The sequence below is a fragment of the Prionailurus viverrinus genome, chromosome A3 (assembly GCF_022837055.1).
Source record: "Prionailurus viverrinus isolate Anna chromosome A3, UM_Priviv_1.0, whole genome shotgun sequence".
NCBI lineage: Eukaryota > Metazoa > Chordata > Mammalia > Carnivora > Felidae > Prionailurus > Prionailurus viverrinus.
In genome coordinates this window covers 36,126,779-36,370,571 of record NC_062563.1, presented here as the reverse complement: position 1 = coordinate 36,370,571, position 243,793 = coordinate 36,126,779, and the positions used below count along the sequence as shown (strand labels likewise).

Sequence of the window (243,793 nt, the reverse complement as noted above, 5' to 3'; positions counted from 1 at the left end):
ATTCTTGTTTTGTTTCAGACTCAGATATCTCTGGTGTCAGTAAAATAGTTCCATCTCACTTGAAATGACTTGACAAGGGTTTTGAGGGAAGGACCATCATGAGATAAATTGCATATAGCTTAATTTCCCACTTCCCAAATTGAATCTCAATATCCCCACTGCTCAACATCATGAACCTTTGTAAAAGTCAACAGTTTTAGAAAACCTCGTAAGTTCATTTGAAAAATGAATTAATGAAGACATCTGGTAATTCTTCACACTGTCCTGAGAAGCAGCATATTATAGGAACTGTAAACAAGGACTCTGGAATATTTACAAGAATATCTGTTGCCAGAGGTACTTGGGTGGCTCAGTTGGTTGAGCGTCTGACTCTTTATGTTGGCTCAGGTCATGATCCCAGGGTTGTGGGACTGAGTCCAGTGTCCAGTTCAGTGCTGAGCGTGGAGCTTGCTTAAGATTCTCTCTCTCTCCCTCCGCTGCTCTCCCTGGCTCGCACACTCTCTCTCGCCCTCTCTAAAATAAAAAAGAATATTTGTTGCCATAGCGTAATTAGGAATAAATTTAACATTGAAACAAATCTCAAATTTCTATCAATCAGAGATCTATCAAATTAGCATGTTTCCATACAATCAAATATTATAAAGCTATCAAAAATGATAATGAAGATTTATATTTCTGGGGGAAGAAAAGATTATAAAACAGCATGTAAATCGTCATCACATTTTTGTTTAAACTGCAAAGAGAACAGACATTTTTAGTTTTCCTTATTTCTATATTTTCTAACTTTATTAAAAAGCAAGCCTATATTATATTTATTAGAAATGGGAAGTTATGCTAATTTTCATTTTGAAAAAAATCCCACAGAAGAATTGAGAAAAAAAAATGTTAAAACTATACCCCGAAAATATGTTTGATTATATTTTAAACCTCCACAAGAAGATATGAACAAAATAAGGAATGCATTACCTCACTATCACATCTAACATCAAATTTCAAAACTGTGTTGTCTTTTTCTTAAAACTAACAATGAGCCTTTGTTAGTAAAGTTTAATGTGTTTTGTCCTGGGAAGTTGGTTTTTCAGCCTATTGGAGACATGTAGTGTGCTGAAAACCTATTAAATGAAAAAAAAAAAAAATGAAGGAGGTTAAAGTTACCTGTACCATTTTAAAAGAGTGCCAGTTCCATCAGGCTTGGTGGAGCTGGACAGTTATGTATGCAGTGTGGTAGTGTTTTTAGGTGAATTAAATGTGAAAACTCTAATAAAAGCGTTTTATAAAGTAAAAAGTCCTCTCTAGATCCTGACCGATTTCCAGACCTCTCAGAATACAACAGAATAATCATTGGAAAATAGTTACCAGCCTCTCACTCCCATTACCCAACTCAACATATGACATATGGAGAATTTGAGGAAATGGGGGCATGTAAGTGTTGCATAAACAGAAGCAACTAATCATTAGATCAGTCTACATCATTTACTAGCCAGGAAGTCTGTTACTGGGACTCAGTGATATTGACCAATGATGAGTTTTCAACCAAAAAAATAATAATTCCCAGATTTAACTCAACCTAAATGTATAAAAAGATGCATAGATCCTTAAATTATCCTAATGGAAACAAATAAGACCGTTCAACACAGAGTAAATAAAATGGAGTGCCTCCTTTGTCCTTAACCCATGGATGACCAAAGATTCATTAAGTGTAAGCTAACTTGATGTTAATCCAAGATTCTTCTCAAAGAAGGTTCACAGTACATCACATCACATACTGTGTTTTACATGGAGAGGCTCTCCTGTACAACACTTGCCCAAACATTGCTATTACAGATCATAGTTTAATTTATTCTGAATTTTAGTTATTGAGTTCTTCACCCCAACTTTATTATTATATTCTTTTATGCAGACAACTCTATTTTCTATAAACTATTTCCCTAAAAGTTTATAATTCAGGAAAAAAGCTGACAAATATTGAATTATATTAGAGATCATGGAGAAGTAAACTGCATAGAAGAAATGCCATCCATCAAAAGTAATGTGACTTGGGGCACCTGGGTGGCTCAGTCAGTTAAGCGTCCGACTTTAGCTCAGGTCATGATCTCACAGTTCATGAGTTCAAGCCCGGCGTCTGGCTCTGTGCTGACAGCTCAGAGCCTGGAGCCTGCTTCAGAATCTGTCTCCCTCTCTCTCTGCCCCTCCCAGCTTGCACTCTCTCTCTCTCTCTCTCTCTCTCTCTCTCTCTCTCTCTCTCTCAAAAATAAACATTAAATTTTTTTTTTAAAAAAAAGTAATGTGAATTGATAACCTCATGTTGAGAGTTCAGAGGTGTTAGAATCACCATAAGTACTGATGAAACTAGATATGAATGATGTTATCTTCTAACCCTTTAATTGTAGGTATTTTGTGGACAAAAATATCACATCACGCAACACAAGCCAGGTAACTTTGGTGCAGCTTCTGTCCCTCTACGACGTAATCCTTGCTATAGTTCTTCCCTCACTATTCCAGACCACTGTGTTTTATTGTATCCTCAAATCTCAAAAGCATTTTGTATAGTGGGCTTCACAATGAAATTTAATGATACAATTAATTGTAATAGGCTTTCTCCAAAGATAGAACATAAATACGTCAATAAAAGTATGGTCCCTAAAGGTTTGCAGAAAGTGTATAGGATACAAGAGCACGTTAGAACAGGAAAAGGCCACAGAAAGCCAACTAGGCCATTGTTTTTTTCTAGTAGTTTAAGTTTTGCAACAAAGTCCTTATATAATGTGAATTTGGACACTGAGAGAAATGGTTTCTAATGCTGGAAATGATATATGTACATAGGCATAACTCTGAGCCGTTTATTTTTAATATACCCAGAACACTGAGGCAGTTGTTCACCTCACTAGCTGTATTTTTTTTTAACGTTCATTTATTTTTGAGAGAGAGAGAGAGAGAGTGTGCATGCGAACAGGGGAGGGGAGGGGCAGAGAGAAAGGGAGAGGGAGTGAGAGCAGACTCCACACGGTAAATGCAGAGCTTGACACAGGGTTCGATCCTACGAACCAGAAGATCATGACCTGAGCCAAAATCAAGAGTCAGACGCTTAGCTCACTGAGCCACGCAGGCATCCCAGCAGTATACTTTAATCTTGATTTGGAAAGAAGTAAGTTTTGTTGAGATATTTTTCTAATGGCATTCATACAAAATTATTTTAACGTAACAGATTGCATGTACCAAATTTCATCTACATGCAACTGGACGTAATTCTTAGTATATCCCACAGATGATGGAGCAGCCCTTATTGTCTGTCTATGCTCAGAAAGGAACTTGGAAGGTGGGTCTGTTCATACTATTGCAAGTCTATAAGCTAATCACTAAAGCCTAACGAGTGTCCCTTAAATAAAAAAGTTTAAGAAGTCTTTAAAGGTTGTCCAGACTCAAGTTCCCAAAGCCAACAGATCATCAGAAACAGATTTCCTGGGCCACAGTCCAGGCTTTACAAACCAAAGACAGGAAAGAAATCTGCTTTAATACAAATTAGCTTTGTAAATCCATGCAAGTTATTAGCTCCAATTTCTCCATGTAAACTGGGTAGACCCCTGTGTGGTAGAGTTATTAGTGATAAGGGCAACCACTAAAATCCTGTGCTTCAGGACATAAATGGAAATAGCATTAATTCATCCTAAATCAGAGTCCATGCCAAAATTTGTTGCATGACTCTCCCAATCTCCATTGAAACACCCATCACTTACATGTGTCGGAATGCAGAATCTAAGTTCTTACTACATATTTAAGGATTACCATTTGATTCTTCAGTTAAAATAATGACTAAATGTAATTATTTTTAAATCTAAGTTTACTGCAGCTCAGAAAAAGTATAGTTAATTATATAAAGAAAACGATATCTATGCGTGAGCATTTCCAAAGATGTATATAGCTTTTCTAGCAGGTAATGTGGCAGGCACCTTTACAATCTTTGACTAAAGGTTTTATTGCTTTATAAGGTTCTCAAGCCTGATTTCCTGCTATCCCTTTGAGCCTACAACATATCCTTTTTAATTAACAGTAAACTGTATTACACCTAAAAATGTTTTAACAGTCTACTTTTATTAGAGTGCAATATTTTACTTGTGGTGGTTCATAGGTAGAACTTGGGGGAGTTGTTTTGTTCCTGTCTTTAATTATTGGCCTTTTCTTAGGTGCACTGATGCTGAAGTACTATGAGCTTTCAGAACTTCTGGAGAGACTACAAAGTTCTGGTTGTTATGGTACCTTTAGTCGGACTCATACATTTGGGATGGCACAGAATCAAAAGCAGCCCTGTTTTCCAAACGCCTAATAAGGACATTTCTGAGCCAGATGGTCCAGTACTTGGACGTCCTCAGAAGAGTCACATCCAAGGGAAATAGCAGGCTTGGAATCTTCAGGTAAGTTCGATTTAATCTAGTCAACCAAATGGTATGTTCCAGCAATGGGAAACATAATCTTTAAAAAAGTACAGAGTTCAGGGCACCTGGGTGGCCCAGTCGGTTACATGTCCAACTTTGGCTCAGGTCATGATCTCGCGGTTCGTGAGTTCGCGCCCTGCATCAGGCTCTGTGCTGACAGCATGGAGCCTGGAGACTGCTTCGAATTCTGTGTCTCCCTCTCTCTCTTGCCCTTACCCCACTCATGGTTGGTCTGTCTGTCTCTCCCTCTCTCTCAAAAATAAACATTAAAAAAAATTTTTTTTAAGTACAGAGCTCTGGCAAGAAAAAGCTTAAGTTGGTAAGTTACATACCTGTTGTTTTTATTATGGCCCATTGCCAAAATATTAATTCTGTAATTGCTTCTAGGAAAGTTTGTTCCATGGAGACCTTTGACACTTGCCTGGCAGAGTCATTTGGATGAAAGGAGAAAGGGCATGCAGTCCATTACTTGTCCTGTCCTTTTCACTAATGTCACCAGGATCATAAATGTATCCAAAAGAGTAGTTGTCTAGTTGACATAAGTCCATCCCAGAGCATACAAATCTGTAACTTGCAAAAGTTCTCTCCTTTATTATTGTTCTGTTTCTTTCCAAGGCAAATAAAACTAATTGTATTTTTTTTACTTTTTATTTTATTATTTTTAAAATTTTTATTTTTAGTAAAGTTTTTATTTAATTAATTTATTTATTTAGAGAGAGAGCGAGAGAGCAAGCTGGGGAATGGTGGGGCAGGAGGACGGAGGGGTGGGCGGGGTAGAGAATCCCAAGCAGGCTCCGTACTGACAGCATGAGCCCAGCATATGAGGCTCAATCCCACGAACCATGAGATCATGACCTGAGCTGAAATCAAGAGTTAGATGGTTAACCAACTGAGCTAATAAAACGCCACATACTCCTTCTTTAATATCTAATATTTTTAGTATCTAATATTTTAGCTTCTAAGTAATGTTACTTTTGAGAGTCGCCAAAATAAGAAGATATAGTTACATAATTCAAGATTATAATCTCTTAACTATAATTCCAAAAACCAGTAAGTTCTAAAATCCAAAAAGTTTTGTTATAACTCCTTTGGTAGCAAAACTTAATCTTAGCTGACATGAGTCAGTTTACAGTCTTTATTCCACTCAATATGATTAGTTTTACTGCAGAAATACTGTTGTGTTTGATTATGAGCATTATGATTATATTGCTTATGGGTATTAAACACTATATTATTTTGGTTATAGGTGCTAGATGCTGTATTATTTTTCTAAAATTCAAGAAACCCTGAATTATGAAACTGATCTGGCCCCAGATGGAGAACTGTGGCCCTATAATTATGGACCATTTTCTATCTTAATATACCTTTATGACCATCAGATGAGTAATAATGTGCTTTTAATTTTGGCATAAGCTAGGTCAATTTAGGGTCTGCTTCTTATAGAAGGACAACCTCTGTGATTTTCCACATTCTTAAGAGGTCTGTAATTTTGACTTCTGATAAAACTGTACTGTAATTTCTGATTACATCATTTTTTGTTGTTGTTAAGTAGGTTTCACATCCAGTGAGGAGCCCAATGCAGGGCTTGATCTCACGACCCTGAGATCAAGACCTGAGCTAAGATCAAGAATCAGACTCTCAACTGACTGAGCTACCCAGGTGCCCCCCAAAATTACATTATTTTAAATCAAGATTTTATTTATAAATGCTCATAAAGAGAAAGGGAAGAGGGTAGCTTAACGTAATAGACAATTATTTAACACAAAAAAACAGGTAATAAAATATCAGAAGCTTAATGACTTAAAAGAATAACCTTAAGACAAGACATTCTGTGTAAGATTTGTATTTATAAAAGATGTAAGATTTGTTTTTATAAAGGGAGTTTTAGTGGACATGAGCAGCAGGGAGTTAAAGAGTTTATTAGATGCTTGATTTTTATCTGTAAACTCTTCCAGACTGTAATGAGATCATTAGAGAGATAGAATGTGTGTGTGTGCGCACGCGTGTGTGTGTGTATGTGTATTACTTATGACATTTTTTTTTTTTCCTTTAATTCTTGTCATAAGAGATTGGGGGTCTGCAATAGCCAAATTTTGAAAAAAAAAAAAAAAAAAAGAAAGTAGTTTCTCCTTCTGTGAAAAGAAATACAAGGAATATTATTAATTGAGGTATTCTTGGAAAGTAAAGTTGAGAAAAGAAAACATCTCCTCTACAACGTTAAGGTAAATACAGTAAGAGATTTGGATGTCATTGCTGCAGTAGTTAGAAGTTTCAGAGAGACCAACAATGCCAGTCAAGGAAGCAGAAACAGATATTAAAACAGGTTTAGGGTGAGCAAATGTTAAAACCAGATTTAGGGGCACCTGGCTAGCTCGGTTGGTAGAGCATGTGACTCTTGAACCTGGGATTGTGGGTTTGAGCCCCATGTTGGTATAGAGATTACTTAAAAATAAAATCTAAAAAAAAAAAAAAAAAAAAACATTTAGAATGAATTAAACATTGATTCTATCAAAATAATGTGCTGTTATTTGTCCCATATTATTTTTTTAATTTCTACTTTTATTATAGCAAATTGCAAAAATACCCCAAAATAGAGAATAGTATATTCAACTCTCTAGTATCCACCACCCAGCTTTCGTACTTATCAACATTTTGCCAGTTTTATTTTATCTATCTTTCTGTCCTCACCCCCTTTTTGATATTTTAAATATTTTAAAGCAAGTCCCAAGCTTCAGTATGTCTCTGTAACATTAAAGATTAAGACACATACAACCACAAGTGCATTATCACACTGAAAAAGTTAATGGTTAGTCTTTACTACCATTGGATACTCAGGGCCATGTTCAGATTTCCAATTTGTCTTTTAAAAAATCTCATTTTACAGGTGGTTTGTTGGAATTAGAATTCAGATAAGGTCCACACATTGTATTTGATAGATATGTCTGTTTTCAGCCACTCCATTTCCCTTCCCAATCTGCCTCTTTTGAATGCCCCACATTCTGAATTTGGTTGACTGAGTCCTCATTTTGTCATTTAACAAGTTTCTAACTCTCCCATATCTCCTATAATCTGGTAGTTAGATCAGAAGGCCTGCTTTTACTTTCTTTTTTTCTTTGAAAAAGAATACTTCATGGATGTGCTATGGTAGACATTCTAGTAAAATCACATTGTTTCACATACACTGTCTGATCCACTTTCAGTGTTGCTAAGATTAAAGTGCATTATCAGTCTGATCTCTCCATTATAAGATCTATTATAAAATTTATGATCATTGCTCTAATCTAGGAATTGGCAAACTTTTTTTCTATAAATGACCATATAGTAAATATTTTAGGCTTTGCAGACCATACAGTCTCTGTTTCAACTATTCAACTATCTATTGTAGCACAAAAGCATTCGTACATGATACACGAGCATGAGCCAAGATTTTATTTACAAAAATAGCGGGCTGGATGTGGCCCATGGGCTGTAATTTGCCAACCACCACAATAGTCTAATACATTATTTCCTTAGGAGTTGCAAAATGATGTTGCTCAAATTCTATCATTGCTTCTCCATTTATGAGCTGGAACAACTTTACCTCGTCAAGTATTCAGTTTTCCCTCAAAATGCATTTATCAGGAAAAGCAAGATAAATGCTTATTTCCATCTATGAGTTTTTATAAAAGTAAATTTGTGCCCTAACAGCAATGAGGGTTGTTTTTGATGACAATATGAATTCATGAGTTTACATATTACTTGAATTATCTCAAGCTATTACTATCAATATTCTTTTTAATACTCAAATTGTCCCATCTTGGATGCCCTTCATGTTGAGTCCTATGTCTGTTTTTCTCCTGTGCCTTTTTTTTTTTTTTTTAATTTTTTAACATTTATTCATTTATGAGAGACAGGGAGAGATAGAGCATGAGCAGGGAAGGGGCAGAGAGAGGGAGATACAGAATCTGAAACAGGCTCCAGGCTCTGAGCTGTCAGCACAGAACCCGACGCAGGGCTCAAACTCACAAACTGCGAGATCCTGACTGAGCCACCCAGGCGCCCCCCCCCCTTTTTTTAATGTTTATTTACTTTTGAGAGAGAGAGCGCGCGCGAGCATGGGTAGAGGAGGGGCAGAGAGAGAGGGAGTCACAGAACCTGAAGCAGGCTCCAGGCTCTGAGTTGTCAGTGGAGAGCCTGATGCAGGACTCCCAACTCAGCAGCTGTGAGATCATGACCTGAGCCGAAGTTGGATGTTTAACTGACTGAGCCACCCAGGTGCCCCTCTCCTGTGTTCTTTAATATGACCCAAGTATATTACTCTTAGGTATAAAAAAAAAAAAAAAAAAAAAAAAAAATCCTTAGTTCATCTTGTATATTTTTTGCCATAGACCTAGAATCAGCCATTTCTCCCAGGAACCCTGATGGGAGAAAATTTTACCTGTTTATATCTCTTTAAATCACAATTTATAGTGTATGTCTAAATTTGGAATACAGTCATGTAAGTTTTATTATTTTTTTTTAATGTTTTTTTATCCTTGAGAGAGAGTGAGTGTGTGAGCAGGGGGAAGAGGCAGAGAGGGAGACACAGAATCAGAAGCAGGCTCCAGGCTCTGAGCTGTCAGCACATAACCCGACACAGGGCTCGAACTCACAAACTGTGAGATCATGACAAGCTGAAGTCAGATGCTCAACCAATTGAGCCACCCATGTGCCCCAATTTTATTATTGTTTTAATTAAATTATCTGTTACTGCAAAAGCCCATCTGGCAGGCCTATGCATCCAGGAAGTCAGAGCTGTTCATGTGATGGTAGCCTTTGGAAATACGGGACATAGTGTCAGGAGAAAGAATTCTAATAGATCTAAACTGACATTTCCACACATATTCTATAAGCCATTTCATTTCTTTTCTTTCAGTTGTACCTTGCTTTGTCTGGATCTAGACTCACAAGTCAGAAAGTTTTGACATCCTAAAAATGATTTGGGAGTCACCAATACTTTCAATGATTTCTTCTTTGATTTTGTAGATTTTATAGAGATACTAGCCAAAAGATGTGGTTACTGGTCTCACTACCCAAGACTCTTAGAGGTGCTGATGTGGCATTCTGCTTTTGAAATGTTACATGTCACTGTTATGTATTGAAATGGTTTTTTAAAAGGAGAAACCACTTTATCGATCACAGTTTTCTATTATGATTTGTGTTTTGGTGTGAGTATGTGTCACAAAGTATAAAATAATGTATAGAAGTCACTTCACTAAGGTTTTGTTTAAATGTATGTCACAGATTTTGCTGAATCTAAAATAACCATTGAAATAATATTTAAGTACCTTGGCTGTTCTTGGCATAAGATGAAAGATTTTTTTCCTCGTCTTGTAAAAAAGGATAACTGTAGTTTATTGCAGGGAGAAAACTAGCCATCATTGCCTTCTCTTTAGTTGGGCCCAGTTGCCATAGTTACAGTCCTTTAAATGGGGAGGAGTGGTAACCGAAATAACACTGAATAACATCCCCTCCTCCTCTTCACCTCTTCTTTGCACATCTTCACACCACCTTCTCAGTCTATAGCACACTGTGCCGTCGTCTGCTTCAGGTAGTCCTGTAGTGAGGTAGTCCAATTAGTTTTATTTATGCTAAATACTCTCCAAGTGATTGGCATAATTAGCATATTCCTGAAAATAATAATTGGCTGAACTTTCACCTTCAAAGCACCAAACCTCAACAGACAAGGTCCATGACCTGAAATTTTTATTTTTTTCACATGTTATTAAAGTGTCAGGATTTTATGCTGCAAGGCACGCTACTTATTTACAACCTTGTTAAGGAAGCTAGTACAAGTGCAAGTACATTTGTTATAATATTTTATGGTATTCAGACCCTTGGAGATAGAAATTGCAAATCAGATCCTGTCTTTCTCTTTGTCAAACAGCATATTCCCTGATTTTTGTACTTACTGTCATTAACCAAAGTCTTGGAGAGGATTATGGTAGGACATCAAAACTGACAATCATTAATTGAGAGAATGAAACTACAAAAAATTAGCTCTGACTTTAGTCAAACATTGAAAACATGGTTTATTCTTTGGTACAATGTGCTGTGCAGATTTATACAGCTAGAGCTAGACTGTACATTAAAAAGTGGGTCTACATTTGGGAGACCTAACAGTTATCATATTTCATAATTATTTATAAGCAGGATTTGATGTAAGTGTATCTATGTTTAGACCTAAGGTTTCCAGAGTTATAGAAAAAACATAACATTAAATCTTGATGTAAGAGAATAAAAACATTTGGGTTTTTTTTTTAAGACTCGGAATTTTATAATGAGTTTCATAATATAGCATTTCTTTTCTAGAAGCATGTCATACTCAAATAACTACTGTAAGCTTTCTAGCTATTATGTTGTTTTACATTCCAAAATCATTCAAATATCAGTACTTTTTCTTGGAGGGATTCATTGAGGAACAAAGGAGTGAATGCTTAGTCTAAGTGGATTTACATTTTTCATTTTCTGGAGGCTTGTGCCAGTTGATAATTCCTTTTTCTAAAGAGGGAGCAGAGTGTCAAAATAGTAAATTGCATTTTATTAAATATTTTGGAATTATTTCTCTAAAATGTTTTACTTTTATTTCTTATAGAAAGAAGTATCTTTGAATCTGAGCTTCATATTGAAAGAAGAGATGAAAAACACCAGCTGGATTAGAAAGAACTGGCTTCTTGTAGCTGGGGTGTCTTTCATAGGTGTCCATCTTGGAACATACTTTATACAGAGGGCTGCAAAACAATCTGTAAAATCTCAATCTAGAGGCAAACAAAATGAGTATTGAAGAATGAAGGAAAAATAAATACCTGGAATTATTACTATGTCATTAAGTCATTCCATGCTGATAAGCCTCATAAACCTGGAGCTAATTTTATAGCCACAGTGCTGCATATTCAAGACTTTCATTCCTTGAAGAATAATTTTTTTTCTAAATGTCAAAACCCATGACAATGCAATAAACAGAAAAATATGGTTGACAAAATAAAAGCCATCCTCACCAATTATCACCCAAAGTAAGATGTCTCGTTTAGAAGCTAAAAAGCCATCGTTCTGTAAAAGTGAACCACTGACAAGTGAGAGAGTCAGGGCCACACTTTGTGTCTTGAAAGGCATCCTAACATCGAGCTATGGCCCTTCAGGTAGGCTGAAGCAGCTGCACAATGGCCTCGGGGGCTGTGTGTGCACAACCTCACAGTCGTCAGCCCTGCTCGCTAACCTTTCCGTCACCCATCCCATCTTAAAGATCCTAACAACATCCATGCAGAATCATGTGTCGTGCTTCAGTGACTGTGGCTTATTCACAGCCATTCTTTGCTGCAATCTGATTGAAAATGTTCAGAGAATAGGCTTGATGCCCACCACTGTTATCAAATTAAATAAGCATCTTTTGAGCCTCTGCACCAGCTACCTCCAGTCTGAGTTCTGTGGTTGTCGAATTCTAGTCGACTTCAGTAGTACTCAGACCCTCCTTTGCCTGGTGCGCAGTATAGTAACAAGTAAACCTGCCTGCATGCTCACCAGACAGGAAATAGACCATATCAGTGCTTTGATTCTGAGAGCCTTTTTGCTTACAATTCCAGAAAACACCAAAGACTGCCTCATTTTAGGAAAGAGTATAATTGTGCCTTTAAAAGGTCAAAGAGTTACAGATTCTACTGTATTACCTGGAATACTTCTTGAAATATCAGAAGTTCAATTGATGAAGATCTTACCTATCAAAAAATCAGACACCTTCAAGGTGGCACTCTTCTGTGCATCTTTATCTGGAGATCTCTCTGACACTGGAGAAGGAACTGTAGTGGTCAGTTCTGGGGTTTCTCTTGAAAATGCAGTCCTGGACCAGTTGCTTAACCTAGGAAGGCAGCTAGTTAGTGATCACATAGATCTAGTCATATGCCAAAAAGTTGTGCACCCATCTTTGAAACAGTTTCTCAGTATGCATCGCATGATTGCCATAGACAGAGTCGGAGCGGCTCTCATGGAACCCCTGAGTAAAGTGACAGGTAAAAAGCACCTTCAGCCTTTGCCTCTTACACTTAATAAATCACACTTTTTTTGAGCAGAGATATGCTTGGTGTGTGTCACTGTGAACATCTTGAAAAATTTTAGAAGCCGCCAACTTTATAGCATATGTTAACATTTCTGGCAGCAAAGGTTTCTCATAAAGGATATCCTATAACATTCACTTACTGAAAGTTGAGTGATTATGGCTATTTCTATGTATTTTCCTGCCCCCCAAAGGACAACAGAATCTGTTATGACGTAAAACTATTAGCCCCCCCGGGTATCTTACAGTATTGAGAAGTTTAACCACCTCATAATCATTAGGTCTTTCATACTTAACACAAAACTGAATTTTACAAACCTCTTAAATCACATTACATTCTGAAGGTAGTTTTGCAGCTAAAAGATCCCCTTTCTTCACTTCCGTACTTCTTCACTACTGTACTTCTGCCTAAATAGTTCTTAATTAGGAGTGGGTGGGTGGGTATGTACACGCACTAGCTTTAAATATCTGATATTTCCAGCTGAGCTCCTTAAGAATCAGGATCGTCTTTTATTTTTAGCACTGACAACAGGCCTTGTCCCCAGTAGGTGTTCTAAGACATTTGTTGAATTAACTAATATATTTGGTAAGATACAGAATTGTAACAGGCAAGAAAGAAATTCACTGTATTTTGTAAATTAAAATCAGACATAAGATTGATACTCACTTATTACAGCCAAAGAAACATGACAACGTGAAGAGTTCGTGATTTGAGCCACTTTCAGTATCCCTTTAATTGCATCGACAGCATACCAAAATTGATCATTTTGATCAATTGCAACGTTTATCAGACTTTAAGCCATTGTTAAAGTTCACTATATTTAGTGTTATTATAACTCATCAAAATGTAGTAGTGTGTATGCCAGTATTGAACACCTAATATCTCTGGATTATTGCCCTACCTCTATAAGGCTGTCCCATGATTGTCAAAGTGGAAATTATGAAGAAATAATGGAAATAGTTCTATGGAACTCACTGATGTTCTGGGTCAGACCCATAGCTTTAAATATTTATTGATTTTTCATGACTTTTCCAGCTGTGAATATCGGGTATTACAGGTTAGTCAGTTTTTAAAATATGAAACATTTTGCTATAGAAACAATAGTTTATGTGGGCACAGGGTTTCTATACCAGCCCACAGTTCTTATTTATCCCACATATAACTAGAACATGGTATTAATAGCCAGAGCTTTAGTCCTGGATCTTGGGAGCAGAGACCTTGTGAGATAAAAAGGGGAAAAACTATACCAAGCCCATGGCTCAGGTAAACTATATTTTCCACCTTCCTGAGTGTATCTAGGTTAACATTACCTATTACCTCCTTTCTCCCCCTTCAGACAGAATTCCTCTTTATCGATGATCTGGGGTTATTGTGCATAGGCCATTGGTGTGTTTGAAGCTTGTCATGGAGTACAGAACATTTAATATCTGATTTGTTTTGTGAAGTAGGCATTACTGTTCCCATCTTACTGTCATATGGGGAGACCCACCCAGACATCAGAGACTCTGACATCAGAGACTTGCTTCGTGTCCAGTGGCACATAAGCAGTAGAGCCAGATCCTCTCAGATTCTTTGTTGTGTCCAAGTGAAATACATATCTCGTAGGCATTTTTTGGTAATCCCTAAATTTTAGATTACTCAAGTATTCCTTATTCTTTGAGGCTTTAGAAGAAAAGAATATTCAAATAAGTGTAATTGTTCAGGGATTACTTTCTGGGTTCTTGCAAATTTGTTAAGCTCCCAGAAAATGGATGCACATTTTTGTGTGCTTTTCTAGAGTATAAGATAGCTCCTAACAGGTGTTCAAAGAAGTCTGTAAAGTGAAAGAACCTCTGCTTTAGTGTATATCATTTTAATAGCAGACTACTACCTATTTTGTAGGTTTTAAAAATACATCTTGTTATTTAGTCTACATTTCATGTTTCGAAGTGTATGCTTAGGGGCTTTTAGGAATCCATTGTACATGATTGTATGTTCCATCTTTACTCATACCTTTTGTGTTTTCTAAACTTTAAAAAATAGGAACACAGCCTATTGGTTCCCTAGGCTCAATCTCTCCTAGTAGTTATGGAAGTGTAAAAGATTTGTGCACTGAAAAATTTGGCTTCAAACATTTTCTTCATCTTATTCCTAATGAGGCAACTATCTGCAGCTTGCTGCTCTGCAACAGAAATGACACTGCCTGGGATGAGCTGAAGGTAGGTAACAAACTTTGAATTCCATTGTCTAGGGGCTGAAACAGGGATTAAATAGTCAGACAGACACAATAGTTATCTTCACATAGCTGAGCTATGCATTTTGTTTTTCATAACTTTCCTAGGTGATTGAGGAAGCAACAACAAAAATGAGAGAATTAAAGTCACAAGTAAGCTGATTTAATTGCCCGTGATATTACAGTAGACTTAGCAAGTGCTACCAGTTTTTATTTCTAGTATTTACAAGCAATCTAAAGGTCCTTGACATGTGAACTTTTCTTAGTAATTAACTTGAATTGTGTATATGTTGATGCTAATGTGTATGAACAATTCACTTAGAAAATGAGTTCCCCAGCCATACCCATCCACCTCTTAAGAGTTTGTTGTTTTCTACCAGCAATAACACATGCAACTTTTATATGAGTATTGGTCACAAACTTGATTCATATATACTCAAGGATATGTCCTTGGTAAATATGAAAGGGCTCTCTTTATTATTATTATTATTATTATTATTATTACTACTACTATTACTGGGTTGTAGCTATATTATTTCCATAGCAGCCTGAAATAAATTCTATAGCATGTATATAACTCATTTATTTAGACTGAAATAATCTTTTTGGTAGAAATACTAGCAAACCTTACTGACCCAGTTATTTTGAGGACATCCATTTGTCAATCTCAGTTTGAGGAGCTAAGTGCATATGAAAGATGATATTAATCCTGCCCATGGAAATAAACATCTGGCTAAAGTATTTTTCTTTAATCTCTAATCTTTATTGTTTCAAACTGTATTCATCACATTACAACCTTGGCAACACAAGTTTTGTTCTTTTGCAATTAAAATCCAGCTCTTTGAGTCTACTATCTAAGTTCCCTTGAAAAATGGTTATAGTTCTTTGTGTATCTCATGTCAATGTCTGATTCTGATGATTCATCTCTTTTTTAGCTCACATGTCAAACAGCACTGCATGTTTTGCAGTTAACAATCAAGGAACCGAGTGTTTTGTTGGGAGGTGGCTGTACTGAAACTCATTTGGCAGCATATATCAGACACAAGGTAGGTTAGATAGTCCTGTTCAGATTATCTGAATTCCCAGCAACATTTGTTTTTATGAGACAATAAACCAAATCATAATACCCTGGAGCTTTTAATGCTTAATTTCTCAGTAGTTCAAATCAAATATTGTATTTGAAAACATGAGGAAAATAACATTTGCAAATATAAAGTAATATCTTTATTACACTATTATTAATCCAGCCCTTTACCAAATGATCACATTCTTTGAGTATTGTCTAAATATTGCATGTTGAAATGAGAGTTCTGTTAAGTGGGAGTTGTACTCGAGATTTCAACTGCTGTGGTCCAATAATAATTGATATTCATAATGAAAGTGTTAAGATTCCACAGAATACTTCCTACCTTCTGGACTGTCAAGAAGACTTAATTTCATTTAATAAAGCATTCCAAGTATTAGATTCTATTATGATTTTTTAAATATTTTTTTAAAGTCTATTCATTTATTATTTCTGAGAGAGAGAGAGAGAGAGGGTGCACAAGCACTGGAGGGGCAGAGCGAGAGGGAGACACAGAATCCGAGGCAGGATCCAGACTCTGAGCTGTCAGCACAGAACCTGACACAGGGCTCAAACCCATGAACCACAAGATCATGACCTGAGCCAAAGTCAGAAGCTTAAGCAACTAAGCCACCCAGACATCCCAGATTCTATTACGATTTTTAAATTGGTATCTGTTTATAATATAAATTCTATCAAGTGGAATATTTTTTATTCATTTAGAAAACTATGTCCTGATAATACATAAACTTAGTCCATTATGGTTCTGATTATTTCATAAATGCTGGCTTTTTGAAAACAGATACAAAAAGGTATGTTTCCCACATATTTGCAGTTGATTCTTTGGTTGGTCAGGAGTGTTATGAAGAGACTGCAGAGCTTCTGGTGGCTGACTAGGTTAGAGAGACAGTGCACATTTTTTACACATGTGCCCCACCCTACTTCCCAAAATGATTTAAAATCTAAAAGTTATCAGAATATACATCACAAAAAACAAAATCAGTGCCCATCTATTGATACAATATAGTCTGCAAATGGGATTGAGTAAACTAGAAAAGGTTTTTTGGAGGAGGAAGGTTTTCTAAGTAGAATTTTGAAGAAACAATACAGTACTGAAAATCTGGGGAAAGAACATGCAGTAGAGGCCATCTTATGTGGTTCACACATCCTGAGCCGAAAAAGAAAGTGGTCACTGCTTTGAAGTGGGTTGAATATGGGTTTTTAGCTATCATTCAATTATTAGTTTGCTAATATATTACTTTTTCTATCATTAAATCTCTAGGATAAACTTTTTTAGAATGGTGGAACAAACAAAAAACATTTACTTCTCATTAAAGAGATTATTTATTTTAAAACCTTGATGTGAAAATTGCACATGTCCCTAAATGGCTTTTGTCTTAATAATCATGTGTGTTCTCATTTTAAACAAATCTCAAACAGTTGGCTAAATAAGTACTTCATTTGGACATTAGCCTTAAGGAACCTCCTCCTGTGTGTATGAAAACCTGTAATATATGCATTATGCCATGCCCTTCATGTATTGAGGAGACACTACCGAGCAGTCATTCATAGTAAGCCAATGATGGGGTTTATTCTGATTCATTCTTTCTGATAACATGACTAGCATATATTTATACTATAATCAACCAGATTAAGGGATTATAGCCTGGACAGCTGACCCATAGTTGCCCATTAGCATTGTGCTAAATTCCTAAGGAAATTGAACACAAGTAGTAACTTTATGATAAAGGTTTGATCAAGTATTTTATCTTTCAGAAAAATTTTTATAACATTGCTCTGTGTTTTCAATGGTTTTATTACTATTTAGATTTGTAATGAGCCCGAAAGCATTCTCCAAGATGATGGGTGTACTCAAACAGAACTTCAGCTCCTCACTGAAGCATTCTGCAGTGCACTAGAATCTGTTGCTGTCTCTCTAGAACATGATGGAGGTGAAATTCTTACTGACATGAAGTATGGACACTTTTGGTCTGCTCAGCCAGAGTCTCCCTCTGTTGTTGACTGGCCAGATTTGCTTTCAAGATGTGGCTGTGGACTATACACTAGCCAGGAAGAACTCCGCTGGTCTTTTTTAAAGAGTACTCGTCATCCCTTTGCACCACAAACCTGCCTCCCACATGAAGCTGTGGGCTCAGCCAACAACCTGACCTTGGACTGTTTTACTGCTAAACTTAGTGGCCTGCAGGTGGCTGTGGAGACAGCCAACTTGATTTTGGATCTTTCATATATCATTGAAGATAAAAACTGATAGAACAGCATGTTTATATTACAAAAACAAACAAAAAAACCTAGGTAGTCAGTTAAGAAAAATAATGTGCATATTTTTTCTCCCCCAAAGCCCTCTTCTGTATATTTGGATAGGTTATTCATAAAGTTATAGATATATAAGGAAAATATATGATTCTTAAATGGAAATACCATAGAACATTAAAAACATGAAGCATTATTAAAGATATTATAGTTATCTTAGGGATTCCACAGATGCCACTGTATGTTCTAAATTTGTGTTGTTATTGTGACATCATTCTAAGAATATACAGAAATAAAAAAAACTTCCTAATCTATGCTCTAGTTTGGTTATACTAACCTGATGTTTCACCAAGGAATATAATTTGAATTTTATGCAAATGCAATCAATGTATTGATAAATTGAAGATGAAATATAGAATGCAGCTTGAGGAGTAAGTATGGAGCTGTAACAGATGTTATATTAAACCTTAAACATTTTGAAAATTTTGGGAAAATTAAACAATGTAAGAGTCAGATTTGTAGCCATGTTAGAAGGAAAAAAAGTTTTTAAGCAATTTCCTCCTATATTCTTGTAATGCAAAATAATTTTTACCCTGAGCCAAAGAAAAAATTGTAGTACACAGTAATGCAACATAAAACTATGAAAACTTGAGTGTACCTTATGCTTCATAAAACAGTCTCTTAAATTTTACTTTTTATTATTAGAGTCAAATGGAAGGACAGTGTGGTAGGCAGCCTCTAAGACGGTCCTAGTGACCTCTCCCAATCCTGGGTTTCAGGACCTTGAACAGTCCCCTCCCCTTGAGTGTGGGGTGGATGTAGGGACTCCTCTGAGTTTCTCCCCCTTGTGAACAGGAATGTCTTATTGGAGTTCTCCCATGCTCAATCCATCATTGTATGTTGGGAGTGGAGGGCAGATGACTTGTCCCATTAGCTTCATGGATCTACAGATTGAGAGGAGCTGTGTTGCAGAATCTGGACTTAACGAATTACACCTGAGGAGCTTCACCCAACCTGACCTGATTTCAGTGATAAGATTCTGGACTTCAAGCTGATGGTGTAATACGATGAGACTTTTGGCAATCTGGGGAGTGTGTGAATGTATCTTGCATTTGATACATTAGAGGCAACCTCTAAGATGGCTTCAGTGATGTCACTTCCTGGTATTCCACCCTTTGGGTGTGCATGGGACCTAAAAACTAGTTTTTTAATGAGTATACAGCAGAAGTGATGGGATGTCACGTTGTAGAAAGATGGGCTTCTCTCTTGATCTCTCACTCTCACCCTGATTAGAGGCTACCTGCCGGGTTGGGAATGCCTGTAGAGAGACCCACATAGCAAGAAACAGGGCCTTCGAGCCAACAGCACATAAGGAACTGAATCCTACCAACAACCACAAGAATTCTTTTAGAAGCATATCCCCCCTAGTGGAGCCTTAGCAGTAACCCCTGCCACTGCAACTACTAGAGAGACCCTAAAGCAGAGAACCTAGCTAAATTACTCCCAGATTGATTCCTGACCCACAAAATCTGTGAGATAATAAATCTTAAGTCAAGTCTTGGGTATAATTTGTTATGCAGCAATAGACATCTAATAAAGGCAGGAGCAAAGGCTTATTTATAATTACATACTGAAAACTTGGTCACACAATGGCAAAAAGCTTTCTTGATGCCATGCCTCTGCGTTTTCACCATCACTACAAACATAAAGGCACTGTTCTTTATCATACATGCTTACAATGGGGTTTTACATTCACTTAAGAAAGTGTATCACATGGGAATAGGAGAATTGCCCTGGGTCTCCCTGGCCTTCTACTGCATTTCCAAGCTACTCAAAAAAGGGATGCCACGCTGAATCTCTCCAGTTGATCTTAGAGGTTAAGAGCCTCCACTTCCCATGATAGCCATTAACTCTGCCATTTTTATTTAGCTTTGCCATAAAATTCAGTTACATACCTTGGTGAAACATCCATGCTCTCATTTTGAATATGTCATAAATTTGTTTAAATAGTCTCATGAAGTCATGTTTCCTGAAGTTGTGTACAAGCCTTACTAGAAAATACTGTAAATAATTTTTTTTAAAAAAAGCAATTCCTTAACAGATGAAGGAAATCATCAAACTCAGATGGTAAAATATGAGATGAAAATTCATGATGCAAATAGTTGCAGAGGAGCTCATTTTGACAGAAATAAGTGACAGAAACAGCAACTAAATTAAGCCTCAGACCATGTTTTGTGACTGTAAGATTGAGGTCTGAATATCTCATTACAAGATTCCTCGAAGACAGAACCGGAAACCCTGACCACTACAAAAAAAGGAAAGGGAGAATAATGCTCAAGAGAATGAAGTCAGGGACGGCTGCTCACGACTTCTGTGGGACTTAGAGGACATGTAGCATTCAGGTTTACTGAGCCGTAGGTGTCCAACAGGATTAGCATCCTATTTATCAAAAGAGGTTAGGATTTTGGCTGCAAGGAAAATATTGGAAAATGAAAGCAAATTAAAGGAATCTTCTAAGTCAAAATACTTGTTTGGTTTTATAAATACCCCAGTCCTTAGTTCTTCCATTTGTACTATATTAAATAATCTCTACTAAAACATAAAGGTATTTTAAATCATTAGAGTGAAGTGTTTTCCCCAGAATGTTTAAATTGTATATTGTCTTTTAGTTGCATATAAATCTTTTATTATCATAGTATCCTTGAGCTCATTTAGTTTGTATAATCAAAGCTAGTTAGGCATTTCACCTGATAGTAGAAAAAATTTAAGTACCTTTGTAAGATCCATCATATCCTATATTCTTACACTGTGAATAATTCTTTGGATAACTTTAAAATAAAACAATATGGGGGCACCTGGGTGCCTCGGTCAGTTAAGCTTCTGACTCTGGACTTTGGCTCAGGTCATTATCTCATGGTTTAAGCCCCAAATCAAGTTCCATGCTGACAGTGCAGAGCTTGCTTGGGATTCTGTCTCTCCCTCTCTGCCTCTCCCCCGCTTGTTCTCTAATAAAAATAAACTTAAAAAAAAAAAATACCTCCAAAAAATAAAATAAAATATTGTTTACAGTTACATAAACTATACAGGTTATTAAGAGAATCATGTACAAAAATCACTTGCATAATTAACACAGGCCCTGTGAAACATACAATCAGTTATTCATTCCTTCCTGATAATCTTGGGGGAATAGTCAAGGAGACTAAACACTTCTTATAGGGCTCTGTTTCAGCTGTCTAAATAAACCTATCTCTTGATCTGAAGGAAAAGGCAAGCTTAAACATGTGATATCTTTATAATTTTTTTATCGTGTAGTTGTGTTTCCGCTTAATAACTATGGTATCCCATAATCCTTGGAAATTTTTGCCACTTACAAAATTTGATTTTAAATGTATCTAGACCCAGTGTCAGCTTGTGTCTTTAGATTACAAGTAAATTTATATACTTGTTTATTAAATACACAGTAATACTCATAAAAGCAAATGCAGTCCCTGAAAACTACTCCTACATATAGATCAAGCCTTTTATTGGAGAGATAATTAGTAAGAAAAGCACTAAAAGCAGTGCCATACCATTACCTGTAATAAATTGTGACTTTAGAGGGAAATCAATCAACTTGATAATTTCCTATTAAGAAATCACACTGAGAAAATATTTGTAACGAAAATCCTAGTTTAGCCCTGTAGCTTTTGCTTGAAGTATTAAAATTTCATTTTGAGAAGTGTTAAGTGACTTCTTTTTGTTTGCCAGACACAACAGTCAATGGTATTAGAAGTATTAAAAAAAAAAAAAGATTTATTCACAGTCCCTGAACTCAAGGAGCTGATCACCTAGCCAGTGACACTTTTTTTTAATATTATTTTTATTTCTTAAAAAGCAATTGTATAAAATTATTACATAATTATTCAAATCATTCATAAACATTATGTGGTAATAGAAAATTTTTAAAATGTGAATCACACACAAACAAGGAAAATAAAGTCAAATGTAGTCCCACTACCCAGAAATAACCACTGTTAACATTTTATATGCATCTTTTCAGTTTGTTTTCTGTATATGCTTTGCCAAAATGTATTAACATAGGATGTTGCTTTAGAATCTGTTCCTTTTACCTAAGATGCACGTCATAAACATGTACAATCACTACATATTCTACTACTACATCATTTTTAATTCCTAAAGAAATTTCAGTTGTAGAGATTCTACCATAATTTAGCCAATGAGCTTTTATTAGTATACTTTTAGGCTGGTTTTAATTTTTGTACCAGTATAAGCAAAAACTCAGTGAACATCTTGTATATATCCTTTTCCCATATCCAGATTACTTCCTCGGGATAAGTAAATAGAATTATGATTTCTGGACCTAAGTATTTATTTGAAATGGAAAGACTATATTAATGTACATTGTCTTAATTAAGTCTTCCAGAAATGTTGCATCAAAATACTCTGACCATAGTGTGTACAAGTACTCGTTTTCCTGAACTTTGGCCAGCACTAGTTTTTTGCCAACTTAATAGCTGAAAATGGACTCCTTTTAATAATTTGCATTTTTAAAATTATTAACGACATAGACATTTTTTATACATTGTTGGCCAATGTTGTCCTTCTTTAGTAAATCTTTTCTTAATAGGCCTTCCATGTTTCCTATCAGTAAGTTAATTTTCCTCATCTATATTTATATTTATCTTCTCCTGCACATTATTAAAGATATGTACATATCAGAGAGGTAAATTTTTAAAGCAAATGCATAACCTTTCTTCGTGGTCTCAAATTTCCAACCAGCTGCGCATGCCCAAGTAAATGTGGCACAGTTTCTATTGATTTGTACTAACTCACACAAGCAGCAGCAAAACACCTATGTAGCGTGAAGAATATAAAATAGTGGGCAAACTATTGCCCCTGCCTGTGAATACCATCTAACCCTGTGATAAAGCATCTGTGACATGGATGCTGTAGGACTTGGGTAGGGCTGCCATTAACAAATTACCACAAACTTGGTGGGCTTACAACAACAGAGATTTATTCTCTCACTGTTCTGGAGGCTAGAAGTCTGAAATCAAGATGTCGTCAGGGCTACACTGCCTACAGGGGCTCCAGGGGACAATCATTCCTGCCTCTTCTAGTTTCTGGCGGCTGTTGGCAATCCTTGGCATTCCTTGGTTTATACACCCAACCCGGCAATCTCTGCCTCCATCTTCACAGACCTTCTCTTCTCTCAGGGTCACAAATCTCCTTTTCCTTTCTCTTATTAAGAAACTAGTTATTGCAGGGGCACCTGGTGGCTTAGTCAATTAAGCGTCCAACTTCAGCTCAGGTCATGATCTCACAGTTCGTGGGTTCAAGCCCCGCTTGGGGCTCTGTGCTGAGCTCAGAACCCAGAGCCTGCTTCGGATTCTGTGACTCCCTCTACCCCTTCCCTGCTTGCACTCTCAAAAATAAACTTTCTCTGTCAAAAATAAACAAACATTAAAAAAAAATTTTTAGGCCCACCCGAAATCCAGAACGATGGCATCCTAAGATCCCTAATTACATCTGCAAAGACCCTATTTTCAAATAACACCACATTTGCAGGTGTGGGGCCTAGGGTGCAACACCATTCAACTCACTACAGACAGTAAAAAATGCCCAAGATGTAAATCTTCCTTCCCCAGGTTACAGTTGTGCAGGGAGTAAAGTATGCCCAACTTGGACAGAAGCACCAATGCCAGGTTTTACCACCAAACATTTCAAGTCATTTCTCCATTGTTTTTTAATTATAACCAAAGTGCAATCTCTTTTGCCCCCTTTTTGCCTTAAATTGCCCTACACCTGACATTGTCTTCTACTTGGCATCTCTATCTGCATCACCTTCACACTTACTCTCCTTCCCCAGGTATCACATATAAACTACTCATTGGATACTGTTCTATACTTTCTCTATGCTCACGTAATTTACATACAAACACATAGACAAAAAATGTTTACATTACTAAGAGAGATTGTTGTATATAACTTTGCTTTTTTCAGAAATGTCTCCAAGTCAACTGAAACTGATCTCATTCATTATTTTCACGGTCACATAATACGCCTTTACAAGTTGTGATGTTGCTGTCCCCTTTGCTAGCCTGGTGCACCCATCCCTAAATGCTGTGAGTATCCTGGCCGCTGATGGCTTACATCTAACCCCTTCTCCAGGGAACTTCTCTAAACCCAAACAAGCCTTCCCAGGGAGATTATGCCTGGGAGATCACTATCTGACCCTGTCCTGTGTGTGTGTGTGTGTGTGTGTGTGTGTGTGTGTGTGTGGAGGGGGGACGCTCAGCCAACAACTTTGTACACATATTCTTACCTAATTATGTTTTCCTTTATAAGAGTGAGGTCCTCAAGTGATTCTAATGAGTAAGGAGTTAGGTCACAAAAAAATGTACCATTTAATAAATACTGCCTAATTGTTTTCCAGAAAACTATAACAACTCACATTTCCACCATCAATGCAGGAGAGTATGATGTCCCGTAACCTCTTCTCCCGCTTAGTGTCTCTGTCTGTAACATGTTTACTGTTTTTCTCAATTTTAAAGTTCCTGATTATGAGTGAATTTGAGCATTTTAAAAATACATTACAACTTCTGTTTCTCATCCTACATGTGAGGAGCTTCAAAGTCACCACTACATCCTAATTAACGAGTAGAAAGCTGAACAAACTGCAAAATCAACAACCATTTTTTGGTGTAAATCTGTAAAACTGTACCTGTAAGAGGTAATCCTGATCACCAAATCCCAATGTGTGTGTGTCTAGTTGTGGGGAGGTTCCCACACCAACAGGCAATTCTCCAGACACCAGCTGCATGTCCTACAATTCAACTCAATCCTGACACGATCTACCTGGATAGCGTCAGATTCCAAAGGAGAGGGGTTCAGTTCTACATTACTGCCCCTCCCCCCCCCACCCACTCCACTTCAGATGCCATTTGCAAAACCAGGATATTACCTGTGCTTCAACCTACCAGCTACAGATCAGAGATTCCAATGATCCCTTCTTGGGTTCTTAATTTGCTACAGGGGATCTCCGAACTCAAAGAACTTACTAGGTCACGAGCTTATTATAAAAGTATAGAACTCAAGAACAGCTAGATGAAGGAGATGCATAGGGCAAGGTATAGGGAAAGAGCACAGAGTTTCCATGCCCTCTCTGACTGTACCACTATCCCCAAAGCCCTGTGCTCACTAACCCAGAAGTTCTCTAAACGCCATCCTATGGAGGCTTACTTATGGAGGCATGATTGATTAAGTCATTCACTAGAAGTGAATGATTCAACCTCCAGCTCCTTTGTGCAGTCTGGATGTCAGAGGGTGGTACTGAAAGTTCCACTCCTATATTCTTGGTTGGTTCCTTGGCAACCAGCTCCCATTCTTAGGTTCAGTCTAAGAATGTCATTAACATAACAAAAGACACCTTAGCTCTCACCACTTAGAAAATTCCAAGGGTTTTAGGAGCTCTGTGCCAGACCTGGGACAAAGACCAAATATATTTGTTATAAATCACCACTATCACAGTCCATTAGAAAAGTGAGGACACAGGGCAAACAACTATCCCCAAAAGTGGAGACAAACAGATACAGAGAATCACAATTTATCAGAGCAGAAACTCACAATCAGTAACCATTGTGGAAACAACTACAAGCGTGGGAGAACTGAAACTGTAATTAACGAATTGATGTCAGCTCCTTAAGCATATGTCAAAAAGTAAGACCTCCAGGGGGACCATAGGAGAGTCCTCATACTTTTGTGAGTTTTAAGCCCCACCCCATTCCAGAGCTCTAATAGGTACTTACATTGAATACTGAAGAAAAATCCCCTTGTGTTTCCAATAAGGGTAGACGAAAAGGAACCATGTGGAAATACACTAGAGAATTTTTTTCCCCCCTCAGGAGAAATTATTTTACCAACACCTTGCTAACTAACCTTAAAGATAAAACTCCTAGGGGCACCTGGCTGGCTCAGTCGGTAGACCATGAGACTCTTCATCTCAGGGTCAAGAGTTCAAGCTCCATGTTGGCTGTAAAGATTACTTAAATAAATAAAACTTAAAAAAATAAAAATTTAAAAAAAAAGCATGCCAGTTATCTTACCAGCAAATAAGTTTAGTTGGGAATCGTGGAGAATTGCATTCTGGGACACAGAAGCTACAGTACAAAACAAGGCAAAACTACAGGCAACTCTGTAGAAAAAAGGAGAGGAATGGTCTTTTATAAATTAAGGGGGGGTGGGGAGTTACAAGGCTGTTATAAACAAAAAGTCCATTGGAGTAAACTGGGAGTTCAAAGTATAGTGGCTTTTCATTGGCTGGGTTGTGACCGTTCGTCATTGGCTGGGCTGTTGCCAGGGCAGAAGAAGAACCTTTTTTTTCCGCTAAAATAGTATTTAATTGAAAGGTACATCTCTTCCTGTTGGATCTGCAATTGACAAATTGTGGCAGGATGCGAAAGCTCCCCCTGCTGGCCGCCTGACTCCATTCTAAACAAGGTTTCCTTTTATTAATTTTCAGTCTATTTTATCAACCTGCTAGGATTTTATGAGAGCCAAACCTACCTGAGGGAAGGGAATACCAACTCTAGCCCCCTCTACCTTTCCAAGTGGAGGAAGGTAAATACACACCTCCAGCCCCCTCCAGCAGTGGTGTCTCACCTAAGCGGTAAAAAAAAAACTTGGAGGCATCCAAGATATCCTTCAGTAGAAGAGGTGATAAATAAACTGTAGTATACCCAGACAATGGAATATTGTTCAGTGGTAAAAAGAAATGAGCTTTCAAACCATGAAAAGACACGGAAGAAACTTAAATGAACACGACTAAGTGAAAAAAACCAATCTGTAAAGGCTGTATACTATATGATTCCAATTGTATGACATTGTTGAAAAGGCAAACCTATGGCGACATGAGATTAGTGGTTGCTAGAGATTATGGGGAGGGATACATAGATGTTATGCCCAGAGTTCGTGATCCCCAAAGACCACTAGGGAGCCGAGTCCGATGCAAAAGCAAAAGAGCCTTTATTGGAGCTAGCTCGAGCTCAATCCCCTACCTGCACCGACGCAGCGGTGAGATACCAGGGAGAGAGAGTGAGTTTCAAAAGAAAAAAGGTTTTATAAGGGTCTAGGGGCAGTTGGTGAGGTAATGGCTGTGGCCTCAGCCAATTGGCTGGGGAAGGGTAGGAGTCCTGTTATGCAGGTCGCTGGGCGTGTTTTGATCAGGAAGTTTGAACCGGTGAGCGGGAGGTTACTCAAGGGGAGGAGGCTCGGTCTGAGGTTTCTGCGATTTTCCCGGAAAAGGGGTCATGTGGGGGACGTAGTCACTCAAGGTGGAGAACACAGAACAAGACATAGGCCCGCCCTTTCATAGACAAAGCACATCGGTTTTTAAAGCAGTGAAACTTCTTTTTAGGATACTGCACTGGTGTATACATGTCATACATTTATCAAAATCCGTTTAAAAAAACAAATGTTCTAGGGGCGCCTGGGTGGCTCAGTCGGTTGAGCAACCGACTTCAGCTCAGGTCACAATCTCGAGGTCCGTGAGTTCGAGCCCCGAGTCAGGCTCTGGGCTGATGGCTCAGAGCCTGGAGCCTGCCTTGGATTCTGTGTCTCCCTCTCTCTCTGCCCCTCCCCTGTTCATGCTCTGTCTCTCTCTGTCTCAAAAATAAGTAAATGTTAAAAAAAAAATTAAAAAAAAAAAAAACAAATGTTCTAAAATTTTAATTGAGATAAGGCTAAATTATAAATTTATAAAGTTAGGTGGAGTGGTTACAAGGATATTCAATCATTTGCTTAATTTTGAAATCTTCATGTAGGCTTAGTAATTTAACAGTATAATCTTATAATTCTCTTGGGTTATGTCAGAGACTACACAATGTGCATATTTATTAAATCTCCCCGACAGTTTTGGTTAACTAGAAACATAGAGAAATGCGTTACATTTTACTTTTTATCAGTGTATCAGATATATTTATGGGTATGGAATAGGTGATTTCATTGCAAAGTAATTAAATAATCCCTGAAATTAGGAAAAATGGGGCACCTGGGTGGCTCAATCGGTTAAGCGTCGGACTTCGGCTCAGGTCATGATCTTACAGTTCCTGGGTTGGAGCCCCTCATCTGGCTCTGCGCTGACAGGTTGGAGCCTGGAGCCTACTTCTGATTCTGTGTCTCCCTCTCCCTCTGACTCTCCCTTGCTTGTTCTCTCTCTCTCTCTCTCTTTCTCTCTCTCTCTCAAAAATAAACATTTAAAAAATTATTTAAAAAAAGAAATTAGGAAAAATGCATTTAATCTGTGTCAACAAATAACTAACATTTGTTATAAATGGTGCTTAAAGTATTATCAAAACTACTAAGTTGCATCTCTTTACTCTTATTAAAAATTTTGGGGGGCTGTAAGAAATGAATAAATATATGTGAAGTAAGTTTGAATCTATGTTATGATTATATAGGCAACTTGAAAAATCTTAGGTTACTCAACAAAACTAAAGAACTTCTAAAAACTAAAACAAAAATTTCTATCAATTCCTCAAGATAAACTGTCAGCCATTCTTATTTATTTTACTTATGAATTTACTATGCATGAACATCTTATTCAATTAAGCTAGTCTTACATAATGGTGAAGGATAATGGAAAATTTTATCTTTATATTTATGGTACGTGAAACCAAGATCTTTAAAACACAGATGATTTCAAGTTCTTGTTTAAATATTCTTTTTTGCTTTTAACTGAGCATTGTAAGAAATATCTACTTCATCATTTTTTATTATAAATCAAATCCTGATTATCTGCATGGATGAATCTCTCCTCATATTTGAATCCTTTCTGGTTTTCATTGTAATGCACTGATGTCAATATTGGGACTTTCCTGTGGAAACAATTTCAAAATGTGAAATTAAACATAAAGCACTTGCAGTTGGTTTTCTGGCCCATGATCCTTTCTTACTTAGAACCAGATTAAGTTTCTCCTCACTCACTGAATGAAGAGCTATTGATTGCTGGCCATTTCAAGTCATTGTGCATATATTTACCTAGATACCTTCATTCTTCCATTTATTTATTCTCCCTAGCATCATGGCTAGGGAAACCATAGTAAGTACAAAAAGACATGTTTAAGCTGTTCTGATTAAGCTTGAAGTCTGAAAATCATCCACGTAAAGTAAATTTAATTTGAGCTATGAAGCAGAGTGATATGAGTATGATGGGAATCAGGAGGATCGTACCTAAGATGATTGAGATGAGATCTTATGGAGAAGTAGAGTTAATTAGGATAAGGAAGAAATGAGATGATTCCAGGCAGAAGGAATAGCATCTGCAAAGGCCCTGTGGCAGGAGGAACATAATATATTTCAAAAATTGAAAAGTCATTGTGGCCAAAGCTTAGAAGTGAGGGCAAATGTCATGGAAGATGACTCTGAAGACATAGGTGGGGGCCAGGCCAGGCCAAACTTTGTAAGCCACGGTGAAGAACTTGGAATTAATCCTAAAAGCAATGAAAATCCTGACCTTGTTTTGAGGTAGGAGGGCAGCAGAAGGAAAAGTACTGAGTTTGAGGAGAAGAAACTAGTTAGGAAGTTATTCACTAGAATGGGGAAGAAATTATGACAGACCGTGGTGGCAATATAGATGAGAGACACAGAGGGACTCAGGAAAATTTCAGCAGATAAACTCAACAGGATTTGTGATGATTTGGATGTCCATCGTAAATGGACAGTTGAATGGTTACAGATAACTCCCAGCTTTGAGTTTACTCATCTTGATGACTAGTAGAGGACAGGATTTGCAAGAGGGGTAATGAGTCTAAATTGGTTTCTTGCTAATCAAGTGAAGAGGTTAAGCAGGCAATTCAATATACAGGTCTGGAGCTCAGAGGATGACTTCAGGGTACAAATACGAATATGGGAGTCATTTGCATATAGGTAGTTATTAAAGCTGTTCATTCATTGATTATTCAAGCACCACACATTTGGTACACTCCTTTTATTTGCCAGGTGCTGTTCTAGGTTCTGGGTATTCCGATGAATGAACTTTAAAATCAGCCTGACAAGTTCCATGAAGATCCTTTGGGATTTTAATTGGGATTTCATTATTTGTACATAACTGACACCCATGTAATATGCAGGCAGCGCAACCTGAAAACTGGTGTACATATATCTCCTTATTTAGAACTTTAGTTCTTTAATAACTTTATAGTTTGGTTAATTATGTGCCTTATATGTTTCTTTCATTGAGTTTGTTCCTAGACATTTTATAAGTTTTTTTGTTACTGTGAACAGAATCTTTATGTCACATTTCTCAATTGGTTTTGACTGACCTATAGAAAAGGTTTTGCATATTGAACTTTTATTCAATTGCCTTACTACACTCCCTTACTAGTTCTTTTTAAATTTTTTTAAGTGTTTATTTGTTTTAGAGAGAGAGAGAGGCAGAGAGAGAAGGAGACACAGAATCCAAAGCAGGCTCCAGGCTCTGAGCTGTCAGTACAGAGCCCTGAGTGGGGTTCAAACTCACAAACCATGAGATCATGACCTGAGCCATGTTGAACACTTAACCAACTGAGCCAGTTGGACACTTGACAAACTGAGCCACCCAGGCACCACATTGCCTTACTAGCTCTAACAAGTCAATTGAATCTCTTGGACTTTGGAGCTAAACAGTTGTATTATCAGCAAATAATAACAGTTTTGTCCTTTCGTTTCCTTTTCTGACCTCACTGCATTCTAGGACTGCCAGTACAATTTGAATAGTAAAAAGGATTGTTACAACTTCTTTTAGTTTCTTTTGTGATGTTTCAGGTTTTACATGTTTATACCCGTCCCTAGTCAATGAGAAATTTATCTTTTGAGATATAAAACCAACGAATATATATCCTACAGTAATGTCCCAAATGATTGAATTAATTGAAAATGGGTAATAAAAAAAATAGTTTAATGTGTACGCTTTATTGTCATTATTATAAAATCTCAAAACATGAAGTTTCACTGTTTAAATGGGTTTTCCAAAAAACTCCCGCTATAACAAGGACCTGGCAATTCCAAACAAGGAAGATCTTTTTGTTTCCTGTTTGAGATCTATCTACACCCTAAAATACATCAAGCAAGCTTAGAAAACAGCAGGGATAACGAAGCCAAATTGGAGCGTATGTCTGAAAGGCTACAAAAACACTAGTCTTGCACAGTTAATGATGATCCTGTAACATGTACTGTGAATAGCATTTTGCTTCCTGTTAATAATAGCTTGTCATCTAAATAGAATAATGTAAAGTGTAATGAGCACTGCTCTTAAGATAAATATTGCTTTTATTTTCAGTGAAGTGGAAACCACTGCCTTTGTCTTTTTTTTTTTTTATATTGCCAACTGCTACAAAAATAAATTTGCCTAAAGGTGCATCCAACAACCACTGTACGACTCTGAACTCAGGATATTCCCAGCTAAGCTGATAAATGAAGAGCATAGCTATCATTATTAATCTGCAAAACATTTGGTTGACTTAGGACTGTCAGACCTGCCTGCCAAATTGCATAATTTTTATAGACATTTAAGGTCAAAATGAATGGCATGCCACTCTATAGATAAGAACAAATTATTTACTTTTGGAAAAATATACTTTGTAAAGAGGAAAACATTTAGACCAAATGGTCACTTACTAATATTTTCAGTTAAAATGTATATTAACTTTCAAATTACAAAATGACTAAGACTATTCTCTGACCTCAGCTAACCCACAGAGCAAGCAGCCTGCATTTTGTTGACTTTTTAAAAAAAAATTTTAATGTTTATTTATTTTTAGAGAGAGAGAGAGAGAGAGAGACGGACAGAGAGTAGGGGCGTGGGGGCAGAGAGAGAAGGAGACACAGAATCTGAAGGAGGCTCCAGGCTGTCAGCACAGAGCCCGACGTGGGGCTCAAACTCACGGACTGCAAGATTGTGACCTGACCCTGAGTTGGATGCTCAACTGACAGAGCCACCCAGGCTCCCCGCATTTTGTTGATTTATACATACTCTCCTGTCACCAAAAATTTTAGAAGTCCTATGCAAAACTGCACAATCCCATATCACTTCATACATTTTAAACATAAGTAAAGGATTGAAAATTTCAGATGATATTTCAATTAAATCATTCTGTAGAGTTTTATTGCTAATTGCAAGAGAAAAAATACACAAGAAATATTAATTATCATTTTCTCTGAGTAATGGAATTATGGATGGCCCTATCAACTTTTCTGTTTGTTTTTTTTTTAAACTTTTTTTAATGTTTATTTTTGAGAGGGAGAGAGGGTATGCATGAGAGAGGGGTGGGGATAGAGACAGGGGGACAGAGGACCCAAAGCAGGCTCTGTGATGACAGGAGAGAGCCCTAAGTGGGGCTCAAATTTACAAACCATGAGATCATGACCTGAGCCGAAATTGGACACCCAACCGACTGAGCCACCCAGGTGCCCAACTTTTCAGTTTTTAAAAAATAATCTGCAGTAAGTGTATATTACTTTCTTAATAATAATAATAAACTAGTATCTTTTAGAAGTTGATTCAAGGTAATAGGCAATATGTTTACTAAAGGAAAGCTTCCCAAGACTAGAAGCTTTACATATGTTGCTGAGCTAGAAACAAATCTTGTACTCCTCAGGTCTCTGCCCCCACCTGGCCTCCAATCCCCATAGGATGAAACTTGACCACTCAGAAAGGAGATAGGTGGGAACAGGCAGAATAACTCTGCTGGTGGAATTTGTATCAAGTTATTTCCAAAGTAGCTGTAACACTTTACTGTGGGAAAATTAATAAAGGGAAACCTGACTAAAGTGGACTCCGGGTGCTAGAAGGGGAGGCTGGTGGGGGGAACCTTACCACCCAATGTCAATTACAGGGAGATCTGTCAATTACAAAAACAGAAGAATCTCAACAAGAAAGAATCATCAAGGGGCGCCTGGGTGGCTCAGTTGGTTGAACGTCCAACTTCGGCTCAGGTCATGATCTCGTCATACATGGGTTCGAGTCCCACATCGGGCTCTGTGCTGGCAGTGTGGATCCTGCTTGCGATTTTGTCTCTCTCCTTCTCTCTCTGCCCCTCCCTGGCTCACACCGTCTCTGTCTCTCTCAAAATAAATAAATAAACTTTAAAAAATTAAAAATAAAAAAAAAAGAAAAGAATCACCAAGTACATGTCCCAACAGGGAACAATGTACATTGATTGCATCTCCTACAAGAGATGGATCACCCCTGTCACTCAGCCAATGAGAAAGCGTCATTGTCCTGAACTCCTGCTTCTCTCTAACGGACTTTTGTTCAAAGCAACCCCTCCCAACTTCCTCCTTTATAAAGTAATGTTCCTCTGTTTTGTTTGCTGGACTTGCCTGTGGTTTTGCTAAAGCTTGTGTGTCTGGATTGCAATTCTCTGTGGCTCCCAAAGAAACCCATCTTTTGCTGGTAAAATAAGTGGTAGTTTTATTTTTAAGGTTAACATTGCCTTGACAGCAAGTGCCCTCTCCCGTCTCCCACAGCTTCACCTGCATTTGGGCTGGCTGGCTGCAGCAATGATCAAACCATGCTGCCTCCCTGGGCTTATTAATCTCTCTCTGTACCACTGCCTGTGCCTCTGCACACACACACACTCTTACTCCTACCCCTGGATCGTGGAGAGTAGGCCCATTACATGAATGCTGAAGCCCAGACTCACTGCATTCTTTTCTTTCATTCAGAAATCATTATACCTACTGTGTGCTACACTGATGAACAACGTACAGATATAAAAGGTACAAGGATAGTGACAGTCCTCAAAAGACAGCCATCAGGGTGGGGGCAAGCATTTAAATATCTGGTACAGTCCCCTGTGATAAAAGCTTTGGTGAAGGGGTGGGGTATGTGTGTGTTCCAGCTGACTCAAGAAAGGAAATGAGATTATAACTGATTCTGGCCCAGGAAAGGAGGCAGTCAAGGCAGGGTCACCCAGGAAATGTCATTTGGGCTGAGCCTTCGAGGTGAACAGATAATTGCTCTGCCAACTTCAGACAAAACATGTAGAGGGAGGGGCTTCTCATGGTATATCCATCACACTGGCTGTGTGTTTCTAAGTACCCAGGAGTTCAAAACTAACACAATAGCTGCATAGGGTTCAGGGGTCGGGGGTGGGAAAAGGAAGAACATGGAAAAGTCTATGAAAAAATGATATAGGAAATGATAAATAGGGGAAAGCTCCAAGAAAGAGAAAGAAGCATTTATTTTTATTACTTTCCATGGTCATAAAATCCAAAGCCATAATCCAGAGTTGCAACTCTCCTCATATCTCTCTAAACTGCCTCAAAATACAAGGTAGAAGAATTAAGTAGCTATCCTGACCACCAACCTGGTACAGTCTAAAGCTGTGGCTCTCAAACTTTGGCTGGCATTAAGGATCACTTGGAGGGGCGCCTGGGTGGCTCAGTCAGTTATGCTGACAGCTCAGAGCCTGGAGCCTGCTTCAGATTCTGTGTCTCTCTCTTTCTCTGCCCCTCCCCCACTCACACACACATACACACACACACACACACACACACACACCCACTCACTCTCTCTCTCTCTCTCTCTCTCTGTCTCTCTCAAAATAAAAAAAAAAAATAAATTAAAAAAAATAAATCACCTGGAGAACTATTACAGGTTCACTGGGCCCCACCCATGAAGATTCCAATACAGAAGATCTGAGGTAGAACGTGAGATTCTCCCGCTGGCCTACAAACCACACTTTGAGGAATAAGGGTACAAAGAAAACTAGAAAAATGTGGAAGTCAGGTCTGGACACTGACACCTCCTAAAATGGGGATATTTTCTAAAAGCTCATAAAACAGTGCTATTGTTAAGAGCATGGATTTGATGTTAGACAAATTGATCGTAATCCCAGTTTTCCCAGTTCCAAAAGTTAGTGTCGTTGGACAAATTACTGAACTCTGTGCTTCAATCTCCTTGTCTGTAAAATGGGAATAATCATAGCTACCTCATGAAGGGCTGTGAGGATTGAGTGAAATAATGCTTTTAATGTGCTTAGCACAGTGTCTAAGAGATAGTAAGCACTTAATAAATATTTACTGATAGAGCCACTTATTAATGAGTCAGCAATAAAATCCCATTTCATAATGGACTTCTGGTGGGACAAGATTTAATAGAAATATGGTTTCTCACTTCTACAAGAAAACTACATGTGAATAACAGTAAATGTGAATCCAAATAGAATTACAATACCAAAGTCAACTTGTTCAACTGTGGTGTTACAACCTGTTTCTTCAACAAATAATGGCAGAGGAAAAGGAGCATTTAGAGAGGCTACTGATTAAATAATTGTTTTTTCTTTTAAAAAGAGAGAGCAGTGGAGAGGAGCAGAGGAAGAGAATCTTAAACAGGCTCCACGCTCAATACGGAGCCCAACACAGGGCTCTATCCCATGACTCTGGTATCATGACCTGACCCAAAGTCAAAAATTGGATGCTCAACCAACCAAGCCACCCAGGTACCCCAGGAGCCTATTGATTAAAAGACCCTTAAGAGATACAGTAATCAAATGCAATATATGGGCCCTGACTAGATCCTGAATCAAAAACTAACCAAAAAATCATCATCATCATCATCATAAGACAATGAGGAAAATGATAATATTGACTCACTATTTGATGATATTGAAGAATTTTTGTCAATTTATTTTAGATATGATAATGATACCATGGTCTTTAAGTCTTTAAAGTATGCGTGCGTATGTGTCTACTGAAGCCTACACAGATAAAATATGATGTCTGGGATTTGCTTTTTTTTTTTTAAGAGTTTTTTTTTTTTAAGTAAACTTTCCACCCAACATGGAGCTTAAACTCAGGACCCCATAATCGAGAGTCACATGCTCCACCACCTGAGCCCACCAGGCACCCCCTGGGCTTTGCTTTAAAATCATCTAGTGAGGGGAAAGAGATAGTAGGTTGAGTATAAATGAAACTATATGGACCCTATGCTGATAAATGTTGAAAATCTGTGATAAATACATGAGGGTTCCTTATATTATATCCTCTATTTCTGTATTACGTTTGAAAAGTAAAATACTTTGCTATCACAACAGAGTAACAACAATTTATATAAGTCCTAACAATTCAGTATTAGAAATGCTTTTTCGGGGGGCACCTGGGTGGATCAGTTGGTGAAGCATCTGACTCTTGATCTCAGGTCTTATTCTCAGGGTCTTGAGTTCAAGCCCTGCATTTGGCTGGATATGAAGCTTACTTTAAAAAAAAAATGCTTTTTTTTCTCGTAAATTATTGAATGTCATGTTAATTCTCTCACATCTCTGATAATAACTTTGGCATGAAAATATTTATACAGCCTACATTTAAATTTCTCCTTCTAATGGGGTTTCTGGGTGGCTCAGTCAGTTGAACATCCAACTCTTGGTTTTGGCTCAGGTCATGGTTTCACAGTTTGTGGGTTTGAGCCCCACATCCAGCTCTGTGCTGACAGTGTGGAGCCTGCTTGGGATTTTCTCTCTGCCCCTCCTCAACTGGCATGCGTGTGTGCTCTCTCTCTCTCTCCCTTTCTCTCTCTCTCTCTGAATAAACAAATAAACTTTAAAAAAAATTAAATAAATTTCTGCCTCTAAGGGCTCCATAATTTTCAGAATTCAAAAATAACTTCTGGTCACCTTGGATCAATCCAAATGGAAATGAATATTGAAAAGTGGAGTCATGATTGTGAAATCTTCAAAAGGTCATAAAATGATTAAGCTCCCAAGTGAATAGAATTTAACTTGATTTTGTACCTATAGATTGGAGAATCAAAATATGAAAAGGGATTTTAGAAAGGGCTCACTCTGAGAACATCTGAACTCTGAAATATCAACAATAATATTCATTTTACTGAAGGATTGGCCTCAGCCTTACTTCAGCTAGCTACTTCCACTTGAGCATGTAAAAGAAATAACCCAAATTTGACTTGTCATTAACACAGCCACTAGACAGAATAACTGTAGTTACATTCTGAGCCACGATCTTCTAGAAGATTGGATAGTATTTTTGTTTTGTTTTACACTTTATTGAACTGTAACACACATGATAAAAGTGCACACAAAAATACAATTGATCAATACTCCCAAGTGGAGCATACACATGTAATCAGCATCCAGATCAAAAAACAGGATTTGGGGGCTCGCCTGGGTGACTCAGTCCATTAAGCATTTAACTTCGGCTCAGGTCATGATCTCAAGGTTTCTGAGTTCTAGCCCTGCAACAGGCTACACGCTGACAATGCTAAGCCTGCTTAGGATTCTCTCTCTGCTCCTCCCTCACTTGCATGTGCACACATATGCTCTCTCTCTCTTTCTCTCTCTCTCTCAAAATGAATAAAACTTAAAAACAAAAAAACAAAAAGCAGGGGCGCCTGCGTGAGTCAGTCAGTTGAGCCTCTGACTTCAGCTCAGGTCATGATCTCGCCATTTGTGAATTCAAGCCCCGCATCAGGTTCTGTGCTGACAGCTCAGAGCCTGAAGCCTGCTTCCGACTCTGTGTCTCCTCCTCTCTCTGCCCCTCCCATTCTCGTGCTCTGCCTCCCTCTGTCTCTTAATAATAAATAAACATTAAAAAAAAAAACAACAACAAAGCAGGAATTTTCTCTGTTGTGTCCCCTTCCAGTAACTACCGCCTCCAAAGAGAAACCACTCTTTTGACAGCTAACACATGGATTAGTTTTGCCTGTTTTTTTGTATTTTACATAAATAGAATCATACTGTCAGTAAGGACTGTGTCTAGCTTCTTTCACTCATCATTATGTTTGTAAGACTCATCCATGTTTTGTGAAGTTGTAGATATTTCATTCTCATTCCTACTTTTGTATTGTACTGTCTAAATAAACCGCAGTTGATGTAACTAGTCATTCTTCTGTTGATGGGCATTGGAGTTATTTCCAGTTTTGGGCTATTATGAATAGTGCCACTGAGAAAGTTCTCGTACATGTCATTTGGTGAACATATGTACATATTTTCCTTGGTTGTAGAACTTACAATGGAATTGTTAGGACTTATATAAATTGTTATTACTCTGTTGTGATAGCAAAGTGTTTTACTTTTCAAACATAATACAGAAATAGAGAATGTAACATAATGAACTTTCATGTATTCATCACAGATTTTCAACATTTATCAGCATAAGGTCCATATAGTTTCATTTATACTCTACCTACTGCCTCTTTCCTCTCACTAGATGATTTTTTAAGTTTTTTAAAACATTTTTATCTATTTTTGAGAGACAGAGAGAGACACAGCGTGAGTGGGTGAGGAGCAGAGAGGGAGGGAGACACAGAATCCAAAGCAGGCTCCAGGCTCTGAGCTGTCAGAACAGAGCCCGATGTGGTCTCAAACTCATAAACTGTGAGATCATGACCTGAGCCAAAGTCAGACGCTCAACTGACTGAGCCACCCAAGTGCCCCACTCTCACTAGATGATTTTAAAGCAAAGCCCAGGGGTTGCCTGGCTGGCTCAGTTGGAGGAGCATGTGACTCTTGATCACGGGGTCATGAGTTTAAGCTCCATGTTGAGTGGAACGTTTACTTAAAAAGTAAATAAATAAAACTTATATATAGGCTGGGTTAGCAGATAATACTGGGGTGGCTCACAACTAACAGTGTGACAGTTCTAGTTGTTCTGCATCCTACCCAACATTTGTTATTTCTGTCTTTTATAATTTTAGCCTTTCTGGTGTATTTTGCTTTGGGTGTGGTTTCAACTTGCATTTCTCTCATGGTTAATGAAGTCAAGCACTGTTTCAAATGTTTACTGGCCATTTAAGTGTTCTCTTTTGTAAGCATGTCTGTTGCCCATTTCTATCAGCTAGCCATTTTTTTTCTTGTTGATTTGTAGGAGCTTTTTATATATTCTAGATAAAAATCTCTTATTGGATATTTATATTACAAATGTTCTTTCTGCGAGTTGTGTTTTAACTCCTTTTATGGTGCTTTTTGATGAACATAAGTTTGTAATTTTAATATAGCTCAATTCAGTTTTTTTCCATTATGTGAGTGTTCTGTACTGTTTTAAAAGAAATCTTTGCCTACTCAAAGTTTTAAGTTGTTTTTTTTAATGTTTTTTTTAAAGCTTTACTATTTTACCTTTTATAAAAAGGCCTACCATCCATTTAGAATTGATTTTTGTGTAAAATGTTTAGGGGCCAAATTACACACACACACACACACACACACACACACACACACACACACGTGTGTACATATACACCAAATATCTTGGTACCTCATGGCCCAATCAAGTTGACATGTACAACTATTGCACAGGGGCCTGGTGGAGCTTCCTGTTTCGTGAATACATTGATGTGCTGCGAAGGTAACATGCCTGGATTCCATGAGGAGATAGCGTGGAAGCTCTGCCTTATCTCCCAAGTTTGGTGTATGACTCTCTTCATTGGTCAGATCTGCATTCTTTATAATTAAACTATAATTGGAAGTATGAGACTTTCCTGAGTTCTGAAAATTCTAGCAAATTATAAAACCTGGGGAAGGGTCATGAGACCCCTGATTTGTAACCAGCTGTTTAGAAGTGCAGATGTTCTGGGGACCCCATTTGTGGTTAGCATCTGAAGTGGGGGCAATGCGTGGGGTCTGCATTAATTCTGGGTGTTATATCAGCATTGCAGGACACCAGTTGGTAGCAGAGAATTGGTGTCAGTCACACTTTGTGACATTGGTTCTTCTTCAGTTACCAAATTGTTTTTTATATTCATTTTATTCTTGCTTACCTTTAAGGAGAATTTTACATATTGGTGCCCACTCTGAATGCTTACAGGTGTGCAAAATGCTCCCAAAGCCCTCTATTTTGATCTCCAAAGCTCTCTCTTTTCTATTTTCTCCTTAATGTCCAAAACACCCAGTGAACATTTGTAATTTCCACTCCAGAGGATTTCCTATCATGTCTTAAGTTTTAAGGATCATGAGGTCTTGAATAGCACTTCTTTCTAACAGTGTTCTGCTCTGATGGAGATAATTACAGCGCCATCTCCACAACCTCAGCTCTTGGATCTTTTCTCTTTTTTCTTTTTTACCTAGTTTTCTACCTAGTTTTTTCTCATTAGTTGATTTCACCCAGTATCATGGTTGTAAATGCCATTTATATATTCCAAACTTCACATTTCCTCTGAACTCCAGATTCTTCCATTCAACTGCCCAGTCATCATCTCCACTTACAGGTCTGGTACTCTTCTCAAATCTAACACCTACAAAACTAAGCTCACAATGTTTTCTGCAAATTCTGTACTTCCCACAATCTTCCCAATCTCAGGTAGTGGCAGCTTCATCCTTCTGGTTGCCTAGGTGTGATCCTTGACTCTTTTTTTCACACCCCGTGTCTGATTCATCAACAAACTCTAATGGCTCTATTTCTAAATATATTCCAAATTCAACTACTTCTCTTTACCCTCACTGCCACCAGTAGGTTCTAGTCATCATTATTTCTTGATTAACTTATTGCAATATCCTCCTAAATGGTCTCCTTGCAAAGATGTCCCATGCTCCCGACCTCCAAAGTCTATTCCGAACAGAGAGAGCAAAGAGATTATATTAACAATAAGAAAAAATAAATAATTCCGATCCTGTCACTTCTCAGCCTGAATCCTCCAATGATATCTGTCCCATTCAGAAAAAAAGCCAAATTTCTTAGTAAAACCCACAGGCCCTACATGACCTGGATTCATTTCCTCTCTGACTTCATTTCCCAACTTCACCCCTTATTCACTCCATTACAACCACAATGGTTTCCCTTCTATTCCTCTCACATACTAGGCATACTGCCACCCAGGGCTATTTACTAACTATTCCCTTTGCTTGGAATACCCCTCCCTCAAATACATGGCTCATGCCTCACTTAATTCAAGTCACTTCTGAAAATTCTGCTTTTGATTGAGACTTTCACTGGCTACCCCTTATTTAAAATGTCAACCTCCTCATCCCGATAGTCATATTCCTTCTTTCTGCTTGATTTCTCTTCTAACTCGTACAACCATCTAATACATTGTGTGTTTTACTTATCCAATACCCAATTAGGAGCCAAATTACATACCATAAGCAATTTTGGAGTTTGGGAAAGACTTCATAGCACAGGATGATTTGAAATGACTTTTGAAAAAATTGATGGGATTTGAATAGTCAGTGGGAGAAAGGAGAGCATTCTATGTGGGGGGTGCGGGGGAAGACATGAGCTATTTTTCATAGATTTGAGAAGCAAAATCCCAATCTTTTAAGTAAGCAGGGCATTGTAGTACTTTTTTGGGGCATCTCCTTGAACACAAGCACTTTTTCATCTTTGTTTTCTCAAAGTATATCCCAGTACCTGGAATAAAATAGAAATTCAGTAAATATTGGGTGGATAATTGGATGAATAAATGGGTGGATGAATGAATGAATCAATGGATGGATCAAAGAATGAGTGAGTAGGTAGATGATACCAATTCATGAATTCATCTACTTTCTGTTTAAACTACATTGGGCTCTGATGCACGATAATCATAAAGATAATTTTTCACCCAGTAGATCAAAAGACTGAGTAAGTTAATGGGACATGTATGGAGCCTGCTTAAGATTCTCTCTCCCTCTCTTGCTCTCCCCGTCTCTGCCCTGCTTGTGCTTTCTCTCTCTCAAAACAAAACAAAAACAAACAAACAAACAAAAAGGACTGAGTTAGCTTTGACCCACATAGGAAAGAATCTTTCTTAAAAGACTGTAAGAATGTTTTTTATTGTTGTAAAACGCACATTATGTTAAATTTAGAATCTTAACCATTTTTAAGTGTACAGTTTAGTAGCATTGAAGACTTTGACATTACTGTGCAATAGATCTCTAGAACTTTCTCATCTTGCAATACCAAAATGCTATACCCACTATATACTAATTACCCATTTTCCTCTCCTCAACTGCTGGTAACCCCCTTTATACTTTCTGTTTCTATGATTTTGACTATTTTTTTAATTAAAAAAAATTTAATTTTAAGTAGGCTCCACGTCCAATGTGGGGCTTGAACTTATGACCTTGAGATCAAGAGTTACATGCTCCACTGACTGAGCTAGCCAGACACCCCAATTTTGACTCTTCTAGATACTCTGTATGAGTGGGATCATACAATATTTGTCCTGAAAAGACTATAGGAAAATTTAACTTTCCTTTATGCTACTTTAACAGGAGTAGTCATTGGAAAACATTCTACCTTGGAAGCTAAAGTTCCTGTTGTGCAATTCAAAACTACATTGAGAAATAAGAGCTGATGATTAATTTCCTGGTTTGATCTTTATGTGTATTCAGTAGAGAAAATGATAATTATTTTCTTTTTATAAATGAGGCAAGTCAAAATATCATATTTTATCAATTCCGAGTCATTCATTTCTGCCCCTCCCACATTTTAATATCTCTGAAATAAATTCATGTCTTATAATCAATGGTATTTTTGCCTTGTGTCAGTTTAATTGGTTGGCATCATTTCCTCTTTCCTGGTGCCGTTTTTTTAAAGTTTATTTATTTTGAGAGAGAGAGAGAGAGAGAGAGAGAGAGAGAGGGAGAGAGGAGAGCACAAATGGGGAAGGGGCAGAGAGAGAAAAAGAGACTATCCCAAGCTGACTCCACACTCTCAGCACAGAGCCCAATGCAGGGCTCGAACCCATTAAACATGAGACCATGCCCTGAGCCGAAGTCAAACACTTAACCGACTGAGCCACCCAGGCACCCCCTTGGTGGCATTTTTTATGGACACATTTTACAAGCATTTATGCCTTTGGACTATGAAATAAGATAAATGATTAACTCAAAATCTCATACCCAGTCCATGACCATAGTAGAATGGACTGGAATTAAGTCTTCCTCAGTTTTAAAGTGAGGTTGTATTTTTTTTTTAATTTTTAAAAATGTTTTATTTATTCTTGAGACAGAGAAAGAGAGATAGACAGAGCTCGAGCAGGGGAGGGGCAGAACGAGAGAGGGACATGGAATCCAAAGCAGGCTCCAGGCTCTGAGCTGTCAGCACAGAGCCCAACGCCAGGCTCGAACTCACAAGCTATGAGATAGTGACCTGAGCCAAAGTCAGACGCCCAACCAACTGAGCCATCCAGTTGCCCCTCAAAGTGATGTTTGTTGTTTTTTTTTTTTTTAATGTTTATTTATTTATTTTTGAGAGACAGAGACAGAGCATGAACAGGGGAGGAGCAGAGAGGGAGACACAGAATCCGAAACAGGCTCCAGGCTCCGAGCTGTCAGCACAGAGCCCGATGTGGGGCTCGAACTCACAAACGGTGAGATAATGACCTGAGCCAAAGCCGGACGCTCAACCAACTGAGCCACCCAGGTGTCCCTAAAGTGATGTTTTAATGACTAGGTAACATTTTCACTAAAAACCAAATTGCTTTTATGCCATACCTTATGAATTTAAGGCAACTCTCATTTACTCCTAGCTGCCTCCCATTTGATGTTAAAAGCTTTTAGTAAAGAAATTACAAGTTTCAGAGACACTTATGACAAGCTTCTTGCAGCTGGGACCTCACCTCATGTTGCCAGATACAGCAGATAACAATATAGGAATGTCTCACATATTGCGTGGGGCATCCTTACACTAAAAAGTAGCTTATTGTTTATCTGAAACTCAAATTTGACTGGGCATCTTATATTTAATCTAGCAACCCTAACCTCACCTAATCCTTGGAAGAAGTGCTATCAGTGGATTGGTTTGGACTTTTCAAAAGATTCTCAGAGGATTAGGCAGGGAGGTGTAAGATGCACCAGTTAATCAAGAGGAGAAGCCCTCTGGACAGTATCTGACCCAGGGTCTTGAAAGTCCCTTGATTTGGCTTCTAAGCTTCATGTTGGAAGTGTACCAAATACTCATTTTGGCTCAGTGCCAAATGACTAGTGTTACAATAAATACTGGACTGAAGCCAAATATCACCAACTTAGAATGAACTTCTAGGGCAAGCTGTTTTCTTTAAAGACTCTCAGGCTGAATGGAATTAAATAGCAAAATAAAAATAAATGTGTTTTTTGAATGTTATTTTGTTTAATGTCACAAATGGTAATGATCTAATAGTACTGCAAAGACTATAAATATGGTTTGTATGTAATCTCTATTATTCTGCCTTCCATCCTTATTTAAAATTGTACAAACATTTGTTGGCTTAAAAAGGATAGTGTGTTCTTCCTGCAGTTATCTAGTAGAAGTATTCTTGCTTAATATTCCTATTAGTTGATGATCTATTTCCTTATTGATTAAACTATATATGAAATTTTTTAATCATCAATTTTGTATATAAAATTAATAGCTTTCACAATCATTAGTTGTAGTAGCATCTTATAGTAATAAATACATAATTATGTTTCAGCTGATTGATAAAATTATAACATGTAAAGCTCACGAAGGAGACTTTTGTTTCACATTATGTTTCGATGCTTACCTCTATTTGAAAATGAATATTCAGATATTAACACTAAATTCAAAAGAATGATATATCTGTTTTATTTAAACTCTAAGGGTGGTCCTGGACCAGCAGCATTACCTGGGAGGAATACATAGGATCTCAGGCCCACCCTAGACCTGAGGAATCAGAATCTAAGGGTGGGGCTGCATTTTGAATATTGAATTTCATCATTATTGTCTAATCAGCTGACATTGATGAAGAACCAGGGACTCTGAGTGGTCCCTGTGCCTCAAAATGACAACTGGACCTGATTCAGGACTTCTCTCATCTGTGAACTATAGGGATTATTTCAACCAATGGTGAGCAGATGTCAATCTCATTCTATTCCACCCAGTGTTCCTTTTTAGTCCTTACTTAGGTCCTTTAACTACCCCCAGAAATCTCCTACCTCCCGTCCAGCTTTTATCCCTGGTTTTCTACACAGCAATAACTAACTGATACAATGTCCCCTATGAAAGCTTCATCAAAATAATTATAAAGGCTTACCCAAAAAAATATCTTGGGAGAGGATATAAAAAATATCTTGTTAAGAGGCTTATTCTAAAGAATGATTCTCAGCCCTGGCTGCATATCCAAATTACCTGTTAGCTTTAAAAATTCTGATATACAAGGATCCCTCCAAACAATTTAAGTCTGAATCTCTGAGGGTGCAATGTAGGCATTAGTCTTTTTCTAAAAGTTGTCCAGAGGATGATTCCAACATGCAGCCATTGTGGAGAACCAACGATCTAAAGTCTGGTTTAATTACCACTCCTCCTCTATGCAACTCAGCCTATGCAGCCATATTTGACACTCGTGGTCTTAGAAGTTCAAGTGAATGAAACACAGGACTTCCTAGTTTGGAAAGTCTCATAATCTCTTTATGTCACATGGAGGAACATTTTAAGCAGAGACAAATGGATTCTAAATGCACTTTAGGAATTAAGTTCTTATCACTAGCTTCAGACACATCAAAGTTGGCAAATCAAAAGTTAGCCATAATACTCATGTTTCATTTTCTCTTCTTACTAATTTGGTGACTCCCCCCCCCAAATGTGTTGAGGTACATTCCCTATCTGCCCCTTTATTTTATCAGTAGGAAAATGATCTCACATTTCAGTGAGACTCAGAGTCCTGTAGACAGTTTGGGATTGACTTTTAAATTGGAATGCCAGGTTAAATATTGGTTCCGATCTCTCAACCTAACACAGTCTTTTGGGGAAAAACATCCATTTTTAACAACTCTTCTGGCCATAAGACTGTTGTTTATATTTAACCCAAATCCCTCTAGCAGCTGAACAGTTCATCTCTCCTCTTGAAGAGGAATTCTTGATTACAGTTCCACAATCCCAGGTGCGCTTTGGAATCTGAAATTTGTGGAGTGTAGAAAGGTAATGCAGTGCATATATGGCAAATCATATCCCATCTCCAGGGAGTTCTAAAGCAGCATCCTGTAACAAACATATTTAAATCTGTGCAAATGAAACATAAAAATTCACAGCAAGCATGATGAATAGACATTATAAACAGTCTTATGTGAGTTCTGATTTTGTCATTAAAATTTAGGGGAAATTTTACTTTTCAGAGCTTTTTCTATCTGGGCATTAAGGATAAGAGATTGTAGACTGCAAGTTCCTGCAAAACAATAAAATTGAGGGAACTTCAATTGGGAAAGGCTGAAGGAGAAACAAATGAACAACAGCAGTGGTATATGCTGCAAGAGCACATTTAACAGATTTCTTCCCACAAACAAACTGGATTTGGAACGAAAATTGTCCGCGGCCAGACTCAGAGTCCCAACCAGGAGACTTTGCAATAAAAAGGTACTGATTTGGATTGGGAGTTGGGTTTTTAGGGAGAGACAGAAGAAGGGAAATAATAACAAGTCTTGGGAGTGTCTAGAAATGGCATCTTGTATGTGGGCTAATTATTTTCAATGATGAGTCATCCCCCAAGCAGTTCACAGCTGGCTCCCTTTTAGTTCTCCATTTTAAAATTCATCTACATCAGTGCAATTAGTGGTGAGTTGTTCAGGATGTCTTGGCCCACCCTTGGACAGACCCATTGTTCCTGGAGCTTTTTAGATATCTCATGGCTTCTCTTCAGATCTTCTGATTTTGCATCCAAAATGTTTGGGTCTTGTCTTTTCCTTGACTGTTTTCTCTTGACAGGGAGAAGGAAGGGATCCCTTGGGTCTCCTTTGATTATTGAATTGGCTTTTGCTCAAGGAACCTAATAAGTTAGTGAAAACAAGGTGCAAAGTGGGAAGCTCTGGCCTTCTTTTAAGAAACCATATGCTGCTTTTCTTTCTCAGCATATTCCTGAAAATTTCCTTTTGGCATCATGTTTTAAAGAATGGATCTAAGCTGAGATGTGTTAAATCTAAGATAGGTTAAAATTCAGAAGCAAACCATTTTTTCCTCTCAAACAGTTCACTGGGTACAATAAACACTTCCAAAGTGTAAAGTCACTTTTAAGATAATCTTAGGGCTTTTTGTAATGTAAATTTTGTCACTGCAGAGCGTACATACAGAAAAGTGCCCAAATCATAAGGGAACGGATAGATAAGTGAACTTATGACAGAGTTTACACATTGTATAGCCAGTGCTTTGGCCAAGAAATAAAACATGACCAACACTCCAGAAGCCCTTCCTGTGGTCCCCAGGCCAAGGATGACCACCAAACTTCTAAGACCATAGGTTAATATTTTGTTTGTTAATTTACATCTTCTGTTTTTTATTTCTTTTTCACAACACTATAGATGGAGATTCATCCACATCGTCTTGATGGCTGCAGTGCCACTGTTTTCATTGCTGTGTAGGGCTCTCTTGTATGCTCTGCCATTTAAACCTTCTACCACGGCGGTCTTTTGGCTTCTGACTGCTCTGGGCTGCTAGGGCTAGTGCTGCTTGAAGCATTCTGGTATGTGTCCTGTGTGAACATATATATTCTTTCCTATCGAATACCTAGAAGCAGGTTTGCATAGTTGGGTCATGACATGTACATGTCACCTCTCATCCATGCTGCCAAATGTTCTCCAAAGTGATTGCACTAATTTTCACTCCCAGCAGCAGTTTCTGAGAGTTCCATGGAGCTTTTAAAAACAGATATCTGGGGCTCCTGGGTGGCTCAGTTAGTTAAGCGTCTGACTCTTGATTTCGGCTCAGGTCATGATCTCGCGTTTTGTGGGTTCAGGCTCCGTGTGGGCTCTGCATTGACAGTGTGGAGCCTGCTCAGGATTCTCTCTCTCCCTCTCTCTCTCTGCCCCTCTCCCACTTGTGCTCACTCTCTCTCTCTCAAAATAAATAAATAAGCTTTAAACAAATTTAAAAACAGGGGTACCTGGGTGACACAGTTGGTTAAGCATCCGACTTCAGCTCAGGTCTGATCTCACCGTTCTTGAGTTCAAGCCCCACGTTGGGCTCTGTGCTGACAGCTCAGAGCCTGGAGCCTGTTTCAGATTTTGTGTCTTCCTCTCTCTGCCCCTCCTCTGCTCATGCTCTCTCTCTCTCTCTTAAAAATAAACCTTAAAAAAATAAATATTAAAAAATAATTTAAAAACAGATATCCAAGCTCAGTAATATTTTTCAGTTTAGGTATCTGAAGCTGTCCATTGGTATTATATCTATAAGTATTCTCACAATTAATCTCCAAGCCTGTCCTTACCTTTAAAAACAATTTCATGTTTTGGGGCATCTGGATGGCTCAGTCAGTTAAGCTTCCAACTTTGGCTCAGGTCATGATTTCATGGTTCATGAGTTCAAGCCTCATGTCAGGCTCTGTGATGACAGGTCAGAGCCTGGAGTCTGCTTTGGATTCTGTGTGTGTGTCTCTCTCTCTGCCCTCCCCCACTCATACCCTGTCTCTCTCTCAAAAATAAATAAAACATTAAAAAAAATTTCTTTTAACTTAAAAGAATAAAAAATAAATAATTTCATGTTTTAAAGTAAGCTTCAAGTTTCAAAAAAAAAAAAAATGCCTGGCTTACTGTTTTATGAGCTTCATGGCACCCTGTGGCCTTTCCTGTCCTTCCCTGATGAATCTTCATCAGCAAAGCCTGGTGTTCTGGTTTGACCATTTGTGAGTTTGCAGGGATCAGTTTAAGAGACTTACAATTTAAGAACACGTTTCAGTATTAGAACTTAATTCATGAGTCATTGGAGAGTGTGCTGAGAAAGTGTTCTCAATTCTAGCAAAATCCAATACTGATCCTAACTTCAGACAACAAAGTTGTCAGGGAGATTTTCGCATGTGGTTTCTGTATCTCATTACTTTGTAGTCACATTAGTAGACATTCATAAAGCAAAGAATATATAAAGGCCATATGCAACTCACACAAGGTTTCCTCTAATAATGGCCTTATTTTATGCACAGTTATATAAGTTAGTAAAAATAATACCTATTTATTAACTGCTGACTATGCGTCAAGCAGTGTAATCCAGGCTTTAGACCCTTGCTACTCAAAATGTAGTCCAGGACCAAGCAGCATGGACAACATCTGGGAGCTTGATAAAAATGTAGTCTCAGGTCCCATCCAAACTTGCTAAGTCAGAAAAAGATGCCCAGGGAATACTGATACATGCTAAAGTTTGAAAAATGCTGGTTTTAGACACATGCGAATTAATTCTTGCTATGGTCTGACCATCTAAACACAGGAGGAGAAAAAGCCCCATTTTATTTATTGTTATTTCATATCTACCTATTTATAACATCTTTTTTCCCCAACTTTATTGAGATATAATTGACACATGACCTGTAAATTTAAGCGGTACAATGTGTTGGTTTGATACACTTAATGAAAAATGATTATCAACATAGTGTTACTAAAACCTGCATCACATCATCCACTTACCATTTCTTTTTTTGTGGTGAGAACATTTAATATCTACTCTCTTAGTGACTTTCAAATATATATATATAGATATTCAGATCCCCTGCCCATTTTTAATTGGATTGTTTTTTGCTATTAGGTTGTATGAATTCTTTATATATTTTGGATATCAATCCTTTACCAGATACATGATTTGCAAATATTTTTTCCAATTCCATAGGCTGTGTTTTCATTTTGTTGATGGTTTCCTTTGCTGTGCAGAAGCTTTTTTAGCTTGATATAGTACCACTTATATATTTTGCTTTTATTGCCTTTGCTTTTGGTGTCAAATAAAAAAAAAAAATCATTGCCAAGACAGATGTCAGGGAGCTTACTGCCTATGTTTTCTGCTAGGAGTTTCATGGTTTCAGGTCTTACATTCAAGTCTTTAATCCATTTTAAGTTAATTTTTATGTATAGTGTTAGATAGTGGTCTAGTTTCATTCTTTTGCACATGGCTATCCATTTTCTCAATACCATTTATAAAAAGGCTGTCCTTTCCCCATTGTATATCCCTGGTTCCATTTTTTTTTCAAAGTAGGCTCCATGCCCAACGTGGGGCCTGAACTCACCATCCCAAGATCAAGAGTTGCATGCTCTTCCAACTGAGCCAGCCAGACGCCCCTATTCTTGGTTCCTTTGTCATAAATTAATTGATCATTGATATGTGGGTTTATTTCAAGGCTCTCTATTCTGTTCCATTGATCTGTATATGTGTGCCTATATATGCTTTGGGGTTTGCTTTCGTTTTTGTTTTTGCTTTCTTTTTGAGAGAGAGAGAGAGAGCGCTCGAGCAGGGGAGGGGTAGAGGGAGAGAGAGAATCTTAAGCAGGCTTTATGCCCAGCATGGAGCCCAATGTGGGGCTCAATCTCACAACCAAGAGATCATGACTTGAGCCGATATCAAGAGTGGGACACTTAACTAACTGAGCCATCCAGATGCCCCATGCATTTATACTTTGACCAAGATTTGTTTCCATATTTTAGCTATTGTGAATAATATTGCAATGAACATGGGAGAGCAGATATCTTTTTGTGATATTGTTTCCATTTCCTTTGGATATATACCAAGAAGTAGGATTGCTAGATCATCTGGTAATTTTATTTTTAATTCTTTTAGTAACCTCCATATTGTTTTCCATAGTGGTTGCACCAATTTACAATCCCATTTTATTTCTTTTTTGTTAAGTTTATTTATTTACCTTCAGAGAGAAAGAGCATAAGCTGGGGAGGGGCAGAGAAAGAGGGAGAGAGGGAATCTCAAGTAGACTCTGCACTGTCAGTGAAGAACTCATGAATGGTGAGATCATGACCTGCGCTGAAATCAAGAGTCAAATGCTTAACCAACTGAGTCACCTAGGCACCCCCATAGCCCATTTTAGAGATAAAGAAGCAGAGGCATAAAAAAATCCTTGAAAATGCAAATTTATTTATTTATTTATTTATTTATTTAATGCCTAAAGTAGGCTTCACGCCCAGAGTGGAACCCAACATGGGGACTGAACTTATGATCCTGATATCAAGACCTGAGGCAAGATTAATAGTGGATCACTTAACTGACTGAGCCACCCAGGTGCCCCAAAAATGCAAATTTAAAGAAAGACTGACAGTAGAGCACAGGCTTATAATCATTATGCTGTGTGACCACCAACCAATTTTATAAGCATTTGATTTATGTAGACATTCTTAGGACCTTAACTTGGTGTAAATAAATGATAATAAGCCTACCAAGTAAGCAGGTTTAATAATAAATTTGGCATCTTGTCTTTTAAGTATTGACTTTTGGACACTTTGCTGGTAAATGATTAAACAAGGAAGAATGTGACAACAGAGAATTGGTTTTGTCCTCAGGAAATGTGGGCAGTTTGGTGTGGGTGGGTAAGCACATGCATACATGAGTTGACACAGCTGAACTTCACCTCAGGCTTGTGCTCCAGATAACAGCAGAGTTCAGATATCCTCCTAACTTTTTATTTTGTCAAATCCCACCACCTTTTTGTGTTTCAGGAAATGCCTTACTGCAAAGAACACCGCCCCCCCCCCCCCACCACCAAACCAGCTTAGATAAGACTGGCTGTCTACTCTTTCTCAGGACTCTCACCAGATTTGTAGATGGCCCTTTTGTTTACTTGGGACAGGCCAAACATGGACCTTTCTTCTCTTTTTGCTTGAAGGCACTGAAAGGCCAGATCCCCTCCCTGTTCTTTGTCTCATGAATGATTAGCTGAGATGAGAACTATTTGTCCCTTTCTGAATCTAGCTAGACACAGAGATAAACATTTCCTGTTCACCCGATTGCAAAGTATTCCAACTGTAAATTATCCTGCCTATAATTGCTTACCCTTCCCTATAAAAGGGTAAGGCAAATTAATAGATATTGTGTGGTGTTCTTCCTATTTTTTAGCCTAAACAAAATCTATCTCCTTAGTTGTTTTGTTTTTTCCTTGGCCACAGCTCATTCAAGTTTTCATATTTTCAGTGACTAAGGTTGGTGGTTAAGTGGCAAAAATATACCCTGCCTTATACATCTGAGCTTTGTAATATCAAGAGGAAGAAATGACTGCTCTTTTGAAGCCTGCAAGAATATCTTCTTCCCAATTTACTGTCATCTTGCCCCAGGTTTGGTAACTATAACAAGGAACCATCTTCCCAAAGGCTCTCTGGGGCACAAGACATCACCTGGGCTCCAGCATCAGCCTATATTAGTCAATCCTTAGCATATGCTCAGTAGCCTCTGAGCTTCCTGCTAATGTGCTGAAAACTTTTGAAAACTGACAATTTTTTTTAAACATTATATATTTTTAAGCGTTTATTTATTTTTGAGAGAGAGAGAGAAAGAGGGTGGGGCGGGGAGGGGCAGAGAGAGGGGGACCAAGGAGCAGAAGCAGGCTCTATCCTGAGAGTAGAGAGCCCAATGGGAGCTCAAACTCACCAACTGTGAGATCATGACCTGAGCTGAAGTTCAATGCTTAACCAAATGAACCACCCAGACACGCCAAAAGAGTGTGAGAATGTTTAAAGCAGAAATCCTTGGTAGGACACCTGGGTGGCTCAGTTGGTAAAGTGTCCAACTCTTAGTTTCAGCTCAGGTCATGGTCTCACGATTGGAGAGAGTGAACCCTGCATCGGGCTCTGCTCTGGCAGCGCAGAGTCTGCTTAGGATTCTCTCTCTCTCCATCTCTCTCTGCCCCTCCCCTGCTCCCTCGCTCTCTCTCTCTCTCAAAAAAAAAAAAAAAAAAAAATCTTAAAGTAGAAATCCTTGGACCACCTGGGTGGCTCAGTCAGTTAAGCATCTGACTCTTGATTTTACCTCACAGTTGTGAGATCCAACCTCACATTGGTCTCTGCACCAAGCATGGAGCCTGCTTAGGATTCTCTCTCCCCCCCTTCTCTCTCTGCCCCTCTCGTGCTCTCTCTCTCTCTCTCTCAAAAATAAATAAAATAAATAAATAAATAATTTTTTTTTTTAAAAAGTAGAAATCCTCTAGATATCTAACTGTATATGAGATTGCAGAATTGATCTGATGAGCACTGGAAGGGGCTTTGAATGAAGATATATAATATAGATGCTCTTTTGACATTTGTGTTTCACTTAATAACATCATTTTTCTCCTCTAGGAGTCTGTTTAACCTCTGAACACAAAAGGTATTATGGAAGAAATATGTATTTATTCAGTTTCACTTGTCACAAGGAAGAAAAAGCAACCACTTTCCTGTACTTTGCTAAAAGGCATGTTTTCTACAAAACAATTCTAGAAGTCAAAAAGGAAAGTTTCCATTTACTCTTTCATTTTTTGCATTACAGATACAATCGAGATTAATAAACCCCATCTGAGCATCCTTTGCAAACCATCTGTGTTGTGAGTTCAGTGTTAATTGATTATGGACTAGAGAATAAATAAATGAATGAATGAATGAATAAATAAATAAATCCTGATTAATGAAACAGTTTTTGACTTGGATTTAAAAATCCAGATGACAATGTTATTTGGTGGCATTTTCATAGAAATGTGTAGAATATATTTAATGAATTCAAATTAGGAAGTTTTTTCCAGGTTCTCTTAAAATTAGGCCTAAAGCATCAGCAGAAACAGATGTACAAAAATCTATTAATTATTGTATCTTTAAAATTCTACCATGTTATGTAAGAATTATTAGAATTCTAATGACTAAAGGGGTCTATATATAAGTGTTTATGACTATAAAAACTTTTATCCTGCATATAGACTACGTGGAAAGGTTAGGAAGTTTTTTCCAGGTTCTCTTAAAATCAGGCCTAAAGCATCAATAGAAACAGATGTACACAAATCTGTTAATTACTGTATCTTTAAAATTCTACCATGCTATGTAAGAATTATTAGAATTCTAATGACTAAAGGGATCTATATATAAATGTTTATGACTATAAAAACTTTTATTCTGCATATAAGAAAGATCACCTATTTACTTCTCAAGCACTTTCACTGCCCACCACCACCTCGTTTTCATTGAAATATCACGATTTAATTTCATATAAATATTTTCTAGTCTGCCTCTAGAGAATAATTAAGCAGAACCAACAACACTGAAGATAATTAAAAGCTTGGAATAGATTTCAGAGGTAGCAAGAAATAACATCAAAAAAAGTGTAGACCTTTATGCACCATAGCAACAGAGAGCCTGGATTTTGAGCCTAAATCAACCAAATTATTTTTGTAGTATAAATACACAGATAGATTAAAGTTATCTTAGCATTTTCACAAAATAATCTCTTTACTCTGAATCAATGCATAAGATATCAAAAGCAATGTCCATTTTTTTTCTAAATTAATTATAAACTGAGTTTATCTAAGGTCAAAAAAGCAGCATCTTCTATTTTTTCCCCAGTTTTGTTGAGATATAATTGGCATATAGCATTGCATAAATTTAAAGGGTACAACCCAATAATGTGATACACATATTATCTTGTGTCCAATTACCACAGCAAGGTTAACACCTCCATGACCTCACATACTTACATTTGTGTGTGTGTGCATGTGTGTGTATGGTAAGAATATTTCAGAGCTACTCTCTTAAGAAACTTTCAAATATATAATACAGTACTGTTAATGATACACAGAATGTATTCATGTTATCACTGGAAGTTGGTACCCTTTGACCAACATCTTCCCTTTTCCCCAGTACCCCATCCCTTGGCAACCACCATTCCACTCTATGTTCCTATGAGTTCAGCTTTTTTAGATTCACATATAAGTGAGATCATACAGTGTTTTGTCTTCCTCTGTCTGACTTATTTTAAATTTTTTTAAATTTTTTTTTTTTTGAGACAGAGAGAGACAGAGCATGAGCAGGGGAGGGGCAGAGAGAGAGGGAGACACAGAATCTGAAGCAGTCTCCAGGCTCTGAGCTGTCAGCACAGAGCCTGACGTGGGGCTCGAACTCACAGACTGTGAGATCATGTCCTGAGCTGAAGTCGGACACTTAACCAACTGAGTCACCCAGGAGCCCCTCTGTCTGACTTATTTCACTTAGCATAAGGTCCTCAAGGTTCACCCACGTTGTCACAAATGGCAAGATATCCTTCCTTTTGTGTCTGAAAGGTATTCCATTTTATATAGATAGATAAATATATGTACAATATCTATAAAGATATATATTAGATATAATATATAGATAAAATACATATATAGATATAATATATAACATATATTATAGATATAATAGATATTTAGATATATATGTAATAGCATATATATTATAATATATATCACATATGTCATATTTTCTTTATCCATTCATCTCTCGATAGACACTTAGGTTGTTTCCATGTCTTACCTATTACAAATAATGATGCAGTGAACATGGAAGTGCAGATATCTCTTTGAATTATTTCAGTCCCTTCAGATATATATCCAGAAGTGGGATTGCAGGGTCATATGGTAGTTTAACTTTTTGAGGAAACTCCATACTGTTTTCCATAGTGTCTATACCAATTAACATTCTCATCAACAATGCAAGAGGTTTTCTTTTTTGCACATCTTTGCCATAATTTGTTATTCATTTCTTTTTCATAATAGCCATTCTAACACATGTGAATCTCATTTCAGTTTTGATTTGCATTTTCCTGATGATTAGTGATGTTGAGCATCTTTTCATGTATCTGTTGACCATCTGTATATCTTCTTTGGAAAAATGACTCATTCAGTTCCTTTGCCCACTTTTAAAATGATTATTTGGGTTTTTTTCTATTGAGTTGTATAAGTTCTTTATGAATTTTGAGTATTAACTCCTTATCAAATAATTTGCAACATATTTTCTTCCATTCCATAGGTCATCTTTTTATTTTGTGGTTTGTCTTTTTTTTTAAGTAAGCTCTAGGCCAAAAATGGGGCTTGAACACATGACCCTGAAATGAAGAGTCACATGCTCTACTGACCGAGCCATCCAGGAGCCTCTGTTGATTGTTTTTTTCTGCTGTGCAAAAGCTGTTAGTTTGATGTACTCCCACTTGTTTATTTTTGCTTTTGTTGCTTGTGTTTTTGGTATCATATCCAAAAAATTGTTATCAAAGCCCATGTCAAGGATTTTTTTCCCCTATGTTCTCTCCTAGGAGTTTTACAGTTGCGGGTCTTCTATTTAACTATAATTCCTTTTGAGTTAATTTTTTTGAGTGGTGTGAGATAGGGTCCAATTTTATTCTTTTGCATGTGATTATTCAGTTTTCTCAGCACCATTTACTATTAGTGTATAGAAACACAATTGATTTCTGCAGGCTTACTGGATTTATTAGTTCTAATAGTTTTTTGGTGGAGTCTTCAGGATTTTCTCCATATAAAATCATATCAGCTGTAAAAAGACAATCTTCCTTCTTCCTTTCTGATTTGGATGCCTTTTATTTCTTTTTCTTCTCTAATTGCCCTGGCTAGGATTTCCAGTACTATTAAATAGTGGTGGTGATAGTTGGAACCCTTGTCTTGATCCTGATCTTAGAGGAAAAGCTTTCAACCTTTCACCATTGAGCATAATGCTAGCCATGTGTTTGTCATACATGGCCTTTATTATACCCAACTTTTATCCCCAACTTTTTCACAGTCTTTATCATAAAAGGATGTAGAATTTTGTCAAATGCTGTTTCTGTATCTACTGAAATAATCATATGATTTTTATCTGTATGATGTATTACATTTATTGATTTGCATGTGGTAATTCCATCCTTGCACCCCAGAGATAAATCCCACTTGATCAAAAGGTGTATGATACTTTTAATTTATTATTGAATTCGGTTTCCAGACATTTTGATGAAAATTTTGCATCTATATTCATGAATATTTACATCATATTCATCAATATGAATAGTGGCCTGTAGTTTTCCTTTCTTGTACTGTCCTTATCCAATTTTGGTATCAGAGTAATGCTGGCCTTATAAAATGAATTTGAGCATATTCTCACCTCTGAAATTTTTGGAAGTTTGTGGATTGGCATTAACTTTGTTTGGTAGAATTCATCAGCTGGTCCTGGGCTTTTCTTTGTTCAAGGTTTTTGATTACTGATTGAATCTCCTTACCTATTATTGGTCAATTTGTATTTCCTATTTCTTCATGATCCAGTCTGGGTAGCTTGTATGTTTCTAATAACTTATCAATTTTTTTCTAGGTTATTCAATTTTTTGTTGTATAATTGTTCATATTAGTTTCATAATCTTTTGTATTTCTGTTGTTTTGGTTGCAATGGCTCTCATTTCTGATTTTATTGAGACTTCTCTCTTTTCTTCTTAATCTAGCTAAAGATTTGTCAATTTTGCTTGTCTCTTTAAAAAACCAGGTCTTAGTTTTATTGGTCTTTACTATTCTTTACCTGGCCTCTATTTCATTCCATCCTGTTCTTTCTTATTTTCTTCCTTCTGTTAACTTTGGACTTAGTTTATTCTTCTTTTTTTAGTACCATGACGTGTAAGATTGGGTTGTTTATTTGAAATATTCCCTTTTTTCTTAATATAAGCATTTATCACTATAAACTATACCCATAGATTTGGGTATGTTGTGTTTACATTTTCATTTGTTTCAAGACATTCTTTTGCTTCTCTTTTGATTTCTTCTTGATCCACTGGTTGTTTAGGAGCGTGTTGTTTAATTTCCACATATTTATGAATTCTCCAGTGTCTTTTTTTATCCGTTTACTTTGAGCCTATATGTGTCCTTAATGGTGAATTTCTTCTAGGCAGCATATAGTTGTGGGGCTTTTTTTAAAATCCATTCTGCCACTTTATGACTTTTGATTAAGAGAATTCAATCCATTTATTTTAAATTATTGATAGGTAAGGGTTTATCATGCCCTTTTTATTATTTGTTGCTTGTTTTGTAGTTCCCTTGTTTCTTTCTTCCTCTATTGCTATCTTCCTTTGTGAACTGATGGTTTTCCATAATAACCAAGTGTAAAGTTTTGATACACTTGTTTGTGTATCTACTACAGGTTTTTGCTTTGTGGTTACCATGAGGCTTACATAAAACATCTTATAGATTTAACAACTTATTTTATGCTGATAACAGTTTTACTTCAATACAAAACTCTACTCTTTTTTAATGTTTATTTATTTATTTTGAGGCAGGGGAGGGGCAGAGAGTGAGGGAAAGAGAAAATCCCAAGCGGGCTCCATGCTATCAGTGCAGAGCTTGATGTAGGGCTCAATCTCACAAACTGTGAGATCATGACCTGAGCCAAAATCAAGAGTTGGATGCTTAACTGACTGCTTAACTAGCCAGGTGCCCCAAACCCTACTCTTTTGGTCCCCTCCCCATTCTGTTTCAATGTCACAATGTACCTCTTTTTATATTGTGTATCCATTAACAAATTATTATAGCTATAGTTATTTTTAATGCTTTTGTTAACAATTTTACAAATATGTCATGATTTATTTATTCATTTAACATTAAATAGTGCCTAATTGTTTCCCAAAGTTGTTCTATTTACATATAATTTACACAGATCAGTATACAAGGGTTGCTGTTGCTCTGCAATCCTACCAACATTTGGTATTGTTAGACTAAGAAGTCTTGTTTGCTAATTGCATGAATATGCTACTTACTAATTTAAACTTTTCATGTAAGTTTAAATTTAAAACAACCAAATATATAAGTTGGAGCTAAATTACAGTTTATTATCATAAATTACTTGCAAATATCAGTGACTTCACATAATAAAGATTTATTTTTCATTCATGCAAAATCCAATGTAGAATTTTCTGATTGATTAGTTGGCCTCCTAGGGAGGGGGTTCTCCTTCAAGGAGTGACTCGGGTATCCATACTTCTTTCTTTAAAAAAAAATTTTTTTTTTAATATTTATACATTTTTGAGAGACAGAGTACGAGTGGGGAAGGGGCGGAGAGAGAGGAAGACAGAGAATCTAAAGCAGGCTCCAGGCTCTGAGCTGTCAGCACAGGGCCCGACATGGGGCTTGATCTCGCAAATCATGAGATCATGACCTGAGCTGAAGTCCAATGCTCAAATGACTGAGCCACCCAGGTGCCCCCATGCTTCTTTCATATTGTGTTATTCAATACATGGCCTTCATGGTTGCCACAGAAAGTGAAAAAGAACATAGAGGTTTGAGCCACTGATTTCAAGACCAATATATCTAATCATTCATTCATCAACTCATATTCTATTGATCAGATCCCAGACACAAGGTAAAGGGAGGCTGAAAAATGTAGCTGTCCCATGTACCAGGAGAAAAAAAAGAGACTAATGAGCATCTAGCCAGTCTTTAACACAGTATGGTAGAATTCAATATATTAGTGTTTCATAGTATTTGAAAATATATCATGATTTTCAGATTTGTCACCTGAAAAATTTGAAAACCACTGAGGTAAGTTCTTCTTTACAAAATTGTCACTCCTGCTGGGCTCTATAAATGCTGTTTCACCATTTTCAAACAAAAATTAATTATCTTGACCAAAAACACTGGATCAAATTAGATGATTAGGCCATAGATATAAATGAATATCTTCATTCAATGAATAGCTCCATTCATTCCCACATTTCACTTCAAGAACAGATTTTCTGGAATGAAGTTGAGACAAATTCTTTTTCTTTCGGTATAGGCCTATTGGCTAGGTTTCTTTTGTTTTCAACTCTTAACTCAAGAGTCACATATGCCATCTAAATGACAGCAAAAACCACATGATTTGATCCCAAGTTCCAAAAGTTTTTTAGGCATTTATAATATTCTAAATGAAATGTCCAGGATGGTTGTATAGCTAGCTCTCTAGGGATGATGTACACTTAGGGATTATGATTATCAGACTTTATTATTCTTCACCATAGCTAATTTCTTCAAGCCTGTTGGTCTTCCAAGTTTTTAAGTAAAATTCTCTGGTTCTATTTCATGTTGACCACAGGAATCTTCTTCTTTGTAAAGTGGAAGCATAAAAGACTACATAAACAATGTATAGTTTATATAAATCTTTATGCTGTGCTTTATAAAAAAATGAATTTTACTAACTTGGAGTCCAAAGCAAAGGCCTTTCCAACAAACAACAAATTAAATAATTCATTTCTAGTAATGTGAAATAAATTTAAGTGAATCAAAAAATAATAAGAGGATCAAATATTCAGGATGACTACAGTATTATTATTAAAATGTAGGGTTTTTCCCCATCTAATTATTACTCTTGCTATCTGTTATGAGATGTTGCTGGTTATGGTGATGATGGCCAGGGGATGGTAACTTGGTGGAGATTGTGATGTCATATTTGGTATAATTTTAGCCATATCTCAAGGAGGTAAGTATTATTATCCTCACTTTATTGAAGATGAAATGAAGGTCCAGTGTCCCATCTATTATCACATGGTTAGAAGCAGTAAGACTCAAATGCGAAGCTTCCATTTAAGCTGTTAGTGACTTTTTTTTTTTTTTAAATGCAAGAGCTGCCTCAATTAGAATGGTGCTCAATTACATAAGACCATATGATTTAGGGCAACACACCTTGTATTGGCCTTGTTTGTTTGTTTTACAAATTCCCACAATATTATAAAATTCGATTCTTCACACAGCAATTTCATGGCTCAGTATCCCTTTACAGAATCTCTGCCCATAAAAAAAAATTTTTTATTATTGTTGGTTCAGTCTTCCCACTGTCTGGGAAGAATTATGTTTTACTAAATTAGAAATGAGAAATGCACTATTGATCAAACAAAGCAAAATTAAACTTTACCTGAGGGAAGGAAAAATATGCTGGTCTTCCTGAGAGATGATCTTGGCCTCTTGGTTCATGTCCTAAACACACTAAATACGGAAAATAGACTCAGCAAGTGTATCATGGAAACTAGTCATGAACTGGATAAAAAGACTTCACTCATAGAAAGCTCACAGCATTGTTTCTTAGACTCATCTCAGAGCACTTATGTGCTTTAGTTTTTAGAAGAGACATCACTATTAAAACTGCTTAATCTTTCTGGGGCTCAGTTTTCTCATCTGTCAAACAGGAACAACAGAACTGTTCTTTTCTCGTGAGGTTGCAAAGCTCAAATGAAATGACAGCTGTGCATGTTGACTTACACACTATTCCCAGTTCCTTCTTTGGGTAGGCTCAATCTTCTTCTTTTTTTTTTTTTTAATTTTAACATTTATTTATTTTTGAGAGAGAGAGAGAGACAGAGCATGAACAGGGGAGGGGCAGAGAGAGAGGGAGACACAGAATCTGAAACAGGCTCCAGGCTCTGAGCGGTCAGCACAGAGCCCGACGCGGGGCTCGAACTCACGGACCGTGAGATCATGACCTGAGCTGAAGTTGGATGCTTAACCGACCGAGCCACCCAGGCGCCCCAGGCTCAATCTTCTTGAGTGAAAGTAAGGGTTACAGGCTACTGCAGTTGCTGTGATCCCGCATCTGCACTCAGTTCCGATGTGTGGGTTTTTCCCCACACCGCCAACCTCGGTGTCCTATATATCAACTCAATTCTCATCCTATCCACCCACAGACAGCATCAGATTGCACAAGTTATAAGGCTCAGCCCCACCAGAGTGCCCCTCACTTCAGATGCCAATCACCAAGCTTGCCACCTGTGTTTCTGACCAACTGGCTATAAATCAGAGCTTCCCACTATCCCCTCCTAAGGTTTGATTAATTTGCTAAAGCAGCTTATAGAATCAGGAAAGCAGTTTACTGACCATATTACTGGTTTATTACAAAGGATATGAAAGGCTCTGAATTAACAGCCAGATGAAGAAAGACATAGGGCAAGGTACATGAGGGGGGAGAGTGAGATTTCTTACTCTTCCAGCATGCCACTCTTTCAAACCTCCACATGTTCACCATCCTGGAGGCTCTCTGAACCTTGTTCTTTTTGGGTTTTATGGAGGATGTATTACATAGGCAAGGTTGATTAAATCATGAGCCATTGGAGACTGAACTCAATCTATAGCCCATCTCTCCTCTTCCCAGGTCAGGTGGGTCTGGGAGATGGAGAGGACTAAAAGTTCCAACACTTTAATCATGCACTTGGTTGCTCTGGCAATCAGTCCCCATCATTAGGTGACCTAAGGGCTTTTAAAAAGTCAACCATTGGAGCACCTGGGTGGCTCAGTCATTTGAGCATCCTACCCTTGACTTCTGCTCAGGTCATGATCCCAGGGTTGCCTGCTTAAGATTCTCTCTCTCCCTCAGCCTCTCTCCCCTACTCATGCTCTCTCTCTAAAAATAAAATAAAATAAAATAAAATAAAATAAAATAAAATAAAATAAAATAAAATAAAATAAAATGTAAAATAAAATAAAACATAATAAATCTTAAATAAAAAATCAACCATTAAAGTAGCAAAAGACACTTAGAAAATTCCAAGGGCTTTAGGAGTTCTGTGCCTGGTGTGGAGGACTAAGACCCACCCAAATAAATATTTTTTTATTATACACACATCATAGATCCTAAGCCGGCCTTCTTCAGGAGGGAGAAATAAGCCTGCCGTTTCTCTGCTTAAGGTTCCTTCCATGTAGCAATGCCAGTAGGAAAATAGTCAAAACTATGTGGATATATCATCACTCGACTTATTAGAGACTGACACTGACCAAGGAAGGAAAATATCACGTGGGCCCAGAAACTCTCAGATAGGTTCAATTTAGCTTCTTTATAAATAATCAGAGTGCTTTCCTCTCTACTTAATCCTTTGTGACCTAAAACCCAAGGTGGGAGCTGTGGAGACCTGCTACCTCCACATCCAGTTGAAACCACTATAGAAATGTAAAGATGGATGGAAATTAAGATGGACACACTAATGCTCCACACTAAAGCACACTAATGCTTGACTTTAAACTGAACAAATTTTTCTCTTCCTCATTCTTGAAGCCCTTCCCTCCCCTTCAGTTGTTTTTCTGTAGAATCCTTTGTTCCAGGAACTCGATATTGATACTTAGCAATCAGACTCAGATGGCCACTGCCAGCACCAGTCATAAGTCCACCTTGAAGACATGCCCAATGCTGCTGGCAGCAAGGACTGGATTCCTGCTGAAATGGCCTAGATCCTGTATTTTCCTATAAAAGCCCTCAGCCTTTTACCTTGGCGGGTCTGCAGTTTTGAAGACATTAGCCTGAGGCAGCCTCCTTTGCTTAGCAAAATAATAAACTATCTTCCTTCTTTATACCAAACTCCGTCTTCCCATTTCATATTTTGGCACAGGAGCACAGAAGTAGGTTTTTGACAACACAACTACTATTTCCTTCATTTAGGTTATGTTTTTTCTCATTAGCACATGGGGGAGCACAGGTCCTCACCAAGGGAACCCCAAGTGGTTGTGTGTGTTCAGGCTCCATGGGACTCTCTTTCCCATAGGGTTACTTTCCCATTGGCTCAATTCACTTTTGTGATTTCATGAATGTAAAAAATTCACACTTTTCTCCTCCTCGTTTTTACCTCTCCACAAAGTCTTGGTGACCTGAATACATTCCCCTGAATTCACTGGCTTCATACATTTCATTTCTACAACTGACCTCGATATCTTTCCCTCCTTTGATAACAATAAAATCCCCAACAGATCTATACAGGCTCCACCTAGTGTAAAGATCATGAATAAACATGAGGCCCTTTCTTAATCTGATATAGCTATTGTTAGATATGTGTTGCTCCCTTCAAACTTAAAACATCAGCAAGGGTGCACTAATTGTCAAGACAATAGTTAGGACTACATTTCATCTTTCTTGTCTCTAGGTTTTTGCTACTGCTTTTCTGCCTCTTTCAATGCCCTCCTCTCTTCCCCAAAAAGGTTTACACTCTATCAACCCTGGTATTGAAACTTGCCTGTAAACAATCCTTTAATCTCTTAAACCTGTAGTCATTATTCACTGGCATTTATTGTTTGTGGAATACATTTATCAATTTGCTCAAGAACTGCTCTGCAATATTACTTTGCTTACTCTCTTTATCATGTATTTATCTTTCAAACTGTTCAGTTTCATGTTAATGTCACTTTGCCCCACCTGGAATTTTAACTCCTTGAGAGCAAGGGCTTTTACTTCTAGGTAATCCCACCCTATTCTATCCAATGTCTTCCTTTAGGAGGCTCTCCAAGAATGATTGCTTGTGTTCTTTGCTTTAAACATATGCTTCCTACATTTTGCTAGAGGAAATTAAATTGAGCTGGTACTTCTCTCACCATTTCCAACTCTTTTACCCTGAACTTCTTTTTTTTTTTTTTTTTTTTTAATTTAAGGTTTACTTGTTTATTTGAAAAGCTAATAGAGCAAAGCTTTTCTGGGGGGGGGGTGGTTGATGGTGGTACATGGCAGAGCTTCCTCAAGTTGTGAATAATTATTGCCAATGAGTGCTTCTTATGTACCAGGCTGTAGTCTAATTTAAAAAATACATTTAGGGGTGCCTGGGTGGCTCAGTCAGTTGAGTGTCTGACTTCAGCTGAGGTCATGATCTCTTGGTTTGTGGGTCTGGGCCCCGCATCAGGCTCTGTGCTGACCATTCAGAGCCTGAAGTCTGCTTTGGATTCTGTGTTTCCCTCTTCCTCTCTGCCCCTCCCCAACTCGCACTTTCTCAAAAATAAATAAACGTTTAAAAATTTTTAAAAATAAAACATACATTTGGTCTCTGTGCCCAGTTCCTGGTATAGAATTTCAAAAACTCTTGGAATTTCCTCAGTGATAGGAGTATCTTTTACTATTCATATGACCCCTTTTCTACCAGACCTGTGTTTATGCCAATGAAATGAATTAAGACAGGGCCTTTAGACAGCTTCAGGATGGGGGGGGTGGGGGGGTGGGACCAACCATGTGATTGGATGGTAGGAAATTTCAGCCCCTCCCCCAGCTAGAGATGAGCTCAATCACATGGCTTACTGATTTAATCAACCATACCTACAGTATACTTACTGAAACCTTAGTAAGAACTCTGAAGAACTAGGCTCAGGAAGCTTCCTGTCAGTGAACATGATGTACTGGCAGAGTAGTGGAACCTGACTCCTATGTTCAGAACCCTTTTATGTATACTGTTTTCCTGAGTTCTAGGAGTTGTTCTAGTGAATTATTAAACTTGCAGAGGTATGAGAAGCCCTGAATCTGTAGCTTGCCAGGCAGAAGTGGGTGGTTTGATTTCACCCAGGACTTGCAGCTGGCATCTGAAGTGAAGGGCAGTCTTGTGGGACTGAGCAGTTAACCCATGGAGTCTGTGCTAACTCCAGGTAATTAGTGTCAGAACTGAGTTAAACTGTAGGACACCCGGCTGATACCAGAAAGTTGGTATCAGAAAGTACACCAACTGGGCTAAGCACTTTGAGTATATTATCTTATCTTGTCCTCGAGGTTATCCCTACAGGTAAGAGTGGCTATCATTATCCTCTTATGCCAATTAGGAGGTTGAAGCACATAGAGAGTGACTTCTCCAACATCAGAAGCCTGGTATTTTCATGTCAAAATTCAATGATGTGACTCATTAGGTTATACTACCCCCAAGTTTGCCAAGTCTCAATAAGCCAAAGATAACCTGCTTGGCAGTGGGGGAGGGAAAGTATATTGGATACCTCTTTTGCTCATCTACAAAACCTTTTGGCACCTCTTCTTACTGCACCCACTACCATGTGACTGGTTCAGGACATGCCTTGACCAGCTTTATGGGATAATCTCATTCAGACTAGCTGTGTCCCTTTTGTATACACACCCTTGGGAACTGCTCAGCAGCTACACATTTGCAACAGGGTGAGCGGCAGTGTGGACCATTGACCAATGGGGAATGGAGGCCAATGGGTGGGTAAACACTTCCCTTTTTTGTCTCTGAGATATGGGTTATAAAACTCTTCAAAAAGTGTTATGGGTTCAAACATCAGTTACCACACAGCAGAGGCTCTCTCTCTTGGCAACATAGTCCTGCATTGTTTCTCTCTCTTGCTCTGATGCCCTCCCACTGTCCCGCATTGCTGCTCCCAGGCATTATTCTGCAAATAAACTACCTACATTTTTGCAGGCTTGCTTTCTGTGGAACCAGGTGAAGACAGAATACTGTTAACTTCAGCGAAAGTTATGTTGCGGATACCTTAATGACAAATGACACAGATAAATGGGCTCTCCCTGAATTTAATGCTCCCGCACAAATCTGATTTGTGGTGAAATAAAATATGTTGAAACTAATTAAAAGTGTCTCACATCACGGAATTTTTTGAAAGGGATGACTTTGAACTAAGAACATCTGAAATGATGAATAGTCTGGCAAATGAAAAGTTAACATCAATGAAGAGTGTTCATTAGAATTTATGGAAAAATTAACACGAAGAGATTTCAGAGTAGATATCAATCCTTTTATATGAGTTTAAAGTTTATTCTATTTTAAATAAAATTTCAGTTTTATTTTATTTTGAATCTGAGTGATTTAGAATAAAAACCTTTGATAAGTTATTATCTCTTAAAGAAAGTGGCCATAGCATACTGATGTTTGCATCCTCACTGTTTAGTGTCAGGCACATAATAAACACTTAGTAAACATGGATTGAATGACTAGAATCTGAAAACAGGACCAGAGGTTAGAGCGTGTTGAATTGTGGCCACTAAGAACATATGTCTGCATCCTAATCCTGGTACCCATGAATGTAAACTCATTTGGAAAAAGGGTCATTATAGATGTAATTAAGTGAAGGCTCTTGAGATGAGCTCATCCTGGATTGATAGAGTAGACCTTAAATCTAATGATAAATGTCTTTAGAAGAAGACAAGAAGAAACAGACACAGGGGGAAGGCCATGTGAATATGGAGGCAGAGACGGGAGTAATGTTGCCACAAACCTAGGAGGACTTGGAGTCATCAGAAAAGGAAAGCGGCAAGGAGAGATTCTCTCCTAGAGCCTTTGAAGTGACTGTAGCTCTGCTAACACCTGACTTCAGACTTCTGGACTTCAGAACTCCAGAGAGTACATTTCTGTTGTTTTAAGCCACTCGGTTTGTAGCATTTTGTTATGGCAGCCTTAGGACACTATAATACAGAGACATTAAGATAAAACATGACAAAAGCCAAGAAACATAAGAGATGGTTTCAGCCATAAAACTGTTTGACAAATACTAACTGAACATTACTATGTGCAAGGCATTTCGCCAGGAAAACATGCATGAGCAAAACAGAGACCCTTGCACCCATGATGCTTACATTCTGGCAATATTCTCATAGGAGAAGCCAGTTTATTCAACATTCCTTTACCTTTAACTGAGATGTGTTTGTACCTGTACCTGTATCAGAACCTGTATCAGAATTATTAAACACAACTGGTGATAAAGACGTCACTCAGAGAATGAAGATTGCACAACGATATGGGAAGAACTTACTCTCCCTGGAGAATGCAAACTCTAAATTTTCAGATTAGGAAATACTAGTTCTTAATAAGCATAATGGAAGGAACACATTCAAGACTTCTGTGACCTTCAGATTTCTTTTCTTTTTAATATCTCCAGATATTTCTTTTTTTTTCTTTTTTTTTTCTTTTTTTTTTAGAGAGGGAGAGTACATGCTGGGGAGAGGCACAGAGGTGGGGAGGAGAGAGAGAGAGAAAAAAAAAAAAAGAGAGAGAGAGAATCTCAAAGCAGGCCTCAGGTTCAGTGCAGAGTCTGACTCAGGGCTTGATCCCACGACACTGGGATCATGAGTTGAGCCAAAATCAAGAGTTGGATGCTCGACCAACTGAGCCACCCAGGTGCTCAGACCCTCAGATTTCTATTCAGCTAGTGGGATGGTTGAGATTGTCCCCTCGGCTGCAATGGAACACTGACCTTCTGTGAGCAAGCACAAGGCAATCTGTTAAAATAGAACAGTATTACAGTGTGGAAAAAAAATAAATCAAGGAAACGTTTACCAAAATTGTTTTTCAACAATACTTTAAAAAAATATAATGCTTCTTAAACTTTTGACAGGCACCATTGATTATCTTCCAGGGAGGACTAGCCGCCAACTAGGAAAATGCACACATAACAAGCCAATATTAAAGAACACGTTTGGTTCAAAAGCTTGCCTCTGTGTCTGTGGTTGGATTGATATACTTGTGATTACGGTATTCAATCAGCTTTTATATTGTATAAATTTAATTAAATTTAATTACCTCAATCAATATAAACTTAAAATAACCAAACGTATAATTTTGTGCCCAAGTATTATTTGTATGACTAAAATAAAACACACCAATACTTCATCATATTCTGCAAAATGCACTTTGTTTGGTCTCCAAGTGCTCTAATACTGAAACAATTTTGAATCCTGCTGGGTTAGCATGAATCAAAAAGCAGAGCAAAGTTCTGAAATGCTGGAAGGACAAAGCATAAGGTGAGAAATCAAGCCCTATAAAATGAATAATTTGGTGCTAACAAATGAATCAGAAAACTTCTTTACATTTCAACATATCGGTATTGAACATAAATGTTTTTAACTTATGCAAATTCAATTTGGCAAAGTACACACACGTACACACACACACACACACATGGCATTCAGGGACTTAGGGAGCTGAGGGAAGGAAGATTCCCATCTCACAGTGACCATGAGGCTTACCTTCAATCACTGAAATGGCAGGTGCCAATTTAAAAGATTTTGTATATCATTGTTCCTTCAGCTTCCTAAGTCCCTGAATGCTGTGTGTGTGTGTGTGTGTGTGTGTGTGTGTGTGTGTGTTTCAGCGTAACTGAATTGAATATAATTCTTGTGTTTAAGTACATAATTTTTTATACAACATGTCCTCTGATTCTAAGCCAATTACTGTAGCCTTTAAACAGGCCTTTAATTTTGTTAAATGTCTTGTAACGAATACAGTCTTTAGGGGTAATTTGAAAGGTTTCTCGAAAGTAATTCTATCTCATATAGAACCTAAACTTGAGAGAGAGAGAGAGAGAGAGAGAGAGAGAGAGAATCTGTTGAACATTATATTGAACACAGACCAGAATATGAAAAACGCTCACTGTAGTCCCAGCAAACAGCCTGACTGCAATCTCATGAGAGATCCTAAGCTAGAACCACCCAGCTAAGCTACTTCTGGAGGAGTATGAGAAAATAAATGTTTGTTGTTTTAAGCTGTTAAATTTCAGAGTAATTTGGGTTTGTATTTGTTTTTGTTTTTTTGAGAGAGAGAGAGAGAGAGAGAGAGAGAGTGCAAATGAGTGGGGGGCAGAGAGAGAGGGAGAATTCTTTTTTAGTTTTTTTGTATATTTTGAGAGACAGAGAGAGTGAACACAACGAGAGGCAGAGAGAGGGGAGAGAGCATCCCAAGCAGGCTCCACACTGCCAGTGTGAAGCCGATGCAGGGCTTGCTCCCACCAAACAGGAGGTCATGACCTGAGCTGAAATCAAGAGTCGGTTGCCCAGCCGACTGAGCCACCGAGGTGCCCTTTCAGGGTAATTTGGTAATTTGTTATGCATCAATAGATTACTAATGCAATAGGCATTCTAGATTTGAAGAGGATAATGTAGGGCCGTTGCTTTTGAATATTTTGAAATGGAGAGGGGAGAGAGAGATGCACGAAGCAACTATAAAACAGTGTGGGAAATGCCATAATTGGGGCAAGTCACTAGTGAGCTAAATGATATCCAGCAGCAAAAATGGGACACTGCATTCCAGATCACTAGGAGACTACATATACTCTGTTAGACAAAGAAGCATCTGCCCCCAACAAAACAGTTCCCTACTTGAAGCTGAAGGCAATGAAAGGAAGAATTGGAGGGAGTGGGGAGGGCCGGGAAGCCCAAAGGAGGGTTGCTGACTTTTATTAATGACCTACTACTCCCTGTGTACTTTATAGAAATGATCTTATTCAGTCTTCACACTGAGTGTATGAGGTCGATAACATTTTCTTTATCTTATAGGTGGGCACCTGAGGCCCAGTATGTTGCGGAGCGGGAATGTGAACACATGGGCTCCTGGCTCCGAAAGCTTAGTTTTGTTTTACTGCATCAGATTGTTTTCCCTTATCCCTCAAGTTCTTGTGATGCCACAAGAATATCAAGGCACAAAAAGCCTTTCTTTTTGGAATATTCTGCAGCATTTGGCAAAGTTGGTCACTAAGGTTGTGCTGAAAGTCAGACTCTCTGGCCTGTAGGAGCCAGTGACCTGAATTTCCTTATTAGTCAACTGCCATCAGACCTCTATTACAACTTCATAGGCTTTGGGCAAATATTTCAGGAAGGGGGAGAATTAAGCAGTGAAGTAAAAGTAACCTAACGTATGTTATCTTCTCCTCAGTTCCCTGACTTTATAGACAAACAACACTTTCTAATCTTCTTTAACTTTCCCAAAATACTTCAAATGGAAATGTTCACTGAATGTCATCTTTACCTTGAGAGTTACAATTATGTCCAAATGTTAAAACTCTTTTTTTTTTTTTTTTAAAACTCTTTTGAGTAATCAAGAATAAGCACAAGACCTTTCTCTTCCAAGAAAAACACACTGATGGCTGAAATTTCTTCAAGAATATGAACTTCATCCCTTAGACTGCTAATGACCTATAATTCTGTGAAATTAGATTTGTAAAACTGAGCTGGAATGAAAATAGTTATTACTGAATGAGGAATGGTTAGAAGATGGCCCAGATAATTGTCTAGGTGGATTGCAGAGCCATCTACCTCTGTGTCTGGAGAAGTGATGAAAAGGTTATTCTGCCAATGATTCCTTCATTGTTTTGTTAAAACAGCTACACTTTTTATGATTATTGTCACTCCTTTTGTGTTTCTGCAAAGCTTAATCCTAAATGTGCATGGGTAAGAGTTACGTGACCAAAAAAAAAAAAAAAAACAGCAAAACGCAGACCCAGGGAACTCCAATGTCCACAAACCTGTATAAATAAGCCTCTCTTCTTCAATTCCTGAAAACGATCCCAAATCTTCAAGGAGAATGAAAAAGCATCTCCCACAGAGTCCATCCACGTGAAAGTAGGAGACAAATATGACCCACAGACTGTAAAATAAATAAAGCAGCAGAGCGGAGCAGCAGCTGAAAAAAGAAAGGGAAGGGAAAAAACAAGAGACTTGTGACAGAACCCAGGAGAAAAACAGATCTCAGCAAGCACTGTTAGAATGCACTTGCCCCTGTTAGTTTTAAACCCTGAAGTGACCATGGACAACACAGAAATGTTACAACTTACACACTGGAGTGAAGCAGGTAGGAATTAGAATAGATATGTTGGTTATCTCATCTATGATAACTATGATTTAAATGACATCATTAAGAGCTGACTAATCAAGTAATAGACATATATGTATTCTTTCCTCTTTTAATTTCTTTCTTTTTTTTTTTTTTTTGTAGAGAGATAGAGCAAGTGCACAAGTTGGGGAGAGGGGCAGGAGGTGAGAGAGAAAGAAAGAGAGAGAGAGCTCCATGTTCAGGGTGGAGCCCAATATGGGGCTCGAACTCATGACCCTAGGATCATGACCTGAACTAAAATCAAGACTTAGATGCTCAACTGACTGAGCCACCCGGGCACCCATACATACTCTTAAATAGTATAAAGATAACATTAAGAAAGGTAATATTATTGATTTAAATTGGGTGGTGGAGAGAAAGGGCATGGGGAAGAAAGAGGAAACACCATTTTTTTATTTCTCATAGTAAAGGACTATAATGCACTGACTAAATGCATTAATAAGGGTTATCACCAGAACAGAGTTGCAAAGCTACCTAAAATTCAGAGCTATAGGGGAAGCAAACCAAAGGAAACAGACTACATAGGAAAAGTCCTTAAAATATATAAAGACAGAAAATATGCAACACTATGACAGAACCGAGACCAAACATATGTGTGTCATTTTAATAAGTGCAAATGGATTTAACCTACATATTAAAAGAAGAATTTTAGATTAGAATGGATTGTAAAGGAAACAGAAACTACGTCATATCTAAGGATCACACTGAAGTGATTCAAGATAGTCAAAAATAGAAAGATGGGCAAAGTCTACTAGGAAAAGGTACACTTAAAAACATTTTTTAGACTGTTTTAAAGTAATCTCTACACCCAACGTGGGGCTCAAAATTACAACCCCAAGATCAAGAGTGGTACATTCCACCGATGAGCCAGCCAGGCACCCCAGAAAGGTACATTTTTAAACAACAATGAATTATTAACATAATATCAGAAAAGGCGTAATTCAGCTCAAAAAACAGTGGGCACTTTGTGTTTTTTAAAGGTGTAACGCATGTAAAAATGTGTCACTTATGAATATCTAGGTATCAAATAACAACAATCATAAAGCAGAAAATACAGAAGATAAAAAGACAAATAGAAGCACTCTGGTAATAGAGGACTTCAAATGAACTCTTTTAACTGTAATAGTTTGAGTGGATGCAAAAATAAGAAAGCATATGAAAGGTCTAAATAACACAGTTTAAAAGTAGAACCGATCAATGTATACCCAACTGTACCCTGGAAATAGAGCATATGCATTCTTTCCAACTGCCCATGAAATACTCATGAAAATGAGCCATACTGAAAAAAATTAAGGCACCAAAATCCTCAGTAAATTTCAAAAAGTAGAAATACTCAAAAGGCTTGGATGAGTGAATGAATATTTCTTGCACATCTATTGTGTTTTGGGTGGGCGGAGGGGTACTCCTAGGAAACAGATCCTGAGACAATGATTTGAGCGTAATTTGGGGGGTGAGGGGAGCATAGGGTGGGGGTTATGTAAGTGAGACAGGGGAAGGGAAAAGAGCCAGTGATATATGCCTTCTTGGGCCAACTACTGTTATGGATGACTGGAGCCCAATTTTGCTGGGGAAACTCTGAAAGCCAGTGTAGAACATGTCAGGATCATCCTACACGAGGATCAAAAGAACTGGGACATTTTACACCAACTAGTAGATGGGGCTCCAGAAAACAGCGAAGGCCCTTGAGGAACAAAATGTAGAGGCTAGCTGTTGAAAGCTGGACCAGTGTGCACTGAGCTATAAAGAGGAGTGGAGGGGTGCAGATGGGATGCCAGCAGCATCTGATCTTCAGTGTGTGCAAGTATAACTCAATCATCAGGGAGAGCTAAAACCAGAATGGACGGGCTTTTCTGGGCACATAAGTTGGATGGAGCAGAAGTAAGAAATCAGTTTTTTTTCCTAAAGCTCCCTTGTGTTGTTTTTCTATTTCCTTTGTTCTTTCCCTGAGATCCCTCTCAGCTGATGGGTGTATAAATGCTCCAGTTCTTTGCATTAGGCTAGGCTGTACAGTTCTTCCCTACTCAGTCATGTCTTGATTATGCCTAGAGTCCTTTGTTAGAATAGGTTGCACAGGGTCGCCTGGATGACTCAGTTGATTAAGCATCTGACTTCGGCTCAGGTCATGGTCTCGTGGTTTGTGAGTTCGAGCCCTGCATTGGGCTCTCTGCTGTCAGCATGCAGCCTGCTTCAGATCCTCTGTCCCCTTTTCTCTCTTCCCCTCCCCTGCTCATGCTCTTTCTCTCAAAAAAATAAATAAACATTAAAAAAAAAAAAAGAATAGTTTGCACAACCTATCCTCATTCAGTTAACACTGATGTCCCATTCTTGGTTTGTTCCTCCTGTTTTTCCTTGTGATTTGCCCCTGTTAGTTTTAAAGAGATTTGCATTGATTTTGTGTGGTGGCTGGTGGGTGCTGGTAGCAACTGGAAAGGGATTGTGAACAATTAGGCAATATGGCAAATGTTACATGGGGCTCAGGGTGGGGGGGGGGGTGGGGGGTGCCATGGAAATATGTAGCATACAACATGGTGAGGACACCAGCCAATTGTCATGAACTCTTGACTGAATGTTGGCTCTCCACTCTATGCAGAGTTAACCCTTCAGTAGCTGATTCTAGGACTTCAAGGGAGAGAGGCTGGAATGACTGAGATAATCTGAGAATTATCTAAAGGTAGTGGCTGAAACTCAGCCCTGAGTAGAATCTAGGTAAAATTTTGTCAATATTTACTTTTTTGAATTAGATTTAAGATGGCATTTTGCCTACACCTGCTTTACAGATAGGGACCAGGCAGTCCATAAAATCTCCCAAATGTCTGTAATGCACACTGATTGTGGTCTAGTGATGGTAGGAAGACCTCTAAAGAGGCAACACGAACTGGATTAGTCTAGACAGAAAACTTAAAATCCTTACTGCAATACCATTTCCAAATAATAATCAACTGTGTGAGTTCATATATTTATTTTTGTAAATAAGATTACCAAGGTAGTCAGAAGCGACTTTTTTTTTTTTTTTGAAAGTGCAACCCCTTGAAGTAGGCCACATATAGCAAAAGGAAAATATCAGGATATGGATGAACTTAATATCAAAATCTGGGTTGATTTTTTAAAAGTTATTTATTTATTTATTTATTTATTTATTTATTTATTTATTTAGAGTGAGAGAGTGTGTGAGCAGGGGAGGGGCAGCAACAGAATCCCAAGCAGGGATTCTGTGGTGAGAATCCCTGGACACATAAATTGGATGGAGCAGTTGTGATGATCATGACCTGATCACAAACTGTGAGATCATGACCTGAGTGAAAATCAAGGGTCGGATGCTTAACTGACTGAACCACCCTGGTGCCCCTGGTTTGATTTTTTTTTTTTTAATCGAAGAGAAGTGAGTAATTCAAAATGCTGAGAACTTAAATGGGTCATGAGATTTTTTTCTTAGAAATAAAGAACTTGGTATTTCTCTGCTTTCAGTGTGTGTAATTGATTCTGAAGGGGTTTCTGAGAATCTATAATGCTGTCAAGCAGAATTCATTGTACAGTGTGGCTACGATGCACATAATTTTCAGTAATATGTACCTGATCAGAAGGCATATACTTCTGATGTGCCTTTTCCTTGAAGAAGTTTGTCTGATTTCACTCTCAAGTATTTTTTATTAACACTGTTGCAAAGAAAAAAATATTATCTAAAACTTGAAAGTAAGGAGGAAAAAAGACTATGTCACTTCTGTTTCCATTGTTAGGCAGTGCCCTGTTCCTGGTGTTCCTAGATCAAAGGCTGGCAAGTTTGTTTTGTTTTGTTTTGTTTTGTTTTCTGTAAAGGGCTATATGGCAAATATTTTAGATCCTAGGACCATCTAGTCTGTTGCAACTATTCAACTCTGTAGCAAAAGAAACCATCTACAATGCATAAGTAAATGGCTGCAGCAATGTTCCTACAAAACTTTATTTACAAAAACAAGTTAAGGTAAGCTAGGCCTGCTATAGTTTATTGACTCTTACCCTAGAGTCACATGATACACGAATTTGTTTGATTTACCATTGCTCTTGATTAGGGCTCAGACAATTTTCAACTCTGTAAAGCTAAATATTTCTTTATTGGAAACTGATAAGATGTAAATTATTTTTTAATATAATTTATTGTCAAATTAGTTTCCATACAACACCCAGTGCTCATCCCAACAAGTGCCCTTCTCGATTCCCATCACCCACTTTCCCCTCTCCCCCACCCCCATCTACCTTCAGTTTGTTCTCAAAGATGTAAATTATTTTTGCCCAATATCATGAAAGTAATTTTTGTCTGGGATCAATGACAATTATTTTTGTCTGATAGTAACACAAATGATTTTTCTTGTGTAGAAAAGTTAACTCCAAAGGCCATGGTCTTATTAGTGATAGAACAATGATGAGTTTTGCCTCTAACCTTGTGACTTATTTCTGTATTCTTCCTTTCTTTCATTGATGATATAATCATCAATTCCTTGTATCCTTTCTTGAACCAACTTCACCATCCCATTGCTTCCCTCATTGATGAGTTTAATAAAACTTTGGTTTCTGCTCATTTTGATTTTACATGAGAATTGCATGATGTTAAACATTTTGAAAATGATACTTTGGTTGAGATTTTGTTAATATATTTACCTGAATTAGGCCCCATGTTCTTGTCCTTTAATTCTATAAACAGGGAAGGAAAGGAAGAAGTGTTCCTTTTGACTTCAAAAACCAGCTTGAGACTCCAAACAATCAAACCAAGAGCTGAAGACAAGTAAAAACTATCTGAATGTGATCAAGAAGCCATGGTTGCCTTGGACAGATCAACCACTCAACCTAAATGCCAGGATGCGGCTTCAAGTTTGGCAACAGAAAGTGTAGGAGACCAGAATGTACCCCCCCGCCAAATATGACTGTAGGAGACCAGAGTATGCCCTCCCCCAAAAATGCCTTTTTGGTATAAGTACTATTTAGAGCCAGTTGTTTTCCTGCTGCTGCTGCTGCTGCTAATGATGACTTTATTTAGAGCTGATTATAAGCTGTTTTAAGAAACAGCAGAAGCAGGCCACTGGGGTGGCTCAGTCGGTTAAGCATAGACTTCTGCTCAGGTCATGATCTCATGGTTTGTGAGTTCAAGCTCCACATTGGACTCTGTGCTGACAGCTTAGAGCCTGGAGCCTGCTTCTGATTCTGTGTCTCCCTCTCTCTCTGCCCATCCCCCATTCACGGTCTCTGTCTCTCTCTCAAAAATAAATAAACATAAAAAAAATTAAAAAAGAAAAAGAAACAGCAGAAGCAGAAGTTCTGAAAACAGAAGTTACTCTTTTGTAAGAGAAATCTACATTTATAAAGGAAATCTTCATTTGTAAAAGTGTCTCCCTCTTTGTAGTGACTCTAAATCCCAAGAGACTCTTACAAATAGAAAAGGCATAGACTAAAACTTACATAACAAACCTTTCCCTTCTTTACTGTACTTTTTCTATTTACCTGCCCATAACTTACCTCCTTTACATCCTTCTTCCTTTGTTTTAGTTGAAGACAGCATTTAGGTTCAAGTTTTAGCCATCTCTTTGAGTTACTCATCCTTGAGCTTCTCCCATGTATATGGGATATATACATGTTAATAAACTTCTGTTTCTCTTGTTATACTCTGTTGTTACAGGGTCCCCCAGTGGAGAACCTAGAAGAGTAGAAGGAAATGATTTCTTTCTTCCCCTACAAAAACATATGGCATATGCTTCTAATTCTGATAGGATAATGTGTACAGGGTAAACCTCTTGCATCATTTTCTATTTTCTGGCAACACTTATCTCAAGATGGCAGATATTTTACTCACTGGAAGTTGTCAACACATTTCTCTGATATTACTTTTACTTTCATACATAAAAATGGACCAAAATTAAAGTACCTTTTCGGTGTAAGCTAAAACCATTCACCAAATACATTCTCCCCCACCCATCCAAAAACAACTCTCAGGGGAATTTGAGAATGTTAACTCCTGTTCTCCCTTTGGCTCACAGCAATGACTGAAACTGCTTTCAAGAGGCTGAACCTTTGAAGGGCAGCTGAGTTCATGCCAATCAGCAGGCAGTGGCAAAATGAAATGGATTTTCTTTCACATTAGACTGGATGGTATAGTGGCAAGTTGAAAAATATTCCGTTTCATTTTGGATTCATGGGTTTTTTTGTTGGTTTTTTTTTTTTTTTTTTTTTTTTTTGCTACTCTGTGATACTTGAAAGTCAAACTGAATGTCAGAGATAAAAATGTCATGCAGATCATGGCTCAGGTCCCCTGGGTTCACTGGAGATGCACGCAGTTGAGACTTTTGACTGAGGTATAGAGAGGTCAGTTCAACTACACTGTTCCCCAGCCATCCCCTGCTATTTCTCACTCCAAAAGATTAATTCAATATTGTGTCCAGTTGAAACGCAGGTAAGACTAATATTCAGCTGGGTTTCTAAAGGCTGAAAGACAGTCAACTCATGAAAGTATTAAAGGATAATTTTTTAGAAAAGATAAACTCACATCTCATACATATATAAAATGGGCATATATCAAAGATTTTATTTAACTCACTAATTAAGGAGGGAACCAGTAAGATGTTACAATCAATTCGAAGGAAAATCCAAAGAAAAAATGCATATGAAGGCTATTAGGAATGTTGCAATGAATTTGCTTAATTTGTGCCATAATGGCTTCTTCCACAGAGAGGGAGGGAAATTAATGGAACATCCTTCAAATTCATTTGCATATTTTTGGATAAGAATCATTTGTATCTCTTTCAGTTATGTACAATTTACAGAATTGTAAATAACACCAATATAATGAAAGTCATAAAGACACCGTAGAACCAATAAGCTGGAGGGGGATGCTAGACAATGCTTAGTTTTCCTTTGAAAACATCCAGTAATATTTTTTTGATGTATTTCAGTACTTCACAATTTTTCCCCACAAAAGAAAACCTGACTAACATTATGTTCTTATCTCTGAGATTTTATAAAACAGAAACGGCAATAGTGTTCTCCTGCATCTGTTTGCCAAAAACAATCAAAATAGGACAACAGATGGACTGAGGAGCAGATACTTGAAAGCAGAGAAATCAAATGGAAAGAAAAGTAAACTTTAAAATACCCTTTGCTTAATCATTTTCTTTACAGCACATTACTTTGCATTTCACATCGTGGAAAATTTTAAGAGAAACTGACTAAATGGATGAGCTATCTTTTAAGCTACCTTGTTTTAATCTCACAATCTCTTCAACATTTTGGAATGTCAGGAAAAGCACCATGAATTTGGGGTCCTTGAATCAAAAGCCTTGGAGAATAATGTGAAAGTCTTATGACAATTCTTCTTTGAAGAATGAGGAGACACTGCACTTCATTCTGCCCAGCATACCTTTCTAGGAGCCCTACTTACACACCTCTTTCTCCCACCCAAAGCTCCTGAATCTCTTTCTCAGTTATTCTCCCAAAGTCTTCCATTGTGCTAGCTCTTCTCCCTATAGCCCCTCTTTTCTGGTTTTTGTATTTATGAAAAGTAATTTCATTATCTTAACTTCTTCGGGTCTTCTCTTCTTCCACCTCTCAGCACAAAGTGTTGATCATTGAACCAAGCAAATACTATGTCCTTTATCCTTTGAAGGGAGTGGAGAAATCTATCCCAAAAACATGTGATTTTGATACCTTCCTCCATGCCACAGTTTATTTTAAACTTAAAGAGAAAATATCTTTGCTATATATATTGGAATAGGAATAGCTGCCACATCATAATTCTAAGTATGGGTGCATCACAAATGATAATAATTTTATTAGACTTCTGTAAAAAAAGGAGTTTTAAGATTTTCCTAAATGTCTTTCAGATTCCTTACAACACCCCAAATTCAGACAAGCAAAAAGACGATATTAGTTTTGTGGGGCTGCCATAACAAAGTATCCTAGATTGGATGGCTTAAACAACAGAAATTTATTTTCTCACAATTATGGAGGCTGAAAGTCCAAGATCAAGGTGTCAGTAGGGCTAGTGTCTTCTAAAGATTCTCTTTGGCTTGTAGATGGCCATCTTCTCCCTGTGTCTCACATGGTCTTCCTTTTGTGTATGTTTATGACCTAATCTCCTTTTTTTAAATAAGGGCACCAGTCATATTAGATTTGGGCCCACTCTAATGACCTCATTTTAACTTAATTACCTCTTTAAAGACCCTATCTCTAAATACAGTCACATTCTGAGGTACTGGGGGTTAAGATTTTAACATATAAATGGGGGGGGGGATATAATTTACCTTATGACAAGGACCATTCTTTTCATTTTAGTAGCAGAAAAATGTCAGGTGGGCAGGGATTAAGTGATCTCTGAACAATCCATCAAGGAACATAGGCATCACCTCTAATTGATAACCTGTACTTTGGATTTAAGTCATTCTTAGAAGAGTTGTTAGAATGCAGAACTTCTTGGGAGTTTCAGTTGGCATTATGGAACAAGCTTGAAAAAAGTAATGTTTTTATTTTTGTATTTAATTTAAAGATATAAATGATGGACATATGCCAACCTTATAAATATTCATCAGGGTATCTAGGTTAGCTATTTCCATAGTTGATTTAAATATTCACACAAAAGCATCATGAGTATTTTTTGTGTGTTTTTTCACATTGCTGAGATTTACATACTGTGACGTTCACCAGTCTAAAGTGTACACTTATCATAAGTATCTATGTGTGCAATTATATGGCAAACTACTCTGCTCTCTTTATAATCTCTTTGATAACTACAAAGTTGACACCATTGGGATTTATAGGTAAAGACATAAGGCTTAGAAATGTAAATAACCTGGTGTTCTCTTCCATCCCGAAGCTGCAGTGCCTGCCCTGACCAAGACCCTCTGGCCCTAGACCCAACTGGCAGCTCAGCCTTGCAATTGTGTCTGATGTGAGAGCCTGTGCTTAAGAAATCAGGTCTCAATGGAGACGTTCAAGCAAAGGTTGGACAACTGACTTTCCAGAACAAAAAGGAAACTCATGCATCAGAAAAGGTGATTAATAAACACACCAAAAGAATATGGCTGCATAAATACCAGAATCTGATCAGATAAAACAGCTTAAAGAATTTCTTGGAACCTACAATAAGCTTACAGAAACCTGCTTTTCTGACTGCATTAAAGACTTCACAGCAAGAGAAGTAAAACCCGAAGAGACCACCCATTCGGAACATTGCTCACAGATATATTTTTATATAACACTAAGAATATCTAGGAGATTTCAGGAAAATCATATTCAGCAGAATGAAGCCATGGCAGCCATGACACCTTGGCCAACCACCATTGAAAAGTCCTGATGGATGGACTTTAGATGAAAGATTGCCAGAAGCTGCTGTGATGGAAGTGAGGACTCCCCTGATAGAATCCCCTGAAAGCAGTAGCCACCATGTTAAACTGTCATGACTGTTTGGCAAATGGAAACAACTAGAGAAACAAAATTGCTATTTACTGGATAATCAAAATAGAAGGTCTTATTGTTCAGGGAAAATGAAACACAACATTTGTTGATGCCTTAAGATTCAGCAGGTTGGTAACTTCATCAGAAAAACAAACCATTGTTTCTTCAATTGTGACTGTTAATTTTAAAGCAAAATATGTGTTCAATCATGTATGAGATAGAAAAAAAACATTTTATTACTAAAAGTAATACAAGTAGAAATAAGTAAAATAATCAGAAATATCACTGAACAGTCATTTATACTATATAATATTTTTCTTTCTTTCTTTTTATTTATTTTGAGAAAGAGAGAGACAGAGAATGCATGTGACGGGGGAGGGGCAGAGAGTGAGGGACAGAGAGAATTCCAAGCAGGCTCCACACTGTCAGCACACAGCCCAACAGTGGGCTCCATCTCATGAACAGTGAGATCATGACCTGAGCTGAAATCAGGAGTCAGATGCTTAACCCACTGAGCCACTCAAGTGCCCCACATTGAAATGCTTTTCAATCACGATCATCCTCCAAGTATTCCTGTTCATTCACGTCTGCCTCAAATTACTGGTAAATACATAAAATAGTTAACTTGCTAGTCATTTCAATGCACGATCCTTTTCTTGCCTCCCTTCTTGTGTCAGGATGTGCATTACATATTCTTATCCTAGCCATATTTTCGTATATCTTCAGGAAACATCTCATCTAAGACTACCTTGGGAATGCTTAGGAATTGACCATTATGCTCTAGTGAAGACTGTGTTTTGCATTTTATTCAAAAACTGAGAGTCTAACAATATACAATGTCTTCTCAGTCATGACATGTGATCAGTGCAATAAAATGTGAACCGAAGTTAAAAAAAGAAAAAGACTTGTAAATAACTTTATCAAACTGACCCAGCAAATAAGAAGCACTAGTAATTCAAAACCCAGGCCCTATACACTGTACCACCTAGCCTTTCCCCATTTTCCCATAGGTAATACATTCTCCTTGCATGGAAATCAAAGAGCACAGAGTAAATAAAAAGAAAATAAGAATCACTTATAATCCCATTACTCAGAATTCAACACCTATCATTAATTCGGCATTTACTCCTATAGTTGTTTTCTCATTTATATGTACCAAAAACGTGTATGACTGCCTGCACATAAACTCAGTTTTCTAAGGAATGTCACACTTCTCCGTTTTCTTCAAATCAGATTAAATCTGCCTCTGACCTTCATGTCCTACAAGGTTGTCAGAAGATCCTTGTAAGTACTGGGGCTTTTGATCTTTCTTGAGGGTCAAAGAGAAAAATGGGAGGCTTATGTACCGCTTGGAAAGCTGGGGGATGTCTTTGATGTTCAACCCAACATGGCAGCCTTTATCACTGTCTAATGTCCAGTGGGTCAGGAGGGCAGGGACTGCCTTCAGGGTCCAGAGGAGCACCGAGTCTTCCTCTGGATGGGAGGCTCAGTGTGTGTTTGAGATTCCCTCTCAGTCCTCACCACCACCTATGGGTACAGTGAGGCATGGGATGGAGAGGCACAGTAAGGCACGGGACCTGGGGCCTCCAGCTCCTAGGCACCGCCTCCCCTTTAAGGAATTTTCCCCTTCTATCTGCCTGTCAGTTTCTCCTGCAATTCCTTCTCTCACTGCATAATCCCTTCTGCTCAGTTAAAAAGACTAAGAGCTGGAGAGGGAAATGTTTACAGTTAACAACTCTCTTTCCAAAAAAGGGATAATAAAAGACTTGACTATTGAGAAATTATTTATTTACACGTGTATTGTGATTATTGTTTACAAAATCAAAATCACATTCTACCTGTTTTTATCAACAATCGTAGATTTTTAGCTCTAAGAAAAGATTTTAGCTCTAAGAGTTTCTTACCTTATTGTTGAGTTTTAAGAATTCCTTGTATATTTTGTATACAAGTCCTTTATCAGATACATGTTTTGCAGTTAGTTCCTCCAATTCTTTCATTTTCTTAACTGTCTTTCACAGGGAAGAAGTTTTAAATTTTAATGCAACATATCAATTTTCCCTTTTATAGATTGTGCTTTTGGTATTGCATCTAAAAATTCATCTCTCAATCCACGATCATATAGATTTTCCCCTATATTTTCTTCTACAACTTTTATAGTTTTACACTTTACATTTAGATCTATGGTTCATTTTGAGTTAATTTTTGTGAAAAGTATAAGTATCTAGTGTCTAGAACCATTTATTGAAAAAACTGTCTTTTCTCCACTGAATTGCCTTTGAGTCTTTGTCAAGGATAGATTGACTATATTTGTGTGGGTCTATTTCTAGGCTCTTTATTCTGTTCCACTACTCTTCCCCCAACTCACTTCTATGCTGCCTTGATTATAACAACTTTATATTAAATCTTGACATTGGGTAGTATAAGTCCTTCAACTCTGTTCTTTTTTAATATTGTCTTAGTCATTCTAGGTCTTTTGCTTTTTGATATACATATTAAAATCAATTTGTTGACATCTACAAAATAATTGCTGGGATTTTGATTGGGATTTCATTGAATCTATAGAGGATGTTGGAAAGAACTGACATCTCTGGTCAGGACTGTGAACCAATGACAGATGGGGGTTGGCTGATGAATACCCAAGCTTTCCCAGCCCTCAGGTAGGACATATCTGTTCATGTTATGCAGTGTTTCCCAGAGTCCTCAGCAGGATCAAGCACCAGTTGCCCACAGTGGCACCTTTTATGAGCTATTTTCTCTTCTCTGCTCACTTCCCCATCCTCTTACTGTCACCAGCTAGACCCTAAGACCTGACCTTTACTGCCCACCTGCGGTAGTGGCTACCTGCAGTAGTGAGTACAAACTCACTAACCTTTGTCCTACATCTTTCCTTAAGATCTCCTTTCTGTCTTACCTTTTAAATCTTGCAAATGAACCCAAAACCACCCCTCAGGTGATGGCAACAGGCCTGACAAGACAGGTACCAGCCCAGTCCACCCTGACCATCTGAGCTAAATGACTTGCACCTGCACAGATGGACCGTGGTGTGACCCCCTGGAATGACTGGTACTTATCTTTACCTCATTATAATGCTGAAATCTCCACCCAAGGAGGAGCCTCATTTACATAACATATAATTTATGTATAGGAGGTTTCCTTAAGGTGCATGTGCACCACCTCTACATATGATGACATGGCTTTCCTATCTAAATATTCATCGTAACCTAAACAAAAGGAACCCAGTTACCCTCTCTCAGGGAGTCATGGCTTTGGAAGCCATTCTCTGTGATCTTATTTGCTCCAAATAAAGTTTTCTTTGTGCGACAACTCACCTCATGCAGTTTCCGTGATACATCAGGGAGCGAACTCCCTTTCGTTCAGTCACATTACCAGTGTTTCCTGTAATCATCTCCCAAATAAACTACTTTCCCTCGGAACCTCATCTTAGGGTTTGTTTCTGGGGCATCCAGACTAAGAGCTGTGACAATACAGGAATACTCAAAGACAGGCTCAAGTAAGGCAACTTTCCTAAATGTACCCAGGTTCCAGAGTGGTACCAGGCCTATCCAATCTAGATAGAAAACTCCCAGTTTGGTAATTTAATACCTACTCAAGGCACTCAAATTTAGTCTTTAATTTAAGACGCAGAAAGCAGTACCTCGCAAGCCTGCTATTTCTTCAGAAAGAAAAAAAAAAGATACAAATGAAACACATTTAATTTCAACAAGCATGCCTGCGCATGAAAATCTACCTCAAAATAGCTAAAATGGTAAAAGATGTGTTGCTATTTTAAAGCCAGAAGATTTGGATTTGCCTCAGGCAGCTTTTAGCTTCTAGAGTTTTATGGCTCACTGGTTTCAGGTTAGAAAGTTAGAATTGCAAAGGCGTGCTGTGGTTTCAGTCTCTGCCATTCTTTCATAATTTTGTAGCACAAGGGCTTTTCCAGGGAGGGAGGTAAGGGTGGGGTGGAAATCTAACAAGGGAGGAGTGAAAGGCACCAAGAGAACTGACCCAACTATCTGTCTTTATTTTTAACAACCTCTAAAGCAAGTCATGCACGATGAACATCACAGAAGCACCAGGCGTTTGTTGGAAAAAATCCTCTGGGGATGCACTTCTTGAGGGGAGAAAATGGCTTCATAAAGAAAGGATGCAAAAACGCTGTGCTCTCTTTATCTGCAACTGCAGAATGCAATAGCCACTCCACCAAATCCTCAGCTGCAAAAACAATGTGTGTAATCTGATATTTATTTTTGCTGAAATGGAGCCGCAGCTCTGCCATTGCAAAGCGCCCAGAGAGCCTTTGCTGACCCTGGGGGGGAGTGTGGCCTAATGAAACAGCCTCACTTTTGCAATTTAATTTTTCTTCAAGAGCACAGGCCAGAGTTAGAGGAACTTCTATCCAGCTTTTGGAGGGAAAGCCAAAAATGAATTAATGAAGCTTATCAGACAGCCTTTAGAAAATGTATTGGACCTTTATTATGCTACAGTATCAGCCAACACTCGCTTTACTTTTCTTGGGAGGAATTGGACGGGGGCTGCGATCAGGGAAGATGTGCTTCGCTGTCTCAGCCCACACGCTCAAGCAATTTAAATCTGGTCTCCAGGAGACCTGACATCATAAAGGGAAATTGTATTCAGGCCTACTAGTCTAGGAAACATTACCTCAATGCTGCTGGATTTCTCAGTCACTACCATTGTTTCTTTGTTTCCCTGTATCACCAAACTTCATGGGAGAGAAATTACTGCTGCACTACTTCATCATCTATTATTTCCTTAACTCTAAGAGCTGCTGCTGCAGAACTCTTGAATGATGCTGTTCTTTTGAAGGTCACTGAGGACCCCACCTTGTCCAACCCACTAAGCGTTTTTCATGGTCTGCACGATCCAACATCACCTCCCCACCTCCCCTGCCGTTCTAAGCCTTGTGTTTCCTTGCCTTTTGTTGACGTGGTCCTCCTCTCTTCCCTATGCCTCCTCCTGGCCCTTCCTAGTGGTCATCCTCCAAGGTTCTTTCTTCCAACCTCTTACTCTATATTCATACTCTCAACAAGCATCCATTCCCATACTTTCAGTTGGAGCTTCAGCAGCAATCTTGACTGATGAAGTACCTGGAGGGTAGGATTCCCCAGGGGAGGATGCGGAAGGACATTAGAAGGAACTTGGCCCTCTGATGATTTTGCTGAAACCGTCGTATCTATCCTGCCTGCCCACCTCCTGATTTCTTCTGCATGCTAGAATAAACCTTGTGTTTAAGCCACTGTTTTGTATATTTTGGATTTTCTGTTATATGCAACAGAATCTAATTTAAATAATAAAAACAGGCATAATAATGTCTTCTCATAAAGTTAGTATAAGCTTTACATGATATAAGTCATGTGCCTAGCTCATGTGCCTAGCCAGACCTAGCCTATGTGGTCAAATATTGTAGATTTTATTATAAACTCCATGCCTGCATTCCCAGCTTCATGATGCACCAAATCACAAAATGTCAACTATGATCTAAACCCCTTCCAAAACCAACTCATCCTCTGATTGCCTCAATCTTTGGTGTATGACATGACTAATCTCTTGTTAATCAAGGTTTTGAGTCTTCTCATTTTCTTGCTAATATTGAATCAACTGCTAAATGCTATTGATTTAGTCCTTCGCATTTTCTCCAATTAATTCCCTCATATTTTCTCTGTAAACCCCCTAGTTGAAACTTTCATTATTACCCACCCAAAATATTACAGTTGTCAACTCAATTGGTTCCCCACTTCCTGTGTATATTCCTACTTCAAGTTATCCTACTGAAACCATCACATAAGTCTTCCAAAAGCACTGCTCTAATTTTGTTATTCCTCTAAAAACCTTAGTGGCTTGTCATTGCCCACTGAGTTAGTCCACATGCTCTTCAGCTTGGGGCTTGAGACCCTAACTTATATCTTATGATTCTCACCTCCATCTCCTTCCATGCCAATCAATCTAGACTCTTCGATTTGCCTTCTGCTTTCTTAATTCTGTTGCTTGGCTCATGTTTCACTCACCCAGAATGTCCTCTTCTTACTCCACTGCCTACATTTCAATATCTTAGCTAACTTTCAAAGCATCACAGAAATTATATCACTCCTAAAAATCCCCTCCTTCCAAAACAGATGTGATTTTCCCTTTACTCAAAACACTTTGTATCTCTCTTATGGTGCTTGTGCTCCAATGCTTTACACCAGTCATTCTCACATTTTAGGGAGCATCTTAGTTATCTGGAAGAACTTTGAATATACAGATTGCCCACTCCCAGAGATCTTATCAAGACAGTATGGTATTGGCACAAAAACAGACACATAACGAATGGAAGAGAATAGAGACCCCAGAATTGGACCCACAAATGGATAGCCAACTAATCTTTGACAAAGCAGGAAAGAGTATCCAATGGAAAAAGGACAGTCTCTTTAACAAATGGTGCTGGGAGAACTGGACAGCAACAGGCAGAAGAATGAAACTAGACCACTTTCTTACACCATTCACAAAAATAAACTCAAAATGGATGAAGGACCTGAATGTGAGACAGAAAACCATCAAAACCCTAGCGGAGAAAGCAGGAAAAAACCTCTTTGACCTCAGCTACAGCAATTTCTTACTCGACACATCTCCAAAGGCAAGGGAATTTAAAGCAAAAATGAACTATTAGGACCTCATGAAGATAAAAACTTCTGCACTGCAAAGGAAACAATCAACAAAACTAAAAGGCAACCAACAGAATGGGAAAAGATATTTGCAAATGACATATCAGATAAAGGGCTAGTATCCAAAATCTATAAAAAACTCATCAAACTCCACACCCCCAAAAAAATCCAGTGAAGAAATGGGCAGAAGACATGAATAGACACTTTTCCAAAGAAGAAATCCAGATGGCAAACAGGCACATGAAAAGACTCAACCTCACTCCTTTTTGGGGAAATACAAATCAAAACCACACTGAGATACTACCTCATGCTGGTCAGAGTGGCTAAAATGAGCAAGTCAGGAGACTACAGATGTTGGAGAGGATGTGAAGAAACAGGAAACCTCTTGCACTGTTGGTGGGAATGCAGACTGGTGCAGCCACTCTGGAAAACAGTGTGGAGGTTCCTCAAAAAATTGAAAATAGATCTACCCTATGACCCAGCAATAGCACCGCTAAGAATTCACCCAAGGGATACAGGAGTGCTGATTAATAGGGGCACTTGTACCCCAATGTTTATTGCAGCACTTTCAACAATAGCCAAATTATGGAAAGAGCCTAAATATCCATCAACTGACGAATGGATAAAGAAGATGTGGTTTATATATACAATGGAATACTACTTGGCAATGAGAAAGAATGAAATATGGCCATTTGTAGCAAAGTGGATGGAACTGGAGGGTATTATGCTAAGTGAAATAAGTCAGGCAGAGAAAGACAGTTACCATGTTTTCACTCATATGTGGATCCTGAGAAACTTAACAGAGAACAATGGGGGAGGGGAAGGGAGGTGGAGTTACAGAGAGGGAGGGAGGAAAACCATAAGAGAGTCTTAAATACTGAGAACAAACAGAGGGTTGATGGGTATGAGGGAGAGGGAAAAGTGGGTGATGGGCATTGAGGAGGGCACCCATTGGGATGAGCACTGGGTGTTGGATGGAAAGCAATCTGACAATAAATTATACTTAATATAAAAAAGAGAGAGAGAGAGAGAAAAAGAAGCTCTGGGAAAGGGTCTGAGATCTGCATTTCTCTTTTTGAAGAAATTTTTTTTTAATGTTTATTTATTTTTGAGAGAGAGAGAGAGAGAGAGAGAGAGAGAGAGAGAGATACTAGTGGGGCAGGGGCAAAGAGAGATGCCAAAGCAGGCTCCAGGCTCCAAGCTGTCAGCACAGAGTCCGATGCAGGGTTCAAACTCAGCCGCAAGACCATGACCTGAGCCGAAGTCAGATGCCCAGCTGACTGAGCCACCCAGGCGCCCCTGAGATCTACAGTTCTAACAAAGCCCCAGGTGATACTGATGCTGCTGGTGTGGGGATCACACATTGAGAACTGCTTTCTGGTGATCTGGATTTTACTCTTTCTACACTGTGAACTTCTGGAGATCAGACAATATGGCTTATTCCAATCTTTATATTTCCCAATGCTCCCAGCACACAGTAGACACTTAATAAGTGTTTATTAAAATGGCACAGGATAGAACAAGAGGCCAAACAAAGTTGGCAAGGACCTTTTGAAGCTATGCTCAATCATTGGTTTCTATCATACAGAAAGAACACATCTAAGTGCTTTTGCCGAGAGCATAACCCAATTCTCCTGGTGTTAGCTATTGTTCTTGGCTTGGGGAAGTGAGCCCACAGCATGTGCTTGGAGGAATGCTAGGTATTGTAAGGCAAGGACACGACATGAATTCAGGGAAAGCAGTAGTTGAAGGGCTCCCCTAGAGGAGAAGGATGACAAAAGTTCAACATTTGGGAAATTAAGTATGAAGGTTGCCATGGTAAGATAACAACAGATTTCAAATCTATAATTGTACCTGGAGAGAGGCATGTTAGAGTCCCTCCATATACTATTGTTTCCTTCTTGTGCTTTTAATGCTTCAGAAGCAAGTCACTCTGAATTCAAGTTGTGCTTCTAATTACTCTTATTATTATTCTCAGAATGTTCTTCAGAACCAACATGATTTTTAGGAAAGAAAATTAATTGCGGCTTTTCTTGGTTTGGAAATGTGGGCAACTGGGTATTCTGGCAAATTCACGCCCTGTTTTCCTTCTGTGTGTAGATAACAGACTGATAATTCACCTTCTGCCTGTCTATCCAGTTATCTAGTCAGGGTGTTTTTTCCCAAGGCGGGGAGAGGACATTTTGCATATGGAAGGTGTTTTTGAAATGACAAGAAAATGAAGAACAAGTCAGCCAAAGAAACAACAAATGCCACAGTCATCCCCCAAAGACCTTTGTTCTTAGCTTTTCATATTTCATGTCATACTTCTCATGAAATAAATCCTCCAGAAACAACAAAAGATAGATGGAGACCATTACAAGACAGGATGGATATCAAATATGGATTTTTTATTTTAAAGAAGCAATTCAATTGTACCCAGATGGAACATTAGAAACGTCACATCTCTGCATCATCATTTTTCAGCAGCAGCACAGATGGTACCTTTTCATTTGCAGTGCGGGCCAACATAGTGTGCTCAGCTGTCTGCTCCACCCCCATCATGAGTCCAACTTTACATGTAAGAGGACATGTTGGTTGAGTTAACCCAGAGACCCTTGGGAAACTGTGTTGCCTGGGGCCCTGACATTACTATTTTATAATATTTCCTTCTTCAAGGAAGCAGATGGGATTGCCAGACCGTGACTTTTATCTACTGTTCTCGAATAAGGCGCCCTAAGGCTTCCTGCCTCTTCCCAGAGCCGGACCACAGATCTACAGTGATGAGGAGAAGCAGGCAACATCTGCAGACCTTCTGTTAAAAGCTCTTATTTGTTTAAGTATCCTGTTTCCTTGCTATTTATATTTCTAGAAATTAGGGAGATGCTTATCCCTACTTGTCCCAATACAGTTGAAAATTACGATTGATGTCATTCAAGGGCTCACAATTTATGTCCTAAGTGAAAAAACAAAACAAAGTAAAACAAAAACAGAGTGAAAATACACTGCCACCATCACCATCACCACTACCACCATTATCCCCACCTGACTATTGGAATGGTTTATCTGGGGACAGTAGCAGAAATTCTGCTTTCTCTAGGGAAATTACTATGGGCTTCTGGGGGCAATAAACCAGCTCAGAGATTCCAGGAGAATCCCAGTCAGGGAAGGTACTGGGTCACTAATTGCTGAGAAGAACTTCAACTAAAGAGAGAATGAAATTGTCTGTCAGTCTATCTCATGCTGTCCTGCAGTTTCTGCTTCACTGTGATAAAACAGAATTTGCCAGGAAGCACAGCATCCCTAATTTTGGCATACACATAGGCCCTAGGGCGTAGCACAGTCTAGCATTTATTTATCAATTTAATTCTTGGCTTCCTAAGCTCACTGATTTTACAGACAGTGATAGGCACATATCATTTTCAACATTTCACAACTGCGTTAACCTCTGTTTTCTCCTGTGTCTGGCTGTTAATGTAGAGCTGCCGGTGCTTTGAAAAGCACTGTCTTCCCTTTCTTCAGCCATTCCTGTATCCATTCCCTTTGCCATGTGGCTTTATAGCCTCCCCATTAAGAGATTGAGCCTATTTCCCTGATTTTTGATTCTGATTTCATCCATGTGACTTGTTTTAGCCAAAAGCATATTAGCAGATGTGACTCAAGCAGAGGCTTGAGAAAATGCTTATTCGTTTCCATTACAGTTGAGTATCTCTGCTGTCTCCATGAGTGGAAGCCCAGGCCATCCTACTGGAGAATGAAAGACATAGGGCAAAGTTGAGTGCTTCCATCTGAGTTGTCCTAGGTAAAGACAGTCTGGATCAACCAACAGCCAACTGACTCCCATACTAATCCTGTACCTTTCAATCCATTGTTCAGTTTTGGTTTTACCTCCAATGTAATCCTCGAGTTTGCTCATCTCTCTCCACCATCACTGACCCAGTCGGTATAGACCTGTACCATATTTCACCTGGATTTTGTAATGTCCTTTTGGATGGGGTTCCTGCTTTCCCTCACATTTCCCTGCAAGCCTGTTCCTACTCAGCAGCCAAGAGACCTTTTAAAAACCTAAATCAGATGGTGTTAGTTTCCTGGATAAACCTTTTGATGGGTTCTCCTTGTTCTTAGAATAAAATCCAATATGTTAACACAATTCTCAAGGTTTGCCTACCATGCTTCCTCACTGGATCTTCTAAAACTCTTACTCGTCTCCTACTCCACTGCTCTGCTCTTGTGTGTCCTCAAATAAGCCAGGCCCATTCCCCTCCTAGAGCCTCTGTCCTTGTTGCTCCCTCTGCCTGGAATGCCCTTTCCCCAGCAATGCTAACCACCAGCTCTATGTCCTCCATTAGTTTCTGCTTCAATATCACATCCTCCTGAGATCCTCTCTTCCTGTATCAAACAGGCCTCTTCCAAGTGGCAATCAGAGCATCTAGATGATTTCTTTCATAACATTCATCGTAATCTGTAATTATCCTGTTTATGTATTTGCTTGTTTTGTTGGCTGCCTTCCTGGTTAGAATGTAAGTTTCTCATAGACAAGATCTTGATTTTCTTATTTTCCCTGGTATTTTCAGCACCTCGCCTACAGTCAGTGCTTTGTGTATGTGTGTATGAGACATTAAAACTGGAGGGCTCTTACACACACACATTTTATATATGTATATAATATGTACATAAAAATATATACATATATTAGTTTCCTATGGGAAACTCATACATTACCAATATATGTATGTAATGAGTATTTATGTGTATATGTTAATGAGTCTTCTTTAAGTTCACATACATACTAATGTATATGTGGGACACACGTGTGTAATCTATTGTATGTGTATAATGCACATATATATGTAATGAGTCCTTTATTTTTAACCTGACACATACACAATTTTCTCTTTAGAATCTTGCATTATCTAAAAATATAACTTGAACATCTTTTTGCAACAGCAGATATAAGCCTACCTCATTAAGTCTTCAGAGTATTCCTTTGTACGAATGTACCATAATTTATTTAGTCAATATGAGCTAGTGCTAAGATTGTTCCCATTCTAGTGATGAGGAAACAAATGCTGAGGGAGACAAATCATTTGCCCAAGACAGCCAGTATTGGACCTGGCGCCTGAGTCCCAGTGGCGGGATGGGGCAGTATAGGCCTGACCTAGCACTCACATGGTACACGCATGGATGGAGGCAAATTTGTTGGGGGCTCCATTCCTTCTTTGTGGTTTTCTGACAACCATCTTCCCTCCAGTGGATCCATCTTCCAACAAGTTGAATAAGCTGACATATGTTAGTGGTTTTAAATGTTAGCGCCCATAAAATCACCCAGAGGTCCTGTTAAAAGACAGATTTCTAGGCCCTACCCCAGAGATCTGGGCTGGGGGCTGAAATTCTGCATTTCTAACAAATTCTTAGACAATATTGATGCTTCTAGTCCATGGAGCACACTTTGGGTATGCAAAGTGCTCCATAAGCATTAAAGCCCACACAAATTCAGGAGAATGTGACCTCTCAGTTTTCATTAAGCCCCTACTGAATGCCAGCTATGGTGACAGGTATTATGGCAAAAAGAACCCATCATGCAGGGCCTCACTCATGAAGATTTAAGAATTTAGTTGGTAAAAACAAAATATGTGTTACAAAAACAGAAATTTTGGGGCGCCTGGGTGGCACAGTCGGTTAAGCGTCCGACTTCAGCCAGGTCACGATCTCGCGGTCCATGAGTTCGAGCCCCGCGTCGGGCTCTGGGCTGACGGCTCAGAGCCTGGAGCCTGTTTCCGATTCTGTGTCTCCCTCTCTCTCTGCCCCTCCCCCGTTCATGCTCTGTCTCTTTCTGTCCCAAAAATAAATAAACGTTGAAAAAAAAATTAAAAAAACAAAACAAAAACAGAAATTTTTAGTGCAGTGAAGAGTGAGATAAGCGACAGAGGCATAGTCTTTAATTAGAAACTAGTTCTAGGGGTGCCTGGCTGGCTCAGTCAGGGGAGCATGCGACTCCATTTCAAGGTCATGAGTTCAAGTCCCATGTTGGGTATAGAAATTATACATACATACATACTTACATACATACTAAAAAAAACCCAAACGGTTCTGGGTAAAAAACAACAACAACAAAAAAACCACTCTACTTGGTGCAGACCACTGGATTTTTGGCATGTACTTACTAAATACCGATTTTTTTGATAAACCTTCTTCCCTCATTTTGGTGTGTGCCGAATTAGCATCCTCCCAGAACTCACTGATGACTGGTTTGAACATCTGCTTGCTAACCCGTTGCTTAGCGCAGACACTCCTAAGAGCCACATCATCAGGAAGGGAAGCTATTAGGGTAGATTCCTTAGAGCAGAGCTTGAGATGAGGGTTCTTGTGCAAGTGATTTATTTAGAAGGAGTTTTGGGGAGGAACCTATGACTGGGTTAAGCAGGGCAGGAGTATAACAAGGATGTGGTCTCATCTGTGGCCTTGCCTGACTCCACGGGGCTCCTGACTCCAAGGCACTAACAACTGTCTCACCATAGGGGGCTGGCCTTTAGTACCCCAGTGTCTTTTCCCCATTTTCCACCCTGGTTCCTATAGTCTTTGTAAAAGTTCACTTTTTAAAATTTTATTTAGCAAGCATATATTGCCCACATACTCTAGGCACTAGGCATTTGTAAGGTCAGGGGCTGAACTTCCCTGTCTCAAAGCCCATAGTGATGTCATTTGATACTGAAATCTACCCTCATGGCTGCAGAGAGAACGTGGGCCTGCTCTCTCCAGGCTGCCACATGTAATTCACCTGGTGTATAATGTAATGGCCTACTTTATCTCTCACTTCCTATTAAGCCCAATGAATTCTGAACTATCTGCTCACCAGGACCTTTGCACATCCAGGTCTTATGTTGTTGTAGTACACTGAGTAGTGCGATCCCAAAGATATTAGGTCCTACTCTCTGGAAATGATTAATCTTACTTTATATGGAAAAAGAGTCTTTGTAGACAAAATAATTAAGAATCTTGAGAGGAAGAGATTGCTCTAGACTATGCAAATGGGCCTTACGTGCTATCACAAGTGTCTTCAAGGCAGAGGAAAACTTGACAGGGGAGGAATTGATATGAAGATAGAGGCAGAGATTGGAGTGATGTGGGCACACCAAAGCATGCCGCCGGCAGCTGGAAGAGGCAAGAACAGAATCTCCACTCCAGCCTCCATAGGGACATTGGCTCTGCCAGCCAATGATTTCAGACATCCAGCCTCCAGAACAGTGAGAGAACAAAACTCTGTTGTTTAAAGCCATCCAGTTGTGGTAATTTGTTGTAGCAGCCCTAGAAAACTGAGAGCAGTTGTTATATTACCTGTTTCTGGAGTTACCTGGGTGTCTTCCCCTATCCCACAACACACACTTCACCACAGTGATGCTTGTTTCTGCAGCTCACATGCCTACCTCTCTAGGCAGCCTCCTAGATCTTTCATCCCACCACCTCCAGGCACTGATCTAGTAGACACCCCTTGTCTGTCTCCCAGAGTTCCTTGAACAATATTCTCTCATTGCCTTTGCTCCGTTCTTTTCTATGACCTTCCCAGGTCAATCTCCCTGTGAAATTCTAAATCCTTAGGGTCTTATTCATGTCTATATTCCCTGGTCCTGGCTCAGGGCTGAGTGAAAAGTGGCTTCCTGGTATTTGTTTCTTGACACGAAGAGGAAGTAAGTAGATGCTGCTGTTCAGTGACTAAAAGGGGAGAATCAGGGTTTCATGAGGCCTCACATCACTGGCCAAACCTGACTGGACATGTGGTAGATCCCCTGGCTGAGATGCCCTGTAGAGGCTTCTCCCCCGTTATCCTACCAGTCCAGCCTTCCAGCCCAGCCTGCTGTGAAGCTTTCTGAGGCCTCAGGCCTGGTTGTGTTCCCTTTGGCTTCGTGTCTGCAGAGCCCGTGTTCATTTTCTGCTCAGCTCTTCTTATGTTCATCTCCTCTCTCTGCTCTCCTTCTCCTGACTCCCAATCAGCCGTGACTCACAACCTCAAACGCTGTTCCCTTTTGTCATTATTTTGAGGAGTCGCATGATTTCCCTCATTATCACCTTCGGGGCTAGAATAGGGGTTGGCCTGCAGTATTTTATTTCTCAGGGCCAACATGAGGGGTGTGAAGCAAGTGACAAGTTCAATAACCTGGGGGTCAGGTTAGAGTTCTAGTGATCTAGTTGCTCTGAGGAGGTGGCCGCTAAACGTGGAATTTGAAAATTAGGACGGGGCTTCAGTCAAGGGGATGATGGTAGAGCCTTTTCAATTCTTCCTCTATAAACTTGCTTTCCAACTCAGACTTCCTGGACAACATTTATAGTCAAATTTGACAGTCTCTTCTAAAACCTGACAGTTTTCTTTCTATTAGCCTCCAAGGAAGGTAGATAATTATTTTGTCTTTTTTTTTTAACATCAGGTAGGGAGCCTCCAAGGTGGGGGTGTGGTTGTATTTTCTCCCCTTTGTAAGCTGTTTGGAAGCCACTTGTAACGTTGTAATTATGAAACCTGGGCTCTGGGAGAGGTTTTAATAATTGATTCACAAAGTGGCTGAATTAGTTATTTACTGTTGCATAATGGCCTCTCCCAAAACTTAGAGGCTTAAAACAACAAGCATTTGTTAACTCACAAAGTTTCTGAGACTTAGGATAAAGCAGCAGCATATTCTGGCATGGGGCCTCTCATGAAGTTGCAGTCCAATGTTGGTTGAGGCCACTACAATCTTCAGAAGGGCCTGGAGTTATCTGCTTCCAAGAAAGCTTATTCATATGCCAGTTGGCTGGAGGCCTCAGTTCCTTGTCATATAGGCCTCTCTACAGGGTTGCTTGAGTGCCTTTATGACATGGTGGCTGGCTTCTCCTGGAACAAGTGATCCAAGAGAAAGAAAGGAAGAAGCCACAAGGCCTTTGATTACCTAGTCTCAGAAGTTACACACTATTCTATTCCTTAGAAGTCAGTCACTATGCTCACACTTAAGGGGAAGAGAATTCAGCTGCACCTGTTTGAGGAAGTGTCAAAGAATCTGCAGATATATTTTAAACCACCAGAGTAGAGTGCCTTTCCTTCAAATAGCTCCAGAGAATGCAGCAAATAATTTTTACCCTGTCGATAAAATACCACCTGGTTTTTGAATGTTTTGCCGGGAGGTTGCAAGAAACATAGAAGTCTTATATCATAATCATTAGAATAGTGAAAAATAATAGTATATAATAGTGAAAAAATAATCCTTATGAGGATAGGTGAGAGGATACTGTGCTGCCTTAGGTCTGGGTAGGTGGGAGGATTTGGGAAGAGTAGAGGATCCCAGTGGTTTCAATTTAGTACTTTCTGTTTAATATATACAATATTAACTAGCTATCTCATTGTCTCTTTGATTCAACAATTCAACATCAGGCACCATGATAAATGAGACAAAATCCTTGCTTTCAAGGCTGAGAGATAGATGGAAGAGAGCTACTCTAGATAAGCTGCCTAGCCCAATCCAGCCCAGACAGAACCCCAACTGACCATAGATGAGTGAGCCCAGTAGAGACCAGGAGAACCACCCAGCTCAGATAGGTTGAACTCTGCAGAAATGTGAGACATTAATATTTATTTTTGTATGCCTCTGGGCTTGTGTGATTGTTATACAGCAACAGTGAGTGATACAAGTTTACAGTGTGGTGAAAAAGACAAAGTGAGAGGCAAATTTTGCAGTGCGATATGATACATACTATGCTTAAGGCTCTGACAAGAGTGAGACGAGAGGGTCTAAATCTACCTCAGGGTGATCAGGGAAGCTGAAGACTTCAGGTGATGCCTGAATGAAGTCCTAAGAATGAGATGGTGTTTGCCAGAATGGGTTGGAAGACTGACGCTGGGGTGGGGAACCACATCCTTTTCTGGTAAATGTGAAATCTTGGTAAGCTAGAAAGCAGTTGTAATGGATGGGTCCCAATTGTTGGTGCCCCTGGATCATGAATCACTTCATAAGTCCTGCTAAAGGACTTTATCTTACTCTTTATCTTAAAGGCAACCACTAAAAGATTAAAGAGGCATAAAATAATCAGATTGATGGTTTGTTAAGCGCACACTGGAAGTGGTGTGGAACCAGGCAGGAATCAGGGTGGCTAGTTTTGAATCTGTGCTCCTCCAGATATGGCCATGGGAAAGAAGAGGACAGAGGAAGGAAATATTAGGAGGTGGTTCAGACAAGGCTTGGCAGCTGATATAACGAGGGGGTGGAACTTGGCTTTAGTTCCAAAGTAGAAGAGTTTGGAAGGGGTAGGTGGTAAGCATTTCAATGTGGGTCACGATGAGTTTGAAGTGCCTGTGGGTGAGCTGAAAGGAGGTGTTTAGTAGGTAGGCAGAAAAGCAGTTTGGGGCCTCAGAAGAGGAGCCTGCAGCAGGCATATACTTTGGGGCATCATCCACTTGGAGGCAGTGGCTGAAGCTATTACAGGCAAGGTTGGGTTTATGTAGGTGAGAACCAACCCAAATTTTGTACTTCAGGGAAACACTGACCCCTAAATGATGGGCAGAGGAAGAGAAACCAAAGGAGACTAAGAAAGAGATGCCAGAGAGAAAGAGAAGACACAGAGGAAAGTGATTGCACATAAAACAAAAAGAGGGCTTTGGAGGTTAGCAGTATCACATATCTCAGGGAGGTAGGAGCATAGAGGATTGAAGAGTGTTTTGTTTGTTTTGCACCCAGAAACTATGATGAGTTTCATGGTGACCTGAATCAAAGGTCAAAAGGGATGAGAGGTGTATTGCAAAAGTAGACAAGGAAATGGAGACAACAATGGATATTAACTACCGCTTGGTAGAAGAACCATCTGTGGTCTCTTGGCTGCAGCTCTAACTTCAGCCATGGATAGGGAGATAGTTCTGTATAGGCTGTGACTCACTTCAAGCAGACAGCATCTGGCTTCTGGTATGTACTTTGAATTTTCCTTTCTGCCCAGGGCTTTTCCAGTGTCCTGAGCACTAGTGAGAGCTTGCTTAGCCTAGTACATGCAAGCTTGGAAGTATGGGGGAATTGATGTCTCTGTGGGAGAAATAATAATCATCCACCCATGGGTATGCAAGCTAGTTAATGAATGCTTGACATTCATTATTCATAATAGTCGAGATATGGAAATAACCTAAATGTCCACTGACATTTGAATGGATAAAGAAAAGTGTGGTATATATACACACTGAAATATTATTCGGCTATAAAAAAGAAGGAAATTCTGCCATTTGTGACAACATGCATGGAGCTTGAGAGCATTATGTTAAATGAAATAAATCAGAGGAAGACAAATACTGTATGATCTCATTTATATGTGGAACCTGCAAAAAAACAAATTCATAGTAATGGGGAATAGAATGATGGTTGCTAGGGGGTGTGGGAATTGGGGAGATGTTGGTCAAAAGGTACAGATTTCCAGTTATTAAAATGAGTAAGTCCTCGGGGTCTAATATCCAGCATGGTGACTGTTGTTAACAAATTCTATATCTTATACTTCTAAGCTGCTAAAGGAGTAAATCTTAAATGTTATCACTGTAACAGCACTCCAACCAGTCTTAAGGGTTATTTTGCTTTAAGCTCTGCACTCCTTGCATCAAGTCCCTAAAACCTAAGTCCCTTAATCTGTAGCAGAACTACCCTTCTTTCCTTGAAGCTGGCCTTGAGGAGTGAAGGATCAAACTTTCCCAGAAGATAATGCCTGGCTACATTCGAAAACAGCTGCTACAGATGCCAGCAAGTCTGTTCAGGGTCCTATCAACATACGACTAACCACCTGGGCACGTGTTTCTCCCACACATAGCCCCCTCCCTTTTCCCCTGACTCCCCCTTTAAAATGCTCGGCATCTTCCCAGGTGGCCACCTTCCTGAATAAAGCAAACTTTGCTTTCCCACCCTCAATAGGCTCTCAAGTACTGATTTTTAAGCAGTGAACAGCTGAATCTGAGTTCGGAACCAGTTCTCTGTTTGGTAACATTACCACACACACAAAAATTATAATTATATGAGAGGAAGATGTATTAACTAACTGTATGGTGGTAATCATTCTGCAATATAAACATGTAGCAAATCATCCCCTTGTACACTTTAAACTAACATAATGTTATATGTTATTTATATCTCAATAAAGCTGGGGAAAAAATGCCTGCCTCTCATCTTTAGAGTGGACAAATTCTGAGAAGGATTCTGTAAACTTCTCTGAGGTCACATGGAATTAAGCCCCATTAACTAGAGTGGTGATATTGACAACACATGCTTATACGGGCCTTTCTTCGTCACCGTCACCGGATCCCTGATTCCTGCTCCCTGATATCACTCCCTAGATAAACTACTTGAAACCAAGTCCGTATCTCAGGCTGTGTTTGGGGAGACTCTAAACTAAAAAGGAAATCTTTTACACTAAAGATTTAAGATAAATGTATGGATATCAATAGGTACTCACCCACTGCACTCCCCCTCCTTAAAGCTTCTGCTGCTTAGGCGGCCATGTTTCATGTCACACGACCTTACCCTCCAACAATAGCTAATTGGACCAAGGGGAGCACGTGACTGAGCTCAACCAACCAAACATGATCTGGTCAGCAACCTATGGTGTTGCTTGTTCTGTGAATATAGGGGAGGAGCTAATTGGTTTCCCTTTTTTAGGAATTTGACTAAAAAATATCTAGAGAATAAAGAAATAAGCAATGAGAGCAAAAACTGAAAGATTGAGACGGATAGGAGTAGAGAAAACATGGCAACAACATCATGAGAGAACAAAAGCAGTAAGCTAACAAAAGAACATAAAGAGACAGAGGTGGAGTTTCCATGGGGCTCAGAGGAGTCCTGTATTCTCCTTGACTTTTCAATTCCAGTCATGTGACCCTTCACTGTGAGAAACTTCTCCCTTCCTTTTGTCTACAGTACCTTTATTTTTTACTATTATTTTTAAGTAGGCTTTGCATCCAGTGGAGCCCAACATGGGGCTTGAACTCATGACCCTGAGATCAAGACCCTAGCTGAGATCAAGAGGCCGATGCTTAACTGACTGAGCCACCCAGGTGCCCCTGGTTTGTAGTACCGTTAGTGAGAATTTCCTGTAGCCACAATAGCCTCCATAGAGTGATCTGTGGAGGGAAAGTGTGCTGATGCCATTGTTCACCCCTCTAAACCAACATGCTTCCCTTCTCCACCCTGTCTGGATCTGGCAAGCCAACTTACTTGGACTTCATCACCTCCTCCCTTCCCCTGGCTCCTGGTGGGTTTAGCACATGGGAAGCATTAGAAAGGCCAGAGATCAGAAGGTGGGAAGGGAGGGAAACTATGGTGTTTATCCCCAGTTTCCTTCTATCACATTGCTATAAGTTAGCTCCATCTGTCCAGGTAAAGCCAAAGCTTAGCCAGGCAGTCCTCTCCATGTTATACAGCCAGCCTTTCCGGGTTCAGGGAACTGGTCCCTTCCCTCATGTCTTTTGAAATAAGGAAGGGAAAGGTTTCTCACTGTTGCTAGTCCCAGGGGACTGTATCTCCCTCCCGGTTTCTCTACACCTGCCCACACCTTCATAAATAGTCCCTATTATGACATTCTCCTTGCATTATTCAGTCCCTCTAGGAGTCTGACTAATATGGGAAGACGGTACAACACAGGAGGAAAGGGACAATTTTGAAACTGAAGGGACAGGAAATGCAAATAATTCTTGTCTGATAGTTGCAGACTGCCAAGTTGCACTACTCTGGGAAGCATCTTTCGCATTGGGATGGAATTGTGTGAACTGTGCTCCTGCTGACAACTTCAGTTTTCCCTTAAAGTATAAGATAAAGTCATGCTAAGAGAGAGGGAGGTAAACGAGTGAGGCAGGAGGAGTTTCTTTATATTTGAAAGACTTCTGCAGTGGAAAGGATAGCCAGATGAAGTTGGGGACTGTATTTTGCTGCTTTTATGACTGTTTCAAAAACTTTTTTTAATGATTTATTTGTTTTATTTTAGAGAGAGAGAGTGAGAGGGGGAGATGGGCAGAGAGAGAGAGAATTCCAAGCAGGCTCTATGCTCAGTATGGGTCTCAACATGGGGCTTTATCCCCCAACACTGGGATCATGACCTAAGCTGAAATCAAGAGTCGGGCACTCAGCCGACTGAGCCACCCAGGTGCTCCAGTTTCAAAAACTTCTTGTTGAGGTATAACATATATCCCCTAAAGTGCACACTTATCACATTACATGGTTCAGTGAATTTTTGCAAACTGAACACACCCATGTAATTAGCCCCCATGTCAAGAAATAAGATGTTGCGAATACTCCAAATAGTTCCCTTGTGTCCTAGTTGACTCTCTAAAACCCAAGAAAACCACTATCTTAATTTCAAACGCTATGGATTAATTTATCCTATTCTTGCATTTTATATACATGGGATCAAACAATATATTCTTTTCATTAGGCATCTTTTATTCCACACTGAATTAGCACGGTTTATGCATGTTGCTTCAGCAGGTAGTTGTACTCTGCTCATTCTTGTTGCTGTAAGTACCACATGGGTAAACAACCATAGTAAGATTTCCCAATTCTATTAATGGGCATTTAGGTAAATTCCAGTTTGAGGTTGTTATGAATATTTCTGCTCTGAACATCCTATTATGGATGTGTCTTTTGATGAACAAAAAGGTGATACTTAGGAACAGAATTGCCAAATCATAGTGTATGTACACATTTAGCTTCCATAGATACTACCAAATGGTTTTCCAAGTGGTAGTACCAATTTACAGCGCCACCTACTGGGCGTGAGAGTTCCAGTGGGGCCATACATTTTTATTGGCATCAGTCCAGGTCACTGCATGATTTTCACCTGTGTTCCCAAGAACCCCAAGCACAGGGGGAATCAGGCAGAGGACCACATTGATCCAGAGTTTGGGGTTTGTAGTCCAGGGCTGAAGGGCAGAAAATTGAAGATGCCGATATGAGAGTAGAAGGCGTCGTGCACTGGGGATTTTGCTGACATTGGAAGCTGGACTTATTGATAGATATAACTTAGAAGCAGGAACTAGAAGTCTGAAGGGCATAGGCGGAGATGTAAGACCACGAGAGAAGAGAGGTGTGAAATATTTTGGTCAGAGGATGAGTTTGGAGAAATGTTGAATGCGTTGAGACTAAAGATGCGAACATCTTGAATGAGAACAGTTTCAAGCTGCAGAAAATTGTAATCAAGGTCACCTTGACGATGGCCGTGAGAATAAAGGGAGGACCAAGGAACACAGGTGGAGTTGTTTCGAGAATATGAAGGAGACATAGCCTGGAAGTGGCAACAGGGAACTAAATCTCTAACCAGCCCCATGTCCTCCAATCTTCCAGTCACTATTTTTATTTAAAGGTTCCTTTTTATATTTCTTTCTTGTTCCCTTTTAACTAGTTATGTCACTCCTGCCCTCATTTTCTTCTGTTATCACCTTGCCAGCATTGTTCAGTCTTATCTTCTTTGGGGTCCCTTTTTCTTTTCTTCCTCCTTATGCTGAATCCTGACCCTTTTCCTCTGGGTCTTCAGGATTCAAAAAGACAACAACATCAACAACAACGTTTCCCTTATTACTTTTCTGCTGTCTTCTGAAACCCATGCTCCAACACCAATATTTAGAACTTCATTTTTGCTATCTATCCTACAATTTGCCTTTTTAAATTTGTCCTCCAAGTTATTCTGGAACAGTGGCTTTTGAAGGTTTTATTTTTTGTTTTATTTTGTTTTTGCATTTTCTTTTTTATCAGTGGAAGCTCTTTCAAACAAAATCTCAGTTGACCCTATACATCGAGTAGGGAAAATGTGGAGTTGTTACGATGTGAATAATGCCCCCTATGGCTGAACAGTATGTAACCTGCACAACTGTATTAAGTTCATGTTAGATACTTTTTAAATATACCTTCAGATTCTCTTCTCCCTGTCTCATATTCCAGCCACAGCAGTGGCAACCAATTTTATGCAGACTTCAACCAGCCTCGTATAAGTATGAACTGACAGTGTCTATCTATCGCAGTCCCACGTCTCACTTCTGCTGTAGAACTTCTTTGCTCCTCTAAGGCAGGACATCCTCAGAAAGAACCCCTTGACATACATGTGCACAACCCAGTAGTACAGGGGAGTTAATGCCCTGTCCCATGACTATACTTGACCAAAGGGAGATGGAAGCAGATGGGTGAATCTCCCTTTCTTGCCCCAGGAAGATGGTCCTGATGTACATTTTGCAAGGTTTCTCAGCTGCCTCATGGGAATTAAACACCCAGGTAGGTGCCTATAGAGCAATGGCTAACTCTGTCCTGCATTCTTGCATTAGCTCTCCTTCCTTCAGCATTTCATCCTCCCTCTACTCATTCCTGTTCCCCAGAATCACACTCCCAGATTAACTATTTAGCCTTATGCCACTGTCTCAGGCTTTGTTTTCTGAGGAGCCAGCCAGTAACACCCCTAACTCAACCCCCTGGGGGGTGGGAAAAGCACTTCCAAGGCACTCCAGTGATTCTCTTTGGTTTGAAATTAATGCTGGGGAATAAAATTATGTTGAGATAGTTGGTGGGGATATCTTGACTGAAGAACTAACTGCTCATTATTCTTTGAGCCGAAGTTTGCATTTCAGGTGCATACATGAAAGTTCAGTGGGCAGAAATTGAAATGGGCAATTGTCATGGTCAAATTGATAGGTCTGGAAAGCAAAGTGGATTTTTAGTGGAGAGGTATAAAAGCTCTAATCCCTTAGAGAATCTACTTGGCCTAGTTTGGAGTTTTGCCTTTAATAACAGATGATAATATGGGTTTAGGTCTCTAGGGCTTTCTATCTCCACAGCCTCTGAAAGTTTAAAAACACACACCATTAGCACTTGCCTCATCTTTCCTAAACTGGCGGTTGTCACAGTTTCTTTAAAGTAAGACAGTGCCTCAGAAGACAGCAGTCACCTCCCACACCCCCACTCCCCCAGACACCCAGGATACATCTTGTGTATACTTAAGCTGTCTCTGACACACATAATTTCTTTTTCATCCCTGAGTAATCAGTCTTTTTTATCCTCTTAGCAAAGAGAACAGTATATTTTTGTATAGAAAAGATAGGGAGGAAAGGAAAATAAAAGAAAGCCCTCTCACCACCACCCCCCCAAGAAGTTTCCCACAGAATAGCAACAAATAAAAGATGGCAAGGAAAAACTACAGAAGCTTCTAGAATAAGGGCATTTTTCAAGTGCTGGTTGAGGATCCAGTTCTATTTTGAACATTTTAAAATCGTTTTTTCAAGTTCTGTTGTTTAGGGGTTAATGATGGTGCAGAAACCCTATTGCTTTGAATAGGAGGGATTAGTTTCCCTATTTCAGGATTAAGGTCAGTCTTAACGACAGGCTGCTACATCCTGTCAGCAATCCTCAGTCCTACGATCATTCTGCTCTCATTCTGCTCACAATTCTCAAATCCTCCCTAGGGCTGAATGCCTGCTGAGCCCTATGCTTTTTCTTTTGAATATTACTAAAAGGGAAGAATACTAGCATGAGTCCACTCTAAGATGCATGAAGGGCTCACCCTAACCTTTTGTTTGCATCAGGTTCTAAAGACATAGAAGAAAGGAGGATTCTATAGGCCTCTTTGAGGTTAGATTGATTGTGAAGATAGCCATATTATTCACCCTTCTCCTTGCAATAGGACTTTGAAGCTTTTACCAGGAAAGAGGTGGAGTATATTTCCTTATGTCTTGAATTTGAACTGGTTCTGTCACTTGGTTTGGCTAATAGAATATGGTAGAAGCAGTGTGCCTAGAAGAGGTTTTGCAGGCTTCCACTCTTTCTGACTCTACCATGAGAAAAAGTCCTGGCTGACCTGCTGGAGAATGGAGGCCACATAGAGAAGTGAGGAGCTTCAGCCAATAGCTGGCCGATTCTCAGAAGCTAAGTTGCCCATCTGACCTGCAGTATACTATAGTCATGTGAGAAACCCAGCCAAGACCAGAAGAACTGACAGCCAAGCCTAGCTCAAAATGCCAAACTACAGAACCGTGAGCTGAATAAATATTTATTGTTTTAAGTCATCATGTTTTGGAGAAGTTTGTTACAAAGCAGTGGAAAACTGTTATAGAAGGTTCATAGCCCCCACCATATTCTTTGGATTCTTAGCCTAGTTTGCCTCATTTTTTTAAGAATTATTTTTTATTTTAGGGGCGCCTGGGTGGCGCAGTCGGTTAAGCGTCCGACTTTAGCCAGGTCACGATCTCGCGGTCTGCGAGTTCGAGCCCCGCGTCAGGCTCTGAGCTGATGGCTCAGAGCCTGGAGCCTGTTTCTGATTCTGTGTCTCCCTCTCTCTCTGCCCCTCCCCCGTTCATGCTCTGTCTCTCTCTGTCCCAAAAATAAATAAACGTTGAAAAAAAATTAAAAAAAAAAAGAATTATTTTTTATTTTAGAGAGAGAGAGAGAAAGCATATGCAAGCAGGCGAGAGGTAGAGAGAGAAAACCCAAGCAGGCTCCACTCTCAGCACAGAGTCCCAGACTCTGGGATCATGACCTGAGCAGAAATCAAGAGTCAGATGCTCAACTGATGGAGCCACCCAGGTGCCCCTCTAGTTTGCCTCAATATTATTAATAGTATTTGCAACAATGATAACAACATGTAATATTAGGATAGAACTGTAAAGTATACAACTCATTTGGTTCTCATAACATCCAGGGAATAATTCCTGTGTTGCACATGAACGGTAGCAAAAAGCAATATTAATGCTCCTGACTTTTATGACCTTTGGATACAGGTCAGAAAGACTGACCCTTCACCTTTCAATGGTGAAAAAATTAGAGCACATTTCTTTATAGCAGTGTTTTGGAGGAGATGTTCAGACACTGGCATGTATCTCATGAGAATGTATTGTCTGAAGTAGGGTTTCCCCAGAAGCGAACCTGAGACAAGGATTTCAGGGGAAGTAGTTTATTTGAGAAGATATTCCAGGAAACAAATAGCGAGGTGGGAAAGAGCAGAAAAGACAGCCAATAAAGATAGTGATAATTACCAGGCAAGGTATCTTGTGAGGGATTGGTGATTGACTCTGCTGCAGGAACTCTGGGAAACAGTGTAGAGCACACAGCTCAGAGTTATCCCAGACTAGGGCCAAAGAAACTGGGCATCTACTCACCAATCCCCATCCATCCTTGGTTAAGGACTGCTTCCCAGAACATTAACAGCAGTTCTGGTGTTCTGTATCTCAAGGCAGAGATTTGCAGTGTTCTTCACTGCAAACAGTGTTTTGTGAGTAGAGGTAAGAGCTCAGAGGATATGGGCAGGGCACTAGCATTGTCTAGTAGAAGGATTATGGGCCATTTTTTTTCTGAGTTTCTTATAGAAAGAGGATCATGAACTTAGTAAGCCCCCTGAACAGAATGGTCTTGAAGCTGTGTTATGGCAAGAGGCTGGAGGAGCTAAGAATGGTAAAATGGTGGCACCCTATTTAGGATTGGAACACTGGAATAGTTAAATGTCTGGATACTCTGGCAACTCATCCTGGAATTAGCTGTAGGTACTGAGGTTAAATGACTTGTTAATGGTTTACTTTTCTTTGGTTTCCTTGTTTCCCAAAGTGTCCTACATTCTAGGAGATGGATTTGGGCTACCAAATCCTAGGTAGAGAATTTGAGATTTGTGACTAACTTGCTTGAAGATAAACTAGTATGTCAATGATTGTATGAAGACCACTTGGACCTTGAAGTCAACATTTTCTACTCTCCTGAGACAGTTTGACTTGATGTTCATTCCTTGCACACTGTTTCATCCTCTGGGCTTGCCTCCTTCCTCTCTGAGCCAAAGATATTTGCAAGTTTCTTCCAGACAATGTGGGAAATAGTTAAAACCAGGACTGATTGAGTTGCAGAGGAGGAGTTCTAGTATTACTAAATGAAAACATATAATTTGTACATTTGTTTCATCATTCCCCAAATCTGCTTCTCAAATGGGTTCACCCTGGACATATCATTTTGGTTACTCCAAACCTTGAGGAACTCTTTACTTAAACTTATCTGTGAGGTCTTCCCCAATCATTCTCTCTTAAAATAATACCTTCTCCACTGTCTGCACTCTTTTCCCCCTTCACTGCTTACATTTCTGTGAGACACATATCTCCTGATACACTTCATATTTGACTTGTTGGTTTATCTATCTCCCCCAGATTGAATATAAATTCAATGAATGCTGAGAATTTTCCCTGTTCCCCCTGCTGCCTTCTCCCCTTCCCCTGCCCTGTGTACTCCCAATACTCAAAACAAGGCCTGTCCTAGAAGTTCAATAAATATTTCATGAATGAATGAACAAATGAATCAAAGGTGTTCACCAAGACTTTTGGCTAAGAAGTCCAGTAAATTTGTCTTTGCTGCTCTTTGTGAAGCCAAATGTCTCCTGGAATTTCCTGGCTGGTTGAATTGAGAGAGGCACAATCCTGGATTCATCTTCCAGGCCTCCCTATAGCTTTGGAATCATACACATCTGGTTTGAATCATGCCTACATCATCATTAGCTGAGAAGTCTTGTTAAAATAAACTATTAATTTCTTCCGCAAAATGGGCTAATGACCCCCATTTTGTAGCATTTTCAAGAGGGTTTAATGAGTCAACATAAATGAGGCACTTAACATAGCACCTGGCATGTAGTAGATGATCACAAAGTATGAATCTTCTCCCTTTTCTCTTTTTTTTTTTTATGAAATTTATTGACAAATTGGTTTCCATACAACACCCAGTGCTCATCCCAAAAGGTGCCCTCCTCAATACCCATCACCCACCCTCTCCTCCCTCCCACCCCCCATCAACCCTCAGTTTGTTCTCAGTTTTTAACAGTCTCTTATGCTTTGGCTCTCTCCCATTCTAACCTCTTTTTTTTTTTTTCCTTCCCCTCCCCCATGGGTTCCTGTTCAGTTTCTCAGGATCCACATAAGAGTGAAACCATATGGTATCTGTCTTTCTCTGTATGGCTTATTTCACTTAGCATCACACTCTCCAGTTCCATCCACGTTGCTACAAAAGGCCATATTTCATTTTTTCTCATTGCCACGTAATATTCCATTGTGTATATAAACCACAACTTCTTTATCCATTCATCAGTTGATGGACATTTAGGCTCTTTCCATAATTTGGCTATTGTTGAGAGTGCTGCTATGAACATTGGGGTACAAGTGGCCCTATGCATCAGTGCTCCTGTATCCCTTGGATAAATTCCTAGCAGTGCTATTGCTGGGTCATAGGGTAGGTCTATTTTTAATTTTTTGAGGAACCTCCACACTGCTTTCCAGAGCGGCTGCACCAGTTTGCATTCCCACCAACAGTGCAAGAGGGTTCCCGTTTCTCCACATCCTCTCCAGCATCTATAGTCTCCTGATTTGTTCATTTTGGCCACTCTGACTGGCGTGAGGTGATACCTGAGTGTGGTTTTGATTTGTATTTCCCTGATAAGGAGCGACGCTGAACATCTTTTCATGTGCCTGTTGGCCATCCGGATGTCTTCTTTAGAGAAGTGTCTATTCATGTTTTCTGCCCATTTCTTCACTGGGTTATTTGTTTTTCGGGTGTGGAGTTTGGTGAGTTCTTTATAGATTTTGGATACTAGCCCTTTGTCCGATATGTCATTTGCGAATATCTTTTCCCATTCCGTTGGTTGCCTTTTAGTTTTGTTGGTTGTTTCCTTTGCTGTGCAGAAGCTTTTTATCTTCATAAGGTCCCAGTAATTCACTTTTGCTTTTAATTCCCTTGCCTTTGGGGATGTGTCGAGTAAGAGATTGCTACGGCTGAGGTCAGAGAGGTCTTTTCCTGCTTTCTCCTCTAAGGTTTTGATGGTTTCCTGTCTCACATTTAGGTCCTTTATCCATTTTGAGTTTATTTTTGTGAATGGTGTGAGAAAGTGGTCTAGTTTCAACCTTCTGCATGTTGCTGTCCAGTTCTCCCAGCACCATTTGTTAAAGAGGCTGTCTTTTTTCCATTGGATGTTCTTTCCTGCTTTGTCAAAGATGAGTTGGCCATACGTTTGTGGGTCTAGTTCTGGGGTTTCTATTCTATTCCATTGGTCTATGTGTCTGTTTTGGTGCCATCCCTTTTCTCTTAATTTCGGGTGCAGTTATCAGTTTGCTGACAAATCAGTGACACAAAGATCAGGAACATTGGTCAAAGGGGGTGCTGGGGGAGAATGTGAAAAAAGGGAAACTGAAACTACAAATGAAGAGATAGGCCAGAGGAAAGGACACTGCTCCTAGGACCTGAGACCACCTTTCACTTTCTGGTTGTTTGTAGAAGGGGCATGGATGAGGGAGACAGAAGATTCAGCCTTGCCCCAGTAATTATGTTTCTAATGTACTTCCTGACTTGGTTCCTACCCAGAGCTGATTCATCCCCAAGGAACATGTACTCCTTTAGCCAAAAGAAACTGCATACGAGTTGAGGCTGGACAAACTCAGTTATCCAAGAAAATGTGTTTCAGAATGAATTATGTCATAGGCTTAAAGCAAAATGCTTGTATCTCACTTTTCATGTATCCAGTATGGGGTTTTAATAACACAAACATTCACTCACCTGAGTGAGTGGAGATGATTGAGAGGATATGGAATTTGGGACAGAATTTTCTTTTCTTTTATTTATTGATTCTGAGAGAGAGAGAGAGAGAGAGAGAGAGAGAATCCCAACCAGGTTCTGCTGCCAGTGCAGACACTGATGTGGGGCTTGAACTCACGAACCGCAAGATCATGACCTGAGCCGAAACCAAGAGTTGGATACTTAACCAAATGAGCCACCCAGGCGCCCCAGGGACAGAACTTTCTAATATGACCCATATGTTGACCCCTTAGCAGCTTTCATATATGCGGAATATTTATTCACTTTCTCCATATTCTAGCATCCTTTCTACTACTTTAACTTTAAAGAAGAAATATGTTGTTATAGTTATTTCTCAGAATAACTTCCCTGAGTATCTGGGTATGTCTAGAACTTGTTCTGAGGCTTGGCAAGAGGGTGAAGAACTGCAAAGATTTGTTGAGAATGAGTTTGTCATCACTGTTTTCGTTCAACTTCTCTTAGCAAACATCCAGAACTGCTTTCAGGGATGAAATTATCTGGTGGCCAGTCAAGGCAACCAGGATGAATTCATCTCTATTGATATTACGGGGCAGGAGAGAGAGGCAGAGGAGGTAGTGGAAGTGAGGGAGGTAATGGTGGTGATGGCGAAGGTGATGCCGAAGGTGGAGGTGAGGGCGATGACAGTGGTGGCAGGTGGTGGATGTGATTGTAGTGACTGGGATGATAGCAGTGATAACGGTGGAGATGCTGAAGGTATTATGGAAGATGATGAAGTTGCAGAGGAGGCAGAAAGGGGAAGGTGGCAAGTAGTGGCAATGGTGGGGAGAGGGGTGGTACAGATGCTGGTGGAGATGATGGTGGTGGAAGTGTTGGCTTCAATGGTGACAGAAGCAATGATGGTGGTAACAATGATGATGTAAAAAGAACTGGAAACATGTCTGCACAAAGACTTGCACATGAACGTCCATAGCAGCCTAACTCATAATAGCCAAAAAGTGGGAACGACTTGAATGTCCGTCAATGGATGAATGGGCAAACAAAATGTGGTAGCCACACACAATGGATATTATTTGGTCTTAAAAGGAATGGGGTTCTGTTACATGCTACAACATGGATGAACTTTGAAAACATTATGATAAGTAAAAGAAGCTGGACACAAAGCCACCACATACTGTATAATTCCATTTATATGAAATGTTCAAACAGGCAAATCTATAGAGACAGAACATAAACTAGAGGTTGCCTATGGCTGGTGGGAGTGGTATGGGAGTGACTGCTAATAGGTATGGGGTTTCTTTTTGGGGTGATAAAAATATTCTAATACTAGATTGTGCAACTCTGTGAATATACTAAAAACCATTGAATTATATACTTCAAATGGGTGAATTGTATAATACATCAATAAAGCTGTTAAAAAAAAGTGGGGGTATCAGCAATGTGGTTGTGGAGGGTTCACTTTTGGTGTGTGGGAGAGGAAGGAAGAGTTGATTGATACCCGATATACCTAAATCTATGTTGGGTCAAGTCTGAGTACCACAGATTTTTTCCATAGACATTTTTTCTATCTTCTGGAAAACTACATTTTCACACATAGCTGACACTGAATCGACACACAAGTATTTCTGAAACAGATTATAAAAATCAAGCCAAGTGTCACCCGCCATTGGAATCGTGTCTAAAAGGAACATTTTTTTTTTTCATAGAGTGTTTTTTTTTCCCCCATACAGTGTTCTCAGCATGCAGAACTGCTTTTTTGGAGCAATGGGATGGAGGAGCCAGGCTTCCCCTTCTCATGTGATTGCAAAATCAGACGGAGTCCATGAAGAAATTAAAGCAGACATCTGAGGTCTATAATTTTTAATAATGTTAAACTAGCTACAAAATGTCAATCACTTCACAAACTGACAGAGGAGACAGGAGGAATTTAATATTACATGCTGTAATGATATTTATCTCACAGTTTATCTATATTTCATTCATTTATATTATTTTTTTTTAAGATTTCTTTATCAGCTACTAAGTATCTCAGCAATTTGGTGTGCATAGCTCTAGATTAAGCAACAGAGAATTGTACTGATAACAAACCACAGGGGGAAATGGTGATTAAAAAGAGTCAGCCTTATAAAATTTACATCTCCACACTGTTTCACAGCAAGATTGCTTTCTCCAAAACATAGCCTTCAAAAGCAGCAAACAAATCCTATATTACATTCATTTGACATAGTTCATCCAAACGTATATTTTGCTGGAAATGATTAAGTGGTGAGTGTGTCAAATCCATCTTTTTTTTTTAATTCTTTTTTTAAAAAAAGGATGATTATGATTAATAAGTCTATATATTGACAGAAAGAAAGTGACACTACTTCAGTTTTGCTGGTATAACTTAATCTTGACAGTGTCTCAATACTGAGCATGCTTTGTTGTATTGTTGTTTCTGTTGGTGTGTGTGTGTGTGTGTGTGTTTTCTCATCAGTATGCTACTGTCATGGAAAGATTTTGTTTAAGTAGGAATCTAAAAATCTATTTAGTTCTCATGCATAAATGCATAAATCACATCACTTTTAGTGCAATGCCTGTTATGTAATTCCACATTGTCTAATCATGAAATCATAAAGACAGATGACAGCCATGAGGAACCAAGGACAGCAAATTTTGAGAGTTTCAGAGCCTGACACCCAAGGAAAGGACAGTGGCAGTAGCTCTGTGGAATGTCACAGTTTTACAAGAACAATACTGTGTATTGAAAGAATCAACAGCACATTGAGCATTCCTAAATTGTTGTCATTCAGCAAACACCACTGAGGAGAGAAAAGGAAAAATGAAACCCAAGACATCTTATGTAGGGAGTTAGAGCCACCAAATGACTACTATATACAACCTTTGGAAAGAAAGAGACCCAGAAAGAACAAAACACATAATATTGTTTGGAAGGTGATGAATGACACAAGACAACATTCACAATGGGAGTGGACTGATGTGTGTATGTGTGCAGACCTACTAGGTAATACGATGAGAAAAGCATGAAGGTGCTATTTTGCCCAACAGCATTTGGAAGAGAACACAGGTGGGCACATTTAACCACTCCCCAGCATCTTTGTTGCACGTTGGTTGGCCTCATCAATTCTGGTTTTGTTGGAATCAGCCTAGAAAAAGGGAAAAGAAAACAGAATTCAGGTTACCTTTTGACATTCCATTCTTCCTTCTTGGTCTATTGAAGTGCCCCCTTCTTGAATGAAGGCATCTTGAAACTCCTCCAGTCAGAATTAACCCTCTCTTCTCTTGTGATTCCTGAACCATTTCCTGTGGCTCTACTTAGACATGATCAAAGAAGCTTGATCTTAGCTCTCATGACTGTTTAAACCTACCAGAGGTTATCCTTTTAAGGACAGTGTTACATCGTTTATCTTTCTATCCTGGAATGACACCCAATGACTTCTATGTTAGGTATTCACATCTGTTGGATTGAGTTGAATTACCACCACTTATACAGTTGGATTCAAATCATGGCTACCTTATTAGCAGTATCATTTTGGGCCAATTACATAACATCTTGGGGCCTCAGCTTTCTTGTCCATAAGCTGGGAATAAAAAAGAATATTGCTAACAACCATGAGTGTCTATTATATCCCATTCATTCAACTTTGACAACATCAAGATTAATATCAACTATGAGATGTATATTATTATTAATTATTTTATATTATTATTAATTCATTTTTCCCAATGAGGAAACCAGGCAGCCTGGAGTCAGAGTCCACACTGGTAATCATTATGTTAATCATTATAGTACCTAGGTCTGCTGTGAAAATGAAATGAGTTTATATATATAATATGTTAGAATAATTTTTTACAAAGATTAAGTACTCAATATATCTTATCTTGCAATTATAGTTATTGGATGAAAACTTGACTTGTTTTAGGGATGTTTAATAATTTTGGGCCTCAGGGCACCTGGGTGGCTCAGTCAGCTAAGTGTCCAACTCCAGCTCAGGTCATGATGTCATGGTTTGTGAGTTTGAGCCATGCGTTGGGCTCTGTGCTGACAGCTTAGAGCCTGGAGCCTGCTTTGGATTCTGTGTCTCCCTCTCTGCCCCTCTCCCATTCACCTCTGTCTTTCTTTGTCTCAAAAATAAATACAAAAAAATTATTTTAGGCCTCATTTCTGAAGACTCACTCCTGTAAGCCTAATTGCCTTTTTTTTTTTTATTAAAGTAGGCTCCACTCCCCATGGGGCTTGAACTCATGACCCCAAGACCAAGAGTTACATGCTCTACTGGCTGAACCAGGCAGATGCCCCTTATAATTCATTGACTTGTTTTAACAAGGGGACTTTTATCATAATTTTGTGCCTTGACTGATCTCACTGCCTGGGTTACCTTTTGCTGTATATATAGCATGAAACCCAGAGTTGCTACCATAATAAACTTTTAAACCCCAGAAAATGAAGTATTCCCAACACCACTGAGAAAGGTATGAGTCAGCAAGCAGAGGCAAATATGAAGATTCTGTTTAGGCTGTTGTTTTGTCCCAGCATGATTGGTAATGGTGTCTGCCCCTCCCCAGCCTCAGAAGAGAAGCAGGAAGCCAAGAGGCAGTGTGGGAAACAACTGTTTTTCTATCAACCAGTATTTATTCAATGATTACTGATTTTGCATCTACTATGGTACTTGGTACTTTCCTGCCTCCACCAAATTGGATATTCTTTATTCAGTTTAATTGTGAATTCCCAGCACAATTAGAGTTACCAACATTCAACTAGAAATTTGCCAAGTTAAAATAGAAATATTGCTAGATTACTGTAATTCTGAATTATCTGGCAATAGCTTCCTACCATCTGTTTGGATAACCAAAAGTTGAATTTCAAAACAGGTAAGAACATTAATTTGCCTTGATTGTTTTGATCTATAGACTCATATTCTGGACCTTAGTTTACTGATTTGGAAAATAGGTATTCTTTCCAATTTTACTTGGCTCTTAAATCTTCCCTCTTTAGCTATAAATTCTATCAGAAATAATGACCCTTTGGTGCAAAGGAAAATTAAAGGCTCAGACCAGTGTGAAATGTTCCTGCAGATTGAATTATGCTATTTTTTCCAGACTATACACTGAGGAAAGCTCAAATGAAGAAAATCATTCATTTGAAAATGGGTGGCATTTCTGGAGGTAAACATTGTAGAAACTCTTGCATTAAGAATGCACTGGTGAGCCTTCACCTGGTGGTGAAAAGGGATATTTTGAAGTATAACATGAGGTTATTCTTTGGATATCATCAAAGGTTCTGGAACAGACCTATGTTCAATAAACATCTGTGATTTCCACCTAAATTTTCTCTGAAGCAATCAAAATTCAAGCCCATATATCTGATGCAAAAGGTTCTACCTCTTTATTGTATAACAGAAATAGGATCTTTTAGGAAAAAAATCCTGAGGTAATCTCCTTTTAGATGTCTTCCTGGTATTTGGAGAATGCCTGTGTTCATTCTGTTTATATGCTTTAGGACTGTATTTATGGAATATAGCCCACCCCAGTTTTCACATTTCTATTTAGAGAATCTTAAGCTTGCTGGCCTACCCAATATGCTACATGATTTGCCCTGTGAGAAAGCAAGCATGACCCCCCCCCCCGCCCCCCACTGAGCCAGTAAGAGTTAGAAGGAGCTCATTAGCCCACCACCCTTCTGAACACTCTAGAAATATCAGCTTCAGACCATGGCAGGTAGCTTTTAGACCCCTGCTCAGAATGCCAGAAGTAGATGTTTATTACCCTACACGGCAGCCCATTCTCATCTGAGGTTTGAACTGGTTCTTTATTATCTTCCAGATGAAAAAATCAGGTCACAAAGCTGGTGAGTGCTGTTGGAACCTGAGGTCTTAGTTTTCAAATGCTGTGTTTCCTCATTGATAGGAGAATTCAAGGAATGCTAAAAGCTTCAGCTTCACTGTATTTCACTGTGTGTGTGGCATCTACTGCTGACAACTTGAGATACTTTCTTCCTTTTTTTCTTTCTTGTTGGTTTTTTTTTAATTTTTTTTTTTTTTTTTTTTTAGCGAGAAAGAGAGAGAATGCACAAGCAGAAAAGAGTGGCAGAGGGAGACAGAGACAGAGAGAAAATCCCAAGCAGGCTCCACACTCAGCACAGAGCCCCATGTGGGGCCTGATCCCATGACCCTGGGATCATGACCTGAGCTGAAATCAAGAGTCACTCAACCAACCCAGCCACCCAGTTGCCCCTACCACCAACACTGACAACTTTAAATCAAAGTTTGAATACCGGGGCACCTGGGTGGCTCAGTTGGTTAAGTGTCCGACTTCGGTTCAGGTCATGATCTCACAGTTTGTGGGTTTAAGCCCCGCGTCAGGTTCTTTGGTGACAACTCAGAACCTGGAGCCTGCTTCTCTGCCTCTCTCTCTGTCCCTCCCTCACTCATGCTTTCTCTCTCTATCTCTCTCTCTCTCTCAAAAATAAATAACATTAAAAAAAATTCAAAGTTTGAATACCACTATTTCTTGAGCAACATAAAACAACTAATATAAATTTGCCCCATTTTAGTAGTTTTCTGAAAGAACTGTACTACTTTAACCTTAGAAGATTGTATATATATAAATAACTCAAAGCAGAAAGCAAGGTTTTTAAATAGACAAAGTAATTTCTTGACAGTCCATGGGGACGTATTAAAATTACATTGCTTTGGGTGCACCTGGGTGGTTAAGTGTTCCACTTCAGCTCAGGTCATGATCTCACAGTTTGTGAGTTTGAGCCCCACATTGGGTTCTCTGCTGTTAGTACAGAGCCCACTTTGCCTCATCTGACTCCTTCTCTCTCTGCCCCTCCCCCACTCATGCTCGCTTGCTCTCCCTCAAAAATAAATAAACATAAAAAAAATTACATTGTTTTGGACTTCCCAAACTTCACTATCAATCCAAGTGATGAGAAAGGATGATGATTGATGAGGTAGGGTGAAGGTTGTTGTTGGAGTCATGAGAGAATATGGGAGAAACATCAGAGGATTCTCTTTACTCTTACAGTGTGATTTTAATTTACTCTTAAATATGCAGGAGACCTTCTAAACTGTTACCTGTTATCAGAAGTGAGAATTTACATGAGAAGGTAGAAGTCTATTAATAATTGTGCAGCTCATATAACATGTATCATTTGGGGCAACGCTGGGTTGAAATGGACTCTATCTAATCATGTTTAGATTATGATTTGGGGAGTAAGACCCAGGCTGGTTATTCGAAGGCAACTAGACCCCTCTCTCACTTCTTAAGCAATTCCACACCTAAAAGGATGATACAAACCATAACGGCTATTTCCCATCCACTTGCCTGCCTTCCAATTATACCTCATGGCTGCATATGTCTTTGCCCTTGTAGTAAATTGGGCCCCAAATGAAAGGTTTTCCCTAGAGAAGAGAACTAGAAATGCAAAGTGGCAAAATTAAGATGCCACTTGCCTTTCCAGGAACACTTTTTGTGCTTAAAGTCCAACTCCATCAATAAAGGTTTGACCCCTCTCTCTTAGTAAAAGTTCTCCTTCTGGAACTCTGAGATAGAGGTACATTATCTCTCTACATCCGTGAGTAAATTGGGTCCATTGACAGAAAATGAGTACTTCTTGTTTTTTCAAATCATTTCCTGATGGAAGGTGGTTCAGCAATTATTTCTTAGTTCATTTTTCTGGGCCATCATGGGCAGGTCAGTCTGTGTTGGCTCCAGTGCTTTTTGAAACTCTCAATATTGTTGTAAAATCTATTGATTTGTACAGCTTTAAAAGCTTTAGCATATCAAAGGCTCTTAGCAAGGATAAGTATGTCATGACTTGCAAAAGTCAGCAAAGCACAAGCTTTTTGCTAACCAGCACTGACATTTACATAGCTCAATATTGATCGGGCAAAATATTATGCAATCAGATATTTTTAATATGGGGCACATAGAGCACAATAAGGCAAAGTATTCCCTTTATGTCTACTTCCTTTTTCAAGTCTTGGGTTCCAAGAAACTCAGTATTTAGCCTTCTGATTCAAAGCATGCTTCTCTGCTCACCAAAGTGGAATGAATTATTTAGAAGAAACTCAGGGCTTCAGGCTCAGAACTTCAACATCCTCCAGGGAATAAAGTCATACAATATAAGATTAGCCAACTAGAATTGATTATAGATGCATGATGGCCACTAAACTTATAATGCATCTCTTTCTTCCTGTTGTCATTTTGACATTTTAGGAGATTATAAGCAATATTCAGGACTCTATTGATTGGGGAGGGGACAGAATACAAGATCATAGAAAGTATGTCAGATTTGTATAGTGTGGGATATCAGGTTTTGGTGCCCCAAATCTTTTTATAAAAGCTACCCAGTGTTTCTTTCTGTTCTTTTCCAATCTCAAGCCCCCAAACCCATTCCTTCCCATTCTATTCTCTCCACTTTTCCTTATGCCTCTTGACACCAGGGGGTTCAGTCTTAGAGCCACATCTGGTGTCCTTGTGTGAATTCAACTTCACGAGATTATGCTCTCTATTTTGAGATCTGGACATGTGAACTGCTGAACTAGAAAAGGAATGTGGGCCTTTTTGAACTATCATGAAAGCTTTGGCATTTATAAAATCAAAGCTCATATTCATTTTCTGGTTAAACTAAAGTAAGTACTCTTTCCCATATTTCCTGATTATATTCCTACATCATCTCTTGACAAGCTCCTAACCAACCTTCAAGGCTCAATTTGACTTTTATTTGGGAGACTGTCCTATAACTTAACTCTTGAAATCTTCCCTCATCTAACCCTACTTTGAATTTTATGTGTGGCTCTCTTGGCAAATTATATAAATTCATCTGGAGGCTCACTGCCTCCCATAGGCTGTGAGTTTCTTACTAGTGGGGATGATGTCCTCATATTTATGTCCTTTGGTGCCTAGCACAATGCTTGAAATAGGAATATCTGCTAGATTCTACCCTCTTGTTTACTTATATGTTGGTGAATTTGTGTCTTGGAAAATAAGGGGAAACTTCCACCTATTGGTGTGCCTGAACCCAGTATCACGGCTTGAGGGTCTTATTATGTCCTTCATCCTTCCTCAGTGGTTATTTCAGAAGAAGTAATGAACAGTGGAAACTTGTTAACTGCCACAAGCTTACCTTCTCCATGATCCTGTCGATCTGGCGATTCTGTGTATCAATCTCATTGCCCATATCCAGGGCCATGTGACGGAGGTTCCCAATGATACCGCTCACCTGCTCCAGATTTTCATCCATTTCATTTTCTCGGGCATCATTTGTTACCCTGAGAGTCAAAATGGCAATTTTTAGAAGGTAGAATGTGAGAAAAATCTCAAATACCAAGGACTCAAAGCTTAGGGAAAATCTGTAGACGCCTAGGTATCAATCCTATCTACCTTCACTCTGTTCAATATGAGAACATTTTAGCTTTTATACATTAGAAAATAATTTTTTTTTAATTTTTTCAACGTTTATTTATTTTTGAGACAGAGAGAGAGCATGAACGGGGGAGGGTCAGAGAGAGGGAGACACAGAATCCGAAACAGGCTCCAGGCTCTAGGCTCTGAGCTGTCAGCACAGAGCCCGACACGGGGCTCGAACCCACGGATCGCGAGATCATGACCTGAACTGAAGTAGGCCGCTTAACCGACTGAGCCACCCAGGCGCCCCGAAAATAATTTTTTTAAATATTTAAGTAATCTCTACACCCAACGTGGGGCTCGAACCCACAACCCCAAGATCAAGAGTCACATGTTCCACTGACTGAGTCAGCCAGGTGCCCCTACGATAGAAACTAATCTTTAAATTTCATTTTTGAACGCTTGAGTTTATAAAGAAGGCATATTAAATAGATTATCTACTTCTCTCATTTCCACCAGCTCATCACTTCCTCTCTTCATATGTTTATCTCAAGTTTCATTTTTTAGGAATAAAGTCATTTTAGTTGGGAGCATTATAAGTCGGAGAATGAAGATGGAACTAGTTAGAAACTGTATTTTCCTTCTGAGATGTCAACCAACGTCTCCAAGAGTTAAATTTAGAATGAAAGAAAAGGCTTATTGTGTTAAGTCAGAGAATTTCTCTGCTCATGTTCTTCCCCATTTGGGACAAACATCCATGGGAAGGGTAATGATAATTACAGTCTGCCCCTTAATCCAGCTTGCTCCCAAGAACTCCAAAGGGAGCTACTTGTTCCAGATGATTTCTATTTGCTCCGATTTCAATGCAATGGGGGTTTTGGTGGCATTGCAAATGGGTGATTTCAAGGGAAGAAATTGCGATAAAAGATTATTGTCCCATTTTGGGGAGGAAGGAGTTGGCTCTCAAAGTGCCTTACCATCTTGCCATTTTTTCATAGCTCAGCTTGAAAGTTACAAAGGTAGTAGCTCTTTATTGCAAGTGGTAAGTACTCATTCTAGAATGTACTGGCTAATTAACATTTTACCACTGCAGATGGTGATAGCCTAAAAATGTCCAGAGGGGTAAAAAACCCATTCCCCATGGTAACCTCCAGAGTTGACTGTTTCATTAAAGTTTTTAAAGCAGACGAGACCAGGGGAAATTAAAGGAGAACTTCCTAGCTTTTTAACATAAAAGTTTATTTTAATGATCATCAACAGCTAAGGCCTACTTCTAGTTCTATGATTCTCAACAAATCACCTGAGCTTTAAAAACCACAGATGCCTGGGTCTCACTACTAGAGATTCTGATTCAGTTGGTGTAGGTTAGGCTCAAGTCCCAATGTTTTAAAAAAAATAGCCTCAGGTACTCTAATGTGCACCCAGGATTGAGAATGCTTGGTCTAGTTTCCCTGGGAGCAAATAGAAGCAAGAATAGAATTGTCAACTATGAGGCTTTATAGACCTTATACCTAAGTGACAGTAAGCTGTCACTTGAATCTGGATTATTGGTTGGTAATATCAGCTACAATGGTCCAGGAACAGATAGATGTGTAACTATCTGTACACCACTCTAGTCAATGGTACCCTAGTCACTGCTGAGCTCCATAGTAGCCTGTAAAAAGGAATCGGGTTTTTTTTCCCTTTTCTTTTTAACAACAGGAATATTTGTCATTATTATTTTGTTTCCTAGCTCCTGAGAGCTGAATTCTGGATAGGCAGATCTGTGTAATTTGAGATTTTAAAAATGGGTATTTAAGTTGGCTTTTGCTTCCAGGTCTCAAAGGAAATAAGAAGTCAGGTATGCTTGTTATTCTCTATTTGTACCCCCAGATCCATTGTTTGACTGGTTTTGCTCTCTCCCCAGAGATGCTGGCCTCTCTACAACTACATCACCCAGCTTCTCTTACCCTCCAGCTAGACTTTGGTGGTGACCAGTGAGATACTGGAGGGCAAGAGGAGACAGGAGTGAGGGCACTTATTTCCCTTTCTCGTTTCCTGCTGGTTTTGCAACAGCTGCATTTCTCTACAGTCTCTCACCCACAGTGGTAACTATTGTCAGGTTCTAACAATAGCTCCTGTCCCTTTAGGACTCTTCCTGCTGCTGCTAGTCCACAAGTGATTTACTATTGCTTGTTATTAGCCCTGCCCATGCCTCTATAAACAATCTCTTTAGTAAGTTCTGTTCAATTAAGTTTGTGGAATGAGATAGATGCCCATTTTCTGCTGCACTGATACTGGTCACATGACCTGCTTTGTCTGATGAAACTGGCAAAGCTGACAAGGTTTGTGGTAAGTGCTTGTGTGTTGGAGCACAATGCTTGGAATGCTGCCACCACGACGTCAGAAACCAGGGCTTTTCTGCTGGAGGGACTACACGGAAGAGAATGAGGTGCCCTGCCCAGCCAACCAACAGACAACTGAGTGAGACCATCTTGGGTGATCCCGCGCCAGTCTGCATGTAATGAGGGATCCCAAGAGGGGCTCTTGGAAGAACTGTCCAGCCAACATACATATTTATAAGTAACCAGTAAAATGGTTGTTGCTTTAAGAACCACTCAGCTTGGGGTGATTTGTTACTCAATAATAGATAACTGCTATAGGACTGGCTGCACACAGCTCACCTCCGAATGAAGCCACCACTGATGGCCATCTGCTCCCGTTCATCCACCACACGAGCAGGCTGGCTGGCCACCACTCCGTCCTGATTATTACCCCAGGCTTTTTTGTAAGCATCACTTGATTTAAGCCTATGCAAAAGAGAGGGTGAGTGACAAGGCAAGGGGGTGGAGCATCAAGCTCACAACAATGGTTACCTCTTCAAGCGAAGAACCAAACCAAGCAAATGGGTTTTAATTTGAGGCATTAGAGAATACCGATATATCATAATCTGGACCGAAACAGTTGGCCACCACCATGCCTCAGCTACTCAGCATTTCATTTCCAATTGAGCCAATTGCAATTGTCTAGACTGTAACCTTTGCCCCAAAGGTTGTTCTTGTTTTGGTTTCTTTTTGCAGTTTCGTTGGATTTAAGACAAAGATTAAGGTAGCTGGAGGACATTCAGTTCTATTTCAGTGGCATGGTTATATTTTGAGACACAAAACACACAGAAAAACATACTGGCAGACAGACACATAACAAGACTGCCAAGTAGAGTGTGTACATCACACCACAGCAACACACTGTCATCAAGAAAAACACACTTAACTGAGTTTTTACACACCATCATGCAGATTCCCTGTTTTAATTTCCCCCCCCAATGCATGTACAGAACTAGCTATTCCAACTCTGCATGAAGGACATAATGGACTGGTGGTTGGCCAAGGGTGGTGGTCTTTGAGTTGCCTCTAGTGTGATTTGAATTAGATAATATATCGGTACTTCCAAACAGTCACTATACATCTAGTTGATGTACAAACCTTTGTCCACAGAGACAAAAAGTAAAAGAGGCATAGTGAAATGAATGCAGGAAAATAGAAGAGAGAACAAGCCATCTAGCACCAGAAAAGGAAATCCCTCTATGTCTTCTTCATGCACCAGCTACAGGCATGAGTAGAAAGTGAAGCATTCTCATTTAAGCCAAACTACTCCAGGAGTTGACCATTCTCGAAAAAGGCACTAGCAGGACAGTAATAGCCTTCATGAGGATTTGAAACGCAGGTTCAGTAGCTTCTTTGTCAGGCTGGGGGGTGGGCAGGGTGGGAGTGATTACAAACTCCTACTTCAGGCTATCCTGGGGCGTGACAGGGGAGAGTGGTCTGGAACTGGTGTGGTCTCCATGGGCCATATTTCACTGAGCTGCCTTGGAGATAAACTTAAAATCCAGGCATACCTGTTGTGCCCAATAGAAACATGTGCAGCATATTTTGGTGGGTGTGTTGGATTAAGGCAATCAAAGATGTTTTTAGGTTCTTTGCATAGTAGAAACCATATGCTTTTTCATCCAAAAAACAAGAGAGCTTCCTTTGGTCCCATGTTCACATTTTCCATTATAAGACAACAGAATTTAGCCCTCCCCCCCTTTTTTTTCATGCACTAGAGAATCACAGCCATCTATTAAAACTGGCTCTAATACTAACATTTGCAGATTGAGAACCAAGCAACACTGGAGATAAATTGGAAAATTGTACAAATGGAATTTCAGCAATTCCCACAATCTAGTGTATAACTCCACAGCCCTGAGCTGTCAGAATTTACTGTGCTAAAGAGCCATGGGCCCACTCAGTGGGACAGCATCCAAAAACTAATTTAATAGAGCTCAGAGTCTGGCTTTGTTTTTTTCCAACTCCCCATCCCCTCCCTCCTCCCATTAAAAGAAGTTATATGGACCTTGTGATGTTTTCTGCTATGTAAAATATCTGGTATACCATCTTTGGCCAAGTCAAGGGGGTGGGAAAGTTTGCGTTTCTGAAAGAAGGCGAATCACTGCACCCACAATGCTGCACATAGACTCACATAACTGCCGTACATCTACCATAGTCCTTCGAAACATGCTGAGACAGGGCGAAGCCCTCAGAGAGTCCAGGGCACCACCAGCTACTGCATTGTGACACATGGTTTTTAAAGCATTATTTACACACAATAGGGAACACTTCAGTCAAGCTTTGAAGCTCAGTTAGGGTCTCTTGTGCAATAAGGAATTAGTGCCAACTACTATGTGGAATTCATAGGAATTCGTTTCATCTGAACATTAGAATCCATACAGGGGTTGGGCCTGCCTCCACACTTTCTCCACACAGTTGAAGAATGGGGAAATTGTATCTGTTGGAATTCACCGCAAAACAGGTGGAAATCTCACCTGGGGGGACAAGTGGCCACTGAAAAGGATATACAGGTAAATCTTGACTAACTGGAATGCATAGCAATGAGTCATCTTGGTGAATTAAATGCCTTTCTTAATTAACAGTGGGCCATGGAGGAAAATTTTGTTTCAGGGGTGATTGTTGAATATCTGTTAGATTCTCAAGCCACTTTCCTGCTTTAGAGTTTTAGGGTAGTGAACATGACTGACTTTTTCCTTGGTTATAGTTTCTCCTGATGTGCCTGATGGCCTTTCTTCTGAAGATCAACTCTTATTGTTTGGTTCCCTTAGGTATGGAAGTTATAGGATGTAGACTGAGTGGCAGAATGCAAACTTCCCAGGTTGCCCTTCAAGGAAAACCATTTTAAGTCTCTGATGTGATTTCCACCCCCACTTTGCTCAATTGTCTCTTTTTACTAAAAGTGGACGGAAGCAAAAGTATCAATACATTTGAAGGTTCCAGTTAGCTAGATTCCAGTTAATCAGGCTTTACCGTAGATCATTCTTTTAAAACAGTTTTAAATTTATTTGTAAATTGAGCCCCTCCCCCTCCTAAATAGGAAGTGGGATATTTTAAAATCAGCCTCAAAGTTTAAAGGATGTGAATGGTCATATAATCAGCTAGAAATAACATCAATTGCTGTTCTAAAAGCTAGGATCAGGAGAGCTTTTAGGGGAAAAGCTTCTGTTCAAAGGGAGGTGGGAGGAGTGAGGGAGATTGGGTACGGGTTTAATTTTCCAAATGCATGTTGGACAATCCACTCATGCATTTTTTTTCACCGCTAGTCAAATGAGACTATCTTCCAGAACCCTCATTTTCAGGTTCCTTCTGTTGCAAACCTTTATAACCACATGTCACATTTCTGCTACATTCCAAAAAAGCGTTGCAGAACCTGGAGGACAGTTGAATGTTTTGTGACGTCGTGCATGCAAAATCTACACATTTCAACATTTTAGGCAGTGTACAGGTAGATCTTCCAAGAGGAAGAATTTCGGAGGGATGGGTCCAATTTGAGTAAAGCTTGAGCACTTCTTGCTGAAGGGCTCATGGCCTCTGCAGTGGGTGCAGCTATGGCATCTATAGTCTAATCGCTGGACAGATTTGGTAACTGGTAGGGGAATCTCTTTCATACTCTCTATCTTACGGATGCTTGCTTAGGCCAAATTACTGGCCTCTTTTTCTTCCAAAAAATCAAACCATGACATATGTGTTTCTCGACTTCCAAACTCACCCCCCAGTCTTTTCTAACTCTGCAATTTTGGCTTTTGGGGTTGGGGGAAAAGAAAATTCCCTGGGCGCCTCTTTCTTGAGGCTGGTCTCTGGCTCAAGGTACACTTTCTGGAAAATGTTGAAACGTTCGTCAATAAAAGTTGCTGACAGTGAAGCTTTCACTGTAGTATGCCTGATTTTTAATGCATTAACAGTAACTCCTACTAATATCATCTATGCTATGAGATGAATACATTGGAGACGGTATTGATCTGTTCTGCATGCCACATGCTCATCCTGCCTCTGTGCTTGGCAGGAATGAGCTTGTCAAGGCTTGGAGATGGGCCTTGGGAAACCAAAGCTTCAGGCAGGCAGGCAGCACCTACTTGTTACAGGGACACACACAAAGCCCGCAGAATTTTCCTAGGTCCGTCAAATTCTTTTCTGCTTCTTTCATGTCCTTATTGATTTGGTCCATCCCTTCCTCAATGCGTTCCAGTTGTTCTGATTAAACACAAGTATTTTATCCCCACAGAATGAAGCAGATGGAAAAGGACAAAGAAAAAAAAGACAAAACTTCAGACATTCACTTTGACATTAAAAAAGAAAAAAATAAAAAGAAAGAAAGAAAGAAAACTGGACGCCACAGATTAGAGCTGGTACCCAGTACCTACTTGTTACAAGGACATATGAAAAGGCCACAGCATTTCCCTAAATCTTTTAAATTTTTCTCGGCCTCCTTCATGTCTTGGTTGATATGGTTCATGCCTTCTTCGACACGATCGAGTTGTTCTGGTTAGGACAAAGGGATGACAGTGTGGAATGAATTTTTTGGGGGTTTCCAACAGAACATGAGAAATGACTATGTGGAACGGAATTTGAAAGAGAAAGATATTACAATGCATGGTCCAAGAGGATGCATTGCTGTAGACTGGTGCTGCTGCCCTACACAGGCATAGGTGGAAGGAAACGAACAGAAATGATGCTCAAAATAGTTGTAATTCAGACACGATGGGATGGGGTAGGTAGGCCTGTTTGATTCTGAGTGTCCAGGAAAACAGCACAGCATATTCACTTACTCAGACACCAGTGAAACCCGAGAGAAAGAAAAACAGGGTGTTAGCTTATGTTTTAGGCATTCAGATTTCATGCCACTAGAGAAGGTATCTGCTTCAATTTTAACTATCTCTATCTTTTGGCTTTAAGCATCCTCGATCAGGTACAGGTAGAAAACAGAATCAATCTTCTTTGGGGAAAATAATTACAGCGATAATTAGCAATGGGTATTGGATCTTTTTTCCCCTAGTATTGGCTGTCTAGCCAAAGGTAGGCCATGGGCAGTTTTGGGTTTTGAATACTTAATCCATAGACACTGTTAAAAAAAAAAAGTCAACATCAACAGAGTAATATGCCAAGTACCAGAACATTTAAATTCCTCTCTCATCCTGACTTACTTGCTATGCAAATTCTGGAAGGCATTTCACTTGATTTCCCAGTCTCTACAATGGGGGGCATGTTAGATCCCAAACCCAGGCAGACAGCAGGGAAAACAAATGCTTGGGGCTCTGGAGGAGGGGTGGCAGGCTGGAACATAGAGTCATCACTCCCAGCAAAGCCGACCCAAGTGTATCTGAGACATAGATCAATAGCCATAAAACTGGCTTGTGCTTCTGGGTTGCCAAGGTTACATTCACTAATCTGATTAATTTTTCAACAGTTGTCACCAAATTGAGTAAATTACATGTTCAGTAAAGGGGTTTTTAAAACAGCTTTTAAGACTGTTAAAGGGAAGGAACAATGCAATGCCTATCTAGTTACAAAACCTAATTACACTTCCATCCCTCTTTTCATCTACATTTCCATGTACACATGCTTCTGGGAATAAAGGCTTGATTAGAATAAAACTGATAAATACATTTCCAGTCTAAGGGAATAAATAATCATTTAAAAACAATTTCACATTAAATTGTAGAGTGAAGATTATCATTCCAAAAAATGAAGATTAAGTTCCTTGGTGACCCAAACTGGGGAAACTGTCCATTTGGAAATCAAGAGCCCATTGTGTTCTCTCTTGTGGGACAAAGGATAGAATCTAGCTTATTTGGAATCTGCTACCTGTGCTATGCACCTCAAATGATGGATGAAGGCAAAATTTAGGTGTTTCTCCAGCGTTGGATAGCTGGAAGAAATAACAGTGTTGTGCTGGTGAACTTTTGCTGAGTATGTATAGGTATAGTAATGTCTTTAAGAAAATCTTTAAAAAGACTTTAAAAAAAATTGATGACAACTCTTGACATCCTAGAAGATTCTGTACCTTTCTAAAGACTTTATTCTAGTTCCCGTTAAAGAATGTAATAAACTAGTCTGCAGATTAAAAAAAAAATAATAACTACTGAATGAGGGGATTGAGAGGGAGAGGCACAGCTCAACATTGTCAAAAGAAGAACCATGTTAAGTACAGACAGAAATCCCAATGGAATAATTGATAATAGCTTTCTGGAGTGCTGGGTTAGGATGGGATTGAAAAACATCTGGACTCAGAGGGAAAGCAAGCTGCATTCCACTAATACCAGCTGAAATACACGCAGATTATGGCATGGACATACATATTCCGGCATTTGTCCTTCCCAAGGAGTTTCTCCTGAGTTAATATTTTGGCTAAAAATACAACATTTCAGGAGCCCCACCCACCATAGCCCCAGGGATTAGGCAGTAATAAAAATAAAAGGCAATAAAATAAAAATGTGAATTGGTCCACAAGTGTTGTATTTCTGAACCAGGAATTCAAAATAAAATATAAAAACAAACAGGCTGGTCCCAATCGGTATTCCTAAAAGCTGGGTTCTATCATGGGTTGCCAGATTGTTAGGCAAAGGTCATAGCGAAGAGAGGGATGCCAAAACTCTTACGGAAAAGTTGATTCAGAAAACTATGTTATAGCTACCAATATTGGTTGAATTGATCATTTTACCGAATTGAGTCAAACCTTTAATTAAAAACATGTGGAACCATTTTGTCATAGGTATTCTAACTTTTCATTTTTAGAGTGTACTGTTATGTTTGTGGATGTTTGGCATATTGGGACTTCATACAATTTCAATGGATTTCTGTGAGGAATCTCTCAGCAAATCCTTGAAAGTAATCAATATCCTCATTCCATTCCAGGGTGGACAGTAGCATCCAACTGACTGATGCAATGTACTGTCCATTGTTGATTGTTCCTTACCTCCCTAAGCTTGCTTTTTGGTTGTTTTCTGTCTCTTCCTGGAGACTAGGAAGATAGTAACATTTTGGGTTAGGAGAAGTATTCCAGTAGATGGTGCTATATGTTGGGGCAAGAGATAGTACTTTCTTTCGCCATGTTTGGATGACTGGTTACTTGTGATAGATCCACCAATGGCAGGATGCTCAGGGATCTAAGTTTAGAGACCTTTCCTACTAATCTTATTTAAGTAAGGCAACATAAGGCCCTTAGAAGCCTCGACCTGGTTTAAAAACACAGAGTAGAAGAATAGCAAGATGTCAATGCTATTGACCCAGTGTGCAAGCCTTCCTGAGTATATTCAGTTACCAGATGCTGCCTACATGATTTTCATTTTCCTTAGCATTGATGAACATATGGAAATTCATTAAATAAGTTTAAATAGTCACGTGTGGCTAGTGGCTACCATAGTGCAGCTTTAGTCATTCATAACAGATATTGGTGTGTAGACTTTAGCAAGAGGAATGTTTTCTCAAATGCTACTTTGTACCTCCATGAACCTTTTAAGAAAGTCGGCAGTCACTCTGGGAGAGGACTTACTTTGCTTTTACTCTGCCAGGCAAAGGTCAAAGATTTCCCTGTTTAGTTTGAAATTGATCCCATGGGATTGTCTCAAGAGCGGAGTCTTCAGCATTGAAACAAACACATAACCCAGCAAAGGCCAACAAAAGGAATAAGAGATAAGGAGGTGAAAGGTTAAATTAGCCCACATTAGTGATGAGGTTGGTTTCATGGGGATTTCACTTGGAGACAAGTTTTCTAGAGAAATAAAAGTCCCAGGAATCAGTGCATTTCCAGGGCCATCTGTCATGCTCAGTGCTCCTTGGTGTCTCCTGATACCTGGGTATAAAACAAGAATCCCATAAAGAATTGCTGAGTGCAAGCCTTTGGCTGGACAACCTGGAATGGTTCTTTAGAAGGATGTCTGTTTCTTGAAACTCCTGTGCAGCTGCAGGGTAGAAGCAATCAACATTTTTGGTGTTGAGGCATAGACAAAATTAGTAGAGCATAACTGGAGAGACATTTTAAAGCAGTTACTGATCTAAACAATTAAACACAGCATACACAGAATTAAAATGCATTTACCATGGCAGTGAAGATAGTTGTGAAGATATGTTCATCTGTCATTTTAAAAGGTCCTAATCACCTTATAGTATAAATGGAACGTGTGTACCACTAAAGACCAGGCAGAAGCCACTTGCTTTTGGAGGTTTTACAGTTGCATGTTTTTTTTTTTCTCAGTACCAATGTAATTACCATGCATCTGGTAAAACCGAAAGTATTCTAGAAAATATGTTTAACCAAAGAATTCAGCATTTACTGTGATGTGGCCACAAATGAAATGTTTGAGCTGAGAACATTAACTATCTTGGGGGGAAATCTGTTATTCTGCTTTCTTTCTCAGAGAATAATATATAGATGCTCCTGGGAATCATTTATGCTTATGAATCATATATTTTTGTGTGGAGATTTTGGCAAATTTTATTTCTAGATTTTCTTCATCAAAGTGCAATGAAATCTGCAACTCAAGTAAGCATGTTATTCACTTTCTCTCTTTTTAAATTTATTTAATTTTTTAATGTTAAGTAGGCTCTATGCCTAATGTGGGTCTTGAACTCACAACCCCGAGATCAAGAGTCTCACGCTCTACCTACTAAGCCATCCAGGCGCCCCACTTTCTCTTGATTCCACATTTGTATGTATTATTTTCCAAGTCTTCATGTCAATGCATTACAATATTGGGGGGAAAAAAGCATCATCTTGAGCCTTTCTGAAAGCTTCCTTCCAATTATCATGCTCCCTTTTTTACTCCCTTCACATACAAATTACTAACAAAAACAGTTAATAAGATGGAACTCCTAATTATTTGGGTATATATGTATCAATTTAGCTCTGGAAATGAGGTACTGCTCTTCTACATGGGCACCTGCTGTTTAATTTTTTTTTTAAATGATTTGCTATGTCCTGAGTTTCAAAATCTGGCACATTGTTACACAGACCAAGCCAGCAAGTCTCACAATTATAACAACTTCATTTGGGGAGTTCTGAAGATTGCCACAGCTACTGTAATTCCTTCAAAAGACAACTACTTCACTAGACTCCCTTACTTACATACACCTTTTGATAATTCGTATTTCAAAAATTGCAGGGAAGTGTTGGGCTTGATGTTAAATTGCTTTTAAAAGCTTTTTCTTTTGTTTTTTTTTTAAATTGGTTGGTATCTATTTATTGACAAAGTTCAATACAAATACATAATATAGAAACAAAAGCCTTTATATGACAGTCATGAAGATGTGCCCCTCAGAACTCTCTTCAAGAGGGAATTTGTAGTTAGTTCACATCTCTAGCTGATGCACCTATGGGATCCGCCAAAGCAATTGCATGGAGACCATGCTTCAAGCATCACTGGGACGCTTCTAGCCTAGAGCTGAGCACAATGGAATCACTAAAGATGAGGTATTCCTGCCCATCACGGGGCTATCATTAGGTTATCTTAGCTACTGGGCTCCCCGTCAGCTTGGCTGACACTTTCTCAGAGCAGTATTGCAGTCTGAGACTCTTCCTTCCCAAACCTCCTCCCCTCCATTCCTCTTACAAGTGTCAGACCTGTGTCAATCTGACTGGCTGTCCCTGTCTACTCCTGCTCCTCATCTCTTGACTCATCACAGGTGTCCATAATAGATCTCAAACACTTCTGATTCTTAGCATTTGCTTCCCAGAGGATCCCAAATGATACCTTCCACTAGTTCCTCCATGTCCCAGCCCTAACTCTTCAGAAGTTGGTAAAGATTTATCTCATTTAGTGTAATGATTGCAGAATATTTCTTTATGGCCAGAACATAATTTGGTTGCTCTCCCCACTGATAGACATTTAGGCCGTTTCCAGTTTTACACTATTATAGGTTAGGCATGTATATTTCTCTTCTTATAGCTGTCAGTGTATATCTACAGCATATAATTCTAGAAGTAGAATTTTTTGGTCAAAGATGTGTGCACTTCATAATTTAAAGGATCATGACATTACTCTTCAAAAATTTTTATCAGTTTACAGTGCCTATCTGTACATTGAGAATCTCTGTGTTATCAAAACACTCACAGCATTGGTTATTATCAATTTTAAAAATTTGTATCAGTCTGTTCTAAAGAGTGGCATCTCATTATTGTTGTTGGTTCAGGCATGGCTTCATACGTCTATTTACAAATTGACTATTTATATCTTAAATCCATTTTGCTTGTAGGTTTTGCCCTTTTCTTTGATGATATGCAGGTCTGTCTGTATTTTACGGAAATGCCTTAAGTCTGCTATCTGCTATCTGTATGGCTGTATGAACCTCTTTTGAGGTTCATTTATTTCAGAAGTTGGCTTGTGGTGTCCCATGTCGTGAATACATTTTACGTTTTTATCTTTGACATTAAAAAAATTTTTCTCATGATTCCTAAGAATTTTCTAATGTTTTCAAAAATATAAATAACAAGAAAAAAGTTCTCAAAAATTTGTTTGTTATGATAAGAATTCAGAATAGAATCAGGTAACTAACTTGTGACTAGCATTAAATAAAAATTGCCATATGACTAGATGTATTGAGAAAAAAAAATATTACCCTTCTAGCTTCCACTTTAGAGTACAGAGATGATTTTCCTTGATACTCTGATTTTCATTGCTTCTAGCACTTCCATAATAATTTAAAAAACAATTTAAATATTTTAAGTGGTTCAATTTCCCATTTTCCAATAATCTCCTTCAGCTTCTATCCTGTTAAAGACAGCTTCTAATTATTTAAGGAATCCTCATGATGACGTGGAAATCAAAACTGCCAGACACTGAATTAGGATGGTCAGAAGAAATGGACAATGTGATATATTATTCTCTCATTCTATCTAGAGATTATTACAAGAAACTAAATTTATGGGGAAAACTGGGGATAAGGGGGAATCAGAGAATTCTCAAACTGTCCAAAATACTACCATTAAAAGAAAATACAAACACATGAGTTTTGCCTTCAAAATTCTGTTATTCCAACATATATAACAGGGAGAGTAGTAACATTCAATCAGTCATGAAGGCCTCAATACTCCCATACATTTACCAGTGTTTTCAACAAAGAAAGGGGGAAAAGCAAGACGATGAAAACTCTAGAACCCTCATATTCCTACATGTGTGTAACACGTGTCAAAAGGACCACCTGTGTATGCAAAAATAATTTTTTGAAAATGCACTTTATTCAGATGAGGAATTGTTCTTACTGAAGAAATCTCAACTTACCTCCTTGTTCATCCAACATAACCAAAGTCCTGATACCAGCATCTTTACTCTACATTCCAACAATGGTAGCAAAGTTGAAAAGCAGTTAGAGAGAGAAAAGAGAAACAGAAATCAGTAAGGGGACAATTAGCCCAAGAAATGGAAAATGAAGAAGGACCAAAGGAAAGAGAGGGAGGAAATAGGGCAAGAGTATTAAGGGCTGGGGAGGGATCAGAGGAAGGGGTCACCTATGGACTTGCTCTCTCAGTGATTCTTAGGATAGAAGAGGGGATGTAGCTCAGTCTCCATGGAGGTAGGGCTGGGGATGGGGCTTGGCATGGAACTGGAATACACAACTTAGTATTATACTGTGAAATACTTGGAAAACAAAAATGCCTTATAGTTTCTATAACACCATCCACGGAAAGCAAATCTTCCAAAATCTAGACTAAATCTTCTCTGGCATGATACATCAGGAAGTTTCCCTCAAGTGAATAGGGAAGGGATGACCAAGTGGAAAGTAAGAAACTTTGGGGCAAAATTTTTAGGTTGATCAAAAGAGATCATTGCTTCACAAAGGTTGAGAAATACGGGCCCAAACAGAACTCACTCTCCCATTTTCTCTCTACAGGGGAAAGTTCTGTGAGATTTAGAAAATGGATGGATGTATGAGAAATAAGGGCTCTTTATTCTGAAATCTAAAATTCTGCACAGTAAGAGAATGAGAAAATAATTCAGCCACAAGCTTTACTGCAGTTATTTTGTGCAGAAGTCTGTAAAAGGCACCCCTCACTTCACTCCTTATGATCTAAACAAATTGAATACCTGAACCATTTGGGGGATGGGAGTAGGAGTTGGTGGGTAGGGAAAAGGAACACAGATATTTGCATGGCCCAACCTTAAAAACCATCATTCCTGGGAATTCAAACTAGTTAAGGAAAGACCTTTGTTTCATAGGGTGATTGTTAATAAGTATAAAGTGGCATTGCTAATAGTTGGGATTAATTGGTTTTTTGAGGAATGCTCATGGTGGCCCCTAGAATAAGCTCAAAAGTAAGACATCTCTCATGGCCCCATTTATTTTCCAGGGATTCATTTTAAACCAATAACTAAGAAAGAAAGACAAGTTAGTGGAGGTCAATAGAGGTAGTTTATTTACTAATTTATTATTTTTATTATTATTATTTTTTAATAGTATTTTAACAGCTCAGTTCCAATAGGACTTCTAAAAAATAGAACACTGAAAATGTTTTTTTGTGAATTTTATAAACTCACCATTTCAGAGAATGTGTAGATAACTCTCCTAGACAGGAAAAGCCAAGTTACTCTTGAACATGTTTTGATAGGCTTTAGTTGTGAGGTTAGGGTGTAGTCTGTAGAGCTTAGGATGACTTCAGGAGTCCTCAACAGCACAGATTCTGGAGCCAGACTCTGCCCTGAGATCCTGGTGATTTCATTTCCTAGCTGTGGGACCTTGGGTACATGTCTTAATTACTCTGTGCCTCATTTTCTTCATTTGTAATATAGTAATAATAGTTAATACCTCATTGAGTTGTCATGGGAATTAAGTGAAATAGTACATCCCACATGCTAGACTGGTGATTGGCCTACAGTTAGCATGACAAAAGTGTATATAAAATAAATACCCTCAGCAAATGCGTCTATAAAAGGATATCTAGGCAAATGAAAAATATCATCATTACCAACTACCATCAGAAGCTTCCCGACCACTACCTCCCAAACCTTCAAGTGCATATGTATCCCCTGCATAGGAAACAGCTTGTTTAAATGTAGATCCTTAGGGTGCCTGGGTGGCTCAGTCGGTTAAGCATCCAACTTCCGCTCAGGTCATGATCTTGCGTTCGTGAGTTCAAGCCCTGTGTCGGGCTCTGTGCTGACAGCTCAGAGCCTGGAGCCTGCTTCAGATTCTGTGTCTCCTCCTCTCTCTGCCCCTCCCATGCTCATGCTCTGTCTCTCAATAATAAATAAATGTTAAGAAAATTTTTTTTAATGTAGATCCTTATTCAGTGGGACTGGGATAGAGCCTGAGAGTTTGCATTCTGAATGAGCTCTACCATCTAATGATAATGCTGGTGCCCAGACACACGCTGAACAGCAAGATTCCAGACCCCAAAACACGTTTGTCTACACTAGCTGGTACTTTAACAATTTCTGTGCCCTTTTTCCTGCAAATTTTAGCCTTTGCTTAAGAGAAGAAATTGTAAAAAGCAGATGGCCTTATTCAAGCATATGGATGTGACAAGGTAAGTACTGGTGAGGACAGAATCACCTCAGAGAGCATTTTCTCTTTATAGGACACAACTCAAGGCCATGCATGAAATCCCTGTTCCATTCTACTGGGGACACAGGATGAGAAGCAGCTAGTGACTTCAGTTTGGACAGTCCAGGTCTCATCTGTTCACACTCTCTGTTGTACTTTTTATGGAAGCCTGCAAGTATAACTTCACATTTGTTCAATTTGCTGCTAAATGTTTCAGTGCTGGAATGATTCACAGAACTAATATGAAGGAGCAAGAGCTTGCTCCCATTTGGGTAAATAGAAGCTGCGGGTACCTAATCAGGGAGTCAGGAACACTGGGCTGCGCTCTTAGTTCAATCAGCAACTAGTCATGAGATTGTGGAAGAGTCACTTGATTTTTAGCATGTTTCCCCATGTTTAAGATAAGGGTAAAGATGCCAAAGAAGACTGGGTGGTTACTGGGTTGGTGTTCATTCACTCATTTGTTTATTCATTTGTTCATTCATTCATTCATTCATTCATTCACTGATTATTTATTGAGCCTCCACTCTGTTCCAGGCACTAAGGTAAGGGCCAAGCGTATGGCTTCTCAACTGCTTCACAGAGTTAGACACAGTTTGGTTAGGTGGACAGAGTTGGGATCTGGGAGTCGATAATTTCAAATGTTAGACTTATCTTTGTAGTTCTATTCTAAGAGTCACTTGTTCTGTGTCTCAGCTTCCCTAGGTGTCAGACAGGGAAAGAAACAGCTCCCTTACTGCCCAGAGTACTTATAAAGATTAAAATGAGCTCAGAAAGTAAAGGCTTCTAAAAGTTCACTCTATGGGAGGCTGTATTTACAAAAAGCAATTAAGATAAAGGATTTAATTTGTATAGAATCTCAATCAGTTTAGAATGGGCTGCTGTGTTTGTTTTTTCAGATCCTTTTGCTTTTTGCAGACTTCTCAAAGGAAAAAGTAAATATGGTAGGGTTTGCTGGTGGAAAGGGAGTGCTGTGTGTAAGAATTCACAGTCTGGGATCTGGGATTCACTAGACCTGGGTTTTAATTTCATGTGTACCATTTGTAGCTGGGTATCTCAAGCAAGTTACTTAACCACTGTGTACTTCAATTTCCTCCTTGGTAAGATGGAGATCAGAATAGTAGTAAAAGGTGGCTACCTACAAGGGTTAAGTTAGATTATATATGTTTGATGATGATGGCTCTAGGTATAGTACCCTACACATAGTAGGTTCTCAATAAATTTTAGAACTTACATTTGACTCCACTGTATTCCTGACAGTTTTTATCAAAATAACTGGATTATTCTTTGGGGATACTAGAAATGCAAGGGAGAAGGGCAGGGATGGGGATAATATTTCAGGAAAGGCAGAATATTACTTTTCTCTTATTCTTAAGGAGTATTGTGTTTTAATAGCTAGGAAAGAGAGAAGATGGTTCCATTTTTGTCTTAGCTCTATTCTTGGTTTCTGTTTGAGAGTGCTGGGAAAATTGTCTACCTAAAAACCAGGGAGTTGAAGATGTCAGGAATTTTTTTTCTTTCTTTTTCTTTCTCTATTTTTATTTTCCCTTTCTCACAGATGAACTAAGACCATGTTTCTAGAACATTTTAAAGTCTTTCTTTTCTCATTCTGAGATGCTTTCCCCAAAGCCCAACATATCTGAACTAAAACCAGGACTGTCTAGGCACTATCTTAACTGCTAGAATTCCAAAAGACCCCATATCTACCTATAGGAAAACAACTGCCCTGCCTCAATTTTCCAGTTTTAGTAGAAAGTCTGGCATAACAAAGATATAGCTTTAGAATGCTTATTCCCTTCTCATTACCAGAGTGTCTTGAAAGATAAATTGGGATGAAAAGAAAAGATGCTTAAAACATCCATGCAAAAAACACCACACAGAGCCTCAGTAACTATCACTCCAGGAAAGCTCTGTGTGGTGCCTCTGAATTGGCCTGCCCTAAAGCAGTGGGGCTTTCCTGGGGCTAGTTTTCATAGCTCAAGGCATTCATGTGTAGATTTCATTTCCAGCATTTATTGTCAGCAGAGTTAGCCTTTTCGCCCAGAACCAAATACTGTAGAGACATTCATGACTTTATTACCAGAATTAATTGTTCCCTCTTATGTGCTCCAAAGGCAGGTAAGGCCTTGAATTTGGAGAGTTATTTTCATACCTGGTTTCCTGCATGATACAAATTTATATCTTCCCTCAGACCTCCAAAGTTAGGAATTCCATACATGTTTGTTGAAGAACAGCCATCAGAAGAGCCAGTTTGCAACTCTAGGCTGGGAACCAAGTGTTATATGATTTCCAATCTTTTTACCTGTATATGGTATCTAGCTTTTCTGAACTTTCCCAATTGACTTATGTGTAACTTTACACTATCCTTGAAATGCCAATAATGGCTTCTATTAAAAAGTAAGATTCTACACCTGCCACTCTGTTACACCCTCAAGTCTATGAGGGATGGCACAAAGTCATATACTGAACTGAAAGTGGGGTTGTCTGCCTTAGGGAGACTTTACAAATTTAGTGACCTTTCCTGTCTTTGAGACTAAATTTCAATAAGAATTCAGCTCAATTCAAATTACATAGCACTGATGCACTTTGGGATCATGGGGAAGATCCTGGTATTTCAGTGCTCGTATTTGCCAAATGATTTCTGCCCTTGATGAATATTTAATGCTGATTCTCTTTAAAGAAAATTTCTTTTTTGATTGAAAAGCAGACTATCATCTGAATAGCCACTGCCCTAGACATAAGGGGTGTTTGACCATCAATATAAAATAACCCAGGAGGAAGTAAGAGCAATCAGTCTACTCTAATAATGCCTTGCTCGTAATTTCCCAAGGATAGAAAGTCTAATAGCCTCCTCTCATTTATAGAGGTGGGACTAGCTTCTGTCTGTTTCACCCCTGGTGCTATAAGATGCAACTTCATGCTTGATCAAGAAATACCTTAAGAGAAACAAAAATGTATGATTTAAGTATCCTACTTTAATCCGTAGAGCTTTTGAGACTCTCCCTCTGTTAGAATAAATGAGAGCAGACACTTCTTTCTCAAGACTGACTGACACTACTTGCAAGTTAAGAAGAGGCAAAAAAATATTGGTTGGCCCAAAGACTCCAATGGGTGAGGGGCCAGTTCAAAGTGATGCATTTTAATGCATTTGCTCCACCATTTTCCCACATTCTAAGCAGTGTTTCAACTTGCATACGTGGGCAAATTGGTAACAGTTCTGGTACTTTACAAATTTACTTGACACATGCATACACGTAAACAAAAATGAAAAACGAGCCTGGAGGCTATGGTTGAAGGTCATAAAGACATAGAACATAATAATGTCAGCTGACATGTGGGTTCGCTTCATTTCAACATGAGAACTCACATGGGAATGTCACAAAAATGTGATTCATTTCTTCTCATGATGGGTTGAGGGACAATAAGCTAACTCTAGAAAGCCTCACCAGCACTCTTAGATTTAGAATATCTGCCTCCTTCTTGGTCCTCAAGTATTTCTGCATGAGTTGTGTTCCCAGGGTAGAGCAAAGACAATATTTCTCTTCCTTTAGAGATGGAAAGCTGCTTCATGTGATGCCGAGGGATCCTTTGTTGGCCTGCCTTCCTATAGGGGCCAATTTATGCTACATTACAGGCTCAAATTCTCATTTCTCATGATAACCGATTTCATTACGTGTACCTCTCACCCTTTCCTCAGTGTCCTGGGGCGCCCACGGCACTACCTTCTCCCCACTCCTCCTGTGGCAATTCACATGTAGCCAGTATTTCATTTCTGGGTAAGAAGCTGAAAGTGCAGAAATAAGGGAAGACATTGGCTTCTGTAGTGTGAGAGGCAGCTGAACTTCCTTTTAGCCTTATAAAATTGATCTTTCTTTCCTTTCATGTCATTGCATAAGCAATTTACAGTAGCATGAGGCAAATAGGCTCATTTAATCATTCTCCTTGAGAACACTGAAGATCTCGAAAAATGATAACCACACATGAATTGATAAGGAGTTTCAAAGCATAGCTAAAACAGCATTTCACTAAATAAAAACTATTAGGCTTGTTTTATTCAGTTCAGATAAATATAGCCCATCCCATTCTTTTTCCACTTCATCTCTCCCAATAGACAAGTTCAATTAATCCATTTATTCTTCCTGGTTGACTGCTGCTCTACCAAATTGGAAAGAGCAAGGTTTATTGTAAGTGCCCTTTTGATTCCATTATTGCTATCTGTCCTATTTTACCCATTTAAAAATAGTTTGGGATTCATTAACCATGCCTCGCAAATGGATGTTTAATCCAGAGTCAGGAACATAAAAGAGCTTCTATATGTGCGTTGTGGACTTGAAATTCCTTTTATCAAAAAATTTTCCTATTATTTCATGAATTTCAGTGCCTGACTCTCAATATTACAATTTCTGAAAATGTTGTATCTATTGGGATATATATTTTTAAAAGTCATATATATATGTGGTTAAGTCAAAACAGAATGTCAAGATGAGATGTGACCTAGAGGCATCAAAGTCATTACAAGGGAAGTTTTTATGTAGATAATTCCTTATATTTGCTTAAAGTGATTCAATCTTATATGAAGATTTCTTGGGAGCATTTACTTGGAAATACCATCCATCTCTACTTCCCAGACTATAAAGGTAGCCAGGGCTGGGAGGAAGAGGGGATAGTTTAATGGCTGCCTGACATCTCCCTCATTAACGTGGCTTCCTGGTAGACTTCATTAGCTCTGGAATCAATGGGATCATGGCCTAGGAAAAGGCAGTAGGGTCTAGGAAAAGAATATGCCAGCAAAAGGAATTCATTATCTTGAAATTCGGCCACTCCTTACCTCTTCAACCAGTTGCAGCATACGACGGGTGCTTTCCAGTGACTGAGATTTAAAAAAAAATGCATAAATATTATCAGTGCAGTATCCAGAGGTCTTGGAAAACCAGAACTATTCTCTTTACTTGAGAAACACAAAGGGTTACTATCACATATTCTTTTAAGTTTATAACTGAAACACATTTTCAATCTCTTTCCTATCAGTCTTTCTACATAATAAGATTCCCTAAAGCAATTACATTAAAGCTGATCTTCTAAAATCAAAACCATATGAAGCTGATCTTGATATCAAAGACAAAGTAATCTGGAAAAGATAATTTTGCATGTGCAGGATGCATGAAAAATTATCTCAAATACTCAGACGACTAATTTGGCCTCCCTGGACCAGGAATATTGAATTTTAAACACAAACATAATTTTTCATGAATTGAGATGAATCTAACATCAAGTTTCTCATAAAGCTCCTAGAAACACAATTGGAAGTTCTTATCAATACAAATTAAGCTGTCGCCTTAGGGTGAAAAAAAATCAAGCATGTTTGAAATAACTAGCCTATAGGAGACAGCTATAATAATTATCTTCATCCTTAGATAAGACAAAGTGAGACGGAAAATCTGAAGTCAGCACTGGTCCCTCGGGCACAGCGTTGTCGCTTTTGTCTCAGTTCTTTTGAAACTAACAACTAGACTCCAGCAACCAGGGTGATTTCTCAAGGCTTTGCTTTTAAGTGACAAACTTATTTTGGACAAGATTCTGCAGAAATGTGAAGAATGTTAACTTTCCTGGAAGAGCTGTCAGGAGGCTGCTTTTTGAAATAAATAGCTGTAAGCTGTGGTATGCTAGTAAATGCTAAACAAACAGCTCTCTGGAAAACATATATGAATATGTATATATGTATTTAAATTTACTATTTTTCTGATATAAGGGATGGAAAGCATTAAGTTTACAAATAATTCCATATAGCCAATTGATTCTCCCAGAAAGTTTCTGTTAAGGTTTGCAGAACTCTTGTGTCCAATGCTAAGCGTGCAAAGAACAAGTGTAGTTCTAACAGGAATGTGGTTGATATTTTCATTTACATTAATGAATAAAAGGAATGTGAAACAATGAGGACATGTTGGAACTTCACTAGTTTGTCAATGATGCAGGTGACTACTGACGAGAACAACAATTTTTGAATACTGGAAGATTTCCTCCATTTTTTTGTGTTAATTGAAGAATAATGGCTAGAGACAGGCAGACTTTTAAGGTTACTAATATATTTTCTCTACTTTCATAAGTCTAGACAAACAATAAAACAGTAAGTCAGCCCTGACTTGTAGTGCCTGCAGATTCCTGGGATATAAATACTCTTAATCTGTCTGATTTTTAACTATATCATGGGTCACTGAAGGTGAACTTGGGAAGATGTACAGTAACGTACCATTACATGGTATTCCTACACTATAGATACAACACTAGTCAAGAACTTTGAAATCATAGATAGAAGTAAAATACAGTAAAATAATTAGGATGTGATGAGTTTTGAGTATTTATTAATTTTGGTTTTAATATAATCTATTTAATTGTCAGTTTATATAATTCAATTTTAGTACCAGTTTGCAAAATTCTGGAAAATGTAATAATCACCTCTCAGAATTAGGCCAGGTCTAGCACACTGTAGGCTATAAGATATCCGAAGACATTGCTTTTTTTAGAAGATCTTGACTTCTCTAGATTTCTAGAAATTGGGAGTTTAGGGTAAGTCATTACTTGTACATAGGTTTATCAAACCATTCCTGTCTGCAGAGGTATCAGGTATATTGAATATCAAAGTCATACCCCACTGTTTTTTAAATTGAAATGTTGGAAGACCTTTTCCACCTGAACCTGAATAAGTCAAACTACTCAGTTCCCCACCTTTTGTTCCTTTCCTGTGTCCCATCCCTCACCTCATCAGCCAGCTGGTCAGCCCTTCGCTGCATCTCCTCCAGTTCATTGCGCATGTCTGCGTCTTCAGCCATGGTAGTGGTGGTGGGGGGAGGTGGCTGGGTGCTTGGGCTGGGGGGTCAGTGATGGGTTTGGACACAAAACCTGAAAGAAACAGATTTGAACATGTTAGGGTTTATATGAGCGCATGTAGTATGTGCAAATAGGAGAAGATCTCAATAGCCCACACTCTTTCTCCATAACTGAGTCATCTTCTGAAAGGTGGAAGCCATACTCAGACCAGGATCAACAGAATTTTGCTGTTTCTCCAAAGGGTGCATTATGAATGTATACTTGCCAACTTTACAATGTAGACAGATACCTATGAAGATATCAGATAACTATGAAGCATTCTTAAGACACAAATCACCCAAGATTTTGGAATGACAATATGGAGGGATGCTGTTCTGGGTTAGTACGCTTTTAACCTCATATTTATTTTTTATTTTTATTTTATTTTTAAGAGCTTTATTGAGGTATAACTGACATATAATAAACCCCACATATTTGAAGTATATAATTTGAAAAGTTTTGACATATGTATACACCCAGGAAACCATGACCACAATTAAGAAAATATATCCATCACCCCCCAAAATTTGGTCATGCTCTTTGTAATCCTACCTACACATTCAATCTCACCTTACCCCAGGGCTGAGACACTGCTTATTTGCTTTCTGTTACTATAAATCAGTTTGCAATTCCTAGAATTTTATATAAACGAATGATACTGTATATGTCATTTTTTCCCTCATTTCTTTCACTTAGCATAATTATTTTGAGATTATGTTGTAGCATGTATTAACAGTTTGCTACTTTTTGATGTTGAGTAGTATTCCATTGCATTTAGAAGCATTTAGAATATAGGGCTAAGGGGGGGCACCTGGGTGGCGCAGTCGGTTAAGCGTCCGACTTCAGCCAGGTCACGATCTCGCGGTCCGCGAGTTCGAGCCCCGCGTCAGGCTCTGGGCTGATGGCTCAGAGCCTGGAGTCTGTTTCGTCAGGCTCTGGGCTGATGGCTCAGAGCCTGGAGTCTGTTTCGTCAGGCTCTGGGCTGATGGCTCAGAGCCTGGAGTCTGTTTCCGATTCTGTGTCTCCCTCTCTCTCTGCCCCTCCCCCGTTCATGCTCTGTCTCTCTCTGTCCCAAAAATAAATAAACGTTGAAAAAAAATTAAAAAAAAAAAGAATATAGGGCTAAGGGGAGGCTACCTGAAGATGTGTTACTTTGGCATACAGATTATTTCCAGCTGAAAACAATCAGGGCCCAAAAGACTCAGGAAGAAATTTGACTCTCTCCCTAACTGCCTACAAGAATTTAGATAGAGGACCTCCTCCTGGAAAGGAGTTATCACTGTAGATAACTACAGTATAACAAGAACTAGGGGTGGTAGACCAAGAAGGATTTATCGAAGTCTGATTGTTAAAATTCCTCCCTATGCCATTTGTTTCTGTATGGCCCAGCAAACATTTACTCTTTTTTTTTTTTTTTTTTTTTTTAATCTTCCTGCAAATTTCTCCCTTTCAAGTCCCAGATCCCTACGCCCTTCTCCTTAGTTCAGGGTGACATATATACCTCATTTTGACTGACTGTCTTTGGAACTCATGTCTATATGGATTCCCCATACATACATAATTAAATTTTATTTTCTCCTGTTAATTGGTCTCAAATCCATTTAATTCTTAGGCCAGCTAAAGGAATCCTGAATGACAGATAATTTTTTCCTCCTCCAGCAAGGAGCTACAGGCAGAAAATCTTTAGTCTCTTGCAGTTGTTATCAGAGTTTGCCAAGAAGGCTTATTGACTATGCAGAACTATTTTTTTCCAAAAAGGGTTGGATCCTTATCCCTGAAATGTGACCAGCCCATTTTATGGTTACACTCTTGAAATCCCACATGATGCAAATTACAGGTAGCCACACTGAGCTCCCTCCAGAGCCAACCAGCACCCTCTCCCTCTTCCTTTTTCCCTTCTATCTTTATCCTGTCTTTTCTTCTTTTTCAAATACTTACTGAGTACCTATAATATGCCAGGGCAGTGTTAGGCACTAAAGATATTGATGAACAAGACAGGTAAATTCATTGCTATCACAGAGCAACAGCCTAATTAGAAAGATGGGAGTAAAATAAGGAAATTAAATTACTTAGTGTGAAACTGATTATATTTGGGGATATACCATGGGTGCCCATGGGTCATAGCAGGTTTCCCTGAGGAAGTCATGTCCCCAGCAAAGGCCATCAGAGGTAATGGGATAAAGAGCCTAAGGAAGGGTTCAAGAGGATAAATATTTGATATGATAAAACCTTCTCTGTGAGTAGTGAAATTATAGAAGGCATGGGCTCTTGTTTTGTGGCTGAGATGGCTAAGTGTGCACTGGAATTTTTCCTCCCTCTTCCATTGTAGAGTGTTGTTTTAGGGAAATGGCTGCCCAGTTGGGAATTACATTTCCAGTTCCTATTGCAAGGAGGTGGTGCCATGTGGCTAGAGGTGGTTTATGAGTTACAGTGGAAATGATGTGCATCCCTGCCAGGCTAAGGCAATTCAGAAACAGGCATTCCTGGGGTGCCTCAGTGGCTAAGTTGGTTAAGCATCCAACTCTTGGTTTTGGCTCAGGTCGTGATTTCACAGTTTGTGAGTTTGAGCCCTCATTGGGCTCAGCACTGACAGGGCGAGCCTGCTTGGGATTCTCTGTCTCCCTCTCTCTGTCCTCCCCCTGCTTGCTCTCTTTTTCTGTTTCAAAAATAAATAAATAAACTTAAAAAAAAAACCAGGCATTCCTCCTATGCCCTCTCTTTCCCTCTCTGCCAAGAAAGAAAGAAAGAAAGAAAGAAAGAAAAGAAAAGAAAAAAAAGAAAAGAAAAAACAGGACCCTAGAGGATGGCCAGGCTATGAGACGGCAAGAATTTGGACCCGTAGAATCCCTGCATGGAGGAAAGCTGACAGTTAACCACCAAGACCTGAACCTTCATATGAAATGACAGTGTACTTCGATTGTGCTACACTATTAAAAATGTAAGGATTTTGTTTTGTTATAGCAGCTGATGTTACACTAACTAATGAAGGCCTAAAGAGACTTTAAATGGAATAAAAATATTGCATAGGAGCATGATTTCCTAACTGAAAAACACATCTGGGTTTTTTTCTTCTATTAAAAACTGAAGATGGGAGGGGCGCCTGGGTGGCGCAGTCGGTTAAGCGTCCGACTTCAGCCAGGTCACAATCTCGCGGTCCGTGAGTTCGAGCCCCGCATCGGGCTCTGGGCTGATGGCTCAGAGCCTGGAGCCTGTTTCCGATTCTGTGTCTCCCTCTCTCTCTGCCCCTCCCCCGTTCATGCTCTGTCTCTCTCTGTCCCAAAAATAAATAAACGTTGAAAAAAAAAAAAATTTAAAAACTGAAGATGGGAAAGGAATTTAGATTTAGGGCTGTGAAGCAATGTTTAAGTATTATAGTAATTATTATTGTTATTATTATTTGTATGAGAAGCATTTTTTTTTTTTTTGCAAAAGTAGAACAAAAACTCTTCATCAACATAATCAGGTTCACAGAGGCAGGCCCTCAATGACCCCATCTCCTAGGCTCACTGCTATACTGTTTTCTCAACAGCTAAAGTGGATTCCTCTGGGATCTTAATTTAGTACATATTATTAGACTCTGCCACATGTATTACTTTTGTGAAGTAACTCAGACTATTCAAGATTCCTGATAGGAGGAGTCTTAAAGTGAATCTTCTTTGTAAATAATAGATTTCACTGTTCTTTTGTAGCCAGTGGTTCTTGGGTAAAGCATCAAGTGTGGAATCACAGTAAAACATAAGGAAAGAAGCTTCAGGGCTACATTTTACTTACCAGCATTTTAAAAAAAGGTAGTAAGCTTATGTTAGGTTGATTCTATGGGCAGCCATTTGAAATTTCAACAGAGTATCATACCATAAGACTGCTAATTTTTTTTTTTTAATTAAAAAAATTTTTTTTTACATTTATTTATTTTTGAGAAACAGAGTGAAACAAACCGTGAGCGGGGCAGGGGCAGAGAGAGAAGGAGACACAGAATCTGAAGCAGGCTCCAGGCTCTGAGCAAGCGGTCAGCACAGAGCCTGATGCGGGGCTCGAACCCACGAACTGTGAGATCATGACCTGAGCCGAAGTCGGACGCTCAACCGACTGAGCCACCCAGGGGCCCCCTGCTAACTTTTTTTTTAATGTTTATTTATTTTGAGAGAGGGAGAGAAAGTGCAAGCAGGGGAAGGGCAGAGAGAGAGGGAGAGAGAATCCCAAGCAGCAAGCCCAACATGAGTCTCGATCCCATGAACTGTGAGATCATGACCTGAGCCAAAATCAAGAGTCGGAGGCTTAAGTGACTGAGCCACTCAGGTGCCCCGAGCCTGTTAATTTTTGAACACCAATTCTGGTCACCAGAATATGTACTCATGATATGATATAGAGCTTTAAATGCTTTGTGTTTTACTTAAACATGGGTCTCCACTTTAGAAATTACGGATCTAGCAAACACAAACTGGAAAGGAATTTACACTAAACCACTTCTGAACCTTGAAACAAGCAGAAACAAGATTCCATGTTCTTCTGAGTGACGGGGATCTACCCTCTAGAGTAAAATGGTGCATCAGTGGAAATGTTGAGTAGACTGCGGGCCGTAGCCTAGTGTAGTAGCCAAGAGCTTAGATAAACTGTTGGCTCTGATACTCGGTTGCTGGGTGACTCTGGGCAAATCTATCACTGTCTCTGAGCCTCAGTTTTTTCAACAGGGCACATGATACCAGTTTCATAGGCTTTTTGAGAGGAATATATTATAGAAAGTTTTGATCAACATTGTTTGTAAGGATGTGGGGGCTTAATATTCAGAAAGCCTCACTCATTCAGGTTAAGCCTATACCCTTTGCTAAGAGTGGAACAATTCTAATGTGTGTTAATTAGCTTTCCTTTAAAACAGCTGGGCAGGAGGCATGTTGCTGGGGCGCCAAGCACCTGCAGACACTGAAACCAGGGAAACCAGCAAAGTGCCGGAGCCTCCAGTCTCAAAGCAGCACCTCTCAGGATTGTCACATGGGCCCAGCTCTCCATCTTTGTATTTTGCTGTTGGGCTCCTTGGGGAAACATCTTGCTTCAGTCCAAGCCAGCAACTGACTTTTCCTCCTAATAGGTTAGTTTATTAGAAGGCTGGTCCCGTGCTTTCGGACGTGTAGTACTATTGCTAGTTCTCTCTTCCAGGTTTATTTGCTCGTGATGCTCTCTTAGGCACCCTGTCTCTGTCTCTCTCATACACACACGCACTCATGTCTCGTGGGTTTCCTTGGCAATCTCCTCTCAAGTTGCTATTCTCAACACCTGAAAAACAGCTGTAGGGTCCCCTGGCACCAAGCTGACGGCAGCTGATAAGGACCTGGCTGACGGACAGTTGGGGTGAAGGCAGAGAAGCCATGTGGTGGATACCTTTGTTTTTGTCACTTCTACGGTCTCCCCAGGAACTCCCACACCTTAGTCCTGCCCTAACATGTGGGGGATGCCTGTGATTTGGGAGAAGGGCTAATGAATCTGACAGATCTCAAATGCACAGCATTTCCAAGCTGAAAGAGCAATGTCCACTCTCCTAATAAGAAGAGAGGGAGAGTAGGCATGAAGAACACCTCCAAACCCTCTGTTGGGGTATTTAATGCTAGTGTTTGATAAATTCTCCCCACAAACCACAAACCCAAGCATATTAACCTTCTAGGAGATAGCACCTGAAGAGGCATACAGACACTGATGAACAGCAATTTCACCAGCTGAAAGGATGTTAACAGTGAAATGGCATTTATTATCTAGGCGGCATGGAACATTTCATCATGTTAGCACATTGGACCTCCCTCCTGTGTGTTGCTGGAGCTAGTAGTGTGGTCCCAGCCAGCAAAGCCAGCTTAGTTAAGTGAAGAAATTAGAAGCAGAGCCACTCAAAACTGTTCCCTGGGGCTCTGATGTAAGATAATCTCCCATGCTATTAAGGGTCTAACAGTATCCTATTAATTATCTCAAATCACCAGTGTTTGGTAAAGGGTCTGGCCCCTAGTAGGTGTTCAATTCATGTTAATTGATTTGTTGAGTGAAAGACAGAATGAGCTGTTCTGATACTCTCCAGGTGGCATTTAATGTCCCTAAATCAGCAGTTTTCCAGGTGTGGTCTAGGGCAGTGCTTCTAAAACTGCAATGAGCATCAGAATCACCGGAAACCTTGTTAAAACAGAGTGCTAGGTCCCACTCTCAGAGATTCTGAGTCAGTTGATCTGAGATGGGAGTCCCAGGTTCTGCATTTCCAATAAGCCTCAGGCAATGGTGCTGCCATAGGCCCAGACAGCACTTTTGCTGAGCTCTGATATACAGAACCGTCTCCTGGAATGTTAGTAAGAGCCACCAGCTGCATGGGAAGCGAGGCGGCTCCACAATTACCCAGACGGGGAAAACAGGCTCAGCCAGGGGCTTCAGGGAATTACAGCCAAATCCAGTTCAATGCCCATTTTTGTGTTGGCTCGATGCAAAGGATGGTTTTATATTTTAAATGGTTAAATAGACTCAAAGAAGAAGCAGACTTTGCACATGCAAAAATATATGAAATTCAAGTTTCAGGGTGTGTAAATAAAGTATTACTGTCACACTCCTCGCCCACTGGCTTCCTTATCATCAATGGTCCTTTCAGGCCACAACGGCAGAGTTGTGTGGTTGCAAGAGACACCACGGCCCTCAATGCCAAAAATATTTACCCTCTGGTCCTATACAGAAAGCAATTACTGATCCCTGGGCTAAATCAAGTCAAACAAAATCCTTAAAGCATTCCTTATCCATCTCCCATACCCGCAGGGCACTGTACATTTCCTGTAGACAGACGCAGTGTAGGACGTTTTCTTCTGTCTATATTTGTCTGAAAAAGTCCCTCCTCATGGAGCTTCCTGTGTCATTTTTTCATTTAAAAAAGAACACGAATTCGCTTTTGACTGACAATTTGTATAGGGTTTTAGGACTATAAACTATGGATTTAATCCATGTCATTCATCATAAGGTTCTGGGAAGCCTGCACAGCTCTCACAAAGATTCCTAATTTCCATGCCCAGCTGCCAGCCAAGGTTCTCCAGCCCCAGGGGCAGCACTGGACTGCACTAGAGACAGAAACACCTGAGAGGCCGTGGCTGTCACGGTATGTGGTACAAAGTAGGCAGGCTGAAGCTATAACTTGATGTCAAGTATAATTTGCAAAGCCCTTCATTTTCCAATGCTGCAAGTCTATTTGAGACTCACATTAGACATGGGGCAAATAAAATACAGAGACAACCCTTTCTTCCCTGTCAAGGGGCTTATTTATTTTCATGCATTAGGGTAACACTGTTCTCTCGATGCAGAGTCTGGATTCAAACATGGTTAGGACCCAGGAAAAGAGGTGAGCATGGAAATATGAGATGTCTGTTTTTAATAGGCAAGGTCAACAGTGACACGGAGAGCTATTATGCTGGGGACACTGGCCATTAGTTCGAGTGCCATCAGGAAGGAACATTTTGGGAAAGATGTAAGGGGAGTATGCCCTGAGCTAACACCTATTTCTCTTCATGGCTTATTTTTTAATTAATAAGACAAACCAGCAAACCCATATACATCAACATCTATCGGCTGAATTATCACAGAGCTGCACCCTACAACTTGGTGTCTTCTTGCGCTGCTAATCCATTTGAACAAGGCCTCTTTGGGGTATTCTCTCTCTCCTCCTGCAGAACCTGCCTGCTCTCTGGTGGAGATACACTTTAAAATTCAGCAAAAGTTTACTGAAGAGGGGCGCGTGGGTGGCTCAGTCGGTTAAGTGTCTGACTTCGGCTCAGGTCATGATCTCACGGTTTGTGACTTCGAGCTCCGCGTCAGGCTCTGTGCTAACAGCTCAGAACCTAGAGCCTGCTTCAGGTTCGGTGTCTCCCTCTCTCTCTGCCCTCCACCACTTATGCTCTGTCTCTCTCTCTCAAAAATAAAATAAACATTAAAAAAAAAGTTTATTGAAGATTCACTATATTCAACTGTGCCCAAAGAAGAATAAAGGGACTTTATAAACCAAGTTGGACAACTCTCCTTAATTATTAGTAAAATCACACTAACGCTGACTGAGGGCTTACTCTTAGCTGGGCCCTGTTTTAAGTGCTGTTCATATAATAACTTACATGAACCTTAAATGACATACGGTCTTCAAATTCTTACTATCCCCATTTTGTAAATTAGGAAACATGTTTAGAAGTTAACTCTATTAACCACACAGATAAATTTCAGATCAGGAATCTGGGTCATTTTCAAAAGTGTATTTTCAAAGCATATTTACTCTCAAAGAACATTGTGTGGCTAATTTTGTCTTTTATTCAAAAACTGGAAACTATTTTATTTTTAGTCTAATTTATAGATTGGAAAATAACATAGATTGGTTTGGCAGGTACATCTCAGTATATCCCAGCTTTTAATATCATTTATCATCTCTACGCATGCTTTTATTTTATTATTATTTTTAATGTTTATTTACTTATTTTGAGAAAGAGAGAGCATGAGCAGGGGAAGGGGCAGAGAGAGAGGGAGAGAGGATCCCAAGCAGGCTCTGCACTGTCAGTAGGGAGCTCAATATGGGGCTTGATCCCACAAACTCCAAGATCATGACCTAAGCTGAAATCAAGAGTTGGAAGCTTAACCAACTGAGCCACCCAGGTACCCCTCTACCCATGCATTTAATCGCCAGTTCTTCTTCCCACCCCCTCGCCCTGGTTTTATGCTTATTTTAACTCTCTCTTTTTCCTAAATGTTACTGTGTTGTTCTTTCTATATCTTCTTGAATTGTTCTTCCTAAATGTTACTGTGTTGTTCTTTCTATATCTTCTTGAATTGACAAAAGATTCATTTATTTTACATTTTTCTTGTTTTTGGTACAGTATACTTATTACTGTAAATTATCCTGTGTTATTGTCGCCCTATCCTAAGGATTGGGGCATACACTATAGCCTTTGTTATTTATTTCTAAATAGCATTAAATTTCAGTTTTAATTTCCTTTATTCAAATTTCTTCTGTTTCAATTTTAATTTCAAACAACTCAAGAGTTATTTGAAAGTATGATTTTAAAATTTAAGTAATAGAAAAGAAGCTTAATAATAGAGGTATTTTGCTTGTCATTTCTAATTTTTTTCCCACCATAGGCAGCGAAGGTGACCCATATGATGTGGTTTTTGAATTTAGGTGAGATTTCCTTTGTATCCATGTCCATGGCCAATTTCTGGGAATGTTTGATTTGTGTTTAAAAAGAAAGTCTATTCTATCTTTGACTCTATCTTCCTACCAACCTACATCAAATTAAGCTGAAAATTTGTTTTTCAAACTCCCTGAAATCTTTAGTCAATTGGATCTATTGATCTCCATGTATTCAAGACCCCTGTGGTACTATAACTTTATCATTTCTTCTTACATGTCAGCCCATTTTTTTCTTTTTTTCTTTTTTTTTTTTTTAAATTTTTTTTTTCAACGTTTATTTATTTTTGGGACAGAGAGAGACAGAGCATGAATGGGGGAGGGGCAGAGAGAGAGGGAGACACAGAATCGGAAACAGGCTCCAGGCTCTGAGCCATCAGCCCAGAGCCCAACGCGGGGCTCGAACTCCCGGACTGCGAGATCGTGACCTGGCTGAAGTTGGACGCTTAACCGACTGCGCCACCCAGGCGCCCCTCATTTTTTTCTTTTTAATGTTTTGCAGGAGAACTGTCATATAATATCTGATGATAGCTACTTTTTCATAGTAAATTGTAGCTTTTATCAATATTAAATAATAGAATTGCACCCATACTCCCCATTTCACTATTTTACCTATCTATCTATCTATTGAAGTATAGACATATAATGTTACATTAGTTTAAGCTGTACAACATAGTAATTTGTCAAGTCTGTAAGTTATACCACGTTCATCACATATACAGCTATAATCTGACACCATACAGCACTATTATAATACCATTGACTATACTCCCTATACCATACCTTTCATCTCCATGACTTATTCATTCTATGCCTGGAAGCCTGTATCACCCATTCCCCTTCACTATACTTATGGTGCACAACTTTGATTAAACTCAACGGTCTGGAATATACGTCTTAGCCCTATCCTTTCCATCTTCTAAAACAAACCCAAACAACAATAATAACAACAAACCAGATGTGGGAGCTCTCATGTGGCTCATGACTCAGAATCAAACAGTGAGGCAGTCACGTGTTTTCTATGAGTTTTTGCCCTTATCCTCAAGAAGGAGTTGGTACTTGGATGTGTTTGGAGGCAGAATCTCTTTCCCCAACTACAATGTTTGGTTCTCTTTCCCCAACTACAGTGATAGGAGAATGTGATCAAGAATGGGCCTAATGCCATTATTTTTACTGGATGAAATTTCTCCTTGAAAGTGATGCAACCATAAGATCCAAAGTGCCTATTCTAGGGAAATAGTGAAGTGCAGTTACTGCATTTGAGACAAGTCCTCAAGACTTCTCAACCGCATCAGGAGCATTATTTATTCTGAATAATCAGAATTTGTCCCAGGTTCAAAGCAGCCATTCTCAATTAAGAAAAATCAGCTGCATCGATTCCAACATGCTATGTCATTATAACTCTTATTGCCTAAATATTATGCACAATAGTCATCACTTACTGGGAATGTGCTATGTGACAGGATCAAACTAGGAATTTTGTACAAAGCTACGGGGGTTATATAGGAACCCCCAAACCTTTGCTACTCCAAATGCAGTCCCCAGACCAGCAGCATCAGCCTTACCAGGGAGCTTGTTAGACATGCAGAACCATGGGCTCCACCCCAGACCTCCTGAACAAGGTCATCTAGCATCAGGAGTTTGAGAAGTGTTGCCCTGAACCGTGTTATCTCCATACTAAGCAAGAAAAGATGAAGTACAAGTTGACTCAATAACCAACCAAGATCACAGAGCCGGGAGAGGATGAGAGTCCCAATGCGGGGAGCCAGACTCAGTGTCTGCTCCATATTTCACTTTCCCCTTTCTACACCACCTGCCGATTTCCAGCAGCATTTGCTTCCCAAATGAATGGAAAGCTCCATGGGCCATGGGTTCCAAATGTCTCACAACAGTGTCCTGCACTTGAAGGGTGGACACACTGGCTAATTTCCATGAGATAGTCTTTCATTCAAAGAACAAAAGGAAGACGCTTAACAGAAAAAGAACACAGAGACTTTCCTCCTTCAAGTAACAGAGTCTGTGAAGGCTAAGACTTGTTTAACATGATTAGTCCTGATAAACTCTTCCTCTGAAAATGATGATAATTAAATTATAGGTCTTAATGCCAAACTAAGGATCAGAGCAAAGAATAACTTTTAGCAAGGTGGCAAGGTTCTGTTTATGCTTCTATTGTTAAAAACAGCCAGTTCTTAAATCTGCAGTGTTTATGGTGGTATAAGTTCTTCAAAGTGGGGACTGGACTTGGCTCCTTGTTATTCTACTTTGAATATTCCTGTGCATGAAATTCAACTTCCTTCTCTCTTCATTGTGGGACTCCTGGTTTTAACAAATTGCTTAGCTGAATAAAAAAAATATCTTTCAGATATGAAGAACAAGTGGCTCATAAATAAATGGATTTACCACCTCACTTCCATTTTATGCCCATTATCTAGGTCACAGATGAGTCACAAGTGCTCACGATAGCACTTCTCTGTAGCATGGTCTAAGGTCTCTTTGCATCGAAATCTTTTTAGCTGCTTGTAAAAATGCAGACTGCCAGTTATAGCATCTATGGGAAGAGACTGATGATGGTGGGGCTAGAATTCACATTTTCAGTAACAACCATAGGTCCTTCTTATGCTCCCTAGAATGGGGGGATTCATGTATAGCTTCACGCAGGGTGAAAAGCTTTGCACGTATCCAAGGGGAAACTCTTATAAAACCATCCTATGATAAAACCATCTAAAAATGCAAATACATTTGCATGGCTATTTTGCATTTGCATGGCTATTTTGATCTGAGGTGGCAGCCTCTGGTTCTCCCCCACCATGTTTTCACAATATTTGATGGTATAGAATGGGCTAGGTTAAACACTATGAATGCATTTCTTATAGGGAAATTTGCCTTAAGAAACCATCTCAAGTGACAGATATTTCAACCAGCTCACAGATATGTCACTGCTTCCCCAGTCTCTCTGAAGGAAGTCACTGACCAACATTATAGCTAGATTCCTTTCAAGCTTGGCTTCTTTATTTTCCAAACCATTGCACTCCACCCCATTCCTAAATGGGACTCTGTGACTGTACATCTAGATATATAAACAAATACAGTCCTGATCTGGTTTCTTTTGAAAAGAAAATTCTGACTTCCCTGATAAGCCCCTTCCCTGGACTATTCTGGGCATAATAACAGCAATGGTAATAGGTGGCTTCAGCTTTGTAATTTAGGGTCCTGGTCTGTGACCCTAAAGCGGCCGGCCTCCATGCAGCCAGCTCTGGCATCTCTTAATTGCAACAGGGCTGTCAGCCACAACCAACACTGATTATGCCTAAATCTCTCCTTTCAAAAGTGCCAATGTTTCCTTTGTTTTGCAAATGAAGCCAAATGGGTATTTAGCACTGGGGTTTGTATGATGCCACAGTTCCTGATTGTTGACTTGGGAATTGAAGCCTGAAGCAGTGAGGACTCACTGACCAGGAAGAAAAGGAAGGGCAGAACCAAACCTCATTTCATTTACCCTGATCATAGTCATAGCAAACCACAGTAATTGGTTAGCCATCTACCCAATGTTTACCGAGTGTTATGCTAGTGCAGCCACAACTGGCATGCAGCTGGAGAGGAATGGCCACCTCTAAGAGATGGCTCTAGGGGCTCTAGCTAGAAGCCTTTTGCTTTCGGGTTTTCTCCTCCATCTTGCCTAGGAGGGAACTGATGAAAATGTTTGTATTCCAAGGAATCCGGCTAGTTCCTGGGAGAACGGTAATATCCATGCAGAACTAACACTTGGCCACATGAAAAACAAGTCTTGTTACTCCCTAAATAAAATGGTTTCACTCAGGAGTGAATGAACAGACAAAATCCAAGACCAAGCAGAAAGAACCCTTTCTGGGGGCGCCTGGGTGGCTCAGTGGGGTTAAGCGTCTGACTCTTGATTTTGGCTCAGGTCATGGTCTCGCGGTTCATGAGTTCGAGCCCCACATCCAGCTCTGCGCTGACAGCCCGGAGCCTGCTTTGGATTCTCTGTCTCCCTTTCTCTCTGTCCCTCTCCTGCTCGTGCTCTCTTGCTCTCAAAAAATAAACATAAAAAAAAGAAACAAAAAAACAAACCCTTTCTATGCCCACAGGACTGAGGCAACACTTGGAAGCTGCTGTATGCTCACTGACAGTCTTGCCTTCAGCAATAAATAATGGATGCTGGTGCTCTGTTCAGCCCCCTAGGATTGCCCTCACTCACTCCATATGGGGGTCCCCCAGTTTCTGCATATTTCATGCCTGACTCACTCCTCTAGTTTTTGCATATTTCACTCCTGACTTTACCCCTTTTTGTAAGACCGCCCTAAGGCTGCTTCACCTGATCCACTGAGAGATGTAAGTTCCTGGGTCTCCCCAGGGCAGACCCGCAGCTGGTGGTGACCGACTAGCACAGCAGAACAGAAGCCCTGCTGTGTTTGCCTTAAGGCAAGACATAGCCTAAAATATAATGGACCATCCAACCAAAGGGTCCTGCCAGATCTAAGACCTCTCCTCCCATCACTCCACTGCCTGGCTTCCTCTCTATCTCACTGTCCTGCTTCCTCCTCTCCCCTTCTTGTTTCTCCTGGCAGCACTTCCTTAATAAATCACTTGCATACAAATCCTTGTCCAAGGGTCTGCTTCGGAGGAAACCAGCTGAAGACAACTTCCATGGGCTTGTGAGTTATATTTTATGAAATACGGATGATTGTAAAGCAGGTACTGAAAGGAATGAACAAATCATTCCATCAGGAAAGGGGTGGGGCAGGGGGGAGAACAAAAATTCCCTGTATTCCTAGCCATGCCAAAGAATGGTAAGTCCAGCCAAAAGTGGAAGAATCCACATCCAAAACATCACAGAGTGGCTAGAACTTGAGGGTTATTGGAGGACTATCCTCATAGGAGAAAGGGAGGCTCAGAGAGGCACAGTAGTTTTCTGGAGGTCACAACATCATCTAGAGCCCAAATCTATCTTTTAACTCCCAATCTAGGGCTCATCCTAAAGTAGTGTTGCAACCGCAAACATCAGAAAACTTGGGAGGAAGAGACTAGTCTTGTCTGAGCTCACTGAATGTTTTCAGAATGTATAAAAACACCATGACTAATGCCCATGTGGCCTGTGCTCTTTTCCTACTGTTAATCTGAGGCAGTTGCTCTTTTTATCCATCATCCATCATCTCTCTGCTAACAAAACCCAAACTGTAGTTTCTTCTAGCGTAGATCTCTTCTGGAGGGTACTGGTCTTCGTATACAAGTTTCTATCTCCTGAATTAAAAAAAAAGGCATATGAACCATATGGGATTTATCAAAGAATCTGTAGTATTTGTGATGCTAAACTAGTTGAATTTTGGCATTTTCCTTCTGGAGACATAAACAGTTTGACAGGTAAATGATGTTGATTACCATGATCTGTTTTCCTAGGAAAGGTGTCATAATGAAGACACCCAAAGCCAGGTCCCCCATATCCTAGACCTGTTATCATATGAACAGTTTGTTCAAAACCCTGGGCTTCTTGCATTTTCTTCACAATTAAAGCATACATGCACCCCAGATTATAACTTAATCCTTTTTAAAATTGGATTTAATGGACTCATGTTTCAAACCTCATTCTAAGTAGTAATATCTATACAACGAGAAGTTTTATATGTGAATTGTGTTTTCTCAATATATTGGATACATTGAAATAGATTCAGATTTTTAAAAGCAAATTTTATCATACTCTTAAACTCATCTGTGTGTGTGTGAGAGAGAGAGACAGAGAGAGAGAGAGAGAGAGAGAGAGATACTTGGAAGTTCGTTGCTTAAAGATATGGGGAAGGGTCACCCACCATACTCTTGCCTTCATTTCCACATGTCTGACCCATGTAGAGAGGACAAAGACAGGCAAGAGAAGATTGACAAAAAGGGGCTGTGAGTTTGAGCAAAATCTAGAGTGTGGTGGCCAGGGCATAGAAGTGGAACTTTGTGTGTGTGTATGTGTGTGTGTGTGTGTGTGTGTGTGTGTGTGTGTGTGTGTTTAAATACCTTTATCTTAGAATCTGGGAGCCCACAGAATAAATGAGTGATTTCCATCAAATGATCATATTCATTAATTGTGGATAACTTGAAGCTGAGATGGGATCAGGGAGGTCAAGGTCTTTGAAATCACACTGTACTAAAGATGAATGAAGGTGTGAGGGTGTTTAGCTGAGAGAAAATGCAGGGAAAGACTCAACAGTTAACTACAAGGAAGGGACATTAGACTTGTTCTATATGAACCCTTAAGTTATTTGTTATTTAACTTAAAATTCCTTGGCACGGGGATATGCTACTTGTAAACTGTACACCAGAGGTGGTTGGTAAACCCTGTATGCACCAGAATCAGGAATATACAGTTCTGGGCTGGGCAGTTAGCATTTCAAAGATTTTTAATCAGAAGCCCACATTCCTAAGTCAGGCTCTGGATGAGCATGGAGCCTGCTTGGGATTCCCTCTCTTCCCCTTCTCTGTCTGCCCCTCTCCTCCTTAAAATAAATAAATAAACAAACAAACATTTTAAAAAGTCTTTAAGGGGTGCCTGGGTGGCTCAGTTGGTTAAGCATCCAACTTCAGCTCAGGTCATGATATCAGGGCTTGTGAGTTCAGACCCCACATTGGGCTCTGTGCTGACAGCTCAGAGCCTGGAGCCTGCCTCAGATTCTGTCTCCTTCTCTCTCTGCCCCTCCCCCTCTCTTTCTCTAATATAAATAAACATTAGGGAAAATTTTTTAGGTAAAAAAAAAATCTTTAAAATAAAAGAAGCCTGCATCCCTGATAGAGCTACCCTAAGAGCTTCAACTTCCTTTTTCTGTGGTGCATTGGCAGGTTTGCTAAGTAACGAAATATATGTTAGGAATGACTTCTCACTGGTGAAATGAGTATTCAAAATATGTGAATTGGCTAGAAATACTTTACAGGCACTAACATCCCCCATAACATAAATAGGGTGTGTGTGTATGTGTATAGTTGGTCTGGATCTACACTACTGACTTAAAGTTTAAATTTGGTCCTTTATTTTGTTATGATTAGGCAATTCTCTTGCCCACTGGTTCTCACCTGGAGAGTTTGTTAAAGCTGAGACTGCTGATGTAGTAAGTGATACTGGAATGGTGTCTGAAAATTTGCACTTCTAAGAAATTCTCAGGTGATAACCGCTGCAGACAGTGCAGGAAGCACACTTTAAGAACCACCGCTCCTGGGGGCCAGGGTGGCTTAATCAGCTGAGCGTCCGACTGGCTCAGGGCATGATCTCCCAGTTGGTGAGTTCGAGCCCCATGTTGGGCTCGCTGCTGTTGAAGCAGAGCCTGCTCAAGATCCTCTGTCCCCCTCTCTCACTGTCATTCCCCTGCTCACACTCTCTCTCAAACATAAATAAACGTTAAAAAAAAGAAAGAAAAATACACTGCTCTTACCTGATCTGATTAGAAGGTCACCTGAATCCTGTTACTAGGATATTGCTGCATCTTCCCTGGATAAGCCTTTTATGGAAGGTGCTTGCTGGAGTGCCCAAAGAAAGCTGGGACATCGTGTTGGTAGAACAGGTTGTTCAACTAGGAGTGTGGCTTCTTTCTAAAAAGTATTGCATGTTGTATGGAAACCAATTTGACAATAAATTTCATATATTAAAAAATAAATTAATTAATTAAATAAAAAAAATAAAGTATTGCATGGAGAAAAGAATTCATCCCAAGGCTTGTTTCCCTTGAACATAAAACCCACTCTCAAAGTCATAGGAGAAGAGAGCTATAAACATCACCTGACTACTAAAGGCTGCAGATATCTATTAAATAACTACTGGCAAATAGCAAATTGGCAGAAGTCAATTTACAGAAACACTAGGAAGTTATAGGATAACAGAGTTGGGCTCAATAAAGAACACGGACAAGATCTACCCAAAGTCTGGGTTGGAAATTTTGGATGAAGTGAATTCCTGTTCTTAGAAAACAATCAAGGAAAGCCTAGTGGCCGATGGTGGCCAAAATTCAGTCAAGAAAAGGGACACTGGATTCCCTTCCAAACCTGAGGTCTCTGGTTCTACGAAAGAAGCTGAGGTGTATGAAAACTTAGATGGACCTAATTCTATCCTCTTATCCTTTTTGGGAAAGGTTTGCCATGCAGGAAGGAAAACCATCTGCTTCTCAATATTAAAAGATCCACTGTGGTTGTAAATAAGGAAGACATTCCCTAAGTGGACAGGTTTCAGGGAGGAGCTAACTTACCTGCAAAGTTGCTTGATGGAGGTGAGAAGATCAAAAATGACAACTTAATGATTATTTCCCAGATTAATCTGACAATATCATATCAAAGAATATAGGCATTCACCCTGGACTTAATTGTTTTTACCTTCGATGAAGATAATCATTATTATGTTTTTGCCTTAGATAACAGTTCTGCTATGTCTCTTCTTGAAGCAACCAGGACCCAAAAACACAATCCCACTGCAAACAAACTTATCATGATCCAACCTACTTAAATAGTTAAGCTAAGAGACTCATGGGAAATTATTTGCTCCAAAAATGAATTTGCTGCAGGGTTTCTTCAAATAGCAAAGCTCCTAGCTTATGCTATAACAAGTCATAGACTGTTAAGCACTTGACAGAAAGAATGGGACCAAAAACTAAAAAGTCTGGCCAAAGTGTCGGGAGTCCCAGCTGATGGCACAAGAGTTCCAACTGATGATAAAGTGTCTTTGAAGTGATTGTGTAAATCATTGGAAACCAAAGACTGATTTATAAAATTAGATTTACCCAAATCTCCAATGCTTGAGATAAGTAACTAATGTGACAGTAACTACTGCAGTGTATAAATTTGGCTTCTTTAGTTACTCTATTTGACACTCACTATCATTAATGTGGAGTGGATTGAAGAAGCACTTTGGACTAGCCTTTGTGGGCAGAGGGCCTGGGGATTTATTATTATTATTATTATTATTATTATTATTATTATTTTGCATGTACCGAAAATATCAGAGAGAAGGAAGCTTTCTGTGGTCAAATGGTAAGATGTTCATGCTGGATAAGTCTCCACCCAGTGTGAGTGTCCATGTTCACTTCTGTTATTGAATGTGTGTTTGATCATTGCTAGTTTCAAGGTATAATTTCAATAAGTTAAAAACATGATTCTCATAAAAACATAGAGTGAATATGTGTCAAAGGTTTATTTCACTCATTAATGAGGGAACCAATAAAATGATAAATTTGGTTCGAAGTTAATTCATATATAATCACACTGGAATGAGATTGCCAAATTAGACACAAAGCTAGTTAATATCTTATAGGGCAATAAAACTGTAACTTTTATAGTTGTCTTTTTTACCACACATAATCCTTTAAATTAGCACACAAAAATCTTCGAGTTAAGAAACATGTAACTTCACAGAGTATGGAGCCTAATCAAAAGTTAATAGTAAGTTAAACAAAGAGAATTACATAATATTTGAGTGGGTCCATTAGACATGCATCCATCCTTTGCCTTATTTCCTAGTTTAGGATAATTTTTCTCAATAATAGAAACGAGTGAGTTTTTCTTTGGGCACTATGCCATTATATTTGGTAGCCACCAGCTGAACTTTTTGCCCCAGAAGGCTGAGTGGATATTCATGTGTTCTCCTAGTGCACTTAGTGAAGCATCTTAAACATCTTATGCCCATGGTTCTCAAACCTGGTGGGGGAATGGTGGGGCACATTAAAATCTCTTGAGGAGCTTCAAAAACTCCAGATACCCAGCCAACACCCCAGACCAATTCAACGAGAATCTCCGAGAACAGGTCACAGGCAGCAGTATATTTTAAAGCTCTTCAGGTGATTCTAAGATAAATCAAGACTGAAACCACTGTACTACTTAGAAGCAATATATGTATGTGTATACATAAATTTATTTTAAAATTAGGATCATACTAAGGTATATTTATCCTGTTTCTTCTTTTATTATTAATTATACTTTGAAAATTTTCATTAATCATTAAATATTGCTTGGGGCACTTGGATGGCTCAGTCGGTTAAGCATGCAACTCTTCATTTCAGCTCAGGTCATGATCGCACAGTTTATGAGTTCAAGCCCCACATGGGGCTGTGTGCTGACAGCACAGAGCCTGCTTGGGATTCTCTCTCCCCTTTTCTCTCTGCGCTTTCCCTGCTCTCTTTCGCTCTCTCTCAAAAATAATAAATAAAAAACTTAAAATCATTAAACATTGCTCAGATGCCATTTTCTTACTTTTTATTTTTTCAAATTCCATTAAAATTGTTTTAATGTTTATTTTATTTTTAAAGAGAGAGAGCATGAGTGGGGGAGGAGCACAGAGAGAGAGAGAGAGAGAGAGAGAGAGAGAGAGAGAATCCCAAGTAGGCTTCCCACTCAGCCCCACAGATCTCACAATTGTGAGATCATGACCTGAGCCAAAATCAAGAGTCAGACACTTAAGTGACTGAGACACCCAGGTGCCCCTCAAATGCTATTTTAAAAGAATGTATTGTGTTTCATATAAATGTATTATGATTTATCTGGCTATCTCTTATTCCTGGACTTTTAATGCTATGTTTTCTTTTCTCTTTCCCCTTTCTTTTTTTCCCATTATAGGCTAGACTGCCATGAACATATTTATATAAAAACTTTATCTACATCTTGGATTATTTCCTTACAATGGACTTCCGGGATTGGATTTATAGGGCAAAGAAAATAAATATTTTAATTTTTTTGTTTATTTATTTTTGAGAGAGAGAGAGAGAGAGAGAGAGAGAGAGCGCACACAAGCAGGGGAGGGGCAGAGAGAGAGAGGGAGACACAGAATCTGAAGCATGCTCCAGGCTCTGAGCTGTCAGCACGGAGCCCGATGCGGGGCTCGAACTCACAGATAGTGAGATCATGACCTGAGCTGAAGTTGGACGCTTAACTGACTGTGCCATCCAGGTGCCCCTGAAAATAAATGTTTTAAAGACATTTATTTCTACAAAGGCTTATAAATATATACTTTTTAACTGATGATTTCCTCAATTATTTATTTATGAAATATTTGCATATGCCAAGAACAGTTAAAAAATCATTTTTAAAAGTCTCCCTCAAAGGGCATTTTTAAGTTTAATACAGCTAAAAGTTATTTTAGTGTGTATATGGAAAGACTTAAATCCCTAATTTGAGATTTCCCCCAAACAGCTTCTTTTCTCAATGTCATTTGTGGAATAATTCATTCTTTCTCCATTAATGTATGTAACATAAAATATGTAAATTAGTACTCATAACTGCAGAGAGCAAACTGAGGGTTACCAGGGTGGGAGGTTGGTGGGGCAATGGTGAAACAGGTGAAGGGGATTAAAAGTACACTCATCGTGAGGAGCACTGAGTAATGTATAGAATTGTTGAATCACTATATTGTACACCTGAAACTAATATAACACTGTATGATAACTATGCTGGAATTAATTTTTAAAAAATATATAGGCTAGTTAACTGTACTTTGTAATAGTGGATAGACTCACAGATGCACATGAAAAAGACTGAGACTAGTAACAAACGATTTTGAATATATTCTTGTCTCAATTTTAACCATTGCTATTTCTTAGAGTGATCTAGTTGTGGTTTTAACTCTCACTCACTCCCTTACAGAACTCTTAGCTGTTGAAAAACAACTTGAAAGCTCATCCTCTCTAAGATGGCTTTAATCTGTCTGCAAGCAGCTTGTAGCTTTGCCAATAACAGACCTGCCTAAATCCATCTGTTCTACTTTAAATATTCTTCCTGTGTAATATTGGCTGTACCTTGCATTATCTCTGAAGAAAGGTTTTTCTATGTAATGTCCCAGACTGACTTATTAACAATTCTGAATTTAGTGAGATCCATTTTTATGTATTTTTGTTTATATTTATTTACTTTTAATATTATTTCTACAGTCAGCATAATATCATTGACCTATGCTTAATAGCCCTATTGAAAATCATTAAATGAAGCCCGAAGTCATCAAAGCCAGATTACACTCAAGAAAACAGAAACATTTTCAATGAATATAGGACACCAATCTTCTCCCCCCTCACCCGCAAGATGCCTCTGTTAGATCAGAGGAAAGGCAGACTTACCTACTAAGTTTTTTAATGAGTTGCATTTCATTAGCTATTGCTCTTTTTTAACTTTGTTGTGTCTGAGAAACCTTTATGGTGCCTCTCCTACTGCCAGGCATTACATAGACCACTAGTGATTGCATATTACAAAGAGAAACAGCTGACTTCAGTAAATTTTCACCCATAACCCCGAGAAGACAGAGGAAGGTGTGTGTATGTGAGTGTGTGTTGCTGTTCCAGAAACTGGGGAGAGCTTACCCTGATCCATTCACCCTCACCTACCCAGCCTCTGTCTTGGTCAAGAACTTATTTGCTCATTTGAAGGATACACTGCCAGATGGTGAACAAGAATTAAGGGTGTCACCTATGGCCAGGGCCCTTTTAGTGATCAACCTTTGAAGTGCTTTCTGGCACCAGAGTCCATGTTAGACCATCCTGACTTTTGGAAATCTGGCACGTTGGCAGTTGTGTTCATTATACTCACTCAAGGGCCCCCCTGGACTCTGTAACCTCACAAACTCAAAGAAGCAGACCTTCAGGTCTTTTACCAAAACCAGGCTATGGGCTGCGTCGACACCTTCTAGGGAAGGGATCCCTCCAAGTCTTTTCAAGGACCTTTGGCTAGCAGATGACTGTGCTGCAGAGTCCTAGTGTGCTTCAGCAAACTTTTACCTAAAATGAAGAAACAGAAGCTTCAGACCCCCTATTATGGCTGAGCTGAAGGAGGAGGTGGAGGAAAATTTTCTGAGGTCAAGGAGGCACAGAGCAGATTGTATCTCAGAAGTTCCTGAGGCTCTGGGACCTCCCATAGCATGGGAAAAGCCTCAAGGAAGGCAGGCCTAACTCGCCCACACATTGCCTTAAAAACATGATTTTTTTCTTTGGAGGATTCTGAATGGCTGTTTCCCTTACCGCTGCAAGCCCCAAGACGTCCTTTCCTGTTTCCCCTCCAGTACTCAAAGTGTTTACAAAGCAAGCAGCTCAGGATGGGGCCAACTGCTTAAAACAAGCCCTAGATTTATAGAAACTTCCACAAGTTCTCCCAAAGGCACTTCACCACTGGCAGTGAGAATAAGGCAAAGAGGTAACCCTAGGCTGTCTTCTTCCAGGAGTCAATCCTGAGCCAAGAATCTGAGTACAAGAGGTTTACTGGGGAAACTCCAGTAATCCCAACCCACTCTGCTGCCCTGGGAGACCAGGGAGGGGGTGGAGGAAGTCAACCAAGAAAGGGATAGAAGCCAAGCAAGATAATCTCATTCTGCAGGGAGTTCTGATATGTAAAATACACCCTAGAGGACATCCCACCTCAAGGCCAGTGTGTTGGGCTTTTGGACCAGTCAGTTATTGGTGAAAGCCACTCAATGGGACCAGGAGACAAAAACTCCCTGCATTTCTGGAAACCTGTAAGGATGAGGCAATCCTCTACGGGGTTATACACAGGCAATGCTTTGCATGGGGAAAGTCGTAAGTTGCCTTTAGCAGCAAAACCTACAGAATCTGAGCAGTGGGCTGGTAGAAAGGATCCAAGGGGATGTCATGGGGGGCTACAGTGTCCACTATAGGAACTTTCTGGGGATAGATCTTCCTGCAGCTCTGGGCCAAGCTAGTTCTCAGAACTAGAGAGAAGAAAGATGTCTTGCCCAAAACAGGTGCTAAGCCATCTGTGGGCTCTGTGGGAACACGAGGGCACATCCTGCTGATGGAACCTTGCCAGTTAGCAGGGTAGAAGGCCTGGGCAGGTCACCCCGAAACCTGCCTGGCCAGACCCTTTGTAGGTGTCAACACCTTTTTTCCAGTCCCAGGGTGTGGGTGATACGTAGATCACGGAACGTTTTTGGGTCATTAAACTGCACACACTGCCAGACAACCCCAAATATACCTTTAGAGTTAGTACTGAATGATATTCCAAAGGGGAATTGCCCTGCATGTAAAAATTACATTTTTAACCTTCATCACTCTAAGAAGTTCGACAAAAAGTCCTCAGTCTTGCTAAATGTCCACAACCTGTGGCTACTCGGCCACTCATCCAAAGGCCCTAATAATAGGGAATGATCACTGAATGCTTAGTGTCTGCCAAGGCCTGTTTAGATCCTTGGATGTGATAACACAGTTTAATGGTCCCAGCAACTCTATGTGAGACAGGTGCCTTGATTGTCTCCATTTTATGGATAGGAAACCAAGGCACAGAGGGGTTAAGTGGATGGCCTCCAGTTCCACAGCTACTGAATGGCAGAGTTGGGATTTGAAGCTAGAGAGCCTGAATCCAGAGTCTTTGCCACTGATCACTGTGGACATTCAGCCCTAAGTGCTTATGAATAGATTCTGAATGAGATGAAACCAGAATTCCATCAATATTCAGTTTAAGACCTAGTGAGTGAATTCTACTTTAAAAGTTAGATCCCTTTGACCCTTGTCTACTCTTCTTATAGTTTAATAGGTGAGAAATGAGAGATATGGGTAAAGGGAAGTGATCCCGCAGTTCTTAGTATCCACAGAGCCTCATTCTTAGTCTACGGTTTTTCTATCTGCCATAGTGTCTCATTCAGGGTCTTCAGCTACTTTCTTCCTTGAAAACAATAATTAAGAACTGCTAACATTTACTAGATCCTTTTTTTATATTTTATTATTTTTTATTTTTAAAAAATGTTTATTTTTGAGAGAGAGAGTGCGAGCCAGGGAGGGGTAGAGAGAAAGGGAGACAGAGGATCAGAAGCAGTCTCTGCCATCAGCACGGAGCCTGATGAGGGGCCTGAACTCATGAACCACAAGATCATGACCCGAGCCAAAGTCAGATGCTTAACTGAACAAGACACCCAGGCGCCCCTATTAGGTCCTTAATATAATATACACCACAGGTTCTTTACTAAGGTTCTTTACTAAGCACCACATGTGCCATTTTATTTCATCCTAGTTATATGCCTGTGACATAGGAGCACATTATTATCTTGAATTTTTCAGATGGAAAAATCTTAGGCAAGCTTAAATATTTTGCCCAAGGTTATACAATTAGCAAGTAACCAAAACCTAAATCTCTTTTATTATAGAATCGACTGCTTTAATTAGTGTCAAGAAAAATTATCAGAAACTTAGAAATGAAGCAAAAGGACTATAGCATCTGTCTATAGCATACAAAAACATTGTCTAATAGACTCATCCAAGGATCATCTAATTTTCTGAGGGAATATGCTTTTGTTTTGCTTACTATTTTTTTTCCTTTCTCTTTCAACTGCTTTATTGGTATATGATTGATGAACAATAAATGTACATATTTAAAGCATAGAATGTGACACATTTTGTCATAGGTACTTTGCTATGAAACCATCACCAGGATCAAGGTAATAAATAAATCCATCACTCCCAAAAGTTTTTACTATTTACTCTCAATTAGAGACCAGACTATCAATTTAGATGTTACCTTATAGAAAACTGAGCAAATGACCTTCATTCAGTAGAGATGCAAATGATTTCTTTGGTAGAAAAGATAATCCCAAGTGTTACAGTTTTATTGCCCTATAGGACATTAATCAGTTTCATACTTAGCTGAGAAATTCATATTATTATGCCTTTCTTGACTGTCTATATAAATCTTTGTTCCTCAAATGCTCTGTGAATGAGCTTTTCAGCCTCCTGGTTCACTAATGACATGAGTGAACCCCTGACATATATTCACTGTATGTTGGTAGAAGAGTCATGGTTTAACTCTGGAAATTGTATTTTGTCACTACTGAGTTTGCATATGTGCATCTCAGAATGAGTCCATAGGCCCTTCCAGACAGCAAATCAGGACACAATTGTTTTATCCACCTAACAATGGTAGAGCTCTAGATGGTTCTAGGAGATCATAGCTGCCATGGTAGAAAGCAAGTCTGTGATTCTCCCTCATTCTTATTTGGTACATACTGGTGGAGTGACCTGGCAAACACTGTGTCCAGAGAATTTGTGCCTTGAGTCTCCCTGAGTTCCTGTTCTTTCTCTTCCACCATACTTGAGATTTTTTTCTCCATAGCTATACAAATATCTAAAATTTCCATAAATTTGCTTTCTAGGAGGTGGGTATCATAGACAAACAGGCTTTTCTGGGTCTGTGGTCCAAGCAGCTAGAACCTCGAGGGGATGTGATAAAAATGAAAGATTTCATGAATAACAAAATGTTAAGACAAAAGCCACCAGGAAAGGTTAGCCTGCCTTAATCACAAGTGCAAACATCACTCCCTTCAAATAGATTTATGTGTTGCTTTTCTGAGGTAGTGGTAGGTTTGTTTAACATTTTCCAAGGAATCAGATCTCATGCTTATTAATCATTTGCTCCCTCAGGAGCAAACCTGACGAAAATTGCTTACCTATTTAACTTTGACTGTAACCCTCCAAACCCCTGTCATTTTGTTTGCCAGAATATCACCCCTCCTTATCTGGCCAGCTTCCATCCGGCCTTCAAAATTCAGTATAAATGGCATCTCCCAGAGGAGGCTGGTAGCCTGGGCCATGGCTCCTCTGGATTCAGGTGTCCTGGCCTGGCAGTTTTCACCTTGTACTACATTGGTCTCTTTATGTTATCTACATCCCCCACCACCCTAGGCAGGTTCTCAAAGAGCACCCTTTTAGTACCAGTGGCTAGTACACAGAAATCATGGAGTAAATAATTTGAGGACAAAAATCATAGCTCATACTTCTTCATAACATTTGTGTTTGACATGATGCTGTGTCTCAAACTTGAGTAGGCACTCATATATACGTTGCTTAATTATTTCCTGCAGCTTTCTGGCACTAATCTTCCTTTGACCATTTTTGAGGCAATATGTTCTCATGTTAATATTAATTAATGTAAACATGTTAATATTTATTAGAGAGTCCAATAAGCAACTTAAGAAATTATACATATGCACACACACACACACATACACACACATACATTCATTCACTGGTACTGAAGGCTTATGAGCAGATGCAAGTGTTAGAGAAACACATGAAGGTTTCTCTTTTGGAGAATTTAGAGACTACTGTTGGCCAGCTAGATGTTATTTTTGTGGGGGCCTTTTGTGGTGGGTTAATACACCCAGAAAATGTATCCCCATGCACCGTTTATCAGTGGGCTCTGGGTCTAAGCGAATGGAAGGTTATCAATATCTCCCAACACTGAAGTCGTGAAGCTGTACTTTACACTCTTCCACTTATTTAGACTTGACCAGCTTCTTTAGAAATGCCCTGGACACCAGAATCAGCTCTATTTCAAAACAGTTTGTGGATTTTGGTTGAAGACTATTTTAGAGGTAAGTAGTTGTCTGAAGAAAATGGGTTCCCTAACTAAAGAAACAGCATTTTTAAACATAAGTATAGAATCAGAGATCTTAAAAAGGTCTTGAAAGTTAAAGTCAGGTTTTTTTTTTCTTTATGAAGAATGTTGGCTAACTGAGTGCTAGCTAGCATATGGTCCAAGAGTGGCAGCATCCGTCAGCATACCCAGGAAACTTGCGAGAAATACACATTCATGAGCCCCATTCTAGATCTGCTGAATTGGAGTACGAGGGTGCTGCCCCCAAATTTGTTTTAACAATCTCTCCATGTGATCCTGATGGTCATGAGTCTGGGACTTGCAGAATCAGAAGTTTCCAGAAGGCCAGCTGTCCTTGGGAAGCAAAATAATTAGTTCTGAAGGTTCTCCATAAAATCACTGGGAGAGCCTGGAAAAACACAGATTCTTGGGCTCCAACCTCAGAGATTCTAATCGAGTAGGTTTAGAGTGGGGTTTATGAACTGGCATTTCTACCAAGTCGCATGGTGATTCTGCTGGTCCCCGGACCACACTTTGAGTTGTGAAGACAGACACCCAGAAAGCTACCAGCTCATCATATGTGGCTACAAAAGCTATACTCCATCTAGCTGGAACATCATGAAAGCTTGGTGACTACAAGGAGGGGTTTTCCTTTTCTTATAAGAAACCTGGCAAAATATTACCAGGCTCTTTGCTATTTAAAAATAGCACAGAAGTCTTTGGAGCATGTTTCTTTCTGTAGCTTCAAAAGGAGTATCTTCGTGCATTTTTTTTTTCCCTTTTAGATCTTTTTTGATGAGGACAGTTAAATATCAGCATTATCCATCCCAGGGCTTCCCAGCTAGAGCCCCTCATGAAGGAAATGAATGAATAAAGAAGGAATAACTGCAATCTTTGCATCTCACAGAAATGCCTGTCACAGAGGCTGCATCTAAATCCTGAACCATTTCCTTGAGTGTTACAGCGTCAAGAGAAGAAAAGCCCACTCATTGTTTTCCATGAGAGTAAACTGGACAAAGAAAATAACAGAGTTGACCAGCTATGTGTCCATGACCTACTTACTAAACCTCTCTGAACTTCTGTCTTTCCATCTGTGAAGCAGAATTAACATTACATAACTAAATTCTGCTGTGAGCAGAGCTACTCAGTGTGGTCCGTGGACCAGTAGCATCAGCATCACCTGCGACTCTGTTAGAAACACAGAGGGGCACCTGGGTGGCTCAGTCGTTAAGCGTCCAACTCTGATTTTAGCTCAGATCATGATTTCACGGTCTTGAGATTGAGCCCTTCATTGGGCTCTGTGCTGAGCATGGAGCCTGTTTGGGATTCTCTCTCTCCCTCTCTCTCTCTCCCTCTCTCTAAAATAAAAAAGAAATTAAAAAAAAACACAAAGAAATGCAGAGTCTCAGGCCCCACTCCAGACCATCTGAATCTTAACATCCAGAGGCGGGGCTCAGCAATTTGTTTCAACAAGTCCTCTAGGGGATTCTGATGCACACTGAAATTTGAGTAACACCGAATACGATGACTGACAGAAGATTCTAATGGTTAAGAATGGATTAAGGAAGGGCATCTGGGTGGCTCAGTCAGTTAATTGTCTGACTTGGGCTCAGGTCATTATCTCACGACTTGTGGGTTCAAGCCCCATGTTGGGCCCTCTGCTTACAGCTCAGAGTCTGGAGCCTGCTTCAGATTCTTTGTCTCCCTGTCTCTCTGCCCCTCCCATGCTCATGGTCTCTCTCTCTCTCTTTCTCTCTCTCTCAAAAATAAACATTAAAAGAAAAAAGTGGCTTAAGGAGTGCGGCTGCAGTTTTTCAAATGCTGACTCTACTACTAACTTGCTGTGTGATCTCAGGCAAGGTGTTTAGCCTCTCTTAGGCTTATTTTCCTCATGACAAAAATCATTGCTACTGTATGGATTAAATGAGGTAACACATGTAAAGGAACAGAAGGCCTGAAATGTAGGGCTCAACAGATAGTATCATTGGATATTTAAGTACAGATAAAAACAAAGCCAATGTTATACCATATATAATATAGTAATTTATTTATAATTATTGCCTCTGAACCATCAGATCATTGTTGAACATTTTTGTTCTTTTTGTATACTTTTCTTTACACATTTTTTTTTCTGCAATTACCATGAATTGCCTTTATAACCAGAAGAAACACTATAAAAATGATTTGTGTTGAAGGAGAGCAAATGTTAACAACTGAAGTAGATGAGGTGTTATGTTTGGCTATGCAATAGTTCATGGGTCCTCATGGGTCTTCCTATACCCATGCCCTTCCATATAGCCAAGCATACCTTGTATTGGCTTCTGAGCATACATGGGTGAGTCTGATCATTCCCATGTAATCAGTCAGGAAGAACAACTTCTTAGGCCTCATTACCACAGGCATGGGCTTAAGATATCCATAAAACCATCAGGTGAATGAACCAGACTAGCCTAGTGGATCATGAGATAGATCTTCATGAGATAAGTCATCTTACCTAAGGCCATTCTAGACCAACTGGTTCCCAGCTGACGCACCAACAGTCCACAGAGTGAGCTCAACCAAGACTGAAAAACACTGCTCAACTGAACTCAGCTCATATTGTTGACTTGTAGAATCCTGAGATAAATAAATGAATGCTGTTTGAAGCTACTACATTTGGGAAGTTGTTACCCGGTGAAAGCTAACTGATATACTGGGTATACCTCAAGAGTTGGCTATAGTGCCATCATCCTGTGCTGCCTTCCATACCCGGCAGCCAAACTTTTCACTCTTTTATGTTAGGAGCTTTACAGACAGTTGAACTATCAGTATGAGTAAGCAGCAGGCAGCAAGTAGAGCAGAAATAAAGCATGCTTGGAAGGCACACCGGTAATGGAAGGTGCTGTCTTCACATCCTTTAATAAAAGAAAATAGGCCAAGAGGAAAGAAAGAAGCATGACTTAATATAAATTTTTCATATGGCATATCAGGAACAACCAGTAATTCTATTCTTAGTCTTTTCCTCTATTGATGCTGAAATTTATTTTCAGGTTAATGTCTATATTGGTCTAAAAAGGAATACTGAAGTTGTGGGCCAGGACAGGAAGAATGTAGTTGGTAAAATAAAATGTTGTCATCCCATTTCATTTCAGGGGGCTAAAAAAAAAGTCGATGCAGGGCTGAACCCAGATGTCATTGTCAATCTGCCCAAGTGATTGTTGGTGGCACATCTTTATCGCTCTGCTGATAGCCATCAATTAATGAGTCATCAGGCACAGTAATCTGGATAGAAGCAGGGTGTTCTCTGCAGCTTTAGGGAGTAAGAAAGCCCTTGCCTTAGCTGTTGAGACATTGCCTATGCTTTTCTACCTTTTAGGTCATATAGATTTTAATTAGATGAATTACTCCATCTTGAGTGCCTAGAAGCACCATAGATGACACACCATTAACTTGCTGTGTCTAACCTCTTTGTGTGTGCGAATCCTTACAGCCTTATTATCATCACCCCTATTTTAGACACAAAGAAATTAGGAACAGAAAGAATAAAGAGCTTTCCCCTAGGTCTTAGGCCAGAGCACCTGCCATTAACCAGATCGGGACCAGAGGCCAGCACAGTGCATGGACGTGGCAGATGTTCGATAAATAACCATGTCTGACTTACCCTATAAGCCCTAATAGGGACATTACACCTGGGGGGGGGGGGGGGGGGGGATGGCTGCTGAGCGCCCTTGGGGAATAAATATTAGTGATGAGTATTGATTTATTCTCCTCTTCTACCTGTGTATTTCCACTTGAAGGGCCACTCTCAGCACATCTATTCTTTCTGGAAATTCAGTTCAAAGAATTGAAATTCTTTAGAGCTCAAACAGTGGCAATTGGGTAGGAAGTTTAGTAGATTTGTCTGGAAAGTGACTTATCCCACCAAGCAAGCAGTTTGCACTCAGGTTCTATGTGTGGATGATGACAGAAGTACCTCCTTCACACACCCATCACTGTCAGGGTAGCTTTGCCTCTTTTCTCTCTTCTCTGTAAGAGGTGTTAGCCAAACATCAACACTTGCATCAACTCTGTAAGATGGGTTAGCCAAGCATCAACTCCTAGGTTCAGCATCTTTCAGTCTTTATTGATAAGAATCTTGCAAGTGTAATTTGCTCTCCTTCTCAATAAGTAGGTCAGCCCCTTTTATCTCTTTCCTTCCATCTTCTACTCCCACCTCACATACCCATACAGACGTGCACAGAACATGTACGCCCACCATTCTTTCTTTTATTCCAAACCAGAAAAATTCAATGTGATACTGTTCTTTGAAATACAATGACTCAGAATCGGTTCAGAATCAGTATGTCCCCAGCAAAACCACCAGAATTCTGAGTTTTTCCAGCAGGCTTCAGACAGAAGTGGAATCAACATATTCAAGCATAAAGTGAATTCCAGTGAGCTCCACTAAATAACACCAGTGCTTGAGAACACTCTTTACCTGGGCTGAAAGACATGTTACTTTGAAGTCTCAGATGTCAGCAAAAGTATGTTAAAATTTTAATTATGATGTAAATGAACATACTTTTATTTCCTGCTGATTTTGGAAGCAGAAAGTCTATTTTATATGGGGACACGATGGGACAAAGGAAGTGACATAGCTTGTGATTTGCATATGCTCCTGAGGTTTCAAATCTAGATGCAGCTTCAAATACGGAAATAATAAGCAAGTCACAGTATCTTATCATGAGTCTATGTAATTATAAATCCACTTCAAAACACATATTGAGCATTTACTGTGTGGGAATTTTTAGTGTGTGGATGTGTAAAAGACAGATAAGATAGCATTCCCTTCACCAAGTTTGTAGTTGCATTCGGGTGCAAGAATATGGATCTGGGGACACCCCCAGGGTGAAGACCTAAATACTCTGAAACCCAGGGAACCAGTGTTTTTTTTATAGTCTCACAGATTCACACGAATAATAATTTTCCCAAAACACATTTTGATAGCTAATCCAAGTTCTCACAATCAGGAATTTCCTTTGCATTACCAAACTCCTGACATAAAAATGAAGGAGGGCAGACTGAATTTTGTACGTGTGGAAGACAAGCATGAGGGTGTGTATTGAATGGTCCAGATTCTTTTATGCCAACCATCAGTTCCAGTTATTGAAAGAGGTGTCCTACGCTCTCTATGTCCCTAATATCAAAGACATGTCAAATTTTCCCAAGTGCACATTAAAGAATTGAGAAAGCAAGTGAGAAGATGAGAGAGAGGAGACTTCTCAGGGAAAGAATACCTAACATCAGCTGCCTTTTGGGAGGAACCAGAATGTTCCTTAATCTTTCCAAACACCCCTGCTCTCCTTCCTCTACCCCACCCCACACTTGCCTGGTATATGATGACCTAAGATTTCATGGATATTTTCTCTGACTGGGCTCCCCTCCCTCACCAGGCCACGCCCCCCTTTAAATAGTCTCACAACACACAACGCTACTTATTTGTATCATTTGGTGTAGTGTAGCGGTTACCAACATGGACTTGAGAGTGAGGCTGCCTCAGTGCAAATGGCTATGCCACTCACTAGCCATGTGCCTAAGTTAGCCACGCTCCTTAACCTCACTGTACCTCAGTTTCCTTATCAGTAAAATGGGGATAATAGTAGGTGTCACCTCCTAGGCTTTTTATGAAGACTAAATGAGTGAATATTCATGAAGATGATCAGAACAGTGCCTGGCATATGGTAAATGCTAAATAAGTGTTCATTTAATAAGTAAACTTTGTGGAGTGAGTTATTTAATATGTCCTCAAATGTAAGTTCCAACTTATTGGTTTGTGTCACTGAGGTATACTACATACCTGCACACAAGGTGGGAGGAGGGAAGGCATTACTAGTATTATTACCACTATTGGTAGTTAACAGTTATGGCAGGTTTGCTCTATGCCCAGCAGGACAGTCACAACTTTATATTCATTATGTAACTAATCTTTTCAATAACTCTTAGAAATAGATACTCTATTGACACCCATTTGTCAGATGAGGAAACTGAGGCAGGGGACTAATAACCTGCCCGAGGTAATACAGCCAGGGAGTGCTCGTTCATTCCTAGTGGGTTGGAGGAACACGGCAAGTCCTGGACCATCTGAGAAAGCTTGCACTGTAGTGACTGGGAACAAAGCAAAGAAATTAGGACAGTATGGTGGCCATGAAAATGTGCCCTTCAGATTTTTGCCTGCAGGTAGGGCTTGATTACCAATTCCCTTCATATACATACACACACATCTTGATGGTGGGCTAGACTCAGTGTCACGTTTCCAAAGATTAGAGTCTCATCCAAAGACGAGAAGGGAAAAATAGTAACTTCACAGTGGTGTCACCTGGCAAACACTATCTTGGGTGAACAGTCAAGTGTAACATCACCAGTGAGGTCATAGGGATTTGCCATACGTCCTGACATGAGGTGATGAGTAGGGCATTTCGCTTTTGCCATGTTCTTTCTCAAAACCCATAGCCCCAGTCTAATGATGAGAACAACAGACAAACCCAGATTGGGTACCTGGCCAATGCTCCTCAAGATTATCAAGGTCACAAAAAACAAAGAAAGAGGGAAAACTGTCACAGAAAGGAGACAGGGGAGACACAACTAAATGCAATGTGGTCCCTGGATTGGACCGTGGAATAGGAAGAGAACATTAATAGAAAATCTGGTGGGATCCACATACAATTTGGAGTTTAATAGTAATGGACTAAGGTCAATTTCCTAGTTGTGACAAATGTACCACAATAATGTAAGATGATAACCATGGGGGAGATTGGATGAGGGGTATAGATTCTGTGGGGGGAGATGTATGCTATCTTCACAACTTTTCTGCAAATCTAAAATTATTCCAAAATAAAAAGTTTATTTAAAAACACCCCCAGGAATTGTCATTACATTGGTTTAAGATATGGCCTGGGCTTTGGAATTTTTATAAGACCCTAGGCAATTCTGATGTGCAGAGAGGTTTTGGAAACCACTGATCTACATTCTTTTTTTTTAATTTAATTTTATTTTTAATGTTTGCTTATTTTTGAGAGACAGAGCACAAGCAGGGGAATGGCAGAGAGAGAGGGAGACACAGAATCCGAAGCAGGCTCCAGGCTCTGAGCTGTCAGCACAGAGACCAATGTGGGGCTCGAACTCATGAGCCATGAGATCATGACCTGAGCTGAAGTCTGATGCTTAACGGACTGAGCCACCCAGGTATCCCCCACTGATCTACATTCTCAAGAGCTACACAGTTGAGCGGTAAAGCCAGTTTTTAAGTAAAGTCACAAGAGACAGCTGTGTTAAGGTGGCCCTACTCCTGACCTACTGGTTCCTTCTCTGCTATCACAGTGCAGTGGTTCTTCCTAGAAACATACTCCTTGAGAATAGGCCACATATACTCTCATATTTACTCTCAGAAACACATTTAGATCTCTCTGGTGGGAGACTCTAAGGTACTGGTTAGGACCTAATCCTAATCTTCTTTTAGGTTAGCAAAACGGATATTCAGATATAACTTTGTAGAACCACAGTAAAATGGAGTTACTTATGTCAAGGACAAAATGGATATGGTTAATAGGTGCATTAAGGAAACATAACCTACCCTTATAGGAATTTACAGTTCTTCTCCAAAATCAGCAGAGGACCCAGCCAATCCCGAAAACTCCAAGTCTATCCATGCCATCTCTGGACTCATTGTTTCCCTGACTCAGCTACCCCAATCCAGACAAGAAAGAAGACCACTATGCAACCAATCAGCTGAAAAAACTAAATAACTTCTGTATTTATCCTACAAAAACCTCTTAGTCTGTGAGCAACTTGGAACTCACTGTGCCCACAGCCTTGGTTTTCCTGGTTTGCAAATTAAAAGCCTTGCAATACACTCATCTCTCTACTTTGTTTTATTTAGTATGCAGTTTGGTTTTTGACACCTTCCAGCATGCATTGAATTTATTCCTGAGAAGCTGGGTGAATAGAACACCAGTAAATCAATTCCTATTTTAAGTGTATAGTGGGAGCTGACTGCTTAAAGGTTTTTTGACGAGAACCTGTGGGCAATGAGAGCTTCCTCTTATAACAGACCTCCCATGTTAGCTCATTTAATTTATTTTAAAAATTGGGGGACTAGTGTTTTCTTGCAGCAGAGTGCTTCATAGCCTGGTCATGTCCCCTCCTCAGCCAAGAAAGTCATGGCTACTGTAATGGATGCTGGAGGTGCCTGTCCAGATCCTTGTTACTCTTTCCTGGCAGGTGCACTGGTTCCCCAGATGCACAAACACATCAGCTTTGCTCTTGTCTCAGGGCTTTGCACCAAGGTTCTGAAATACTCTCCCCACCATGATGGGTCCCCTCTCATCTGCAGCTTAACTCCCATCTCCTAAGAGGGGTACGCCCTACCTCAGTCTCATGTTATCCCCACAACTCACTCCAACCTCCTGCTTAGCCTCTGGCCCCATCTGATACTGCAGTGTCTATCTGTTTGTTCACTGTTTGTCTCCTCCCACTAAAATGGTATTTCCACGAGAGGAGTTCTTGCCTGACATTCACCCCTGTTTTCCCAGTACCTATAGCAGCATGAGGTGTGTAATAGATGCTCAATATATATGTGGTGAATGCCAGGAGGAGGCAGGGAGAATTGATGCCATGGGCTCTAACTCTGAGTGATGAGGATCCACAGGGTTCAACCCACCCAATGCCCTCTGAGGCCCAGGAGGCAGTTCCAGGCTACCTGTAGGTCACTGAATGAAGAGACCACCCTTGTCCTGATTGTACCTCCTCTGCCAGCCTGCCCCTTGAGGTCCATCTCGATCCCTGTCTTTCTGGCCAAGGCCCCCACTGCTCTTTCTGGCTCAAAGCAGTCTGGCTTTGGCAGGGTTCAATATGCTAAGGGCCCCACAGCCACACTGACCTCCCATGAGCGGGGTGGAAGAACTCTTGAGTGGCTCTGTGGAAGCTCAGCGAGGCTGCACGACATCCCTATTACCCCCAGCAGCTACTTCCCAGAGGCATTTACGTAGCTCATAGCTCATGCCAGGAACCTCCCCTCCCCAAAACCTGCAGTGATTGCTGGCCCCACAGAGTGATCGGAGCCATTGGCATCACTCTGCAGGACGCTAACAGCAAACACTGAAAGTCAAATCCTCTAGGGCCCCCTGCCTGCTCTTCCAGGACTCCGTAAGCCTCATCTCTTCTGGAACGATGATTGTGGATTGAGGCAATCAATGTCAGGAAAACGCACGCAGGCCCCAACACAGGCCAGCAGGCAGGTCTGTAAATATCAAAACTACCCAGTTCAGAATGAGGCCTGGCCGCTGAGAAATGGCCATTTGGGAGGCCCCTGACCGTGTGATGTGGATCCAGGTGCTCTCTAGAGTAGAAGTATGTGGATGGTTCAAGGAAGAATTGGGCATTCCCTAGAGTGGGAGGCAGAATTCTGAGATGACTGTCACAATTCCCATGCCTGGCACACAGGCTCTGTGTGGAATCTCCTCCCACTGAGTGTGGGTGGCATCTGTGAATATGACAAGATGTCACTCTGTAATTAGGTTATATTATATGGAAAAGGTAAAGGGATTCTACATGTGTAATTAAGGTCCCCAAACTGTTGATTTTGAGACTATTGAAAGGGAGATTATCTGGGCATGGGCCTGGCCTGATCAGGTGAAAGCCCTGAAAAGAAGGTGCTGGTCCCTCCCAAAAACATTCTGCTGCCGGCCTTGAAGAAGTAAACTGCAATGTTGTGAGAGGGGCTGTGAGGGGCAGTGCGGTAAGGAACTGAGGATGGTTCCTGTCTGAGAGCCCTCAGGTAACTGGGCTCTCAGCCCTAGGACGCAAGAAATTGAATTCTGCTGACAACCTGAACGAGCTTGGAAGGGGACCTCAGGCTCCAGATAAGAATGCAGCCAGAGGGTATTATGCTATGCGAAATTAGTCAGTCAGAGAAAGACAAACATCATATGACTTCACTCATGTGAGGACTTTAAGACACAGAACAGGTGAACATAAGGGAAGGGAAGGAAAAATAATATAAAAACAGGGAGGGGGACAAAACAGAAGAGACTCTTAAATATGAAGAACAAACAGTGGGTTACTGGAGGGGATGTGGGAGGGGGGATGGGCTAAATGGGTAGGGGCACTAAGGAATCTACTCCTGAAATCATTGTGGCACTATATGCTAACTAATTTTAAAAATTAAATTAAAAAAAAAATAATAATAATAATAATAATAAAGACTTGTAAATAAATAAATAAAAGAATGCAGTCCCAGTAGCTTGTAAGAACCTGAGCAGAGAGCTCTGCCACATCATGCCCAGACTGATGACCCATGGAAACTGTGAGATAATAAATGTGTGCTGTTGCAGCCTCTGGTTTTGCAGTAATAGTGTTAACACAGCAATAAATAAGAAACGCATCTGGGTTCTAGAAAGGCCTTGGTGCATTCCCGGTGCTGCCTCCTGAAATCAGAGGGCTTCTACCTGCTCCAGTCTCCCTCTGCTCCTCCACTTAGGGAAGCCTCATGGGTATTGTGGTATAGCGTGGGGACTCTACTTAACAAGGGTTAATTTAACAAAGTCGCAACAGTATCTTTACTTATGAGTGAGAGTTTGGGGTTGGATGCTTCCCAACATTTCTTCCATCTTGAGCTCCCCTGATGCTACGATGTAACCTACACACAGTTAGCACAGCACACTGCGGGGTTCCAAAGTGCCTCGAGAGGTAGGATCCAAGATGGGGTTCAAAACTAGGTCTTGAGTGACCAAAGGCCCCTACTCTTCCTTCTCTGCTAAAACACTTTGGATTTTGTCATTTACATGGTCTAGTTGGACCCTTGGTATAACATTTGCACTCACTGATCTACAACATGCCATTTTCCATCACAGGCCTCAGCCCTGTTGTTTCACTTCTCACATTTCCAACTTGACTGTCTGGAGAGGTGGAGAGAACAGGCCACTCACCAATACTGGCTCTGAAGCACCAGACGTGGTATTGACACTGGTGCTCTACTGACACTGTTTTTCAAAATGATGGGATGTGTTCACGAAGCCAGACATATTATCCTGAAAATGGTGCTGTGCAGTGTTGTTCTGCACCCCACCTGCCCCCCTTTATATTTCTTTGCCACCTGGAAGTTGCAGCTCTGTGTTTACTGCAGGGTGTCCTCCAGAGACTGTGAGAGCTGATGCCTTCTTCCCACCCCCCGCTGGCAAGCTGGAATTAATTATTCCCTCTCCTGGTCCTCAACTCACGCCATTTTATTTTTAAAATATTAACAACAGTAAATTGGGACTTGCATTTTTGCTCAAAAACAAACCATTTGGTGCCCGTTTGCTTGGGGCCCACGGGTGAAATAAGCCCTAAAGTCACAAGATGTCACGAAGAGAGGGTTCTCTGATCCCTTCGGCAGGATACCAGAAGCAGCAAAACCTGCCAAAGTGCTTGACGGATGCTGGTTGGAGGAGGACAGATCATGAGTGGGTGTGACTGGGGTGTTTAAGGACCTAGAGAGTCAAAGATGTGATGAGGTTGGAGAAAGAAGTCATCGTGCCCAGGGTCAGGGGGCCTGGAGGATGGGAGGGACAGCCCACTGCCCTGAGAGAGGATTTGGAACACCAAAGAGGCAGGGGTTAATTCCCTGGAGCCAGCTTGAGAACAAGATATAAAAGAACAGGACAAAGAGGGGAGAGGGGAAGGATTCTGGAAAATGGTGGTACAGGGGCTGGGTGTGGTTGAGCCTTCTCTCAAATCAGCAGAATGGTCTCCTGACCTGACTGGGTGGGGGATATACTGGATGGAGCTGAGACCTGAAGGTGGACCAGGATGGGAATCTCAGCTCTGCCGTTTTCAAGCTGAGGGACTTAAGGTAATTTATTTAACCTCACTGCAACTCAGATTTCTCATCTGTAAAATGAAACTAATAATACCTCCTCGCAGGTTGTCATGGGAATCAAATGAGATGATGTATGCAAAAACCTTAGTTTACTGTGTAGCACATCGATGCCAAATAAATGGTACCCAGCAGGAGCCCAATGAATAGGTGTTGAACAAACACAGGACTAAACCATTAATGCGCCAAAGCTGGAGACAGGTATTGTGAAGCTTGGGGTGTCTGGAGATGACAGTCTGCAAAATTGGAGGAGCCATTCTTAATGCTCCACTTGTATCTCCTTGGCACCCACCTTTCCTGTACACCCTAAGGTTCTCTACTCAAGCTATGACTCACTGCCAGGGGGATTTCTCTAGTCTCTGGAGTAGGCTTGGTCTTCCACAGGGCTGGATGCAAGTTTATACCCCTGGGAATGGCCCTTAGCCACTGAAGGCTGGGAGCTGGTTCGCAAATACTCCAGATTCCTTGCCCTTCAAACGAAGCAGTTCAGGCCTGAGCTCCAACAGCTGGTAATCTGCTCACTAACGCTCCTTGCATTGGCTTCCTCCTCATTCTTCCTCCTCATCCCTGCTCACCTACCTGTGATCCCTAGGATCACCTCCCAAGTAAAATATGTGCACTCACATCCTTCCTCACCTTCTGCTTCTGGGAGGACCCAACCTAAGATAGTATTCTGACTGAAGAATTTAGATACCTTTAAATTTTTTTTTGGCAGGGGAGGGAGCTCAGTAAGGAAGCTGGTGCAGGATCTGAAAGAGTGAACAGTTCTTCTGCTCCAGGTCTGATCCTCAGGAGTCTGCCATCTGATACCTAAAGTGAGCTGAGAAAAGGACTGAGAGCAGGACTCAGAATGCTCTTTGAAGTGCCGGACTAGACAGCTGGGTGAGTCAGACATCCCCTGCTCATCTATGGAATGACTAAGACAAGGCTCTGGTGGGGCCTGCTGTGAGGCACCAAGGCAGGTGCCTGGCTTCTTTTCCATGACGCAGCAGCACAGTTGAAAAGCCTTCAGGGTTTTTTCCACTGCCTCCTCCCTTGGGTTCCCATTTCCAAATCTCTCATTGGGCAGAGGGCTGGGTGAGAATTGTTTCTACCATTATGGGGAGCTCTTGCAATTAGAGGAGAAAGTGGAGTTTGCTTAAATAGGGGAGGGTTTCTGGAAAGAAAAAGAAAAAAACTTCAAATACAACTGCCCTCGCCAAGGCAAGCCCAGGAGAAATTTCAGATAAAGAAATGTCATCGCAAAACAACAAAAATGTGATGTGTTTTTTCCAGTTTGAATTCAGATCCTCAATGTTTAGAGAACATTTTCCTTTTGACTACCCCCTGAATTTACCAGACATCTGGGTCTGTGATTGTTTGTTAACTTGGAGAGATGCAGCGAGATGTTTCCAAAACTTAACCCCAAGGGCTCTAACTTTGGCAGGAGAATAATAATCTATGCCTAAATTCCCTGGTTTGTGGAATGTAGTGGAAGTTATGTAGCTCCAGGATGGACAGGGAGAGCCTAGTGCCCAGCCTGTGACAGATGGAAGAGCTTTCTCTGACTCAGGCTCCCAAGTTTGGTGGGGGCTGTGGTAGACAATTTTGCAAAAATGGTTGTAATAATTCCTCTCTCAATATCCATAATTTTGGGTGGCCCCCACCCATACTGACTCTGTACTTAGCCATGAGACTTACTTTGGCCAATGGGACAATAGCAAATGTGGCCTAAATAGACTTGAAAAGTGCTCACACATTGGTGCTCGTCCTTTCTCGCTGTTTTTGGATGATGAAAGATAAGTGGTCTAGTCACCCACCACCCTAATCAGCAGCCATTACCAACCACCATTCATAGAAGTGAGGACGTTACAGACCAACAAGACCCCAATCTATCAGCTGACTGAAGAATCACCTAATTAACCCAAAGGCCCATGAGCAATAAGAAATTGCTGTTTTAGGCCACTAAGTTTTGGGGTAATTTGTTACATAACAAGAAACAACTTCTTCAGAGAACCCCAGATAACACTTGTGCCCACATGACATGTAGATCTACCCTTCCTTTCTCTCCACTGGCTTCCTCCCACCCCCATACTAGGAGGGCTAAAGGGGGGCCTGAGCCTGATGCAGCACCAGTAGAAATACCAGATGTTTTCATATCACTGCACAATTGTTACATCTTTCTCAAAATATGTATTCTCATCACCACTTTTAAATTGTGGTCATTATTAGACTCACCACCAAATACTGCTATTTAACGGTATAATTTTTAGAAGACTATATATGACTATATCACAAATTTTAAAAATATTTTTGTAACTGTATTTCAATACAATTTGTTTCATATGAAATCTTATGTATTTTATTTTATACATTAAAAAATGTCACTCTGCAAAGGGATTCATAGGCATCACCAGACTGTCAGCAGGGTCAGTGAGAAAAACAAAAAGCTAATTCTATTCAGATGAAAAAAAAAATTGGTTGGTCTTATTTATGTGCAATTTATTTGCCCAATCTCATCTCTCAAAATATTGACATAAATTATGAAGACATCTGAAGGGAAAAACTATGGCAAAATAACTCAAGAAACGTCTACCTGTGGTTGATTGTGGCACAGTACAGAACCACAAGAATGCCATAACTTTGGTATGCAGCAGATGCAAACTCAAATATCTACAGGGGTTGGGAAGATAATAAAACTATGTGGATTGAACTAGGTATATAAAGACATGTAGTGTTAGGCTCTATGGCAAATTGGAGAGGAAATACCCTGCTTTAAGGCATTCATGTTTAAGATATCTACAAATCCAGCATTGGCCAAATAAAGTAAGTTTCTGGATAGTAGTAAGCCTAGGGGCCATTAGTTTGCCATCCACGAATTAAGAGCAGAACTAGACATCTGGCTAACCTTCATTAAGAGCAGAACTAGACATCTGGCTAATCTGGCCGGCTCTGCCTTTGACTAATTTGACTGCCTTTTCCAGGGCAGTCAAATCCTTAGGCTCCAGTTTTTACATCTGAAAAATGGTTGGGTTTTTTTTTTTCTTTTACCATCTTTCCTTCCAGAGCTGCCATGAAGTTTTAAAAATTAGGTCATAGTGAACTGAGGGTTACTGGAGGGGTTGTGGCGGGGGAGGGACAGGCTAAATGGGTAAGGGGCACTAAGGAATCTACTCCTGAAATCATTGTTGCACTATATGCTAACTAATTTGGATGTAAATTTTAAAAAATAAAAAATAAAATTAAAAAAATTAGGTCATAGTGGGGGGGAGCAATTTGAAAAAAAGAAACAAGTGTCATTAAACACTTAACAGGTTGAATTAATACAACTATTTGGTAAGTGACCTGATAAAGTATGCTTGTGTATATAGGACACATAATATGGGTTATTATGTCTGCTAAGAAACTGGTGCTTCGCCCAATCAAATTGTGTGGTCCCAGTATATAAGTCATACGCTTCCATAACACTCCACATTCACAACACATTGGTATAAGCTGGGCACCTGGCCCAAGCTAGACCAGAGTCTTTCCCTGAGATTTTTGAACAGGGGGTACAGAAAACAAATGGCAGTGCCTTTCCATAGTGGATGTGTAGGAAGCACAAACTGGGTGACGATATTTCTGGTATGTGGAAGGAGGAACTGGTGTTTTAACAAGAGAAAGTAAAGTCAATGTACAGAAAGAAGCAGTGACAGAAGGCAAAGCAAGAGCCTTGTTAGTGTTTGAACACCTCTCTGTCCTTCCCATGGCTTGGCTGTTCAACATTTATTCACATTCTTTGAGCCAATTCATCTGCATTTTAGCCTAAACCATTTACCTTTGGGTTTTTGTCATGCGCAAAACCAAACGGACATAAGCAATATCGTCAACCTTTTCAGGAAGCTCTGTTGGCAGTTCGGAATCACAGGAATGTTCCTACTTTGCTTTTACAGTTGTTGGGTCACCATTTGAGGCCAAAGATCTCTGAGGGTAACAGCAGACGGAGAGATTTCCAGATTGGAGTGTGGACTTGTGCTGGAGAAGAAATTTGAAAGAGTTGGAGGCAGTAGCGTCAAGGCAGCCCAGGGCAAGAGCAGCAGCACTTATCTGTGAGTCAGGAGTTCCGGATGCAGCTCTCACCATGCGGCTTTGGTAAGTAATTTATCTCTGGGCCTGGTCATTTGTCATTTTTCAACAATGCCATTTGTAAGGTTTGCCCAAGAAACCCAAATGTGTGATTCTACATGAGAGGAGGGCAGAAAAGAAGGGGTGATATGAGCCATCAGGATCCTTTCTCCAAGGCAGTTCGTGCTGTGATCCAGAGGAGAAAATAAGAAATTGCATGGCTGTGTGGAAAGGAGACAGGCCCCCTCCCTGTACCAGGACAGTTCATGGTGGGGCCCAAAAGAGGAGCAATGGGAACTGCTTTATCCTTTGCAGAGTGGATACATTTTACTCTCTGGTATCCTTCAGAGGCTGCAGGCTGACACAGCAGAAAGAAGAAAGGGGCTGTCCTGTCATTTCGTGAGATTTTAAATTTTGCTAAGTTTTTGGAGGAAGATTCTTGGAGCCAGAGATTGAGCCATTGTTACAGGGGGAGAGAAGTATAACAAAGGAGCCCTCTGTCCCCCACCCAAGACCCCCATCCTCATGCTGTGAACACTCACCTTCCTCATCCTTCAAATTCATTCTCATGAATAACAGCATCTTTATTACTAAGTCAGAGGGTGAGTAGAGACTTTGGTCCAGTGGCCCAGGATAGTTCTTCTCTAAGTAACTGGTCACTGCTTTTGTGAGGTAGAGAACAGTGGAAACACCTCAGCCCCATCAGACCCAGTTTAAGATGAATGTGAACATTTGAAGGAGCTACTAAGATCTCTAGGACATTGGTTCTCAAACTTAAGCCTATCTCAGAATCACCTGGAGGTGATGAAAACACAGACTCTGTCCCTCCCCATTCCACTGGAGTTTCAGATTCTGCAGGTTTGGGGTACAGCCTGAGAACTGCATTTTTACCAGACTCTTAGGTGATGCTGATGCTACTGGTCTAATGTCCACAGTCTAAGAACCAATGTCCTAGAGTAATGAGTCACTGATTGTGGAAGATCAGTAATATTGCACTTAGGATCTTAAATTCAAATCCAAGTTCTCTCTCTTATTAGCTGTGTGGAAGAAGGAGGAATCATTTTCTGATGCTCAAAGATTCATCAATTCCTACCTTGTCCCTTAAAATGGGAGCCTCTACTCTTTGGGAAGACCAGTACTGGGAAGATAGCTTCTATCATCCCTTCCAACCCTTCCTTTATTTGCCCCTCCCACCCCAGCTTAAGTACTCGGCAAGATAACGAAATAAGCAGTGAGCAATCCTAGCTCCTAGCCTCCTCCTTGCCAACTTGTTTTTTGTTTTCTCTCAGATCTGCCTGCTCATAGCAAGATTGCATTTTCTGCTCCTCCAAGCTGCAAACCTCCTGAGAAAGGTTCTGTGCTTTGGGGTGGATGGGTGGAGGAGGGAGGGAGGATCTTAGGTACTCTAGCTGTTCTGTCTGACTTCGCATATCTCTGCAGCCCTTTCTCCTTTGGTGGGTCCCAATGCCTAGACTTGGAGCAGAACTAGTCTGATTCTGGCTGTTGGTCCCAACCATTTTTTCCCCAATCAGACTAAAACAAAAAGCACCGACTCCTGGTTATGTATCCACTGGTTCATGGAGAGGAAAGGGGCACTAAGCACCTTGATAGGACCTTGATCAAACAGTATCTTCTCTGAGTCAAGTATAGAAAATAACACCCACCACTTAGGAAGTTCCTGTACAAATTAAATACAATACTAGCTACAATAGACCATAATATAGTAACCACTACATAGTAGATCCTCAAAACACAATAATGGTTTTAAAAATTTTTCACAGAGACCTGTCCTATTCTGTATAGACCTAGATTTACAGGACTTCTCCCAAAAAGCAGAATCTGAGGTCACGGCCACAGTTAGTGGTGTTTTGGGGGGCTTTTCCAACTTTGAAAAGAAATTATTCTGTGAAGGCAACTCAGGAGCATACATTTTGCAGTTCATATAATTTGCTTGTGCAGGCTTTCTATTTATTGGTTTATGAATAAAACTAAAGGTTTTGAAATGAGGTGAGACACGTAGGAATCTTGTACACAAGGCTGGCTGCGAGAGTCTGTGTTTGCACCTCTCTGCCTGTATATCTTGTGTGCACATACAAAAACACACATGCAGACACACAGTATTCAGTAAGGAATGCAACCCTCCCCAACAAAAAATCTAACACAAAGCTGAATACAAAATGAAGCCAACAGATGTAGCTTTAAAAATGATTCGCTAAATAGCTTACAGCAAATTTCTTTTTCTTAAGCTAAAGAATAGTAGGAAATTTTGCATACCATCTCTTTTTAACTCCTTAAGGGCCTTAAATCCCAAGGCACTGAGCAAGAGGGGACTAGCATTTCGTTAAACCATAACTGAGCCTCTTTGGTCTCCAGACTTATCCTGAGAATCACCAAGCCACTTTGAAAGCAGAGATGCTATTCAGAGGCATTTTTAAAAATCCTCCCCCAAACAGAAAAATCCGACTGTTGACACATTTTCCCAATTTATCACGCATGCTGCTCAAGCTAAAAAATAATGCGATACCAAGACCTGTTTCTTTAAGCAAACTCAACATTATAAAGAGGAAAAGAATGGCCTTCACATAACTTGCAAAAAAGAACCCTGGAAATCTGGTATGCTGAATGACGGCTAACAGACATGATAACAACAGTTCCTCCCCTGCTCCCAGACTAGTGGAGGGAATAGCACTTCACAAGCCTTAGCTCCTTTATGTGCCATGACAGCCACGTGACATATGCATGGCAGTTTATTGCTTGCTTTTTACAGATGTGAAAACTGAGGCTCAGTTCAGGTTATGTAAATTGGTCAGGGTCATAAAACTGAAGTGGCAGAAATGGGCCAGGTACGCAACCATCTCTCTCAATCCAGCACTCAGTGAGCTTCTCCGGATACTTAGTTTCTCCTGGTTACTCATACCAACATTTCTCACTTGACTTTGTAGCCCAGAGGGCTGAGTTCTTTGGATTTTGCTGACTCATGTTCTACATGTCAGGAGCATGCTTTCTGTTACAAGATCTCAATGGGTTACGTGCAACTCATGGGAAAACTCATAGGAAAATTCACAAGGTGTTGGTAAAAAAACATAGACTTTGAGGTCGGAGATAAGATTTCTAAACTCTTTTAGAATTTAGGCTGCCACAGAGATTCAATGAGATAATGGATGCCAAAGGTCTAGTGCACCACACCACAATCATTCAATAAGTCAGTTACTTTTTTCTTATTGTTATCAAGTGGTATCTGTGTTCCCAGCTGAAGGAAGTAGGGTGCAGGGTAACTGGCCAGAGGTTTTAGACTTGTTTCATGAGAAGGACTAGGAAAAAGAAATGCAAAATTCAATGCTTAGTTGATAACAGCTTTTTCTTAAAGACAAATGGGAGTGATTTACCATGTCATGCCTCAGTTTATTTTTCTCCCCTAGGCAAGAGAACACTGGATACGTGAAAGGAAAAGTTAGAAGCTGATGTGTCTGAGGACATTTTCTGGGAAGACAACTCAACATGGAGCTCTTGTATACCCTATGCCATCATTCTAACAGAGAAGCAGCAAATATGTGACCCTGAAAATAAGAGTTAGCTGAAGCCACCAATCTATCCCCCTGGTGACTCTGGTAGGAATGGACAGTGGCATCAAAACTCTCTTTTTTCAGGGCACCTGGGTGGCTCAGTTGGTTAAGCATCCGACTTCGGCTCAGGTCACGATCTCACGGTTTGTGAGTTCGAGCCCCACGTCAGGCTCTGTACTGACAGCTCAGAGCATGGAGCCTGCTTTGGATTCTGTGTTTCCCTCTCTCTCTGCCCCTCTCTCTTTTTTAACTGTGTATTTGATATATGTCAAATAGCTTGGCTCTGTATGTGAAACTGACTTAAATCACTCACAGGCAATGGTTTTTCATCTCTGAATATAAATCTGCTCCTATCAATGCTTTGCTTGAGCATCACCTGATTCTTCATTAGCATTTTAACCCCTGATTCACAGGAGATAAAAAAGCAGGTCCGAAAAATAACTATTTGCTGAAATTTGGCAGCTAGTAGGGGGTGAACAAAAATGCTTCCTTGGGACATAACTTCATTCCAACATTTAGGGTGAATCAACCTTCCCGAGTTGTTTTAAGTGTAACATTTGGTCAATAAAATGAGGAATTACTTACAGTGGTAGAATTCTTTTCTCTGCAAAAGGGCAGTTGGTATTCCCATTCATTTCCTGTATACCTGGTGTGTGACAGGCACTGTTACAGGTACCAAGGGTTCAAAGATGGTTAACATATTGCCCTTGCTCTCAAAAACTTTTATAGTCTGTTAAGGAAGAGAAATGCATAAATATGTAATTACAAAGCACTGTGATAAATCATATAAGGGAGATGAGAGCATTGCTCATTGGTAAGAAGAGGCAACTTTCTAAAAGCAAGAGTTGGGGGACTAACACACACTTCTACTCAATCCTGAATCATTGAACCTTGTTTAACAAGACAGTTCTCAAAGGAGGGAAGTGAATTGGCTTGGAAAGTCCTGTCATCAAAAAGATGCTGCTGTTTCTCTGTCACCTTATTCTTGTACTGTTCTATGAACTTTATAGTCATGGCTAGGTTTTTTTCTGGCCTAGGAGGTACCATGTTCCTCAAAGCTTGACCTGTTTTCCCCATGAGTGGCGGGAATGATCTATATAGGAAGAGGTTCTAATAGATGGGGATACAGGAATACAGACACATATTTAAAGAAAATTTTAGTGATATCCTAGTTGATTGTCATGTCAATAGAGACAAATCTACATAAGGGAATATCTTAGATATTTACTAAATTCCTCGATGGCTGAGGCTGGTTCTTAATACATATTCTGTTTATGATGTAGCAATCTCTCTCTGGATACTGATCACTCAGTAAAAACCTTCAATCAATTGCATATACTGAATAGAGAACCAAGTTCTTTTCTAAGTTGGTTAATATCTTAGATTCAAAAAGGGATACCATGTGAAACAGGTCTTCTAAAATAATAATACCTCAAAAGGGGATGCCCAGAAAAATGCACTGAGGGCTGAAACATGCATTTTTAATTTACTGCTCTATAGTAATCAGTACAGTGTTTTCCTGGTAAATGACAGATGCTCAATAAATATTTGTTGAATTAATTAATTAATTAAGAGTGCCATAATGACAGCTGATTATGTTTGAGGAATACAGGGATAGTCATCTTGAAACAGGAAAAAGTGGATATGTTCAGCAATTTCTCTGGTCTAAATCAGGAATGCTATCTCTATTTCTAGTGTTATAGTGAAGTTACAATAGGCTTTCCCATTAAAATAAAAAATTCACTTGACAGGACTATTACATAGTCTTCCTGGCAGACTCACAGGCATTTACTTCCCTCTACTTTCTGTTTATTGATGGAGAAGCCTCAGTGTGAGTTACTTCTAGCTAGCTGTCAGACCAATCTCAGACTAGCTGCAGAGAAATTTAAGAAATAGACTGCTTTGCAATTTTTCAGTCATTATTTTTTGAAATTGTACAAAAGATGAATATGAAGAAAGGAAATCAGCAATTTTGTCTAAGATTCTCCATTGGAAAGGAATCTGCCCAACTTGCAGAATTCTCAGAGCTATACCGAGGTATTTCGAGGTATTCCTCGGAAATAGGGGTGAGGCCAGGGGGGTACCTATGAGGCTTTCATTTTCTGATGTGCTGCCATCAGTAAAGAATAGAAGTCACTCACTCAAGCCTGCAGGCATGAAAAGTCATCTCCCAAGTTCAAAATCTGTGACTGGTGTTATTTGGATACCGGAAGCGATGAGACCAGATGGTCATTTTGCAGAACCTCCCATTTTAGCAGGAATATAACCTTGCTCTTCAAGCATAAAAGGGACCATTTTGGAAGATGGATGAGGTGAGTCAGCAGAAAGTGCAAACAGTCTCAATTTCTGACAGGAGAATTAGCCATGTTTGGGTAATAGGAACCAAATCAGTTCAACAACAAGAACAACAAAAAAACCCAAAAGCAAAAGAAAAGATTAGTGAGTTGTTCTAGTTCCCCCTTCACATGGAACAGAATTTGGCTTCCTTTACCAGCTAAGAGGATCATGTATATTTTTCCATGACCACAGAAAACAATCCATAAACCTAGTGCAGCTGTCATTCAGCATCAATCTGGTGCTGGCATTGCGATTCACTTTGACTTTCTCTAGAATGACTGTTAAGCATTTAAAAGGAAACATGAACCCTTACACAGGATTTCCCCGTCTCCTTTTGGGGATACAGATTAATTCTTATCATCAGTTAATCACTGACTCTGTGAGTCAGCAGCGGTAAGAAAAACAGTTAGGATCTCCTCTTGTAATATCATGCTTTACTTCAGTAAAAAGATGCTGAAATATTGCAGTAGGAATGGGATTGTAGCAGCAAGGAGAACATGGCTTTTCTGGAACACAGGACTTTAACTCACATGTGATTATGAGTTTAATTAATAAAAGTTGTACTGCCAGCTGCTAGCCTCTGAACTTTAAATCGCCTAGGCTTTAAAGCTTCCCCTTCTCCTGTCCCTTGACCTCAAAGCTTTTTGGAAATGTTACTCTACCTCCCCACCCCTAGACCATCCTTCAAATTTGATTAGTTTTTCAGCTAGCTACTAACATCATGTGATTCAGGTCGTATGGAATTGTTACTTTTTAAGTACAAGAGCTCACAGATCCCATTAAAGTGTCCATTTCTCTTTTTCTAAGTGGCAGAGGAAGAGAGAGGAGAAATGAAACAACAGTAGCAATTGTTTTAAGTCAGACACAGGAGAGCATCAAAAGGGGGTCTAGAAAGGGGGGGGGGGACCCAGCTAATTAGATTGGAAAAAGAATTATGAAAAGTTTAAGCAGGTTGTAGGAAATAGACAGACAGCAATAAATCTGATTGAGATGGAAGAAGATCCCCACAACAGCAATGGCTCAGATCAGGGCTTTGGAGAAAAGGCCAGGATTACTGAAATCTGACCGGAAAGGCTTCAGAAAAATGGTGTCAAAGAAATTATTGGGGGAGAGAGAGAGAGAGAGGGAGGTTGAGGAGGAGCAAGGCTGTGGATGTAAATTAATCTTATAATGGGGGAGGGAGTCGAATCAGGTACTGAAGCAATATTAAGGCAGTGCCAGCTGAGACCAACAGGTCACTGGACCCAGATCTATTACCCAGAGTTTTCAGCACTGATTTCATTAACTTCTGAATGGTTGGGATATTGGAAAATATTATTCCAGTTCTGTCATTCTACAGATGAACAAACTGACTTTCAATGGTGGTTGAGTGACTTTTTTAAAGACAGTATGATTCCAAAACAGGAAATTACAAGCAGACTTCAGGGCTAGAACCAGGTCTCCTGGCTCCTGATCAGCAAGCATCCTTGACATCATGCCCTGCAGCCCAACTGAGGGGGAAAAGATATTGGAAAAGAAATCATATACATTCTCTGTGCCTGATTTTACCAATATGAAAAATGTGGATGATGCAAGAGGTCGTATAATAGATAGTTAATAGCTTAGTCTCTGGACTCGGAGGGATTGCTTTTAAATCCTGGCTCTGCTCTGTGATCTTAGGCAAGTTTTTGACCCTTTCTTTGCCTCAGTTCCCTCATCTGTAAAATAGAAATAATAATGGTACCCTGGTTACGGGGGTGTTATGAAGATTCAGTGAACTAGTACAGGTAAAAGCTTTTAGAATTAGTGGCTCACTCTTCTCCCCGATAGGCGCATTCTGATGAATCACTGCTTTGGGTATCTCTGTTCTTCTTAATCAGATCTATGGCTTACTAAATGTTATCTAATATCATATATGAACTCATATTATAACTGTGGCTTGCATTATTCATTTAGAAATCAGAAACTGGTTATACTTTTACATTGGGTGAAATGCACTGAAATCCTTGTGAAGAAAATTATGCAGAAATGTGTAGCAATTATTGTTATAGCAATGATCGTAATTCTGAAGCTGCAGCTAGAACTCTCTGGAAATTTCTCTGAAATCCCTTTCCCCCTTTACAACTAATTTTTTTTCAAAAGTCTTTCTCCACTCACCATGTCCTGTTTCCTCAATGCTACATGGTGTCTCCTCCCTCCCTCTTACTGGATACTTGGAAGGCCCTCTGCATTCAGTTTAAGAACTACCAGTTTGACCTCTGAAATGTCACTATTTCCAAATTTCCCCCAGGGAATCAGCTTGGAAATCAACATATTATCCTAAGGCTGTCGCTCCTGCCAGTGTTTTGGTGAAGAACAGATGAGGATAGTCCCTTGACACTTCAGAGCGAGAATTGAAATAGCGACAAGATCTATGTCTGCAACCACCACTTATTCCTCCACATGAAGCCACTGACAATTTCAATTCAGCAGTTCTGTCAGCATTTGGAATTCTGAAGCTCTGCTGTGCAAGTAGTAACCACAAGATTAAAAACGAAATAGGTATAGTTCAGACCTTGAGCCAGCCCTGGAGTGAGGGTACTCGGCCAAAGTCAGCAAGGATAGTAGGGAAAGAAATATTATATTCTGTCTACCTCACCTCAGTTTTCCACATTTTTACTACAGCTCTTTTGTTGTTGTTCAGTTTTAGCCACTTGGGGCTGGTTCTGTGCGTCATGCTGCCTGAAACATGCACAGAAAAACTGACACCTATTTTCATATAGCTAGTCAATGTATTTGACAATGCAGAATACTCAGAAGGTGTGAGAGGGTGTTCTGCAGGTTTATTATTCAAGTGTACTTTCTTGGTACCTCTAATTCCTGGATTCCTGACCTGCTTTTCAATCTCTCTGGTAGGTGCTCATCTTGTATAATTTGTTCTAGTCAATAATGAAAATTTTGAAACTTACAATTAACTTCTGGGCAGGACTCATAAGTCCATGCGTATCCTGAAAGCGATCTTAAAAGATGCCTCAACGAGGACTTACTTCTTTTTTCTTTTCATTAATCATCCTTTATACCAATTTACTCCCCTCTATTTCTGGAAGAAATATATAATCCAATCTGTGAATAGAAATTCTCAGATGTTAAAAAGGACCTGATTACTTTATTATATCGGCTTCTGCTCTGAAATCAACTTTAGACGATAAAACACCAAATTACCAGCATGGTATATTCAAGGCCTTCCATAGAAGGCATCAAGTCTCTGTTCCAGTGTATTCCTCAATGTAAGCTCCCCACTACTCAAATGGATGGCATTTGCTGTCCATAACTTGGGCTTACCTTACCTGTAGTTCTGCCTACGCTGTAACTTTTACTGAGAAGATCTCTCCTCCAACCTCCAAAAGCCAACTGGAGTCCTGCCTCCTTGCTCAGATCATTTGAGTCCACTGCAACAATGTCCTCCTCAGAATTTACCTTCCTTATTTCTGGTCACATTCACTTGGCAAATAATTATATACTCCCTCATGATTTTTCTTCCACTGTTGTATTATATTTTCATTCTGGTATTATTTATTGATTTTATTATTTATTGTTTTTACTAAGATTACTACATGCTAAACTTATTGAGGTCAAAGACCATATAAACATGAGACTTTATATCCTCCATGGGGTTCATTTATGTATCTGGTACTCACTGATTGGTCAATATCTTCCTATTAGGTTGGTCCTTGCTGACAAGGGGTGACACTGCAGAAATGGATCTATGCTGAGGCTGACAACACCAATTTTCTTACCTTTATAGAATTGAAAAGCAGTTCCATGATGGGAGAAAAATGGTTTATTCATAGTGCATCATATAAAAAGCAGATTTATCTATTTTTATCCTTCATGTCTCCTTTTTCAACCTCTTTCTCAAGTTACCTCTCATTTCTACTAATCATCAAAACCTACATGTTCTGCTGAAGGCTGGCTACTATGAAAAGAGGTGCCACTGGCAGAAATATCAGTTTTCTGGTTGATAACATCACTCTGGGGTTAGCGCTTAGAGTTTAGGAATGTCTTTAGACAAGCTAATTAAGGGGCAATTTATTTTGTTTGTGTATGTGTGGTCATACATGTTTAACAGAGTAGAAAAAAATTGTAAATTCTTGGGAGATTTTACCATGGAGAGGTTAAGGAGATTATAAATGGGTTCGTATTCTGAATGCCAAGGTGATAATGCAGAAAATGCCAATGAACAAACAAGCAGGTAGCATCAGAGGGTCTGCATGAATGTTTCCTGGCACATCCTTGTGTCCATCTGTTCCTGCCTCTTCTTGCCGTATTGCCCTGGATGTTTAAAATTTTAAACTTAAAATAGAAAATCTCTTCATTTCCCCCCTGAAGCTTATCAATAATATAAATGTTAAATTCATGCTTAAATTATGTTTTTCTTTAATTTCTCAGTAAGCTGTTCTAGAATTAGCTCCATAATTGTGCACATCGCCACTTCTTCCCAAATATGTGCCCTTTGCCAGCTTCACTGCGGTCTTCTACCTCCACCCCCCATCCCCCCAGTCTTCCACTAGCAAACAAACCCAGCAGTAATTACTAATGTCCAAGCACGTAATTCTGGCAGCATTAGGCTTTTTCATTTGACGCAACTACGCAGAGCTGTCTGGACATGCAGCATGAAGTCAAAGCATTTTAAAAGCCTCCTACCCTTTTTTTCTCCCCTCCTCCCATCACTAAAACACAGTTGTTTATTTCGTTTGCGGATTGCAGAGTTAAAAAATTCCTCCACGCAGTTACATACCCCTGAAAATTAATTTTACATCCATATATAGTAATAGATCAACATATATTTATGTGGAAACACATGGTTATTTATAAAATTGAAAAACACTAGAAAATAAATAGCTGGGAATGAAAATATCTTATCTATGTGGACAGGGCATTTTAGCAGCTCTAGTATAGAAATAATCAGAGTTATGACGAACAAAAACAATCCAAGATCTTATTGTGAGGCTTTTCAAAGGATCATGACAGCGTTTCTTTAATGTGTTGCATATATTCTTACATATGACGCTGTTACTCTTACTTAACAACTATTCAAATAGCACAGTTTTGCTCCTGGTCATTTTATGCCTATTTTATTTATATCAAACAGCAGGAAACATCCCTGTGGTAATTTGTGTTCACTCAGAGGCCCCAAGCCTCAGAGTAGAAAATGGTTAAAGTACTTATCACTGCCTCAGCAAAATCCCGCAGTGCCATAATAGAAATTGCAGTAGATCTTTAGGTCAGAGTCCGGTTTCAATCTAACACCTGCATTACCCTGAAGGACAAAGTTGCATTTTCCTGAGGAAAACCAGTCTTAATGATGTCAAAATCAAAAACTATCAGCCTGAGATAACCAATGTCCATAGGAAGCACTTCCACTCACTCTGAAACCATGGCCAAGGAGATTAAATCTACACCCTACAGGACCAATAATATTTCTCAGAGATGGATTTGTGTGAGTGTGTGCTTATGTTCATGCCTAATTACAAGGATGGGGGAGAAGGAAGTGGTAGTGGGTTTCATTTTTAAAGTTGATTCTGCTTAAAGTTGATTCTACCCCCATATATTTTTTTATCAAATAGAAATATATATGGAAATATATTACTTTTGTAAACAGATCATGTTGGCATCTTCATATATACCTCATTCATGTGCACCCACGGTCTGTAGACAAATATACTCTGTGTTAAAAACAAAAACAAACAAAACCCTTGATATCCGACTGGAGGATGAATGCAGATTTTTTTTAAAAAATTTGTTTGTTTCCTACCTAAAAAAGGGGTAGAAGGTAACATGAAATTTTCCACAAGTAGACTTATTTTTTTGAAGCTATGCAGGAGCTGAGGATGGGAGCAGGTAACTACCTGCAAAGGAGTCCTGTGGGAAGGATTTTTTCCCCCTTTTTAAAAAATTTTAACCTACTATGCGTTCTCTATGAGGGAGTCTCTGTGAGACCAGGGTCTCACAGAGGCAATTTGGCCTCCAGCCCTGAATACCCAGCTCTGGCCAGGCATCTCTGCGGCAGGTAGATGCGGCGCTGCTGCCGACCGCTGTCCGCGGTGCTGAAAGGTCGCGGGCGCCTGTGCGGTCCCTCGGTATTGCTGTCCAGGGTGCTGACTGCGGGCCGCCGCAGTCCCCGAGGCGAGCCCACCCCCGCCAGCCCTCCGCAGAGCCCTCCCACACAGCACGACCCGCCCGCCTCCCGCCAGCCTGCAGTTGACGTTGGAGCAGGCGGCATAAATCAAGTCCGCGGGGCATGGAGGCTGCTGCCGCTGCTGCAGCTCAGCTAGCCCGGGGCGGGAACTCCCCCTTCTCCTTTCGCCTCCCCAGCTCCCACAACCTGTCCTCTCCTTAATTCTTCCCTGGATAATAGCGCCTTAACGACAATAGTCAAACTAACAGGGTCAGAACGGCAGGGTTTGTTTGTTTTGGTCTACAGAAAAAAAAAAAAAAAAAACCCAGCAGCCTAAAGACCTCTGAAAACTGCATCGCAAGATGGAAGAGAGAGAGTCCCACTACTGTTTCGAAAGAGTAAGTTATTATTCGGTACGTATCCTTGCGCTTCCTCCCCATCGCTCCATCTGCAGTGTCCCCATTCCTCCCTTCCCTAAGCAGCTCACCTCGAAAATACTTTATAAAGCCCCAGACAGGAGCTATCCCGACGCGCACACACGGAATACCGCACCCTAGGTGCACAAATACTTGTATTTGCTCAAGCTCACTTGGTCTCCGCGGCTGTGGTCCCCTCTGGGTATGCAGCCATCCAAAACCAGAACCACGACCTGAGGTGGAGGCTCCTTACCTTGGCTTCTTCAGAGGGTGGTGTTCGCCCGGCCCCTGCAGGTCGCAAGTGTGGAGGAGCCGCCGGGCTGGGAGGGAAGGAGAGACAGCGCCTGACCTCCCCGAGGTTTCGTCTTCAATGCAACGTGAGCTCTGCCCTCATCAAAGATGGCCGTCCCTTTTGACGTCAGCAGCTTTTAATAGCCCTCTTCAGGAGGGGCGGGGAGGAAGTGTGTTGAGGGGAGGGCGGAGGGAGGATGGAAGCTGGTGGTGGGAGGGGAGGAGCCGAGATGTGCGGACTGCTTGACTCAGCTCCCGGGGCGCTTTACTGCAAACCTTTGTATTGTAGTCTTTTATAAACACCTGAACGGGACGATTCTTATGACTCCATTTTAACACCCGGGCTCGGGCAAATACATTTATGTCGCGACTGGTTTTCTGATATTCTGCGTGTGTGCGTGTGTCTGTACATACGTATCTGTTTGTGCATATATTATATGTGTGTTATATATGCGATAAACATGTGATATATATAATTTTTCTCCCTGCTGAGTTGTCTTTGATTGAGTCATGGAAGGGGAGGGGAAGGCAGAGGAGTAGAAGGGGGCGGGGGAGGGAGTCGAGAAGATTTCAGTTGCAATTTGTTTTTTCTAAAGAAGCGGCTCGGAAGGGGCATCCCTGTCAACCCTTGCCAGCTCCATATATGGCCAGGCTACGTGGGCTGCTATTTTTATGAGTGAATTCTTCATTTTATCAAAGCAGCATCGAGTGCTTGGAGTTTGCATTAATGTGGTCAGTTGGGGAGACAGACTCGTACACGTTATTTTAAAGTACGTCAGAGCAATTATCTCTGGGAGATATAAAATGAATTGGGAGACGGGGGAGGGAAAAGTAGTTAACCCAACCAGCGTGGGTTTGCTGGAGTTCAAGCCTTGGAGTTGAGAGTTGTTTATAAAGGGCAAAATCGATGACGCTGGTTTTCGGTTGAATTTGCAACCGGAGCCTGGAGTTTTACGTTGGGGTTTCTTAGGAATAGTTCACAGAGTCGCATACGCGCCTTATAGGACCGCCCTGACCTCCAAGGGGAGTGTGGAGGACTGCGGATGGATTCAAGGATCTCTGGGACACTACAAAATTCTGGTTGTTCATTCAGTGCGCAAACCCAGGCTAGGTTGGGGGCCGCTCAAAACGGCGTGGGAGAGAAAAGCTACTTGTGCTGGTCATATGAGAGATTAACAATAATAATCATAAAGCAATAATCCTAACTGTCCTCCTTTGTTGTGTATTAGGCACTGAGGGAGGACGGGTGGTGGGGTATGCAAATGGTTCCGCGGTGGCAGCCTCTCGGATGATTCACAGGTGTTGGGGAGGCTGTCGCGGGGCTCTCCGCAGGGAGGGAGAGCTGGGGAGCGCGTGGGAGGTGGGGGACCTCGGCTGAGGAACTGTTTGTACTTTTCCGGGAAGGATGCGATTAGAAGTCGTGCCTCGCAATGTTGAAACTTGATGGCCTCTTTCAGGCGATGGAAAATCCTGGTCTCGAGTCCGGAAAAACAACGCACTGCCCTCACCCCTGCCACCACACACACACACACACACACAAACACCCCCCCCCCCCCCCCCCCAGCACACCCGGCTCTCTGGCCTGAGAACCAAGCTCAAGTTTTTAATTGCAAGCTATTGTAGAGAGAATCCTAGGAAAAGAAAGAAGGAAAGCAGAGTTATAAGGGGGCGTTTAGAGCCAGCAGAGCTGTAAGAATTAAATAAAGGATGCCTTTAATTGAAATAAGTAGAAGTCATTGTTTCTTAAAGATTCCCTGACCCAAAGGGTATTTTGAAATATTAATGTTTTCAATAATAATTAACAAATACTGTTTGGATTTTTATTAAAGCTGGATTCCTAAAACAAGGCATGTTGCTGAAATATTCATTAAACATTTAAGATTCTTATACAATAAAGAAGAAGAAAATCTGCACGGTCCTCAGATACTTAATTGGCAATAAAATTCCTAGTTACAGTTCTCACTTTCTTTATAAAGCAAGCTGGAATGGGCTCAGGGAAGTGGTGACAAATGCAATGTCACTACAAAATCCTTTAGAGTCAGGATTTGTTTCCAAAATGTGGCACTTATTTAGCACATAGAATCTTCCTGGGGAAAAGCCTGCAGTGAGGAGAAACAAAATATGTGTAAGGCCCTCAGACTGGAAGTCATTCATGCAGAAAGTTTTGTGAAAGAATGGAGGACTTGGGGGATATTCCAGATTTAAAAGGACAAATAAATAAAGGAAGTACGTCACTGACTAAGGCTCATCCTGCAGGCAAAAGTGATGTGGTAGTCACCAGGGAGGACCGGTTTGGTATTCTGAATTTTCAACTGCTGATGCCCCACACTGACATCTTTAAATATTACACATAAGAGGAAAGAGTGAGACTGATTCAAAGCTTCACAGAAAATACCACAGGCCCAAAGGATTATCTTGTGATGGTGGCAACATTTTCCACTCTCCTGTGCTTAGGCTGAAAACTATACAGGTTAGGATGTTTTTCATCTTTCTCTGGGAAAGGTAGCAGAGTCTGATTTGAGACATAAACACTGGATAAATATAAGTCTACTAAGGATGATCAGATAGCCCTAAATATATTTTTAATATGATAATAAGATTCCCACCCCACCTCTACCCCCAGGGTTTTCTCATTGCTTGATTAAAAAAAATATATCAACAGTCATCCGTACCAGTAGGGAACCAACAGATTTAAGTTATTCAGGGTCTATAAAGGTCTAAACCACAGAAGAAAGGTGATGGAAAATTTGCTTTGAAATGATTCAGGTGCCTGTGAACCAACACAAAGAACCAACATGTAGAGTAACTAATGGTTAGGATCTCATTTGATGAGTAATGAAAATTACCTGCTCTGCTGGATGGATATTTACACTATGCTAATTCAGTCTCTGAAAGCTTTTTCTGGTACACCATGCCCCAAAGTATTCTAGTTTGTAATAGGTCCAGATCCAAGGTATTTAGCTTGTATTTCCCAGGTAAGGTACAAGATGTATGATTGATTAAAAAATTACTACTTCAAAAAGTATAATAATAAAAGTTTTAATAAAACTTTATATCATATGATCTTTCCAAAGTCGATTTGCAAATAGTTTAGTTACTTGCTCAGCTCAGAACCGCCCCTCTCCAAGGGCCACCTTTGGGATAGGCCTGGCATCCTGTGACTATATTTCAAAACACCATGAGGGCACAAGGCTTGGGCACAAGAATATACAATTTGACAGATCAACTGTTTTGATTCCTTGGTTTACTTTCCACATGGTGTGTTTACCGCATTTTCATTACATGTTCTTCCAGCCCTTACCCCAGCCCCCACCCCACCCAGTCACAGAAAGTGAATAAATAGTACCTGGTGAAAGCTTAAGGGCTGTAGCTCTAAACTCCCCAGGTTTTCCTTATTACCTAAAGCCATTGAGGTAGGGCCATAGTTTGTGAGAAGTAGAAAAAGAACCAGGAGTATTGGTTTCTGTTTCTGGCTTGCCATGTAGAGAAGAAATAAGATTGCACACCCAGAGTTTTAAATAATACTTTGGTTTTTACAAAGAACATCATTGTAGGAAAGGAGGAGAGTCCTCATCAGCCAGAAGAGGGTAGGTGCTTCCATGCTCCTATTCCTTAAAACATCTACATTGTAGGCTCTCTTTTGTACATGAATGCACCCTAGAACTCTCTCCAATGCCAAGATGTGCCTGTGGTCAAGGAGGGTGGAAGAACCTTGTCAACCAGGGATACAAGGAAGGAGAACATAATAGTCAAAATTAGTGAAACTTAAAAAGGCTATTTGAAAGAGATCACAGTATTCCTTCAGTAAATCTTTTAAGAATCTTATTATTCTGTCATCTCTCTGTTTTCTCATAGCTAAAATGGGGACAATAATTGTAATCAACTCACAAGGTAATTGTGAAGTACTTAGAATCATCATATCTGACACTATGAAGTATTGGTTAAATAAAATAAATCTATCAATTTGATGAGACTTTTAACTTTCTCTAAGTAATGACTCATAACTGCTGCTTTAATATGGAGGGTTGATTTTTTTTCATTAGCTAATGACTAGATATGTATCATTTAACTCATCTGGGCCCTGGTTTCTTCATCTGTTTGAATTCATTCATTTATTCAACATCTAAAACCTTCCATATGCTTGCCACATATTGGAGTTTAGGTAAAACAGAGGAAGGAACTGAAGACTAAATAACCTGACTAAAGGCACAGCTAATAAATGGTACAGCTGGAATTTGAACCCCATGGTTCAAGTTTATAATCATTATGCTTTAGTACAGACTCTTCCAGCCCCATCAGACTCCTTCCCTATGTATTAGGGTTCTCCAGGGAAAGAGAAACAGAACCAATAGAATGTATACACACACAAATACACACACGTGTATTCTCTTTTCCCTGCCCCTCTCTGTGTATGTATATGTATGTATATATATATGTGTGTGCGTATGTGTGTGTGTGTGTGTGTGTGTATATATATATATATATATATATATATATATATACATATATATATATATGCAAAAAGACTTATAAGGAATTGGCTTCCATGATTATGGAGGCTGATAAGCCTCAAGATCTGCAGTGTAAGTCAGAAGTTGGAGACCAAAGAGAGCCAATGGTGTAGTACCAGTCCAAAGGCCAGCAAACTTGAGCCTTGGATAGAGATGTTGTTTCAGTCCGAATATGAAGACAGAAAAAAGCCAGTATCCCAGTTTAAAGGCAATTAGGTAGAAGGAACTTTCTGTTGCTGAGCGGAGATTCAGACTTTTTATTCTATTTAGCCTTTTAGCTGATTGGATGAGGCTGACCACATTAGGGAGGATAATCTGCTTTAGTCAGTCTACTGATTTAAATGTTTATCTTATCCAAAGATACCCTGACAGAAACACCCAGAATAATGTTTGACCAAATATCTGGGCACCTTGTGTCCCAGTCAAGTTGACCCATAAAATTAACTATCAGATCCTCCCTTTACAGCTAACCTCTCTGCCTCAACATATTTTGGCTTGTGTATGACTTTTTTCATTAACAGCTTTAGGGTTCCATTGCTAATGGGATGAGTCTATGGACACTGACCACAAGGTTTGGTTGGGATGAATTCCAAGAAATGGATCTAGGCTGGCAAGACGATTACTTGGAGTAAACAGAAACAACAGAGTTAAAGGACAAGAGTGCCAAGTATAATCAAGGAAGGAATTTAGAGATCAATACCAAATAAGGAGCATAAATAAGAATTGGGTCAAGATGATGCAGTCAAAATGTACTTGAAAGAGTCAGTCGAGGAAGTCAGAACAGAACAGCAAGGTTGGCTACTGGTTTTGAGGGAACGATAGGAGATTTTAAATAAGAATTTAATAAATAAATAAATAAATAAATAAATAAGAATTTATTCCAGGAGCCAGGAACTCAGGCAGTGAAAATCAGGGTGAGATGGGTTAAGGTGAATAATTCAGGATATGTCTGGGAATGTACAAAGGATATCTGAAACTATTCGATTGGTTTTGGCCATGAAAGACAGCACAATTCTGCTACCTAACACCAGAGCATTTATTCAGTTTAATATCTCAGCAGGTAATGTCAGTGATCTCCTGGTCATTTCCAATGGACTTCCCATCTTTCTTAACTTCTGCCTTCACTTGACACTCTGTACTGCTCATTCCATTTCTTAAAGTGCTCTATGAAGTGCCCCCATCTCTGTTTCTCTCCCTTGTTTGTTGACTCCTCATTTTCCATAGCAAATGAGTTGAAGCAGCAGAATTGTGGTGCCCAGCAGATTAAGCTGTACATTTTCCTGAGCTCCACACAAGCCCTCTGGGAGCTCCATTTGTCCATGTAATGTGTCCTGCCTCTCCACCATGAAAACTTTTGCACTCTAAGCCAAAGAGAAGAAAATTTAGCAGCTCACATTTGCAAAGGGCTGTACAAATTATAAAGCACTATCACACATGGTCTCATTTTATTCTCACAATTCTCTGCGATATATGTACAAGCAATTATCTCAATTCTAATTTTTTTAAAATTTTATTTATTTAGAGAGAGCATGCACAAGTGGGGGAGGGGTAGTCAGGGAGGGAGAGAGAGAATCCTAAGCAGGCTCTACAATGTCAGCAAGAGCCTGAGGCAGAGCTTGATCTCATGTTTCGTGAGATCATGACCTGAGCCAAAATCAAGAGTCCAACACTTAACTGCTTAACTGACTGAGCCATTCTATTTTAATTCTAAATTAATACATGAGAATTCTGACTGAGTTTTTCGGACTCCTGTAGTCTTCATGGTAGGAAAATAGGAACCAATGTCCTATTCCTTCCTTCACATGTTATCTTAAAAGAATCTGATTCATGCCCCCTGAGTTTAAGCATTCTCTATGTATGTAGGACTGCTAATTTTATGTTATCAGTCCCATCTTCTCTCATGAGCTTGAGTCATATTCCTAGCTTCTTACTGAATACTCTCATCTGTAGGATCAAGGTATGTCAAACTGAACATATATATGCATCTGTTGGTTTCCTCCACTCTTCTTCATCTCTTACATTCTTTTTTTTTTTTTTTTTTTCAACGTTTTATTTTATTTTTGGGACAGAGAGAGACAGAGCATGAACGGGGGAGGGGAAGAGAGAGAGGGAGACACAGAATCGGAAACAGGCTCCAGGCTCTGAGCCATCAGCCCAGAGCCCGACGCGGGGCTCGAACTCACGGACCGCGAGATCGCGACCTGGCTGAAGTCGGATGCTTAACCGACTGCGCCACCCAGGCGCCCCATCTCTTACATTCTTAATTAACAATCTCAGTAGGTGTCCTGCTTACTAAATTAGCACTCAGAAGGATCTTAGTTTCGTTCTCCTTTTCTGGCTTTTCTTCATCTTCCCAGCTCTATAGGCTCAGTCATGTACCTTTTCTCCTATCTATGTACTCACTTCTTGGTGATTTTATCCAGTTCTAGAACCTTGAGTGGCATTTATGTGTTAATGTCCTCATATTTACGTATTCAGCCCTGATTTATCTTTTAAACTTCAGCTTGTCCATCCGACTTCCTACTCAATACCTGAACATAAATATAAAGCAAATATGGATATAAAACCTAGCATGTACCAAGTAGAATTTGAGATTTTTAACTCCAATATGGCTCTCTTCCCCATATTAGTAAATGGCATCTACATTCACCTATTTCTTTAGGATAAAATCTTGTCTTATTTCACTAATCTCTTTCCCGTGAACATCTCATGTGTGAGCAAATGTTGCTCTATTTTCAATACTTTTTCTGAATTCACCCACTTCTCAACCTCTACAGTTGAAGCCACCATCATCTTTCACTTAGGCTCTTACAGTAGCCTCCTAGTTTGTCTCCTAGCCCCTATTTTTTCATATAGTTATCACAATGGCACTTGCAAAAAAAAAAAAATCTTTCTCAAAAAACGTTTAATGACTCCTATGACTTTTAGAAGTCCTTCTCCTAACCTACAAGATCAGGCTTCTGGCCACCTCTTGAAACTCATTTCCCAACACTCTCCTTATACTTATTTCCATTGTAATCACACTGGCCTTCTTGTTGTTCATTGTACAATCAAATGAACTTCCACCTCAGGACCTTTGTATTTGCTATTACCTTTACCTGAAATATTCTTCCCCAGATCTTCTCATGTCTCACCTCCTCAAATGCTACTTTTCCAAAGGAGTCTTCTCTGACAATCCAAATTAGCTAATCATGCTAATCTCCAATTCACTATCATTCTTTATTCTCTTACCCTGAATTATTTTTCTTCATAGCACTTTTCTCCTCTTGACATTATATATGTGTTTATATATATTATGTATAATATATATAAGTCTATATCTCTATCTCTCTATCTATCTCTATATAAAGGTAACAGTTTTTAATGACATTAGTGTTTCCTTTGGGTAAAGTATTTTTTGTTTCTAAATAATGTGCAGATATTGCTAATTCTTGACTCATAAAATAGACTATCATTGGGTTTATTGTTATGACCAATGATAATCAACCTCTCTTATATTACCCCTTTACCCTTTCCCCATCCTCTCAATGCCATGACTTTTAGTTAAATGATGACTCAGTTATTAATATGAATAGGTTAGCATTGTTAATCCCACACAATGAGTATGCTTCTTCTTTTGCATAATATCCCACTTTACTTGAAGAAGGTTTTAAGAGCTTCTATAGAGGAAATAAAGATGGTTGCTTACAAAGAAACACGAATTACATCAACACCAGACTTCTCATCAGCAAATCTGGATGATAGGAGGGCAATGGAATAAATCTTGAAGTGTTAGAAGAAAAATAAGTTGCAGTCTATAAGTCTCTATTAAGCTAAAATGTTGATAAGGAATTAAGGTCAAAATAAAGACATTTCCAGAAATACACAGATTCAGGATGCTTACTTCCTGTGCACTCAGTCTGCAAATGAAAACATTTTCTGAGGATTGTACCCCAGAAAAACAATACACAAAAAGCACACAAAATGCAGAAGGCTAGGGATTTAGTAAATGTTAGAACTAATGCAGGATTTATTTCTCCTAGGATCAAAACTAGGAAGCAAGTACAGAAATAAAACAGTAAAAATTAGATAACTTAACAAATAGTGTAATTTAAAAGGTGTATTAGTCTGACAATGACATAGGTCTCTTTGAACAATAATAAAAATAAAAGTGTCCTATAAATGACAGGAAAAATGAAAGCTTACCATACATTTTTGGTCCAAATATGACACAATTTTGAGCAAATTTTTAAAAAATGTTTATTCATTTTTGAGAGACAGATGGAGTGAGAGCAGGGGAGAGGCAAAGAGAGAGGGAACCACAGAATTTGAAGTAGGCTCCAGGCTCTGGGCTGTCAGCACAGAGCCTGACATGGGGCTCAAACCCACAAACTGTGAGACCATGACCTGATCCGAAGTCATATGCTTAACTAACTGAGCCACTCAGGGGCCCCCAGTTTTGAGCAATTTTTGATGGAGCTTAAGGAAAGAGCTTCTGTTTGTCCTTTTTGTTTGATTATTTTCTTTGTGTGAAGATTTGGTGTCATAGGAATATTTAAAGAGTCACTGCTTGGTTCTGCAGTGAATAGTATTTATATGATCATAATGCTATAAATGCTATTTATTGATTTTTAAAGTTTATAATCAAGTGGTAGATCAAGCACAAGAAACTTCACTATGTTTTCCTAACAGAATCTAAATGTTATGAGTCCTAAACTATAAAAGTGGTGATAGAACTGTCAGAATGTGGTAGTTAAAGGAGGGAGCTGAGGAGGGGATAAGGTGGAGAGGTGTCATTTAATATAAAAGCCCCAATTTACTAATTTTCTGTGGTAAAGGTTTACATGATTATATACAAAGTTATATATAAAATCAATCAACAGAAAACAAAAATTCAATGAAAGTAACAAAGTTTGGGTGTTTGAATAAGAGAGAAAGAGCCAGGGCACCTGGGTGGCTCAGTTGGTTAAGCATCTGACTTCAGCTGATGTCATGATCTCAGGGCTCGTGGATTTGAGTCCTACATCAGGCTGTGCTGACAGCTCAGAGCATGGAGCCTGCTTTGGATTCTGTGTCTCCCTCTCTCTCTGCCCCTCCCCCACTCATGCTCTGTCTCTCTCTCAAAAATAAAACATTTTTAAAAAAAATTTTTAAAAGAGAGAAAGAGTCAATTAGATGATGTTCTAATCTTTAAAAAGGAGAGTTAATACATACTATTCAAATTCCATGCATCAAGAATAGAAGTATGTAATTTAAAATTAAAGTTATAAACAACAAGAAGAACTTAAAATTGAAATATTTAAAGATAGTTTCTTTGGGAAAGAATAAAGACAAAGACTCATGATTTTATATTTTTTTAATTTCTCATTTTTTAATGTGAATATATTAACTCTTAAAAAGAATAGAGATAGAGGTGCCTGAGTGTCTCGGTTGAGCGTTCAACTCTTGATTTCAGCTCAGGTCATGATCCCAGAGTAGTAAGCCCTCTATTGGGTTCCACATGCTGAATGTGGAACCTGCCTCAGATTCTCTCTCTCCCTCTCTCCTCTTTCCCACTCACACACATGCTCTCTCGCTCTCTCAAATAAAAAAAAAAGTAAAAAAAAAATAGAGATAACACAATTATGAAATTATTTCAAAATGCTTTTAAAGAGGCACACTTGGTTTGTGTGGGCTGGAGTGTTCTCCCTAAATGACTATCTTATAATGCCTTGGCAATTCTAAAAGCTTATTTTCTCAGTCTGTTAAAATGCTATCCACTTTTATAGTGGAGAATAAAAATGAATATTGAAATGTGTTTTTAACCCTTTATCTAAAGAGAGAGTCTGGATTAAAATTGAAAAGTGAGATGTGAGAGGTAATATCTGGGCAGAAGTCTGGTTGAGACTCAACATCTCAATAATATAATTGTATTTATGGGAGAACCAGTTTTGAATGGTGGAGTAAGGACCTCCAAAATATGTTACTCCATAAAAGCAATAAACTCACTGGCAAAAATTGTCAAAACCAAACAGACATTTTAGAACTCTGGAAATTAACTAAAGCTATGCAACAATTTGAAGACCATGTATTAAAAAAAAAAAAAAAAAGACAAAAAGCCTAGATCTAAGTAAGAACAGCAAATTTTTTACCATTTAACTTTCTCTATTCCCACCCCCCTCTCCTCAGTTCTGTGGTAGCCCTGAAAGCCTAGAAGCCTAGAAGACAATGAAGGTGGGGGACATAATTGATTCGGAGCTCCCCAGAAGCCCCATCCAAAGAGAATTGTCATTACTTTACTTGTTTGAAAGTTTCCTGGAAACTACCACTCTCAGTGCTTGTCTTTGAAATGACTCAGAACTCAGTGTGAACAGTGTTTTCCCCAGGGCATTTGTCAAAAACAGTCAGCAGCAAATGTTTAACATAGCAGCTGCCTGAGGCAGTAATAATAGTTGGGGCAAACAAGATGCTGACAAAGAAACTTAAAAGGAAATGCTGAGAAGTGAGATGCACATAGGGGCTTTGAAAAACTCCAATATATTCCTGGGAATCTAGATATTCATACAGATGTATAGGGCTGTGCACATGCCCTGAAAAGATCTGAGAAGGCCTTATGCTCTGCATGATCTTGAGATTCTGCAAAAGCAGGAAGTAAAGACTAAGGTAGTGTTGTAAACTGCCTGCTAGAGTGTTGAAACACTACCCTAACACACAGGTTCTCTGCAAAGACTGTGAGACCTATTGGTTCAAGGCATTTAAGGAAATCTGTCCATTCATTAGCTGACCACTAAGTTAGCTGAGCAGAGACTTTGGGCCACACACAATAAAGAATACAGATTTTACTGAAGTGGTTTAGGAAAATCACTAAACTAACAAACAGTGGCTGTAATAAATGCTAGGAGTAGTGGTGGTGACAGAATCTGATTTCCAGAGTTGTCACATTATACTATTTTAAATGTACAGTTTTTAACTAAGTATTGAAGCATGTAAAGAAATATGGCCCATAAGCAGGAGGAAAATGATCAATAGAGACTTCCCATGAGGACACTTAGATACTGGACTAACTGGGCAAAAAATTAAGTTGGTGATTATCAGTATGTCAAGAACTAAAAGAACTAACTCATGTCTACAGAACTAAAGGAAACTATTAGAAAAATAACTCAACCAAATAGAGAATATCAATAAAGAGATAGATATTATTTTTAAAAAGAACCAAATAGAAATTCCAGAGCTTAAAAGTATAGTAACTAAAATGAAAAATTCATTAGAGAAGGACAGTAGTAGATTTGAGTTGGCCGAAGAAAGAACTAGCAAATTTAAAGATAGGTCAATTGAGGTACCTGGGTGGCTCAGTCGATTAAGCATCCGACTTTGGCTCAGGTCATGATCTCAAGGTTTGTGGGTTCAGGCCTGCATTGGGCTCTGTGCTGATAGCTCAGAGCCTTGAGCCTGCTTCAGGTTCTGTGTCTCCCTCTCTCTCTGCTCCTCCCCCACTCAAGCTCTGTCTCTCTCTCTCAAAAATAAACTTTAAATTTTTTTTAAAAATAAATAAAGATAGGTCAATTAAGATTATTCAGCCTGAGAAACAGAAAGTAAAAAGAATTTTAAAAATTAATAGAACCTTGGAGACAAGTGGGACACCATCAAGTGTACCAAATATGCATAAAGGGAGTATAAGTGAGAAGAGAAAGGGATAGGAAGAATATTTGAAGGAATTATGGCCAAAACATCCCAAATTTGGAAAATTACATTAATCTAAATAATTAAGAAACTTACTGAACTTCAAGTAGGAAAACTCAAGGAGATACAAAGAAAAAATCTTGAAAACAGATACAGAAGTGATTCATCTCATATAAGCCATCCTGAATAAGATTAACAGCTGATTTTTCATCAGAAACCATGAAGACAATGGTATGATATATTCAAAGTGTTGAAAGAAAAAGACTTCCAAGCAAGAATTTTGTATTAGCAAAACTATCACTCAAAAAAGAAATTAAGACCTTCCTAGATAACAAAAACACCTGAGAAATTTGTTGTAGCACAACTGCCTTACATGAAGTACTAAGCACTGGGCAACCACTAAGAAAATAACTAGAAAACATAGTAAAAGAAACAAAATGACAATGAAATTAAAATGGTACACTAGAAAATATCTAACACAAAAGAAGTCAGTTGGAGTAAAGGAAAAAGACATAAGGCATGTAGAAAACAAATAACAATAGGGCAGACATAAAGCCTACCTCATCAATTGTATTAAATGTAAATGGATAAAACACTTGAATCAAAAGACAGAAATTGGTTAAATTGTTCAAATATCCAACTATATGCTGGCTATAAGAGACCCAGTTTATAGTCAAAGATACAAATAGATTGAAAGTAAAAAAGACATAAAAAGATAATGCAAACAAATATAAGAGAACCAGACTGACCATACTAATAACAGACAAAATAGGTCTTCAGACACAAATTATTACTAGAGACAAAGAAGGACATTTTATAATAATAAAAGTGTCAATTGCTCAAGAAGACATAATAATATATACACCACAGCAAAACCACAAATATACTGAAGGGAAAAATAGATACTTCCAACAATAATAGTTGGAGTGTTCAACACTCTGTTTTCAATGTATATAGAAGACCTTAATAGAAGATCAATAACGTTCAAAGACTTGAACAACACTAAAACACACTAGACCTAACAGACATCTATATAACATTCCACCCAACAACAGAATACACAATTTTCTTAAGTGCATATTGCCTTCTCTTCTGTGCTCATATGTCCAAATCTCTCCCTTTCCTAAGGATACATGAAGCCTGATTTCATTTAAGCCTTACCCCAGAAAACCTAGGATAATCTCATCTCAAGGTCCCTAACTTAATCACATCTGCAAGACACTTTTTCTAAATGAAATAATGTTTATAGGTTCCAGAAATTAGAACCTGGTATCATTGGGAGACATCATTCAGCCTACTAGAGGGAGCTTTTTAAAAACATTCATGCTTGTGTACCATTTCCAGAAATTCTAATTTAATTAGGTTGAAGTAGCCCTGGACATTGATAATGTTTTTAAAGCCTCCCAAATGTATCCAGTATTTCAAACTATTGCTGTGGGTAAGCCGTTGATAAATTGGTGAATAGGAGTTACCTTGTTTATTTTCTTTTTGTTTCATTCTATTCACTCAATCTTTTAATTAAATCCCTTTTTCCTTTTAAGACCTTAGCAGAGCTAACCTGCTGCCTTGGTAGTTTCTATTAAAAATGGATCACCATTTATTAACTAATTAATATTAAATTCGTGTTAAATTAATTTATGTTCACCAAGCTAAAAAATACTAAAGTAATTTTAAAAAGAACTAAGGTAGGGTTTCAGACACATTGCCTGGTGGTTATAGAAATCTTGTGGGGAAAGAGAGGATATTTCTGGCATGGGAGAGCTGCAGTATACTATGGAAATCATTCTAGACTGGGATCAAGATTTATTTTTATTTCTTTAACAAACATATATCAAATGTTATATATTGCTGGCATAGTTTAAACACTTTACAGATGTAATTCCCTACAATATCATGAAGTTTGTACTATTATAATGTCCATTGGACAAATGAGTACACTGAGACACGAAACAGTTAAGTATCTTCCCAAGGACCCTGTAATAAGTGCCTAGGCAGCCCAGCACCAGAACAACCATGTGCAAACACTAACCCCTGTTCTTTTGTACCTTCTCAGCAATACTGTATCTTCCCATTTCTGCTCTGCTGTATCTGTGCTATGTGGTTTTTGAAAACCGGTTTACCTCTCTGGGCTTGTTTTCTCATTTTTAAAATAGAATATGTTTCTACTTGGAGGTTGATATCATTTTACACAAAGGGTCCAACCAATTGCTTTCTGACTGATAGAAGCATTCTTTTATTTTTCTGACTCCCACCCCCTGCCGTTTCTATTAATTTGCATGCTAGGCTGTCACAGTCTCAGTCAAGGGCTGAAAAACATGAGTATCATAGAAAGTCCAGGTTGGAGTAAATCTCTGAAATAGCCTGGTCTGTTCATTTCACAGGTAAAAAAATACTGAGACAGAGGAATATAGGACCAGTCTTCTAACTCCCAGACAGTGACTTGTGCCACTTGAGTACATGAATTACTGGGGATTAGTTAAGATGAAAATTATGATTCAGCAGATCCATGGTGGTGCCTGAAATTCTGCATCTCTAACAAGCTCCTAGATGATGCTGATGCTCCTGGTCCACATTTTGAATAATGAGGTTTTGATAGAACCCAAAACTTCAGGTCTATGTTATACTTGGGAAAAATAATGTCCACCCAAATCTCTGGGGTCATGACCAATATTATCTTATGAAACTCCATTTGGCTTGTGACCATGGAAACAAGTACAATTACAAACAATTTTGAAATTTGGAGTTTGGAAAATGACGAGTGATGAGGAACAGAAGAGAGAGTGGAAGCTGAGAGCTGAGTGAGGACTTGTGTGGGGTCAGCAAGCTTAGAACATGGGGTGGCTTTGTATATCAGGAATATGTTTCTCGCAAGTTATAGAAATCCAAATTTCAATAACTTAGGCAAAAAAGGCAACGTATTGACACAATTAAAACCTCTAGCGTTAGGTCTGGCTTCAAGCAAAGCTAGATTCAGGTGCTCAAACAATGTCATCAAAAATTAATCTCTTAACATCTGTGTGTTGACTTCATTCTCAGATAGACTCCACTAGCTGTGCTCAATAGCAGAAAAGAGCATGCTGCTTTTCTAATAGTTCCAACAAATATCCCTGACTATTCTTTTCATTGGCTAGTCCTGGGTTATGTGTTTCTTCCAGAACCAGTCACTGTGACTGGAAGGGTGTTTGTTGTGCTCTAATTCGGTACCCTGGGTCACATGTCCATTCCCATGATAAATCCCATCCAAAAGACATGGACTGGGAGTTGGGGAGGAGAATGGTCTCTGAGTGAGGTCAACAGGAAGGGGAATGGATGCTAAGTAAGCAAAAATAATAGATGCTCATTCTAGAGAGTGGGGCCAGTTGATCAACTGAAGGTATTAAAAGCTTGGCTGGGACGTCAGAGGCTCAGCAAGGTGCTGGGACTTGAAGGGTTAATTCACCTACTAGTGAAAATCTGGCTACAGATGCTATTTCAATGATATGAGTCTATTTTGATTCTTCCTAAAAAAGTGCTTCTGAGATTCTGACTCAGGAGGTCTAGGGTGGAGTCCCAAGAGTCCACACTTCTAACAAACTCCCAAGTGATGCTGATGCTGCTGGTTCATGGACCACATTTTGGTGTGGCACTGTGTTGAAGCATCAACTCCAATCATCTCTAGCTGTGGTGTATTCCCAAGCTTGATTGCCCTTCCCTTGAAATCCTTCCCTTCTAGTCCCTTCTAGGGGTTAGAAGCTTTTATATGCCCTTACTAGGCTCTGTCCTGCTGTCAGTCATCTCTCTCAGGGACTAAATGGAGATCAAGGCATCCTTTCTGTCAGAATCATTGGCTTCATCATTTCCCTACTCCAGGTCTGTACAGATTTAAGGCATTGGACCAAAGGAGGTCCCTGGCTTAGGGTCCAAGGAAGGTTAGTTTGCTGGCTCATGGTCAGCATTTCATTTAATGAAGAAGTCAGAGATTACTCCATTTCCTGCTGCTCACTTATTGTTCTTTGGTCATAGACTAGAGAGACTTGCCAAACCCCAAATGACTGCAGTTGCATGAGTGGACCCTGCTGAGGCAATTCAGATGAGCAGAACTTCCCAGTTGATCTACAGGTTGGCAAGCATACCAAATGGCTGTTTATAAGCCCCTGAATTTGAGGAATTTTGCAAGACTGCATTATTGTGGCATTAGATTACTAAAAAGGCTATCTATGTGAACTTGGGCAAATTTCTAACTCTCTATAAGCCTCTTCCTTTGTAAAAGGGGGAAAAACTTACAGAGAATTATGTGAATATTAAATAAGGAATGTGAAAAACTTTAAAACAATTTTTTAATTTATTATGAGAGAGAGAAAGAGAGAGAGAACCCAGGCTTCATCCCATGAACTGTGAGATCATTACCTGAGCTAAAATCAAGAGTTGAATGCTTAACTGACTGAGCTACCCAGGTGCCCCAGTAATGTGAAAAACTTAACACAGTATTCCAGTAAGCAGCAGAATTAGAACTACAGTTTGCCCTTCTAAAGCTGGTATTCAAAAAGCCTTATAGAGAAAGAAACTTTCTGGTAGAATAAAGAAGAGATAATGTGAGAGTCCAAAGAGAGAAAGAAACAGTGATCTCTGCTTGGTGTCATCCACTTTCCAATGTCCTTTACTGTATTTTATAGCATTCTATCTTTCCGACCAACGTATATGCTAAGTTTTTTTATTCTCTTTTTATAGACAAAGAAATCATGACTCAGAAAAGTTAGCTGACTTTTGTTAGTCAGACAGCTAATAGTGGAGGCACTGCACTTTAACATTAGGTTTTTCCCATTCTAATGGCCTTGCCCTTTTCCACTCTGAAAATCCGATTCAAACCTTAATCACAATACAGTTTTCATTAAAATATTGTATAAAGGGCTTCCACTACAGAGTAAGAAAACTGATGTCATAGCCAAATCTTTCAAATTTTATTTTTGCTTTTCCATTTGACTTAACAGATTTTTCTTCTTTTTTTCTAGAATCAATCTTTCTCCTTCTCTCCCTAAATTTCTCTCTTTCTCCATGTCTTCATCTCTGTCTCTGTGTCTCTTTCTCTCTCTCTCCTTGCTGCCTTCAGATCCCTGTAGTTAACATCAAGTAGAAAACAAATGACTCAGCAAGCTGGATGTTAATCTCAATGGTTTATTTTTTCTTAAAGGGGGAAAAAAAAAGATCTTAGCAGCATATCTAGAAAGAAGGGAATGAAAATTTTAAGCCTCTTGTAGGAAAAGCATCATAGATATACATAGCCTATATAGCATTTTTTAGTTCAACCATCCAAAAAAATGAGGCCCCGCCTCACAGCAGAGCTTAAATAAATCTCTACATACCATTTATGCTCACATGAACAAGCTATTTTTTCTTCCTATGTTTAATGCCTATAGGAAATCCAGGCTAGTACTGACTTTGTCAAATTTGATCCCTTGCCTCTGTCTAACTCTTGATCTGCATATATATGGCTTTTTTATTTTTATTCACAAAAACAAAGGGCTCAGAACTCATTGTTTCCATTTTGAAACATATGACCTGAATTTGGATGATATTGGTCACAACAGGCTAGATTGTACTGCAGTAACAAACACCTTCATATTCATAATGGCTTAATATAATAGAAGTTGGTTCTTTTACTTGCTGTTTGTCTGATACAAATTAGCAGGGCCTTTCTTCATCATAATCACTAATGGATTTCCATGAATGGAAACTCCCATGTGGGCTTCCATGATTGTCATCATGAGGAGAAAGGAGGAATCGGCCAAGCACAGGAACTTAAATGCTAACACTGGAAGAGACATACATCACTCCTGCTCATATTTAACCACGCAAACAAGTTATCTGGCCTCTCTTTAGGGAGTGGTGAAGTGGATCTCCCATATTCCTGGAGATATAGAGTTGAAATTTTTATGAACATCTCTAATAACTAGCCCAGATGGCCTCTCTGATGATTAGGTAGGATTCTTGCCTCTCCTGGACCAATGACAAAATAGGTTCCTGGCCAATTCACTTTTCTTTTGGGTAAATTAACTTCTCTTGGGGAAAAAAAATGATGCCATATCTTATTATACAGCTTAGAGGTTAACATGTATGAGGAGTACAAATGTTTCACTGCTTTGAATATTTTAAAATAGAATTTTATTTTTCAAATGATGCGTGTTTGGAGATAATACCCAAAAGGTAGGCAAGGTTCCTTTTCAGTTCATTCTTGCTTCTACTGTTATCTGAAAAGGGTCTCACATTGCTTGTTCTCTCTCTCTGTCTCTCTTTCTGGAACATGTCAGGAGATATTAGATCTGTTGTTTTATTTAACCTCTAATCTATAACGATGGCTGAGTTCCAGGCAGTTAAAACTTCATTCATATTAGAGATGAGAAATTTAGCTTTCCAAGGTAGACTGACCCTTCAAATATGTAAATTTATTTTAAGAAACTGCATGTATATATCTAAATTTTAGCAAAACACAGGTCTTCTTTTGATATCCTAAAAGGAGTTTATTGTATCTTCTACCATATAGGCTTGAGATAACTTGATCCAGAAAACTGGACACACTATATGGAAACAGTTTCTAGAACAGTTCTGTCCAGTAGAATTTTCTGTGATGCCATAAAATATTCTATAGCTGTATTGTTCAGTTGGGGTAGCCACTAGCCACATGTAGCTATTTAGCACTTGATACGTGGTTAGTGTGACTGAGGAACTGCATTTTGAATTTTGTTTAATTTTAATTAATTTAAATTTGAATGTAAATAGCCACATGTGGCTAGTGACTGCTGTATTGAGTAGTACATTTCTAGAAGTTGGGCTTTCAACAAATGTTTATTATTGTTGAATTTTAAAAAAACATGAAAATGCATCCTTAACTTGAAACAAAAGAAACTCATGTGTGCATCTCTGGTCTGACTGCCACAGGGATAGTTTCTAATTCTGGGATATGGGCATCTTGAGATTCCATCAACCTGCAGAATCATTTCTTTGGGAGTGGACTCGGGGTTAGGCCATCCTGGGTGTCAGTGTTGGACCATGGGATGGGTGGAGGGAATGTCAGCAATTGTTCTAGAGCAGAACTATAATGCCAGTCATTGTGGTGGCCTTAATATCTTCTCCTGTTAAGGCCATGGGCTCAGTCCGCTTGTGCTGAAAAAGATCTGAGCTTCACAAACACACAATCATCTCTTTACCTACTCTCACTACCATCCTTCTGCAACACCAATGGGGTTCAAAGTTGATAGTTTTACCTCCTTCACCTCCATTTAATAAACCTTCCCCATCATTCTGTGAAATGACAAATGCTGTTTCTTAAAACTTTTCTAAAGCATTAAACAAACATAATTTTACCATTACCCTCCCCCCCCCCCATACAGACATAAAAATCAAACCATATAGATCATGCCTCCTCAATATAGATGTTTGGGAATGAGCACTGACCACCAACATCAAGACAAAGCGGTTGGGAATATATCCTCTTTTCTGATTTGTTCAGGATCTCCAATCCTTAGTAGGTGCCATCCACTGTGCTGAGCGCTGAGGGTATAGAGGGGAATTACACAAGGTCCCTCTTTCAGGGAGCTCCCAGCAACTGGTAAGACATAGACATATAAAGAGTTAATTCATGATGAAACATAGTGGTAGTATGAGGTACTAGGGAACACAGGATAAGCAGTGACACAACAGGAATATTCAAAGTGAGATTATTATTTCTCTTAGTTACTTGGAATTCAGAGAAAGAAATATACCCAAAAATGTTTATGGCTGACACTGGCTCAGTATTATTCAATCCTGTTCCTTCTTTATAGTCTCACAGATTACATTATCCAACCTCACTTTTATTTCGTCTGGGGCCATGCATTCTGGCCACAAGATTCTGGACAATGCATCTTCCAAGACTGACATGTCTGCTATAAAACCTCCTGTTTTATTATTCATGTTCTCTCTTATAGAAACCATGGAAGCCAAATGCAGGGGACACTAGCACCATAAAATGAATGAAGCTGAGTGCTTGAAACACTGCTAGGAGGAGACACCAGGAACACCTCATGAATCTAATTGGAGCATTATGTAAGAAATAAGCTTTTATGGTGTTAAGCCACTATAATTTCAGGCATTTTTTGTTATAATATCAATTGTCCTTACCAATACATTATCCAATTGGCTTTAACTTGGATATCAGATATAATCACAGAATTTTAGAACCTAGAAAGCTCTCAGTCTATTTAATCTCTTTATTTCACAGAAGAAGAAATGAAGCAACTTGCCCAAGTTCATACAGCCAGTTTTGGAATATAGCAAGACTAGAATCCAATTCTCAGGCAAAGGCTGGTTCCACCAGGCCAAACTTGCCTCTATTAGTCTATACGTACTGTTCAGCATTCTTGTATGACTGCATGAAACATAAAGAGGTGGAATTTTATGGAAAATGAAAGTTGTCTCTATGAGGAAAGGAACATTGAGATTTGTCAAAAGGGATGTATTTTGATATTTGCATAAAGTGCTGAATTTAAAACATGGCTAGATTTATTTATCAGGACAATTTTAGGTTTATCATCAGAAAAGTGCCTTATGATTTCATTTTGTTTGTTTGTTTCACTATGCCTGGTATTTGAATTTATCCATTGCCAAGAGGTGAAAGGTTGAAATTCTTTGAGTACAACATATGGGTTCATCGATTTCTGAGAAAAATAGGCTGTAACCTTGCTGACCTTCAATGTCATGAGATTGAACTCTGAGTTTCCTAGCCCGTGGACTAAATCTATCACACCTATAATTTCTAGGATAAAATGGGACAAAATAACACAGGATAATTGAATTGCTGTGACAGATGCTGTTGCTTACATGATCAATTTCTATTCTCCCCTTCTATCACAGGTACCAAATCTTGATACATTTGTGTGGCAACAAGCCTAGTCCAGGTGATGAATGGTGATGAATGCAGACCAGACGTGGCAGTTGTGGTCTCCTTAGCAAATGATTTGTCTAGAAGTAGGAGTAGAACCAAATTATGGCCAATGAAATATAACTAAAAATTTGCTGCAGGCTTTTGGGAAATATTTTTCTCTTTGCTAAGAAGGAGGTGCTAAGGAAAAACCATTATTTCATGACCCTTTCTTCCTACGTCTGGATTTATTTCCATGAGGACATGACTCTGGGAGCTGCAATCACAGTCCAAGGGTGGGAAACAACCAGATGTGAGTTGGGGCATGTTGTTTTTCATATCTCTTTACAACACTCCCTCCCAACAAGTGCACACTTGCTTGGTTATCAAGTCACTGGATTGAGGGATTAAGGATTAGGCCTTGTAAATGTTCCCAGTAGGTTAATTTTGTTCCAGTCCCCTACTGTTTTTTTTTTAAACAAATTAGCCTAGCTATCATGTTTCCATCCCTTTATCTGCTCTGAAAAATAATTATACAGATAATATTTATCCTCAAGTTTCTTATTTACAAAATTGGGGTAATAAAAATCTATCTGACATTGTTATTGAAGGGATTGTATTAAATTCATTTATTCAACTAGTATTTCCTGAGTGCCTACTGTGGGAGAGAAATTGTGGTAAGCATTGATGATATTAAATGAACAAAGTAACCACAGTCTCCTGCCCTCATGCAACTTCTGATCTGGTAGAAAAGACAGGCAAAAAAATAAGAAGAAAAAAGAAAAAAGAAAGGAATTGTTAAGTAAATATACAAAGAATAAGAAATTGTAATAATTTCAATGAATTGGACAGGATGGGCTGATGGAGGAAAATGAGTGGAGCAGGAATACCACTTGAGAGTGTCCACAGAAGACCTCCAAGAGGTGGTGAGATTTAACCTGAGAAGGATGTAATAGATCCTACCAGATTAAGAACAAAAAGCAAGGGAAGAGGTTTGTAGCAGACAGAACAGCAAGAATGGCAGTCTTGAGATGTGAGGGATTTGGTTGTTCAGGGAGAAGCAAGAAGGCCAATGGACTGGGATATGGTGAGTTAAAGGGAGAGGGGCAGGAGGTGAGATTGGAGAGAATGACAGGGGCTTGGTCATGTAGGATTTTACAGGCCATGATAAGAAATTTGGATTTGATTTTAATCATGATGGGAAGCCTTTGAAGAGTTTTAAGCAGGTTAGTGACATGATATCGTAGAATTTTTAAAGCCAAAATTAACTTTTGTGTGAAAAGGGGTTGGAGAAGTTTAGCAGTAGAGTGGGGAAGATCAGATAGGAGCTTACTGTAGCGCTATAAGCAAGAGACAGCAGAGGCTTAGACAGGGAGAAGTGATGTTAGAGGTGCTGGAAAGAAGTGTAGATTCAAGACAAATTTAGAAAGTAGAGTCAACAAGATTTGCTGATGTATTGAGTGTGAGAGGTAAGGGAAAGGAAGAATTAAAGATAGCTTTCAGATTTTTTGTTTGAATATCTGGATGTATAGTGGAGCTGCTTTCCAAGAGGAAAAGATTGAAAAGGGGAGGTTTTGTATGTGGGGGTAAAAATCGACAGTATAGTGTAGATTTTTTTTTTAGGATGGCTGTGGACCATTTATATGGAGATGCCAGGCTGGTAGTTGAATGTATGTCTATATATAAGTCTAAACTGGTATATCAGCTAATGCTGTGTAACAAACCACTCCAAAAGTCAGCAGCTTAAACAATAACTATTTCTTCAGGTTGGCAACTTACCCTGGGTTAAGCTGGGTGTCTTATTTGGTCTCACTTGGGTTCCTTAGTGGATTGGTGGTCAGCTGCAAGTTGGCTAGGTGGTTTGCTTCTAGGGGTTGGTTGATTGTCAGTTGGTGTAATGATCTCCATGGTTTTTCATTCTTTAATGGGCTGCCTTGGGCTTACTCATATAATAGAGAGAAGGTTCCAAGAGTAAGAAAAGCCTTAGGGGCACCTGGCTGGCTCAGTCGGTTAAGTATCCAACTTCAGTTCAGGTCATGATCTCACCATTCGTGGGTTCAAGCCCTGCATTGGGCTCTGTGCTGGAGTCTGCTTGGATTCTGTGTCTCCCTCTCTCTCTGTTCCTCCATCACTCACGTTCTGTTTCTCTGTCTCTCTCTCAAACATATATAAAGAATAAAAAAAAAAAAAAAAGAAGAGACTTAAACTCACAATTGGTATACCATCACTTCCCCAGTATTCTATTTACCAAGGAGAGATACAAGGCCAGCCCAATTCAGTGGGTGGAAAAAAAGACTCTACCTCATGATGGGAGCAGTTGCAAAGTCACATTGCAAAGGGGTAGGGCTTCCAAGAGGCTATTAACTGGGCCATCACTGCCATTAATTGACTATATTATAGGTTATAATTTGAGAGTCTTCAGCACATAGATATTAGTTAAAAACGTGGAAACAGTTGAGTTCAGAGTGAAAGAATAGATGAAGAAGAGTCTCAAGAAATTCCATTTGGCCGATGAGGTTGGGGCCAGCAAAAAGACTCAGAAGGTCAGTGATCTAGAAGGTGAAGTAGGAAATAGAAGCATATAAAGAAGAAATTGGTTTGTATTAATGTTTAATAAACTGAGTCTGAATATAGCTCATATTCATTTATTGAAGGTGTCCTCAGTTCAGGGCATTTAGCTAGCTCTGTGGTAGAAAAAATGAGGTATAAACTATGGTCCCACTGTAGAAACCATGTTGAATGTATAATTTAGTTGGAGGGAAGAGCCTCATGCTTACATAAAGTTAATAACAATGTAGGACAATTATACGGGAGTTTCTCAAGAGCCCACCACTGAGAATCCTTTAGCAAGATAAAAGTCTATCCTTTGGCTGGTTACATGGATGTTTTTAGTTTGTGAAAAGTTCCTCAAATCATACACTTATTATTTGTGTAATCTTCCATGTATATGTTATACCGCAATAAAAAGTTTTTTTTAAGCTACCTCAACCCTCTTGAACCTGATAGCTATTTAGTTTGACTAAACATACTAAATGTCTTTTCATAAGAACTTACTTTTGTTACATTTATTTACGTATATGTGATATATTCATGTATATTTCAGAACCAAAATTTAGAAAAAGAGGCTTGAGGATAAAGAAAATAAATATTTTCTCCTTATATGTAATTCAATCACAATGGATTTTAAAAACTTTCATCTGAATAATGCTGCAAAAAAAATATTTTGTTTTTTACCCTGGCTTAAATGAACCCCCAAATGTAAAAGTAAATTAGTTCTCTGTTTCAACATGCATTGTACTTTTAATACAAGAGCAAAACAAATACAAATAGAGGAGAAAATATTTTTTGTTATGAATTTATGGTAACAAAAAGAAGCCTCGTCTGAATAAGACAACTTAAGAAAAAACTTAGAGCAGTTAGAAAGAAAAGACTGCAGGAAAAAAAAAAGGCCAAATCAGATAGGGGCTTGCTGGGAAAACCAGAATGGGGACAAACTGGCTGGGGCAAAAAGAGAAAGTAGTTTTTATAAAATTGCCTGTAGAAATCATCATACTATCTAGAGTTGGTTTGAATGATTTAGGGATGCTACGGAGGAAGGATGGCAAGACAGCCCAAATCCTCAGAAGACTTGCATCATGTTCCATGATCAAAAGATGAAATGATCTCTTATAATTAGTGCAACTAAAAACTTATGATTAGCTACATATCCATAGTCTGTGAGCATGGTCAGTGACTAAACTCTAACTTTGTTGGCTGAATTGCAAAGCACTTAGAGATGATGAGATATAAGGACCCTTAATTCATGAGGAAACGGAGACCTACAGAGACTAAATAATTTGCCAAAGACTAACTGAAGAGCTAATAACACAGAGGTAAGGGGCTACTCGGAATTAACCACCTCAAAGTCTAAACAGATAGGCTTGCTGAGTTCTTGTAGGTAGGTAAACCATGCAAAAAAAACCTGACTTTGTGGAAAGATGCCATTGGTGTGGACTTTTTTCATATTGGGCAAGGCCTGTGACCAGAAGCAGTGGAAATGCCAAAGGAAGTACTTTACAAGGGGTACCAATTTCTGTAAGAGTCAGTGTGGCAGTTAAAAAAAAAATGGCCACAAATTCTTTGACACTCCTTTCACTGATTGCTTAATGGTCCATGTTACCTTGGATCTAGGTTGGCTTGTGATTGCCACCTGAACAACAAATTGGGAAGCAAGAATAAAAGCCAAGACACCTGCTCAAAGGCTCTTGCTGCCATACGGAATGATGGCAGCTTGGACTAAAGGGGAATGATTTTAGAGATGGAAAAAGTAAAGAACTTCTAAATACATTTTGGAAGTAGAATTAACTAGATTTGATGACAGAATGGATATTGGAGGGTATGGCTTAAGCAATTAAATAGTGCTAATTTCCCTAGGTGAGAAAAAAACTACATATAGAACCCAAGAGTTCTATTGTTGCCATGTTCCATTTGGGATGACCATGAGATTTTTTTTCTATTGGTGGTTGTATACCAAGTGGGCAATTGGATCTATAAGCCTGGGGCCAGGGGAGAGATCGGAGCTAGATATAGAATTTCTTTTATTACACAAAAATGAGGGTTTTTTTTTAACTTGAATTATTCTTTTGACACAGCTCTGTTGATCTTTCCCCAAACTTATGAATCTCAATATCCTCCTCCATGCTTTTGCACACAGCACTGGGGTCATCTTCTTCCATATTTGTTTTTGTACCTATAAAGATTTTCTTTAGTCCTTTTCTTTTGTGAAGTAAAGCAAAGCCTAACCAGATTTCTGGGTTTTTAGCCATGGCATTAAAAAAACATCAAGCAGGATCTGTAGTGTAAATGGTTCCATGCCATACATTTGTAATTTCACAGCACTCTCTGGAATTTCAAAAGAAATCCTGGAGACTCAAAGTCTGAGAAAAAGGTGGTGCTCCTCATCAGTTTTGACTATAAATTCTGTAACCCAATGCAGCAGATTACATCAATTTTTCAGTCTATAAAAGCCTCAAGTGATGGCTGCTCTTCCAGGTCTAATAACTCCCCATGGGACTGTAGTGCTGGTTGGTCCCCTGCTCCAAAATCCACACTGTCCTTCTCTCAGAATTACCTTTGTTTTCCCACTAGGTCATTTCTATTTCCTCAAGCTTGTTAGCCTGACCCCATCAAGTCATAGCTTTAGAAAGAAACACCTGTTTAACTCCTTTCCTCAGAAATAATTTCCACCATTTCTGCAATCTTTGTAATTTATCCTTATCAGAGAAGATCAAAATACTAAAAAGAGTAGAAAAGGATGCTTTCCTCCAAGACATCACATGTCTATGTCTATGGATTCCCACCCGTAGGAACCTAACTGGGGAATGCCACATTCATAACATGACGAGATAGGTTCTATACAATAAGTCAGGAAAAGGGCAGTGAGTCAGTGGCAATAATTTTGCCCCTTTAGAAGACTAGGGCCATATTATCACCAGAGGGAAAAGCATCATTTCTCACAAATGGTTAAGATCACAGACTCTGGGGGCTGACAAATGTGAGTGTATAATCCCAGTCTGACTCTTGAGTGACTGTCTGACGTTGAGTACAATCATTTAATATTCCTATAAAATGTTCCACTCATCAAGATTGTTGCACTTCTAGTTCGTATTTACCCTTCAAATCTTAACTCAAATGTCCCTCCTCTTGGAAGCCTCCTCTGCCTGCTTTCTCATTTAAGGAAACTACCCCAATCTCTTGGCCTCATTCATTACTGCATATATGTTTTTCCTTGTACTCAAGAGAATTATTTGTAATTATATTATTTACAGTGTTTGTTTATATGCTCATTTGTGATTCAGTTGCTCCATTGTCCCTAGCTCAGAATAGGTGCTCAATTAATGAAATATCTGACCAAGGCCAAGATCACCAGCCACTCTGGTAGGAAAACTCAATCTAATTATTTGCTGTCCTCTGCCAAGCACTATCCAATAGAAATATAATGCAAGTCATTTATGCAGTTTTAAATTTTTTTCTTAAACTCTTTTTAAAAATTAAAAAAAAATCTTTATTCGTTTTTGAGAGACAGACAGAGTGTGAGTGGGGGAGGAAGAGAGAGAGAATCCAAAGTAGGCTCCAGACTCCAAGCTGTCAGCACAGAGCCCAATGTAGGGCTTGAACTCACGAACTGTGAGATCATCACCTGAGCTGAAGTCAGACACTTAACCGACTGAGCCACCCAGGTGCCCCTAAACTCTTTTTTAAGTTTATTTATTTTTGAGAGAGAGCAAGCACAAGTGGGGGAGGGCCAGAGAGAGAGAGAGAGGGAGACACAGAAGCTGAAGCAGGCTCCCGGCTGTGATATGTCAACACAGAGCCTGACGCGGGGCTTGAACTCAGGAACCGTGAGAATATGACCTGAGTCAAAGTCGAATGCTTAACTGACTGAGTCACCCACGTGCCCCAGTTTTAAATTTTCTAGTCACTACATTAAAGAAGTAAAAAGAAACAGATAAAAAAAATTATAATGTATTCTGTTTACCCAACATATCCAAATATCATTTAAACTTGTAATCAATATAAATATAAAAATTACTAATGCAAAAATTATTAATGAAATAGTTTACATTCTCTCTTTTTTTGTAGTAAGTCTTTAAAATATGCTAAGTATTTGACACAGCATATCTTAATTCAAGTGTTAAATTCTCACAGGAAATCCTTGATGTGTATTTCAATTTCATACTTTGTGGTCGACAAAGGAATTCACATGCCCAAGTTGCTCCAAATATGCATAAGCATTTTCCAATACTTGAATCAAGTATCAGATTTTAAATGTAAGCTTAAATAAATTAAAATGAAATAAAATAAAGAATTCAGTTTCTAATTATAGTAGACACATTTCAAGTGCTTAATAGCCACAAATGTCTAGTGGCTACCATATTATAGCTCTAGACCGTTTGCCAAATTTATCTTGTAGAAAAGTATCCTTACTAATCAATTAGATTATATTATTCCAAAAGGAAGAAGAGAAAGGAACTTAAACATATTAAGTGGAGGTGTTTGTCAGGAATTTTGGCAAGTATTTCCCAAATAACCTTTCTAATAAGCCTATGAGGCTGATTTCATTGTCCCTATTTTATATATTGGGAAAATGAAAGCTGAGAGAGAGTGAGAACTTGCTATAAGTGCAAGGCATCTTTCTCTCTGGTGCCTTCCAAATGATAAAAGTATGCAAAGGCGTTCTCACCCTCAGCTTTCTGTCCTCTTCCCCGTGTCTTTCTGTGCACTCCACCAAACATTCAAGAGCACTCTCAGCCTGTTTTGCTCAGTACAAAACAGGCTTTCTTTTTCCCACTCCTTGTAGAGCCTGGGGAAGACTGGTCACAGGTGAGGCTCTATGCCCAAGGAATAGACTCAACTTCCCCCCTCCCCTGTTGAAGGGTAATTAAAGGTAGTATTCCTCCTTGAAGGTAAGGAAAAAGCTACCAACTTCATAGCCACAAACTCTCTAGAGAATAATTGAGGTCATTGCCCACTGTTCTATGGGAAAGACTTTGGGCTGGGATGACCTCTGGGGTTGTGGAAACCAAGTGGACTGCGATGATTTTCAATCTTCTGCCTTCTTTAACTTGGACAATGTTCCTTCTATCCTCCTTTGGAAAAAAAAAAAAGCAAACTGTATATTTAAAATGAGTTTGAGGTGCCCAAACATCATCCGCGTTTATGTACTCAGTTTCTCAATAAGGTTCAGGGGGAAATTTTTTGATGACTTTATATGTCTGAGATTACTATTTGCTCCTCCATATCCCTTTGCCTTTCATACTTAGTGATAAAACACCTTATTTTTAGCTGGGCACAGATCCTTCCCTAGAGAACAAACACTATATTTCTCAGCTTTCCTTGCAGCTAGCCATGGTCATGAGACTACATTTTGGCCAATGCAGTATAAAAGGACGTGTTGTGTGAAGTTTCCTTAAAGAAATAGTCTCAACCCTTCTTCACTGCCTTCCTCCAACTGTGCAGGCTGGAATGCAAAGTTGATGGCTGGAATTTTAGAAGCTATGTTGGACCATGAGGTGGAGGCCATGTTAAAAGGATAATAGATCAACAAGATAAAAGAACTTGGGTCTTCGGCATCACAGAGTGCCAAATCTGCCCCAGACATCTAAATCTATATTCGCCTTATGTGAGGGGGATACAACTTTTATCTTTCTTAAGGCACTGTTGTTTTACATTTTCTGTCACACGTATCTACATCCAAATCCAATGCAAACTGACACATATGCTTTTCAAGTAGAAGGTTCTGGTAGAAGTGGGACTTCTGTAACTGAAATGGTCCATTTTATAACACTAAAAATGGTAAACATTAAGTGGGATATGTGAGGCCCCTCTTGGCCTGTTCATTATTAAGATGTACCTAATCTCTAGGCTAATCACCCATATTCATTCAGGATGTGATGTACTTCCATTAGGTCCTGAGATCAAATATCAGCCCAGAGGATCTCCACAGCATTTTCCAGATTTTTCCACTTTAACATTTTTTTTCCTGATATTTCTTGATTTTTTTTTCTTTTGTTTCTCTCTCATCTTCTTCTACCTCTCCCCTGCCCCAACATTTCTACATTACATTTTCCAGTGTTAATCCTTAATAAACATGCAGACTGGCACTGATTTCCAAGGGGAGCATTTTTGTGGTTAGAGAAGAATGGCACAAGGGTTGGACAAGAAAGAGGAAAAGCCTGGCTTTCTGGACTGTCAGAGTGATGCTTAGAATGTTGGCCTCATTCCCCCAGTCTTGGTCAATAATGCATGAAAGTCACACGCAGAAAAGTATGTGTAGAAAAAAGACTAGAAGGATATGTCCTAATTAAAAGCAATGGTTACTCCTGAGAAATGAGGTAGAAACCACACCATAGTTTTCTCGTCTTATGTACTTTTGAATTATTTGCTGTTTTTTTTTCCTTAGAGGAGTATCCCTTACCCTATAATTTAAGACATAGAAATAACAGTATGTTCACAGTCAAGGGGTGGTAGTGATTAAAAGTCACAGACGCCATGCAATGTTCATCTGTAGCTCTATCCAAAGGTATTCAAGGCCCAAGACTGTATTCTGGAAAACCTTAGCTCCTCCTGGATCTGCCTTTGTGCCTTCTAGGAAATTTTCTTCTCAGGAAATACTGTGGAGTTGTTGCTGGGTAGATAGTAGGAGGAATTCTGGGCCAGGCTGGGGCCATCTGTAGATAGGATCTCCATAGACTTCTGCCCAAGTACTTATTGCAGGTACTTATGAATGAACTCACTTTTATCTAGTTATCACATTGTTTTCTGAGATTTCTGAAATATCTTGATTCCTCTTATGACAGGCATTTTGCTATTCTCCTTCCAAGAACCCATTTCTCTGTCCAGCTTCATGGTTATTGACTTGTTGTTGAATACTGATTGCATTAATAGACAGATTCCCATGTCTCTCTTTATCCACGGCATAGTTAGTGACCTTCCACACTGATTCTGGGCCTGGCCATGAGATGTGTTCGATTAATGAGATAGCAACCATCTTACTGAAAAGTGCATGTGCATCTTTGCTTCCTCTCTTGGACCCTTGCACCCTCAAAAAGACATGCCTGAGCTAGCCTGCTGGAGGTATGTGAGAGATACTTGGAGCACAGCCAAGTCATCCCAACTGAGGCCACCCTTGACCAGCTAGCTGACAGCCAGCCTGGCAGAAGATAGTTGATACCTGTCAAGACCAGTCAAGACTGATCCAGGATGCAGAGCTTCCTAGTCGAATCACAGGCTAATAAGAGATAACAAATGGTTGTTGTTTTATGACACTTTATTTTGGGGTAGCTTATTGCATAGCAATAGCTAATTGATTCAGTAACACACTTCCTTCGCTACGTGTTCCCTCCCACCACCTTACCACAATCCGCTCTGCCATTTACCATCTATGTGACTATATCAGTTAATTTTTTTGGTGTAACAAGCCACCCCTATTTATTCATGATTATTCATGAATCTATGTATGGGTCAGGTATGGGTTCTAGTGATTTGGGTGGAACTTGCCTGATCTTGGTGGGGCTTGCTTATGCATCTGTGGTCAGCTGGAGGTCTGGTAGGTGCTGGCTGATTTATTGTGGTGACACTGGGATGATTAGAGTCCCTCTCCATATGGTCACTCATCATCTAGCAGGCTAGCTTGAGCTTATTCACATGATGGCCACAGAGCTCCGAGTGTATGCAAGAGTGACAAGTCCTAATGTGAAAGCATTTTTTAAGCCTCTGCTTATATCATATTTGCTCTATCCCATTGTCTGAAGCAAGTCACATGGCCAAGCCCAGAGTCAGTGTGGGAAGGTAATACCAAAAGATGTAGATACAGAGAGGCATGGAAAAAATTGGGGTCACTGGGCAACTGATTCACCATAGTGACATCACACAATTCCTTTGGTTTTTCTGGGCCTAAGCTTCCTCCTCTAACAAATGAGGATAGTAATACTAGCCTGTTATAAGTTGAATTGTGTCCCACCAGCAGATGTAGAAGTTCTAACTCCTGGTACCTGTGAATGGGAGGAACCTAATTTGGAAATAGGATCTTTGTAGATGAAATCAGGTGATGATGAAGTTATCAAGATGGGCCCTAATCCAAGTATAATCAGCATTTTTATAAAAAAGAGGAAAGCACCATATGAAGACAGAGACACAGGGAGAACACCATGGAAGATGAAGGTAGATATTAGCACGATACAGCTGTAAGCTCACGAATGCCAAGGATTCAAGGATTGGCATCCATCACTGGTAGCTAGAAAGAGGCAAGGAAAAATTCTACCTAGAGTCTCAGAGGGAATATGATCCTGCCAACACCTTGGTTTTGGCCTTCTAACCTCCCGGAACTGTGAGGCAATATATCTCTGCTGTTTGAAGCCACCTTGTTTGTAGTGCTTTTTTACAGCAGCTCTAGAAAACTAACACAGATCCCAACTCCCCTGGCACAGCTTTTATCGAGGGTCAATGAGAACAGCAGCTGCCGAAGGATGGACTCTAGTTCTACCAATGGTTATTCTGAGATAATGCTTATCCTATCTTATGCTGGGAGGAAGCTGGTCAAGTAGGTATGCTTGCATGTGATCTTGTATGATCTGCTGCAGCATCAGAGCTGCCTCAGGCCTCTGGTTTTAGAGGCCTCATGATTTCCAAGGGAGGAAAAGGCCAGCGTTGCTTGTCCTGTCAGCCTCCCTCCTGGTTTCGTGTCAGCTCCCCAGGCTCCTGACAGACACCTGGCCTGGCCAACCCTTCAGCATGCAATGGGGCATGCCTGCAGAGCCTGGGATGTTTCCCTTTGCTGAAGGAGAAGCCCTGTGCTCTGATTGCTGGCCTTGTTCCCAAGTAGCTTAAGTTCCGGGAACATTCCAGGAAGACAGGGGCTAAATTTAATCTCCCTTGCCTTGTGACTCCTATTCTGTGTCCTCCCTTCTGACTCTTATTATTCAGGGAACTTGGTTCTCTGCACTGCTAGAGGCAGTAGTAGTGACTTTTGCAGCCAAACACAGGCAGGAAAAAGCTCCCCTCTCCTGTGGGAAGTCTTGCAACTCCCTAGGCATTTTATGGGGCCGGGGACATGAAAGTGCTCCAAGAATGCACCACATTTCTTCCAGAATGCTCCCTGAGGCCTCCTACCACCCTAATGTTGCTCATGCTGTTCTCTTCAACTAGAGGGGGCTTTCTTCCTATGTACCTGTTGAAGTGGTTCATAAGCTTTGAGAACTTAAAGCATGGGTCAGAATGGAGAGAACATAGAATTTGAGACAAAAGACCTGAGTTTGAGATTTATATTCAACACTTACTGTGTTTCTTTGAGCAAATCACTTAACATCTCTGTACCCAGGTATTGCTATCATCATTATTACCTGGTGAAGAGAGTAACTTTATTCTGAGAATCCACTAAGATAATGGATCTGAATATGTTAAATTGCATAGGAATTATTCAGTTTAGAAAGAGAAAATTCACTCATTCATTCATCCAACTAATTATTATTGGAAGTCTATGTTTGTGCTAGGTCCTCTGGTGGATGTTGGAGATAAAGTTCTGAACAATACAGCTGAACTTTCTACCTGCATCATTCTTACATTCTAGCGCAGGATGTGGGAAATCAACCAGCAAAACAACTCAAATAGGCATAATTACAAATCAATAGATAAAATTATAATAATTTCTAAGAAGGAAACCAATATAATAGGAAACCAGAGAATTACTGGGGAAAAGCCATTTGGACTGGATATTAAGCAACATGGACAGATTTGACATCATCTGAAATTTGAATGGTTTTCATCTTCTTCTCCTGGAGGAAAAATCAGGCAAGCAGTCTGGTGTGTGTGTGTGTGTGTGTGTGTGTGTGTGTGTTATTTTCCTACACTGCATTCTGAATTTTGTGTAGATCTGTTTGCCTTGCTGCCCCTGTACTCTCTATTCATTGACTCGCTGGCATTTATATCTTCACAGGGATGGCAGATACCCCCTAGACAAATGTTGAATGTCATTGTTATAAAGGAGACTCTCTCTAGTCTAGTAAGTAACTGTTTAAAAAGCTAGTTCTTGTTGACAAAGAAAAAAGGAATTTTAAAATTTCAAATCTTTCCTTTACACGTTAGGAGCAAGTAGAGTCTGAACAGAAGGTTTCACAATAAATAAGAGGTAGAGAGAATTTGGTGTATATTTAAAGAGAAGTTTCAATGAGACAGAAAGGACTAGGAAGTTTCTCATTACTAAAAGAGGGAGGGAGAGAGAGAAATTGAAGGAGCAGAAGTCAGATATAAATGTACTGGTTCTTACTAGTAGATGTAAAAAATGTTGAAGTATGTTTTTAGGGGACATTATTGTTCAACAGCAAACATCCATCATTGCTTACTTTCTTATTGGTAGAATGAACATTTTGTTAGGTGTCCATCTTTACTTCACGCGGTCTGTGTGACTAGAGAAAGTGAATTCAGCTCCAGTTACAGGGTGGAGCTTAGTCAAAGCAAATGATGATAATCTCAACCCTCTTCATGGAAATTGGTTCAGAAATGCATGCTTTAGCCAATCAGCACAAGCCATTCCTCTGCCCATTCTTATTTGTTTTGAGCTGATCCAATGAAAAAGAAAAACCTTTTAATACAAAATCACAGGGAAGTTTTCTTCCTCTCTCTTCCATTGGTGCTGGAGGAAGTGGGCTCCCAGTATGATTTATAACTAACTTCTGAGCTAGCAGGAAACCAGTTTTAGAATGAGGCCAACAGTGTGGTTCTCAGAGTGAAGAGACAGAAAGAATGCACACGCCAGCTGATGTGATATTGCTGAGGTCTTCAGCCAAACAATCCTAATGCTAGACTTCCTTTTTTGTGCTATAATAATTTTATTTCTCAGGGCACCTGGTTGGCTCAGTCACTTAAACGTCTGACTCTTGATTTTGGCTCAGGACATGGTCTCACGATTTGTGAGTTCAAGCCCCACATCAGGCTCTGTCTCCCTCTCTCTCTCCCCCTTCCCCACTCGTGCTGTTTCTCTCTCAAAATAAATAAATAAACTTAAAAAAAAAACAAAGAAACAAGGCCAGCATTAAAAAAATAACAATAATTGTATTTCTCTAATCTGAGTCAGACTTTCTATTATTAAGAGCCAAAAGCATCTGATTTAACACAGTGGGAAAAATAACCATCCTGTTTTGGAACAGTGCCCGAGTGGGGGGAATTATTTCTCAATTTTAATGAGCAGATGCTAGGAAAATTTCAAGATTACTGGAAGAGTCCTATGCCAACAAGAAGAGGTGAAAGCAGAATAGAAAAGGACACATGGCATTATGTGGTTAATCATCAAGAAAGCTTATACCACCTCCTTTAGCCTGAGAATGCTTTATAAGGAATTCAGAATTTCCTGCATACCCCAGGGAATGTGGGACAGAGGGGCAGGTAAGACAGTTGAAGATGTGCCTTGTGACCTGAATCAAGGGGATCCTTGTGCTAAAGGATGTGGTGATTTGTAGTAGAGGGCAGCAGGGTGGGCCACTCAAGATAAAGTTTGAATGGGAATCATTGCCATGTCCCAGAGGAGGAGCATCACCAGTAAGACCCCAAAAGAAGAACAATTCAGCCAGAGCACACCAGGAATTACACAAGACCCATCAGCATTGGATGCAATATGACTAGAGTTTGCCAGGTAAGGTGAGGTCACTAAAAATCAACAGAGAACCACAAGTAGGGAAGAATGTGAACTTCTACCTACACCCAAACTTTGTATTAGAAGGGAAGATCAGGCTATGAGACCAACTGAGAAAGAAGAGATACAATCTTGGTAGAGCATCTGGAGTTAGAAATACTTAATCATTTTCCCAAATGAGACTGCTTAATTCATTATGACAGATTGCATCATTTGCCCTATCTGGTATCCATGTCCTTTATCATGTGACTTCACAACTCTTCTTTCTAACAAGGCAGAGTCTAGGGCAGCATCTATTTCCACACCCCTGGATCTGGAGTTGCCCATGTGACTTGTTTTAGTGAATAGAATGAAGCTGAAAGGCTATGTCCCAGTTCTATGTCTAGGTCTGAAAAGGCCTTCTGTGTTTCCATTTGCTTGTACTTTTGTGTCTGCCACCATCATGAAAACATGCCTAGGCTTAAAAGTTATGTGGAGGGGAGCTGAGTCACCCTGGTCATCCCAGCTGAAGTCATCTTAGATCACGTCTGACAGCCAGACATCCCCAAATGTATTAGCTCTCTATTGCCACTGTAACAAATTACCATAATTTTAGCAGCTTAAAACAACACAAATTTATTATTATAGATCTGGAGGTCAGAAGCCTAAAATGAGTACACAGAGCAGCATTCCTTCTGCAGGCTATAGAGAAGAATTTATTTCCTTGTCTTTTCCAGCTTTTAGAGGTTGCCTATGTTTTTTTGGCTCATGAATGCCTCCTTCACCTTCCAAACTAGCAGCATAGCATCTTCTCTCCTTTGTGACATCCTGGTGATCTCCTATAAGAACACTTGTGTTTATTTATATCGGGCCCTCCCAGATACTCAAAGATCTCTTCATCTCAAGATCCTTGACTTGATCATATCTGCAACGTCCCTCTTGTATGTAAGATAATACATTCACAGGTTCTGGGGATGTACAACTTTGGAAACCATTATTCTACCATACCAGTTATTGGAGCAAGCCAGACCAAGATCAGCAGGTACAGATTGGTGAGAAGTAAATGTTCATTGTTTTGTGTTATTAGGGTTTTTGAGATCCTTTGTTCAGTGGCATTATTGTGCCAGTCAATAACTGATACATGGTGGCAATTGAGCTATCCTTTTCTGGCAAGTTTACAATTATAACCTGCCATTAGTTACAGTGAAAACCAAAGAGGGGGTGCCTGGCTGGCTCAGTAGCTGAAGTGTGTGACTCTTCATCTCAGGGTTGTGATTTTGAGTCCCATATTGGATGCAGAGATTTCTTAAAAGCAAAATCTTTAAAAACAAAATGAAAACCATAGTACAAATTGGGAACAAAACAGTAAATAAAGTTACTTTCTTTCATTCTTTTGGGTTTTTTTTCTCTTTTCTCTCTTTTTTTTACTTTTTCATTATGGAAAAAAAGAGAACATGTAGAAAAACAAAGTCATAGAAAAGAATTAAAAGGCACTTCCAATCCTACCATTTTGAGATCATTATTACCGATATTTTGGTGCATATCTATGCAGAATTTTTCAAATATTTAATACTTGAAAATTCTCTTCTATGACATCCAGTGGAAGTTTGACCAGACCCAGGAAAGTTCTCCTTCCATCTCAAACACACAGAAATGCCAGAACAAATCTACTAGAAAATAACAGCACGAGTGAGAGAAGGTCAGAGTTACTGCATTACAAAGACTTATAAGGTTGGGAAGAAGGAAGAAGAAAGATGCAGATTAACCTGAGATTTCTCAAGTATACATCTTAAATCTTTCAGGTTAACCACTAAAATGTGGCATCTCAACCAATGGAAGAAGCCAAAGGAGATGGACCCAACAAAATTCAGGGGCAGGGAGAAGCAGCAAAGAAAAATCTCCCAAATGGAATGCACAAAATAGGATGGCAGAGAGAAATCCAAACATACCAGTAATTATGATAATACAAAGAGATTATACACAAGGTACAGACAATCAAATTGGTTTTAAAAAAATCCACATTTGCTACTTTCCAGAGATGCACTTAAAGTAACAAGACTCAGAAAGGCTGGAAACCAGGAGATGGGAAAGGCATTTGATATATATCAGGCAAATGCTAAAGACTGCTGGCCTTGCACACGGCAGAGATATGAACACAGTCACGTAAAAACTGCAGCACTGTTTATACTAGAGAAAATGTGGAAATAACCCAAAGAGCTGTGAAAAATGGAATGGGTAAATAGGTTATGTACTCGCATGATAGAATGCTACATAGCAGTTACAGTGACTGAACTAGAATCCTATGAATCAACATAGACAGATATTTTAAATGTTGAATGGAAAAAGAAATAGAAAAATATTACATTCAGTCCGATAACATTTATCCATATGAAAAAGCAACTCTATATATTTCTCATATGTATGTGGCAAAAATATAAACATCTGGACTGGGTGATATACATCACATCTATGACAGTTTGAACAGGGAAAAGATGAGGTAAATAGAATAAACAAGACTTTAGCTTTATATTCTAGTTATTTTAACTAAAAATTCTGAAGGAGAGATAATTAATTAATGTTTGTTTCATCATTTCATCTAATTTGCTGTACTTTTAAAAACATTTCAAGGTACAGTTCCTTAAAATAGAGTGAGGGATATTTTCTCTAAGGCTTTGTTCAGTGCCAAAGTTCTGATTCTACTATCATACCTAATATATAAAGGAAAGTATGAAAAAAAGAGAAAATCGTAGTGCTTTGGAATCTGTAAACAAATATTAAGCATTATTTACTATAGAAGAAAAGGGAAACCCCTAAATGTCTCGAAATAATAAAATTGACATGTACCTTTGGGGGAAGTATTAAATAGCTGTTAAACTCATGTTCTTAAAAAATATTTCATGACATGACAAATGTTCACAATAAACTATGGAATTGATTATATAGGGTAAAAAACTGCATATACATATATATTTACATATTCACATAAAAAATTGAACTGCTCCATGGCTGCTGGCATTATGGGTAACATTAGCTATATTTTCCACAATAAGTAGTATTATATGCATTACTTTTAAGTTAAAAAAATTAATTAAAGGGGGCTAGTTTCACCAAAATCGTAAATGGATAAGAGTCATATAGTTTAAGACATGAGAAGTTTTTTGTTTTTTGGGTTTTTTTTTCGTAACTAAGTGACAAGTGTAAATACACTGGTTCATTAGAAATGATGCAGATTATAGTGTTATTTAGTTAACTTCTGCCTCTCCCTTCCCACCTAAGGGCCGATTTGTTGTGTATTCAGGACAGAAAAAGATCAACAGGCTGATTGGGACAGTTGATGAAGCCAAATGTGGCAAGCACGATCCATACTGCACTCACCCCTATCACCAGGAGTATAAAGGGATGGGTCAATAGAGACATTTTTATCTGATAGAGATTTAGATTCTCTCTAAGACTGAGACATCCTGGTCTCACAGAGCATGGTCATCCATACCACTGGGGCTGCATGGCATTTGCCTCAAGGAGTGCCTCCTCCTGGCTAAGAACCTGATTGCTTCTGGCCTTGGAACAGGCTTTTCACAAGGATGGTCTTTTTCTCGGTTTATATCCCACCCCCACTCTGGATTTTGATATTGAAACAAAGAATTCTATTTTTTTTTCCTGTGGAGTGCCATTTCTTTACTTTTTTAACACAAAAGAAGCAAGCTTGGTGAGTTTGATCACTTCTCAACAGTCTTAAAAAGCTAACCTGGAGGGCTGAGGACCTAGGAATTACCATGTTGGAGGCCTCTGTGAAGTACAGATTTAGGTGACCAACATATTTCAGACAAAAACTCAAATGAGCATCCATGCTGACAATTTTGCTCCATCTCAAAGCAGAGAGACTCAGAAACCAGCGAAAACAGAGATGGAAGAAGAAAGGACACCTGTCTTTGGGCACACAGATGGCAAACACTAAATGGTTTGCTCCATTGTCACTGATAACATTACTGATATTAGTAGATAACAAACAACATTAAATGTCTTCACTCTAATAAACTCACAAAAAAGAATAAAGGAAGGAAAGAGGGAAGGAAGGAAAGAAGAAAGAAAGAAAGAAAGAGCTGCACTTGACACCACAATGTCACTTGGAACCTAGCCTCGGTTTAATAAGAGTAACTGAATCACTGAGAATGTTTTCTTGTCCCAGGCTTACCACTAGGACTGGTTCTTTAAAAACTATGGGCATTTCTTTTCTTCATGATCTGAATTTCCTTGCTTTTATCAGTACACAGAAGACTCTGCGATGAAACAAAACTTAGTTGAACTACTGCACTGCCTACTGCTGCAGCTTGGGTTGGAAATTAGACTTTGTGCCCAGGAATGGTGGAAAGGGGCAGCTGTTCGGGGTCCTGCTTCTGCCCCTCAGCCAAGGAGCTCTGTGGATACCTACCAGACTGTTCATTTAGTTGGAATCCATGGATGGACCAGCAGCACACACCCTGGAGCTCTGCCAATTCCCAAGAGAGGACCTATTTACCACACACTTCGTTTGCTGACTGCAATATTCTTGTTAGAACATATTTATTGCTTCCCTAAACACTCAAATCATAGTCCTAGGGGAAGCTTGCTATCCTTTATGGAAACACATGTATCCCATGTTGAATTTCTTGCAACATGCTGAACTGCTGAGTAGAAGTTACAGAGGCTTTATCTTTTGACACAGATGTATGTTGTGAAAAGAGCAACCACAAGGCAACCACCCAGAGACTGTTGAGTAGGGAACACTCTTTCTCTCTGTGGTAGAAACATATATAAGAAGACAATTAGGGGATACATGTGTGTATCTATATGTAATTTTTGGTAAAAAGCAATGATCAAAGAATACAGGTGTCACAATGGAATACGATGTAAGTAAAAAGCAATAATCAAGGAATACAAGATTCACAAAAGAGTCCAGTCTTTGGACAGTGCAAAGATGTCACCATCAGCCACTCTACCATTTTCATGTCCAGTTAAATAATGGGGAGTAGCTGTGGGAGGAATGCCATTGCAAAAACTTACTTCCATAAGACTATTTTTAAAACTTCCGTGAGGTTCTGGGTGCCTGGGTGGCTCAGTTGGTTAAGCATTCAACTTCAGCTCAGGTCATGATCTTATGATTCGTGAGTTCAAGCCCCATGTCAGGCTTTATTTATGTGGACAGCTCAGAGTCTGGAGCTTACTTCAGATTCTGTGTCTCCCTCTCTCTCTGCCCTCCTCCCCTCACCCTCTGTCTCTCTTTCTCTCTCAAAAACAAACATTAAAAAAAAAAACTTCCATGAGGTTCAAGAAATTAAACAATACACTTGATCTAGCCTTTGGACTATGTATTTCCCACTTCAGAGTCAGACCTAGCCTGATTAATCATTTGCTAATACAACCCAAATATGATAGAACTCTGTTGTGGACCATTCTTGGTCTGGAAGAGGTACCAGTGTGGCTTCTGATGCCTTGAAAACTAATGTAAATCTTTACTGTAAGTTTCCTTAAAGATGTAATATAGGGGCTGGCCACAGTGAGTGGCCCATAAAACATTGGTAATATCCTCTACCAGGTACCACTCTCCAATGTCTTCCAGAAAGAACAACTGCTAAACTTTCTCCCTGCCTCTCCATACATCCCTTTCAGTATCATGGGGATTCTTACCATTCCCTCATTTCAGACTCTCTGTAATGCCTGCCCACTGTGCTGGATGTGGGAATTCCTAGCACATTACACTTTATAGCACTCTTATTCTTTGGAGAATTATCTCCTTTTCCATTCCCAACTTTAAGTGAAATTCTAGTAAATCAAATTGTTTTACTATGGTAAAAGGCAGAACTTTCTACCTCTAAAGGGTGGGCTATACTTAAGCTTGTTTCTAAAGAATACAGTTATGGAAGGAGAAAGAAGTAACTTAATAGCTGAGAACTCTGGCAAACATTACCTTAGCCAGGTGATCAAGGTTAACATCATCAGTAATAAGTCATATTGATTATATGGGCCCTTGATAGAATGTGTTTTAAAAATTCCACTTTGCCTCTGTGGTCATCCTCTGTAACCCATAACCCACATCTAACCATGGAAAAACAAAACAAAACAAACGGAAAGATATTCTACAAAATACTTGACCAGTACTCTTCAAAACCGTCAAGGTCATCCCAAAAAAGCAGTCTGAGAAAGTGTCATAATCCAGAGAAGACATGAAAACTAAATGAATTAGGATTCAAATGAATCCTAATTGGGTCTTGGAACAGAAAAAAGATCATTAAGGAAACACCAATGAAATCAGAATGAAATATGGGGATTGAGCGGCTTTATTTTGTCTTTGTTGGTTTTTTTTTAATTTTTTAAATGTTTATTTACTTCTTGAGACAGAGAGAGACAGAGCACGAGTGGGGGAGGGGCCAAGAGAGAGGGAGACAGAATCCAAAGCAGGCTCCAGGCTCCAAGCTGTCAGCACAGAGCCCAACGCGGGGCTCAAACTCACAAACCGTGAGATCACGACCTGAGCCGAAGTCTGTCGCTCAACCGACTGAGCCATCCAGGCGCCCCTGTCTTTGTGTTGTTAAGAAAAGGATGACCAATCTTTTGATCTGGACCAGATATCTAGTGAAGGCACAAATTTTAGTTGTCCTGCCAGGGGACATAATGACTGTTAATTAAATTTGCCCCAGATAAATTTCCAGTTTTCATGTCTTGACTTGCCAAATTATTACATTAAAAAAAAAAAACACAACAAAGTTAGTAGTCAAACATTATCAAAATAAAAGGTAAAGCAAACTTTACTAGCATATCTGGAAGAAAAACAAAAGAGATCCACTTTCTAACTCAGCACATTTATTTATTTATTTATTTATTTTTATTATTACAATTTTTTTAACATATATTTATTCTTGAGGGAGAGAGACAGAGTATGAGTGGGGGAGGGGCAGAGAGGGAGGAATACACAGACTCTGAAGCAAGCTCCAGGCTCTGAGCTGTCAGCACAGAGCCCGACGTGGGGCTCAAACCCAGGAGCTGTGAGATCATGACCTGAGCTGAAGTCAGATTCTTAACCGATGGAGCCACCCAGGCACCCCAGCATAATGTTTAAAGAAAGCCTTTCTTCTCTCTAATTTTCATATATCCTGTAGCTTTTCTGGCCTTTCTTGTTCTCTAAATCCTTTTCTTTCTATTCCCTACTTCTGCTCTTTCTGAAACCCCATCGCACATTTTCCTCTTGCTTCTTCCAAACTTGCTCTACCCACTTTTCAGATTCATCTGTCTCTGAAAGCCTGGGAGTCTACCCAGTGAAGACAGAGTTCCCCAGGGGAGAGGAGACAAACTTAGTAATAAAAGAAAAAATTCCCCTTAGAAGGGGTAGGAAGGGAATGAGGGTAGGCTGACAACTCCATGAATTAATATGAATTGCTCCCATCACAAATATAAACAGTTGGCTTTGATATACAGACCAGCATTAAAGAACCATAGCAAAGACTGAGGATGAAAAATACATCCAGAGGAAGAATTAGGATAGTCTTGGTTCAGAACAGTCTTGGACCTGGCATTTAAGTGGTAAATCCTATGCTTTGTGCAGAGAGAGTCTATGTCTGCCCTATTTTCCGTTGTGTCTCAGTGCCTGGTCCAGAGACAGAATCCCAATATATTTGATGGGTGACTTTGAGAATAAGAGTATCCATTTCTTTCACTGTAAAGCAGCAAATGTAGACAATGTCTGCCTTAGTTACTTCACAGAGATTTTGCCAGGAGTCAAGCAAACTTGCATGATGTGGGAAATAACTAAAAAAAGAAGTGTAGTAAACAAAACATCAGTGTGGACACAGCATCAATGTGGAGGCCAGAATAGGCCTCCATCATCAGAGGGGGCTTAAATGAGCCCACTGGCTGCCCATCAGATGGGAAAGTTTGGGTCAAAACATCTCTGAGTTCTCATTGGCTCACTGCCATGCAACTTTGAACGCCTCCTGTCAAAAAGTGAAGTTGTGACTTGCTTTGAAAAATAGAATGTGATGGAATGAATGCCAGTGTGCAAGTTCTGAGCCCAGATCTCAAGATTCCTTGTGTCATTTTCCTCTCACTCTTGGAATCCTGCCTCCACCATGTGAATAAGCCCAGGCTAGGCTGCTGAAGGATGAGAGACGCAAGGCCTAGTCACCCCCACGGCCCCAGCCAACAGCCAGCCCAGTTCAGAAACATAGCCACTTAGCTTGAACAGAAACTGACTGCAGATGCCGGAGTGAGCCCAGCTGAGACCAGAACAGTCCAGCTAATCTCACTCAAAATGCTGGCCTGTAGATTAATGAGCCAGATAAATCATGTTTTTAAGCTACCAAGGTTGGGGTGGTTTGTTCTGCCATGACTGCTACCTGACACAACTCTCAAATCGAAACTTCCGTGAGTCAATTACTCTTCTCTCACTTGTACCTTCAGACAGAGGGCACATTTTCCAGGAAGGTGCCCCTGACCAAGAAAGCATCCAATGCCTTGTCTTGATGGTCTGTTGACTGCTGGTTTGGGCCATATAACCTCCTGTATCATTATCACATTGGCTAATTTTAAAAAGCTCTAATGGACATGGTTAAAATTTACTTCACACATTATCCCTCAGACCTATTTACTTTGGCCTCAAGCTTTTTCTTATTGACTTAAGAGTGAGATACTCATGACTTTTGATGTGCACGAAAGAACAAACTGGACTGGAACACGTCTGTTTTTGGTTTCAGCACCCCTCTCTTTTGAGAACTACCATCCTTGAAGGTGTATGGCTTCATCTTGTTTTCTTTAGGTGCTTGGGACCATTCACTGTGAATATGCAAGCTCATTTATTTATGACCCTTCAGATCACAACTCTGTTCTCTGCATTTCAAGGTAATATCTAGTTATATAACAGATTAATTCTGCTATGATGTAGCACATCATAGAAAACTCAGCTCAAATTGACTTCAGTGAAAAGGGGAATTTATTTGTTTCTGTTACGGAAGGGTATCTGGCTTCGGGCATGGTTTTTTAGGTTTCAGTCTTTCTCATCCCATCAATAATCTCTCTTTTCTTCTGTGTTGCCTTCATTTACAGGCAGGCTTTCTCCATGTGGTGACAAAAATGGCTGCAGTGAGCCCAAGACTCCTCTGTTTTCTGCTGAATAATTGCAGCCCAAAGAGACCATCCCCTTCTATTTCAGCAAAGTCTTGAGGTTGATTCTCATTGGACCTCTTTGGGTCACATGTCACGCCTCAACCACTGAACCACTTACTTTCTACAGGGGAATGGACCATGCTAACTGGTCAAACTGGTGGGCTCTTATCCCCTAGAAAAACATGGTGTGGAAGGTGATGGTGGGAGGTGATCCATCAACTCATGTGGTTCAAGAGAGAGTGGGGGGCAGGGCTTCCAGAGGAATATCAGGTGCTGTTATTAGAAAGGAGAACAGTTATGGGCAGGCAAAACCAGCAGTTACCATTACAACAGCGTTTTTCAATCCCACAGTACACTGCAGTCACCTGGGGGAACTTTTAGACAAGACCACCACCAGTAGTGATCTACTTGGTCTGAGGTGTGGCCTGGGCATCAGTAGTGGTTTAAACTCTCCAGGTCATTCTAACAAACAGCTAAGTCAAAGATTGCTGCAGTAGGGCTATTAATAGCTAATTAAGCCTTAACCCTGGGGAATTCCTTGAAGTGCTATCCATCACTCTAAAGGACTGCATCTCTCAGGGTAGAGTTTTCAACACTGGAGCAAGTCAGGAGTCTGTGTGGTGCAGTAGATGTGGGAGTGAACTGGGGTAGACGTACAGGAAGCTCTGATTGCCCCCAATTCGAACTACATTAGCAACCATCTGCTCTGTACACAAGCTGCCTGCTGTGATCACGGCAAAAATTAAATTTTGAGAAACCTTTTGGTCTCCAAAGCCAAAGAACCCATTTTATGAAACACCCCGAATTACAGAATGAAAGGTACAAGGTTAGCTACCCTGTCAGATGCCACCACTCCTGTGGTCAAGTGTAAAGACGCTTGGGGGGTCCCTGGCATCATTCAACCTGTTGAGTCGTGCCTGACTCCCCTGTCCCCCATCAGAGGGAGGTGGAACAGCCACCTCTGCAGAGTGTTTTCTTCCAGCTGGTTGGAGGAGGCAGATTCTCCTCATCTTTCTAGCGAGGAAAAGTTCTGGCCAATCACAAGAAGCCAACTTGAGACTGCAAATGTGGGGATGAGATGGCAAAATCTGTTTTTGGAGCTGCAAGAGACACTCCTCTCCATGCGCAGAGCTGCCCCAGAAAGCTTGTTTGTCAGGCGGGAGCTGGCAGCTGCTCGCTGCCCCGGGGTGGGGGCAGGGTGGGGGTTTCAGAGGCTTCTCGATGCCTGGGTATCTGCACCCAGAATTCCACATTTGCCTTTACCAGGGTCCAGGCCCTGAACAAATCACAATGTGGGGCTTCCCCCCAGAACTTCTATTTTGGAGAAACCAGGAATGGAGAATGCTCAGGGGTGGGCAGTGGAATGCAGTAGGCAAGGTAATGGATTGGTAAAACAAGCCCCAACACATGGATTTCTGTTCTGTCTTCCTCTACTTGGGCATATGACAGAGCCTCCCTGAACCTCAGTTTCCTCATCTGTAAGATGGAAGGTTGGGTTTGAGAATCCCCCAGACTCTGCAAATTCTGAGGTTATGATGGTAAAGAAGGGAGGGGCCACCAATCTGCTTTGCTTTGGGGGCAACTGATGGTGTGAAGCTAGTGGAGTGCTTATGGCCTCTGCCAATTTTAAGAGTGAGACAACCCCTTTCCTCCCCATCTTTTTCTTCCCCCTTTGTCCTTTTCTTCCCCTCTGATCATCGTCACTATCCTTCAAGGAGCAAAAACACTGGGGATGATGCCCCAGGTGTGTGAGGGGCAGCTAAGCCAAATCTTCACATATACCCACGGCTTTAATTCCTGTATCACACAGGGCGATGGTTTGCACTTCTGCAGACACGGAGGCTCTAGTCGGCTTCCTCTCTGTTCTTCTCTCCTGCCCTGACTCCCTCCTCCCTCCTCCCTCTCCCTTCCCTCCTCGGCTGTTTACTGATCCCCCAAGTCCTGATGACGTGCCAGGCACTGTGCCAAGTGCGAGGGCCCCGAATTCATCAGGGGGTGGATTAGAAAGCTCTGCCCTAACGGAGTCTCCTGGGGGCAGATGTGGAAATAAACAAACAGTGACTGTACAGCGACAATACTGCGCCCCGAGGGCTCCGGCGGAAATGAGCACAGGCTCTTCGGAAAGCCCACAGGACGACCCCTGACCCAGGGGATGCCTCGCCTGCGCCCCTGGCCTCCCAAGCAGACAGCAGGGGCGCGGGGGAGGCGCGGCCCCAGCCCGGCCCGCCGCCAGCCCCGCCTGTGCCGCAGTGAGTCAGGAACCCCGCCTCCCGGCCTGCTCCCGCGAACGAATCACCACCACCCAAGTCACTGCGGCACAGCCCGCCAGAGCCCTCCCGCCCACGCCCTCGCGGCGTCTCTCCTCCTCCACCCCCCCACCCCCACCTCCACCCCCGCCACCCCGAGCCTGCTCGCGCCTCGCCTCCCGCGCCCTCGCCTTATGCTCGCCCAGCGGAGCTGGCTCCCCGACCTTCCGCCCGCAGCCCCAGCCGCGGCTGCTGGAAGGAGGCCAAGGGGGTGCGGGTGGCTGCCTGCTGGAGGGAGGCGCTCGCAGAGCTGCAGTGTTCCTTTGCATCAGGAACGTGGCCGGGGGAAAGGAGAGAAACAGAAATGGTGAAATGACTCAGGATTCTTGAAGGAGCTAAGCACAGCGGGTGCGGAGGGCTGGCTCCAGAAGGAGGGCTGGGACGAGAGGGGCCTTGCCAATCTCT

The 243,793-nt window shown here is 39.7% G+C and overlaps 2 protein-coding genes and 1 long non-coding RNA gene across 6 annotated transcripts; 1 reads left to right on the top strand and 2 right to left on the bottom strand.

Annotated features, from left to right (window-relative positions):
* Positions 1-468: 468 nt before the first annotated feature.
* On the bottom strand, positions 469-99,524 carry LOC125161776 (uncharacterized). 2 transcript variants are annotated; one of them, XR_007150747.1, is made up of 6 exons: positions 99,462-99,524; positions 76,459-76,636; positions 60,537-60,607; positions 12,161-12,300; positions 9,737-10,005; positions 469-513 (listed from the first exon to the last, which is right to left on the bottom strand). It is a non-coding gene; the product is annotated as an uncharacterized LOC125161776 (long non-coding RNA). The 2 variants fall into 2 exon arrangements; XR_007150748.1 differs by lacking the exon at positions 469-513 and adding an exon at positions 70,607-70,764 and having other exon boundaries at positions 9,783-10,005.
* On the top strand, positions 11,420-20,926 carry MKKS (MKKS centrosomal shuttling protein). 2 transcript variants are annotated; one of them, XM_047851844.1, is made up of 5 exons: positions 11,420-12,451; positions 14,519-14,694; positions 14,817-14,861; positions 15,644-15,754; positions 17,600-20,926. In XM_047851844.1, exons 1-5 carry the CDS (start codon positions 11,467-11,469, stop codon positions 18,038-18,040), a joined length of 1,758 nt encoding a protein of 585 aa, XP_047707800.1. In that variant the 5' UTR covers positions 11,420-11,466; the 3' UTR covers positions 18,041-20,926. The 2 variants fall into 2 exon arrangements, with proteins under 2 accessions (XP_047707800.1, XP_047707801.1); XM_047851845.1 differs by lacking the exon at positions 14,817-14,861.
* Positions 99,525-111,486: 11,962 nt separating the features above from the next.
* On the bottom strand, positions 111,487-141,560 carry SNAP25 (synaptosome associated protein 25). 2 transcript variants are annotated; one of them, XM_047851163.1, is made up of 7 exons: positions 141,489-141,560; positions 139,562-139,603; positions 132,474-132,522; positions 125,622-125,739; positions 121,558-121,683; positions 118,674-118,818; positions 111,487-112,686 (listed from the first exon to the last, which is right to left on the bottom strand). In XM_047851163.1, the coding sequence occupies exons 1-7, from the start codon at positions 141,558-141,560 to the stop codon at positions 112,618-112,620; spliced, it is 621 nt and encodes a 206-aa protein (XP_047707119.1). In that variant the 3' UTR covers positions 111,487-112,617. The 2 variants fall into 2 exon arrangements, with proteins under 2 accessions (XP_047707119.1, XP_047707118.1); XM_047851162.1 differs by lacking the exon at positions 125,622-125,739 and adding an exon at positions 125,334-125,451.
* Between the last annotated feature and the right edge of the window lie 102,233 nt (positions 141,561-243,793).

Coding starts and splice junctions, on each gene's coding strand:
- MKKS (XM_047851844.1), top strand. CDS start 11,467: ATGTCTCGTTTAGAAGCTAAAAAGCCATCGTTCTGTAAAAGTGAACCA. Junction 14,862..15,643: donor TGAGAGAATTAAAGTCACAA/GTAAGCTGATTT, acceptor TCTCTTTTTTAG/CTCACATGTCAAACAGCACT. Junction 15,755..17,599: donor CAGCATATATCAGACACAAG/GTAGGTTAGATA, acceptor ATTACTATTTAG/ATTTGTAATGAGCCCGAAAG.
- SNAP25 (XM_047851163.1), bottom strand. CDS start 141,560: ATGGCTGAAGACGCAGACATGCGCAATGAACTGGAGGAGATGCAGCGA. Junction 125,740..132,473: donor TATGTTGGATGAACAAGGAG/GTAAGTTGAGAT, acceptor TGTCCTAACCAG/AACAACTCGATCGTGTCGAA. Junction 118,819..121,557: donor AGTGGTGGCTTCATTCGGAG/GTGAGCTGTGTG, acceptor TTTGACTCTCAG/GGTAACAAATGATGCCCGAG.